General features: G+C 50.8%; 90 protein-coding genes and 1 non-coding gene across 91 annotated transcripts; 46 read left to right on the forward strand and 45 right to left on the reverse strand.

The window, feature by feature from the left end:
• The first annotated feature begins 554 nt into the window (after positions 1–554).
• P174DRAFT_437329 (uncharacterized protein) lies at positions 555–1,157 on the forward strand. Its single transcript, XM_024826267.1, has one exon. It carries the CDS (start codon positions 633–635, stop codon positions 930–932), a length of 300 nt encoding a protein of 99 aa, XP_024687486.1. The 5' UTR covers positions 555–632; the 3' UTR covers positions 933–1,157.
• An 814-nt stretch (positions 1,158–1,971) lies between these two features.
• On the reverse strand, positions 1,972–4,323 carry P174DRAFT_468119 (Zn(II)2Cys6 transcription factor; the record flags this gene model as incomplete). The annotated part of the gene is made up of 4 exons (XM_024830559.1): positions 1,972–2,149; positions 2,170–2,238; positions 2,333–3,129; positions 3,208–4,323. 4 exons carry the CDS (start codon positions 4,321–4,323, stop codon positions 1,972–1,974), a joined length of 2,160 nt encoding a protein of 719 aa, XP_024687487.1.
• Positions 4,324–8,834: 4,511 nt separating this feature from the next.
• On the reverse strand, positions 8,835–13,026 carry P174DRAFT_363226 (uncharacterized protein; the record flags this gene model as incomplete). Its single annotated transcript, XM_024821906.1, has 4 exons — positions 8,835–9,077; positions 9,139–9,572; positions 10,550–10,829; positions 10,882–13,026. 4 exons carry the CDS (start codon positions 13,024–13,026, stop codon positions 8,835–8,837), a joined length of 3,102 nt encoding a protein of 1,033 aa, XP_024687488.1.
• A 987-nt stretch (positions 13,027–14,013) lies between these two features.
• P174DRAFT_437334 (uncharacterized protein) lies at positions 14,014–15,781 on the forward strand. Its single transcript, XM_024826268.1, has one exon. The coding sequence runs from the start codon at positions 14,337–14,339 to the stop codon at positions 15,681–15,683; it is 1,347 nt and encodes a 448-aa protein (XP_024687489.1). The 5' UTR covers positions 14,014–14,336; the 3' UTR covers positions 15,684–15,781.
• A 177-nt stretch (positions 15,782–15,958) lies between these two features.
• P174DRAFT_509041 (uncharacterized protein) lies at positions 15,959–17,587 on the forward strand (the record flags this gene model as incomplete). The annotated part of the gene is made up of 1 exon (XM_024831513.1): positions 15,959–17,587. Exon 1 carries the CDS (start codon positions 16,079–16,081, stop codon positions 17,585–17,587), a length of 1,509 nt encoding a protein of 502 aa, XP_024687490.1. The 5' UTR covers positions 15,959–16,078.
• A 311-nt stretch (positions 17,588–17,898) lies between these two features.
• Positions 17,899–20,686, reverse strand: P174DRAFT_437336 (VPS9 domain-containing protein). Its single transcript, XM_024826269.1, has 5 exons — positions 20,134–20,686; positions 20,061–20,107; positions 19,811–20,001; positions 18,577–19,784; positions 17,899–18,544 (listed from the first exon to the last, which is right to left on the reverse strand). Exons 1-5 carry the CDS (start codon positions 20,404–20,406, stop codon positions 18,128–18,130), a joined length of 2,136 nt encoding a protein of 711 aa, XP_024687491.1. The 5' UTR covers positions 20,407–20,686; the 3' UTR covers positions 17,899–18,127.
• Positions 20,687–20,827: 141 nt separating this feature from the next.
• atg15 (triglyceride lipase ATG15) lies at positions 20,828–22,907 on the forward strand (the record flags this gene model as incomplete). The annotated part of the gene is made up of 3 exons (XM_024828666.1): positions 20,828–21,105; positions 21,163–21,575; positions 21,626–22,907. The coding sequence occupies exons 1-3, from the start codon at positions 20,902–20,904 to the stop codon at positions 22,905–22,907; spliced, it is 1,899 nt and encodes a 632-aa protein (XP_024687492.1). The 5' UTR covers positions 20,828–20,901.
• A 2,097-nt stretch (positions 22,908–25,004) lies between these two features.
• Positions 25,005–27,288, forward strand: P174DRAFT_32998 (putative MFS alpha-glucoside transporter). The gene is made up of 2 exons (XM_024821659.1): positions 25,005–25,683; positions 25,746–27,288. Exons 1-2 carry the CDS (start codon positions 25,372–25,374, stop codon positions 27,123–27,125), a joined length of 1,692 nt encoding a protein of 563 aa, XP_024687493.1. The 5' UTR covers positions 25,005–25,371; the 3' UTR covers positions 27,126–27,288.
• A 99-nt stretch (positions 27,289–27,387) lies between these two features.
• Positions 27,388–28,482, reverse strand: echA (enoyl-CoA hydratase echA; the record flags this gene model as incomplete). Its single annotated transcript, XM_024824516.1, has 4 exons — positions 27,388–27,437; positions 27,523–28,068; positions 28,124–28,261; positions 28,332–28,482. The coding sequence occupies 4 exons, from the start codon at positions 28,480–28,482 to the stop codon at positions 27,388–27,390; spliced, it is 885 nt and encodes a 294-aa protein (XP_024687494.1).
• A 383-nt stretch (positions 28,483–28,865) lies between these two features.
• P174DRAFT_437339 (Rer1 family protein) lies at positions 28,866–30,246 on the forward strand. The gene is made up of 4 exons (XM_024826270.1): positions 28,866–29,119; positions 29,210–29,327; positions 29,397–29,696; positions 29,759–30,246. Exons 1-4 carry the CDS (start codon positions 29,051–29,053, stop codon positions 29,836–29,838), a joined length of 567 nt encoding a protein of 188 aa, XP_024687495.1. The 5' UTR covers positions 28,866–29,050; the 3' UTR covers positions 29,839–30,246.
• Positions 30,247–30,418: 172 nt separating this feature from the next.
• Positions 30,419–33,344, reverse strand: P174DRAFT_447472 (class I SAM-dependent methyltransferase; the record flags this gene model as incomplete). Its single annotated transcript, XM_024828667.1, has 10 exons — positions 30,419–30,560; positions 30,614–30,816; positions 30,871–31,009; positions 31,062–32,343; positions 32,395–32,469; positions 32,521–32,565; positions 32,616–32,779; positions 32,830–32,846; positions 32,901–33,032; positions 33,087–33,344. The coding sequence occupies 10 exons, from the start codon at positions 33,342–33,344 to the stop codon at positions 30,419–30,421; spliced, it is 2,457 nt and encodes an 818-aa protein (XP_024687496.1).
• Positions 33,345–34,461: 1,117 nt separating this feature from the next.
• P174DRAFT_509048 (zinc-dependent alcohol dehydrogenase) lies at positions 34,462–36,354 on the reverse strand. Its single transcript, XM_024831514.1, has 9 exons — positions 35,984–36,354; positions 35,871–35,922; positions 35,720–35,801; positions 35,631–35,652; positions 35,491–35,571; positions 35,345–35,438; positions 35,241–35,291; positions 34,931–35,187; positions 34,462–34,861 (listed from the first exon to the last, which is right to left on the reverse strand). The coding sequence occupies exons 1-9, from the start codon at positions 36,213–36,215 to the stop codon at positions 34,677–34,679; spliced, it is 1,056 nt and encodes a 351-aa protein (XP_024687497.1). The 5' UTR covers positions 36,216–36,354; the 3' UTR covers positions 34,462–34,676.
• Positions 36,355–36,549: 195 nt separating this feature from the next.
• Positions 36,550–38,095, reverse strand: P174DRAFT_437341 (ADP-ribosylation factor family protein). Its single transcript, XM_024826271.1, has 5 exons — positions 37,796–38,095; positions 37,674–37,712; positions 37,516–37,599; positions 37,118–37,441; positions 36,550–37,042 (listed from the first exon to the last, which is right to left on the reverse strand). Exons 1-5 carry the CDS (start codon positions 37,868–37,870, stop codon positions 37,016–37,018), a joined length of 549 nt encoding a protein of 182 aa, XP_024687498.1. The 5' UTR covers positions 37,871–38,095; the 3' UTR covers positions 36,550–37,015.
• Positions 38,096–38,230: 135 nt separating this feature from the next.
• P174DRAFT_437342 (putative chromatin remodeling complex subunit (Arp8)) lies at positions 38,231–41,044 on the forward strand. Its single transcript, XM_024826272.1, has 6 exons — positions 38,231–38,544; positions 38,625–38,703; positions 38,782–39,190; positions 39,262–40,219; positions 40,294–40,413; positions 40,449–41,044. The coding sequence occupies exons 1-6, from the start codon at positions 38,505–38,507 to the stop codon at positions 40,889–40,891; spliced, it is 2,049 nt and encodes a 682-aa protein (XP_024687499.1). The 5' UTR covers positions 38,231–38,504; the 3' UTR covers positions 40,892–41,044.
• Positions 41,045–41,233: 189 nt separating this feature from the next.
• On the forward strand, positions 41,234–43,399 carry P174DRAFT_500494 (uncharacterized protein; the record flags this gene model as incomplete). Its single annotated transcript, XM_024830974.1, has 4 exons — positions 41,234–41,252; positions 41,330–41,419; positions 41,479–41,805; positions 41,867–43,399. The coding sequence occupies 4 exons, from the start codon at positions 41,234–41,236 to the stop codon at positions 43,084–43,086; spliced, it is 1,656 nt and encodes a 551-aa protein (XP_024687500.1). The 3' UTR covers positions 43,087–43,399.
• A 187-nt stretch (positions 43,400–43,586) lies between these two features.
• P174DRAFT_437343 (dihydroorotate dehydrogenase 2) lies at positions 43,587–45,565 on the forward strand. Its single transcript, XM_024826273.1, has 5 exons — positions 43,587–43,682; positions 43,804–44,023; positions 44,044–44,295; positions 44,354–45,359; positions 45,386–45,565. Exons 2-5 carry the CDS (start codon positions 43,853–43,855, stop codon positions 45,502–45,504), a joined length of 1,548 nt encoding a protein of 515 aa, XP_024687501.1. The 5' UTR covers positions 43,587–43,682; positions 43,804–43,852; the 3' UTR covers positions 45,505–45,565.
• Positions 45,496–46,854, reverse strand: P174DRAFT_437344 (triose-phosphate isomerase). The gene is made up of 5 exons (XM_024826274.1): positions 46,682–46,854; positions 46,344–46,615; positions 45,951–46,320; positions 45,769–45,930; positions 45,496–45,715 (listed from the first exon to the last, which is right to left on the reverse strand). The coding sequence occupies exons 2-5, from the start codon at positions 46,469–46,471 to the stop codon at positions 45,620–45,622; spliced, it is 756 nt and encodes a 251-aa protein (XP_024687502.1). The 5' UTR covers positions 46,472–46,615; positions 46,682–46,854; the 3' UTR covers positions 45,496–45,619.
• A 1,617-nt stretch (positions 46,855–48,471) lies between these two features.
• On the forward strand, positions 48,472–49,617 carry P174DRAFT_33192 (RpiB/LacA/LacB family sugar-phosphate isomerase). Its single transcript, XM_024821666.1, has 2 exons — positions 48,472–49,437; positions 49,551–49,617. Exon 1 carries the CDS (start codon positions 48,639–48,641, stop codon positions 49,125–49,127), a length of 489 nt encoding a protein of 162 aa, XP_024687503.1. The 5' UTR covers positions 48,472–48,638; the 3' UTR covers positions 49,128–49,437; positions 49,551–49,617.
• A 297-nt stretch (positions 49,618–49,914) lies between these two features.
• On the forward strand, positions 49,915–51,027 carry P174DRAFT_437346 (putative U-box domain protein). Its single transcript, XM_024826275.1, has 2 exons — positions 49,915–50,021; positions 50,082–51,027. Exons 1-2 carry the CDS (start codon positions 49,939–49,941, stop codon positions 50,920–50,922), a joined length of 924 nt encoding a protein of 307 aa, XP_024687504.1. The 5' UTR covers positions 49,915–49,938; the 3' UTR covers positions 50,923–51,027.
• A 454-nt stretch (positions 51,028–51,481) lies between these two features.
• Positions 51,482–52,046, forward strand: P174DRAFT_500499 (acyl-CoA-binding domain-containing protein; the record flags this gene model as incomplete). Its single annotated transcript, XM_024830975.1, has 3 exons — positions 51,482–51,733; positions 51,797–51,862; positions 51,930–52,046. 3 exons carry the CDS (start codon positions 51,482–51,484, stop codon positions 52,044–52,046), a joined length of 435 nt encoding a protein of 144 aa, XP_024687505.1.
• Positions 52,047–52,142: 96 nt separating this feature from the next.
• On the reverse strand, positions 52,143–56,522 carry alg10 (dolichyl-P-Glc:Glc(2)Man(9)GlcNAc(2)-PP-dolichol alpha-1,2- glucosyltransferase; the record flags this gene model as incomplete). The annotated part of the gene is made up of 9 exons (XM_024831515.1): positions 52,143–52,920; positions 52,968–53,367; positions 53,420–53,532; positions 53,600–54,045; positions 54,317–54,356; positions 54,596–55,524; positions 55,574–55,711; positions 55,767–55,887; positions 55,914–56,522. 9 exons carry the CDS (start codon positions 56,520–56,522, stop codon positions 52,201–52,203), a joined length of 3,516 nt encoding a protein of 1,171 aa, XP_024687506.1. The 3' UTR covers positions 52,143–52,200.
• Positions 56,523–56,687: 165 nt separating this feature from the next.
• On the forward strand, positions 56,688–58,045 carry psf2 (DNA replication protein PSF2). Its single transcript, XM_024821667.1, has 3 exons — positions 56,688–56,949; positions 57,143–57,735; positions 57,796–58,045. Exons 1-3 carry the CDS (start codon positions 56,836–56,838, stop codon positions 57,902–57,904), a joined length of 816 nt encoding a protein of 271 aa, XP_024687507.1. The 5' UTR covers positions 56,688–56,835; the 3' UTR covers positions 57,905–58,045.
• P174DRAFT_437350 (putative AMFR protein) lies at positions 57,970–59,113 on the reverse strand. Its single transcript, XM_024826276.1, has 3 exons — positions 58,850–59,113; positions 58,692–58,817; positions 57,970–58,577 (listed from the first exon to the last, which is right to left on the reverse strand). Exons 1-3 carry the CDS (start codon positions 58,970–58,972, stop codon positions 58,260–58,262), a joined length of 567 nt encoding a protein of 188 aa, XP_024687508.1. The 5' UTR covers positions 58,973–59,113; the 3' UTR covers positions 57,970–58,259.
• Positions 59,114–60,924: 1,811 nt separating this feature from the next.
• Positions 60,925–63,626, reverse strand: P174DRAFT_33267 (condensin subunit SMC2). The gene is made up of 3 exons (XM_024821669.1): positions 63,511–63,626; positions 63,403–63,443; positions 60,925–63,287 (listed from the first exon to the last, which is right to left on the reverse strand). The coding sequence occupies exons 1-3, from the start codon at positions 63,535–63,537 to the stop codon at positions 61,016–61,018; spliced, it is 2,340 nt and encodes a 779-aa protein (XP_024687509.1). The 5' UTR covers positions 63,538–63,626; the 3' UTR covers positions 60,925–61,015.
• A 759-nt stretch (positions 63,627–64,385) lies between these two features.
• gtmA (gliotoxin thiomethyltransferase) lies at positions 64,386–65,780 on the forward strand. Its single transcript, XM_024826277.1, has 4 exons — positions 64,386–64,917; positions 64,989–65,027; positions 65,081–65,137; positions 65,200–65,780. Exons 1-4 carry the CDS (start codon positions 64,536–64,538, stop codon positions 65,583–65,585), a joined length of 864 nt encoding a protein of 287 aa, XP_024687510.1. The 5' UTR covers positions 64,386–64,535; the 3' UTR covers positions 65,586–65,780.
• P174DRAFT_437355 (NOT2/NOT3/NOT5 family protein) lies at positions 65,726–68,401 on the reverse strand. The gene is made up of 8 exons (XM_024826278.1): positions 68,260–68,401; positions 67,796–67,903; positions 67,582–67,726; positions 66,955–67,472; positions 66,836–66,900; positions 66,512–66,777; positions 66,093–66,447; positions 65,726–66,030 (listed from the first exon to the last, which is right to left on the reverse strand). Exons 1-8 carry the CDS (start codon positions 68,270–68,272, stop codon positions 65,935–65,937), a joined length of 1,566 nt encoding a protein of 521 aa, XP_024687511.1. The 5' UTR covers positions 68,273–68,401; the 3' UTR covers positions 65,726–65,934.
• A 504-nt stretch (positions 68,402–68,905) lies between these two features.
• Positions 68,906–69,879, forward strand: mrpl4 (mitochondrial 54S ribosomal protein uL29m). Its single transcript, XM_024826279.1, has 3 exons — positions 68,906–69,338; positions 69,416–69,582; positions 69,739–69,879. The coding sequence occupies exons 1-3, from the start codon at positions 68,963–68,965 to the stop codon at positions 69,856–69,858; spliced, it is 663 nt and encodes a 220-aa protein (XP_024687512.1). The 5' UTR covers positions 68,906–68,962; the 3' UTR covers positions 69,859–69,879.
• Positions 69,880–70,402: 523 nt separating this feature from the next.
• On the forward strand, positions 70,403–72,734 carry P174DRAFT_437357 (secretory pathway gdp dissociation inhibitor). The gene is made up of 8 exons (XM_024826280.1): positions 70,403–70,616; positions 70,667–70,691; positions 70,755–70,814; positions 70,874–70,901; positions 70,961–71,306; positions 71,359–71,913; positions 71,969–72,226; positions 72,281–72,734. Exons 1-8 carry the CDS (start codon positions 70,571–70,573, stop codon positions 72,367–72,369), a joined length of 1,407 nt encoding a protein of 468 aa, XP_024687513.1. The 5' UTR covers positions 70,403–70,570; the 3' UTR covers positions 72,370–72,734.
• On the reverse strand, positions 72,634–73,453 carry P174DRAFT_33388 (PaaI family thioesterase). The gene is made up of 2 exons (XM_024821677.1): positions 73,263–73,453; positions 72,634–73,203 (listed from the first exon to the last, which is right to left on the reverse strand). Exons 1-2 carry the CDS (start codon positions 73,359–73,361, stop codon positions 72,790–72,792), a joined length of 513 nt encoding a protein of 170 aa, XP_024687514.1. The 5' UTR covers positions 73,362–73,453; the 3' UTR covers positions 72,634–72,789.
• A 531-nt stretch (positions 73,454–73,984) lies between these two features.
• On the forward strand, positions 73,985–76,921 carry P174DRAFT_382636 (origin recognition complex subunit 4). Its single transcript, XM_024823125.1, has 3 exons — positions 73,985–74,030; positions 74,091–75,847; positions 75,906–76,921. Exons 2-3 carry the CDS (start codon positions 74,339–74,341, stop codon positions 76,518–76,520), a joined length of 2,124 nt encoding a protein of 707 aa, XP_024687515.1. The 5' UTR covers positions 73,985–74,030; positions 74,091–74,338; the 3' UTR covers positions 76,521–76,921.
• Positions 76,922–81,280: 4,359 nt separating this feature from the next.
• P174DRAFT_33527 (uncharacterized protein) lies at positions 81,281–82,027 on the reverse strand. The gene is made up of 2 exons (XM_024821682.1): positions 82,011–82,027; positions 81,281–81,792 (listed from the first exon to the last, which is right to left on the reverse strand). The coding sequence occupies exon 2, from the start codon at positions 81,648–81,650 to the stop codon at positions 81,381–81,383; it is 270 nt and encodes an 89-aa protein (XP_024687516.1). The 5' UTR covers positions 81,651–81,792; positions 82,011–82,027; the 3' UTR covers positions 81,281–81,380.
• A 4,713-nt stretch (positions 82,028–86,740) lies between these two features.
• Positions 86,741–89,107, forward strand: flbA (developmental regulator FlbA; the record flags this gene model as incomplete). The annotated part of the gene is made up of 4 exons (XM_024828668.1): positions 86,741–87,415; positions 87,527–88,652; positions 88,714–88,901; positions 88,961–89,107. 4 exons carry the CDS (start codon positions 86,741–86,743, stop codon positions 89,105–89,107), a joined length of 2,136 nt encoding a protein of 711 aa, XP_024687517.1.
• A 1,258-nt stretch (positions 89,108–90,365) lies between these two features.
• P174DRAFT_427168 (CDC73 C-terminal domain-containing protein) lies at positions 90,366–91,855 on the reverse strand (the record flags this gene model as incomplete). The annotated part of the gene is made up of 2 exons (XM_024825416.1): positions 90,366–91,121; positions 91,187–91,855. The coding sequence occupies 2 exons, from the start codon at positions 91,853–91,855 to the stop codon at positions 90,366–90,368; spliced, it is 1,425 nt and encodes a 474-aa protein (XP_024687518.1).
• A 474-nt stretch (positions 91,856–92,329) lies between these two features.
• P174DRAFT_33590 (uncharacterized protein) lies at positions 92,330–93,256 on the reverse strand. Its single transcript, XM_024821685.1, has 2 exons — positions 92,956–93,256; positions 92,330–92,891 (listed from the first exon to the last, which is right to left on the reverse strand). The coding sequence occupies exons 1-2, from the start codon at positions 93,086–93,088 to the stop codon at positions 92,515–92,517; spliced, it is 510 nt and encodes a 169-aa protein (XP_024687519.1). The 5' UTR covers positions 93,089–93,256; the 3' UTR covers positions 92,330–92,514.
• Positions 93,257–93,729: 473 nt separating this feature from the next.
• On the forward strand, positions 93,730–94,353 carry P174DRAFT_437361 (uncharacterized protein). The gene has a single exon (XM_024826281.1). It carries the CDS (start codon positions 93,765–93,767, stop codon positions 94,248–94,250), a length of 486 nt encoding a protein of 161 aa, XP_024687520.1. The 5' UTR covers positions 93,730–93,764; the 3' UTR covers positions 94,251–94,353.
• A 959-nt stretch (positions 94,354–95,312) lies between these two features.
• Positions 95,313–98,084, reverse strand: P174DRAFT_416634 (putative PHD finger and SET domain protein; the record flags this gene model as incomplete). Its single annotated transcript, XM_024824517.1, has 1 exon — positions 95,313–98,084. The coding sequence occupies one exon, from the start codon at positions 98,082–98,084 to the stop codon at positions 95,313–95,315; it is 2,772 nt and encodes a 923-aa protein (XP_024687521.1).
• Positions 98,085–101,563: 3,479 nt separating this feature from the next.
• On the reverse strand, positions 101,564–103,060 carry P174DRAFT_361919 (putative proline permease; the record flags this gene model as incomplete). Its single annotated transcript, XM_024821821.1, has 1 exon — positions 101,564–103,060. The coding sequence occupies one exon, from the start codon at positions 103,058–103,060 to the stop codon at positions 101,564–101,566; it is 1,497 nt and encodes a 498-aa protein (XP_024687522.1).
• Positions 103,061–103,577: 517 nt separating this feature from the next.
• On the reverse strand, positions 103,578–104,820 carry P174DRAFT_456539 (putative nuclear pore protein (SEH1); the record flags this gene model as incomplete). The annotated part of the gene is made up of 3 exons (XM_024829438.1): positions 103,578–103,684; positions 103,744–104,581; positions 104,635–104,820. The coding sequence occupies 3 exons, from the start codon at positions 104,818–104,820 to the stop codon at positions 103,578–103,580; spliced, it is 1,131 nt and encodes a 376-aa protein (XP_024687523.1).
• A 385-nt stretch (positions 104,821–105,205) lies between these two features.
• P174DRAFT_399952 (UDP-N-acetylglucosamine--dolichyl-phosphate N-acetylglucosaminephosphotransferase) lies at positions 105,206–106,893 on the forward strand. Its single transcript, XM_024823886.1, has 3 exons — positions 105,206–105,546; positions 105,664–105,844; positions 105,895–106,893. The coding sequence occupies exons 1-3, from the start codon at positions 105,302–105,304 to the stop codon at positions 106,873–106,875; spliced, it is 1,407 nt and encodes a 468-aa protein (XP_024687524.1). The 5' UTR covers positions 105,206–105,301; the 3' UTR covers positions 106,876–106,893.
• A 279-nt stretch (positions 106,894–107,172) lies between these two features.
• On the forward strand, positions 107,173–108,837 carry P174DRAFT_437365 (aldo/keto reductase). Its single transcript, XM_024826282.1, has one exon. The coding sequence runs from the start codon at positions 107,600–107,602 to the stop codon at positions 108,752–108,754; it is 1,155 nt and encodes a 384-aa protein (XP_024687525.1). The 5' UTR covers positions 107,173–107,599; the 3' UTR covers positions 108,755–108,837.
• An 879-nt stretch (positions 108,838–109,716) lies between these two features.
• On the forward strand, positions 109,717–112,152 carry luA (3-isopropylmalate dehydratase LEU1; the record flags this gene model as incomplete). The annotated part of the gene is made up of 4 exons (XM_024830976.1): positions 109,717–109,816; positions 109,867–109,973; positions 110,027–110,722; positions 110,746–112,152. The coding sequence occupies 4 exons, from the start codon at positions 109,717–109,719 to the stop codon at positions 112,150–112,152; spliced, it is 2,310 nt and encodes a 769-aa protein (XP_024687526.1).
• A 355-nt stretch (positions 112,153–112,507) lies between these two features.
• Positions 112,508–120,526, reverse strand: ags2 (alpha-1,3-glucan synthase Ags2; the record flags this gene model as incomplete). Its single annotated transcript, XM_024828669.1, has 6 exons — positions 112,508–112,944; positions 113,008–113,518; positions 113,596–113,801; positions 113,859–119,846; positions 119,910–120,085; positions 120,176–120,526. 6 exons carry the CDS (start codon positions 120,524–120,526, stop codon positions 112,896–112,898), a joined length of 7,281 nt encoding a protein of 2,426 aa, XP_024687527.1. The 3' UTR covers positions 112,508–112,895.
• A 4,911-nt stretch (positions 120,527–125,437) lies between these two features.
• Positions 125,438–126,512, reverse strand: P174DRAFT_509067 (orotate phosphoribosyltransferase). The gene is made up of 2 exons (XM_024831516.1): positions 126,098–126,512; positions 125,438–126,031 (listed from the first exon to the last, which is right to left on the reverse strand). Exons 1-2 carry the CDS (start codon positions 126,364–126,366, stop codon positions 125,560–125,562), a joined length of 741 nt encoding a protein of 246 aa, XP_024687528.1. The 5' UTR covers positions 126,367–126,512; the 3' UTR covers positions 125,438–125,559.
• Positions 126,513–127,262: 750 nt separating this feature from the next.
• On the forward strand, positions 127,263–129,228 carry P174DRAFT_362680 (methylenetetrahydrofolate reductase (NAD(P)H) MET13; the record flags this gene model as incomplete). Its single annotated transcript, XM_024821875.1, has 3 exons — positions 127,263–128,086; positions 128,158–129,029; positions 129,086–129,228. 3 exons carry the CDS (start codon positions 127,263–127,265, stop codon positions 129,226–129,228), a joined length of 1,839 nt encoding a protein of 612 aa, XP_024687529.1.
• Positions 129,229–130,277: 1,049 nt separating this feature from the next.
• On the reverse strand, positions 130,278–132,974 carry P174DRAFT_362020 (putative NTP binding protein; the record flags this gene model as incomplete). Its single annotated transcript, XM_024821826.1, has 1 exon — positions 130,278–132,974. One exon carries the CDS (start codon positions 132,972–132,974, stop codon positions 130,278–130,280), a length of 2,697 nt encoding a protein of 898 aa, XP_024687530.1.
• Positions 132,975–134,045: 1,071 nt separating this feature from the next.
• Positions 134,046–135,462, reverse strand: P174DRAFT_456547 (Nur1/Mug154 family protein; the record flags this gene model as incomplete). The annotated part of the gene is made up of 2 exons (XM_024829439.1): positions 134,046–135,131; positions 135,205–135,462. 2 exons carry the CDS (start codon positions 135,460–135,462, stop codon positions 134,046–134,048), a joined length of 1,344 nt encoding a protein of 447 aa, XP_024687531.1.
• Positions 135,463–135,687: 225 nt separating this feature from the next.
• P174DRAFT_437372 (H(+)-transporting V1 sector ATPase subunit F) lies at positions 135,688–136,554 on the forward strand. Its single transcript, XM_024826283.1, has 5 exons — positions 135,688–135,845; positions 135,912–135,946; positions 136,008–136,041; positions 136,104–136,241; positions 136,295–136,554. Exons 1-5 carry the CDS (start codon positions 135,819–135,821, stop codon positions 136,433–136,435), a joined length of 375 nt encoding a protein of 124 aa, XP_024687532.1. The 5' UTR covers positions 135,688–135,818; the 3' UTR covers positions 136,436–136,554.
• Positions 136,555–137,028: 474 nt separating this feature from the next.
• P174DRAFT_416646 (ML domain-containing protein) lies at positions 137,029–137,680 on the reverse strand (the record flags this gene model as incomplete). Its single annotated transcript, XM_024824518.1, has 3 exons — positions 137,029–137,124; positions 137,181–137,397; positions 137,466–137,680. The coding sequence occupies 3 exons, from the start codon at positions 137,678–137,680 to the stop codon at positions 137,029–137,031; spliced, it is 528 nt and encodes a 175-aa protein (XP_024687533.1).
• Positions 137,681–138,262: 582 nt separating this feature from the next.
• P174DRAFT_437374 (putative peroxisomal 3-ketoacyl-coA thiolase (Kat1)) lies at positions 138,263–140,199 on the reverse strand. Its single transcript, XM_024826284.1, has 6 exons — positions 139,761–140,199; positions 139,613–139,708; positions 138,709–139,557; positions 138,590–138,654; positions 138,424–138,535; positions 138,263–138,370 (listed from the first exon to the last, which is right to left on the reverse strand). Exons 1-6 carry the CDS (start codon positions 139,860–139,862, stop codon positions 138,332–138,334), a joined length of 1,263 nt encoding a protein of 420 aa, XP_024687534.1. The 5' UTR covers positions 139,863–140,199; the 3' UTR covers positions 138,263–138,331.
• An 846-nt stretch (positions 140,200–141,045) lies between these two features.
• On the forward strand, positions 141,046–143,552 carry P174DRAFT_437375 (putative bifunctional fatty acid transporter/acyl-CoA synthetase (FAT1)). Its single transcript, XM_024826285.1, has 5 exons — positions 141,046–141,619; positions 141,691–141,846; positions 141,905–143,051; positions 143,103–143,246; positions 143,310–143,552. Exons 1-5 carry the CDS (start codon positions 141,334–141,336, stop codon positions 143,479–143,481), a joined length of 1,905 nt encoding a protein of 634 aa, XP_024687535.1. The 5' UTR covers positions 141,046–141,333; the 3' UTR covers positions 143,482–143,552.
• Positions 143,553–143,962: 410 nt separating this feature from the next.
• Positions 143,963–145,839, forward strand: P174DRAFT_382675 (MFS transporter; the record flags this gene model as incomplete). The annotated part of the gene is made up of 6 exons (XM_024823126.1): positions 143,963–144,135; positions 144,181–144,215; positions 144,269–145,021; positions 145,084–145,208; positions 145,265–145,426; positions 145,495–145,839. The coding sequence occupies 6 exons, from the start codon at positions 143,963–143,965 to the stop codon at positions 145,837–145,839; spliced, it is 1,593 nt and encodes a 530-aa protein (XP_024687536.1).
• Positions 145,840–145,846: 7 nt separating this feature from the next.
• Positions 145,847–147,395, reverse strand: P174DRAFT_437376 (KRR1 small subunit processome component). The gene is made up of 3 exons (XM_024826286.1): positions 147,279–147,395; positions 146,940–147,212; positions 145,847–146,861 (listed from the first exon to the last, which is right to left on the reverse strand). Exons 1-3 carry the CDS (start codon positions 147,336–147,338, stop codon positions 146,118–146,120), a joined length of 1,077 nt encoding a protein of 358 aa, XP_024687537.1. The 5' UTR covers positions 147,339–147,395; the 3' UTR covers positions 145,847–146,117.
• Positions 147,396–149,268: 1,873 nt separating this feature from the next.
• P174DRAFT_456552 (class I SAM-dependent methyltransferase) lies at positions 149,269–150,579 on the reverse strand (the record flags this gene model as incomplete). The annotated part of the gene is made up of 7 exons (XM_024829440.1): positions 149,269–149,450; positions 149,502–149,740; positions 149,827–149,948; positions 150,048–150,113; positions 150,176–150,337; positions 150,391–150,511; positions 150,575–150,579. 7 exons carry the CDS (start codon positions 150,577–150,579, stop codon positions 149,269–149,271), a joined length of 897 nt encoding a protein of 298 aa, XP_024687538.1.
• A 3,337-nt stretch (positions 150,580–153,916) lies between these two features.
• P174DRAFT_456553 (HNH endonuclease signature motif containing protein) lies at positions 153,917–155,328 on the reverse strand (the record flags this gene model as incomplete). The annotated part of the gene is made up of 2 exons (XM_024829441.1): positions 153,917–153,933; positions 154,335–155,328. 2 exons carry the CDS (start codon positions 155,326–155,328, stop codon positions 153,917–153,919), a joined length of 1,011 nt encoding a protein of 336 aa, XP_024687539.1.
• A 1,607-nt stretch (positions 155,329–156,935) lies between these two features.
• Positions 156,936–158,219, forward strand: P174DRAFT_456554 (putative MFS transporter; the record flags this gene model as incomplete). The annotated part of the gene is made up of 6 exons (XM_024829442.1): positions 156,936–157,061; positions 157,116–157,214; positions 157,235–157,797; positions 157,856–157,907; positions 157,938–158,023; positions 158,081–158,219. The coding sequence occupies 6 exons, from the start codon at positions 156,936–156,938 to the stop codon at positions 158,217–158,219; spliced, it is 1,065 nt and encodes a 354-aa protein (XP_024687540.1).
• Positions 158,220–158,567: 348 nt separating this feature from the next.
• Positions 158,568–161,971, reverse strand: P174DRAFT_509078 (gamma-tubulin-complex subunit SPC97). Its single transcript, XM_024831517.1, has 4 exons — positions 161,505–161,971; positions 159,459–161,446; positions 159,186–159,403; positions 158,568–159,114 (listed from the first exon to the last, which is right to left on the reverse strand). The coding sequence occupies exons 1-4, from the start codon at positions 161,890–161,892 to the stop codon at positions 159,033–159,035; spliced, it is 2,676 nt and encodes an 891-aa protein (XP_024687541.1). The 5' UTR covers positions 161,893–161,971; the 3' UTR covers positions 158,568–159,032.
• A 186-nt stretch (positions 161,972–162,157) lies between these two features.
• Positions 162,158–163,511, forward strand: pup2 (proteasome core particle subunit alpha 5). Its single transcript, XM_024826287.1, has 5 exons — positions 162,158–162,342; positions 162,402–162,414; positions 162,486–162,564; positions 162,667–163,010; positions 163,109–163,511. The coding sequence occupies exons 1-5, from the start codon at positions 162,318–162,320 to the stop codon at positions 163,386–163,388; spliced, it is 741 nt and encodes a 246-aa protein (XP_024687542.1). The 5' UTR covers positions 162,158–162,317; the 3' UTR covers positions 163,389–163,511.
• Positions 163,512–163,568: 57 nt separating this feature from the next.
• On the reverse strand, positions 163,569–165,649 carry P174DRAFT_437384 (25S rRNA (adenine645-N1)-methyltransferase). Its single transcript, XM_024826288.1, has one exon. It carries the CDS (start codon positions 165,212–165,214, stop codon positions 163,646–163,648), a length of 1,569 nt encoding a protein of 522 aa, XP_024687543.1. The 5' UTR covers positions 165,215–165,649; the 3' UTR covers positions 163,569–163,645.
• Positions 165,650–166,344: 695 nt separating this feature from the next.
• P174DRAFT_362913 (putative C6 finger domain protein) lies at positions 166,345–169,648 on the forward strand (the record flags this gene model as incomplete). The annotated part of the gene is made up of 4 exons (XM_024821886.1): positions 166,345–166,519; positions 166,582–167,225; positions 167,277–168,391; positions 168,448–169,648. The coding sequence occupies 4 exons, from the start codon at positions 166,345–166,347 to the stop codon at positions 169,646–169,648; spliced, it is 3,135 nt and encodes a 1,044-aa protein (XP_024687544.1).
• Positions 169,649–170,883: 1,235 nt separating this feature from the next.
• On the forward strand, positions 170,884–173,045 carry P174DRAFT_437386 (uncharacterized protein). The gene is made up of 4 exons (XM_024826289.1): positions 170,884–171,946; positions 172,006–172,096; positions 172,150–172,617; positions 172,676–173,045. The coding sequence occupies exons 1-4, from the start codon at positions 171,293–171,295 to the stop codon at positions 172,720–172,722; spliced, it is 1,260 nt and encodes a 419-aa protein (XP_024687545.1). The 5' UTR covers positions 170,884–171,292; the 3' UTR covers positions 172,723–173,045.
• A 196-nt stretch (positions 173,046–173,241) lies between these two features.
• On the forward strand, positions 173,242–174,679 carry P174DRAFT_437387 (BAR domain-containing protein). The gene is made up of 5 exons (XM_024826290.1): positions 173,242–173,382; positions 173,485–173,640; positions 173,712–174,273; positions 174,327–174,458; positions 174,516–174,679. Exons 1-5 carry the CDS (start codon positions 173,348–173,350, stop codon positions 174,546–174,548), a joined length of 918 nt encoding a protein of 305 aa, XP_024687546.1. The 5' UTR covers positions 173,242–173,347; the 3' UTR covers positions 174,549–174,679.
• A 200-nt stretch (positions 174,680–174,879) lies between these two features.
• On the forward strand, positions 174,880–175,859 carry P174DRAFT_437388 (V-type proton ATPase subunit E). Its single transcript, XM_024826291.1, has 4 exons — positions 174,880–175,247; positions 175,321–175,404; positions 175,512–175,564; positions 175,631–175,859. The coding sequence occupies exons 1-4, from the start codon at positions 175,237–175,239 to the stop codon at positions 175,708–175,710; spliced, it is 228 nt and encodes a 75-aa protein (XP_024687547.1). The 5' UTR covers positions 174,880–175,236; the 3' UTR covers positions 175,711–175,859.
• Positions 175,860–175,865: 6 nt separating this feature from the next.
• Positions 175,866–177,377, reverse strand: P174DRAFT_447521 (sterol homeostasis protein ARV1; the record flags this gene model as incomplete). Its single annotated transcript, XM_024828670.1, has 3 exons — positions 175,866–177,029; positions 177,103–177,136; positions 177,189–177,377. 3 exons carry the CDS (start codon positions 177,375–177,377, stop codon positions 175,933–175,935), a joined length of 1,320 nt encoding a protein of 439 aa, XP_024687548.1. The 3' UTR covers positions 175,866–175,932.
• A 135-nt stretch (positions 177,378–177,512) lies between these two features.
• On the reverse strand, positions 177,513–180,164 carry arg2 (acetyl-CoA:L-glutamate N-acetyltransferase). The gene is made up of 4 exons (XM_024826292.1): positions 179,852–180,164; positions 179,626–179,790; positions 178,519–179,556; positions 177,513–178,477 (listed from the first exon to the last, which is right to left on the reverse strand). Exons 1-4 carry the CDS (start codon positions 179,900–179,902, stop codon positions 177,623–177,625), a joined length of 2,109 nt encoding a protein of 702 aa, XP_024687549.1. The 5' UTR covers positions 179,903–180,164; the 3' UTR covers positions 177,513–177,622.
• Positions 180,165–181,130: 966 nt separating this feature from the next.
• On the forward strand, positions 181,131–182,114 carry P174DRAFT_416661 (polyamine acetyltransferase; the record flags this gene model as incomplete). The annotated part of the gene is made up of 3 exons (XM_024824519.1): positions 181,131–181,496; positions 181,571–182,023; positions 182,091–182,114. The coding sequence occupies 3 exons, from the start codon at positions 181,131–181,133 to the stop codon at positions 182,112–182,114; spliced, it is 843 nt and encodes a 280-aa protein (XP_024687550.1).
• Positions 182,115–182,459: 345 nt separating this feature from the next.
• P174DRAFT_437392 (putative GTPase NOG1) lies at positions 182,460–185,176 on the forward strand. Its single transcript, XM_024826293.1, has 5 exons — positions 182,460–182,675; positions 182,758–182,866; positions 182,985–183,086; positions 183,137–184,830; positions 184,901–185,176. Exons 1-5 carry the CDS (start codon positions 182,655–182,657, stop codon positions 184,940–184,942), a joined length of 1,968 nt encoding a protein of 655 aa, XP_024687551.1. The 5' UTR covers positions 182,460–182,654; the 3' UTR covers positions 184,943–185,176.
• Positions 185,177–185,410: 234 nt separating this feature from the next.
• Positions 185,411–187,692, reverse strand: P174DRAFT_437394 (sugar porter family MFS transporter). Its single transcript, XM_024826294.1, has 3 exons — positions 187,184–187,692; positions 187,012–187,124; positions 185,411–186,958 (listed from the first exon to the last, which is right to left on the reverse strand). Exons 1-3 carry the CDS (start codon positions 187,392–187,394, stop codon positions 185,600–185,602), a joined length of 1,683 nt encoding a protein of 560 aa, XP_024687552.1. The 5' UTR covers positions 187,395–187,692; the 3' UTR covers positions 185,411–185,599.
• Positions 187,693–190,039: 2,347 nt separating this feature from the next.
• On the reverse strand, positions 190,040–191,437 carry P174DRAFT_382700 (ketoreductase). The gene is made up of 2 exons (XM_024823127.1): positions 191,153–191,437; positions 190,040–191,096 (listed from the first exon to the last, which is right to left on the reverse strand). Exons 1-2 carry the CDS (start codon positions 191,327–191,329, stop codon positions 190,236–190,238), a joined length of 1,038 nt encoding a protein of 345 aa, XP_024687553.1. The 5' UTR covers positions 191,330–191,437; the 3' UTR covers positions 190,040–190,235.
• Positions 191,438–191,768: 331 nt separating this feature from the next.
• Positions 191,769–192,785, forward strand: P174DRAFT_447527 (Erg28 family protein). Its single transcript, XM_024828671.1, has 2 exons — positions 191,769–192,118; positions 192,187–192,785. Exons 1-2 carry the CDS (start codon positions 192,056–192,058, stop codon positions 192,547–192,549), a joined length of 426 nt encoding a protein of 141 aa, XP_024687554.1. The 5' UTR covers positions 191,769–192,055; the 3' UTR covers positions 192,550–192,785.
• Positions 192,688–194,503, reverse strand: P174DRAFT_382703 (UDP-glucose:hexose-1-phosphate uridylyltransferase). Its single transcript, XM_024823128.1, has 4 exons — positions 193,993–194,503; positions 193,745–193,929; positions 192,915–193,680; positions 192,688–192,863 (listed from the first exon to the last, which is right to left on the reverse strand). The coding sequence occupies exons 1-4, from the start codon at positions 194,091–194,093 to the stop codon at positions 192,758–192,760; spliced, it is 1,158 nt and encodes a 385-aa protein (XP_024687555.1). The 5' UTR covers positions 194,094–194,503; the 3' UTR covers positions 192,688–192,757.
• A 197-nt stretch (positions 194,504–194,700) lies between these two features.
• On the forward strand, positions 194,701–196,036 carry P174DRAFT_437400 (F-box domain protein). Its single transcript, XM_024826295.1, has 4 exons — positions 194,701–194,970; positions 195,040–195,406; positions 195,483–195,863; positions 195,923–196,036. The coding sequence occupies exons 1-4, from the start codon at positions 194,920–194,922 to the stop codon at positions 196,027–196,029; spliced, it is 906 nt and encodes a 301-aa protein (XP_024687556.1). The 5' UTR covers positions 194,701–194,919; the 3' UTR covers positions 196,030–196,036.
• A 145-nt stretch (positions 196,037–196,181) lies between these two features.
• P174DRAFT_437401 (uncharacterized protein) lies at positions 196,182–196,977 on the forward strand. The gene has a single exon (XM_024826296.1). It carries the CDS (start codon positions 196,611–196,613, stop codon positions 196,797–196,799), a length of 189 nt encoding a protein of 62 aa, XP_024687557.1. The 5' UTR covers positions 196,182–196,610; the 3' UTR covers positions 196,800–196,977.
• A 718-nt stretch (positions 196,978–197,695) lies between these two features.
• On the forward strand, positions 197,696–199,574 carry P174DRAFT_363131 (MFS transporter; the record flags this gene model as incomplete). Its single annotated transcript, XM_024821899.1, has 2 exons — positions 197,696–199,097; positions 199,153–199,574. 2 exons carry the CDS (start codon positions 197,696–197,698, stop codon positions 199,572–199,574), a joined length of 1,824 nt encoding a protein of 607 aa, XP_024687558.1.
• Positions 199,575–200,779: 1,205 nt separating this feature from the next.
• On the forward strand, positions 200,780–202,488 carry P174DRAFT_456566 (glycosyltransferase family 1 protein; the record flags this gene model as incomplete). The annotated part of the gene is made up of 3 exons (XM_024829443.1): positions 200,780–201,330; positions 201,383–202,012; positions 202,071–202,488. 3 exons carry the CDS (start codon positions 200,780–200,782, stop codon positions 202,486–202,488), a joined length of 1,599 nt encoding a protein of 532 aa, XP_024687559.1.
• A 339-nt stretch (positions 202,489–202,827) lies between these two features.
• Positions 202,828–204,089, forward strand: P174DRAFT_437405 (NAD(P)-dependent oxidoreductase). Its single transcript, XM_024826297.1, has 3 exons — positions 202,828–203,049; positions 203,118–203,387; positions 203,495–204,089. Exons 1-3 carry the CDS (start codon positions 203,002–203,004, stop codon positions 204,005–204,007), a joined length of 831 nt encoding a protein of 276 aa, XP_024687560.1. The 5' UTR covers positions 202,828–203,001; the 3' UTR covers positions 204,008–204,089.
• Positions 204,090–204,242: 153 nt separating this feature from the next.
• Positions 204,243–206,658, reverse strand: P174DRAFT_468206 (alpha-glucosidase; the record flags this gene model as incomplete). Its single annotated transcript, XM_024830560.1, has 9 exons — positions 204,243–204,494; positions 204,557–204,833; positions 204,892–205,120; positions 205,171–205,442; positions 205,496–205,599; positions 205,657–205,772; positions 205,828–205,866; positions 205,930–206,059; positions 206,110–206,658. 9 exons carry the CDS (start codon positions 206,656–206,658, stop codon positions 204,243–204,245), a joined length of 1,968 nt encoding a protein of 655 aa, XP_024687561.1.
• Positions 206,659–206,988: 330 nt separating this feature from the next.
• Positions 206,989–209,349, forward strand: P174DRAFT_456569 (glycoside hydrolase family 13 protein; the record flags this gene model as incomplete). Its single annotated transcript, XM_024829444.1, has 9 exons — positions 206,989–207,260; positions 207,319–207,454; positions 207,512–207,650; positions 207,810–207,925; positions 207,988–208,091; positions 208,156–208,662; positions 208,717–208,816; positions 208,877–209,044; positions 209,098–209,349. The coding sequence occupies 9 exons, from the start codon at positions 206,989–206,991 to the stop codon at positions 209,347–209,349; spliced, it is 1,794 nt and encodes a 597-aa protein (XP_024687562.1).
• Positions 209,350–209,568: 219 nt separating this feature from the next.
• Positions 209,569–209,640, forward strand: P174DRAFT_t9. Its single transcript has one exon. It is a non-coding gene; the product is annotated as a tRNA-Arg (tRNA).
• Positions 209,641–211,360: 1,720 nt separating this feature from the next.
• Positions 211,361–212,536, reverse strand: P174DRAFT_363353 (uncharacterized protein; the record flags this gene model as incomplete). The annotated part of the gene is made up of 1 exon (XM_024821914.1): positions 211,361–212,536. The coding sequence occupies one exon, from the start codon at positions 212,534–212,536 to the stop codon at positions 211,361–211,363; it is 1,176 nt and encodes a 391-aa protein (XP_024687563.1).
• A 355-nt stretch (positions 212,537–212,891) lies between these two features.
• P174DRAFT_416675 (CoA-binding protein) lies at positions 212,892–213,445 on the reverse strand (the record flags this gene model as incomplete). Its single annotated transcript, XM_024824520.1, has 2 exons — positions 212,892–213,271; positions 213,361–213,445. 2 exons carry the CDS (start codon positions 213,443–213,445, stop codon positions 212,892–212,894), a joined length of 465 nt encoding a protein of 154 aa, XP_024687564.1.
• Positions 213,446–213,641: 196 nt separating this feature from the next.
• P174DRAFT_447535 (Rad4 family protein) lies at positions 213,642–216,523 on the forward strand (the record flags this gene model as incomplete). The annotated part of the gene is made up of 2 exons (XM_024828672.1): positions 213,642–216,332; positions 216,380–216,523. Exons 1-2 carry the CDS (start codon positions 213,765–213,767, stop codon positions 216,521–216,523), a joined length of 2,712 nt encoding a protein of 903 aa, XP_024687565.1. The 5' UTR covers positions 213,642–213,764.
• Positions 216,524–216,690: 167 nt separating this feature from the next.
• Positions 216,691–218,640, reverse strand: P174DRAFT_437409 (uncharacterized protein). The gene is made up of 2 exons (XM_024826298.1): positions 218,386–218,640; positions 216,691–218,322 (listed from the first exon to the last, which is right to left on the reverse strand). The coding sequence occupies exons 1-2, from the start codon at positions 218,620–218,622 to the stop codon at positions 216,781–216,783; spliced, it is 1,779 nt and encodes a 592-aa protein (XP_024687566.1). The 5' UTR covers positions 218,623–218,640; the 3' UTR covers positions 216,691–216,780.
• Positions 218,641–219,373: 733 nt separating this feature from the next.
• P174DRAFT_509093 (HD domain-containing protein) lies at positions 219,374–220,515 on the forward strand. Its single transcript, XM_024831518.1, has 2 exons — positions 219,374–219,601; positions 219,665–220,515. The coding sequence occupies exons 1-2, from the start codon at positions 219,556–219,558 to the stop codon at positions 220,297–220,299; spliced, it is 681 nt and encodes a 226-aa protein (XP_024687567.1). The 5' UTR covers positions 219,374–219,555; the 3' UTR covers positions 220,300–220,515.
• P174DRAFT_447538 (HIT family protein) lies at positions 220,477–221,389 on the reverse strand. Its single transcript, XM_024828673.1, has 2 exons — positions 221,129–221,389; positions 220,477–221,073 (listed from the first exon to the last, which is right to left on the reverse strand). The coding sequence occupies exons 1-2, from the start codon at positions 221,213–221,215 to the stop codon at positions 220,570–220,572; spliced, it is 591 nt and encodes a 196-aa protein (XP_024687568.1). The 5' UTR covers positions 221,216–221,389; the 3' UTR covers positions 220,477–220,569.
• Positions 221,390–221,486: 97 nt separating this feature from the next.
• On the reverse strand, positions 221,487–223,252 carry P174DRAFT_437412 (Mob1 family protein). The gene is made up of 4 exons (XM_024826299.1): positions 222,948–223,252; positions 222,597–222,878; positions 221,827–222,510; positions 221,487–221,788 (listed from the first exon to the last, which is right to left on the reverse strand). The coding sequence occupies exons 1-4, from the start codon at positions 223,179–223,181 to the stop codon at positions 221,615–221,617; spliced, it is 1,374 nt and encodes a 457-aa protein (XP_024687569.1). The 5' UTR covers positions 223,182–223,252; the 3' UTR covers positions 221,487–221,614.
• Positions 223,253–223,363: 111 nt separating this feature from the next.
• On the forward strand, positions 223,364–225,503 carry P174DRAFT_400011 (CobW family GTP-binding protein). The gene is made up of 6 exons (XM_024823887.1): positions 223,364–223,674; positions 223,727–223,810; positions 223,861–223,872; positions 223,925–224,021; positions 224,078–224,600; positions 224,666–225,503. The coding sequence occupies exons 1-6, from the start codon at positions 223,521–223,523 to the stop codon at positions 225,014–225,016; spliced, it is 1,221 nt and encodes a 406-aa protein (XP_024687570.1). The 5' UTR covers positions 223,364–223,520; the 3' UTR covers positions 225,017–225,503.
• On the reverse strand, positions 225,243–225,758 carry P174DRAFT_509096 (uncharacterized protein). The gene is made up of 2 exons (XM_024831519.1): positions 225,565–225,758; positions 225,243–225,493 (listed from the first exon to the last, which is right to left on the reverse strand). Exons 1-2 carry the CDS (start codon positions 225,635–225,637, stop codon positions 225,372–225,374), a joined length of 195 nt encoding a protein of 64 aa, XP_024687571.1. The 5' UTR covers positions 225,638–225,758; the 3' UTR covers positions 225,243–225,371.
• Positions 225,716–228,514, reverse strand: P174DRAFT_456576 (protein kinase family protein; the record flags this gene model as incomplete). The annotated part of the gene is made up of 5 exons (XM_024829445.1): positions 225,716–225,758; positions 225,831–227,053; positions 227,086–227,285; positions 227,312–228,157; positions 228,178–228,514. The coding sequence occupies 5 exons, from the start codon at positions 228,512–228,514 to the stop codon at positions 225,716–225,718; spliced, it is 2,649 nt and encodes an 882-aa protein (XP_024687572.1).
• A 2,588-nt stretch (positions 228,515–231,102) lies between these two features.
• P174DRAFT_363507 (endopeptidase La) lies at positions 231,103–234,555 on the reverse strand (the record flags this gene model as incomplete). Its single annotated transcript, XM_024821929.1, has 3 exons — positions 231,103–231,258; positions 231,319–231,536; positions 231,600–234,555. The coding sequence occupies 3 exons, from the start codon at positions 234,553–234,555 to the stop codon at positions 231,103–231,105; spliced, it is 3,330 nt and encodes a 1,109-aa protein (XP_024687573.1).
• Positions 234,556–234,981: 426 nt separating this feature from the next.
• On the forward strand, positions 234,982–240,697 carry bro1 (putative signal transduction protein BroA; the record flags this gene model as incomplete). The annotated part of the gene is made up of 7 exons (XM_024829446.1): positions 234,982–235,194; positions 235,281–236,521; positions 236,593–236,730; positions 237,545–237,847; positions 237,930–239,526; positions 239,586–240,279; positions 240,300–240,697. 7 exons carry the CDS (start codon positions 234,982–234,984, stop codon positions 240,695–240,697), a joined length of 4,584 nt encoding a protein of 1,527 aa, XP_024687574.1.
• A 799-nt stretch (positions 240,698–241,496) lies between these two features.
• P174DRAFT_427221 (histone deacetylase complex subunit SAP30 Sin3-binding domain-containing protein) lies at positions 241,497–242,236 on the reverse strand (the record flags this gene model as incomplete). The annotated part of the gene is made up of 2 exons (XM_024825417.1): positions 241,497–241,940; positions 242,009–242,236. 2 exons carry the CDS (start codon positions 242,234–242,236, stop codon positions 241,497–241,499), a joined length of 672 nt encoding a protein of 223 aa, XP_024687575.1.
• Positions 242,237–249,306: the final 7,070 nt, after the last annotated feature.

Genomic DNA, 249,306 nt, shown 5'->3' on the forward strand with positions numbered 1-249,306 from the left:
CGCCATACGTATTGGTTATTTCCACCAGTAACTTGAAGCGCTCGTCGGTAGCGTTGGGACAATCTTTGCTCGGCCAGCTTGGATTGGATTATGTGAATGGACTATACATCGACTGTCACTGATGCAGGAGGAACACCGCATTAGTAGAGGAAGGAGGCAATGCCCAGATTCTGTCCACTGATGATATAGTCGAATCAGATATTATTACCTTTAACAAGGATCATTCGTTTAATATTAGGCTAATGACAGTGTGAAATGTAAGAGTTACCCTCCTTCAGTACTCTGATTCAGATACTACCTACGAAGATATCCTAGAGGAGTTGGAGACTTATGAGCTGGACGCGATTATGGACGAGGAGTGGATCATTATCAAAGGATAAAGAGAGCGTCAGTTAGTGGCATTTCTATGGTGCCTGACTTATTATGACGGTTGCGTCAACGGTCTGCCCGACTCACCCTAGTCACGTGCCTTCTGCTAGTTGATGACCCCACAACCAATAGCTTTCTTCCCTACTATGTTTTCCCTCCACACGAATAAGACCCCTCTGGAATAATGAGCCTAGAGAGCAAAACAAGATCTGATATTCCAAAAGACGTTATTATTTCTCTTCCCACCAAAGATAACCCTCGCGATGGCCACTAAAGACAACTTGTCCCAACCTAGTGATGAAGCCCCGGGCATACCATCTGTCGCGCCGGATGGCCTGTGCATAGATGGCCATCTATTCCGCATTAACTACGATGTTCCAGAAGAGATTACCCAGCAAATGTGGGAACTATACGACCGTGATGCAAAGTATGAAGAGATCCCGGAGCACCTGAAAGCATACGAAACCGACAAGGAAGACACAGACGTGGAAGAGGCACGGCTGGTGGAGGAATATAGACGTAAGAAAAAATCCTCCAAACAGAAAGGAACATCCAAGGAATGAAGGACTAAAGCTGCAATCCACCTCCGGTTGATTGGAAGGTATTATTATTATACGGATGTGCTGAGGAGTGCGACACCTGCTCGAGCCTAATATGATGTCATTCCGATCCTTGTTGTCGTTTGCGTCAGATAGGCAGATATTTGCAATAGTTTGGGACTGATTCTCTTGCCCATCTAGTCTACTTCAAGCTCTCCAGGACTCGTTGGCGGGCCACGGTACCAGAATTGATTTAAATCCCTCCTAATGATATCCATATATTTTAATGCAGATTTGTTGACATTACCAGCGCCCGTACTAAATTATAAGGTCACTGCTTTAGGAGAATATGGCTTCTTAAGAATTGACTGCATTCAATATGTGGCTTAAGTACGGCTGAGCGGACGGGAAGCCCTGTTTTCCACACGCTATGGTCGTATGCGCTAGATCTTAGACCGATTCAGCTTGTATCGAACACCTTGACAGGGTTGAGAGATCAAGTAGTTATCTCTCAACAGATTGTAGAGCGTCTATTGTTATTGCGCAGCGATCATAGCGGAGTTTGTATACAAATGCATGGATATGACGTATAGGGTAAAATGCCGTTTGTATGAAATCCCAGCCAACCCTTGTAGCAACTCCAGGTATAAACGGGTATTTGTGTTTTATGCTCCCCTCCCATGCTGTTGATATAGACAATTCAGTAGAGCAGGAAAAAATCAGGTACAAAAAATACGAGGGTATATAGGCTGAACAGGCACATGGAAGTAACCAAGAATAGGTGTCAAAACGAGGAAGGGTGTGATATCATGATGTTGGTCGAATGAGGCAGAAGATCGATGAAGAGGTCGTTCGGAAGAAGTAAATGAAAAAGGCATGCAGGTTAAGCTCATGCATATCCAGCGCAACAGCTCGAAGGTAACGCGTAACAGAGGCGTAAAAATCTGACCCGATCATTCAGAAAGCATTGAGACGAGTCTGTCAAGAGTCTATGGCCTCTTCTTCACGACGTATCGTGAAGCTCGGTTAAGCGAAAAGCATATGCAAGGACTCAGTTGCCATATCATGATCGAGAAGCTTCCAAACCAGCAGAAGACGGGCTAGTCTCGCTTTCGGTGTCATCCAAGCTAAGTTTCCAGAAGATGGTTCTCATGTCGCGTACGTTTTCCCGAAAGTTGTCTCGTGCATGTGTTGTTCTTTCTTCAGTCATCGAGCGAACCTCGCGGATGATCTCGGGTATCCTTCCTCATTTGGTAGCCACCAGTGGTTGATCTCGGGCAATTGCCAAAGGGCTGCCATGCCTGCACGGAACTTGGGGGGCGTGATGTAGCTGTAAAACCACGTTTTTAGCTATGCCGGCCAGGAACATATTGCACACCGCGCAATGAGGTCAAAAATGCAAAGAAGAGAGAAAGAATACTTACCCGTTCTGCTCCATCAGCGCGAATTTTCTTCGGGCCCACATGACATGTTTATGATCCCTTGGCAGAAACATGCTCGCCATTCCGATGCTGTGCTTGAATGCAAACATGTAACCGTTCTCCTTGTCGGGCCACCTTTCGATTGTCTCCATTATTCGGCACTGCTCTAGAGCCAAATGTTCCAGTTCCGCCATTGACGATTGGCGAACGGACAGTAAGGATTGGTACTTGAACATTGCTTTTGTTGACAGGTAGTCAATCCAAGCAAAATTAACCTCCCATAATGGGCCGACATGCAGACAGCCAGGAACGTAAGGGTCGACGAAATCATCTTCCGTCAAGGGTTTTTGATTTGGAAAGCTTGTGACCCTGTACTCTGGATCTGTGAGTGTTTCCAGGATGCTCTTCATCTTCTCCAATAGCTGGTCGAGCTGCTCGTTTTGACAAATAAACTCCTCGATCGGGATCATTCCGCGAGAGAGTTTTGCATACAGAGAGGCCATCTCTAGTCCGAATCGGCGATTTATGGACCCGGCCAATGCGAGCTGCTTCTCCGGGTCTTCTGGGAAATTGGCGGCTTGTTCGGCGTCATGTTCTTCTCCAGCAACGTACCACTCACGGCCCAGAATCGCCTCGTTTCCGGCCAATATCCCAGCGACCAGGTCGAATCGAGCGTACCAAAGGAATATATTCGCATGAAGTTCGTTGTATTTGACGGACTCTGGAGTTAGGAGTTCGCGCATCAACGAATGAGCGGCTTGATGATGGTCGATGAGATTCACCCAGTCGCCTATGAATTCCTATACTCAGTGAGCGTTGGGACGAACCAGGTCCGAAGGCGACAATAGAGAGCAAGCGGGGCAGTTCAAGTTTCATACCTCGAAAGTCGTAAGCGCAAGGACGGTAATGAGCGTTGCTTCAGAATGCGGCTCTCCCGATGCCAAAGATTTCCGCAACAACTTCAAGGCCTTGTCGTAGTACCGAAGAAAGGTATAGAGTTTCCCCGTGCCGCTATGTACGGAATGGTGGTAAGCAGAGAAACCGACGATCGCATAGAGAAGCGGCTCGTATTGCAGGGCAAATTTGATGATGCTGTGATGAACAAACTGATCGGAAGACGGCCTCATAAAATAATGACGATACGTCATGTACTCTTGATGAAAAATAAGGTAAGATCGCAAATCTTCTGGCAGATGTGAGAAGTTGTCGGCGCAAAGAGGTTCTTGATTGGACAGTCCGACACTGGCCGACCGCGCACTCATAGATTCGAATCTAGAGGAAGCTTCAGTGGAGGGTGAACTGCCTTCTGTGTTGGAGGGTGTCGCTTCTGGAGCTGTTTGCTTCGTCCTGCGCTTCCCCAGAGACTGCATGCTTTGCTTTGTAGCCGGGCCCGGCTTGACACGGGCTGGCAGTGATGTTGTGGAGGGAGACAGGAGAGTTGCCGATTCCACGCTGCCTTCGTCCACCTCTTCCTCGTCGAGAATCGGCTCCAGCGCGTGAAACTCATCCGCTCCAACATGGCCCGAAGAGTCACTTCCTTGCGATGGCGGGCGTTGGGCTCTGGCCTTGGTTCCAAACCGCGACGCTGCCTTGGATGAAGTACCAGTCGCAGTGGGCGACGGATAGACACAGTCGCGATTACCTTTCCGACATCTCTCACAGACCGGACGGGCCTCGTCGCATTTGATGCGACGGGAGCGGCAGGTGAAGCAACCGCTTCTGGTGCGCTTGTGCTTTTTCTGATCGGAGACAGGTTGCAACAATGGCGGCTGGTGGTGTTGTTTGGGCGGAGTAGAGGAATATGGCGTTGCCGCCGCAGGAATGCCAGGCTGCGGGGGTTGTGGGGGCAGATTGTGCCAAAAAGCTACACTGTCGGGATACTGGCTAGCACCGAAGATAGAATAAGCAGGGATCTGATTTGGGTCCTGGAAATGCATGTTGCCCGGAAAATAGCCGCTCAAGGGGGTTTGGGCCGTGTCGAGTGAACGCGCCATGGTTGTGGCCAGCCGGATTGCATCCAGGGAGCAACGCGGATCAGAGTCCGGGATGCCGGCATAAGCTATGGGTAGATTCGCTGGCAGGTTGAGGCAGCCTCTGAAGGTGAACCCAGGCGAAAAGCACCATCCGGAAGTTAGAAGAACCTTGGAAAGACACGGAGGGACGAGGTGGAATGCAGTGGCGCCAAAAAAAAAGAAGAGGGGTCCAAGGCCGTGCGACAAAGCGATTAGATGTAATTAACAGCCAAGTCTCTGTAACGATGAAATTTTGGATCTTATAGGTATTTGCAAGGAAGAATGAGAAAAGAAGGATGGGAAGGATTGATGGATGGTTCAAATGAACAAGATGATGGATGGTTGACCGGATGAGAGTCGCGATGGCGGTGATGGTGGAAATTGGGAGTTAGTAGGCCAGTACAGTGCAGTAGCAACTAAGGTAGCAATTGTACCTATGAAGGTTAGGTAGTACGACAGGGTATTGAATGGAGAGTCAATCGATGGCAGGGTTGTTAAATCAAGCTAATGACGAGGAAATAATGTCATATGAACAGAAAGAAGCAAGGAAGACTATGCTCTCATATCCATCATCGAAGATTTGATAATAATAATAATATCAATGGGCCGGATGCCGGTGGTTACATGATCCATGGGCCAAATTATCTACCTACCTAGATAGTAGCTAGACTAGACTAGATATGCTTGATGGCGACGGGAATACTCAAACTTACTTTGGAGCTATCAGTCTTTAGTCTCTTAGTTTCTTCCTGCCTGGATTGCCCAGGATAGGGCGAAATGAAATCACGCAGGATCATAAAATTTCTTATTATTCAAGGCACAAATAAAGACCCAGTAGCTCTCTAGGGCCCTTTGTCTTTGTTTTTTGCTGATCTTCAGTTTCAGACTTTCAGTGCATGCATATAATCGTGATGAGACAGACAATATACCACGATGATCTCTAGACTACTAGTAGAACTACCTCTTACCATTGGTGTAAGGATCATTGGATGCGCCTACATAACTACTCCGTACCTAGTCCGTAATTAATCATAAAGCCTGGAATTGGCGTCCCACCCAGCACCAAGCGGATATTTGATGTTGACAGAACTGTTACACTAAAGGGACTAGGCAGTAAGGTAGGTAGACAGTTCGGGCCAGGAAGTTAAGTGGCCGCCGATGGCTCTCGGACTTGCAGGGTCATCCCTACCTAACGTTGTATGATCGTGTCTGTCATTTTGTTACTTAGCCTTGTTCAATCTATTAGAGTAACTTTATTAGTATCATTGTCTTTATTATCAAGTATACCGCATGATTGACAGCGTGTCATGCTTGTGTCTACTCCGTACTATCACTACTATTTATAAAAGATCAGCTATTCCAGGATCTTTGCCCTTCGTTCCTAAGACGTTTTACTTTTAATACTTCGCAGGGCCTACCTTCCCCTCTAAACCGAGGAAAAATAATCCGTGGGCCCAGATCAATAAGCTAACGGACTGGTCGACGCTTCCGCTGCACGGCTGGTGAGCTAGATCATATTTTTTGGTTTCTTTTTTCCTCCACTTTCCTTTCCACAAGGATGCAGGATATGCCGAGAGGATAGGTACTTTAGCTATATTCTCCTTCATTCTTCTATGCAACGCTTCCTCTATCTGAGAATGCCATCTTTCGTCAGAACAGTAGACACGTAACTCCAGTCCAGCCAGCTCTTAAATCATTATCCAGTCTGGCCTCATAGTCACGGCCATGGGCCATGGCCCACAGAAAGAGATCGTCCATCGGCGTCATTTGAAAGACCGATGTGTGGGGCTCTAACCGATTTAGGCAACCCTTGAGAGCCGGGTATTTCATTTGTATGAATATCCGTACCTAGACTAGAGTGTAGACTAGGGACGGAAGTACGACGTTTAAGACTTAAGGAAGTACTCAGGATAAAGAAGCAAGGCTTGACCTGTCTTCTGGATTTCGCGATCCTGTGAAGCTGCAGCAATGAGCCCGCGGGAGCGGACAAGCTCCATGCGTCAGCCGTAATCGCATTTTTTGAGTGTACCATGATTCAGATTGTCGGATCCCTTAGTTCTTAATTGTCAGTGTTATTATTATTTATCATTATTCTTCCCTGGATGATCCTATCCAGTTACCTAATCAGTATTTATTAGTTACTCCGTAAGGTAGTCCGTCTGTACTCGCCAGTGTGCCAGCGACCTACACAGTAGCATTCGGTCTGCCTGGAAAGTGCAGCGAGGATATCGATCGTCACAGCGTTCCCTGTTTTCCCTCCTGCTTCTTCATCCTTGCGCAAATCACCGGAGAGGCTGACAGAGCAGAATTATTATTTCTACTTTTGGTACGGAGTGCTTAGAAGCTAGGTCCAACGGAGTGCTCCGTACTCCGACCATATGAGCACGCTGAATCTCTGACAGCCTTTCTCACCATGCACATGCCAAATCGATCAGCCACTACTACCAGAAGGCTACCAGGCTACCAGGTCCCGTCGGCAAATCTGAAACCCTGTCCATTGAACAACGTCCACACCTGCCCTAATGTAACTCCATACACACTGCCGAACGTTCGTCCGAGGTGGAGCGCCAGGTCGGGGGATGGGTGGAGACCGTATCGAACAGACCACCGGATGATACAAGTACTAGATAGATACTACCTAGGTAAGTACGTAGTAACTATCTACGGAGTACTACTCCGTAGTACGGAGTAAATCTTGTGGATTTGTGTAGCAATCAAGCACAGAGGGTGGAATCGTCACATGTAATCTTCGAGAGAGCCACTGAAACACACAGCTTAACCTAGGAACTTTACTTCTGAGCCCGTAATCCGTATCGTCGTATTTCTTAGCGGCTGATTCGCTCTAAGCCACTACGGTACTCTCTAACAGAATTTCATCAGTAAGGTTATTCGGCAGTGCGGCACCGGCGGATGTACCTGATCGGCGGTCTGAATTGACAGCTCTGCCTGTTCTGCCATGAGAAAATGAGCTATCATGGAACAGACAGCATTGGCGCATGTAGGGACATGGCTGATACACACAACGACGGGTATAATACTGCGAAACTATAGTAATGCTTTCCGTTGATTCGACGCTCACACTAGCAATGCTGCAGGCTATTTGCAGTCGACTATCAGTTCTCGGGATTTCCGCACTGTTTACCTAAATAGTACGCCAGATGCAAGGCCCAAGTAGCCTGGCCTATATCAGATTACGATAACCATTAATCAACCTCCACAAAGTCACAGGACACCCAGTGGCGAGATATTAGGCTTGAGACATTTGCATCCCATACCTCCGTACGGAGTTTTGTACGGCCCTGTATCTAATGAGCACTGCTGAACGTAGAGTCAAGCTTCTGCAAAAAGCCAATCCGGAAATGAAGGAATCAGCACAGGATTGGATCTAGAATACTCCGTATCTCATGGCAATATCGAACTCGGAGATAGGCTAAAGTTTCGGAGAGCTTTGATGCTGAGTGGATCTCGAATTGATTTTATCCTTTTCACTGTCAGGCACTGACCTAGATTAGCCGGAAGTCATCTGGACTTTGAGTCTTGGCCTCTGGCCGGTTTGAATATTGCCAGATAGTAATAGGAGTAACCACTAGTCGGTCCTCCATCAAATACGCCTAATGACCAGGACCATATGCTGGTGAGCCATTTGTATTACAACCTGCAATTTGTAGACTTGCAGTAGCCACTCCCGTGCTAGTTGTGACGCCTTCGTTAGCTGTCTAAACCAATATGGGATAATGCTATGCTGGTTGCTAGTGCCAAGTGTAAGAAACCGGCTCATAATAATCCCTGTATGCTGTAGACTACCCTGTCAGTCCGTACCTTGACACGGCGACTGAGTCACTCAAATATCAAGATCAGCACCCATGGGCGGGGTGACGGCGCTCAATCCTGATAGTCCCAGAGCGCACAGACACTGCAGTAGCAACTGCGTGTCCAATACTAAGGGTCGTTGCCAGACGTCAATCCACAGTTAGCACTACGGAATACGGATGGCATTCTTGTAGATCATGGCACCAGAGGCTTGATTGTTGATAACTTTGGCAACCGTCATCCCGAATTCGTCCCTTGGAATGGCTTATCTGAGCAAGCCAGTGTTCGCATTGTCGAGTGGCAACTTCCTAGGAAGAAATACGAAAGTGCCGAAAAGGCTGAAGATGACAGACTTTGTGATCAACTCTAGCCCGTAATTCTGTGAAAGAAATTCAATGCAGAGGAACAAAGCCTCAGTCAGGATTATCCTCAAAAGCCTAAGCCCTTTATTCTATGTCATGGTATCTCAATGCTTTTAATGTGCCTTTTAGAAGCGTCAGCAAGAGGTTGAACTTGGCAAGGAACGGAGAAGACGCAGACAAAGTGGCCATACCATTATTTTCATGGTATCTCTCAAACATATTCATGCAAGGTATCATAGTATCATAGCCGTCACCCCATATTTACACATCAATCCATTTCCTCCCGAAGCCCTTATGATCAATGATCCAGACCGTCAAATATCATTGGCGGGCTCTGATCTCGCTGATAGCGAGCTGCACTCCTTCAATTACCACACCCCACTCAATCTCGTGGACCTTCTGCTCAAAGGTGTGTAAATCCTCGTCGACACCCTTGACGAAGGGAATCTCGCGGACGAGAATCGGCTTGCCCATGTCAACCTCCGATATCACATTATGAATCATGACACCCGTTTTATCGATCTTGCCCTCCAGCCAAGCGGCATGCGCACGCTCAATCGCATTCTGACAGAAACTAAGTCAGCCAGACCGAAAACAGGAAAGAAAGAAAGTAAAGGCAACTCACAGCTCCATTGAAAGCCCCCGGCAAAGCAGGATGAAGGTTAATGATCTTCAACTGCTTAGCCTCTAGTGGCTCAAGGAATTTCGGCGATAGCACATGCATGAAACCCAAACAAGCGACCAGGTCCGGCGAGTCTGCGAGCACCAGCCGAGCCAATTCGGCATCGTACTCCTCCCGTGCTGCTTGTACGCCCTCCGGTGTCGAAGGATGCTGCTTCTTGTATTTCACAAGGTTGTGGTACTGAGTCGGAATGTCTGCTCGCTTTGCCCGTTCGAGTCCGTATGCGTCCTTGCGATTGGAAATAACTCGCACGATTTTGGCAGGAATTTGACCTTCGCCGACCTTATCGATTACCGCCTGTAAATTCGAGCCATTGCCGGAAATGAGGACGGTGAGACGGACCGGAGTCTCCATCTCGTTTGAGTCCGAGGATATATCTTTGAGGATGTACTGGGGAATCTAGAGCTGACAGAACGGTTTATTCTTCCACCGCACTAATGAATAATCTGCTGCACCTAGAATCCAAAGGATAGAAAGACAAATTGACGAATCAACAGGCGCAAAACGTCCTTGATTGATCTTGAAGCCAAAGATCCCTACTCCGACCTTTTTCTTTTGCTGATAAGGAGAGCGGGGTCGAAAATAATCGTGGGCTGACTCAGCGGGGATGCGGGGCAGCATCAACGAGCTTTTGTACCTGTGGTCATATCATTGCAGGCACTTCCCTTACATTACTTGAACTTGAAAGTGCAGCTAATATTGCGCCTAAATGCAGCTAGAATAAGACAGTGTACCTGATATTCGGGCTTCTGCAGCGAGGAACCACCATGACCATTGCATCAATATCTGAAAGCAGAGCCTGAAGGGGGAATAATGCAACAACGCTATGACAACAAAGGAACATGTAACGAAAGGTATGAGGACTTCCATCATGTCAAGTGACCAAAGCCCATTGCCCGTCTAAATTCTAGTAAAACACAATAGGAATTGACCAGAGCATCAAGAGCCATCCAATCGATAAAAAGCGCGATGGGGGTAGTCGTGAGAGATATCAAAAAGGCAAAAAGAATAAGATGTCACGTCCAGCCGTCATACTATAAGCCACACGCCTTATGTCAGCTCTGGTATAATTCGGATGTTCGAGAGAAGTCGAGAAACCTAAAGTCCAACGAAAGAGAAAGTGAAGACCAGTCATTGGCTATGATTAGCGTACGTATAGGTTCGAGCAAAACCAGCGAAACAGGCTTAAGCAGCCGCTGCATTTTGCGTGTTAGGCACTGATGTGTTGTTCGTCGTCTCAGTCACACCCTGGCCTCTACAGAGAGGGCAAGAATTCCGACCCGTGGTCAACCACTATGTCACAAATAGTTAGTCTAAGTACTTTCCATAGAGAAACGCACGCGCAGATGGAGACGAACCTGATCAATGCAATCACGATGAAAGACGTGCTTGCACTTCGTCAATTGCCTGAGCTCTTCTGCGGCTTCGTAGTCACTGAGACAAATCAGACAACGTTCGCCATCGGGGATTTGGATCGCGCCAGCGCCATCCAAAGCCTCTGCGACGAGCGATCCTGCAAGCTCTACGAGTCGATATAGTCCTCCAGCGAGATTGATGTCGTCCTGGGTGGCAACGGGTGGCTTCGCGGGTCCAAGAAGCGACGAAAGGAGAATCATATCTTCATAGGTGGGGTTCTATAAATTGTATTAGCTTTGAGTCCCGGGAAATGCCAAGAAAACAACTTACATCAGTAAAGAGACTAGGTGTTGCAAACGCAGGATGGTTCTCAGAAAGGTTGGTTCCCACGACATAAATCAGCCAGCTTCTGCCCGCAGGAGGGGGAGTGTCAGGTTCCACGACACCATTGCGTCGAACAGCGCCAGAGCCTAGCTCACGATGACGAGCATACTCAGAATCACTGCGCCGCCGTTGATGTGACGGCTGGAACGGGATCCTGTCTGCAGTGGATTCAGGCGCAGGCTCAACTGACGGTTGCATCAACGGATGCTCATTAACTTGAGGCAACGGGTTTGAAGGCAATGCCGAGGCAGAGGACAGTCTTCGATTGGGTGTTGATGCGCCTGAAGATACTGCAGATAAGCCTGGCTCAGCAGGTGTCGATGGAGGCGGATGGGGACCCGGAGGACTCTCCGAGAGAGTCGAAGGGAGTGACGGGAATGGAACGCGAGTTCCAGCGTCAGAAAATCTTCGCGCGCTTCGAAGGCCCTGGGGTGAGGTTTCAATGTTCGTCGACAAAGGGCTAGGGGCACCGAGTTGTTGTCGATTAGGTACGAATCGTGACCGATTATCAGCAAGAGGAACTGCGGGACCGTTGTCCTGACCTCGCGGTGGATTTCCTGGCGCTAGGAATGGTAGCCGCAACAATGCGTCCAAGCCTGGCGCAGCATTCGACTGTTGATCGCCAAACGGCCCACTGCCTGTGGGAACAGATCGAACGCCCACAACTACCAAAGTAACGGTGCGGCCCTCGTTATCCCCGGCGGAATTGTCAACGTCCATGCCATCGCCACGACTACCGGCAGAATCCGATTCCGTAGTTGAGTGATTTGAGGAAGCCGCAGGACTTGGATTGTCTGAGTTGGCAAACCTGAAAACCCGTAGAAAGTTAACGGGCTGGGGAGGGCTGTTCTCTCCTGAAGCACTTGCGGTGTCACTCGAGGCGGTCGGTGCTGATGTGGCATGTTGTAGACTTTGGATGAAGTTTTCCAGCGACCCTTCTAGGCCATCATTGCCCAAAGACTGGATGTTGGGCAGTACTGGGCCCGCCGCGCCAGAGAGCTGGGCAGCAATCGCAGCCGCCGCCAATTGCAGAACCCGTGAAAGAGGAGTGTGCTCGTCACGCCGAAGAACTCTGGAGGGTCTTGCACGTAAAGGTCCCGGTAATTGACGTGGAGCTGAAGCGTTTTGAGTGGACTGTGAGAAGAGTGGCGGCATTGGCATATGATTGCCACCCGCTGCAGGTTCCACAGAATCAAGTTCATGAGCGTGATCGAAATCCATGCTAGTGTCCATTGCACTCAGTGGTGGCAGACGAATGCCGGCACGGTCGCCCAGACCCCCCCGAAAATGTGAGTATTCTGTCATCTCAGTATCTGCGGTGGACGGATGGCCAAACATCTGCGTGATGGGCGCCGATAATGAATTTCGAACGCGGTTCAGTCGGGCACTGCGACGCCACGATCCTCTGGCAGGTTGTGGGGCTTGTTCTGATGATGAGTCCAAGTATGCCGAACTGGTGGGCGTATCAGGAGTCAAGGACGGATCAGTGCGTGGAATAAAATAGGGTACCCTGATCAATCGCCGCCTGGGAATGCTTCTCGAGCTGAGCGACGTGAAAGGACTAAAGCGACTGCTGCTATGAGACTCCGATCTCGGGACTGATCTTGCTACAATTCCATGCCTGTGAGCTTGTCCCTCTGCCGGAGTCTCCTCTTCACTATTAAGAAGGCCACGAATAACTGAGTTCGGTAGTATCCTGGAACCTAATCTCGACATTGTAGACTGACGTCGAGCGGCCATTCGCGCAAGTATCGCAGAGCGATACTCTTGCTGATCCGGTTCGTGCCGAGAACCATCTTCCTCGTGTATACTCTCCATCCTTGTCAACTGAGGCTGCTCAGCAGTTGGAGTACCTGTTGCCTGCCATGTCGCGGCCTCTGGATTGCCTTGAGCTGAATGAGAAGTATGGGAGATGCCGCCATTCGGTTCTGCTCCTGACGGGAGCGCGGAGTCCTCGGCCTGACCAGAGTTCGGCCTGTGATTCATGTCTTCATTGAGATTCAGTCGAACACGGTCGGTGCGGAGGAAGGTGGATTGATCTGAGAGAGTCGTGTGGCGTTGATTCCTTTGTGTAGAAGAGGACTGTCCCATAGTCACGAAGATGTGAGAATGGGAAGTGGCGATGATTGTTTATAAACTGTAGATGGCCATGGAAGGACGGATGACTAAAGGACCCAACATTAGTCAGATGGATAACAGCAGCGACATGCAATCGAACGATCAACAGCTGAAGCATACAAAAAGGACGAGCTCATTAAATCACAGATGAAGGGCAAAAGGAAATATAGCAATCCAGAATTATTCGACAAACTCGAAGAAGTGGTTCGAGAGTACTTGGAAGATCTAAGAGAACTGACCTTTAAGCCATACCATACAAAATTTGCAAGCTGAAAAGCACGAGATTCTTGTAATAAGAGGTTTCTGGAGGTCTTAGGAAGCTTCGTTGTCACCACCTAAAGGGGTATTGCCAGAGGACAGTTTCTCCGACGTGTCAGCAGTCCAAGGCTGCAGCCCGCCAGAGGTTGGACACCAGAGGGAGCGACGATCGAAGAGAACGAGAGCGTGTTAGTAGCAGAACCGGAGAGCGATTGTGGCAAGATTCGAACTAGTGGAAGCTGAGCGACGAGACAGTACAGAGTATTTATTGAAGCTCGTACTGTTGAATACCGTTGATGGTGATGACGATGATGGCGGGACGCCGACCATAGATGGGAATCAGAAAATGATAGGCAGTCGACCTCTTTACGGAGCAGTCTTTGGACTCTTTAAGCTATGAGCCAGAGTCCCGACACTAACTACTCTCGTCCCAATTTTAGTTGGTCGCTGTCTAGAATGGTAGTAGTTAACAGTGAGCGTTGTTGATCTTGTTGTTCGTCATCCAACGGTCCAAGCCTCCAACAATCCAGCGCTTGGGTGTGGTTTCGGCGGGATTCCAATTTGGCCGATTATTATTAGTCAAGTCAGCTTGCAGCAGGTGATTCGCCTGTTCCGATTTAGGCCTTGTGGGGCCTTAGGCTCACCACCCACCAGCCAGTACTCCATAGTGAAAGATTCAAGATTAGGTTGTCTACCGCGTCATGAATTTCCAGAAAACAGTCACCTGCAAAGATGGTGGTGTCTTGAATAAGTGTTATTATTGTGGAAGCAAAGTATAATACAAGCATAATGCCTCAATGCTATTTTCTGGATCATTGTTTTAGTGTGCTTGATGCCTTGAAGCTTTCAACTGCTCCAGTTGGAGGATAATATGTTCTCCGCCTGAGAAAGACAGCTTTTGATCTAAGCAGAGGAAAAGGACGTTACCGGAAGGGGAAAAATATCACCACTTGCTTGCACTCATACGGGGTCCATCTCCCTTGGTTTGCCGCTGGTTACTACTACTTCGGGGTTCAGCATTTATTATGGCGTTCGTTCCTTCGGCATCTGCGTTCTCTTTGCCTCTTCCGTCATGGCAGCAACCTGCCAGCGTGCGGGTAGCTCGCTACGAGGCCAGAAAGCGCAAGAAACATTCAGATGACTGGGGCGACGACAATGGAGATGGCGAAGGAGAAACGACGGATGCTGCGTCGGAAATAGCGGCTACTGCTCCGTCGCTAACATTGTCTCCTGAAGAAGCCCATCAATATCGCGTTGCTGGCCTTTCATTCGACGAAGCATTACCAGGAGGCCTTTTCCCTCATGCCCCTGCTAAGAGCGACTCTACTAAGAAGGAGAACCGTGGGGATATCTTGAAAAGTCTCTCTTCCTTGTCTCCTCCGATATATCCTCCACAATCCAGTGCCTACCAGGGCAACCTTCGACTGCAACATTTGGCCGTCATCACTTCCATTCTGCACCGCTGCCTTTTGCAAGGTGACTACATCCGCGCCGGAAGAGCCTGGGGATTGATACTCCGCGAAGAATTTGCCGGTTCTCCCATCGATGTTCGCACTGACGGCAGATGGGGCATTGGCGCTGAGATCCTGCTTCGACGTGGCCGCCAGGTAGCAGAAAATGCACCAGGGGTTCAGCCGAAAGGTGACGGACACGAAAGCGGAGGAGGGCATATTTCAAGGCCATACTTTACACGGAAGGGGTTTGAAGATGCTAAGCACTATTACGAGAGGCTTATTGTACAACACCCGTACCGCAAATCCGCTCCCGATGCTATCAGTTCCTTGCACTTTTACCCGGCAATGTTTGGTCTGTGGGTATACGTTGTCCAAGAGGAGAGTAATTTAGCCAGAGAAGATATTCACAGTCACCATGAAGACTCGCCCGGAGAATTCTCGGAAGATGAAGAATTAGGGCAGGGCTTCGACGGCGAATCCGGATCTAAGCACAGAAAGCATCATCTTATCACAAGCGTACGAGCGCGTGAACTCGAAGAAGCACAGCAAATTGCGGCCAGGATGGATGAGATACTTGTCTCTCCCCCGTACTCGGATTCTCCTGAGCTGTTGGAGCTCAGGGGTATGGTATCGCTTTGGATTGGAGATCTCTTTGTGTCATGTGTCCCCCACCAAGAAGAGGACGAATACGATATTGACGATCGCAGTTCTGTGAAAGAGGATGCCGACCATCTACATGACTCTATTCAAGCCAGACGTGAGCGACGGCTTGCAATGGAAAAAAGACAGTCGGAAATTCTCAAATCAAGAGAATTCTTTGAAAAAGCAAGGCAACGTGGCAGAAGTGTTGCCTCGACATTGGAACACTTTCACATTGATGACAATGCTTCGATGGCTTCATCCGGTATGGGGTTCTAGAAGATCTCAGCTTACTTTGCGCTTGGTTCACAAATGGGAATGTGTTCTATGTAGATAGCTTAACAATTGTACATTACAGATAAACCTCATAAACACGCAAATACTGTCAAGACTCTCTACCTACCTAGCAAGCAACCTCGAAACTCTCCTCCTCTCTGCTGTCACCAGCTGCTTATCACCACGTGACTTCGTGAGTATCAGTCTGGCGCGCCGTGGAAATAACGCGTTTGGAATCTGCTCTTGGGCAGCCAGAATTTGAACATTGTCGCTGAGGATTGACAAACCCACCGCTCTCTACGCAGTTACTCGCGTATTTCACATCAATCTACTGCGGTGGACAGGCTGAGAGCTTAAGATCGAATGTCTATCTTCCGAAGCCTTTGAACCGAGTAACCATGGGGGTGGGAGACTACATCCATTCCAAGGAGGCTGGTCCACCTCGTCAATCCAAGGCTGATGCACCGAATCAGTCCCGGCAGCTCTTAGCGCAACAGGCGAGAGTGGACGTTCCCCAGACTCAACTTGTTGCTCCCGTGCCTGTAGGGATGAATGGAAGAGCACAATTGGATGCATACGGGGGAGTGACATTTCCAGCGCCGTCGCAGGCAGCGAATGAAAGTGGCATGCACCGGGACATGTTTGACACGGATGTTGAGGGGATCGATGACTCGACTGTTGCTGGAACAAGCGTGGTCGATATTGAAGAAACTCAACGACCGCAACAGCAGCAACATCACTTGCCGCCAGTGCAGAGTGTGCAGTATCAGGAGCCAGAAGGGAAGACTCTGCATCAATTCCGTCACGGACTTCGTCCATATTCATCGAACTGGTATGAGAACTTGGGAGACAAAGCCATGAAAACTGCAGGCTTTGAATCGGATGATGCCGATGCCGACGATGATACCAGCCAAATGACGTCCGTCGCGGGCGACGATAAAGCTGAAGATAATAACGACTGGTACATGTCTCATGGACACCGTCATGCAGAGGAACCTCTAAGCAAACGTCTAGAAGGCTTCTGGAGTGCCAGTAAACGAAAACATACTAACCCCGGCCACCAGACTCAGGGAGAATCGGCAAAGTTCTCTACTACGTTTTCATCAGCAAACGCAGGCAGAAGAATTGTCCTCCCTCGCAGTATGACAGCAACTCCGAGGACACGTTTCAGTCCGCCAAAGCCGTCCCTTCTTGACAAGCTGGACATCTCTCCAACTCGGCGCACCACCGGCCCAAGAGCACGACCTCAGAGAAATGACAGCATTACCCGATTCCACTCCCATGGCCCGGAGGGAGACACAGAGCTATTCACAAATGATCACGGAAAGGGGGACAGCGAGCCATCCTTAACTGCGTTCGACATTACCCATTTCGACGATCTTGATGACGACGAGACGATCCGCGATCCTTTCTCCAGACGTGCTTCGGTCAAGCGCATAAGCTCAGATACGACCCAGACGAAGAAGCGAAGCCTAGAAGCAGACTATCCTCCTGAAGTTCTGTCCAAGAAGACTCTTGAAGAACTCCAGGCTGAGCCGTTTGATTTCGATCCCGCCACTGCACGAGCCACCGCTACCTTGAACCCATCGCAGGATCCATCTGGAGCCACAGAAGAAGACCGAGTCTCTTTCCTCATGAAACTATCCAAAGAGGATCGCCAAACATACTTCTCGAATTTAAGGATTGATGAATGGGAAGAGTGCGGCGATCAGTTACTTGACGAATTCTCCAAGCTACTTTCGGAAATGAAGGAACTGCGCCGCGCTCGTCGAAGGACGGCTGCTATGTTCGAAGCGGAGATAAAGAGAAGACATGATGCTGTTAAGGAGGAAAGTTCCGATTTAGAAAAGAAGCTGAATGAAATGAAGACGGGCGGTGCAGAGGTGTTGCGTGGTCGTACCCCCTGAAGCGCATATCTTCACAGAGCAACGCAGCAATACTATCAACCCTGGTGGTTGAAAAGTGCTTCATAATGAGGCCGGCTGCTACTACTCTTATTTCTCTTTATTTAACATAGTTTGACGCCTCTGAGAATGGCCATATCACGTCACCATATGCTGCTGCAAGCAGCCATGAGGAAGTACATCATGCTGAAGATCATGTCTGTGTTTTCCATCATACGAGATCTACTCGAGACGGGTTACTGGGGTTCGGCTTCATACTTTAGAAGGCATATGTTAATGGCATCATTATACCCTTGTGCAATTGAATTATTGACTGATGAATATGTTTTCCTTTCCTATCAGCACTTCGAATTGCGTCAAAATTGTGCTCGCTAACTCCAGATAATGCTACCATCCTTGAAATGACTCTAGACTTATGTTTCCACCGCCTGAAATGAACGCCATCTGCAATCTATCATATAGTGTCATGAACGCCGTGAGATCAAACAAACAATGCGAGAAAGACATAGGGATGCGGGAAAGTGGTAAAGGAACAAGCATGAGTTAACTCGAGTCCGAAGCCTGCCTGAATAACGCTGCTGCAAGACGTTTGTAGTCTTCGAGCAACACGGATACATCGCCTATTGTCAGTTCGTTGGCATGTTGGGTTTGGAGAAATCTTTGAATAGGCGGATCGATCTTAGGCTGGTTACCGCTGTTATTCCTGGGGACCTCTCGAGAAGAAGGTGAAGCCTTCGTCTTCTCTGAAGGAGAAAGAGTGGCGAAACTTCCTGCCGAGTCCGGCGTGCTGCGCCCGAAGTTCCTTATCATCCCTGGAATATGATTAAGCGGATTGATGCTGTTTCCGAAGTTCCTCATTGACTCTAGAGGGGTGGTAGGCAAAGGGTTCGTTTGAGAGGCAACTGACGAAGGCTCATCCTTTAGCGCACTCGTGGTGGCAGTGGCCATTTTCGAGCTGGCCTGCGTCCTCACACTGTCCGTGCTACGATCACGGGGGTCCTGTGTCCACTGACTAGGCCCATGAAGGTATCTTCCGCCCTTGAGCCGATTCGCCGCAGTGGGGGTCGATCAGGAGTCGCTAAAGAATCGCCCACTGCATTATCCCGAGAGACACCCTTATCAAGAGAAGGCGGAGAAGTGACCAGACGACGGGCTTCTGCTAACGTCTTCGGCAAGATTGTATTGCTACCATCTTTGGCGGACAGTTGGCTGGATTGCAGCTCCTTGAGACGGCCGAACAGAAAGTTGAAGCTGCTGTCCAGCGATGCGCTAATATTCTTCAACCCTTGATCGGCAGTGCTGCGAACAGCATCGTTGGCAGCACCAAGCACTTTCGACGGGGGTTGGAACAAATTGTTTAGACGAGGTTGTTGAGGCGCCGCGGGTGGCTGTTGCTTAAGTAGTCTTTCGGCAGCATCTTCCTTAGCATCTGATTTGGAGATCCCTGGAGAAGCGTTCGCTTTTGTAACGGTAGACACGGGGGCCTTGCTCATTCGCTGAGAGGTGTCAAGGCTGTCAGAAGTACCTGTCGTCTCATTGTTCAGTTGTACCTTTCCTTCCTGCGTTTCGTCCGCTCGTAACTCCGATAGTTCTACATTTTCCAGGAAGCTGATTGCAGCTTCAAGATTTGTTAAGCAGTAAGCCGTCTCACCATCGATTTTGTTTGACGACCGGAACCGCTGTATGAAGAGAAGATTACTAATGATGTTGATACCGTCTGGCGGGCAAGTGATAAGCGTATAGATCAAGGTGGGTAGGATCTCATCAGCCGAGGAGGAGGAAGGAAGAAGCTTTGTCAATGCATCAACGATAGCCTTGTGTGCGCCAGCCAGATGCTGAAGCTTCCCCAAAGGATATTTCGCTTCGTTCATTCTTGCCAGACATTCACGGGCAACGGAGAGGCACTGATCCGCCTCTTTCTGATCCTCTTCATTGATAGTGGCCATGTCGATGTCAATTCCTAGGTCCTTCAGATTTATCCCAACCAAGAGTAACGCTGCTGTTTTCGAACGCAACTTGTCATCCCGAACTTCATCCAATGTGCTCTTATGCCTCCAGATTTTGTCGTAGACGCATTCACAGGCTCTTCGCTCGATAGCTTCTTCCAGAGCAGCACCTTTAGAGGCGAGCGACTTTCGAGCCTTCCGCCGTTCAGCAACCTCTGATGCTGTCAACATCTGCCGGCTAGACGGAACATTGCCTGAATCCCTGTTTGTTGATTTAGACTGGCCGAGGCCCGAGAAGCACGGGGCGGGGGAGGGTTAGGAGAAGGATCGCGGTTTATTCGAGTCGCCAGGGCTGATATATGAGTAGCAATGTGTGATTCAGCACGAACGTAAAAGTCTTGAAAGCGCTGAGATATCTTCTCGATGGTCGGCGGAGAGGAGTGTACCTTGGCGCCCAACGAGTTAACGAACCTAGCAAAAAAACAGTATGTTAATGCTTGAGCAACTTTGAATAGAGTAGTCTGATCTACCGGTCAGTTAGGCTCATTAGTTCAATTGGTAGCTCTTCAGGTTGATCCTGCAGGCCCGAGACAGAACAGAGACCTCTTCGCCCTGTTGCCCATCATCTCCTGCTTCCGATTCCGAAGAACCCCTCTTGTCAAACAGGTCTGGACCATTATCTTGTTCATCGTCCTCTACTGACAATGGAAGGGGGAGGGCGGTCGAGTCCACCAACTCTGGAATTGCTACCGATTGAACAGTCTTCGCCCTGGTGCGGGCAAAGGAGCTCAATTCCGGGTTGTCCATTCGCGGGAATGATCGAGCAGTATGGAGACGAGGCTTCGCAGCGTCATTGACCGAAGAATGCGATGACATGGCTCTTGAAAGCATGCACCCTGCGCTTTTTATTATTGAAAGCTATTATTTCCCTCGCAGTCCAGCTGATCGGCTCACGCAGACCGGGCAATACCTGCGTCTCCGCGCGACAAAATGGGTCAGCGGGTAATCAGGACAGATTTCGAGATACAACAGAAGAACAAAAAACAAAGAACTGAGATGAGGAACAAGACAGCAAACAACTGAAGGTATCAACTAGTACCAACAGACATATTAAAAAGCCAGTAAACCCTTCAACAGTGACAGAGATGTAGTAGAGTGTATGTAGCTTAGAGAGGCAGATGATTACCACTTTGGGGAGTCCCCACAACTGGTGTCACGCGTTTCTAATCTATCACGTGCGCTATCATTCTGGCTATCTGCGGACTGCGTCACTGCCCCAGCGATCAGTCATCGCCGCCGATAGACCATCTGTACGACGGTGATTGCTTCCTCGAGTCATCCCCAAGATTCCCTTGGATATCGATTTTCGTCATGAAAAGCAGCCGGAAAAGGAATAAGCGACACGTTCTGCAAGATATGAGTATATCGGGTCTTCTCTTATCTGTTGCCCTGCTTCCGAGCGTCGTCTCCGCTCACGATCATGTATACTTCGACCCTTCATCGTCCGGTTCACCCTTCCTTGGCCCCCAGATCCCTTTAACAGGCCCTCCAGCCCTTACGGGTACTCATGAATTTGTAGGTCTTATACCCTGATATCTTTAGATGCAAACACTGATTGTTCTGATTAAATAGACGCTTCGCCACATATATGAGCGAGGTACTCATGACCAACCCGATCTTCACAGGAGGCTCGATATAAAACCGGACACACGCCTTTGGGCCGTTTCAGATGATGGTCTTGAAAAGGAACTCGTCACATTTGATACACCCCTCGTTGCTTCGTCAAGCCCTCTTACCATCCAGCGGCTTGCGGACCGCCGGCTTTCGGTCATTGAAGGATACCTGGCGGCTGCGAGGTCAGGTGGGGAGGCGGTCGCACTGTCGCCGTCAGAGTGGGTGATGGATACATTGGCTGGACCAAATGTCACAGATAAAGAAAGCGTTCTCACATTTGCAAAGATGACGGCGAACGACTATATTGAGGAACCTGGCACCGAGGACTGGCACTATATTCACGGCCGTTTCAACTATTCGTCAAGCTTTGGGTGGCAGTCGGACGGATTGAGGGCCATATATATGCAGATAAAACGAACAGCACTATCGTCATATCCTTGAAAGGAACTTCCCCGGCCCTGTTCGATGGTGCCGGCACAACCACAAACGATAAGGTCAACGATAATCTGTTCTTTAGCTGTTGCTGTGGGCAGGGAGGCTCATACCTCTGGCGACAGGTCTGTGACTGTCAGCAATCAGCATTTACAGCCAACTTGACTTGTATCGTTGAGGCCATGAACGACGAAAATAGATATTACAGGGCCGCCATCGACCTCTACTCGAATGTGACAGACATGTATCCAGACGCAAATGTCTGGTTGACAGGCCATTCTCTGGGTGGTGCGATGTCCAGTCTCCTTGGCCTTACATTTGGACTACCTGTCGTAACATTCGAGGCTGTCCCTGAAGCCCTGCCTGCGGCTCGGTTGGGTCTACCAAGTCCGCCGGGTCACGATCCCAGGCTTCCTCAGTCGCGACAATACTCTGGAGCTTACCATTTTGGACACACAGCCGACCCAGTATATATGGGAACGTGCAACGGCGTTGGTTCTATTTGCACATGGGGTGGGTATGCGATGGAGTCCGCTTGCCATACGGGCCAAATGTGCGTTTACGATACCGTTGAAGATAAGGGATGGCGTGTTGCACTTTCAACCCACCGTATCAGGGCCGTGATCTCCGACGTCCTCGAGGTATATGAAGACCTTCCTCCTTGCGCACCTGAGGAGGAGTGCTATGATTGCGAGTTGTGGAAGTTCTTCAAAAGCAATGGGTCTGAAAGCACGACAACTTCGACTACTACGACTACCACCGCTCCTACCACAACCCGGACGTCGACATGCAAGACACCCGGCTGGTGGGGCTGTTTGGACGAAAGCACGACCACTACGACCACCACTTCTACGACCACGACCACGACTACGTCCACGTCAACATGTAAAACCCCAGGGTGGTTCGGCTGCAAAGATCCGACTACAACGACAGAGGCAACTCCCGCCCCATCTGTCACAACCACCATACCCACGCCAACTACATATCCAATTTCATCTACCTCCACATGCGAAGATCCTGGATGGTTCGGTTGTCGCGATCCCACCAGCACGACAGCGTCCATCACATCGTCACCTTTGACAACATCCACCTGCGATGATCCGGGTTTCTTCTGGGGTTGCTATGACGAGTCAACCACGGCAACTCATCCCATCACGTCCGGGCCGAGCGCGCCATACTCGACTCCGTCCCCTACTAACACACACACATGTACTTCCAGTATTTTCTTCGGTTTGATCTGTGTTGGGTCGACCGGCACCGAACTACGCTAGACTTCACCCCACCATCAACGCTCAATAAGGGGGTAGTTGTGAATCATTCATCCTACCCACCATTTGCATAAACTTTCATGACGATCATATACGAGCGACCGATTTTGACATGATTCTTTGGTTCTCTTTTGGCGCGGTGTCTTCAAGGCGTTCTGGGTTAGTGATTCACCTGATCATTAGTTTTTGGAACTGGTCAGGCTTACTGGTGACATTGATCATCTTGCCGTCAATGTGAGCTGTTCTTTTTTCAGAAACTATCCTCTCGTTGAGAAATTGGGAGTTTAGATACCGATACTTTGTTGGGATACACTTGGGTTAATTTATCAGTAGATGTGGTTTCCACTATGATTTTTGAATAGAGTCCATATAAAGCTATTCCTTCCCTTTTTCTCTAACCCCGGTGGAAATGCCAAATGACACGGCATAGATTCGATTACAACTATAAACAGCTATCTACCAGCTGTACTTGCTGGTTGCTACTAAATTGAGGCACACCGTAAAACAGGCGGCGATGTTTGTGGTTCCTAGTAGCAGTAATCAGGTAACATGTCTCAACAGGCTTAATTTTGAATTTGAGCAAGAGATGCGCGCTATTGGGCTGACAACAAGATGATAGGTCTAATGTCTATAACGAATCGACAATGGTAGTAGTAAACGAGCTCGTCTGGTGGTCAGCAAGAAACCTACCTTGACCGGGCCAGTCAATGTCCAAGATACAGTGAATAGAGCCGATTCGACTTCGAGTACAAAGACCAGCTACTGACAGTGTCCAGACTACCCGAGGTATTACACGATAAATGGGAACATACACGAAGCGGCTATCCAGCATGCTTACATCTCGGGTAGCGATTCCGTACTTGAAGCCGGTAAGAGGTCTTGGAGTGAGATTTATATCAGTCAAATACACCAGAAGACCACGCCCAGGCCCTACTGAGAGAACGATTGGCTGACGACACCTTCGACACCCTTGAAATTGACTTTCTTTGCCATGTGGCGTCGCTATCAAACGCCGTGGTTGGTAAGGCAGGGATTGATTGCAGTCATTGTTATTGGTGCGGAACAGAGGGACATAATAATTACTTTCGGGAATGTATCGATCGGCTTTGACAACGATTTAATCCCAGTCTGATGTTGGAGAGGCCGATGGAGTCAAGCGAGGTTAAGTTCGGCGTGAGCTAGACGTTGGATTTCAGCCTTCCAGGTCAGCCCCAGACAACTCTCGATAGGTAGATGTACATCGATTTGATGGAGAGTTTGCGGGGGTGCATTAGCATATCCCTTACATGTGGTTTTCCCCAGAAATTGGAAGAGACGATCCGTCGTCTGCAGATGTTGAACGTGGTTTGATAATCAGCGGGCATACAAAAGTCACTACGGATTCCGGTTTCCGACGCTCAGAAACCGATAGGCCTCGTTTTCTACGTTCTGAAGCACGATTCTTGGGTTTTTTTGATGCTGGCCATTCGCAAGACCCGCTGAAGAAAGCATATTCGCAATCTCGAGCCCTGATTCGGTCGTTGATGCGTTGGAAAGTCGCTGTTGGTGATCCTGAAGGCGCATTCCTGACCTCCGCAGATCGACTGTCAGAATGCGGGACACGTCGAGTGACTAGATCATTTCCCCACGCTAGATCTGTGGAGTCTGGGGTTAGGAATAATCTAATTTATGGTTTCAGATGCTAGTCAGAAGATGAGAAGATGAAAGACCTCGTTGTCACTGCCCTGGGTGACTGATGCGCTGTGCTGGTGATGGCACTCGGTCGGGAGAAGGGGCGGGATAGCGACAATAAAGACCACCGCAAATTCTGCGCCTATAGAACAGCGACATGGAAGAAACAAGCTTAGAGCCCTAAGCCATTCTCGAAGCCAGAAGCCAGAAGCCTCCAGCCCAACAGCCATAGCTAATGCAATCCTATTCTCCTAGAAGGTTCGAGCGAATCCCATCACCACGCTCAACTACACTAACCGGCTAAGGTAGCAGTAGCCGCTCCAGAAACAAAAATTCAAACTCTTCCTCTTCCCTCTCCTTTCCCCGCAAAGAAAAAGCCTCGTGTCATGACCTGGCCAATATCCATTGATCCAATCCTTTGGCCTGAAATTCTATTTGCTTCTAGTCCTAACTGAGAGAAAACGGCAGAATTCCCAGACTTTTTTTTCTCTCTTTCTCTAGACTCTAGAAAGGTACTAGCTACTAATCACAAGATCACGATCCTACCCTCCATACCCTCAAACCGGTTCCTGAGCGTGAGGGTGGGGGCGCTCCTGTCCTTCTCCCCCGAGGCCTTAAATTCAGCGATTGTCCCTGGTTTTTTCTCGCTTCTCTATTCTCCATTCTCACTACATGTTACCTTGACACGGAACACTCATTCTCTGGTCATTCTAGACCGTGTGGTCCCATTGTACAAATCATTCACAACTCCCTTCTACACCCCTCGGTTCGGCTGAAGGTCGTCAGTTGCACTCGCATGATGGCTTCCGAAAAGGCGCAGGATGCCATTGGGCCAGCGGGGGAGTACGATCCTCGCCGTGATTCCACAGGGTCTGCGGCCAAGATCATCCACAATGCCAGAGCGGCGACGGAGAAGGAACATCGCATGTCGCTCTGGGAAGGCATCAAGACCTACCCCAAAGCCGTTGGGTGGAGCTTGCTGATCTCCACCTGTATTGCCATGGAGGGCTACGATATCAGTCTCGTCAACAATTTCTATGCCTTCCCACAGTTCAATCGCAAATACGGTGAGCTCACCGCAGACGGGTCATATCAAGTGCCGGCTCGGGTAAGTTCTCTGCTCACCTAACCCCCTTTCTGCGATATGTGTGCTGAGACGTCGTTGTATAGTGGCAAGCAGGTCTTAGCAACGGCGCCGCGGTTGGAGAAATCATCGGTCTCTTCCTCAATGGTTGGGCTTCAGAACGTTTCGGATACCGCTACACTCTCATTACCTGTCTCATCTTGATCACCGCTTTCACCGCCATCTTCTTCACTGCTCCGAACGTTCAAGCTCTACTTGCGGCCGAAATCCTCGCTGGTGTTCCGTGGGGTGTGTTCCAGACTCTCACAATCACGTATGCCTCGGAAGTCTGCCCAGTGGCTTTGCGTGGTTACCTGACCACCTACGTCAACTTCTGCTGGGGCCTTGGACAATTGATTGGTATTGGAGTGATCAGATCAATGATCAATCGTAATGATGAGTGGGCGTACCGCATTCCCTATGGCCTGCAGTGGATGTGGCCTGCGCCGTTGCTTCTTGGCATCCTCCTGGCCCCGGAATCCCCATGGTGGCTTGTGCGCAAGGGCAGGACCCAGGAGGCTAAGAAGGCATTGTTGCGATTGACCACTGTGCAGGAAGACTTCGACGCTGACGAGACCATTGCCATGATGGTTCATACGACTGCACTGGAAGAGAAGATCACCCAGGGCACCAGCTACCTCGACTGTTTCAAGGGCACTGACCTGCGCCGAACGGAGATTGTCTGCATGGTATGGGCTATGCAGAACTTGAGCGGCAACTCCTTCTCGAATTACTCGACCTACTTCCTCGAACAGGCCGGCTTGGACGCGTCCAAGGCCTACTCTTTTGCTATGGGCCAGTACGGCATCAACATGGCGGGAGTCTTCGGCGCATGGTTTCTCATGACACTGGGCGTTGGACGCAGAACGCTGTACCTGTGCGGTCTCTGCGGTCTCTGTGTCATGCTCCTCGTCATGGGCTTCCTCGGTCTGGTACCAGAGGCGCACCGGGACCAGGCATCTCTCGCCACGGGCTCTATGATGATTTGCTGGGCGCTGGTCTACCAGCTGACGGTGGGAACGGTGGCCTACTCTCTCGTTGCCGAGATGTCCACCCGCCGCCTGCAGATCAAGACCGTCGTCCTTGGCCGCAACCTGTACAACGTCGTGGGTATCATCTGCGGTGTCTTCACGCCGTACATGCTCAATCCCGGAGCTTGGGACTGGGGTAACTACACTGGCTTCTTCTGGGGAGGAATCTGCTTCCTCTGCATCATCTACACTTACTTCCGTGTTCCTGAGCCCAGAGGCCGGTCGTTCGCCGAGCTGGACCTTTTGTTCGAGCGTAAGGTCAGCGCAAGAAAGTTCTCCAGCACGCAGGTCGATGTCTTCGATGAGACCGTCGAGAGCCAGGTGGTGAGCGATTACCATGCCCAACAGATGGCCGGGCTCGGTGTGACCCCATTGGAGAAGCAACCGGGGGGATAACGCTTGTTGTATGATTGATGAATTGAGGTGCCTCGGCCCTTTTGGAGATATGAGCCCGGCTGAGATCCGGACATGATGTACTGTACATAATCTTATTCACGCAATATAATTGACGCTTCTAACGCCACGTGCCGGTCCATATTATATATGATGTCAAGCGCATATGCTGTTCCTGCCTTAATAGCCAGTAAATATGAATATTACTGCAGATCTTCTTCCTCAATCAGCTTGCTAAATGTCTAGGCCCATGTATATGCAATTTCTACTCATGAGACCACTCGGGCTTCTTTTTCTCGGCAAACGCGGTCATTCCTATGCATAGTCAGTCAAACCAACCTCACCCAGCAACGCAATCGCAAAAAAAAAAAAAAAAAAAAAAAAAAAGAAAGAAACTTACCAATCTTCTGATCCTTGCTTCCAAACAAGCCATGGAACAACCGCCTCTCATACTCCACGCCCTCCCTGAGCGAAAGCTCCTGGCTCTTATTCACCACCTCCTTGGCAGCCAGCACACTTACCCGACTATATCCCGCAATCGTCTCCGCAGTCTTAAGAGCCTCAGCCAGTAGCTCCTCCTGCCCGCCCTCAACAGCCTTGGCCGCAACACCCCACTGCTCCGCCTCCTTGCCGCTGAAGTTCTTCCCCGTCAGGATCAGCTCCATCGCCTTGCTCTTGCCGACGGCGTGGGTGAGACGCTGCGAGCCGCCCGCGCCGGGGATCACGCCGAGCTTGATCTCGGGCTGCCCGAAGGTGGCGCTGGCGGTGCAGTAGATGATGTCGCACATGAGGGCGAGCTCGCAGCCGCCGCCGAGGGCGTAGCCGGAGACGGCGGCGATGACGGGCTTGCGGACGGAGTTGGCGAGGTGCGACCACGGGGCGATGAAATTGTTGGTGTAGGCGCTTGAGAAGGTCAGCGGGGCCATTTCCTTGATGTCGGCGCCGGCTGGACGGTATCAGCTTGGTGCATGTGCTAGAGCAATAATGTTTGCATAGCTTACCGGCAAAGGCCTTTTCGCTGCCTGTGATGACGACGGCCCCGATATCTTTATCTTCCTCGTATTTTGATAGCGCTGCATTGAGTTCCTTGAAGAGGGGGCTGGAGAGGGCGTTGAGTGCCTTGGGGCGGTTGAGGGTGACTGCGGAGTGTTAGACAGCTGTCAATGGACCCAACTAGCTTGAATATGATCGGGGAAAGAAAGGACATACTCAGTCCAACACCAGGCTTAGGAGTCGACGTGAGGATGTATTCGTACATCGGAGCAGCGGATGAGTAGGGCCTGGCAACACGGCTAAGGTAGGATGTAAGAGGGATAGCACTCGTGGACGAGACCAGGCGGGAACATTGCCGAGAGAACATGGCGAAGGGGATCTGATGAAGGTGAGATTAGGTAATGTTGCGTATTGGAGGGTTGTTGGAGTGAGCTGTAGATTAATTGATGCGCAGTCTAACAGTACTTAAGTGCCAGCTCCTAGATACTACTTCTCCGTACTTATGATGCTACACCCCCGGTTATCTCCCCGCAATCGCCGAAGGGAACCGTTGCTCCGAGGCAATGCGGAGCACGTGAACTGGACCTGGTAACATAAGCTGGATCTAACCTTTGTAGGACTAGCGCATGTTGTATCATCTCCCCTGAGGCGCAGCAGCTGTCGATGTGGCTTGTTATACCGAAACAGGTTAGTGTCCGACCACGCCGCCCAAGCTGAGCAGTGGACACTTTTTCTCTGCAGACGGACAGACTGCAAGACGGAGAGCGAGAGATAGCAACTTTGTTCCGCCCCTCCAGCTTCGTCGGTGTTGGTGGGAATTATCCTCTTGTTTCTTGCTCACGGCACATCTTCCTTGACCTGCAAGTATCCCCTCGCATTGGTGATAGTCCACGACTTTTCTTAATCCTTTTATTCCTTTCCCTTATCCTGTCGCTATGGATGTCCCCGAGCCAGAACAGACGCCGTTCACGGCCGTGACAGCGCAGACCTCAAAGCTTGCGCGGGTAAGTCAACTCCATTCACCATGGATCGGTCTGCAAAGATCAATTCATCTCGTTTCTTAAAAAGCTTTCGGCTGATGATTCCGATGACAGCAATACCAAACATCTCTCGATGCTCTGACACCGTACACAACCTACCGGTGGATCGGCACCGTCGTCCTCCTCCTTATCTTCTTCCTGAGAATCGTCCTCGCTCAGGGATGGTACATCGGTATGCGACTGTCCCTGTCTTTTTTTTTCGCTTTTTGCAACTTACTAACATCCCTACCCATGCTCACAGTCGCATACACCCTCGGCATCTACCTCCTGAACCTCTTCCTGCTCTTCCTGCAACCCAAATTCGACCCCTCCCTCACCCAAGACGAAGGCATCGAGGACGGTGACGCCTCCGCCAGCCTCCCCACCAAGCAGGACGACGAGTTCCGCCCCTTCATTCGCCGCCTCCCGGAGTTCAAGTTCTGGCACTCCGCTACCCGGGCCATCGCCATCGGCTTCGTCTGCTCGTGGTTCTCCGTCTTCGACATCCCGGTCTTCTGGCCCGTCCTGGTGGTCTACTGGATCATCCTGTTCGTCCTGACGAGTAAGTTCACTTGCATTATAAGGTAGCCTCGTGCGCTTGTGCTTACGAGATTTCTGAAATAGTGCGCCGACAGATCCAGCATATGATCAAGTACCGCTACGTGCCTTTCTCCTTCGGAAAGACCAGATACGGCCGCTCATAAGTGTCACGAACCCCATGGGGGCGGGGGTTGTGTATACTGCTGCTGCGAACTGCATGCAGCATCTGCTCCTAGGCCGTCCTGTGAAACGGATACACTTTCTATCCTTGGGGACAGCGAGTTGGGACGCGCTCGGAAAGACGAAACTCCAATATTGATGTTGATTGATGATGACCCCTGTGTGATCTGAATTAATGAGCCGACTCCTTTTCTTATTGTACAGAGCTTCCAAGTCCACAATGCTCGAATCTTGTCACTTTCTTCCTATTCCTTTTTCAACTATACTCATTGTATTGATTAGACAGTTGTGTATCTTCTACGTACCATCGAAACCAATCTGATGACAAGACCTCACGTACAGATGAAATTAACATTAGGAAGCTGGTACGATATGGAAAATAATTGGCCCGGCCAATAGAGCTTTTGCATGAAGAACTAAGTAGCCACTCTAGCAACGCAAATGGATATATAACACCTGATTTATCATGAAAATCATCCCTTGCCAGACACTAAGAACGAAAGAATCAACATGCTATTCATCTCATTAAAATCCAATGGAAAGAGAAAAAAGGAAACGCATCACTCATATCTCAAGGTGCTCCACACTATGAGACCGCTTGCTGCTGCCATCACCCAAAGACAAGGCCGATATCGTCCGGCCGGCAGTTGGGCGTTCCAGCTCCTTGGTCTTGGTACAGATCCACGTCGACGCGTACATGTTCACACTATGGTATGTCAGCGATTGTATCACTAATGGTCAGGGGAGACGAGAACTTACCGGTCGATGCAAGAGCCAGGGAAGCGGGCGCCGACCCGACGGGCTGTGAACCCGTTCTCTTCGAATTGCTTGATATACCAAGGCTCGATGCTGGCAGAGCGGAGGAGAATACGGCCGTCCATTTTCAGGGCGTGGTTGAGTTTCTGGGCTTGGATCGATGCTTCTGTGCCTTCGGGATCGAACCAGTCCATCGAGTCCATGATCTGGAAAGTGGGTTAGATCGGTTATCTTGGGAAATCACAACGGGCGGTGCTTACCACAGCGATTGTCAGGCTTCGAGGCGTGATCCGCTTGATCACTTCGTTTATCTCATCTGTGTGAATACGTAGGCCGTCAAATGCACCGGGCAAAGAGAGCTTCACATGTGCCTTGGGAGACAAGTATGCGGGGTGGCATCTGGGATACAGTTAGATCGGCTCGCTCCGAACCACCGCTGGGCAAATCTCACCTTCTCGAAAACTGCCCCTGGAGACACAAGAAATAAAAGTAGTTGTCGTTGCTGATCATTGTTTCGTTGATGACGGGGTCCAGTGTGTCGACAACATATTGCCAGATCGACCGGCCACTGATATCCTTGCCTTGGTTCATGTCCTTGGTCAGGCCCAGTCTCTTGAAGTAGTCGTCAACTATCATGTTCCGCTGGTTTCGAGGCACGCCCGCGGCCTTCCACGCGAACCATTCGGTGCTGACAACCGCCCAGTGAAGGGGCTTGCTCATGAGTACGGCGCGAATCTTTGGCCAGATCTCACGCTGCTCAGCAAGAGTTTGCGCCTCGCAGAGCTTCTTCACCTGACCCTCAAGGCCGAAAACCTTGAACAGGTACCGAACCATCTTAATGGCGTGTCGGGAGCCACCGGTCTCATAAAGACCTTGGCCATATTTGGAAGTGAAAATATGAGTGTGTTCAAGCCAGTATTGGAATGCCTGGCTGGAGAGGTGAGGGCTGAGACGCGAAATAAGAAGTTCCCGGAATTCGGGGTGTTTGCCCTCGCCAAAGATTTTCCAGACATCGCGATGACCGAGAGCCATGAAACTAGCAACCTTGAGTTCAAGCAGATGGTTCTGGTTAGGGTTCAGGTCGACGGCATGGACTCTGCGTGGACTCTTCTGAAGGTAATCCAAGATATTGTCTCCTGCGCTGGTAATAGCCAAGATAACATCATCCCGCTTGATGTCCAGGAGGCGGTGATCAACGCGAGGGTCTTCCCAGTTGAACGCATAAATGTACTCGTTCTTGAACTGCGTGTGCTTGGGCAGCAGATCATTGTAGAAGATGCGGCAGTGGTGGTTCTGGTAGAATGATGAGGGAAGAGGGAGGTTCGCGCTCAGATTGATAACGGCCGACTCGTAGGCTTTCGAACGAACTTCTTGAGCGTTCCTCTCCATTGCTTTCTCCATCTCCTTGGTGTGATTGGCGGGAGAAAGGTAAGGCGATTCAGTAAAGGAGGCGTCCAGCTTTTCGATAGTCTCCTGACCGGAGAGATTTGATGTAAGATCCTTGTGACGTCCAACGAAGATGTAGTAAGGAATGCCGCCGAGAAGATAATTGCGCTCGCTGGCAGAGATGACGGTTCCAAAGCGGTATTCGAGATAATCTCTGCGAGCCGCTTCCAGACTGACACGGTCCGCATCGAACCAGGCCCGCCAGAAGGCACGACCCAACCAGTTAACGTGACGATTGAAAGCACCACCAATGTAGTTGCGGGCAGAAACGTCCACGATACTTTGGACTATTCCAATGAATTAGTCTCCGTTAAGTCAGAAGGCTGTACGCTGCTTACCATAAAAGTCGCAGACACCAACGATACCAGACGCCCTCAAGAGGTCGGTCAAGGAGTCGACGACACTGTAGTAGTCTGTATTCAATTAGTACCGCGGCCTCAATGCTTGTTATTCCAAAGACTAACCAGGAATCATGGACAGGCTGTAGCTCATGGTGATAAGATCTGCGCCTGCAGTTGATGGGGCTGGGGCACGGGGTCGACTGTCTCTTGGGGGAGACGGAAAGAGCGTGCATCTTGGCAGACGACGGTGACATTCTTCCAGCCTAGGCGCTCGAATCGCTGACGGGCAACCTCGCAAAGAGAGGGAGACAGGTCGACAAGGTAGACGTGCGAGAAGAATTGGGTAACGGGTAGGAAAGCAGCCATGGCCTCAATGTTGTAGCTAGCTTACGGTTAGGCCTCGAGAGCAAGATGACTCGATTTGACACTTACCCAGTGCCTCCGCCAATCTAAGCAGCAAGTGTCAGTGTTTGCGAACAATAAGCGATACTGAGGTGCCTTACATCAACCCAGATTGCCTTTCCAGCCTGGAGCTCTTTGTTCTCAACTTTGTACTTCAATTGCGCGGCAGCAAGCCCCAACATATCCTCGCGGCCACAGAGAAGACGCTTGCGAGTGGTATCATATACACCAGCCTAGCATATATATCAGTAAGCGCTTCCAGATACATCGCATTCGAAGGCTCATACCTGAGTCTTGTAGAAGCTTTCTAGCGCATCTTGCTGGCCATTGAGACCTTTCTTGTGGGGCTTAAGGAATGATGCGTAGATGAATCTGAGGTAGGTGAAGATACCGCGATTGTAATCAAACTTCTTGTGCTGGGATGCCAGCATGAGAACCACACCGACAAGTGCGCAAACTAAGAAGCCGGCACCTGCAATGTACGCGTGTATAGGCTCCATGCGGCTCAGAAATGAACCAGCAGGAGTGCTGCTGAAGGAGCTCATGGCGAAAAAGCGAAGGAGGGCTCAAGGTATCAATCCCCTACGTGAGACTGAAAGGAACTGGAGTTGACTGAAAGCAACCTCAAGGAAGGGGGGGCACTGGAGAGGAAGGGCGCGTTCTTGAATCAACAGCGCAACCATCAATTCGGGACAAGGGCAATTGAATGCATCATAAGGATGCCCCACCATGACCCCTCGGTCGTAAACGTTGGCTCCCAATATCGGAGCAGCATGGGTCTCCATATCCTATCAGGACCACACATGGTCCTGACTGCCGAGGGGAGTGATAAGATGCTAAGGTCCATCAGAGCAATGTGGCATCGCCAGTAGCGGGAAGGTTGTGGAAAGTGGTTCAATTTGGAGACTTGGGCCAGAAGATAGTCAAACGCGGCTCGATGGGGCAACTGATAGGCCGTAGAGTACAGGTAGTCTTCAACGTCCACAGGACGCTATTGGATGATTGTAACGGGGATCTGCTGGAGTACGCTGCAGCACAGAATTGGGAAAAGGTACGTAGGTACCCGGACGATGTAGGAGCAGCTAGAGGCATCAAGGCCCTGGCAAGTAAAAAAGCAGAGTGGCAGCATGTGCAGGAAAGCGGTGGACGTGGAGCCTCGTTCCGCTCAAGGTTCGCAAATAATCGCAGTCGACCGAGTGCCCGTGGGGAGAGTAGCTGATCATATCAGCGATCACAATGAAGGTTAATGGTTGTCTGGGCTGCTTCAATGTATGAGACCTGCTGAGCCAATCACAGCGCGGTCCGCCAGCACATTTCAGCATCAGGGACTCCGTAAGGTCCAGTTGATCGTCCCTTGTGCATCCATGGATCGATATCGGACGGTCGCATTGACGATTATTCACAATGATCCGCCACTGTTGGAGTCAAGAGACATTAATTGAATCTCGACGAGGGATTGCAATCTGCTCAATGAAACGTTGAGGAGGTGCATGTGGGAATATTGGAAAGGTGGAGGTTTGATGGGAACCAACAGCAGACAACAATTCGGGCATAGCGGCATTTCACTCTACTGCCATCGTAGGAGGACCAGAATACTATGCGATGACCATAATAATAATAAGCATTACCCATAAGGAGTATTCATCTCTCCAGATCATGGCTCTCTAGATTGAGTTGTCCTATAAACATGTTTCGATTGACAATGCATCAAGAGGTATCAGACAAACAGTCATCTAGTACATCTTGCGAGCCCTAAATCCTCAGAGGCGTATATAGCTAGTTGACTACGTTGACCTAGAGTTAGGACCCTCTAACAATCCTTGACCTCCAGTTTGCTTGGGCTAGCAGACGCTTTGCTCGGTCCTTGACTAGCACCGTCATTCAGGGATTTTCAAGACAGCTCGTCCGTCGATTTCAGCCCTCTCCAGTCTTTGTAGGACGTCATTGATACCGGAGAAGTCAAAGCACTCAATGTGAGCTTTCACGTCTCCTGCCACAGCCATACTTAGTAGCTCTTCCATCTCCTTTGCGGTACCAGCGGAATTTCCGACAATGGTGAGACCTATTGAACAAGAGACTTAAGCACTGTCCCAAATCGAATGAGCTGGACTTCACCTGGGGCGCTCCATACCTTTCACAATCATGTCGAACGGGGTTGATGGTAGTCTAAAAGGCTTGTTCGGGATACCAACGCAAACTAAAACCCCCAGACGGCGGAGCATCTGCATGCTTTGAATGTATGCCGACTCACTGTTCGCCGTACATATCACCGCGTGGGCGCCTAGGCCTCGAGTAACAGACTTGACCCTAGCATCGATATCATCCTTTTTATAATCAAAATAGTCCGTCGCCCCAAGCGAGAGACAGAGCTCCCTCTTTTTGTCACCACTGGATCGAGATTCAGTAAGTAGAGCCATTGCTAATTTCACAACTGACTTTACCTGTCAATCGCAATGACCTTAAGTCCCTTCTTGACTGCGATCTGGATTCCCCTAAGGATAGAAGTCAATCATCCACTGCCGCTGCGGTGTGAGACGTTCCATACATGTGCCCGAGTCCTCCACCAGCCCCAAGGATCACGATCCATTCCCCCGGTCGGGTTTTTGTCTTCATGATCGACGAGTACATGGCAATTCCCGCTATTCAAGGATTAGTTAATGCGTCAGGGCCCTCTGACTTGGACAAACGCACCGCATAAAAGTGGTGCTGCTGTATCGGGGTCCAGCTCGGGCGGGATGATTGTGACATGTTCGGCAGGACTGACAATGAATTCTAATCAAGGTGTCAGCCATACTCATCGATTCTGCGGCAAACGAAGAAGGTGAACTCACGTTGGAAGGTCCCTGGAACATTCTGCCTCAGATTAGATCTGTTGAAGAAGCTGCAACGCATTCATCCAGCCCGTGACAGTGAAACCTACTGCACCAGCGTTCTTCTGATAAGGACAAGCCGTATGATTGATAGCGCAGATTTCGCACTTCAAGCACGAGCTGTAAAGCCATCTGCGACGGACAAGCAAGTTTTGTTAGGTCTGGAGGCTAAATTCGAACGAAGCAGGGGAAAAGACCTACCGTATACCCACTCTTTTGCCCATCCAAGCCTCCTCATCCACGTTAGATCCAACTGAAGATTGGGCAGTACATCAGAATCCATAGACATTGCAAGCCTGCTCTATGCGCCTCACCTTGCACTACCTTTCCTACTCCCTCATGGCCTGCGACGTCCGTTAACATGAGGGTATCCCCACGAATGCTATGGACATCTGAATGGCACACTCCGGAATATTCGAGCTTGACGAGAACTTCCCCTTGCTTGGGAGATGGCACAGGGCGTTCAGTTGTAATCTCTACCCGTGCACTTGAGGACTTTCTGGGTCCTGACACGACTGCTGCGATTTGTGTTTGAGGGACTGCCATAACTGCAATAATGGTGTCTGGAGAGGATTGCCAAGTACGTCAACTAACGAGTATGCAAACTGAAAGCCGCCAATGCCGCATCAGGGTCAAGGGTAGCTCATATATAAGTATTGAAGTATCTAAGATCTTTGCCTGAATGATGGTCGCATTGACTAACTAGTTCTATCGTTGATAATTGCGGGGATAATCTGATAGTGGTATCATCAGTAGATCGGGCGATTAAACCAGGGCATTGATTGGTGCAGGGGCCAACCATAGAGAGCAACCACCGATAAGAATCTGAGATTGCTGGTTCTGTCAACTGATAGAGGACCGCTGATGCTGGACTATCGATCAGGGAATCATGATGGACCTGTACTGACAAAATGACACTGAGCCAGCGACACAGTACCAGCTATGTGGACAAGAAAGCTGAGCTATTTCAGGGGAAAGATAAAAGGGCGAAGGCTAACAGACACTCCACACCACGCCTGGGCCATTCAGAACTAGCGATTGCCGTGAACAGCATGATCAGAACTTCTGGAAAGCCAAGTACAAGTCTTGCAAGGTCAATCGATCCCTTGCCGAGTTAAATTAGGATATTATGCTAAATTTGCCAAGTCGCAACCAAACCTGTACCGTATAAAAGACATGGACTCCGCGCAGCATAACAGAGTCGGTAAGAACGGAAAGAAGCTGGGAACCTCGGACTCATTAAATCAAGCAACATTTCCGAGTCCTTGAAGGGGCATCTGGACGATATATAGAACGCAATGAAAAAGCAGACGGGGTCTATGACAGAGATTGAACAACGCCAGCGCTTATGCGTTCTCCGCTTGAAGTGTTTGCTTAGTTACAAGTTAGTACCATGTAAAGCAAGTATAGACACGAGGCTGGGCAGGCAGCCAGAGAGAGCAACTTACAACCAACCAGTCCATACCCTCATCTAGACCTTTACCATCAATGGCGGAGCATGCTACGATGCTCCAGTTCCTATCTCGCAGCTCCCCGAGCTTCAGAGCTTCCGAAATCTCTCCGGCACCCTTGGCGCCGGGTTGATCCTGCTTGTTGGCAAACACCAGCAAAGCCGCATCGCGCAGCTCCTCTTCGTTCAACATAGCCGCAAGTTCATCCGCAGCTGTACCAAGTCGCTCAATATCGGTAGAATCAATGACGAATATAACAGCGGCAGTGTTGGCGTAGTAGCACCGCCAGTAGGGTCGAATGGACGTTTGACCTCCGAGATCCTACAATAACCGCACCTTAGCAAATTTCATAAAATTGAAATTATCCGTCTATTCCCAGGGGGCATCCAACATACCCAGACATTGAAATTCAGATTTCTGTATGTGACCGACTCGACGTTGAATCCGATGGTAGGTATTGTTGTGACTACTTCACCGATCTATCAAAGTGCATGTCAGTTAGCGATTATCAGAAATCAGAGCATACGTAGATAATTAAGCACCCGAAGCATACCTTAAGTCTGTAGAGAAGTGTGGTTTTTCCGGCATTGTCCTACAGAGTCAATAAAAGCGAATTAGCCTTAGACCTGGGAAATTACATGCAGCGCAGAGCATGAGAGCATGTGGAACACGCACGAGACCTAATATAAGAATTCGAATCTCCTTCTTGGTCCAGAAGAAAGACCACAGACGTGATAGCGATCCTCCCATTGTCGTGAATCTGAAAAGGGACGCTGCAGTTGGGGGCGTGATCAATGTAGAGGTTGAGGGAGGTGTTTGCGGAAGCGTAAGCCGTGAAGAGCAGGACGAGATATACGACTAAAATGAGACGATCGTAGCGTGGATTTGCTGGAACGAGGTAGAATTAACAGTGTTTCGTTTCATAAGATTGAAGATATTGAAATATAGAAGATATCAACCGCGCATCACTTTCAGCCTTGAATAGCTGACTAAATCGCGAGTTTCTTGGTGTGTCTTGTGGCAATCATTGGACCGCGGATGAACCCTGCGGCGCCAATCGGCCTGGCCCAAGCTCAGTCGTCCGTCACTTCTTAGGAGATGGGGATGACCTTTTGAAACTATCCATTGACCGGGATTGCGCGGTGACTGTCCTATTCCGCACCAGAGTTGCTGCGCGCTTCTCTTCCCAGCCGCTGTTTCTCCCTTGTGCGACTCCGATACTACAACTTTTCCATATCGACAGTCCTAGCAGTGAATGCTCATATGCCTACCCAGAGTTCACTTTGAAGAGCGTCTTTGGCCTTCGGACTGGCTCACTACCGGACTCCCATCTTCATCTTCCAGTGCATCTCACAAAAGTCGTTTTCACCATTAAAACGCCACCATGGTTGGCAAAAAGTCTGGAAAGGCCCTCAAAGATGAGGGTAAGTATCCTTGGAGCCGCTTCGTTCCTCAGTCCCCGCGTCGGGCCACCAGTTATGGCTGACATTTTTCTGATGGCAAGGTCTTGAGAGGACGGATAACAATATGGAGCTGTCGAATTGGCCTCAGATCGCGCCGATCAACCAGAAGAATTACTACACGTATGTCCGACTTGCGTCTTGTTCAACCTGCAAGCAAGGCATTTCTAGTTTCTATCACTAACTTAACGGCTCCAACAGTGATTATCTCAAGAGGGACGACCAGTACCTAGCATTCCGGCTACAAAATGAGGAGGCGAGGAACAAAATGGCCAAAACGGCCAAAGACCGCGATCGCGCTTTAGCCATGGCGAAAGCGAACGACTTGGGCCTACCCGAAGCAGAGGCTGACGGTGATGGGGATACAAATATGGAGGAGGGCGCGGAGGAGACAACAGAAACATTAGGCTCCAAGGTTATTGTAGTTCATGTCGGAAGCCAGAATCTGCGGATCGGCCTGGCCAGCGACGCACTGCCGAAGACTGTTCCTATGGTGATTGCACGAAAATCAACCACCAGCGAGTCCGAAGACCATGACGAGCCCCATCCGAAGCGATTGAAAATGGACGATGGCTCTCTGATGGAGCCTGAAAAAATGCTTGGTCCGGAGGTTTGTTCTTTGTTCTACCCAAACGCCTGGGTCTTATTTTCGCCATTTTCTAACCACTTGAATGAAAATAGTTCTCCTCGCAGTATACCACGATGGCCGCAGAACTCAAAGCGCATATGCGACAAAACAAGCGCAGGACTCTACCGAACTCGAAAGAAATGGTTATCAACTACAATCGGAGAACGGTACCAGAAACCATCCCAGAACACAATGACCCGCTGCGTGTCGAATGGACAGATATTACCGACGATGCACCTGAATATATTGTAGGGCAAGCAGCGCTTAGAATACCTGACGACTCGAAACCCAGGTACAAGCTCTACTGGCCGATGCGATACGGATGGTGCAACGAGAGAGACTATGAGAGCAAGAGACTCTTGTTCTTGGACATCTCACTCATTCTCGAGGACACAATCAAAAGCCAATTGGGCTTGACCAGCAAGAAGGAATGGCCTCAGTACTCTTGCGTTTTCGTTATCCCTGACTTGTATGAGAAGACTTATATTACCCAAGTTCTCGAGATGTTGATGAGGGAGTTTTCATTTGCCCGCGTCTGCTTCATCCAGGAGAGTTTAGCGGCCACCTTCGGTGCGGGATTCACATCAGCATGCGTCGTGGACATTGGCGCGCAAAAGACGTCCATCTGTTGCGTGGAGGAGGGAATGTGTATTGAGAACTCTCGCGTCAACCTGAAATTTGGTGGAGCCGATGTGACCGAGGCATTCATCAAGATGATGCTCTTCGACCACTTCCCATACGCGGAGATCAACCTATGGCGCCGCTACGACTTTTTACTAGCCGAGGAGCTGAAAAAGAATGTCTGCACCTTGAACGAAGCAAGTGTCTCAGTGCAAGTGTTCGATTTTCACCTTCGCATTGCCGGTCAGGACACCCGGAAGTATTCCTTCAAAGCGTACGATGAAGTACATCTCGCCCCGATGGGGTACTTCCAGCCCTCGATATTCGATCACTCACGGAAACTCGAAGGAAGAAGAAAATTCATCACGCGGTCGGTGGATATCTACGACGGTCAGCCGAATGATCCAACTTCGGGGCCCAATCTGAAATCTTGACTGCCATTGCCCCTCCTGCCAATGGCCAAGTGAATGGTGAATCCCAATCATTCACGTTGGATGTGCAGTCGACGCCGAGTCGCTCGCACCAAGTGAATGCACTCAGCCGTGTCCAGGAGCTGGATGCCACCCCCGATCTTCGGTTGCCGGGTCGCCTGCTCCGGAAGCGATTGGTACGCCCCAAGCTGGTGGTGCTGGTACCCCACTCCCCGGTGGCCAGGGACAGAGCGCCTCACAACCTCGTGCACCTACTGTCGAGGAGCGAGATGACGTTCTTCCAGTCTTCCCCTTGGATAATGCGATCCTCACATCTATTTCGCATGCAGCTCGATCTGATGAGCGTAAGATGCGAGACTTCCTCGGAGGAATCATGGTCGTAGGAGGCGGCAGTCTTGTCAACGGCTTCCACTCCTTCCTGGAAGAGCGTCTCCAGACGCTGAGACCAGGGTTTGCTAGCGAAATCATGGTCGGTACACCTCCAAGAGACCTCGACCCCCAAGTGGTAGTCTGGAAGGGCGCAAGCGTGTTCGGTAAACTGAGCGGAACAAATGACAGCTGGATCGGACAATTGGAATATGATAGACTGGGTCACCGACTGATGGCGTACAAGTGCATGTGGGCATACTAGCTCTTCTTTTCTTAATACTGCTTTCTCTTTACTTTACTTGTATCCTACGGATGACGGAGTTGGTTTATGGACGACACCACGGGGACTATTTCAGAACAATTACGGGTACCTAGCTTATCAGAGAGATTCAATATTGACCCAATGAGACCATGTGATATTTTTTAAGTGTCTTGACTATTCACTGACCTGGAGTCTAAACAAATAATGCGTTACATCACATGACGGTGGTGTGCTGGAAGTGGTGGCCATACTAAACAAAAACAAAATACGGCTTAATCTTTCTCCGCCCCTCAAAGCACCAACCCGCTAAGCTATAAACATCAGGCGGTAAAGATATGCAGAATGGTTTATCCTACCCCAAGTGAGTCCATCATAAATCAAGATTCCCAGAGGTAGTTCAACTCCCTTACACTTATCAATCTGAGCGCTCCTGTATAGTTCTCGCGCCGGTTAATACCAGCAACGGAGGCCCAGACGGTTCTCTGGTTCCTGACTCTGAAATCTCGTCGATTGCGCTTCCCAGCCAGTGTAAGTTCGGACCACTAGCTGGCGCAGTTCAAGGCTCTCCTGCTGACATTACTATGCAGTCTACAGTCCACCTCTTACTGATACGCGCTCGTCGGACTCGAATACTGGAATTGCGGCCGAGATGTCGAAATCCAAGGACAGCGGCTCCTCTGGGAGTTTTCATCAGGAGTACATCGCGTCTTTACGTTATCGGAATGATCTGCCTCCGCCGGATATGCCACCCAAGTTCCTCGATATCCCGCATGAGGGTCTGCAGAGATTCCTGACGCCTGGTTTCGCATCTAACTTGGCGCGACGTGAGGAGCCCAATATCGATGTTGATGCCGAGGGTGGTATGCCGATAGACCTTGTCGGTATTCCGGGGCTGCATTTGGGCGACGAGAGTGGTAAGTCGAAGTTCCACTTGTCTCTTTTGTCGCATATCGCTCAGAGCCTAACTCAACGCAGCTATTATGGCACCCGAAACCCCTCAACCGATTGATCCCGCCGACCTTCCGCTGCTTATGACTTTAGACCAGCTCAAGAACCCCGCCCCCAAGAACGCGAACGTCAGTTTCCTTCGTCGGACGCAATATATCTCTGCCGGTCTCCGCGCACCGGACGGCCCCAAGGTCACACCCATCAGAGCAAAGGCCCGTTCCGCCGACAAAGCGAAATCACAGGATGATCCGATGTACATCAAAAAATACATTCAAAAAGGCTTCGATATTGCTTATCCGGATAGCAGGCATGTTGGGGAGGATACACCTAGCAGAATCAAGGGCCACACTCCTAACAAAATCGAGGTCGAAGCTTGGGCTCACCCCGTTCATCCTGACAATCCGAAGCTCAAGCCGGTCGGGTTCTACCCTCTGCTCCCCGATCTACAGGGATTCCCGGACCCTGGAGGATTCGTTCAGTTCAAGTTCGACAAAGCGCCTGTTCAGGGTGTTTCAGGGAAACGGGACGAGCGCATGGAGGTGGCCATTCTTCTTCCTTCCGCACCAGAAGAGCGAGTCTGTCAGGAGCATGCGACCAAAGCCGCTTTACACAAGTCGAATCCCGAATTGTACCCTGATCCCGGTCCGATACCGTGGGATTACGATCTCTTCTTGCCCGAGAAGAGGGACGCGGCCAAGGAAGTCATTGCGAGCCTGCGGCTTTCGAACCCCGATCGCGACAGTGAAGTCCTGTACACTCATGAAGGAACGGATGGCACGAGGTTCCATCGTTACGAACGCATGCGCACATACGCCACTAGTGCTCAGACCCTCGGCAATGACTCGAAGCAGCGCGATGTGGCTCTGACCCTTTTCGATCCAGCGGAGGCAAAGGAAGGACAACAGTCAAAACAGAAAGGTGCATATTACTATCCTATCCTCGGAAAGACCCGTCTGAAGCCCGAGCGGGCCCGTACCATTGCGCAGGCGGGTCTTGCTCCCACGCGGCCCAAGACAAAGGAGGACCAGGTAGACCAAATTCAGGTTGTTGTCCGCGATCCAGACGAGGCCGAGGTATACAAACGCTCCCTCCATAGAGCGGCCATTGATCCGAAATTTGGAAAATCTCTCCCCCGCCTCCCGAACCTGAACCTGCTCCTGAGCAGGAACATGCTGAAACCCACGACTCTGACCGAGGAGAAGAGGCGACTGAAGATCGCAATCACCAGCCAACCGCTGCAGAGGTGAGCGACGAAGAAGACAGGATGAGCGACGAATAGACCATTATTTTTTGTCGATTTTGCGGCCTTTGCTCTTGGCCGGCGCATTGTTTCCCATCATTGTAACATTTCAAAATTTTCATACCCATTCCATACGGCATACCTTGAGGATATGTGAGGGCTTTGGGCCTTTTAACTCTCTAATTCCGATGTATTCTTACGCAGACTTAGCTCCAGGCTGATGCTACTTAGCAGTGGTTGGTTCGTCATCGATGTTGAAGCAGCAGGATTACTGGCGTTCAAAGGCGTGAATGAAATTGGAGTCGAGTAGATATTCTGGCAATTACATCTATGAACTGATTACTTTCTGTAAAGCTACAGCTATCTTGAAATCCCTTACTCCATAGCTGTAAATGCTGCACACCGCTCGGAGATGGTGAAGCATTTATGCCGGGAATATCCCTGACCGCCCGCTGCATCCGTTGACGCAAGAGGAACAGAAGAAAAAGAGTTCACCCAAGTGCGAGAGCTGGCTGGTTTAGTCGCGCGGGGAATCGACCGCTGCTCTTCATTTACTACTACGGCCGGACTGTTGAACTGTGCTCCGATTTTTGTTACCTGAAGGTGAGTTGGTTATATTTTTGTTACCGGATGAATTAGCGAGGAGCTTGCGGTCCAATCGCCCTTGAAACTTATCTACCATGTGTCGATCTTCAACGATATCATATCTCTGACTGGCCTGTAGGACTACTCAATTGGGCTGATCAAGCACCTTCTGGGCAGCCAGAGTCGACATGGTTGCCAATTCGACCAGCCTCGCCTGGAGATCGGCCGGTTTGAGGGCCCGCGCCGTGCCGTCCTTGCGATGCTCCCATCGGTCCTCAATCCTTCATAGACAGGCCGCTTTCCAGCAACAAGGTGCTGTGCGACATGCCTCAGGCACGACCAGTGAGGCAGCTGACGCCGTAAAGGAGGCCCCAAGAAGGCCGGCCGCGGCTTCAAGAGAACGGTTTACGGAACATCGTTGGTACTGGCTGCATTGGTAGGTTATGTATATGCGACGGATACCAGGGCCAGCATCCACCGCTACGCTGTGGTCCCTCTTGTTCGGATGCTTTATCCCGACGCGGAAGAGGCGCATCATATTGGTGTGGAAGCTCTGAAGACGCTCTACAAGTATGGACTTCATCCACGGGAACGCGGCAACCAGGACGGTGACGGCGTGTTGGCTACTGAGGTAATAATACAGCCCTGACGTGCATAAGTGTTTTGCTTAGCAGGATTTGCCTTTGCAGGTCTTCGGGTATACGCTCAACAACCCCATTGGCATCTCGGGCGGCCTTGACAAGCACGCTGAGATTCCCGACCCACTGTTCGCTATTGGCCCAGCAATTGTTGAAGTCGGCGGCACGACTCCCCTGCCGCAGGAGGGCAATCCCCGTCCTCGCGTGTTCCGACTGCCATCTCAGAAAGCCATGATCAACCGATACGGCCTGAACTCCCTGGGCGCCGACCACATGGCGGCCATCCTGGAGAAACGCGTGCGGGATTACGCCTATGCCAACGGGTTCGGCCTGCACGATGAAGCGGAGCAGCGGGTCCTCGACGGTGAGGCCGGCGTCCCCTCCGGCAGTCTTCATCCCGGACGGCTGCTGGCCGTGCAGATTGCAAAGAACAAGGCGACGCCCGACTCGGACATCGAGGCCATCAAGCGCGACTATGTCTACTGCGTTGACCGACTGGCCAAGTACGCCGATATCTTGGTTGTGAACGTCTCCAGCCCCAACACGCCTGGACTGCGCGACCTGCAAGCGACGGCGCCGCTGACCGCCATCCTCAAGGCCGTGGTGAGCGCCGCCAAGAGCGTCGACCGCAAGACCAAGCCTTACGTGATGGTCAAGGTCAGCCCGGACGAGGACTCGGATGAGCAGGTCTCCGGCATCTGCGACGCGGTGTGGCACTCGGGGGTGGACGGCGTCATCGTGGGCAACACGACCAACCGCCGGCCTGCCCCGCTGCCGCAGGGCTTCACCCTACCGTCAAAGGAACAGTCCACGCTGAAGGAGACGGGAGGCTACTCGGGGCCGCAGCTGTTCGACCGCACCGCTGCCCTGGTAGCCCGCTACCGGGCGCTGCTGGATGCACCACCCGCTCCGGCGTCCGATGCGAATCAGACCGACCAAACCAAGGAACTGGCAGCGGCCGTGACGCGAGCCGAGCCTGACGTTGAGAACGTGCCCGCAGTCGAGCCGCCTACTCCCGCCAATCGGCCAGCGCGCAAGGTGATTTTTGCCTCTGGGGGTATCACCAACGGCAAGCAGGCGCAGGCTGTGCTGGATGCGGAGCCTCTGTCGCGATGATGTACACGGCCGTGACGTATGGTGGAATCGGCACAGTCACTCGAGTGAAGCAGGAATTGCGAGAGGAAAAGAAAAACCGTCAATAGAATGTGGAGTTGGATATAGCCCGTTCAATTATTGTAAATAGTCAGCGTTGCCAATGATCATTATTTTTCATCCTTCAAATCTCTTCACATAAAACCCCTAGCTAGTGAGTCCCCACTATTGCTCTGACAACGTCTGCTCCACCTCCTGGACCACCTTTTTGACACCCTCAATCTCATGCGCAAACCTCCCCAGAAACATCCCATCAACCGCCTTCCCCAGCCCTCCAGCCCCCACAACCCGGCCCGCGCTGCCCCATACAACACCCTCACCTGTCCCTCCCGCTCCCCAATCACCGCCCGTATCCCCTCCACCACAGCCGCAACATGGTCCACCCCAGCAGGGTTCGCCTTCCCAATCGCCCAAACAGGCTCATACGCGAAGATAACCGGCGCCGCGGAGGGAATCGCACCCAGCACCGCGCGCACCTGCCCGCACACTCACGCACCGCCAGCCCCACCGCCTCTGACGCGATCGCCCCCGGCGCCGTAACCTCCCCAATACAAACAAGGGGGATCAGGCCGTGCGCAACAGCAGCCGCCGCCTTGCGCGCTACCTGCTCGTCCGTCTCGCCGAAGAGAGCGCGGCGCTCCGCGTGGCCGAGCTCAACTAGCCTCACCCCCAGCGAGTGCAGCGAGGCGGGGGAGACCTCGCCTGTGTAGGCGCCTGCGGCCTCCCAGAAGCAGTCCTGGGCGCCGAGGAGGAAAGGGGGTTCGGGGTCGAAGTCGGAGGGGAGTTTGAAGCCAGCGGCCCAGTCCTTGATTATCTGGGCGCAGGGGTAGATCGTTAGAAAATCGGGGACGAGGGCGAGGAGGAGTCTGGAGCGGTTTTTGGGGAGGACGATTTTGTTGGTGGGGCTAGGAGGTCGCGCAGGTAGGAGAGGGTGCGGTCGGGGGTGAAGTACATTTTGAGGGAGATGATGAGGAGGGTTTTGGGGAGGGGAGGGAAGGTTGTCTTTGTGGTGGCCATTGTGTTTGTCTTTTGGTATTTGCTCTGCTGAGTGCGCTATGAAGGACGGGCTGTGGTGGTTCAGTTGTTGATGTAGCGACTGGTAGCTAAAAGGCAGGATGAGAGCTCGGATAGGCACCCCTTGGGATAAGGTCTACAATTTGGCTGCCAATGAGGTGAGTATGTATTCTGAGGTATGACGGGAATGTCCTTCCTGGCTTTTGGACATACCTCCAGGGATAGTATCGATTGTAAGAAGAAGTAATTATGCAGTGTCTCATCCGGTGATGTCACTGATTCATTAGCATATATGGTGTGTGTCTCAGAACTTTGACACCTCTCAGCATAGGAATTGTTTGATGGGCTGACAGAAAAAAAAACAAACGATCTAATCTGAATATCCCTATCCCTAAAACATGTCATCGAGTCTAGACTTGTCTTTGTCAATATCTGCTAGTCATGGGATGCTTCTCTGCTCCAAATCGGCGCAACTCCGATGCCCTCGATTCTATGGCTGTACGGGAGGCTTGTTTTGGGATAGCCTTGGAGTACCTTACACCTTGCAGAGTATGTTACAGCCTCGGTACCCTTCCTTGATACGTCCATGTACCTTATTAAGCTTAGGCTTCAAAATTCCTCCCCTGGATAAGGTACATAGCTAAGTGGAAAGTAACAGAATGAGATGGATATGGATCCTGGAATATGCACCTATATTATTAGGGTGAAGCCATCCCGAGGAGCCGCTTGGGCCTCTTTATTATTGGATGCTAAGAAACTGATGAGTGGATAATACGCGCTTGGCCAAGAGCAGCAAGCCGAATCTATCGAGTTATAAATATTATGAAAGTGGGGAGTGGTGCATCAGCATCAAGCAGGAGTTCATGAAGCCGAGACTGTCCTTTTTAATATTCGCAGATAGTCAGTGTCTATCATGCCCTTTTCCGACCTCGATGCTATTACACGGTGTACTGTCTTCCGCTGTCAATCATAAAGTGAAGTACCTGTGAAACTCTTAAGTTATAACTAGGGCCAGCAGTCAATCAACTCTTTGATAGTGGGCAGGATATGTACCTCTGTTTCTGGCATGGTATCTATGTATGTGGGTCCCTAATACTAAGGTAGCCTAGCACTGGTTCACTCCAGAACAGTTTCTATGGAACCCCAGAATAGGTATTCCGGGGTACAACGGACTCACTGTTCACTACTCTAAGCCATGGTTTCATCGCCTCGATCCCAAGGAGTCGATTTCCGATTTAAAGATACCATGGGGGAATGGAAAAATTGCTTCCCAAGAATTGTACGAGAACAGATGGACAGGAGTGTCATGCATGGCAGCATGATGCAGGCAGGATAAGCATACTAAACCGTCATACTTTTCAAGCCAACTCAGCACCGAAGTCTACTGTGCCCGAGCATGGATAGACGACACCTAGCCAGGGCCAATCTGTCTGTCACTGGTTCCTCCCCTCAAACAAGATCCACTCGGCATCCTGATATACTTACCTCTTGGAGTCAAGATAATGAAGATCAGCTGTGTTGAATGCGGTGTTTCTGGGCTGGCGTCATACTGCAGGACGGTACAAACTCATATGCTATAACTATCCGCTGTGAGTAAATGTCGCCAGGATTCATCCTAAATCATCCGAGACACACTCGACATCGAATGAACTGCCTTTTTATTGTACGTAGTGGATAATAATACCGACGGTAATGCATCGATATCCATAGTAATCCGTCCTACCGGATCTTGACGCCACTGCGGGGCATCGCAAGCGTTTCATTCCTCCACCACGGTCCACGACATGTCTACCAATGCGTCTGATGCTCGGGTTGTGGGGGTTTCCATCCTCCATCACCCTATGAGACTGTCTATCAGAAAAGATAATGGTCGCAAATGTCGTGCAGGCAAGACTCAATAGTCCAAGAAACTCGACCCGACTAAGTTCAGCACCCAACCGCTGCACGGGACAGTCTCCACTGTACCCCCCAGATACTGTGCAGCCGAGAATGGAGGTGTAAAAGCAACCAGCAAAAGCTCACAGGACAAAGATATAAAAGGCGTCTGAATCCCCTTTTGTAATCATTCAAGTGGATTCCTTCCATCGGACCTACGCCGTACATCTGTGTCTCTCATCTCTCTAGCCACACATTCCACTTTTCTTCTCCATCTGGCTGCTTCTTTGTCATCATGTCTACCGATCTGAAGCCCCTCCGCATTGTCATGGCCTGTGATGAGGCCGGCCAGCCCTACAAGGAGACCATCAAGGCTGCTCTGGAGAAGAGCCCTCTGGTCGAGTCCATCACCGACGTCGGCGTCAACTCCACCTCCGACAAGACCGCCTATCCTCACCCTGCCGTCGCCGGCGCCAAACTCATCAAGGAGGGCAAGGCAGATCGCGGTCTCTTCATCTGTGGCACCGGTCTCGGTGTAGCCATCGCCGCCAATAAGGTCCCCGGCATCCGCGCCGTGACCGCTCACGACTCCTTCTCTGTGGAGCGCTCCATCCTCAGCAACGACGCGCAGGTCCTCTGCTTCGGCCAACGCGTCATCGGCATCGAGCTGGCCAAGAAGCTCGCCACCGAATGGCTCACCTACCGCTTTGATCCCAAGAGCGCCTCTGCCGCCAAGGTCCAGGCCATCACCGACTACGAGCGCGAATTTGCTGCTGCTCAGTAGACGGTTCAATTTGAGGATTGGCTCTTGCAGCCGTCAATTGGTGACGGACAGCCATATCCCTCTTCGCATATATAAACTGTCGGTTGGACCGATATATACGTGTATACACACATGATTTTTTTTTGATGTTATCCAGCGAATCAATGATACCACGACTGGCTGGGATGAATTGGCAGGCCGACATCCCGTCCGATGTCCATCGAACTATCTTTTCCCTGTTGAAAAAAAAAGATATTTGCAGGATAGATGTGAATTAATTTTTGGGGAATTATTTTTTCGTACATACTCTTCTAGGTCCACACGAGTAAGAGTGAGCAATCTGATGCTTCAGTATACCGGCTGAGTCAGCCATTCCGCTCGATGATTCCGCGGGGATCCATCGGCTTCGATGCATTTGCACAATGACTGACCACCAGACATCAGGTCCAGCATCCATAATTATAAGAAATGGATAAATGGCAGCCTGCTCCTCGTCTTCAGCGTGAGGCATCACTCCTGGATTTTCATGGGCCTGGATCCGCCTAATAGACTTCACCACGGGATACCCCGGACTATGTAAATCGACTCATTGTTCACAGTATATTGATTCATCGATTGCATCCGCTCGACCTTTTTTCGGTTACTCTAAATCTCCGGGACCAACGTGCGTCTGCCTGTGGAGCAGCCTCGATAGTCGATACTGAAGTCTGAAGAGCGGAGCCCCACCGTGATCGGTGTCCGTCTACGTGCGTTGACTGATCACAATTCACCGAGTCATAGACTCACATTGCTTCGTCTATTGCGATAGATCCCGAATATCTGATCATCCGGCATGTCCTTCGAACTGAAAGAGAAGGGCAACCAGCTCTTCAAGGAAGGCGACTACAATGGTGCGGAGGAGCTCTACTCTCAAGCGTGATTATCCCCGTTGCCCATGTCATGGCCGAGCAGATCTGACTTCTTGTGAATTGGTAGTATCCAGAAGAATCCGCGCGAACCCACCTTTTTCACAAACCGCGCCCTCACCCGGATAAGGCTGGAGAAATGGGCTGGTGTGGAACACGACGCGCGCACGGCGATTGAGCTGTACGGGCCCAAGAACCCCCAGAGCCTCAAGAGCTGCTGGTACCTCGCGCAGGCGCTCCTGGGCCTGGGGCGCCCGCAGGAGGCGTACGAGGTAGCCATCGATGCCTACCGAGCAAGTCTGGCGGCCAAGAGCGCGCAGACGGAGAATCTGTCCAAGACGGTCCTGCGGGCCAAGCAGCAGATCTGGGCTGCGAAGGAGACTGCCCGGCTGCGGGAGATGAATGATACCCTGGCGACGGTGGAGTCGTTGATCGGGGCCGATCTCAACAGGGAGCTTGCGGAGCTGCAGGCCAGACTGGACAAGGGCGAGATCGGACAGACGGGGTTCGTGGAGGATCAGAAGGCGCTCCGTGCGGATGCGGAGAAGAATATTCAAAATGTCCGGGACGCGTTCCGCATTGCGTCCAATGGGGATATCCAGGAGAGGGTAAGTAGTTGTCCCTTGGGAGAAGAGTGTTCCTTGTGGGTGAATGGGTATCTAATGATTTTGCTCCAGGTTGTGCCCGATTACCTGGTTGACGGGATCACATTTGAGATCATGCATGATCCCGTTATCACACCCAGCGGCACCAGCTTCGATCGCATTGGAATCATCAAATACGTCGAACAGTCCGGCGTGGACCCTATCACCCGGGTACCCATGACCGTCAACGATCTCCGACCCAACTATGCGCTGAAAGCCGCGTGCGAGGAGTTCCTCAATAAGAACGGCTGGGCTGTCGACTGGTAGATCATGGATGTACTGGTGTGGTTTTTGTTCACTTCTTCCAATGTATTCTTCGAGTTGCCAGCGGAATACCCCGCTCTTTTTCTTTTCTTTTCTTTTCTTTTCTCTTGTCTCTTTCTGCATCAAATGGCGTCTTGGATGGCACGCGCTCTGCACGGTGCATGGATGATTTTGTGAAATTTAGCATGATGTTTGGGTTACTGTCCTCATGGTCACTTTTTCATGTGATGAGATGACTTGGCATACTACTATATGACTTAGTATAGGGAGCATATCAACTGACGTATTCACATGCATCACCTAAATAAATACTAGTCTAAGCTTGTCAAACCACACACTCTGTAGAAGTTGCCGAGTTCTGACGTAGCACAGTCTCATAGTCTGTAAGAGTCTGTTTATTTACTCGTACTGGCCCCAACGGATTCTGCTAATCAACCCCACCATCTATCCCACCTCCGCTATTTTCACCCCTCACCACTTCCCCCTAATTCAACTATCCAAACACCTACACACCTATCCAATCTACTTCAGCTTCAAACAGATACAAACGCAAGTCATCAAAATGGCCTCCCTCACCGACTTCTTCACTGCCTTCGACGCCGCCGCCTCCAAGGAGAAATTCACCCCCGCCCTGCAGTCGTCCGCCGCCTCCATCGACAAGGCCGCCCTGCAGGCTGCCCTCGACGCCGTCCTCGCAGCCGGCGACGACGCAACCGCAGCCGGGAACGATGCCGTCCTGAAGGCTGGTTTCGAATTCGCGACGGAACTGGTTAAGATGCTGGAGAAGGAGCCCGGGCCGGAGGAGAAGTTGGGGGTATGTCCTCCCCCTGCCAACCCTGGTATAACAGAGTGAGAGGGAGGTGCTGATGGTTCCTAGCTGTACAAGTACTTCAAGCAGGCGAGGGGCGAGAAGCCTGCTGAGCCGTCGTTTTATCAGATGGAGGTATGTATTTCTTCTCTACTGCCGGGGGGTTGTTGAAGGGGGAGGAAGCAGGCTAATGATACCACAGGCCAAGTTCAAGTATAATGCCTGGAAGGAGATTAGCCACATCAGTGCGCAGAAGGCTCAGGCGCTGTATATCAAGCAGGTGAATGATTTGATTAACAAGTACGGCACCCGTGCGTAGATTGCACGGTGTGGTTGCGGGATGTGGTGGATGATACTTGGGAGGATATATACGCTACGTATGGAGTTAATAAGAATGAATCCAGTTACGCACGTGGTGATATGAGCTTGGTTGTTGTTTCTATGGTATACACCGTAGGCTATAGACGTAAGAGTCACCCCTCCCATGTCTGCCCCAGCCAGTCCGGTTCGGTGTGGGCAGCTGTAGCGCACCATGGGACTTCATCGGCCTTGTAGGAGGTCAGGGGAAGATCGTATGGCATCCGGAGCCCGACGAGGACGTCGCATTCTGGCATATCCTCCGGGAGCTGCGGTGGAATGTCTCGTTTGAAGCACGGGACCATGACCGCTTGCTGGTGTCGCTCGGTGGTATTATCTTCTTGAACAAAAAGCTGCGGCCAGACCATCACGCCAATCTCCCAGCTGCAGATCCTCACTTCTCCCGCGTTGTTGACGGCAGCTCCCCACGCCTGAGTAGATAGGTTGGCGGAGGTCACCATCGCCCAGTCGATTGTGTCCATCTTCTCTGTGTCCGAGAAGCGAATGTACGTTTTGATATGTGGTGCCGCACGGCGGCGACCAGCTTCCCGTTGAGGAGTACTGGTCGCGTTGCTGTCACTGTCTCCCGCCCAGTGGCGCAGATATGGCCGCAAATATTGGAGTTGTTTCTGCTGTGTGGCGCTTTGCAGTTTCATGTGGATCGATCCACCGGATCCATAGCCGTTTAGAGATCGGCGGATCTCGTCGGGAGTAGGGAAGATGATGGAGAATTTCGGTTGAGGGATACTCGCCCTGGAGGACGTGGGTGAAAGTGAAGTGAAGAAGACGTCTTTGAGCCATTTGTCTGTCTGTCCGAGGGAGGCTATCGATGAGATCTACTGTGGTCAGAGCTTGATCGTATAGACACGAGGGTCGGTCCTACCTGGGTGATAATATGGGCCGGCCCAGTTTGGCTTTTCCCCTTCGGCGTCAGAGGTATCTGGCGAGTAGCTTCTTTCAAAGCTGGCCATCCCCATAGCGTCTTCTTCCTCGAATCCAGAGTGCTGAGTCTCTGTTTGGACGGGACGCTTGCGATCAAAGCGGCGCGAACGGCGCTAAAGTCGAAGCGCTCGAGTTGTCTGACCAGGGACCCTGTTTTCTTGACGCCGTATTCGTTCAGGTAGGCGAGCAGATCCCTTTTGAATCTTGCCCCGCTGCCGATGACCCCAGGTCCCTCAGGTTCCCTTTCGGTCTTTCGCAGCGGGAGAAGAGGAGACCGCCAGACGGCCTGACACATATTCGCCCAGTCGCCCGGTATCATATTAGCCGTATGAATGACAACTCTGCTCAGTTAGCAATCTAAAAAGCAAGCGACTCCATGAGCATTCCACATACTGTGCAAGATCGTCATGACGAAGGAGGATCATCATCTTCGAATGATGTGTGCCAAACGGTTCGGGCATGTAGGCAGTTATCGCCTCAACATTCGGATATCGAGGACATGCTTCCTGCTTTTGTAAACATCTTCATCACACAGACTAGTGCTCTTGCAGGATGAAAGAACGAGAAGCATACCTCAATCCGAATCCGATTCGGGGCGTCCTTTTTCCACGATCCATGCACAACCTTGACCTGCACCAGGCGTCTTACGTCCTCATCAAACTGACTCATCAGAAAGTCCACATCAAACAGGAAATTGAACTGCCAGCATTCTCGGATCATGGGATCCCCAAGGATATCTTTCAACCGAACTGTATCGACATTGTTGCCTGAGGCAGCAGAAAGGTCCCGGATATGAGTGAGCTGGAAGGGAGATGGGATCAACTGCGGTCGACGACCAGCCAACTCTGCAGATTGAATGGACGTTTGAGGCACAGATGATTCTCTACGAGGTCGTGATGATGGAGGAGGAGTGATGGATCTGTGCAAGGATGCCAAGCCATTTGCTACGGCTGTCGGAGTTGCTTCACTGGGCTCTGGCTGATCAAGAGCTGATAATTTGACCCTCTTGGACGGTCGGTCTTCTTGTTCCATCGCGTAGTAGGTGATAGATGAAAAGTGTCTGGTTGACTTCCTAGTACGAAGCCGAAGTTGAGGTGGGCGGAGTGTGATAGACGAGGATGACCGTACGGCATGCAAAATAGAATGAACCGAAGATGACAAGCTGATCCGTTGACATACCATTGACGGTCAAGTCAAGATGGAAAACTCTGGTGCATATCCTGTGCAATGCGAATGCGTAGGTGATGGGAAGAACGGATGCAAGGGCTGGAAGGAAATGAGGATGGCCACTTTTGGTAACTGAGTTGAACATATTCCGCTGCAGCTGACACTAAATGTCATATTGCCACAATCGCAGTCCCAGTCCGACAAATGAACAATTCAGGGCCATTCATGAGGAGCTTCGATTTTATGAGAAAAGCTTTTGATATTCTATTCTATATTACAACAACCCTTCCGTTCGAGTATATATACAAGACCTTCTAATGATCACACAAGTGGCCGGTACTAACACAATTGAGAATGATATAAAAAGAAAGCAGTTGGGATTCACCACATGAACCTCTGAACCTTCCCCGGCTCTTGTGGCCATTCAAAGCCCTTGTACAAAAAGATATACCCAGTTGCAGCGTTGATCGCCAAGAACCAGTACGTCTCCATGAACAATGAGAAATTAGTTGCCAGGTCGGCGTGCAGGGCCTCCCGCTCATCACGAGGCCGTTGTTGACGGTACACAAGAGGCACGGGCTGTGGGGGTAGATGAAGCCGCCACATTACCCAGGGAATGATAAAATAGCGTGGCTCAACGAGCGGCGCAGTAACGAGCGATAGTGCCGTGGCTGCAAGCCAGACGAGCACAAAGCTCACTCGTGGGGCTTCCTGCTGCTGCTTCTGACGCTGAGCGAGGTGCTCCTGGATTCGAGCAAGAACCTCGGGAGAAAATTGTTCTTGGGCGGGCGGCGAGGTCGTCACTTGGCTGACTTTTTTCGACTTGGACTTGCGTTCAGACTTCTCTTTCTTGCGGGCAGCCTCCTTCAACTGCCCTTTCTGAGCAGCAGCTAGTTCGTTTGGCTTCGTGATCGGCACAAATTGAGGCTGTGGCTTGGTGGTGGAGAATCCAAATGCAGAAATCACAGCCCAGCCATCAATAAAGTAGGCAGCAGGAACAGCAGCATATTTGATAGCTGGATGCAAGCGCAGAATACGAAAGACGTAGAAGATATAATGACGGTTATCGGCAAGAGTGAATGGATGGATGATGGTGTTGAAATGGACGATGGCCAGCATGATGGGAAGAATGACCAGGGCCGTCAATATGCCGGGAAGCCCCTTTTGCTTTTTGGTGAATCCATAGTCAAAGAATGCCGGTATCACAGAGTTTGGAAGCACCAGATTGATGACTGGGAAAATCAGGATGGGCCAAGAGAAGAACATAAAATAAGGCCAGATATAGAGCATCTGCGAGAGATGCAGACCTGCTGTGTGAAACTCTTTATGTCCTAGCACATCATCAGTTACACATCCACATCCCTGGCCTACAAGACTTACCCAGGACAACTCCATTGTTCCAGAGCACAAATCCACCAAAGGCTGCAAGGATGACGAGATAGGGAACCGCTGAGACTATTATCGGGACGAAGTTCCTCAGACCAACTGAAGCAAGCGAGATTGATGTCTTGACATAGTCTGAATTTCATCTCAGTGAGTACGCGTCATCCAGGTGGCCAGGAAAGACACTCACCAAAGAAGGAAGCCTCTGACACAAGCGGGTCGTACAGTTCATTGTTGAAACCGCTCTGGATGATTTTAAGCGGGCTTGAGGCCTGGCTGCCCTTCGAGGACTGACGAAGTTTCCGAACCACCTGCAGGCCCCGAGAAAGATGGCCACCCAGAAGATGTTCGTTTGCCGGAGAACAAGAGCGGCCAATCCAGTCGCAACAAAAACTGCCGTCTTGAGGAGTGATCCGGATCCCGCGGAGCGTTTGATATCCCAATTATAGGCTTCAATGACCACAAGGAGGGAGACAATATCCGTGTAATAGAGCCCCGAGAAGAAGAACAGTGGCGGGAAAAGGCAAATATTCAGCACCGTATGGCTCAGCCAAGCTCCAGAAGGGCGCGTATTGCGCACCTTACGCAATGCATCCAAAAGAGTCTGCAGCCGCCAGGGAAGAAAGACCGCTGCAGCTGCAACATTGGTAGCACGGAGGGCTTCAGCGTTGAGCTCCCTTGGAGAGCCACGGAGTGCTAGCGCAGCAGCACAAAGGACGTAAGACCAGAAGTAAAGACCTGGAGGAGTCGTGATTTTAGGGTCCCAATGGAACCACTTATGATCCCAGTACGCCTGTGCCTGAGGGACATGGAAAACCTCGTCGAGGTACGGATCCGGAACGACGGTGTTCACCTTGGCCATCCATAGCGGGATCAGCAGGAGCACAAAAGGAACCGCATATCGAGCAGCTAGAGAGATGCCTGATACAGGCTGCACGGCACTCATGTTGTCTATATCTCATATGAGACAACCAAATTAATGCCACTAGTATAAAGCGAATGAGGGAGAGAAAGCAAAGATCCGTGGATGGAGCTTAAGCTATCCAAGCTCCAGTAAATAGTTCAGTTGCAAACGGTTCAAACATCGTCCTTAACGATTTCCAAAAACGGACAATGAAAGAGACAAAGCATATGCATCACTGGATAATCACATTTCCCTAATTCCAAAAAGTCTCGATGCGATAATTCGCTCTCAGAGGGACCTTGCCCATCAATAGTCATCCGTCCAAATTCTCCCTGGTCCCCAAGCCTGAGGCTCGATGGCCTTCCCTCTTCCGCGGGGCATCACGCCCCCGGAAATTGCCTTTCTAGCGGAGATGGAGATGGTAACGATTCTCCCTCGTCAACGCTTGGAGGGCCTTGAATTGCTAGGTGTAAGTCGCCAGACGGACTGCTTGCTGCTATGCGCCGTCGAAATTGCTATCCTCCCCGATATGTCGCGTGTGAGGGGAGATCCATGTCGCGGCATTGCGGGACATGGACTCGGTACAATCACCAACCCGAGAGCATCAATCATTCGGCAAGCACGGCTCAATTCATGAAATTAACAATCAAACCTTCAAACAGGGTCAAGTCGAACCACTCCTACCTCCTCGCCGCGCCTCCCTCCCACTATGGCTAGCCCTTCTCCTCAAACGCCAGCGCCGCGCAAACATCCTCCCGCCCGCATGGCTTCACCCTGAGCCCCTCTCCCTGATCCTCGAGATCGAAACGCAACATCACGAATACGAGAATGCCTTTTCCCCGCCTCCCCCGCTGCCTGGGCAGCCGAGCGTCCGCGACGGCAACCGTGGACAGAGACCGATAGCCAAGGCGCGTCATACGCCGGACGGCCAGCGATACTTTCCCTCGCCGCCATTCTTGCCGCAGAACATCGCACAGGACAATACACAGTCCGGCGAGCCTCCGTCATTACCGTACCATTGGTTGGAGGTGGGCAATATGCTTCTCGACGCGGCAAGTGACGATCTGGTGGATCCGGACCAGATACGGCGGTTGCTGAAGGAGCTGCGGGAGGTGCGTATGGCGAAGATACGCTCTGGAGTGGACGTCTTGGATGCTGCTGCCACCGGCGGAGGTGGAGTGGCTCTCACGGGTGTTGGGGCGATGGAGATTGGTGAGTCGAGAGGATTTGTGACGGGGGTCGTAGATGGGCTTAGGTACGGCGGTCACTCTACTTGGTTTCGGGGGAGACAGAAAACAACTGACACCATATCTAGGAAAATCGGTGCGTCGAAAGAACAAGCACGGCGGGAGCAGATGGCGGAAGAGATGGCCAATGGGGGATATGATGCCACCCAGGACGATGGAGACGAGATGGAGTTCTAGAGCCCTTTTTCCGATTCGCTTTTCTTGCATTATGGAGTTATGGAAAGGACACACACGGCGCAAGCTATTGCGGTTGAACGAGTTTCAAATGTATATATACCCTATAGTTTCCAAGCATTGCAAAATATCCTGCCACCGGGAAACACCATCAAAATGCACGCTCAGACTGCAGAGACCCGGACAAACTGTTCACAAGAAACTGCCTGTGTTGAACCTATAGGTCCCAACTTGGCTGGATGGAAAGGTAAAAAGAAATGGTATAATGTCCCACACGCATAAGAATGAGCAGAGAACAACGAAACAGTATCCTTACAAATGCGAGTTTGAAGATCATGAAATTTTTTCTCAATCCGGCTCAAGTTGACGCATTGTCGGCCTGCCACTGCTTCTGCTCCATCCTCCTCCGAGCTGCCAAAATCATATCGTCTCTCCGCTTCTGCAACAAGCGCTGTCGCTCCTCTTTGCTCTGCGACCACCCGCTCGTCGATTTCTGCGATGACTGATCACTGGTAGCGTCGGCACTACCATTGATTTTTGAGCTGAGGTTGTATCGGGAGATCAGATCTTGGCCGTCAGTCTTTAGGGAAGCCCCGGACGTCCAGGAGGGCTGCGCAGCTGCCGGAGAAGCAGTAGTAGAGGGTAGAACGATCGCAGGCTGGAAAGAGGGTGGAGGCTACACACACCATCTCATTAGTATCAATCGCTTCAATAAGAATCGAAACAGGCCCGCGGCGCATCGTCTGCATTCCGCCGGTGATAGACATATAGGGGAACCGCCGACACGTACCATATCCAGTCCACGTCCACTGAGGATTCGCTCCGTAGTCGCTGCAACATTCCCGCCATTGCGCTGCAAGTCCCACATGATCTCGCGAGTACTGAGCTGAGGAAACATCTGAGCTATTTGTTCCACCTGGGCTGGGTCGACGATGTTCCCGCGACCACGGGCGCGGGGCCTCCTGCGTCGGGACTACCGTCGCGCTTAAAGAACCATCTGATAACGAAGAAAGAAACGACTGCTAAAGTGAGCAGCGACGGGATGTTGAGCGATGGTTCTTCCTCGGACATTATTATCGGCTAAATGACTGGTCTGGACGACCCGCGGATAGGACCAAAGTTGATGTATTTGCAAGAGAGACGTGGCTAGGTAAACGCAAGAGATAGTATTAAGTGAAGATAATAATTTAGCACACTGAAAGAATTGTCAGGGTTGACGTTGGAAAACGATTGAATGAAAGTGCCAGGCAATCACTAAATTTCCGGTGATAGTGATGCTCACCCGCAGGGTGGCGGTGGGCAGAATGACGGAACTCGGAGACATCTGACAGTTGTTATTCCGGCCAGCGGAACAGACGGCTTGATTGGCCCGTAAGCAACACAAAATTGGGGACGTCGTGCTTCTATAGAGATATATGTATAATGGAAGTATACCTGCCAGACTCAGCAATCCTTACGGCTGCGAGGATATTCCAAAGTCATCCTCAAGGGACGACTGACTCCCATAATTTACCTATTACTTTGAGGGATTGAAAAAATCATCATTATGCATTCATCATCACCAGGAATCAAAGCAGACTCATCCAAGAATCATGTATATCACCCTAGAAACACCACCTCCGAGATGCAGCATGGCCGATCACGGACGATTTTCCGACCCAGTAAGCCCAAGTACAACTCAAAAACCATATCCCTGAGCAACAATCAAGCCTTTGAATATAGACAGGAGAAAACAAACAGTAGATACCCTCATTATTTCATATCGGCCGGTGTCAAAGCCTGGACCACACTGGTTCCCTCGCTGAACCTCGTCCGGAAGATGCGGTTGGCATTCTGGAACATGCCGTCCTTCAGAGAGACAACAATGAACTGAGAGCCCTTGAAACGGGTCTTGATCAACCGACCAATATTCTGCGTGTGAGACAGATCCAGCGCGGCGTCAACTTCGTCCAGAATATACATTGGCGCAGGCTTGAATTGCAGGAGTGCCATGATCAGTGAAAGGGCAATAAGCGATCTACAAGCGTTTGACATGTCAGCTTCGGCAATTACACATCACAGATGTCAAACTTACCGTTGACCACCAGACAGTTCCGTCAGACTCTGCTTCCACACCTTGCCTAGAGACACCTTGACCTCAAGACCATCGGTGATATCCTTGCCCTCAGGAGGGTCCAATTTAGCAAAACTGCCGGGGAGTAGCTCTGCAAAGATTTGACCAAAGTCACTGTTAACTTTGGTCCAGGTCTTGTGGAGAGCTTCCTTCTTGTATTCGTTCAGGTTGATGATGGTTTCCTCGATCTTGCGCTTATCTCTGATCACAGTCTTCATCATGTTCTTCAGAGCGGCCTCCTTCTTCTCCACGCTATCGATCATGTTCATGACCTTGGGGTTGATCTTCTTCTTCATGCCTTGGAATCGCTCGGTGACATTTCGCAAAGTAGCCTTGCATTCCGCGATGTTCTGGCTCTTGAAATCGTAAGGGGTGTTGGGGCGGCCGAAATTGTCCTTCTCGTCTGCGATCCATTCGTGCTCTTCCTCCATATGTGCAACCGTTTGGGCAGCCGCCTGCTGGTCTTTCTGCAGCTTTTCAAGCTGATGTCCGAGCTTCTGCATCTCAAGGCCCTCTTCGGTGATCCGGGAGTTCTTCGACTTGATTGCCTCCTCGAGTTCACGCAATTCCTCGTCGAAGCCGGTCAGTTTGGCTCTTTCGTCTTCAAGCTGCGCTTGGGCGATATCATGAGCGTCCTAAGGAACGGCATTAGCTCAACGCACACAATACATCGACGTTCTTTTCAAACCTTGACTCGGGCCTGTTCGCGCTTCATAGACTGGATTTCTTCCATCTGAGCTTTCAGCGTATTCTCAGCCTCGGCATACTGCTCCTCTGCCGCCGACAAATCACTGCCAACTTGTTCAGATTCGAGCCTTGAGTTTTGGAGCTCTTTCTGTAGGGCCTTGACTGAATTTGTGTTCTTGGCAAGCTTCTTCTTGAGAGAATCCAGCGTAGTTTGCAATTCCGCCAGCTTGCTATCCTTGTTGTTATTGAACTCACTCATGTCCTTCTCGATCTGCTTGATGTCCTTCATTGCCTCGGTTTGACGAGATTTTGCGTCAGAGATGTCCTTTTTCAGCTGCTCGATGTTTGATTTCATTTCCTCGACAGCATGAATAATCTGTCCCAAAGTCAGAATAGCTTCTAGTCAAATCCCAGTTGGGCAACCCTACCGATGAGGACGAGTTATTGCTGATTTGTTCCTCTGTCAGCTTGATTTCGTGGCTCTTGAGGTCCAACTCCTGTTTGATAGCGCGGACAGTATCGAGTTTCTTTTTCTCCTTCCTCATGGTGTCTTCTAAGGCTGCGAGACGCCGTTCCTTGCTTCTCATTTCCCGTGTAATCTCATTTAGCTTCTGAAGGGTGACAAGAACACCACTGGAATTGGGTGAGCTACCACCAGACAGCGTTCCGGATGGGTCATAGACGTCTCCCTCGAGCGTGACGCTCTTGATTCGGACAGCCGGGTCGAACGTCACTTTCTTGGCGGTATCCGCGTCCTGGCATATCAAGGTATTGCCAAAGACATAGTTCATCGCCGCCGTGACTTCCTCGTCGTAACCGATTAAAGACAGAGCGAGGTCCACTTTGCCCGGCGCGATATTCTGTGCTGCCCCGATCTTCTCCGCAGAAGCTCTGAAAGAGGAGATCTTGTTGAGAGGAATGATTGTCACACGCTTACGCAGTTTGCCATTCTGAAGGAGCTGTGTGCCAGTCTCCGCAGTGTCGACAACGACGTTGTAAAGACGGCCTCCGGCACAAATTTCCAGGGCAGTGGCGGCCTGAATCTTGTCCTTGTCCAAGGTGAAGAGCTGAGCAACCAAGCCCTTGACCTTGGATCGATCGAAATTTGGGTGGGGGTCTGTGTAGGTGAAGTCGACGTTTGCCACTTTTCTCTTGAGCCCGTCGGCTCTCTCGCGCAAATCTCGAATGTCTCTTTGCAGTTCCGACTGCTCTTGGTAGATCTGCTCTTCTTTTCCAGGCTCAAAGCCGAGCCTTGTGAGCTCTGCTTCCAGCTTCTTCGCTTGAGCCCTTAAGCCTTCCAGTTCGTCGAGGAGTCCGGAGTTTTGTTGTTTTGCCTTTTTGGCTCGAGGCTCCTCCTCTTTGATTCTTTTTTCCAGGTGAGCGATCTTAAGCTTGGCCTGCTCTTGTTCGGTTGCCGCTGCACTGGCGCGATTACGGGCATCCTGTAGCTGCCCTTGATACCCACTTTCTTGACCTTCCTTGGATGCAACGCCGGTCTGTAATGTCTGAAGCAGTTCCTCCTTTTGTTCGACTTCGGCCGTCTGGGCGTCGAGTTCAGATTTTGCGGCATCATATTCAGCCTGCAGTTTGTCGTAGATCTCCCTCTTCTCCTTGAGAACTTTCTCAAGGTCCTTGACGGTCTTTTTGACTGTTTCTCGCTTCTCTTGCTCTTCTGAGACGCTGGCGTTCTTAAGGTCCAATTGCGTGGTCAGTCGGACTAATTCGTGCGAATGCGACTTGACCTCGTTCTCTAGAGCCTGGAATTTGCCTCCTTTTCGCAATTCCTTGTCACGAGCAGCTCTGACCCGTTTCACATCCTCTTCCAAGTGGGAGATCTCGTTCTTGAGCTTGGCGGCGTTCTCCTCGAGCGCTTGCATCTTGCGTCCTTTGGTCTCGCATTCCTCGCCCGTCACTCGCAACCGCTCTCCGCTTCGAAGGTAGTCATGAGCAACCACCAGCCGGGTCAGCCGCTCCAGGTCGTTCTGCGTTTGCTGAAAATCAAGGAAAGCTCGCTTCTCAGCTCTAAGTTTCTCCAGCTTAGGCTCAATCTCCTCCTTCAATAAACCTTCGATTTCCCGCAATTTTAATTCCTTCTTGGACATTGTTTTAACCGCCTTCTCCCGTCGATCTTCGAACATACGCGTGCCAGCCGCTTCCTCAATCATAGACAAAATTTCCACGGGCTTCATATTCAAGACCTTTGTAATTCGACCCTGCATGATCAGGAAGTTTGGGTTGTTGATGTTCAGTTGGACACTCTGGAAGAGGTTCTGTACTGTCTGCTGCTGAGCACGATGGCCGTTGATCAGGTATTTACTGGTGCCTCCGAGGACGATCTGGCGAGTAACTGAAATGGTAGCATACTCTTCGAATCCGATTGGCGATTTGGCGGTATCCCGGTTATCGAAGACAATTGTCACACTAGCCTTGGTGACACCAGCCTGACCTCGCTTGTAAATGAGATCCTGAAGGTTTTGCGCACGAACGGTTGACATATTCGTAATTCCCAAAACGAAACAGATGGCATCCAGGATATTCGATTTACCACTGCCGTTGAGCCCAGTGATGGAGTTGAATGACTCGTCCCTGCGCATAACGGTCAGCTCCTTTCCAGCGGTTGTGGCACAAAATCATGAATATTCAAAAATAGCCGTAGACGACAGCCTACAATCCATAGAGCGATCACAAAAGAAGCCCATACCACCCTGAGATAACTGTACGCACAGCGTACGATTTGAAGCCCTGCCAGCGACCAAGTCAGCCATAAACGACGGTGTTTAATTCATCGATCTTGATAGAAAAAACTCACATCAATGACAATCTCTGTGACCCTCATGTTTGCGACTTCGATCCAGCCTCAAGAACTAGATCCTAAGCGCATGGGATGGTGATAGCGAAGGACAGTTTGCGACCAAGCAGCCGTTGATCTGAGCAAACGAAGACTCCCGACTGTTTTCGCGCCGGCGGTGTTTGGCCGACCGTAGCCATGTTTATGGTTTGCTAATATAGGGATAGCGTGGATTACTTTGATGATGTAAGCTTTGGAGGGGGTGGATTAGATCACATGATCAGACTGGTAGTGGCTCCTCTGCTGTTCCCAAAGAGTACTCTCAAATGATCAGAAGGTGTATAAGTCAAAATGATTGAAGAGAATGTTATTGATTGTTTCTCGCTCTGCATGTCCTAAATGTGATAGTTCTACTGTACTAATCTTGATCATCCAACCCATAATCAGCACTCTGATGATTCCATCTGTATATCTTCCCGCACCCCTTTGAACTATGTGTTGTCGCACCCAAAGTCAGCCCTTCATCATTTAATGCCATTAGTGCTATTTACTCCTAGTAAGATAGCAATTGTTTGATCCATTCTCAGAGTCTAGAGGGGTCTCAAAGTATCTTCTAGGGGAAGAAATGGCGGTATTTTTTCATTTCTCCTATCGATCTCAGCATGCCTTGTTACCAAAGGCCTTTTCTAATGTAGTAAGGGAAACTACCTTAACTACAGTACCGATGCAACCCCAAGTGAATGACAAATAGATTCTCTTACTGCTTAACATTAGGAGTCAGGTTACCAGTTATGCGCACGAATGCTCTGTTCCCAACTCCCGAGGTTCTCGCGGAGAGATTTCGGACACTTACAAACCCTCATGTTTGTCCTTGGCGCATCTGCTGATGAGCAGATTATTGATGAGCAGATTATACCTTATGATCATGAAGGGTTATAAAGGCTCCAGAATGTCTGAAGGAGAATGTCTCTTCTCTTTAGATTAATTCCTGTTATCTTTAAAACTCTCTGTAGTATCTCTTATACTCGCTCTTCAACTTCACCAAAATGTCAAAGATACACTACATCCAGAATATGTTCCAGACCAAGGACTTTGTTGACCGCTACAAGTACACCGAAAAGCTCACTGGGCTATATGCTCAGACCTTGGTTGACTACTCTGGCGTGGCTAATACCAGCCAGAAGCCGCTGGTTATCCTTGACAATGCCTGTGGGATTGGAGCTGTCTCCAGCGTACTCAACCGCACACTTGATGATGAAGCAAAGAAATCTTGGAAATTGACCTGCGGTGATCTGTCAGAAGGCATGTTGGGATACACCAAGCAGAGGCTTGAAGATGAACGATGGGTCAATGCTGAAACGAAGGTCGTGAATGCGCTAGACACTGGGCTTCCAGATGCGCATTCTACGCACGTTTTTGTCTCTTTTGGTATGCTTTTCCAACTAAACACTCAGATCCAGAGTTATGTAGGCATGCTGACAGTCGCGATCTTCAACTAGGCTTCCAGAGCTTCCCAGACGCCAACGCCGCCCTGAAAGGTAATTGACCTCCTGTCAGACATAAAAGGAACCTGTCTAATGAATGATGCTAGAGTGTTTCAGGATCCTCGCATCCGGAGGTATACTCGCAACCTCAACATGGCAGAGATGTATGTGACATTGAGTACATTCACCCTCGAAAGCAAACACTGACTATAAGTGCAACGAATAGTCACCTGGATACCAATCATGAAAGCCGCCATTGAGACCATGCCCGGAAATCTCCCATTCCCAACACAGAAAGAGTTCCTCGCCCTTCACAGTACCGGCTGGGACTCAGAATCCTACATCCAGACTGAATTGGAGAAGGTAGGATTCCGAGACGTCAAAGTCACCCCTGTGCCGAAAGAGACGTCCATGCCTATCGACGAATTCCTCGAAGTCTGCATGATGATAATCCCTTACCTGCTTCCCAAATTCTGGACTGAGGAACAGCGAGAGTCGCACGAGAAGGATGTTCCAATGGTGCTGCGGCAATATCTGCAAGACAACTATGGGGCGAGTGGACAGGTTCCTCTGGAGGCAGTGGCTCTCATCACAACGGCCATCAAGTCCTAGCACAAACTAAGCAGCTTCGACTCAAGAGAAGGTCCAGGATGACTAGGGACCCACGGGCCACGTGTATGTGGTAACCGGGCATGGCATCTGTAATTGAGTGACTATAATAAGGAGCAAGACCCGGATTTTTAATGATTGAAGGCGTCACTTCATAGTTTCAATGTCTACACTGACAAAATTACCATGAAAAGAGATCAATGTCAGATATCCCAAGTTCCCATAGAAGCCACAAAAGGCCGGAAAACACCTGACTGCTCGGGAGTAGAACACCGGCTACAACACCTGAACCGCATCAGAGAAATTTGGTAGTCAACCCAACGCCGTTGCTTATACAACATTCCACCAGAAATCATGAAGCTTGTTGAGGAAATCCAAGAGGGCGCGCAAGACCCCTGTCGTGATCCAGTCTGTTGTCCAGGTCCTCGTAGCGAAGAATAAACTCTCGCTGTTGATGTCATGTGGTTAGCTTTCCAGGATGGATTCGAAAACCGGGCCATGAATACATACCCGAATCTTCTTCCAGGTAGTGGGATCCCAAATCAGATAGACGCCACGTTCGCTGACGCGAGGTTCAACATCCACAGGACCGGGATACGTCTCGTCGCGTGTAAGCCAGCATCTTTCAATCTTATGATATCTCCACTTGCGGCCCATCAACTCTTCTGCAGCTAGCTCTTGCATAATATCACGAGGCATGCTGTAGAAGATGTAAAACAATGTCTCATCGCTGAAGCTGGGTATACGGGTCTGTAGAGGCTGGATATTGGCAACACTGTAACATGCAGGTAAGGAGAAATTTTGTTCCATAGGAACGGCCGACATCGATGCAACGAAAGGTGACGCAAAAGAGGTGTGAAGGGGCCTTCGAAGCACAGATGTTAGTAAAGCAAAGGAAAAGCTTCTGTGCAATAACAGCAACAACGTACTCAGGCTGATTCAAATCCAAACCGAGAGTCATCAGATCTTGACCCACTGCAAGACTCGCGACATCGGGACTGTCACTGTGGATCATCCGGAGCAAGCCTGCGAGTCCAAACCTGTCGAGCTCGCTCATCTGAGCAAGTGGTGGCTGCTCAGTGCTTCGCGCAGCTGCAGCGACATCTTGTGCTTCGCCGGCCGCAGCCTGCGGTTGCTGCGCCTGCTGTTGCTCTGTGAAATTACGCTGATTCGCCATTGTAGTAACGTTCAAGTCCTGCATACCGAATTTAGCAAAGGAATGTGGATGGGCGCGAGTTGCAGAGACTCCTAACCTCCTTTTCCGATCCAGGAACTCCATTTGCTCCTTGGTTAACGGGTGAGCGTGAGGTTCCGATGGCTGAGAAAGCGATCAGCACCCTGTTCGCCGTCGGGGAAAAATTAATAAACATACCTGTCGACCCCGCATTTGTAGGCGACATCATTCTCGAAGTATCCTGTCCATTGATCGACCCTCCAATTATGGTGCGATTTTGAGCAGACTGGTTCTGGTTTGCGCCAGTGAAAGGCATTGTGCCGCCAAAATTACCGAGTCCAGCACTTTGCATCAGAGACTCTCTGCGATCTTGGCCGAGATCCGCAGCGACGTTACGTCCCAGAGGGGGGAACTCGTCAATGTTGCCTGTCTGTGGCTGTCCAGAACCTCCTAATTGACCACTGATACCCTGTCCACCATTTCGAAAGTCGTCTAAACGATTTGCGAATTGAGCACCAGAGGGAAATACATCTTCGTGCGATGGCTGAGATTGTTGTTGCGGATGATGCGACTGTGTCTGAGGGGCGCGTGAGGGTGCTTGGGATGTCGGGTGCTGCTGCCTCTGCGGAGTCTGCTGCAAGGCACGCTGACCCCACACTAGCCCTGGGTTTGGAGTCTGAGATTGCTGAGGCGTTCCTGATAGCGAAGGGAAGTCTCTGCGGGAACAAAGGTTAGTGGTAGGAATCAAAAGGGAAAAAAGGTTGTGCTGCAAATTCGACAACACTGAAGGCCAGTCTAGAGGGCGGAAAAGAAAGTCACACATACGAGAGATCAAGAGGCGTAGCAGGCTGCGATCCCCCACTAAGGCTTTGCGCAAATGTCCCCATAGCTCCAACGTTGCGCTGCTGATTTCCTTGTAGTCCTGGTGTCCCGCTAACAGGTAAGTTGAAATTCCAGTTGGCGCCGCTCCCTGCCGACACTCCTGGTCAGCAATAATTCATGCCATACAGCTTCAGGATGTAGCAATATGGATTCGCACCGAGTTTTCCGTTAGGCAAGCGCGCCGAGGCCAGTGTCGCGTTTCGAGCCTGTGCTTGTTGCTGTGCGGGGAAACCAGACATGCCTCTCAGAGGCTGTGGGCCGGGTCCTGAAGAGAAGTAATGGTTGATCAGCGCAAACGTAACAAAACAGTGGATCGAAAGCGACGGCGCGATCTCTAGTAGACAGGCCCAGAGGGCTAGCCAGATGGCTCGTCCGTCCATGGCGTTCAAAGTCTTGAATATGATCGAGGGTGGACGTAGTGTGGGAAGACGACAATTGGATCATGAAAATCACTGAGGAAATTCTCATCTTCACCAAGCACCGTGGGTCTACATCTCTGACGCCGAGAAGCTGATACATGAAAGGGATTCATCGCACAAAGTGACCAGTCGGTGTTGCTATAGCGGAGCAAGACCACAAATAGCAGAAACTCTAGAGAGAAAGAAACCAATGCACACTCACCTGGCCTGTTCATAATAGTGTCTGACCCTCAAGGAGTAATCAGTGTAGTGAAAGGTGTGTAAGAGGAAATGGAGCAAGGGATCATGAAAGTTTAGAGAGAGTAGTTAAACAATAGTGTTGCTTCACCTCAGTCCTCATGCGGCGACTACTTCTCTGTTACTGGAAGGTGGAGTGGCTACAAACGCGCGCTTCTTCTGAAGGGGACGCACGGACCATTAGTACTAACCGCCTAATTTATTGTCAGTTCGGAGAGGTTTTCTGCAGATTTTGATAACCAAAAAAGGCGGTGTATGGACTGATTAGTTTACTAAATTTCTATGATAGCAAAGAGGGTGTGATATGTTGACTATGCTATGAGAAGACTCCAGATCCTCTCATTTCTTGCTGGAAGCAATTGTGATATACGAGAATTGGTTGGTGCTGGCTATCAACTCCAATCAACAAACACCTAAACCTTTAAGCCGGCTACCTCAGGATTAAATTGATGCTACATATAATAGTAATCAAAATCCATTCCCTGTACGCTTAAGACACTAGATACTGTCGTACAGAGTGTAGCACATATTTCCTCGCTGTCAACGGGGCGGCTAATACCACGTGACTCTTTCGCGGAGGTCCACTCCTGCATTTGAATTCAACGCCGCAAAAAGCTCATCTTACGGGTCTCCCTTCAAGGAGTGACTGGCAGCCAACTTCGTTCAATATGCATCGCCAGTCGGTCGCACGGCTTACTCGCCAGTGCCATGGCCTTCCGCTGGTCGAACTGCCCCCTCCTTACCTCGCACCGTCGCTCCATTTTTCCTTGATCCGAACCATCCGAACCCCGGTCCAGTGCTCATCTTTTTCCTCGACCGCCGTCGTCGCTGGTCGTGGACGTGACTTGAACAAGACCCGCGGTGTCTCAGCTATTCACCGTACAGGCCCCAGATTCAAGTTGGGCGTGTCAAAGTACCCATTGCCGAAGCCTGTCTCCCCCGCGGCGCTCGAGAAGCGTGAAGCGACCCCGGATCACGGACTCTGGGGGTTCTTCCCCAGAGATAGGTCGGCACTGAGCACGCCAGAATATGATATTGCTCACGGTTCGTATTCACCCACCTGGTTCTCACCTTTATTCCTGGTCGACATAGGTTTTGCTAATTGTTGGCTCATCAACTAGGCCGTTCCTGGTCCATCCAAGAACTTCGGGAGAAGTCGTGGGAAGACCTTCACTGTCTCTGGTGGGTCTGTGTCAAGGAGCGTAATCGCATAGCTACGTCCAACCTCGAGAGACAGCGTTTGAAGGCGGGTTACGGAGAATGGGAAGCTAGTGAAAGAGATAGAACCGTGAGTTTCTCATTCCTTTCCGAGAACAGACCTTCATATTTTCTTCTTGCCTGCAAATTGGCTCTGGATCTACTGGGTGCTCAATGGATTGGATCCACCTGTGCTGATGCGCTAAATATCATTCTTCGGAGCACGTCTCGCTAATCTTGATGATAGATCCGCGTTACACAGAATGGCATCAAACACGTTCTGCGCGAAAGGTGGTACGCTTGGGAAGATGCGAAGCGACTTTACAAGAACGGATATCGCCCACAAGACGAGGAGAATCAGGAGTAGGTAGTAATAACTGGCAGCAGCTCATGCAATAACTTCATGTTGTCTGGACATGGTTTGCACATCAGGGACATCCCACATGTACTATATCGGAGAGTTGTACTGTTTTCTATAAATCGGTCTTTGTTTATTCCTTGGGTTGCGAAAAGGTCTTTGTATATTTTCTCAGGCCATCAATTAATAAACATCCAAGCAAACATTTGTACTTGCCATCTAGTCCACTTAAACGAATGTTTGCGTTAGCACAGTGCCAATTTCCGTAGCGCCAATAGTTCAGGTCCCGGGCGTCTGTAGGTAGGTTATTTTAAGTTGTTATGGCTTGAAGTTTGGGCGCTGTTGAAAAGGGGGATACTCAGGACTCAGGAGGTCAGTATTCTATGTAATTTGATCAATCATCAATTAAATTTTCAATAGTCGTGGGTCTCATATTCCAAGCTCATTTAATATGAAGACAGCGAGCGGCGTACTTATCCTCACCCCCTTGTGGGCCCAATCCCATCTGCTGGTCCTTCGTTGATGATCCGCGGGGGCTTTCCAGCACACTAGCTCCTCGACCACCACGACTAAACTATCTGCTAACTACAAACTCACCGCAACATTCAGTGTCTCCGTATCCTTTCTCTCTTCAAATTTATCTTCTCTCAATCTCACGCGATTTCCACTCCTCCTTGCTTATTTTACTGTTATTGTTTTGCACCCCTTCCGACCATTCATCATGGAAGAGATCGCCCCCGAGTATGATGTTGTGGTGCTCGGCACTGGTATGTATTACCCCGCCGTTTGACAGCTGTAGTGCTAACGCCCCTCGCAGGGTTGACGGAATGTGTGCTTTCTGGGTACGGACTTTGATAAGATTCATCTTCTGGGCCTAAAGAATAGCTTGTTGATATTGTGTGCAGTGTTCTCAGTGTCAAGGGTAACAAGGTGCTCCACATTGATCGCAACGATCACTACGGAGGGTAAGAACTGGGGTAGCTATCCGATCATCCACGTCCCATCATACTGACACAAATTTTAGAGAAGCTGCTTCCGTGAACATTGAAACTGCAAGTCATCGCTCAGTTAGTTCATTTTAACATCTGCTGATGTCTTGTTTGTCCTGCAGCTATTCAAGAAATACGGCAATGTCCGCCCCGGCGAAGAACCCTGGAAGAAGTATGGACGAGTCAACGATTGGAATATTGATCTGGTCCCAAAGCTGCTGATGGCAAACGGTGAACTCACAAATATTTTGGTTTCTACGGACGTGACGAGATACCTTGAATTCAAACAGATTGCTGGCAGCTATGTCCAGCAAGGAAAGGGCCCCAAAGCTACTGTGGCCAAGGTGCCATCGGATGCTGGTGAAGCTCTACGTTCATCCCTCATGGGCATGTTCGAGAAGAGAAGAGCTAAGAAGTTCCTGGAGTGGGTTGGTGAATTCAAGGAAGACGACCCCTCTACTCACCAGGGTTTGTCTCTGCGATGTAGCATTTATTTCAATTGCTAATGTGAAGGGCTCAGGTCTGAACGTCGCTCAGTGCACAATGAAGGAGGTTTATGACAAGTTCGGACTCGAGGACAACACCCGCGACTTTGTCGGTCACTCCATGGCGCTCTATCCGTCTGATGAGTACATCACAACACCTGGCATGGCCGTCGAGACCATCCATCGTATTCGACTGTACGTCAATTCCATGGCCCGGTACGGAAAGTCCCCATACATCTACCCTCTCTATGGTCTGGGTGAGCTCCCCCAGGGATTTGCTCGTCTGTCTGCCATTTACGGTGGCACCTACATGCTCAACACCAGCGTCGACGAGGTTCTATACGACGAGAGCGGCAAGGTCTCTGGAATCAAGGCAACCATGAAGGATCGCGAGGACAATAGTGAGGCCATGAAGTTCACCACCAAGACAAAGAAGATCATCGCGGACCCATCTTACTTCCCTAACAAGGTCCGGGTCACTGGCTATCTCTTGAAGGCCATCTGCATCCTGAAGCACCCCATTGAAAAGACCGACGGCAGCGATTCGCTGCAGCTGATTATTCCTCAGTCTCAGGTTGGAAGGAAGCACGGTGAGTGGCCCTAGTTGGAGTCTGTTGGATTCAAGACTTTACTGATCAGAATCAGACATTTACATTGCCATGGTGTCATCCGCCCACAATGTCTGTCCCAAGGGCTACTACATCGCCATTGTCTCTACTATTGCTGAGACTGATGCCAACCACCACCTGGAGCTGGAGCCCGGATTCGATCGTCTGGGCCAGATTGAAGAGAAGTTCTTTGGCCCTCCCATTCCTCTCTACGAACCTTTGGAGAGCGGCGAGAAGGACAACATCTTCATTTCCAAGAGCTACGATGCTACCTCCCACTTTGAGACGACAACAGGTATGACATCAGTGAACATTTCCGCCGTGTCATAGTTGCTAATGGTCAAAACAGACGACGTGCGGGACCTTTACAAGCGGGCCACAGGCGAAGAGCTAGTTGTTGAGGGTCTTCGGGAGGACCAGAGACTTGCGGAGGACTAGAAGTGAGGGTTCTTTAGCCCAGCATGAAGCTTCAATAATATAGTGTCGTCTGTGGATGTTGCTGAATTGGGCAGTAATATCTTTTGGATTCCTGTTCACCATTGCCATCCACCATGAACCATTAGCATTCTGGAACGCACACTCGCTCTGTTTCTGGCCGTTTTGACAGGCTGTGGTAGTGCACACCCGGTATAGGTTGAATTCAGCAGGGTCTTGCGGGCAAATTCTTGGTCATAATTGCTGTCAATAGGCTGGAAATTGAATTGGTTATAATACTTCAGTCTCGCAGTAAGGAGATTGATTCTCCTCAGATCCAAGTTTCATGGCCCCAGTCTATCTCTAGCACACCGGAATTCCGATGATAGAACAGAATCCTAACAAGGTATCTATACAAGTCTGGGACAGAATGCAGAACGCACATCACATCTTCCCGCTGGACTCCGGGTCCGTATTAGCCTTCTCATGCTCCCCCAGCACGCAGAGATCCCCATTATCGGCTCTCGAGATCTCGGCACGCAAAAGCGCCAACCGGCGCCCCGTATGGATAACTTGACATACCAGTCGTATCTCCGTGTTCACCGGCACGGGGCGCAGATAAGTGACCTTGAGATTTCGACTAACACCACCGAGGGAGAAGAAACCTGGTTTCGAGATGCCCAGAAGGATAGCGGTGGAGAGGACATCGATGATCGTGGCGGCGCACCCGCCGTGCAGATTACCCAAGAAGTTGCACAATTTAGGTGCTACGGTCAGAAGGTATGAGACTTGTGCTGGGGGGCCACGGGTAGCGGATTCGAAGCGGAGATTGCAGGCGCGGGGATCAAAGTCCCAGTGCTGGACGCTTGGTTAGACTTCCATCTGGGGGTTATTGAGAAGTGAGGGTCGTACTATACCTCCTGATCATGTTGGCCCATCCGTGCGGAGTACTCGTAGACGAGCTCCTCGAATTGATCCAGGCTTCTGGATGGTCTTTTAATTGATGATGAGGCCATGGTTCCAAGCCTGACGATGAATGTTATACTGAGAAACGAGATTATGCGAGGAGATTGTGCTGATTCCTTTTATTCATACGAGAGTCTTCTCTGGCTACGAGGCTAGCTTGGATGTCCAACAGACGAGGGGGATGGTGGATAGCCGAGGTTGGCGGTCGTAGTCAGTTGGTCTTGAAGGGTTCTCACGCATTGAGTGTCACTTGAGAGGACCATTGGGATATATATCACAGACATCTGCTTACTCTTCTCAGCAACTATGGCACCTATGCACTTTCTTCGCTGTCCGTCATTCAATGGCAACCAAGTACGCCGTAGGACCCCCCGTGTACACTGTAGTGTCATGTACCAAGCATGCATGTCGTTTATACTCGGAGAACTTGATCATTCAGGTGCTCGATGGGTGAATTTGAAATCATCTGAAAGGTTGGGTTAATCATAATAGCTCTAACAATGTCGGGTTTTCTCCTAGAATAATGTTTTTGCTCAAGATGGTTTGGCATTCAATACTCCTGTGGCACAGAGAGATTCACCTGATCTCGCGTCACGCGTTTTACCTAAACCACGATATCATGGTTGTCGTCGCGGCAAGAGGATTTGAGATCTATTGAGATATACTCAATTGACCACATCATAATACAGTGCGTACAATCCAGAATATTGACCACGTACGTAGGTGTGTATCTCACCGTTTTTATGTTGCTTACCTCTAATATGGATATGCCCACCTAGGTGATTCGGTCGCGATTCCGTCCGAAAGCTTTGTCCGCCTAAGCGGTCTATTCTTGGTTTTGATGTGTCGCATGGGCATCAGCACCAGCCATTGATCTTGGACAAAGCTCAATGTCTGTCCAACGCTTGAGGATATTTTACTTCGACCAATGCCTGAAAGATAGTAGCCTACATCGCAACAGTTTCGCCCTCCCTTCCCTCGATTTTGACCTCCGTTCCAAACACTACCGAAGACTTGACATCACGAAATGACCAACCCACGAGCGGCGAAGAGGAGGAGGTTGTCCGACATACAGTCTGCAGACCAGGATGGTGATATTCAAATGCGAGATGACGGTCAGGATCTTCACTCGGTTGCATCGCCACTGACAGGGCAGGGCGGATCGTCCACTGCCTCGAAAACATCTCGACAACAACCCTCAAGGGCTGAGCCAGATGCGGTTGAGGGCACAGCCATGAATGGGGCGGGTGACAACTCGGCGAACGTGGAGACTCCTTCACGGAGTGGCCTTCGGTCGAGCGGACGTCAACGGAAGCCACCGCAGAGATACGAGGAAGAAGTTCTCAACACTCCGCCGTCAGTGAAGAGAACCAGATCGTCTGTCGGACCATCTGAGCGAACGCTACGAAGCACAAGGAGAAGTAGATTGGTGCCGGGGACGGAAGAGGCTGAGGAGAACTCAGCGCAGCCTCAGAAGGGAGGACTAGCCAGAACGAGGTCTAAGAGAGCTTCCGTCAGATACGCTCCCACAGAGGAACATGAAGAAGAAGATCAACTTGAGAGCCGAGAACAGTCGCTACAGTCTCCGACCCCAGAGGATTATCAAGATGGATTGGACGACCTTGTTTCGATGCAACTACAGCAAGATATCACTCACCAGGATGCGACCGAGAAAGACGACAGTATGGTTACGTCCGATCCTCTGCCTGACTATGCAGAACGCTTCCAGAGGCTGGTTCAGGGAGGCCTTAACGAAGAACTACGGCTTCTGACAAAGGTGCTTCTCGAAAAGCTCAATGGAAAGCAGCTCATTCCGTTGAAAGGGCTAGAGAATGAATACACCAAGGTGCGTCAGCTCATTGAGCAGACCGTCACCGCTGGCGAAGGTAACTCAATGCTGCTCCTTGGGTCTCGTGGCTGCGGCAAAACCGCCATTGTGGAGACGATAATATCGTCGCTGAAGAAAGAGCACATGAATGAATTTCATGTGGTTCGACTCAACGGCTTCCTACACACAGACGATCGACTTGCGCTGCGGGAGATGTGGCGCCAACTCGGTCGTGAGACCAACACCGAAGAAGAGGCAGGCAAAGTCAGTACCTACGCCGACACCATGGCAACTCTACTTGCTCTCCTGTCTCATCCGGAGGAATTGTTCGGTCCTTCTGGAAACCCGAAGGCCGTCACGGCGGCCAAGTCCATCATCATCATTCTTGATGAATTTGACCTGTTCGCGACTCATCCCCGACAGACCTTGCTCTACAATTTATTTGACATCGCACAAGCTCGCAAAGCTCCAATAGCTGTGCTGGGACTTACCACGAAAGTCGATGTGACCGAGATGTTGGAAAAGCGTGTCAAGAGTCGGTTCAGTCATCGATATGTCTACGTTCCACTTCCCAGAAGCTTCGAAACTTTCTCGGGAATCTGTTTTGCGGCGTTGAACTTGGAGGACAATGAGAAGCAATGCTTTTTTGACGGTGTCGCACCCGGGAAGGGAAACACACTATTGGAGGGGTGGAGGACATATCTACAGGTATACTCTTTTCTGGGTTGAGTCCGCGTGTCAGAAGACACTAACTCACATCTAATAGGCACTCTGGGCCGACGAATCGTTCAACCATCATCTGCAGAGGATATACCATCAGACAAAATCCGTCAAAGAATTCTTCTCAAGTGCCCTACTGGCGATGACTGAGTTGCACTACAGCACTTACGACTCCTCATTCGAAATCCCGACACCCAAGACCTTCAGCAACCAGGCTTTATCGTGCCCGGATCCTGCTCCTCTTCCCTTCTCTACGTCCACAACTATCTCTGCAAGCCCGTCATCTCTTCCGCTCTCGCTCCTGCTGGCCGCGACCCGTCTGACAGCGCTGTACGACCCTGGCGTCGAAGCCGGTCAGCCTCAGAATCTAGCCCCACTTGCACTGTCCTTCCCCGCAGCATATGCGGAATATGTCCGACTGTTGACATCTGCTAAGACATCTGCTTCGGTATCTGGCGCGACCGTCACTCCTGGACGTGTCTGGGGTCGAGATGTGGCGCGCGAAGCGTGGGAAAAGCTAGTCAGCTGGGGGTTAATCAACCCTGTCGGCGGGGGAAGTGGGACTGCAGATGGACGGATGTTCCGTGTCGAAGTCAGCTTCGAGGAGGTGGTTGCCATGGCGGGATCGGGTGGCTCACTAGGGAAATGGTGGCGTGAGTGACACCGTCTGTTGTCACTTGCCACGTTTGTGAAACCACCAAGCTTAACGACTGTCGTGTGGTGTATGGCGTGGATGACAAGCACCATATCACATGGCGCCATGTTGCGGGGACAGGTTGAAGCCAATCACAGGGTATTTGGGGGCATCTCGTCATCAAGATGGTTCAGATAATCTGCAACAATTAAACAAGTCCAACGTCCATGCAATACAGCTCGGAAAACCCCCAAGCGACAACCCGAGAACTTTTACCTCGGCGCTACTGAGATACGAGTTAGTGCCAGTATGTCTTCAGTCAGTAATCTATCTAGTCTAGACGCTGCGTCTTTGAATCGACAGCTTCTACTCCACAGTCTAGCCCAATGTTTATATGATGATCAGCGCCACTCTCGGCCAAAAACGTGCAGGACTGCATACTATGTTCTTTGAGTGATAGTCCACAGATCGAATAAGATACTAGTGATATTCCTTCTGGTTGCCCAAGGCACCTGACCAGACGGAATGAGTGCCATTCTGCTTTCTCTCTGAACTATACCCCGAGTTTATGGTATGTTGTCGAGGGCTAAAGCAAGACTATGTGAAGAAGGGACGCGGATGTGGCATTAAACACCATACAGACGAGGTTGAAGCTGAATCCTTAATCTACGTAGAGATCGTGGCCGAACTGGGAAGGCACACCATACGCGGGCTGGGTCTGCCACAATACGCTTGTCTTCACCAGGATCATATACAGTGGGATGCAAAAAGTATTCGACCACCCCTACCTTACCGCCTACTATTCTGCTGGCAAAAAACCACGAAACGCGTACATATCCATTACTTCCATAGGATATCAACAACCAAAATGGGCCGTAAAGGCAAAGAATAACTGGGTGGAGGCAGTTATAGAGGCAGATAGTTGGTATACAAAATATTAGTTGTAATGGAAACAAACTCCTTCCTAATTAGGTCTAGCTAATAGTAGGCGGTAAGGTAGGGGTCGTCGAATACCTTTTGCACCTCACTGTATCCTATAATCTAATCCATCTATGTAATACTCCGTATATTTTACCTGAAGAATGCTATCAATCTAAAACCGGGGAGAGCGTGACTCGCACTCGATACCCAACGTAGCACTCCATAATCGAATTGAAACAGCGGTACAGAGTACGTATGCGCGTGGCATAGAATCAACAGATCGTCGGCAGCGGCGGCACGTTGAAGATCACCCTAGACAATCCAGGAAAGGCATAGCCCTATCTCCGCAAAAGTCCGAAGGAAGACAACTTCAAATCCCGTTCTCGCGACCATCAATCAAGGGGAATAGTGTACGGGATACTGGGGACGGTATACTCCGTAGATATATCCCCTGGCATCCGCAGCGCGTCACGAGTCATCCAGTCAGGCTATCTATGACGAAGCTGACCTGCATTCTGCAGGAGTCAACTGAAATTGGATGTCACAGTCTCCTTGAGAGCAGGCTAACGGCCCAGTCCAGGGGTCCAGGACTACCGCCCCCCCTCCTCTTCCCTTGAATATTGCAGTCTATCGCGAATCGGGCGAATCAGGATCCCGCGTGGCCAGACACTAATGCACGCAATCACAGCGGAGTGTACGGAGGTCAAGTTTGATGCCATGACTACCAAGACTTTGCGCCTATGCGCAAATATACTGAGTTAACCATCGCAGATGGGAAGTTCGGATGCTGGGGAGGAGGTTCAGCTATCGGAGCTGTACTCTGTAGCACTTTCAGGAGAGCTGGGATGGGTGTAGTCGCGATTCCGGAGATGAGATTGGGGAGCGAATCCTTACTGTTGGACTGTAGCTTCCGCTCCTGGCGCTCTTTTGATTGGTCTGCGGCGGACCTTTGTACTAGTGTGGCGGTAACATCGATTCTTCAAGGCTCATGTAGCTCGTCGTGTTCGTAGAATGGACTTTGAAGCATTAAGATATTGACCCTGCGGTTTGAAACACACAAAGTACACTTGCAGAGTATTTGAGAGAAACATCGAGAGCGAGCTTGGCGATGGTGGTCGGCAGATGAGTTAACGACGCCTGGAATGGTTCGATCAGCATACACCTAGGCGTGCTATATAATAGCTTAGGGGCAATCTGCATGACTCAGATGTAGATTAAGTGCAGCTGAAACTATAGTCCTTGACATCTAAGCTACTAGAGGCACTGAGCGGTAGATAGAGCTGCCAGTGCATTCATTATCTGACGGTCAACCGGCGCTCTTTGCATCCTTGAGTGTGGTACAGAGGCAAATATCTCCAAGCTCCTTCACCTTCTGCAGGTGTGTGATGTGTATAACTTCCCAGCCATGTGCAACGAGAGAGGAATGTACACTAGGCCCAGATTGGTATGTCGAGATGAGGCCGGTAGCGTGGAAGAAGTTTGAGTGGGGCAGTTGATCGGCCCAGAATTCTGATTTGCCCTCGAGGCTGTTTTCGCGTGGGCTACAAGGATCAGTAGTTTTGGACTTTCTTTTTTCACCCCTTTTTCTATTTCCTCAAATATTGCTGTACACTTATCATTTTCTGAGGTTATCATCCATGCTTTCCTCGCCCCCTTGCTCCTGCAGAAATTCAGGCGTAAGTACAGCGTAAAGGCAGTTTGAGTGTCAAGACTCCTGTATCAGCCGTAATCAACAATACGTACTTGGCTTTGGGTGCAGTTCATCCAGACTTGCCCAATTTTTGGGACACGGAGAAGTCCGTTACCCATAGGATGATGTCAGATACGAGGTAAAATAATAATAATACAAACTGACGGTATGTTTTCCTCGTCTTTGAGACTCTCTAGTGTCTCTCGTCATTTCCAGAATTCGGTAAGCTTCTGTTGCCGCTTTGCCATGTGGATAGACTTGGTAATGGTTACATTGCATGTTGACCACGCTACAGAGGTAATGGCCATACCGTACAGAACGCTCCTGGTATTTTCACTGTTACTGCGTGACATTGCAGAGTTCCGATTTACCGCCTTCCGGAAGATCAGCCACGTGTGTCTCCAGCCAGTGTGTTTTCGGAGATGATCAAAGTCCGCCGGTTTTCCTATCGTCCGACCTTATCATTCGGCGACGGAGAGCCAATTGGGCGTTTGGATCAAGCCCGTATGACCCTTGTTTTTCCCTTGTGTCTTCAAGGAAAGGGATCCAAAATTTGACTTGAATCGCTGATCTTCATATTACCTTGCATTTGTCTTGTTTGATCATTATTGTGGCATTGATCGACAGACGGGGGAAACTGATACGTCAGGTTTACGATCGCGAAGGATTTCTCCGCAATCGCTCAACGACTCTTGACTTTTGAGCCTTGTATCTAGGATTTACGGATGTACTGAGTAGTTATCCTTCATCCCTTACGTCCTGCATATGACCATACATCGACTCATCACACAGTCCCAACCTCTCCACAGCCTCACCACGTAAATAATGTGAGACATCTCGTATCGTTAAGCGAGACCTGGCGCCTCCACTTTCTTCTAATGCGTTCTGGAATCCTTCCCAAAGCCTTCTAGCGCCCCGTCTGATCCTTCTGGAGGAAGTTGTTTGGCGGAGGACATTGGAAACTCCGAAACCAACTAGTGCAATTTATATAGATCATGCCGACCACGGTACGATCTCGTTTCACCGTTCGATATGTTCCATTTCGGATATTGTTCCCTTCTCTTCCAGAAGGATCATGGAATGACGATGTCGTTCTGGCCCATGGACCACTGGAATCCGGCAAGCCCAGTGTTGTGTCCAGTGTCCACATCGGAAACTTGGCAGCGACATCTACATCCCACTACGGTACACCGCTACAATAAAACAATGGGTCAGGGGTAAAACCAAGGCTTTGGATGCGGCAGCGAAGCAGAATGTGCGATATCCACCGATGCTGCCCTATCGCTTGGGGACGAGACCGCTATTCGCATTGTAACTCTGTAGGGATCAGGATTCTGAAGGGAAGCCAGGAACTGAAGCTATAATTCAATGTATCAGGGTACACGCAACAAACAGGCAAGCTCAATGTTTACATTGGTTTTGTCCATAAACAATAGGGCAATTGTATTGCTCGCTAAGCTTGCTGGAGCTACAGTTTATTGCACTAATGATGAAGCCCTCAGATGGAGATACTCCTGCTTCTCTGAACGCCCACTTCTCCTTACAACTTGGTATAGTAGCATAGCAGAATCCGGAAATAATAATCAGATGAAAGTTCTCCCTATTTCTACGGAGTCGTTCCTCCAGAAAGTATACTGATCATAAATGATATCTCCAGTTCTCAGAGATCACCTGTCAACTCTATTACGCAACAAGCTCGCAAGCTCGGTGCTAAACCTTCATCGAACCACGTGGCTATCATAGTTTTTTCGCTTCTTGCCGTCCTGTATACTCCGTAGGCTGTATTCGATTTTCTTTGGATTTCCAGTGTACACTTCCTCGCCGTTTTCTTCTCCACTACGGCGAAGTAACTACTAGTATTATTTTGAGGTAGGTAAGAGGTTTGTTAGCGAGCATCACGCCATCACCGACTGACTGCTGTATTATTGAAGGAGTCACCAACTCCAAGGCGACTCCTTGACCCACAAGTCCACATTCTCACCCACCACCGTAAAGACAAACTTACAAACCAGCCCCATCTGCCCCACCAGTTGGTCGAAGTTACAATCATCGTAAGCGCTATTACATGTGGGGTCATGTTTCATGTTTTCATAACATGATACAGAGACCTGGGGATGCCGAACCCGTTGATTCCTGAAAACTTGGTTGTCTGCTCTGTAAAGTTGGCCTGTTGTATTTGCATGGTGCTGGAATAGGTGTTCTATACTGACATTACGGTTGGGTCGGTGATTTCACATCAATGAGCATTGTCTTCGATCATCCAAAAGTTGTTGAGGTCAAGCTGCATTATGACGATAAATGGTAGTATTAAGGGCCAGGAAGCTAAGGTAGCTTCCTCTCTTGGTTAAATGTGCAGCAACGCAGCAAGCTGCAAGCAGAAAGTAAATAGTGCTCCGAGACGGCTGAGCATAGGTTTCAATGGATACTATCCATGTCATGCTCTCAAAGCGACGTTGGCTTCGGGAGCTTGCATATGCTGGGCTGGAGACAGCGTTCCGTGTGGACGGCGAGTGGTGACACTGCAGGAGCATGGGCATATCGGTCATGGAGTCTGACCTTCTAGACCTGTTTGACTTTGTCTAGAACATGTTCCTTGCCGATAACTGGCCTGATTTGGATGATCTTCCTGCGAGGCTGCCCATATGCACTTCTTAGAATCCAATCGTCGATACTTGACACTTGACAGGTCTACTCCGTATAGTTAGCAATTAGCACTGTGAAGCAGTAATGTAGTCATTGATAATCAACGCAGGTCTTGGCAGCGAGCATCCTTCCAGGACGATCCTTTGACGGTTCCTAAGGCCCTCTGTAAATTTTCATTAGTAGCATGGCAAACTTGTGCAAATAAAGGCCTCGTCCAATCAATGTGAGTGTCTTTGTAGAGGAGCTTCATCGCATTCACCTACATCATATAGTTCAGCTCAGTATGCGGGGTGTTAGTGGAATAATGCAGAAGCTGCAGTTATGGCGAGCTAGTTGTTTGTTACAAGCCATCATCTCAATGGTGATAGAGATGGTTGATAATGGACGATGCGAGTATATACTAGAGTACACTGCCGGACAGTTCATAAGTCTCCTCTCCCTGACGATGATAATCGTTAATTGATCCCTTGACATACTGACGCTGCGCCTCTATTCAACGAGCCCAAGTAATACTCCAGACTCTAGACTCAGCCTTGCCAATACCAACATAGCTAATCCCTGTCAAAGTCGTCTCTCGCGTGGCGTTCAGGGATCTGCGTCCACAATAAACCACAAGAAAACAGTATAGATCTGGATGTGATGCAAACAAAGCACACCGACTTTTATCTTGCTAATCGCAGATGAAACGCAGATAGCAATTCCCTCCCTTGTTCCTAAAGGCTGAGAGTCAAACAACTGGCCTCAGCCGTGTGCTATTTTAGTCCTGTCAATGCCATGGCTTGACCGTATGCAAAACACGGAAAAGGTAAAGACGGACTAGCAAAGGCGAAGACGCATATTTGGAATGCTCGGATATCGGAAACGAGTCTAAGAATCCTTCCATGTGTTTGACACCTGTGTGGCATGGGCTCGTGATCAGTCTTCGTAAAAGGGTGAGCATGAAACAGGCTGACAATGATAATAGAGTTCTCGCCAAAAGACTAGCTCATCGGACCGCAGTTCCTTCCCAAGTTATTATTGTGACAAGTCAGACATTTCCCTGTACAGTTTACGATCAAGAAGGACTCATCACTCAGACTCTAGATTCCTGATGGTCGGGGTCTCACCGCTTGGTCTCCTGATGATATGTCATAATGTCACTGAATAGAAGTGGGACTGGGCGCCAGAGACACGTTTCCAGAAGAGTCTGGTTACGCATACTATACGGAATATGTAGAGCATAAATCTGAAAGGAAGATTGATCGACTCCCCGGTTTTACGTGGTAATGACCATTACCTACCTAACAAACCTGGAGGTTTACTGATCATAATGCAATTGAGTATAGTCTCTAGGCCTACAGGGGCCCCTAGCAGCTACTAAACCTCGCTAAAATCCTTCGATGAACGATATGCCCAAGCCCAAACTCTATCCAGAACATATGAGGCTCATGCCTCATGGCCATGTCAGATTACGGCGATCAGACCTGCAGGCTGCAGGCAGCAGCAGCAGCAGAGGACAGGCGAGTCGGACTCACCACAGATGACACCATGCTGAGCAATCGTGATTGCTTTTGCTAGGACCTACCGACCTCCCAAGGAGCTTTGACTCCAGAAAGCCACTGCCAGGGGTGTGTTTCAATCCGGGGACGTACAGCTTGCGTGGCTGTTTTAGACTTTCTGATGCCTTGAACCAGTGGCTGCCAACTGCTGAATTGATGGACTATCCAAAGATTCCATTTACCAGCTTAGCCGGTCCCTACGGCAATTGGCCGCTTTGACAGTGAGTTTTGACAAGAGATTCATGTTGATGATATCAATGTTTTAGAGGTTTACAAATCAGACTGGTGTACAGAGTAAACCATAATTCGCACTAGATAATAATAAATGGTTTTTATTATTGTGGCGGGCCACGCGGTAAATCTAAAACAATATACCCACTCCCAAGGTTGGTGGGACCCAAGTCAAGCATCTGGGTGATGCCATAGAGCGGTGAGTGCAGGCTACAGAGTTCCTCACTAATTGTCCGATGCAGAGTATGAAGTTTATTGACAGTTCATGTCAATATGATAGAGTCGACTATTTGCATTACTCCTCCAAAGCTATTAATCTGCTGGTTGGAAGGATCCTTGATGCAGGAGGACATAGGGTATCCAGAGTATTTTGGCAAGGATAGGCCGGATATTGATTCGTATCGCTGAAATCGCCATATGTCGGCTCAAAATCGCCAATCACAGGATGCAGTGACTTGGACCCCTTCTCCCATTACGAGAGCGACCCAACTGCAGGTCAAAACGGCCGGCCACGCCAACAAGTTAGCAACAAGATCTAGCCCGCCAATCCGCCAGCGCTTCCTCCACGTGCGTCCACGTGGGACCGCTCGGACGGGTCTTATTCTTGCTCTGCCTCGCGCATGGAGTAGGACATGTAAGAAAAGGGAAGCTACCTACTTGGAAATGTCATGGACGGATGCAAGATACCCAAGATTTGGTTTCTAGGGAGAGGGTGGCTTTATTTCCGCCATTAATTTGTTTCCAGAATACTCCCCGTTCCACTCAGGCAGTAAATACCTACGGCCTCCACAGTTTCCTCCACAGTTTCCTCTATTTCGTCTATATCACGTTATTGGACGGCATTTGAAGGATAGAGAGCCTGCAATATATGAGAACCTAACTGAGTCATTACAATCTTATTCTATTCTGACACCTTGATGGTTCCCGCTCTACAAGTTACTCAGCGAAGAAAATGGCTGAGATTATCATTCCTCAACCGTGAACTTTTTGCCGTGAACTCATAATGAATGCAAAACACCACAAAGCATATACCTCTCTACGTGCTGTATCAGCGTCAGTTTCCAGTTGTTCATTGATGTAGATGCTCAAGCCTCAACGCATCTCCACCTTACAATTGTCTGTTTGATGGCCTGAGGCTCACTGTTGATCTGCGATAGATAAATGCTTGGTTTGCTTGGAAGGAAATTGGATTCCACGTGGAAGTGGATGGAGGACCCCTGAAACCCTGAGTACCTGGCCAACCTCCAAGTCGCAGGTTATCAAGACCTCTGTAGTCCGTATCACTTAAGCAGCAGCTTTGTGGTGTCTATTGCCGTTGAAGGTTTTTGATGCCTACGATCAGTGGCCACCAAACAACCTCAATCAAAGACAAGGTACAAGGGTCTCTCAATGAGGGATGAAACTCTGTAAGTACTATCAGAAAATCGGTCTTGGGATTGTGATTGGTGAACACTCCCAGTTTTCCCAGGTTGTGTGGCTCGGGGACTAGCCACCTGGGCATGCAACTAGAGTAATTTTAGGCAAGAGCCTTGATTGTCAGGTTGCCTATAGGCTACTCTGATTGGTTGAATCTCAAGGGGGATTTCCTGCTGGACTGCTAATGACTCAACAACCGCTGATCAATACTGGATTGGACCGTATCCTGAATTTCCCAGGTATCAAATTTGGAAGGTGAGTGCGCTAGACCTGTACTCTGATTAGTTGTCACTGTAGTGGGCAGTAACTTGGCGTCCCCAGAAGTCGGCATCTATCCGCTCTTCGTTCGGTCTCGCCGGGGACATCTCAGTGGTTACCATACAAATGCCCTGGTTGGTGAGCAGTCAGGGTGCGTCGCGGGCCACGTTTTACTTTGCTGGAAAGACGAAGCATTTGTGACAGTGGAAAGAACCAAAAGAATGATTCCAAATAATACAAAGTATTCAAGCTCCGGGGAGTACGATCATACCTATATCAAGTTAGACTGGGGTAAAATCGATAAAATAGTACTTGTTTGCGCTCCTTCATACGGAGTAGAGTGAATTAGTTGGGATATCGCTGGGGCGATCTCTGCGACACTTTCCCTAGCTTAAATTGTACCTAAATATGTGCTGATCATCCGACACTTGCAGGGCCTTAAAAAGCAATATATACAGCTTAAGAGTATCTTAACAAAATGGTTAAACACCAAAATTTAACGATGACTCTTTCTTCTTGAACCAAAATATCCTTGCATCAAACAGAAAGGGATCATCAGGGTAGCAGCATATGTGTCTGGCCATCACTCTGCAAAGCAAAGCGAACGTCAATGGCAATATGTACTATCAGAAACAATAATCAAGCAGTTGTGGCTGTAAACTATTGCTTACCAGCAGTTGGTTAGTGTTTGGTACATACATACCTCGAATTACATACAGCTTACGGGAAATATCACCCTAGTCTTGACTCTGCAGGGAAGGGGCTTTCCCTCCTTCCTCTGATCGCCCAAAAAAGGATGATCTATCCATCTGCTGTCCTTGGCCCACGTTGCCTGGCGCATGAAACTGTCCGCGTGCACAGTGGGTCAAGAATGACAGGCCAAATTCTTCACGCCCCTACAGTGGCTTTCAGTCCTGGTTCCTACAACTGCAAGCAGGTAGGTAGGTATGACTGAGACTCTCTAAAATATTATGACAAGTCTTTACTTTATGTCGGTCTTTCTTTGTTTTATGCTATAGAGGTCCGAATTTTGCTACCTAGGTATAAGAATAGTGGCCTCTTGATTTCATTCTTCTTGTCGAAGCGGATCTCTTAACCATTACAGTTCCATTACAGCCTGACCGATACAGGAAAGTAATTGTGGAAAATAGTTTGTTACAGAAAAAGAAGCCAACCAAGCTGAGCTCCCCGCTCCCTTTTCCTTTTCCATTTTTCTTTTTCTTTTCTTTTTTCTTTTTTTCCTTTTACCCTTCTATTATTCATTTCTTTCCCACTTCCCCTTAATACAAATATCTGATTTCATCATTCCTCTCTTCTTCGTCCCTTTCAACCATACTCCATACATCCTACCTGATTTATTTATTTTTATTTCTATTTCTAATTTTCCTTATTTTTTATTTTTATTTTTATTTTATTTTATTTTATTTTTTACCACCGAATTTCCTCCTTCTCTTTCCCGGTTATCTTACGCTCATACCGAACATACATACATACAACAACCCCCTCCTCGCTCTTCCATTTCCACTTTCTTATCTGGTTCGCACTATTCAATGCCAACCATATCCTCCACTCCCCTCGACCAAGGATCTCCTCCCTCCTCTCAGCATCACCATCTTTCTTACCATTCCCATACATCTACTACATCTGTGCCGGTCTCTTCCACCCCGGCCGACATTCCTTCTTCTATCATTTCCCCTCTCGCTTCACCCGCACCCACGACGTCCAGCACCACTACGACGGCCAATACAACCGCCACCACGACGACTAGTTTCACTGGTTCTGTGATTGGCTCAATCTCACGACGCAACCGACGGTCGTTCGCTGCATTAGCCCGTGAGAAGACCTCCAACGCTCTCGCGAATCTTTCAGCCATCGGAAGCACCACCAATTCCTCGCTCCGGACCTCAGCCTCGTCGGGAAGCCTTTCTAAGCATTCGCGGAAGCCATCGCAGATTAGCACCCACGAAGTTGCTGGTGTTTCACCTCTGACCCCGCCGTTATCCGACGGAAGTACGAGCAGCGATCAATCGAGCCCCGCGTGCATCGAGACCTCGGAGGTAGAATTCCAGCAGAGCTTGAGCGGAAGGCGGCGCCACACTCTTCAACGCAATCCACCTATCTCAGAGCAACAGCTGGAAGCCGGATTTGCCGCACTCCCATCCAAGATGCACCAAACGTCTTCGAGACTGTTGCGTATGACGGAAGATGACCGCCCATTTACAAAGGTATGGAAGAAAAGAAAGCCGGAGCTTCTGGATCAATTTCAGCATGATACATAGAATGCTCAAAAGTTTGAAGACGATGTTTGTTGACGATTTCGGCTTTTGTTTCTGTAGGATTTCATGGACCTTTTTTCCACCCTTATGGTCAGCTTGAAACTGGATTCGCATCGTGTGAGGTTTACGAAATATGACCACACTTTCACATCCGAGGAAGCCATCAACAACCTCGGATCGCTTAAGTTCTCCCAATCGAACCGCATGCCTGATCCCAAGGATCCCTCTCGCATCGTGACCACGACTACGACCACCACCTTTTCTATGGCCAAGGAGATGGCTCGCTCGGTATGCCAGCGTTTCGTTGACGCTCGCTTTATCGAACCCGTTGATGGCAAAGCACTACCGATATTCCCACTGAAAGGCGCGTTGTTTCAGCTCACTCCGAAGGGCATCAATATCTTGCAGAGATTCTGCCAGAGAAACGGTATCACCGCTCGACACGTGATAGATGTGCTGGAATCCCCTCGCAACACGATGCAACTGGTCAATCTGGAGCGCGACACGGAGACTGATAAACTGTCGCATGACCGAGCCACCATCGAAGTCATTTTTCGCCGGTTTGCCGGTCAGGATGGACCCAATGTGAAGAGTAGTATTTCTACTTCGGATTCAGATTCGTTGAGTGACTACTCAAACGGTCTTGTTGGGGTTAAGATGGCCAAGGAACGGAAAATCAACGACAAGATCTACATGAACACCTTCACCGGGAAGGCTGCTGTGGACTGGTTGATGGATTGCTCGACAACCATTGAACGCCGGGAAACCGTCCTCATTGCGGAGCTTTTCGTCAAATACGGCCTGATCACAATGCTTCAAGAAGACAAGGGGTATCCTCAGCCAGATGCGTCCATTGTGGTCTTCCAGCCATCCAAGTACGCTATTTACGGTATCACGGAGCGGGGCCAGCGGGTTTGCGGTTGGATTGCGCGCGACAAGTCCCGCGAGACGTTCTATGACAACCGTGGTATGCCGAAAGACTCGAACAACGCTCGTTTGAACCACATTCTTCACGATCCTGCTCTGCGACTGCTATTCCGTGAATTCCTGCGTTTCTCTCTATGCGAAGAAAACCTGTCATTTTACCTCGATGTGTCGGAATTTACCGCTGCTTACCACAAGGCGGAGAAGATGGGTGCATTCAAGAAGGCCGACGCCGTCCGCGAAACGCTGGCTGCGGCATATGGTAAGCCACTCTTTATAGGGGATTCTGATTGGTTATATGATTTTTGCTCACTTTCTTCCAGGCCTTTACAATGCTTTCCTTGCCCCCGGTTCTCCGTGCGAGCTCAATATCGATCACGCACTGCGCAACAGCTTAGCGAGCCGTATGACAAAGGCTGTAGGTGATGATGAGTCTATGTTCAAAAGCCTTCAGGAGGTTGTGCAGTTGTTTGAGATGGCTCAAACATCCGTTTTCAAGTTAATGTCTAGTGTAAGTTCTTTTTCTTCCGATAACAGCTTGGTTAATCACAGTTCGCTAATGGGGATCAGGACTCTGTTCCCAAGTTCCTACGTGATCCGAAGTATGCGGTTGTCTTGCAGGAGCATGATGTCGACTTGATCGGTGCTCCAAGGGCTTACTCACCTACTCCGGCACCCGTTCCGGAGCGCTCAATGAGTCGTTCAGCACGCTCTTGAACTGTGAGGAGGGAATACGTTCTGCGATCTACATGAGCGCAAAGTCCTTGTAAGGGATGACTGCAACTCTGCCAACGTTCTCTGAACGTTCTCGAGACACGGGGTGTTATATCGTCCGCGGTCCAGCACGCAAACTTTATTGGACTGGTCAAGGAGACTACTACGGCGCTCGAAGTCTCCAGATGATTTGGCACGATTGAATCCCGCCGCTCCCACAGTATGGGAGCATCGAGGGCGAGGGCCCGTTGATACGTCTCGAATTTTCTCACCTCGTTGTCCGTTACGCGCCTCCGACTCGGAGTAACTCCGCCCTACTCCACATAAAATTTTCCTTTTTGATTTCACCGACGCTTGATACACGGTTGAGCTCAACAACAGCTCACGCTTTATGATAATCTTCATTTGTAATCAAGTCATCACGACGGATGAAAGATGTTACGATCTATGGATCATATGATAGAGATGGCCGGAACTGGGGTGTTTATAATATGTTTTCCTTTGTTCGACCCTCGCATATTGAAGAGGAGGCTGAAACCCGACAGTTTTCCAGCATTAGAAAGGCGTTTCGTCCATTTACATCTTGCCTGCATGCATGGCCGCACAGCCTGTTATCATTTTCTTTCAGTTTCCATTGTTTCAGCATATTCCACGTGAAGAGAGATCATGTACATGTCTAAGTATTCTCTTTCCTGCATCCAATTTCCTTCGACTCTTCTGTGATACATTTCAACCTATCAGCGAGTGTATTTCATCTATTCAGTGACAATACATAAAATAATGGGAATATCAATAGTTCTTTCTCATCGCCGGTAGTCATTATCTCTCCATGCTTTTTAAGATATGTCGGAATGAATACCATTGAATCATCTGTGCCTGGAGCTGCGCCAGTGGAGTCAGAATGTACCATGTCTAGCAAAAGACCACTCACTCAACGCCAAAGAGATTCGATGTAAAGAGAAAATGAACAACAGTAGAAATGGAATGATATCAAAGAGACAGATCGAGTGAACGCCTGCAACACGCCTTTTCCTGCAATATGAGATAGGATTAAAGTAGAGAGCGAATAGAGGATACATCGGGCGGGGCCTCCTTGTCTTGTGCTTTCAGCAGCTGCGGCTCACAAAGAAGCATTTCGTACGCTTCAGATTTGCAACTCTTGCCTGATCTGCAGATGCTGTGCAGATGAAATACTATAGTGCTGATTCAGGCAAGAGGTTTAGGGGTTAGGGTTGGGAGGACCAGAAATCAAGAGGCCTCATCATTTCGTCGATCCGGCTCCCCACCCTCTCGCTTTCATGCCTTCTTCGATGGCCGTCCAGATATTCTCGACGACTTCGCGATCGCGCCAACGGCCGGCGCCATGGACGCCGCCTTTCTCGTCCCATCGCTCGACGGCGAAGCTCTGCACGCCGCGGCCCCAGCCGCGGACTTCGCGGGGGACGTCTTCACCGCGCCAGCCGACGTAGATGCCTGTGGCGTGCTTGAAGAGTTCCGGCGGGGAGGTCCACTTGTACGACTTGAACTGCCAGGTTTGGCCCGTTGTGAAAACGGCAACGAGGCGGTTCCAGTAGTCCGGGCGGAAGTTGGCGGTGCTGTCGACGAGGATAAAGCGGGTGGGTTTCTTGGAAGCTGCTCCGGGCTGAGCAGCACCGACTGGACGAGAGGCGGTGGTGGAACCGCTTTCTGAGCGGAGGGGGCGGTAGATGTAGAGGAGGTTGTTGGAGGAGCTGGGCATGGCGAGGGTCGGGTGGTCGGGGGGCACGAAGACGCCGTCCTGCAGGAAGGAGCGGACGTTGGACATGCGGATAAGAGACGAGGCGGAAGGGGAGAGGAGGATGATCGGGTCTTGGTTCTTGGAGCTGCCGCTCTTTCGGGGCTGGGTGAGTCCCGCCGACGGGGCAGGCACGACAGGTTGCGGCTTGCTTCCGGGCTTCGCGCCAGGAGGGTACTGTCCTGTTCGTGAGCGGTTGCGTCCGAGGAAGGTCTCTGCTACTTTGCGAACGTGTGAGAAATCCTAGTTTCCCCCGTTAGCGTTGCCCTTCATTGATCTGCTTTTAAGCCGCCGGGGCGAGAACTCACGGTAGGCTTGATCCCGCGCAGGACACTATTCCGATCGCCCATCTTCCGTTCTCCATTGTAGATCTCCTGTAATCTGGGATCAATCGCCTTCGGCGCCCGTCCACCCTGAGTAGCTACAGCCGTCTGAGCACTGCCAGGCACCGCAGAGACAGCACCTGCAGCCCCGGGAGCAATCGCAGCAGACGCATCTGCCGGAGCGGCAGAGGGTGCGACCGCCGCTGCACCCTCAAGGGGTTTGATGTACTCGCTCTCATCCGAGGCGCCTTCCAGCCAAGTGATGAGATCCAGGCGCTCGACGAAGACCAGATTCTGCACCTTCTCCTCTGGCTCGCCTTCCTTGCGCTCCTTTTGCTTCAGCGACTCGTTCAATTCCTGTGCCGAGGCGATGTACTCGGGGATTGCGACATCTTTCTTCTGCCAAGCGAAGAAGATGCTGCGGAGATCGACGGCGGAGTCTGACGAGGCGGAGACGAAGCGCGTCGGCGCCGTCAGCGGAATGGTCTGTGGGATTGGCTGGCGGAAGTACAGATGGGTAGCCCTAGCCAGGTCTTCGGTCGCATTCTCGTCCGAGAGATCGGAGGTGGTGGTTGGCGTGGGAAGACTACCGGCTGCGATCGCACGGCGAAGCGCAAGGAGCGGGTCGTGGAGGGAGGGGTCGACGGAAGCCATGATAGACGGCAGAGACACTGATCAAAAACGATTACGGGAATGTTTTGAACAGCCTCTGAAGCCCAGGCGGGTATAGAAGGTGGTTGTGTCGAAGAGAGCTGCTGGGCTTGGGAAGAGTTGTTGCAAGCTGGATGAGAGCAAGAGACCCGAGATGTCACGTGATTTTTATAACAGTGTCGATAGGTAGATACAGCTCAACAACAGAAGAAATCATCGAAAATGAGACCCTGCCACTTTCGTCGAGTTCAGAATACAATAATATAGTGTCATATCCAGTTCCATGACTCATGCCTCCGGAAAGCTGTCACTCTGATTTAAAAACTCAAAGCACCATACTATAGTATAACATTTCCAACCAACCAATCTCACCTCACTGTTGGAAGGATATAGCCAAAATGGTGGGCGATCGTCATATGAGCCATTTAAATACTTTATCTGCTCGAGGGTGTTTAAGAGGCGATAGATCTGAGTAACGACAGCGATGGAGGTTATTGCAAAGTATGAGAAGGACGACGTGGACTCGGATGCCTTTGGATTTCTCTTGGCAGTCTCGACCTCGATATCAGTAGAGGCTCTCAAGCAAGCGAGTAACCTCCTCATATAGCCCTCACTGCTCGGTCAGTCCGTATTTGTTCAAACGTGAACAAAGCAACCACTCGTCAGCGGAAAGCGTCGTTTGATGGGCGAACTTCCTCTTCTAGTGCCATCCGTATTAATGGCGTGTCATTCCATAGTAGCGTCTCAGCCTTGAGCTCCTCCTCATAGTCATCCTCTGTGAATGCATCGCGAATGATCTGTTGAATTTCCGGGAATCGTTCTGTACTGTTCCACCAGCCGCAATGCCTCAGCTTCATTAGGATGAGAGCGATTGCATTCTTTCGCATACAGTCCGAACGGCAGCCGGTGCACGAGGCCAGTGAAAGACGCGGGTAGAGATAGCTGCCTAGTTTCAGGAGCACGCGGCAGCACTGACACGTACCAATTTGGGCACGAGATGCGAGAGAGAGCGTAATGTCTTCTGTGTCGTTGCAGTCAACTGGACTATCCAAAGCGTCTAAATCAGCCTGAAAGTCCCATATGCAGGGACCAGTGTCCCATACACAACGGAGGCGAGGGCCAACCCTCGGCGATTCGTTCTTTGGCATGGAATAGATGCAAGGAGGCTGCAATGGGGTCATGCGTTCGGAATAGGAATGGATCTGGAAGAGGTAGGCTGGCGTCTTTGGTCTCCATAATGAACCTCTGCGCTGTCAGTCAGAAGTACTTGCGGTGTAAGCAAGATTCCCCTAGGTACAGACATGGACCTTGCTCGCTGTGCTGGTTCTGATCTCGGGTATCATCATTCCATTGGTCGGGAGCATCAGTTGGAGGGGAAGTTTGAATGTGTCCATTCGGCCACTTCTGTCTGCCGTTAGACGGTCTGACGATGGGGTGGGGAGAGACAGATCGCATCGTCAAACTCTGTGTTAACATGTCGCTTCCAAGCCTCGTCAATCTGCTAATCTTGGCTCAGTGACACTGACGATGCCACGAGTCCTGGGGTACGCTGTGGTCTGAGGTTAGCAATCGTATGGTGATGGAGTTAAAGGCACAGCAGCACAGCTTCGGGAAATTTGGCTGGCTCTGTTGGTGGCCCGTCGCCTTCAGGAAGGTAAGTTGCGACCCTCGGAACAGTTGGTGGTTGCAGAGTCCATAACTGTCCCTAAACTTATTCATTCAGGGTATTGGTATTAGATCCAATGAACTGCTCAGATTAAGCGCTATAGGTAAAATAAGCTTCATCACCAGTGACAGTCAGGTGATGAACCAGGCACGCACATAAGGCAGTGTCGTGCCTGCTCTCGATCCCTCTATCCTCACATTCAACCACCATTTCTGAAACTAAAGACAAAATTCCTATAGCCTCCCGATGTCAACCGAAATCACCTTCGACGTCAACGGGCTCTACATTCTTCTGTCTGACCGTGGCGAAAACAGCTACACATTCCACTGGGCCCTCTACCTTCACCAGGCCGAGAATTCAGGCTACCTCTATCATCTGATAAACGAGTCCGACTCAACTAGTAGCTGGCGCTTTGACCCGCAACCCAGCCAGGACGCCATCGACTCTCAGCGACTGCTCGTGGCCCTCAATATCGGAGTTTTAGAGCCTACACTCCATCAGGCTTTGCTTGATCGGCTTCGGCAAATCCCAATCGCGTATTCAACTCGTTTCCACGAGAATATCACCAGCCGGGTGTGGCTCAAAGAGGCACTCTTTGCATTGGATGACGAAGGTTATATCAAGCTCACAGAGGGTGTGAACGACATTGAAGCCGAGGCAACGAACCTCGCGATGCGAAATAAAATTCGAGGCACGAAGACGGTTGCTCGCAGTAGTGGAAGCCAAGCTTGAGGTTCCATGCGCCATCCAAGAGCGTTGTGAATTGGACTGTGTATTTCCGGTGCATATTCGATAGACTTTCAAATGAGAAACCAGCGACGATTGGACTAAACCGGTACAACAACACGATTTATAATCCCCTTATCGTTTCCATTGTGTTGCTCATTCGATCGAATGTCTTCGATTTCAATGGCTGACTGACGAAATGCAGTGATATCACTCTCCATTTCTGTCGAACTGCTATAGCCTGCGTATACTGTGATTTGTCAATGAGGATCCCTGGCTAGAATCAGTTGAATTGTATAATATCGAAAGTATGAATAATAATCAGGCCAAAGTGGACCAAGAGCACAAGGGACCAACAGGGCGGATATAGATTATCAGCTATGTCATCATATCCGTCATCCGTATCTCCGGGAAACACAACAAACCTTGAGGAATCCCATGTTCGCCAGGAATGAACATTCAACGAACGACTCAAGAGCTCGAATGTCGGAGCCTGCTGCTGGTGAAGGTCGGGGTATGATGCACACCGCTCAATACAGCGGACCTAGAAGGCCAGGACAACTACAATATCTGAAAAAAGGTATCTCTTGTAGATATCTGCATTGGTCATCTCAACTGATGAATCAGATCATAATGCCGTTAATCTCCGTGGGACACAGAGTCGTCGCAGATACTGCTCGGAAAAAGAAATTCCTAAGAATAAGGAAAGAGAAGAAAAGAAGTCACAGTAGAAACGGCAAAATAGTAAAAAGACAAATCGTGAAGCAGACGCTGCACCAGCGATTAGACCAAATTCCATGTGCCCATCCCGAGCCCCATAATATTTCCGCTTCCAACCAAACGCCAGACGCGCCTTTTGTGTATGAAAAAGAAACCTGACTCCATGGCTAGAACGCCTTAGTTCCCACCGTGTACACGAACAGAAATGGTAGTGTGTAGAAAGACAAGCAGATTAGAAAGGAGACGGTCACAAATGTGCTCCCTTAGGAGACAACATGGAAGAACGAAAAGAAAGATCCCGCCAATTACCACAGAAGCGCAGCAAGCGTTACCAGCAGACAAATGCGCCTAGAAAAAGAATGAGCGAACATGTGAGGTCGGCGCCGAACTGGGAGCGTCATTCACAGTCACGTCCGGTGATGTGGGACTTTCTCGCTTAGTTGCTTCAGCTTCTCCAGTCGCTTTGATCTCGGGGTGCAGAGTGTCCACCGGCGCGGATGCATCGCGGGTCGCGGTCGATTGATCGGAAACAGGCTTCTGTGGAGGAAGCATGGCAGTCGCTTGCGCTTGACTCTTCTCGGACGTCGGGGTGGTCAGTGCTCCCCTTCGGCTGAGATAATCACCAAGACTAAGCTTCTTCTTGACAGGGCTCGGCGCAGTCACCCCAGACCCTGGAGTTGCCGCGGCAGGTTGCGCTAGTGCATCCAGGGTAGATGGCGATGACACCGTCGACCCCGTCGCCGATCCCGGACTGATGGCAGCCGGTCCTGCGGGGTGAGTAGCGGGGGGAAGAGAAACCCAGAGATTTGTACGGTGACCGTTCACCTTGCTTCCTGGTAACAGAGCATTGTGGGCAGCAGTGGATGGCCAGGGAGGGGGTAGAGGAGGCTTGGTCAACGCCCTAGGAGCCGACGGGGGAGTCGATGCTTTTGTTTCTGCCTCTTGAGCCTGTGATTGACCGGAGGACACGACCGTAGGCGAGTCGGAATCCTTCATTTCCACGTCTTCCTGCTCGGTCAAGGGAGTTTTGAGAGGTGTAACATTCGGGTACAAGCCGCCGTGAAGACTCGAAGACAGAGGTGAGAGCGCAGCTGGAGACGGCGATGGCCGTCTTCGACTGTTTCCCTCCAAGCGAACACGATCTGCATGACAGCGCTTGAGTAGCCGTTGCGTGAGGGGTACATAGCTAGGCCGTCGTAGGGATGGCGCAGCAGACAGCACTGACGTATCAGCCTCAGGCTCCGTCTGAATGGCCGAGTCCACATAGTGCGGACGTCGCAGCGGAGACCGCCCGTGAGAAGCGCCAATACCGGAGGGCTTCCTAGGCATGGATCCTGAGGGCTGGGCCGAAGAGGACGAGCGAGAATGACCTTGGGCTGATACAGCCTGATGAGCTGACTGGCCTGCCTGGGTCTGAGGTACCAAGGTTGCTTGGCCACTGTTTCGCTTCTTCTTCTTGTGCGCCTGCTGATCATGTTCTAGCTGCTGGAATTTCTTTTCCGCTGCCGCAATCTTGCGCTTTTCTCGAGCGGACAACTCAGACTCGCCATCGTGCTGCAGTGTAGGAGTAAGATCCCGACTGCGCGGCTGGCCCCGTGAAGACCCTGATGTGGAACGACTGTCGGGCTGATCGTCATCCTCCATATTCTTGGTCGTTTCACTGCCTGCGCGACTGTTTGTCGCGGGCGGCGAGGCGGCGGATTTCGTCTTGGCTTTCTTCCGCTTACCGTTGACCTGCTTCGACTCGAGCGCCTTCGGGTGTCGCCGGCGATCAACGCTAGCCAGTAAGCAATTAGATGAAGGCTCGCACGCGCAGCCACCGAAGTTTGCAAGCACATTGCTGATGCAAATTGCAGCTACTTCCTGAGCGCTGTCACTCGGCTCCTGCTTGACCAGACCGTGCGTCGACTCGAAGAGTTGGGGATCCAAATACCACATGGCCGTAATCTCCGAGTCGGCCGAGATGTCTTCTTTAGCAACGAAGCAGAAATGATACTCGACCTCGTTGGTGATGTAAGTCTTGATCGTGACATTGGGCCGACACGAGCGACGCACATAACGCAGGATACTACCCTCGTGTCGACTGTCAATGTAGATGGGGAGTTGGGGGTGGAAGAATACGAAAGGTTCCGGATGACGAAGCTCCTGCCAGCGATTGCTAGGATCCAGGCAATAGTCTCGCAAAAGGCCAATCTTGCCAGTAATCTCACCGACAATGTGGTCTTTGGAGACACTCTCGCGAGTCCTGAGAACCTTCCACGTCGGGTGTTGTCCTTCAATATCGATGCTGGGGTCGGTGATTGTTTCTGTAGATAATGAAGGCCAGAGCGACCGGTCCAGTGCAGTATCCGACCAGGTGAAGATGTCACGAGACGATCGCCCATTGGAAACTCGAGCGAGCGCAGTTGGCTCTGTCACCCAGGACGCCAAGTCTGCCGCAAGAGGGAGGTTGACAAAGAGGTTGCTATTCATGGGGGCATAGTCCTGATCATGATCATAGAGATGTAGAAATTCATTCGAGTAAAGGGGGATGGACGGCCCAAGGGACTTAGTAGGACTCATGGAAGTTGCGACACGTCTGCGGGCATCGGGTGGGAAGGGCGCAGCACCAGGAACAGAACTGATGGATCCGGAGGCGCGATGGGTGGCTTTGGCTTTTTTGGCAGGGGGCTGGTCTCTAGAAATCGAGTCCGCCCGCTGATGGAACCCGTTCACCTTGTCACCGTGGTCCTTGATCCTTTTCTTCTGACCTTTCGCTCCGGCACGTTTCGCTTTCCGGTCACCGCTGTCGCCGACCTCCCTGAGACGTCTCTGCCGCTCGGTGGCACGCTTAGCATCGAGGTAGCGGGGCTCGCAGTCCACGCAATTGTGGACTTCAGGCACGTGGCGACCGTGATAGTAGCACTCGATATGCTGCCAAGTCTCGCACCCTTCGCAAAAGACCGTGTTGCCATCATCATCTTCGAAGGCGCAGATGCATTTGATGGTATACGGCTCTTCCTCGTCAGGGGCGGCAGAGTCGGAAACGGCGCCGTTGAGGGCGGGCGAGTTCAGGGGTACGGTGACCGGATAGGGCTCCGTGGTTGAGTGCGTGATGGCGACTGGGGAGGTATCTGTCATAATCTGACAGAGTACCCCCTCCACGAAAGAATTAAAAAAACGCGCTGTGGTGTATTGTTGGGTGGTTGTGGGCTTCAAATAACCCGTTCTGACCCAACAGGCATGCCAGCTACCACCAAATGGATGGTTACACGTCTTTACTCAGTTCTTTCCCAATAATCGACAACACCTGCGGTATAGTGAAAGAATCTGGTCAGGTCCTTCAAAGCGGGATCGAACACAGTAGCCCCAAAAAGGACGCGAAATGGAAAGAACCGCGAGCTCTACCGAGAAATCGTTGCTGAAGTGTGCCAAATCGTCAAGATTGAGGATTATCGATCGAGGTGAGGCAAGCAAGACTTCAGAGCAGTGGACCTGGATTGCGCGTGCGACCGTGAAACGAGATTACCGTTATCGAGAATTAGAAGCCGTCGATCGTGTAGAGGCTGGCGGGTCACGAATCGCATGGAGAGAAGATGCGAAAGGACGATTCGACTGCTGAAGGACTCGAAAGTGCTGGAAAGGGTTCGAAGGAAGAACGGAGCTGGAGGGCGAGCAGGAGTACGTAGACGGGAGAAAGTGGAAGAAAAGAAGAAGATGATGAGGAGGTGAATGGAAAGATGGTATGATGGAAAAAATGGTGAATAAAGGATGGATCTGGATGAGAAACGAAGAAGATAATGGGTAAGCGAGCAGAGTGAAGGGAAGCGAGAGAGGGAGGGCGAGGAGGAGAGGGAGGTACTAGGTACGGGTAGGTGTGGTAAGAGACAAGAGACAGAGAGCAGCGAGAGGCTAAAGGCACGGATGGGCCATTCAAGCGGCGTTCCAGAAGTCCCAGAGAGAAAGAGGAAAAGCGTGGAATTTTTTTCTCTTCCCACCCGCTCTCAGTTCTGGGGATCAGCTTCGGGCAACCTGGTTAGAGATCACGAGCTTGATCATCGCTTTGATAAATCGGAAATTCGACAAAATCGAGAGAAAAATAAATCTAACAAATTAATAAAATAAAACGATGAAAGTTTGCCAGGAATAAAATTAGAATGTTGACGATGATTGTGAAAAGCTCGGGAAAAGGGAAGGGGAAGCCGACGAATGTCAGCCCAGCCGGCCATCGAGGAATCGATCCAAGGGACGACAAGTCAACGACAGTCTCAAAGATCGAGAAGAGGGGGAGCAAGGATGCGAGAGAAAGCAGGCAAGAAAACCTAGACCAGAACAGGCGGTTTGTTTCGAGTTCGGGTTCATCCTGGAGCTGCCGGAAACGAACACGACCAGTGAGCTGCTGGGCGAGGATGGGAAGGGTTGGAGGCCTGAGAAGTCAGGCCTCAATGGGGAGAGGGGTGAGGAGGGAATTGTTGCCTGGCTGCCTGGGTGGTTGGGCACCTGGAGTGAGTTCCCGCTAGCTTGTTTCTGGTAGGTGTTGAAGGCACTAGGCCAGAAGGGAACGTGAAGTTAGTCTGACCCATTTTGGGGATAGCGGGGATGCACATGACATGCGGGAAGGGTCCAAGAAACCGAAAGTGGCAGACAGAAAGAGCGAGAGACGGGGAGGAGAAAAAAGAGCAATCACATCGACAGTGGATGGAAATATGAAAGAGTGATCGATCAGCCATATCCCACTGTCAATGGAAATGAAAAGTAAAGGAAAAATCGCTCAGTAACCAAACTACTCGACCATGACTCTGATGACCATTCCCTAAGCGGGCAGACAGCCCAGGAATGAGGCAATTCCTATCTGGTCATCTGTACCTCCAACATCTCAAGGGATGTGAAGTTATCTTCACTCCAGTCACCGGAGAACAGAGGAATCAATGGAAGGAAATCTCAAAGAAACTGTAGGGAAGAGGAGCGGCGGTTAGTATCAATGGTGGTTAGTAAGGAGAGTAAAGGAGCGATCATGTCAGGCGAGAGAGAGCAATGGGAAGACGGAGGGATCTCCCGCGTGTTGTACATCGCCCAAGAGGCACAACCAACTGAGTCAGGTAACCCCAGCGAATCTGGCGGATTGCCACCATTATTTTGTGAGACAATGGTTTCAAGACCAACACAGGTAATAATTGAGAGTGAACAGATTTGTAGCCAAGATGATGCAGGGAAATGGTATGAGAGAAAACGCTCGTTCGCTCTGTGTCGGGGACATTAGACCGCGAGTAAGCCGGGGGCCGTCCAGGTATCAGACAGAACAACATGATTCAGGGAACAGCTGAGCAAGGCAAATATTCCGGAGGCAAAGCACCGAATGAAGAGATCGGTCATCTTCCCGCCCCTTGCTCATCGCTTCTTTCTCTTCCTGAACCTCTCTCCGCTTGCTTGGAGCATGATAGGGAACAAGTAGAGGAGAACCGAGAGAAAAGCGAACAAGGAATGATATAGCTAGTAAAAAAAAAAAAGAAGGAAAAAAAGACGAGGATTGTCAGATGCCACTGTAACAGGAGATATTCAACTTGCTGTAGCAGTGTATAGAGAACCCTCGGGGAAATCAGTGTTCTGGGGAGGAAGAGGGGAGAAGGGTAGCGAAGAAAAAAGCAGTCATCTGCTCTGTCTGTCTCGGTGGCCCCGAGTAGAGAATGACCTGAAGCTTCCCGGCGGACGAAGAGCAGTTCTTAAAGTAAACAAGGGAAAGAAAAGATCGGAGAGCGAAATCAAAAGGCATTACTGCGTATTAATCGAAATGGTAATGGAGCAGAATTTGCCTGTCTCGTTGTCACTGCTAGCAAGATGGCCCAACCCAACTCACCGCGTACTAAAAAGCCCAGACGCTTCCTAAAGCGGGTTGTCGATGGCAACAAAGATTTTTCTCCTTCATGATTTGCTTGTAATCCCGTCTTAAACATCCACTCACCTCCTAGAGTAGATAGATTTCAAAGTCGTCGTCAATGATAAATCTCTTAAGAACAATCCTTGTACTGGTCGTCCGTTAGGACGAGCAAAGAATGGCCGCAATTGTGGGAACCTCATCCTTCCCTTTTCTGCCTCAGGCAGTCGGCACAGACATAGTGAGCTTCCATTGCACCGCACTATTTCAATTTGCCACTAGAATTGAGTGGCTGGGGGATTGAGCAGTTGAGAACGGCTCAAGCTGCATGTACGGCGGAATCAATTTTCAATCGACTTTCTCATACTTTGACGGCCAGCAAAAGAACTTGGGAGGCCTCACTACTAATAAGTGCCCCATGCCTGCCAACAGTGGTAGGCTGAAGTTTGAACTGGATTTCACGAGTGAGATGCCATCTTCAGACCTCGTTGTACTGCCGTGTACTGCCGAGGAAAGCTCAGAAAAGAAAATGATTACAGAACAATAAATTTCATCATTTTAGAGTCCATGAAAACAGAATAATTGATTGACCTGCTAGTCACTATAAATAACATAAGGATATCAAATCGTCAAACACAGTCCTGAGCCTACAAAATGCGAGTCCATCCAAAACATTCGCAGTCCCAAATAAAGAGCGCCAGCCCGTTGTCACTCTGGCTCCAAATTGTTTCCTATGGTGGATGAATTTTCAAAGCGCTGTGTTGTGTAAGGATGGATCTGCTCCTTCTGTCCTGTCGTTCGGCGTTGTAGAAGGTAGCTCTATAGACCAATCTCCAGGTTCCTCGATACTGGTTTCCTTCATCCTAGCCCGTCTCCGAATAACAGCACACCCCACATGATGGCCAATATAGAGTAGGAAAAAGGAGGATATTCCGAAGTACACAGGAAGCAACTTGCTCGCGGCCAGCTGCGACGGAGTCGCTATGATGAAAGTGTTAACAATAGGCAACAATGTACATGTGACAATTCCAAAGTACACCCCATAGGGCTGTATTCTGGCCCGGTGTACGGAGGTAAAGCCTAAGGCTTGTGTCTGTCTGCGAAAGTAAAGGTAGACGACGCATGTGCCCACCCAGGAGATGCATCCGCACGTGGTGATAAAATACATTAGCGAATTAAAGACGATCGAGCTGGATATCATCGCGGAAAAATATGCGAAACTGGAGAAAAGCGCTGACGTTATGACGGCTACATACGGCACATCCCATCGGTTGCGCCGCCTGAAAAGTTCAGGAGCATGCCCGGCTTCAGCCAATGAATGCAGCGTGCGTGAAGAGGTGAAGAGAAAAGAACGGCCTGATGCGACAGACGAGAGGAAGATCAGCGCGGTCACGACCACGGGCAGGACAGGAATTCCGCTCCTCTTGATCGCCACCAGATAAGGCGAGGTCCCAGCGCCAACCCCGTGGTTTGTAAGTGACGGATCGTTAAAGGGACTCATTACGCCCATGGCCACTGCGTTGAGTATATAGACCACGAAAAGATGTATCATGTCGATTCGGGATACACTCAGAATGTTGGCTTGCTGTTTCGAGTCAAGTTGTTCAATCCTCTGGACGATGAGCTCCGGCGTAAAGACGAAGGCAATCGTGCTATACAAGAGGCACTGGAGCAGGCCAAGTAACCGGCCCAGGTGACCATCGTATATGAATTCGTTCATGGGGCCCGGCTCGTTCCAGTAATGGAATCCTTGGACAGGAGAGTGAGGAGCACCTGGAATGGCAAAGACAACGGAGAGAAAGACGAGGCCCGTGGTCGTGATCAGTTTCAAGTAGGTAAAAACAGCTTCCGACCTCTTGAACGATCTTTCTGGGAGCATGTTGAAGCCAAATATGATCAAAGTAGGAATGCTGACACGAAGCGCAACCGCAGGCGAGGGATTTACCATTCCAAGACTGACAATAGCGTTCGTGATTTCGAACGGGATGAGCATCGACAGTGAATACCAGCGAAGGTAACCCATGGAGAAGGCCAAGGGTTTTGAAGCGTATCGGTAGGTGTGAGAGACCATTGTGCCATCTTGAGCCGGCATATGAGCTGCAATCTCCGACAAGGCGGTTGTGAGACAGTATACCAGAACAGACAAGAACAAATAGGAGAAGAGCAAGGAGGCAGGGCCCCCAGCGGCCAGCGCCTGGCCGCCTCCGATAAAGAGGCCTGTCCCAAGGGTCGGGCCGACCGCCATGATTTCCAGCTAACAATGATAAATATGAGTAAAGATACGGTGGACAAATCGAGAAAGCCAGGAGATCTGGCCGGTTGAATGATACTTCATGTAGGCCTGGAATAGGTAGAAGATATAGTGCGTATGAGGGATGATCGTTCTTGCCTCACACAGCTGCCCCGGGTGAAACAACACATTCTCCTCCCTATTTTGAGAAAATGGAAAGGAGCAAGAGCAGTTGACGAGGTTCGAGGTAGCGAGTCTATCGGAATATTCGAAACGAAATCTAATCCATCAGCCCGACCGAAACCTTGACAAGAAAGAAAAGACGCCCTTAAAGGAAAAGCAAGCAGATATCACTTCGCTGGGTATCATAGTCTAATGAAGACAAGGACAGAAGGGAAGAGTATAAAACCCTGTCAGATACGCATAACCACGAGAACGCCGAGCAGCAACTCCGCCACTGCCACACCTTTGTTGAAGGCTTGATGAGCAGTGAATCGCGGTAGTCAATCGGCGTCAGAAGACAAAGGCGAATTCACTCATAGTCTATACCGGTCTCAGCGTATTCGAGCCACTTGCCCGACAAGGACTTTTTCCAGAAGCGGACAGCGCCATCGTCACCAGAAGAGATGAGGCAATCACCTAAAACAGTTCAGTTTCATGCCAGGAATCGGTTTCCAAGAGTGCCAGTCAAAACTCACCTGCGTAGGAAAACTCTACCTGCCATACATCGAGATGTTTGCTATCGATACAAGCAACTTCCTTGTACGAATGCTTGAACTGAGAATCACCAGTCGCTGGACGATTTGTCACCGACTCAGGTGTTCGATTTGCAAGAGCGGACCCAATCCCCGATTGTGCAGTGGCACGCAAGGAGGGTGACTGTGGATGAGATTCGACGTGTCTTCCATTGGCGTTCTGCGAACCACTGTTTGACATCAAAGTATAAACTTCAAAGACTCGTACGAAGCCATCTTTGCAGCCACTAGCAATGATATCGTAGCCTCTAACAGAGCCATTAGCCCAGGAGATGTCTCTGACAAGCCCGCCATGCCCAGTCAATTCAATGGCGTGGTAGAAGCGACGATTGGCGTCGGTGCGGTATACTTTGACGCTGTCCATGGCGGCGACGACAAGAGAGAGGCTCTTACGGTCCCAGCTCGGATTGACTAAGTGAGTAATATCTGTTGGATCGTGGTGAAACTGCACTTTGAAGCTGGTTTCCTCGCCGCGTTGAGGCGCGGTGCAAACTCGAAACTGATCCAGGGGCTGCCAGTCCGCGAGGGAATCGGGGCTGACGGGTTCCATGACCATAAGGTAGCCGTCCCGAGTAATTACAGCGAGCCAGGTCTCAAGATCAATGTTGCGAAAGTCCATAGAAACGAACGGATGCCGTTGGGGCGCCGTCATACGGAAGATCGACCTGAAGCGTCGCCCCGAATTGGGTGGTTGGGTGACGTCTTCCTGCCAGATTTTGCACTTCATGTCTTCGCCTACACTGCCTATGTGCTGGCCAGTAAATGGGCCATTCCACGTCGCCTGTCACAAATGAGTATTTGCCAGCGCAATGGGCTCAAGGAGCGGATGCTTACATCACGGATTTCAGCGTCATGGGCGCGCCAGGTATCGATCAGTTGCCATTCACCATCTTTCTGATCCCACACCTTCATGCGGTGGTCCGAAGAAGCGGTGACAATGCGATTGCCATAAAAGTTGAATTTGGTCACTGTCACCAAGTCACGATGGCCGGCATCGAAGTCGGCGAATCCAGAGGACATGTCGGGCCGATCAGGTGTCCCTTGTCAAGGATCCCGGGGGACCAGGTTCAGTCAAGTGGAGCAGACAGACAGGAATACAATGCAGATTCAAGCATGCGCATCGACTTCAATTGAAGATGAGCAGAAAACCACCCATGTACACAAATAAGGCAGAGGTGCCAGTGAATTAGGCGGAAGCACTTCTCATTATCATCACAACAATAACTCGTCCGTATCTTGTGGGGCCAATTGAATTGGAGACTTTTCCTATTGCGGATTGACTGGAGAATCAGCTACATAAGCATGTGAATCGCTCACCGCCATCTGGGCGGTCTCAAACGACCGGCAGAACGGACTTGGGACTGTTGTGGGTGAAATGATGCCAGATTGCAATCCCTCGCCTGGATGCAATAATGCCAGGAAGTGGTCCTTTTTTTCTTCTCAGGAGCTGGCGCTCAGGTCTACTATACAGTACAGTAATGCCGAAGTTGTTTCCCCGACAATGAACTCAGCATCTGCAAGCTCGCTTTCTCCTGGGGAGACCTGGCGTCTCTTGGTGCTGGCGGGAGCGGGTATTGGAATCATCGTGAATAGTCTTCAGGGTGACGGTGCACCTCTAATCGCATCCATTGCTTTTAGCGCAGTTGCTTTTGCATTGACGTTCAGTCTAATTCGATGGCTGGGACCGGTTTTCATGAGAGCCGGCCTAAAGGGCAAGGACATGGCGAAGCCAAGAAGACCTGAAATGTACGAACATGTGCGAATTGTTGCTTTTTCCCTTCAATAACCTCCTCATCCTTGCTCTTCGAGTTGTTCGTGACTAGCCGGGTGAATATGAAGTTGTCATGCTAACTGATTTGCTAGACCGGAGACGATGGGGGCTGTTTGCGCTGTCGTGTACCTTCTGGCGCTCATCTTCTTCATTCCCTTTGCCTTTTATAAGGACATCGTTGCAGCTACGTCGGGTGGTGGTAATCGAGATGTAGTGCTTGAGATCGATCATGTCGAGAATGGTCGCTTTCTTCATCGCTTTCCACATTCCAAGGTCCGTCCTGCCGGTTCTGCTATCACACTTAGGTAACTGACATGTTGAAGCTTGCGTCTTATCTGTCTGGGCTCCTGTCATTGCAATGCATTGTCATACTAGGAATAGGAGATGATCTGCTCGATATACGCTGGAGACACAAAGTCCTCATTCCTGCATTCGGTGCAATCCCCATGCTCATTGTTTACTTTGTGGACTTTGGTGTTACGCAAGTTGTTGTGCCGGTGCCCCTGCAGCCGTATTTGGGCGCTTTCGTGGACTTGGGATGGCTGTACTACGTGTACATGTCCGCTATTGCCATTTTCTGTCCCAATGCCATCAACATGCTGGCGGGGATCAACGGAGTGGAAGTTGCACAATCACTCGTGATTGCGGTGCTGCTAGTTGCGAATGATCTGTTATACATTGCACCTACCACACCGTTCCCGCACCCTGCTACCGACTCGCATCTATTTTCTTTATACTTCCTGCTCCCTTTCATGGGGGTTTCATTGGCCTTGCTGTGCCACAACTGGTATCCATCGAAGGTGTTTGTGGGCGATACCTACTGCTACTTTGCGGGGATGGTGTTTGCCGTGGTGGGGATTCTAGGCCATTTCAGCAAAACCCTCTTGCTGCTCTTCATCCCACAGCTCTTCAACTTTCTGTACTCGACTCCGCAGCTCTTCCACATCATCCCCTGCCCCCGTCATCGACTCCCCAAGTTCAACGCCATGAGCGGTCTGTTGGACGCGTCCGTAACCGAGTGGACCGTGCCTCCGGCCCCATTGGTGGCTACTGGCCTAGAGATCCTGCACAGGCTGCGGCTGATTCGCATTACAAAAAATGAGAAGGGCGAGATCGTCGAGTCGACCAATCTGACGATCCTGAATCTGTGGCTGGTCTGGATGGGACCGATGCGGGAGGATCGTCTGGCGTGGCACATGGTCATGGTTCAGGCCGTCTGTGGAGCCTTGGGCTTGTTTGTGCGACATCGTCTGGCGTTGCTGGTGTTTCAGCAAGATAATAGAGCATTTGGATACGGGGTGTAATCTGAATATTAGTTTGTGATAGATCGAGTTGTAAATTAGATCAACTTCTTTACATTTGGCGCCATTATTCGGAGCCTCGGCTAAGATCGATGCGGTTCTGAAATGCTGACGTCAACGTATCACCAAATACTGCAGTAGTATGTTGAGTATTTCAAATACTCTCGAGATGACACCTAGGTTCCTACCGTAGCTCTGGGTCTGCCGAGGCTTGGGTAAGACTAGACGCTAACCATTAACTCCGAGCCTAAATCCAGTGCCGGTAGGGATCAGTAAGCCCAAGTCCAGGCTTCATCGTCATCGTCATCGTTATTTTCTGATATCTGCTCGGGCCACGGAGTTACTGTCATCAGATTTGGTTTCTTCCTCATTCTTGGTACTATGATGTGTTACTTACCTAGATAATCTCCAGGCGATATCTCCGCCCCTTGTCATCTGGTCGCATTAGTATGCCACAACAGACAGACTTTCTTTGTCTACGTCCCCAATGCTCTTGCTAGGCCAAAAAGACTTTCTTGGTTCAGCGTTTCGCAGTGGTTAACGGAGATACGGTCATGAAATCATAGATCCACTTGTCTACTAAACCCCTCAATTGACAGCCAGGTCTAGGAGAGAATGGGAGAAAGATGCCATATAAAAGCATCAACAAGGCTCACATTTTCGAACTGGCCATTCTACACAAGCCTAGATAAAGATAAGCCTCTTTATTGTTATCATCAACCTCAACATGGCGGAATTCTTCAGGCCAGCACCCGAGCCTCGCACCGAGCTTGGTCGGTATCGCATCCTCTCCTCGACTGCGGGCATCCGCGTGTCTCCGCTGCAGCTCGGCGCCATGTCGATCGGAGACGCCTGGTCGGATGTTATGGGCTCAATGGACAAGGAATCCTCCTTCAAGCTGCTTGATGCCTTCGTCGAGGCCGGAGGCAACTTCATCGACACCGCCAACAACTACCAGGATGAGCAATCGGAGACCTGGATCGGAGAATGGATGGCCGCCCGCCAGAACCGCGACCAGCTGGTCCTCGCAACCAAGTTCACAACCGACTACAAGGCCCACGCCCTAGGTAAAGGCCATGCCGTCAACCACAGCGGCAATCACCGCCGCAGTCTGCACATGAGCGTGCGGGACTCGCTCAAGAAGCTGCAGACGGACTGGATCGATATCTTGTACCTGCACTGGTGGGACCACACCACCTCCATCGAGGAGATCATGGACAGTCTGCACATCCTCGTGGAGCAGGGCAAGGTGCTATACCTGGGGATTTCGGACTCGCCGGCGTGGCTTGTGAGCGCGGCGAACACATACGCGCGCGCACACGGCAAGACGCCCTTCAGCGTCTACCAGGGGCGGTGGAACGTGATGCTGCGGGACTTTGAGCGCGAGATCATCCCCATGGCGCGGCATTTCGGTATGGCCCTGGCGCCGTGGGACGTACTGGGCAGCGGCAAGTTCCAGACCAAGAAGGCGCTCGAGGAGCGCAAGAAGAAAGGCGAAGGTCTGCGCAGCATGCTCGGCCCCGGTGAGCAGACGGAGGAAGAGGTGAAGATGAGTGAGGCTCTCGCGAAGGTGGCCGCTGAGCATGGTATCGAGTCTGTGACGGCCATTGCGCTGGCGTATGTGCGGGCCAAGGCCCCGAACGTGTTCCCGCTCGTCGGAGGGCGCAAGGTCGAGCACCTGCACGACAACATCCAGGCGCTGAGCATCAAATTGACCCCGGAGCAGATCGAGTACCTGGAGGGTGTGAAGCCGATGGATCTTGGTTTTCCCAACAATCTCCTTGGAGCTGATCCCAAGGTGACGGGCAAACCTACACCATTGCTGGCCGCCACTGCAACATTTGTTTTCGAGACTGGATCGAAGCCAATTGGGCTGGCTTGATCGATGACTGGGTTACCTAATTGTATATAATAAGTTCAATGGGAATTATAGTGTGTAGTTGCATATTCAATCGAAAAGGCTGCATAGACAGACGAGATACTTTGTATATGTAGTCCGCCGAAGCACAACTTCAACTTATCCAAGCTCCCGGTATCAGTTTTCGAACTGCACATGCATCATGCATTCTGATAAGTACTACATTATCTCTCGCTGGCATTGTGTTTCGGCAGTATCTCCCTACTTATTGAATATGCTGCACACAAATCGAGGACAGTTCAACAATACTCGAACGAATGGATTTCTACTGCAGTCATACAACAGTCAGGAGGCTTACTGAAAATCTCGGAACGCCTTCATTAATAGCGTGTCCACTGAGATCCGACTGGAACCGTCAGTATGGGACCAAACTAAGACACTGTCTCATCCTTGCTCCCCGAGCTGCCTTCCGGAGCTCCATATGGAGATGAGTTATATGCCAGGGTCACCAACACGCTCGCCTCTCGCATGTAGTGCAAACAAGCATAGACTCAGATCACACGTTACAACGATTACCCCAATCAGACAAGTCAATCAGAGCAGCGGCGTTACTCATAGACAACTATTAACTGTGGAGTATCGATGCGACTTCCGCGACTAAGCGGTCCTCTGGCCGGTACCGGAGGGATTTCCTTGCGCGGGATCCTCCGCAGCCAACCAATCACAGCCAACCCAATCTCTGCTGACGCGGCCGATGTCGGATCCGCCCCTCATCGTCTCTGAGCGACATCGCGACCACCCATCCCCGATAAAATGTTGCTGCTCCTCCTTGAGATCGCATCGTCATCATAAATGTCATTATTAGTATCTCCAAGGCTTTGAAGCATCTCTCTTTCGTCCTTTCTTCTTACTGATCAGTTAAGAAACAAAGTTGTTGCTGTTGTCTCGTATTACCAGCCAGACTTTTCCGCTCGCCTTTGCCCCTCATGCCTGGCGCTGACAAGAAGCCCAAGACCTTGTACGACAAGGTCCTGGACCACCACATTGTCAATGAGCAGGAGGATGGTACCCTTCTCATCTATATCGGTATGTTGACTCGTGATTGTCGCAATTGTCTTGGAGCTAACCGGTCACAGACAGACATCTCGTCCACGAGGTGACTTCCCCACAAGCATTCGAAGGTCTCAAGAATGCTGGCCGTAAGGTCCGCAGGCCGGACTGCACTCTCGCCACAGTTGATCACGTATGCTGTTCTCATCTCCTTGTATGAGATCAATCAAGCTAATTCAGCAATAGAACATCCCTACCTCGTCGCGGAAAAACTTCAAGAATGTCGAAGAGTTCATCGAAGAGACCGACTCTCGTCTGCAATGCAGCACCCTCGAACAGAACGTCAAGGACTTCGGACTCACATATTTCGGCATGGAAGACAGGCGCCAGGGTATCGTTCACATCATTGGTCCCGAGCAAGGGTTCACTCTCCCCGGGACCACCGTTGTCTGCGGTGACAGCCACACCTCCACACACGGTGCCTTCGGCGCCCTCGCGTTCGGCATCGGCACGAGCGAAGTCGAGCACGTCCTCGCTACTCAGACCCTCCTCACCCGCCGGAGCAAGAACATGCGCATTCAGGTGGATGGTGAGCTGCCTCCTGGCGTGACCAGTAAGGATGTGATCCTGCACATTATCGGAGTCATTGGCACCGCGGGTGGTAATGGTGCGGTCATCGAGTTCTGCGGTTCCGTCATTCGCGGCCTGAGCATGGAGGCCCGGATGTCCATGTGTAACATGTCCATCGAGGCCGGTGCCCGCGCGGGCATGATCGCCCCCGACGAGACCACCTTTGAATACCTCAAGGGCCGACCCCTGGCCCCCAAGTACGACAGCTCCGAGTGGAAGAGGGCTGTCGCCTTCTGGTCGAGCCTCGCGTCCGATGAGGGCGCCGTCTACGACAAGACCGTCATCCTTAACGGCAAGGATATCATTCCCACCGTTTCCTGGGGTACTTCCCGCAGGACGTTGTCCCCATCACGGGCGTCGTTCCCGGACCCGACGACTTCGAGGACGAGAACCGCAAGGTCGCCTGCAAGCGCGCCCTCGAGTACATGGGTCTCGTGGCGGGCACCCGGATGCAGGACATCCCCGTCGACAAGGTGTTCATCGGCTCGTGCACCAACGCGCGGATTGAGGATCTGCGCGCCGCGGCCAAGGTCGTCCGCGGCAAGAAGGTTGCCGCCAATATCAAGCGCGCCATGGTCGTTCCCGGTTCTGGTTTGGTCAAGCAGCAGGCGGAAGCCGAGGGGCTGGACCGCGTCTTCACGGACGCTGGTTTCGAGTGGCGCGAGGCCGGCTGCTCCATGTGCCTGGGCATGAACCCCGACATCCTCTCCCCCCAGGAGCGCTGCGCCAGCACCTCCAACCGCAATTTCGAGGGTCGCCAGGGTGCCGGCGGCCGCACTCACCTCATGTCCCCCGCCATGGCCGCCGCCGCCGCTATCTCCGGCCACCTTGCCGACGTGCGTGAACATCTGACCGCCAGCCCCCTGCTGGCCAAGGCCCAGCCCCACCTGGACATCCAGCAGGAGCACGAGGACCCCACGACTGAAGACGAGTTCGACCGCATCATGGACATGCCGGCCGACAACGAGCCGCACGCCAACTCTTCCGCCGCCACGGCCGCCGCCGGATCCAGCGCTGGTCTCCCCAAGTTCACCACCCTCCGCGGCATCGCGGCCCCAATGGACCGCTCCAACGTCGACACCGACGCCATCATCCCCAAGCAATTCCTCAAGACCATCAAGCGTACCGGCCTCGGCAGCGCCCTCTTCTATGAACTCCGCTACAACCCCGCCGACGGCTCTGAAAACCCCTCGTTCGTCCTGAACCAGGAGCCCTACCGCAACGCCAAGATCCTCGTCGTCACCGGCCCCAACTTCGGCTGCGGCAGCTCCCGCGAGCACGCCCCCTGGGCCCTCCTCGACTTCGGCATCAAGTGCATCATCGCCCCCTCCTTCGCGGACATCTTCTTCAACAACACCTTCAAGAACGGCATGCTGCCCGTCGTCATCTCCGACCCGGCCGCCCTCGCCGCCATCGCTGCCGAGGCCACCGCCGGCCGCGAGATCCAGGTCGACCTCGTCAACCAGGAGATCAAGGACGCCGCCGGCTCCAAGCTCGCCTCCTTCGACGTCGACGCCTTCCGCAAGCACTGCCTCATCAATGGCCTCGATGACATCGGCCTCACCCTCCAGATGGAGGACAAGATCCGTGCCTTCGAGGCTAAGCGCACCCTCGAGACCCCCTGGCTCGACGGCAGCGGCTACCTCAAGCGCGGTAACCGCGGTGGCGCCACCATGATTCAGGCCGCCCCCGTCCCCAAGACCAACCGTGGAGACGTCAAGACTGAGCCGCTGGAGTGGTAGACGTTTTTCTTCTTCTATTCGCCTTCTCTCAGCAAAAAATGTTATGACCTTTATGCATTTGTGTGTTCTGCTGTTTTAACCTGGATGGTGCCTTATTTCACCTCCGGCGAGATCTGATTTCTATTGTAATGCATTGGGCGGGCTTTCGGGGATACTGTTCTTCGCTTTTATTATACCACATCCGGATATCTTCAATGCTATCGTTCTATTTGCAATACGAAGACCGTAGCTTTGACTGTGCAGATAAAGAATCATTAATTGACCATGGATATCGTAAATCCCAAACAGACAGACATAATGCAAAACTCTAGTCCCTCTCGTGATACATCCACTCGGAGGCGAAACAAATAGCATCGGCAGGTCATACAAAGGAACGACATGACATCCATGATTCGTGCAACCACAGTAACCCATCAATATGCAATGCGCTGCTTTTCTCTCGAATGAGAAAAGTCAGACAAGCTCGTCGGTAGCAAGACGAGTCTCGATCAATGTACACAACATGCGACTGTGCCTAATGGCCAGAGCAAAAGTGCTAAAATATCACACTCCTTATAAACCAGAGCAGAAGAAACCGCCCAGAACATTAGAAACGAATAAATGACCGACCATTATGTATAATGTCGGAGTATATCGGCGTTTATATCTTCATAGATAAAGAGCAGTGTCACGGATCCTCGCGTCGCCATCAAGGCAGAAGGCTAAGACCGTTCCACTACAGGAAGTCGAGGGATACTTGCAGTTCAGGGCTTTGAAAGTTGCTCTTTCCGGAAGAACCGCAAGAACCCAGCGCTGCGGAAGAGTGTTTGTCAGTCTTGAGTCCGAATATCAATGCTTGGAGGATAATGTGCTTACCATATTAGCAGCTGAAAGAAAATAGCAATCCAGAACCAGGCGTTGGCAACCGAGCTGACTCCGGCCGTCAGGTCTGGTGAAATCGGCCCCGGACCAATATTATTCGGAGCAAACGCCCTGGCGCAAATGGTCGCAATTGAACCTAGCACTTGAGAAGCCAGCAGAGTGAAGCAGATGTGCATCCGAGTCAAGGTCTGAAGCAAGATCATGCCGAATCCGAGGCCCTGTAAGGAATCCAGGACTCCAAGCCAGAGCCACAGGGACCGAGAAACAAGGGCCCCGCCTACGTCCCCGCCAGCCCAGGGAAGATACAGCCCAATCCCTGAGACTCCCCAAAGCATCTGGGCCCATCGTGGAGCCCCCAAGCCGCAGGCAAACACTGGAATGATCCAGCTATGAGACTTGGACAGATAACCGAACAAGTATAGCAGCGCGGCCCAGACAGCGCCAAAGAAAAAGGCACACAAAATTCCCACCTGCCAGGCTTCCGCATTCTTAGAGCTCCAGAGAACTGTTGCAGAGAGAAAGCGAGAAATGTCAGCCATTGCCCTTGATGATATTGCAATATCCCACGGTTCGACGACTTACAGTTCCAATTCCGTCCATACTGTGCGCTCAGAAAGAAGTTCTGAACGATGACAACGACGAAGTTCCACAGAACGATCTTTCGCCGGAAGACAGACTTGTAGAAAGATGGGACTTTCCCGGGTATCTGCCGGTAGTAATTCGGCAGACCGAAGAAAACAAGCAAACCGACACTCCACAGGATGATGGCGATGGGTAAGCAAATGGCACTAGAATATCAGTTAGCGAATTGTGACAGTAGACGAAATGAAGGACGTCTAACGTACGTTATCTTCCAAGTGTTTGTTATATCACCCTGAGGATTGATAATGCCACTGTTGGTTGCTTGAGCAAGGCTGGTTCCCCAATACCACAGGCCGATCACATAAGCCTGCTGGGTACCTTGAATGACACATGCACGGAAAACCCACTGTTTGACAGGCACTCCATTCTCATCACCGAAATTCAGCGCAAAGAAAATAGAGCCACTGGAAGAGGCAGCAGCGTACAGTCCGCTTCCCACATTCTGGATCCAGCCGCGACTGAATGAGTTGCTTTCAAAATGCGCGACACCGATTATGACAAACGCAAGGCCATACAACAGCCATGGAAGCGAGAGGACGACCACTGACTTAAAGTAGCGGAAGAAAAACCACCAGATGATCGAAGTAATCAAGTATGTTGTCGCGATACCATAGAGCTTTTCAGGTGTCTGGCCCACTTCGCCGGTGAGCAGTGTGATCTGGTAGGAGTTGGCCGCAATGATTTGTCCCAATCCAAGAAATATCGAGTAGATAGGCCAGTCACCAATCCGCACTTGCATCCATTTTTTCAGGCCTGTGGGGGGAACATAGTCAGATCCCAAGAAGAACTCATCACGTTCTTTGGGTGGATCGCTGTCGCTCTCACGCGCCCCCATTTCATTGGAGACCGTATCGTTGGACGAAATATCTCGCTTGATATGGAAAAGGGAAGAAGAAGGAGACTGGTTGCGACCTAATCTAGCATCCCTGAATCTATCGAACCACTTCTTCTCACTCTTGACAAGGTACTCCTCGATGCAGAGCTGTGATTCACTATTTGAACCATTCAACGCCTCCAACTTCTTTTCAAAGATTCTGTAGAACTCGCCGGTACTGTCTGTGAAGAAAGGGTCAACCCTCTGGAGTCTATAATCTCTCTTGGCGCCGACGATCGAATCTACCGACAGCACAGAGGCGCTGCTAAGGCGGTGGCTCGGGTTAGCAGGTTCCAGCATCCGCCGAGCAGGAGGGAAGATAGTCTCGTCGGCTTCAGTGACACCAGTGCTGGTGGGGGACAGGGGAGTGTTGAAAGAGATAGACGTTTGACTTGAATGTCTCCGACTGAAGAACTCCCGCGGGTTCCACACGGAATGATGCCCTTGTTGCTGGGAGATTTCCATTTGTCGCCCTGCTTCCGCTTGTTCGGGCGTGAGAGTGTATTCGTCGTCGCCGTAGTAGCTGGGAATAATATCGTCATCGCTGCTTGACTCGACGTCAGTCGTTGAGTTCTGATTGTCATCACTGCCCGCTTGGTTCATCTTCTTGAGTTTACGACGGCCGCGGCGCTCCAGATGCCCAGGTCCAGCTCTTACTCCGAGTGATAGCTGCCGGCTAAGACCTGACTTGGGCTTTTCAATCATTCCGGGACTTGGGTCGCGGCTGTATACGATTGTGTTTCGTTGCTGGGGGCCGAGCACGCTGAGCCGACTGGCATTTGAGATACTTGGTTCCCGTGAATGGATCAAAGGAGGAGTTTGGATGCCCGTTGGAGTCAGATTTCCTGCAACTGGAGGCGTCATCATCCCACTCGGGGTGTTATACCCGGATGGAGTCAACGGCTGTCCACTTGACTTCGCCAGTTCTTTGCTGTGAATGCGAATCGCAGTAGATTGCAAGATTTCAAGGTCTTCCACCCACTGAGCAACAGGAAAGCGTTGCTTCGCGGACCGTGCCCTCATCATGGCTCGAACTTTGGGTTTCGAGCTCAATGCACTACCAATAGCGAGTTTGAATTGATGGAGAAGATGCGATGTTGTTGTAGATTCAACATTGTACCACCAACCAGGCATTTGACCCAGGCCGCCAACTCGCGCACCAATACCAAGAGCACCCTTGCGCCCAAACTCCACTGCAACAAGCCCAAACGGCTCATCGCGGGATGGGATCAAAGCGAAGTCAGCACCAGAGAAGATGAATGGCGGAAGTGCTGTGAACTCGGGCCTCGAGAACACACGGCCGGGGTACAATTCCATCATACGATCGAGCTTCAACGCCGCGAATTTGCCATAGAGGTCAATAACCGGACCAACACAGATCAACTGAACGTTCGGCCGAGCTTCTAGGACTGCAGGCATAACATCTGCAATGAGGTCAATACCCTTTTGCATGGACCACCTTCCAACGAACACCAAAAGATCTGCATTGGGATTCTGTTCCAGTCCTGCCCACTCCTGTGCCTGACGCTTGAATTCTCCCCGGCTGGCCTCATAAGCTGCATCCACCTTGATGTCAGATTGCCTAATTAGCTCTCTGTTCCATTCGCCCGTGTCTGTAGGATCAGGATTCGGTAGGTTTCCAACTTTCTTCAGTCCCCAGAAGATCGGATACCTCGCATAAGAGCGCTTCCCATACTTCTTTGAGACACCTACGGCACCGAAGCCTTGCTGATGCAGCCGAAGGTAGCTTGCACCCGCATGAAGCATGTTGAAGACCTCACCAAATTGGACGTAGCGACTTGCTACATCAAGGTCAAGGTTGAACACGGAACAGACTTCATCTTTCTCCTTCTGCGTTCGCATTGGCCATAGTCCTTGGAATTCAGCGTTGTGAAGGGACAAGCAAATGGGGATAGTCTGTGGTAGCAGATAGAGCGGAGCAATCGAGCCATGATAGTCGTTGATGTGATACAGTTCGACGGAAAATCTCCTGATTGCCTGTGCGATACACTGATTCCAGGCAGAGTAGTAGATGGCACTATCCAGATCGTCCATCCGAGCAGGATACGGCTCGGTCTTGGTTTGCTGGCGGAAGACGGGTGCATCCAAGAGAACATAAGTGATGTTCTTGAGAACATGGTACTGGACATTGACCTCGTAAGAGTTCCCGAGCACGGTGACAAACATCGGGTCAGCCCGCTGATCCTCGGGGTAATCAACACCACCCACACAAGGGACAACCCATATCAGGTTCTGGTGCCCAAGGTTCTTGCTCATAAGCTGTGCCATGACGCCTAGACCGCCGATTTTAATCTTGATCGCCCAATCTTCAATGTCGTACTCCATTGTGGCAATCAGGACAGTCCTCCGCTTTAATGCCCCTTCATTGAATGCAGACCTACTTTGGAGAAAGCCTGACCTGTTTGCAAAGCGGACAAGAGGATTCATAGGCTCGCCATCTTCGAGAGCTGCGCGCTTGATCTTCCTCCGGAGCCATAATGGTAATAGCGTCTTCTTCTCGCTGACGCCGACTTGGTTAAATTTCACTTGGTAGAACGATTTCATGAAGCCGTATACACATGCAGCAGCCGTCAAAACTGGTATGAGCCAAAGGAGGAAGAAAACGGCCATCTGAACAGCCCTGGAGCCTGTTGGCTCGAGTCGGAACTGCAGAGTCGAATCATCCAGGTGAAGGACCCATGCCAGATGGTGCGCTGGCGGGTGGTCAGTGATGTTAATCAGTGTGGTACTGAGGGAAGAGGGAGGCATGCGATCTAGGACGCCGTCCCTATCTGCATCACCAAACACGAAACTCTGGTCAGGTTGACCATCAGGATTGATGCCCCAGACATTGAACTGACCCTGCGCTGGCCACTCAGCCACAAATCTAAACCGCCACAGTCCATCCTCTCCTAGCTGAACAGCATTGTTCAGTCCAGCGTCATAGCCGTATTGATTATACGGCCCATTAAAGAAGAGGTGAGGGAAGCGCCGTGGGCGGTTGGAGTCCCAACCAGTATCTCCTTCCTGGACATAGTCGCTGCTCCCGGTCAACTTGCTCCAATACTCAACACGCACATGCTTTCCCTGCCATTTCTGATTCTTGGTTCCGAACCAGGGAAGCTCCTCGATTGTCTCATTGCCGCCTTTGTAATCCATCCAATTAGAGAATGAACTTCCCCAGTTGGTGGAATAGCGATATTTGTCGGCACCAGCAGCATGATGTTGGATGAAAAGTGTGCCGTTCTCGTACTCATGCAACAGACTACTGGAATAATTGGCCGAGGTGAATATCATGGGATTGTCACTTTGGCCAACACGAAACAAGAAATGGTCAATGGCATTGGTTGCGCTCGTCCCAGCGGAGTCACTTGCGTTTGTGACCGTCAACCGGTGAATCCCATTATACACACCAGTCAACTTTCCGGTCCAAACCCAGACGCTTGGAAGCTGACCGGTCCATTGTGTATCAGTCGCTGGAATATTGTTGCAGCTCGCGCTTTTGCTGTCAACAGATGGCGTTTTCCCGGATTCTGTCGTCGAATTCAGCGTGATTGACTTTGTGACGGAGTCACAGTCCATTTCTGCTGAGAAGTAGATGCTGACATCTATCTCTTCAGCCTGGTCAGGCGCGACCTTTGAGAGTAATGGGGTATCGTGGCCAGGCGTGATCTGAGTGATCATGGGATGGGGAGCAATGAATCTTTTCTTTGGGACATAGGCCCGGAACTCAAAAGGCTTGAGAGTCAGACTATCGAGGCAGCCATTGGTGTCCGTGGAGCCATTCAAGCCAAGTTTCTTTGGACCGTCTTTTAGAACGTGTTCGTCATGTGGATAAAACAGATTTCGCACTGTGGTTCCGGAAGCGAACGGGGCGATTAAGGCAGAGTCATTGCTGCCGCAGTCGAATTTGTAGTCAACGGTATGATTTTCATTCTGGTATACCAACCACACTGGTTGGTCGTCCTTGTCTGAGCCAAGGCTCTGGATACCCGGGGTCACGTCTCTTAGGATTGACCACATGCCCGTTTCGGTAGGAGTGCTGTTTGATCCAGGGAGATGAATTTCACGAGTCTGCTTGGATAGCTTCTGTAGCCACCAACCGTCGTTCAAGACAGGGTAGTTCTCTCTCATCTGGTACATATGTTTGATAATGTTCCGGACGGGATGGGAAGGATCTCGGTGATCGTACGTGGCCGTCTCGTCGTGGCAACCCTGGCGACCCTTTTGGATAGGCCAGTTGTAGTACTGCGATGGTGACAGTTGAAAACAGCCATGAGTCTTCCATGCTGTGGCGGGTGACATTGCTTGACGTCCATAGATATAGTTGGAGGCCGTAGCATCCAAGATGTAGAAAGCCTGTTCTTCGCCCCACAAAAGAAGTGGGATGCCGGGAAGATGCAGGGTTGTGACAAACAGAGCAAGGAGCTGACGCTCTACGCCGTACTCAATGGCCGGCCATCGGAAAACATCCTGATTTGTGGCGCCATACATGTGTCGAGGATCGAACTTCCCAGTGTTGGCATTGATCATATCATTGGATATGACCATTAGGTTCCAGGCATCAGTCCAGTCAACTGGAGTATCATAGCCAGCTGCCAGGTTACCATCCAGGCCCAGAAATCGAGTCAGTGAGCGATATATCGAGTAGTGGAAGGCTGCTGCATCGATAGCCTCATGACCATGCTCGCGCAAGAAATACTGGTGGTCCGATGAATTGGTCATGTTCATAGCATCGATGGCAGACTCCAGGTATTGGTTGGGCTGCCTACCACGCCCAAGGTAGACGGAGCCAAAGGTGTTTCCTCCAGTGATCTCACCGGAAATGAAGAAATTGTTCTTGCCAACTTTACGAGCACACTCCCTATAAGCGAGCGACATCTCTCCCAGGGCATCCACGGTGGCTTGTGTGGCCTTGTCGTACCGAAAGCCGTCAATATCAAGGGCTTCGATAATCATGCAGGAATGGCGAGTCAACCTTTGTCTGACACTGGGATTCCACTCGCGCAAACGATCTTGAACGGAAGCGAATTTTGCCAGTTGACGTTGCCAGTCTGGATAGACACCAAAAGCCTCTCGGTCACCATATTGGTCAAAGTCACTGTTGTAGCACCCATTCAATTGGTCCCTGACGGACTGGTCGACTGGCCAGCCAGTCTCATTCCAAAATCGCGGGTAGTCACAGGTCTCGTTGTAATCATTCCCAAAGTGGAAATCGACATAGTGGCGGTCAGTCTTCCAAAGTGCCTTGTGTTCCTTGACGGAGAAAGGGGTAGTGGTATTCAGGTATCCTTCGAAACCAATCAAGTCACCCATGCTACGCGGAGGGGCACCGATCAGTCCAAGCACTTACTGCGGAAGGAGTGTGGACATTACTTACGTAGCGATTGTGTTGTCCAAAACGACATACATGCCTCGTCGGTGAATTTCCGAGATTGCGTCCCTCCAAGTCTGGATATTCCCAAAGTGTTGATCGAGCAAGGTAGTGTCGAGAGCTGAATAGCCGTCTGAGCCCCAGGGCTGATTGATCAAAATCGTGCCTGCCAGATAGATGCCCTGTTCGTTAGATATTAGTAAAGAATCCAAAATTTTTTTGAGCGGAGAAAGTGAATGGAGACGAGCAAGTAAAAGAAGTCAGAAACGCACCTTGATGCCCATTCCATGAAGATAATCCAGCGTGTCAATCAAGCCGACGACATCACCCCCATGACGCATCTGGTTCGAGTTCAGATCATGCTCGAAGAGGGTGCCATTGATGTTATCGTTGGTTGGATCTCCATTGACAAAACGGTCCAGGAAGAGGGTGTACATGGGAAAACGCCAATTGTCAGGCGACGGTGTGTACTTGTGGCCAGGTCCATCCGTAGAGTATTCAGCAGGATTGCTCGCTTGCTTGTTCGTGTTGAGATTGTAGTCAACGAGGGCCTCGTCGTAAGGCCATGCTATCGAGGTTGCCGCGAAGAACGCAAGCAACGAACCCACAAGCCTCCAATCCATGTTCAAGTCGACCGACGACCGTACAATAAAATGGGTGCTACCGTATTATGAGAGCAGCATGTGGTTCAACGGTCGAAGAATGTCTTTCGGAGGAGTATTCCAGACAAGAGCAGGGAAAGAGAATGGATCTAAGAGATAGCTTAAGACCACTCTCGCTCTCTCAATCAACTCTTTGCTGGTTCCCCCTTTTTATCCTCTAGAAAAGTTATGAAATGTTAACTCCAGCCAATTGCAGTTGAGAGATTAGGCTCGGGAAGAATGGAAAGGGTCGAGAGGACGAGTGGCGCCAGCAGTAGTAGCTAACGATAGTCGAGGGGACAATGAGAAAGAGGATCGAGACAAAAGAAATTTGTCCGATAAACATGCACAAGGGGGGTCTAACTGGAGGAGAAGGCCCAACAGGCAAGTCGAGTATGGGTCTCAATGATGTCCAGACAACGAGTTCGCCAGGAAGGATCGTGGGGGCGAGCAAGCAAAGCAGGACGAAAACTATCCTTCGCTTATCCTACCTACTGATGCTGCTGCATGATACTCGTTAGACGGATGGTAGATGCAGCTAGCATGCAGATAGGACGACAAACGGAAGAAAAGATAGCCGAGGGAGTGAGAGACGGGAAGAAAGAAGCAGGTGAGAGACGGTCCTGTCTCTGAGTCGTGCTGTTGAGATTCGGGACCTCCTGCTCGATTGCCAGAACCAGCCATCGACTTCCTGCATGATATGATAATTTTCGGCAGATCATCTGCCCCCTGTGAAGCCAAGGCCATTGCAGCGGAGTAAAATTGAGCTGTGGAGACTGTGTCAGAGTTGAGCATAGGGAAGCGAGACCGGAAAGTTGACGGTGACTATGAAGAAGATGAAGGAAGGAGGAAAGTCAGTATGATGACTGTTTTGCTTGGAGCATGCACCTAGGTACATTAGATACCTTAGGTTCCTAGGCGGCTGTGGGTACTGTGTTCACCCCAGTGGGGCCAGTGGGTACCTTACGCTGATCCTCTCGTAGATACCGGGATTTCTTGTTTTTGTTTTCGTTTACCTCTGTCTCCTTTGCACTGTATATTGATTACTTGCTTAATGACATTGGCATACTGCGTCAGATTATTGCATGCTACAGAGTACACAGTGTCTTCTGAGAGAATATCATACTGCAGGTATGAGCATGGTGGCTGATAGTGGTGAGCCACTTCTGTCTGATCTATCGTCAAACCGACAGTACGCAGTTAGTAGTAATGTCTAACTATGCTTACATCTGAGTACGATGAGGAGACTAGTGTCCTTCCATACACTAGGTATTGGCTGCTCATCGTCGCTGCATGGTCGAAAGCACATGCACTCGTAATGCAGAAGTCGTATTCAAAAAAAAAAAAAAAAAAAAAAAAAAAAAAAATCATGCGCAGTTCAACATCCGCATAGCCGCTAAAGAGCTGAGATTCGGGCAGCTATGTGGATATAATCCGATATGAGACCACTGAGGACCATCGGAGCCAATAGCGCCTATGGAAGCCAATCTTGCCGCATCCAAGATTCTGGTTATGGATTATGGTGACACGGGCCCTGCCTTTATCTGAATAGTAAGCTATCTCCTGCTGATGGCGTGCTTGGTTCAATCCAACATATCAGAGACAGGCCATCAGCCTCTCGCTTATGCATGCAAAGTGTGGATAAAAACTCTGAGCTGGTACTAGGTACCCGATATAGATCGATGCGCGGAAGCTTTGACTGGCCGCGACGCATCGAAATCGGATAACACCTTAATTACTAGATAGCGTTTCCCTCTCTAATATCAAGATTTCACCGTAGCGCCAGTGACACGGCGGCCGAAACGCTCAATGCGTGCGTATCTTTATCAATATCGGTTATAGAAATGGGCGTAGTAATAGCTGTCTCTCTACTTTCATGATCAAGCGTTAGACAATCTGTATCTTGCGATATCATGGGTAATAGCCTATCTCTCGCAAATTTGCCTCTTAAGGTTTTCCCACTCTTCCTTCTATGTCATGGCAGAGATGGGATACTTCAGCTTCATGTACCAGCACGCGATATTGATAGTGACAAGAGATCCCAGAACGTTCACTCATCGGGGCCATTGTAAATTACAGGCCGACGTATAGATGATACACAGGCACTCCGGGCACTGCCAACCCGCTATAATGGTTTTCCTTGCTTGAATAGTGCCAAAGGGATGATAGAACTGGCGATTCCAGGATATTACGATTTGCACCACGAACCAATACTTGTCAAGCCGTTTGAACATGTCTCAGGCCAGGTCATGTTTGTCTCAGTTCGACTTCCCCGAGTCATCGTGGCCATGTTAAAGGGAGAAAGGGATAGTCGGTGTCGTGATCAGTACGGTAAGGAGATATACTTGGTTAGATATTCAAGGAGATGGTTGAAGATCCAAATACTATTCGTATAGCCCTGGTTTCTACAAAGTCCAGCGTGAAAACAACAGGACACAGGACAAAGGGATGAGAAGTACTACAGATGTTGTCGCGGTTGTTCGAGCAGACATACCTTACTCCTGCGTCGCTTGCAGTCGGAGACTGAAATCAGCGCATGTTGCTGGGTAGTCAAAGAGACCAGAAAGCCATTGCCGATGCCAAAGCCTAGCTCCGATAGTAATCTAAATTCAGTTGGAGAGATCGATATGCTCATATCATAAATTGAGTTCAGTATCCCTAGGTAAGTATGAGAAACTTTGTGTCCTGTCAGTGGATCTTCGCCCTTGCTTCTAGAATCAGTAGTTCTGTGCGGTTACCTGTATTGTGGCGTTTTGGGTCCGAAGTCGCCAATCAGATTTCGCATGTATAATGCATGGTTAACACTGAAAACCATGACCACTGACTCGAAAACTGTGCGCATATCAACGCTACGACTCTCACGGTGAGCTCAATAACCTGCTTTTGGTAGTGTTACAGATTATGCACCTCACTATATACTATAACCACAGTGGGGCGCCAAGACCTGGACGGCGGATGATCCAAGCTTTGATGCCAGACCAGATCAACCTTAAATGCCAGTCCGTTATCCTGATTGGCTGATCATAAATATGGTGTGCTTTGGGTAGTTCTCCCTCTGGTAGATAGCCAGACCGCTCCGTTAGATCTCTCTACCTATTTATCTATCTACGTAAGTAGTTACTCGGTAAGTAGGCAGGCTCTCGGCCCTCGGGTGATCGCTACAAGGGTCATATCAGCGGCATGAACATGATCGATGCTGGATCATTCCATTGTCATATGCTTTGCAGCGTAGCACAGATCATTGCATATACGATCCCAGCCGCCATTTCTGCATGTGGCATGAGTCATGACTTTAACGGTGTACGATGACATCTGCTAATATGGGTAACAGTCAGTTGGTAGCAGATCTTGATTATCCTTCTTCGCTCTTGCTTCTCGGGCAAGATACATCTTCGCATCCGCCACGAACGGATTGTTGCTCCCTATGTTTCCGACTCTCGACAATGGTATAAATCTATGAAATGTCGCTAAGGTATTCTTCGCTATATGCCAAGTGAAGATTGCACCTTCGATTTCGACTGCGACAAATGCCACTCGATTACGAAGTCGCCGAAGCCGTCATGCATCTATACTTGACCACCGGCAGAAGCGAAAGGTAGCGCGTATCGAACAGCATCCAGAATCTACAACAAGACGCAGGCCCGATGTTTTATTGAAAACCCGCATACAGGCCCCACGTCCACGCCAACAATTGTTACCCAACATGATATTTCAAGCCACCACAACAAAAACTGTGCGCGCTGTAGGATCTCTCGGCACATGGCAACACCGATACATCATATGCAGCGGCATTACGGTTACCTCCTTCTAGGCAGCGTCTTCGCACACATATCATATCTAGCTTACCCTTTCGAGTCAATGAGCCGACCGCTTGGAAACTACCGGAAGGACCTCATTTTCTTCGTTATTTCAATCTTCACCGACTCCAGACCACCGACTCGAGATTCGGACGGGATCGCCGATCTTGTTTGCGTTATCTCCTGCAAGACAAAATCTTAGGGATTTATGATCAAGATCTCCTCCTCACCGGCTTTTGGTTCGAGATCTTGTTGTCGTCCAGACTCGTCCTAGTAAGGCAATTATAATCGAGTCTTGGGACCGCCGCGTTGCCTCCTAACGCGACGATGCGATTATCTACAGTTCAAGCGGGAGGAATTCAGAAAGCAGATTCCCCGACTGAAGCGAAGGCAGATGTCTCCACATGAGCGTAAGGTAGAGGATCAGCTCGACACTTTCGGTGCTCAAACTCCACGGTAGCCCTTTCACTCCTTGAAAGAGGCGCTTGAACCGCTGGTATCAGTACATTATACATTGAGATTGACATGCACTGTCATGCTCTTTGGAATTGCATAGACCGAATGAGCTAAATAATTATCAACTAGGGAAACTGTATCACTCCAAGCCAGCATGGCATGTATCTCGAATTCTTGATCTGTTTCCCGTCGAAGATATTCTCCCAAGGATTGGATTTTCTAGCTGGAACGTGAGTACATCCCCATGGTCAGTAAGACATATTTGATTAGCATGAGCAAAGGCATGTTTCAGACTGTTTTTATCCCACATTATCCCTTCGTTGTGGTGTCACGTAGTCCGTACATTCCAGGTGATGTTGTTTCGAGAGCAAATGGTGTATGATGTCAAGAGTAGTATCCAGGGGAATTAGCAGTGGTTTGAGGTCGAGAATATCGTTATTCAAACGCTGGCTGGTAATCTGGCTTGAAAACAAAGGGATGTAGTATGTCTTGCAAGGTGTGCATAATCGTATACAGAACTCAGATCTTACCTATTTCGGGTGGACAACCGAGATATATACTTGAGAAACACTCGAAGAGCGCAGTTTCACTCCGGATCTCCAGAGGCCCTGGAAGCCAACAAAAAGTGATTTGAACAGTTGCATAGATGACTTTACCGTTAGTGAGGCAAAGATTGTAAACTTCTATTACTCAAGCCCATCAACCCACGAATATCATCAACACTCATTGGTATCGTTCAATATATTACATTCCTCAATTGATTTATTCAGCACCATAGCGAGCCCTGTAGTCCTTCAACCGCTGGATCTCGCTCTCGCCAATCTTATCACCCAGCTTCTCAATCAAATCATGGAGACCAATGACAGCCCGGATGGGGATGCTCTCTCCAAGATCCCTCTGCGCAACACCGACAGCACTCTTAGGCTCTGCATCGCTCACCCTCTCCTCACGGTCGAGCAGGACAACAACACCAGCGACAATACCGCCTTCCTTCTGGATGATGCCTACAGCCTCGCGCAGGGCCGTTCCCGCCGTGATCACGTCGTCGACGATGACAACCCGCTTGCCCTTCAATGGGGCACCGACGATGTTGCCACCCTCGCCATGATCCTTGGCCTCCTTGCGGTTGAATGAATAGCTGACATTGTCCCAGGTGTGGGTTCCGGCGATAGAGTCACGCACGGCCAGTTCGTTGGTCACGGCCGCGGCGATGGGGATGCCCTTGTAAGCAGGACTATTATCAGACCGGTTAGTACTGCTCCAACTCAAGGGATGTAAATGCTTCAAGGGAAGAACGTACCCAAAAATGATATCAAAGTTGGGGCTGAGGGTGCCATCGGCGGCCGTCTTTACAAAAGGCTCGGCGGATAGAACGCTGGCGTAGGCGGCAGATGTGGCCCGGAGGAGTGGTGCAGTGTGAAGCAGAGACGAAGTGAAGAAGTAGGGAGATTCACGACCGGATTTGAGGGTATATGTGCCGAAAGAAAGGACGTTGTTGGAGATCAGTAGTGGGAGCAATGACGCCTTGTAATCCTGATCGGCGGCCGGAGGAGGAACGGAAGCAGACATTGTGAATTGATAGGTAGGATTAATTGACTCTAGCGATTGGATTTGAGCGCTTATGAGGGATAACTATGAAAAATGGACCGAATATCTTATATCACCGAACGCAGAGACCAGAGTATATAGTTCGACGGAAACCGTTTCTTCTTTTTTTTTCCATCTACTTTTTTCCTTATCCGCCGAAGGAGGAGGGGCAAAACAGCGGGGTGATAGTAGCCTGAGGTGTCAATCGGCGCTCCCCGTAATTTGTCCTCCGGTGGATTAGTACAGACTACAAACCCCCCATGCTACACTTAGTACGCTGGAATTTCGGAGCGTAGGAAAGTATTGTTGCTTGCTTTATGCAGATTCGGTGATAGACTTAAATCTAAAAATTTCGACCCTTTTCGAGTTGCTCGCTGAGTATTTAAGTGGAAACCACGTGCCGGCCACGTCCTCCGAAATCCGGCCTCTCCAGCGGAAAGGGACACCAACTCACACCGGTGCTCTCAAGCAGCCCGCTTCTCTGGTTCTTTTCCCCATTGCTCTGCTGCATTTTCCTTGCAGTCGTTTTTCTGCTAATCCATTATTTTTGTCGTTTCGGTTTCTATCAACCTCTTGTTTTGCATTGTTTACTTTGACTTGCGGTTTTGAACACTCATCGCAGTCGCTGGCGAGATCGGTGGGCGAAACGGGGCGATTATCCACAGCTCCTGAAGGACATCTAACGGCAGGCGAGCTCAGATAAGTCGACCTTTTGTTGCAGGTACGGTACACTTCTGCTTTCTTGCATATTCTACCACACAGTGCTTCACTCTCTTTTTCGCACTCGATCGCCGACACACCGGCTAAACTTAGGCGGTCTTTGACCTTTCCCTACATGAAGCTAATTGTTGCTCACGGACAGACTGTAATATATCAAGATGCACGTCAAAGACAAGCTCGCGGACAATGAGACCGCCGGGAGGGTCGGTATCTCTTTCGAATTCTTTCCTCCGAAAACGGCCCAGGGTGTTCAGAATCTCTACGACAGAATGGATCGGATGCACTCTCTAGGACCCTCCTTCATCGACATCACCTGGGGTGCTGGTGGTCGGTTGTCGGATTTGACCTGCGAGATGGTGAACGTCGCTCAATCGGTGTATGGCTTGGAGACTTGCATGCATCTGACCTGCACAGACATGCCCTTAGAAAAAGTGAACGTTGCACTCAGTGCTGCTTACAAGGCAGGCTGCACCAACATCTTGGCTCTTCGCGGTGATCCACCCCGTGACAAAGAGGCATGGGAAGCCACTGAAGGAGGACTCCGTTACGCAAAGGATCTGGTCAAGTATATTCGGGAGAAGTACGGCAATCATTTCGACATCGGTGTGGGCGGTTACCCTGAAGGCGCAGACGACAACCCGGACGTGGATCAGCTGATCGATCACTTGAAAGAGAAGGTCGACGCTGGAAGCTCCTTCGTCATCACGCAGATGTTCTACGATACAGACAATTTCATTGAATGGGTCAAGAAATGCCGTGCCAAGGGCATCACAGTGCCTATTATTCCCGGTATCATGCCTATCTCCACATATGCCGCATTCATCAGACGAGCAAACTGGACAAAGGCGCGGATCCCACCAGACTGGCTCGAGGCTCTGGAACCGGTGAAGAATGACGATGCTGCTGTCAAGGAGATCGGAAAGCGGCTGATTGCGGACATGTGCCGACGTCTCCTCGCGGCTGGCATCAAGCACCTGCATTTGTGAGTTTATTCCTACCCAGTATATCAGTGGCTCCCTATTTTTCATGTGGCTAACTGCGACCTTACACTAGCTACACCATGAACCTGGCACAAGCGACACAGGCAGTCCTTGAGGAACTCAAACTGATTCCCTCGGAGGAGACCCCGCTTCAGAGACCCCTGCCCTGGCGGCCGTCACTCGCGCTCAACCGCCGCGGGGAGGATGTCCGTCCCATTTTCTGGCGCAACAGAAACTCCTCCTACATTGCCCGTACACAGACATGGGATGAATTCCCGAACGGCCGTTGGACCGACTCTCGGTCCCCTGCCTTTGGTGAGCTCGACGCTTATGGCATCGGCCTCAAGGGCACAAACGAACAGAACATCAAACTTTGGGGCGAGCCCAAGTCTATTCGCGATGTAACGCAGATTTTCGTTCGCTACCTGGAAGGGAAGCTGGACCGCCTGCCATGGAGTGACTCGCCGATCAGTGGCGAAGCCAATGCCATCAAGGACAACCTGGTCCAGCTGAACGGCAGGGGTCTACTCACAGTCAACTCGCAACCTGCCGTGAACGGTGTGAGATCGTCTCACCCTGTGTATGGCTGGGGTCCCAAGAACGGTTTCGTCTACCAGAAGGCATACCTCGAGCTCTTTGTACCTCCCTATCTGCTTGACGAGCTGATCGCTCGGATCGAGAAGAACCCCGACTTGACCTACCATGCCGTGGCCAAGAATCGCGAATTGCGCACCAATACTCGTGACAGCCCTAATGCTCTGACTTGGGGTATCTTCGCCGGTCGAGAAATCGTCCAGCCGACCATTGTGGAGACGATCAGTTTCTTGGCTTGGAAGGATGAGGCATACCGTCTGGGTGAAGACTGGGCCAAATGTCATGATGCCAGCAGCCCTAGTCGAAAGTTGATCCAGGATATTATGGACAACTGGTACCTGGTCAACATCGGTAAGTTTGCGATCGCTCTCTGCATGTATTCGAATTGCTAACCCTGGATATCTTAGTTAACAACGACTTCCACAACACGTATGACCTCTTCGACCTCTTCAACGGTCTGGAAGTGAAAGACCTTGACGTTCCGGTCGGCCCCGACACAGTCGAGACGAAGTCCCAGCCAAACGGAGCAGCCCCGAAGAACTTGCCGTGAAGAACTAAGGACCAGGAGCCATAGCCTCAAATCCTGCCTTGACTCTTTCTACTCCAAAATTCTCTCCAACCTCTCATACCCCTTATTCAACATCTATCTCAACGATACCAGCCCGCGGACACAATTCCAAACCCCAGGGCATCATGTTTAATGGCGACACGACTGAAGACCTCTCAACGATTTCTTCCCTGAGCGTTATTCACTTTCAACATTTTTTTCAACATATCTCTTTCCCATATACCCCTCTCATCTTTTTCTTTTATCATTGATCACGAGCGAGAAGGATTACGAAATTCAACATCTAATGTGGTATCAGCTTAGACGCTACGGAACAGAAAGTCCTTGCTCACGTTTCCTCTTTTCCAACAAAAAGAGGCTTTGCATAGACAGAAAAGCATAGTTTTTTCTACAGAAGGAATGGGTCCTTCGACGATAATTCAACATACATGACGGATGACGGAGTTTGGTTTCAACGGATAGGCAGTCGGTCAAATCTTTCAAGAGCAAAAGCGACCCTCTTCAACACGGGATACGGAGTCTTTTTCATCACCTTCCATCTTCTTGGTGCATTTTTCCTTCTCTTTTCTTCTCTCCTCACTATATGTCTTTCCGACTCTCTGTTTCAGGGGTCTTCCCTCTAGAAGAATGCAAAGAGCATCGACGGTTCTATTCGGTGATGCGTTCCCTCGTCTTTGCGCTAAGATTGGGTAGCAGACATAGTCAAAGTCGGATAGAGACAGATACACAGATATCTGTAGCTTCGAACATCCGAAACAGATATATACCTGGGACTACAAGACTACAGTAGTCAGTGCTTTCGAGTCACATCACTTCTCGTTTGCTCTATCGGCAAAGTTTCACAAGTAGAAGTCATATTTATCCGCCTGTGTAAGAATAGTCCAGTCATCAAAGAGTGGGTGCCCACACTTTCGCGCGTAGTAATGATAGATAGCTGAAAATACTAGTCAAGAGCCCCTCGCGCCATCCATGCAGCAGTAGTATGTGATACAATCATGCCGAGAAAACATCAGGCTCGCCCACTTGCAGAATCATGTAAAGAGAGCCCTTCCTATTGCTACAAAGAACCATCCAAAAGGCTTCGCAAACCATACAACCCAACTTCCAACAAGGACTATGTACCCGGCTGCCCGTTCAACAATCATCATCATAAAACACAGAACAACGAGGTAAGCAATCGCCTGACAGATATCCGTCAGGGACCGAGCGAGATCGCCTTCTGCCGGTCGCGGCCAGACCCCAGTGGCATTGTAAACGGAAAAGACCGTCAGCCATGTCCGGAGAACCTGAAGGCAATGCTCGAGCATCTGCAGAACGCTGTTAATGGCAATCTTGAGCAGGGCGGTCTTGGAATGCCGATTTGACACGAGTCTCTGCCAGAGGGCCTCCATTTGAGCGACTGATAGGACGAAGATTTCCAAAATCAGAGCGAGGGTCAGCGCATTTGTCGCATTCTTCGTGGGACTGGCCACCTCCATCTCCATCTCCATGTTCGGCGGATCAGCATGTAACGGAGTGATTCGAGGCGGCGGCGTCTTTGCTTTGTGTTCTACCACTTGTAATCCGTCCAGTTCCGCTACTTCTACCACCTTGGTCGTTTCTGGCACTGTCTTACCACCATCTGGCTGACCTCTGTCGATCGAACCGACTGGAGATATATTGACAACCAGCGACGACCTGCCGGCTTGACCGGAGTCCGTCACTCGTCTCACTTGCGAGTTCTCGCTGCTCGATCCAGTGCTGGAAGCACGCGATTGTGGTGCGTTATTTCCGGTGCGCTCTGCCTGACTTTCTGCAGACGGTGGTGTCGTGCCTGGCATACGGATGAACCCACGCATATCTCGGGACTGTTCGACCTTGCGCATTCCGGCTTCTGCTCGATGCTTGACCACGGGGATACTCCGCACAGGAGCACTTCGCAAGGGCATGGGCGACGATACGTTTGACTTTTCCTGCGAGTTTTGCGCCACTCGTCTCAGTCCCAGTGGCGAAGGCTTTCCTTGCGGTCTTGCCCGAGCGTCGGTGATAATGTCGCCTGCGGTGCGCGACGTGGGTATTCCGACGGGAGGTCCCTTCTGCGCCGCACCCTTGATATCGGACATGCTCACCATAGTGCGTATGATAGTGGGTGTGATAATGAAGACATCGTCGTCCCTGGGAGTCGGTCTTCTGTCCTCGAGGCGCTTGCCTAAAGGTGGCGGGGACTCGCGGTCCGCTTTGCTCGAGTCCTGGGCCGTCTTTTCTGGTTGCTGGCAGCTGGTCTCGCGGCACACGGTCCTCGGTGATGGCTTCGAGCATTGGACAAGTTTCAAATTCGGAGTACCTGGTTTCCATTCTTCTCGAGCGACGGTCTTCTCTCCGAGGTCCGGATTCCTCTGGCGAACCACTTGAATCTTCCTTTCTTTGGGGCTTCTGGACATAGGGCTCGGCACATCGACTACCCGGGGACGATCCACGGGCGAAAACAGCAGGATCTCGTCGGGGTTCTTGTCGTTGGGCCCATTGATCTCCTTGCACCCTAAAAAAGAGCCATCCGGATTGACATTTGGTACATCCTTTTCGGATTTCGAGGCAGATTCTTCCCATATTGTACTGATGCGATTTTTACCGATCTCGTCGGGACAGTAGTACCTCGGGTGTTTTGGCTGCGATGGTGGGCTTTCCTCAACCCCCGCCGAATGGGCGGGTGGGGGAGGAGGATCTTGACCGTCAAACGAGGTCGGCTTCGCAGGCTGCACAGCAGACAAATCCTTGTCTTCGGGCGTCCCGGTACGTGGACTAGGCAGAGAGTCTGGATCAAGCATGGCACCGCCGTCGTTGTGCACCCGCTCGATGCTTTGCTGGAATTCCGCAATCTGCTGTGCACTCATTGTTGGTGGGTTTGGCTCTTTGGCGGATGGCATGTTGACAACGAATTTGTCCTCCCATTCCGTCAATGAGCTGCTCGGGCCCGACACGGGTGACAGAGAAGAGTGAGAATTGATCGACGAGTCGGTGGCGTTATCCGTCTTGTCCGTGGAGAAGTGCAGAATGCTCTCGTCCGTATCAGAATTCTTTCGTTGAACTCCACTGAGCTGTCGCTTCCCGTGACTGATGGACTGGTTATCAAATCTGCTGGGAGAGCTGTAGCCTGGACGAAGCCGAGGGTGGATGGTAGGGCTCGCAATCCGTGACTTTGGGCTTCCTCGTAGATCACCACCGGCCGATCTCAGTCTCTGTTTGACCAGTTCACTCTTTGGAGAGCTGGCCAGCGATATGATCTTTTTGTAGGCTCCGTAGTAAGTCTCTTTGTGCTTGTCCTTCTCCTTCTCTTTATCCTTCTCTTGACTCTTCGTGGATGGGGATTCCCTCTCAAACTTATCCCTGACCTTCCGCCAATATTGCTCTCGGTCTTTGTCCATCACCTCCTCCGGACTGCTGTATAATAAAGTTGTAGGCGACTTCCTTGGTCGGACGTTCCCGAGAGAACCATAGTCCCGATGTTGAGGCGTAGCAGGTTTATCTTTTTGTTGTTCCTTGGCTTTGCTTGCGAAATCCCTGGGCAGAGGAAGCTTCGTCGGTCTGGTCCTTCGCACGATGGTTGGAGTTCCAGTTCCAGAATCAATGTTTCTCGAATTCATTGGGCTTCCACCGCGGTCTGATGTAATTCTCTCCTGCTGCGTATTTTCTACTGCTTCCACGTCCAACTCCTCTCGCTTATCGTGGCGCCTTCGAGGCGAAAGGTTCATGAAGTGCCCCTGGTGTAAGTGCAGAAGCTCATCCATACTGTATCGAAAGTGACGGTTATTGACAGGCTGGACTTCAAGGCCAGGTTGACCTTCCACAGTTACCCATTCCTTGAGCAACAGACACTTCTCTTGTTGTTGACTTTGCTCTGATCGACTTCAGGGCTCTTTGACGGTGATTTCGTTGAATGCTGAGGCAGAGGATGAAGGATCGCCGTAGCATGGCGAAGTGCTTGCCAGAAAAGACCGACTCGACGAGTGCACTGGCCCGTTGAGTGCAGTGGCAGGTTCCCAGCCAAAGAATAATTCCCAGCCTGACAAAAGAATATGACCAGATTTGTAATTATATGCGCGGAATGCTATGTGATCCGACTTGCCATGCCGTGGAATGTAGCAGCGAACACACACGCGGACTGAAGGAACCGCTGCGGAATGCGCGCCTGCTGGTTTTGTCCACCATCTGGAATGGAAACTGCAGCCGCGTAGGAGAATGTCGGCAGTCTGTCTGATGAAGTGGGACAAGATGATCGTAGTGTAGACTAAGTGATGGCAGATTGTGTAGATCGGAAATGTTGATCGTCAAAGGATTAAGATCAAAGGGTATCTCACAAAATCAAACAAAGTATCCTCTCGACCAATTTCAACACACAGAGAACCGCCTCACCTCGAAACCAAGTCACTTCTGTGAAAATATAGTCCAGACTTTACTCCGTAGTACCGACAAGTCAACAATGGGCCAGACCGCGCTGTGCCCGGGACGGAACATGATTATACTACAGTGGCTGGTCACCCTCGCCAGCCAACATTCCCAGTCAACAGAGAAACAGGACGACTCTGAATTGCACTCCGGAAAGGAAACGTCATGAAAAAAGACATTATGAGAATAGAAAATCATGTGAAAGCGAAGTGGACCTCCAAACGCCAGGGCCAAATGCTGGAAAACGTCATGGTTACACGGTGTATACGCTTAATGAACAAATGACAGGATGGTAGAACGACCCGTGCACGGTAACAATACATCAGCAATTCTTCTTGTTTCGTCAATTTGCGAGATGGCTGATCCCATGATTGAATTCAGAAGCGGCCCGTTTCACGACGAGGGTCATTCTGAGTCCGTCTTGGTGTCTGGGTCAACGGTGTTGTACTGCCGGGAACATTGCTCTTCTTCAAGGGACTTGATAGCCTCTTCATAGGAGTACCTCGGTCTTTGAATAAGAAATCTGGAGGATTCGGAACCCGGCGGTCGATATTGGCCGGCGTAGATCGCCTCAAAGGGGAATTTGCGTGCGAGAAGACCCCCAAACTGCCGCCGTCGCCTGTAGCACTCGGTGTGGGTCGGAAGTGCGGTTGGCGTATGGAAGCAACGGGGCCTCGTACAACCGGGGAGGCATCTCGTAAATGACTCGGTGTTTGCAGCGACGTATAGTTGTGAGAAGTATTTGGCGTAGCCAATGTCTGACGTCTGGCGGACGCTCCCTCGGGGTCGACAAAACTGACATAGTTCGGATTGGGACTGGTTTTGAATCCTCGGTGGATGACACGGGTAGGAGTGAACGTGTCCACCTTGTTATACTTGGCATCGGAACCAGGTTGAGAGGTATGGGGGTCGGAGAACTGAGTGCCAACATCTCTCATCACGGGCTGGGTCCTCGGATGGACAAATTTGGTGTCGTACTCGTTAAGGACCTCCTTGTGAACCACCATGGAATCCTTGGCTTGCTGAGTGAACGAGGAAGAGAGGAATGACATCTGCACAGACAGCAGAGTTGTAATGAAGATAACCGTGACGATAGTAACGCTTGGCCGGGGATCGGACAGTTGCGTAGGCAAAAATACCCAGTATACCAGGACGTGGCCAGGGCTGAAGAGGCAGAACAGTCGAAGGCAAATCGGCAGAGGATCCCAAACTGCAAGTTCCCAGACATCCCGTTGCGCGTCGGGATGCGCCCGGGACTCAGCAGATCCGGCAATCACGTTTGCAAAGTACCGCAACGGCGAAGCTGTCATAGGCGTTGAATCGACGCGGACACGGCGAGCCGATGGTGTAGCCGGTGGTTGATCTATCGAAGCCTCAAACAGACGATAGAGTCGCTTCCGATAGAAGGTGTAGAAAGTATTGAACGCGCTGAAGCACGCGAGTAAGTGAACGATGAAGGAAGCCTGCCAGCAACCACCGATTAGCGACTCATCCTCTGTGAATCCCAGCAAGCTCCTTGAACTGTTGGCGACATACAAACCAGCTCATCCACGGCACTCCGCCATCGTCTCCGAAGACATCGTCAATGGCTCTGCTGCCACTCGATCGGCTGTTCGCCCTCGCAATGAGGAAGGCTAAATTGAGAACAATACCCAAAGGCAGCGCCCAATCCTTCTCGAATTGATCCCAAGCATTCGCATCGATCTCCTCTGACAGCCATAGCAGAAAGTCCAGTGGATTCAAGTACAATCTGATGCGCTCCGCCAGCGGTTGGCGGCGTACGAGCCGGGGCATGGTGATATCGGGGCACAGATATTGCAGAGCGCTACCAGGGACGGTTCTTTATCCTTCATATGTGCTCCCGCCAGGCAATTTAATTATCCAGACGAACGTTTTGAGGAGTGACAAAATACAAACATACGCCAAGGTTTTCCGTTCCCCTGCTAAACAAACACATCACGGCCCCGCTTAGATAAGCCGCAGCGGTCTGCTATGACGAACGTCCACTGAAGTGGTTATCCACAATCGGGACACGACTCTTTCATCCACAAGTTCATTGTTGACTTGATCGACCTACCCACGGTAGCTGCTCTGCAGGGTAGATTCTACTTCTTTCTAAAGGCTCAGTCCAGCCGATCCTTCGTCCAGAGATGGCAGCCTCGGCGGTGTCCTACAAGGTACATTCACACTCGCATATCCCCACGTTGACATGGCCATATCACTGACTCCCCTCTGAACCCTAGGAACGGCAATTCCTCGCCGTCATCGGCGACGAAGAGTAACCAGCACCTCCGGTAGCAAGACACAAAGAGAGAACCACCACCGCTAATCGCATCCAGCTCCGTAACCGGTCTCCTTCTCGCGGGTATCGGTGTACGTATACCATCACGCGGACATACTATCCCCCTCGAAAAGCACAACTAACAACCGCTTAGCACGTCACAGACGGCCCGGACGCCCAGCGGAACTTCCTCGTCGTCGACTCCAAGACCGAAACGTCTGCTATCGAGAAGGCGTTCCAGAACTTCACCCAGGAGAGGAAAGACATTGCCGTGCTGCTGATCAACCAACACGTACGTTGTTTTTGCAGTCTACCTCATCAGGGATCAGTGGCTCATAGAATCAGATTGCCGAACGCATCAGACACAGCGTCGACTCCTTCGCGGACCCCTTCCCCGCCGTCCTCGAGATCCCGAGTAAAGACCATCCCTATGACCCCGAGAAGGACAGCGTGCTTAAGCGCGTGCGGCGGCTATTTGGTGAATAGATGGTAACTGCTAGGTTTATTTTGTTTTCAGCACCTTCATTAGTTAGGATGTGTTCTAGGGTGGCCGTGCGCGCCGTGCGAGTCGTGGGAAGATACCCGATTATCTAGGATCTATGCACATAGAATTCGATATATTATCAGCGCCGATACGATGCTTGGTTGTCCGAGAGAGCGGCATTGGAATTGTCCTTCTCGGAGATACTACCGCGCACTGCATAGTAGTGATGGTTGCTATGTTTGTCCTCCGCTTTACTTTCTGAGAGTCGTGAATTACTCGAATGAAGACTCTGTATTAGACGGTAGTTCAGGCATATACATAGTTGTGCAGGCATGACGAGAAGCAAGTGATGACGATCTGCCGTGACGCCGGATGATATATCGCATCATCTAATATCAAGCAAAGCGGATATAACCAAGAGCATGCAACTTTGACTGTGGAGGACTATGGCAGTTTACAGCGAACATAAGAATGAAACAGAGAACAGAGGCTCGTAAGGGCAATTCATCAAGGGATCGTAAGTATGTAGGAGCGGATTCAAAAGCCACATCAGTGATCATCCAGTGGAAGGGTAGCGATGATAGCCAACGTCTTCTCATGGCCGGATCTTGAACTCGATATTGCGCGCCTCAAGGCAAGTAATCTTCTTGTCGTCCTTGGTATAAACGTCGGCATGGACGTTGTACTTCCCCTGTTCATCGTCGTTAGCAACATTAACTACCAGGATAGCTCAAAAGGCCAACGTACAGGAGGAATATGCGAAGGCAGATCAACCTGCTTAGTCAAGGTCATCTCGCCCTTCTCCAGGGGACACTCGAGGTCCACATTTTTGATTTGTTCGCAGAGATCGGCGGTCTGCTTGATCAGGGTGATGAGACCGTATTTAACCACAAGAGAGACATAAGCGCCTTCCTCCACCCGTTCCGTCAAGTTGCCACTGGCATTGATAGAGAGAGTTTGGCCACTGTGATCAAAAATCAGTCAATCGTTCGTCACCCGACACTATACGGTATAGGGACTGCCAGTACGTACGGGAGAGGAGGGTTAGGGTACAAGTCCACCGATTCGATCTGCAGGATATTGTCCGAAGGGTCGGAACAGTATTCTAACGGGTTATCCCCCTTAACAGGAAATGTCTCAAGTTGGATTGGAGCCTGCGCGGAATCGAAGAAAGAGATCGACCGTGCTGAGGCGGAGAGAGGAGCAAGGCAAACGAGCAAGGTAGCGGCGGTAGATAAGAGCTTCATGGTCGCAGGATCAGCCAACCAGCGGTCGTAGTAGACTGGGACCAGAGAATGACAAGACGAGGTCAGATACTGCTCTTGATAGTATAAGAGAAAGGAGAGAGGTGATATATGTAGGACAAAGTTGCAAGGAGGGTCTGATGGCAGACGCAGGCGAGTAGTGGTAGATGAGGAGAAGCGGTGATGAGCCACAGCCACTGGCGCAAAATACCTGGATAGTCGTCTGGGATGACGAATGGTGGATGTGCACGTGACTATGCATGCACGGGGTGCGCTATGTGTCACGAGCTCCGACGAAGATAAGCTGATCGTTGAGATCGCCACTGTGGCTATTTAGAACACCCTCGATGCTAAAATTGCGATCGAACTTGCAATCGATGCCGCCGTCTTGGACTCGTAGTTCGATCGCTGAAATGGCAGTAGGCGGAGTCAATCATGGGGATGATGACCCACTCGACGCTTCAATACTCCGCTGATATGGAGTAACCGATTTGTTACCGTACTACTAAGCAATTGATGGGCGAGAGTCCGACGTACAGAAGCTATGAACATGCTCTTATTTTCATGCAAGGACTAGGTATATATATACAAGGCGGACATTCCCAAACTGACGGCTCTTCATCAATTCCCAAGCTAAATCTTTAAACATTTATCTTAATGCTCCGAAACAAAAATTCCGGCCATACCCATGCCCTAGTCAATATTAGTGAAAATTCAGAGATGAGACCAAACCTGGGGTAACTCACAGTTCCGACACACATCGAGGTAACGGCGATTCTCTTGTTCTGACGGCGGAGCTCAGACAGAGCAGTAACGACCTGGCGAGCGCCGGTGCAGCCCAACGGATGACCCAGTGCGCTGCAATAGGTTAGTAAATGATGAAGAACGCTCAAGGATAACCAAACGACTCACATCGCTCCACCTCTGGGATTGACCTTGCTCTCATCAAGACCCAGCTTGCTAACACAGTAGACGCCCTAGACAGTCATTAGTTAGTACAGCTCAGATGTACACAAAAGGATCAATCATACCATGGACGCAAATGCTTCGTTAATCTCGAAAATATCGATATCGTCCTTGGTCAGGTTGAACTTGGACAGAATCTTGGGGATAGCAATGGAAGGGCCGATACCCATGATTCTAGGCTCCAAACCCGCAACTGTAGCTCCGCAAAACTTGCCAATGATGGGCTGTCCGAGTTCCTGGGCACGAGACCGCTTCATAAGGATGACACCGGCGGCGCCATCCGTGATCTGACTGGCATTGCCACCGGTTGTGGCACTGGGCTTCCACTGAGGGAAAGCAGAGCGAATCTTGCCGAGGGACTCAGCAGTGGTGCCATAACGAATGCCATCGTCACGATCAACGACGACGTCCTTTACCTCACCTGTCTTGGGATCTCTGACTTGCGTCTTGACGGGCACAATCTCGTCGGCAGTCCAACCGGCCTTTTGCGCGCGCTCGGCCTTCTGATAACTCTTGGCGGCAAACTGATCATGTTGCTCTCGGGAAATGTTGAATTGGGCAGCGACGTTCTCCGAGGTCTGGCCCATGGGTTGGATGTTCTGGGAGGCAATAGGATGCGATATGATCTGAGCCGACATCTCTGGGGCTCCTCCATCGGCGTTGGTGCTCATGCTCTCGGCCCCGACAGCGATACCGATATCGATGGAACCAGCCATGATCTGGTTAGCGACGTTCTGGATCGCCAGCAATCCAGAAGAACAGAATCGGTTGGCAATGGAGGCGGCGGCCGTCACAGGGAAGCCAGCTGCAAGCACCGCGGAGCGGGCGATGTATGCGGAACCAGGCGCAAGCACGTTACCGACACAGACATCTTCAACAAGGTTGGGGTCGAGGTTGGACTTTTCGCGGATAGACTGCAGATTGTTAGGATAGGCTATGGTTGGCGAGGACATCGATTTGGTAACATACTGTAAGCAATGAAAGAAGGAGATTATCTATTGTGGTGTCTTTCAGACCACCTTTTCTGGCCTTTGTGAGAGGAGTCCGAACAGCAAGCGTGATCACCTGAGGGAGGTCAGCCTTCGTCTTAGTTTTCGCAAGTTCTGTTCAGACGTACGATATCATCGGGATTCTTGGCCAACAGCTTGCTCTTCGCCGACACATTTGAACCAGCGACCTGGTTAGCGATCGAGGACAACCGTTGCTGTGGCGTAGACATGATTCTGGCTACACTGTTTCTGCAGGAACGTTGCAGGAATTTTCCTTGAGTCTTGAAGAAGTGTATGAGATAGAAAAAAGACCAACTGCCCCGCGAGAATGGCCGCGCTATGTTATAGTCCGGAGATGGCGAATGAACCGCGGTATCTAGGACAATATTGATCTGCGGAGGGCAAAAAGGACAATGCAGCCGAAGGATCACGAGCGAAAGGCCGAGCCGAGATCCAGATTAATAATATTAGAGCCAATGGGATAAGAATACAGAATATGGGGATTGGGGACGGAAAAGCATTGCAGCCAGTTGAATAAATTGGGGTAGCCTCAGTTCAAGACAAACTCCATATAGATCCACTGTGGTAGGTAGACAAGAATGAGAGCCACCCCGTTCCCGACTGACACTGCCGCCAATGGACTGTATTGCAGTGGTATTGTTACCGTACGCATCCAGGGCGTGTAGTGGCCTCGGCTGTCGGACTTTGTACCGCATCGTGTTTGGGCGGTATGGTACCGGTGGATTAGGTAATTCTTCACAGAAATCCGCCTGCATACAGCAAGTAGCGCGGGAGAGATAGTAGATAGATTTGATTCGTACTTCTAGATGCCATAGATGCCCCTCAAGAATTGTTTGTGAGATTCATGCTTCTTACTGGGATCCGGAGACGAGCCGGTATTCAGTATTCAAAGCCCTTTAAGTCGGGGAGGGAACTAGAACGGGGACTGGAGAAGCAGTCGGCCCCACAAGTTTCCGTTCCCACGCAACGCGTTTTCCCACGGGGAGTGCCGTTGTATAGGTACCCCGTACCGTAGAAATATTGTGTGCCTTAAATTCTCCAGTTACTTTTCTATGATGGAAAGACAGGTTTACATCCAATTTATGAGTGTGTGTGGATGGAGCGGTCGAAGAAGTACGGAGCACTACTCCGTATTCTTCACAAAATATATTTCGCTTGTGGGTGGTCCGGACTCTTGGGTGCCAGGCATGGAAAGATGTAGAACTGTAAATACCTCAATATGTCATGACAATTAGCGCCTGTTCAAGCCTCTAACAAAGTCTGGACAAGTGGACAGACACTCAAGTTGGGTATGAGGCAGATCCCCCGGCAGTGCGTATTAGACAGCCATTACTGTAACTATCGGATCTCATCCGCTCCTCGATTGCCGTCTCCGCACAACCAAGATAGTCTCCCGTAAGCGCGTCATGGGCCTCATGGCCGGCAGAGCTCTCATAATTCAGCTCCCGTCTCCATTCGCCGAGTTGGAGCAATTGCCCGGGAGCTGGGCCTTGATAATTAAGGTCATATCGATGCATCCATTGTCTGTCGTTTTCTGTAAATCGGACGCTACTCTGGAGTAGGTACCTCCGCAAAACATATATATGCGGGGAGAGTACCAAAGCAACGAGATTAATTGCGCTTCACTGTCGACTAACTACGTCTACTACTATCCCTTTCCTCGACCCGGCTGAACCCTTTATGGATTTCTTTTCCGAAGTATCAGCCCCTTCGCTGGCGGTCGCCTCCGCCCTGACCGTCGCAGCAGGGGCATATCTGAATGCTAAACTCGCCATTTCCACGGATTTGACAACTATCTGCAATGATCGAGACTGGACAAAACGGCTGGGTCAGCGAATTGGTGAGCTTGGCGATACAGCGACCCTGTACATGATGCTGGAGCGAGTCGTGGAGGTTCAAGGATGCGGCGCCAGTGAGGCACTCTGGTTTGAGAACAAGACATGGACGTATAGTCAATTGAAAGATCGTGAGTCTGCTCTTACTGATACAAACCTGTCCTTTCTCCTGTTCAAAAGCTGACTTGATTGTCTTAATCAGTTGTCGATCGCTTCGCCTCTTTGTTGCACTCTAGAGATATCAAGGCAGGCGACTTTGTCGCTGTATTCAACACAAATTCGCCTGAAATGGTGGTAACCATCTATGCTCTGGCAAAGCTGGGTGCTGTGGCAGCTTTGATCAATAACAACCTGCGTGGTATGAGCTTCGTAAGAATTCCCTGTCGCAACCGATTGAACTGACCCCATTGAGCTAGATGACACCTTTACGCACTGCCTCAATGTCTCCGGGTCAAAATTCATTATTTCCACACCAGACCTGTCGCAATTTGTATGCGTAGACCTGCCTCATATTGCGCTGAATATTGGCTCTTTTGATGGCATTTCCGTCGGCGCAGCAGAGCTGGTTACCGCAGCTGACCTGCAGCAATACTCTCCCACAGGCTTGATCCCGGCCAAGCGATCTGTCCGTGATCTGTGTGTACTCATCTATACATCCGGCACAACAGGCAACCCCAAAGCATGTGCCATCCGCAACATGATGAACATGGTGACGTCGAATCCTCTGAGCACGGATGTCAGAGATCCTTCCAGATACTACCCACTGCGCACCTATTCCTCTCTTCCTCTCTTCCATGGCACCGCCTACTTTACGGGCATATGCTACTCGGTCGGCAATGCAGGCACCCTGTGTTTGCGCCGCAAGTTCTCCGCCTCCCAGTTCTGGAAAGATGTTCATGACTCTAGAGCCACCCGTATCCTGTATATCGGTGAACTTTGTCGATACCTGCTAGCCACACCTCCATCTCCCTACGACCAGGACCACGTCTGCATTGTCGCGGCGGGCAACGGATTGCGGGGTGAGATTTGGGAGCGGTTCCGGCAAAGGTTCAACGTCCCCGAGATCCGCGAATTCTATCGATCTACTGAAGGCGTGGCCAAGTTCGACAATCACGGCGTGGGTGCATGGGGTGCAGGCAAAATAGGGTTCTCGGGACCCATCCGACGATTCTTGGAAGAGGATGTCTTCATCGTGAAGTACGATCCGGATACCGAAATGCCGTACCGGGACCCGAAGACCGGGTTCTGTGTCAAGGCGAAGCTGGGCGAGGAGGGAGAGGCCATTGGCCGAGTCAGGGATCGGGCCTTGCTGACCGAATACCTGCACAACGAGGAAGCTACTGAGAAGAAGCTCCTGCGGGACGTCTTCGTGAAAGGCGATCTGTATCAGCGCACCGGCGACCTTCTCGTCCAGGACGACTCGGGCTGGGTCAAATTTCAGGACCGCGTGGGAGACACGTTCCGCTGGAAGGGCGAGAATGTAAGCGCTGGGGAAATCAGGGACCACATCTGTCGCATCCCAGGTGTCCATGACGCTGTTGTCTACGGCGTGAAACTGAGCGGGTATGTTCTCTCATTCAGTCTCGGGTCTTCTCATGCTAACTCTTGCTTCAGATACGACGGCCAGGCCGGCGCTGCTGGTATTACGCTCGAAGATCCCGCAGCAGAGGCTGAGTTCATGGCGAACCTGCACCGAGCGCTGAAAAAGAAAGGCGTACCGTCGTATGCCATGCCGAGACTTGTTCGGCTGACCGAGAAGTGAGTTATTTGAATACACACCGACTTCTTCTTCGACTAATATTCCGTTCTTTTTCGATCTAGGGTAGCAACTGGCGTGACATTCAAGCAAGCAAAGGGCGAATTGGCCAAAATGGGCTGGGATCCCCGCACGCAGACCAAGGGCGACAAGCTGTACTGGCTGAACGGCTCCACATACCAGAAGCTAGACGAGCAGAGTTGGGCTTCAATAGAGAGCGGACGGGCCAAATTGTGATTGTCTGACCTATTGTATATATATTAGACCATTGCTACTAGATAGCTAGTCATATTCTTGGACAATGATACCTTGGAAAAAAAAAAAAAAAAAAAAAAAAATACACTGGAGACGGTCAATGTGACAAGTGTCATACGTCGAATAAGAGGTCCGAGAAAGCTTCAAGTAATTTGGCAGAATCTTGTCCCACTGCAGGAAGCCTCCGACAAGGTCCAGCCAATACTATGCATACAGAATACTGCGTGGCTGCGATCGACAGACTGCTGAGTTGCTAACGGGAATCTCCCACCAATACAGGGAAAGCATCACTTTAGATCTCGTTAGTGTTAGCCACTACGCGAGTCATAATCTCGATAAGGGCTTTTCGCTTTTCCCTATCTACCGGAATTCTGCAGAATGCGCGGGGTTACATATTTTGACATTCTGCAGCCTGCAGACTCTCCCCTGGATATCCCTGTTTTGAGAGCGTATAGACGCAAGCATGTCCTCTTTAGCGTCGGGCGATGTGGAAGCACCTGCAACTTGCGATGCAAAACCCAAACAGCAAGTGACATCTCACGCGGTTGATAATGAGGCGTCCGGAGAGCTTGTAGCGCCCGATGTATTTGACGAGAGATATCGCACGACGAAATGGGAGATCTGGGCCTATTATGCGTGCGTGCTAACCAGAAATACCAATTAACCGCTAACATTGCATAGCTACTACATTGGGAATAACGGGCTCTCGCTATTCAGTACGCTACTACCATCCTGAATATCGATCCGAAAAGAAACTGACGAAGGTTAGATTTCGCTCCTACTGCCTTCCAGAACCTCCTCTACCAAGCCGCAGGCGACCGGGGAACCCTCCCCTTCGCAGGCCGCCAGCGCTCGATCAACAGTATCGTCCTTCTGAGCAACGGCATCTCCTTCGCCATCCAGGTCGTCGTCTTCCTGGTGATAGGCAGCTTCGCTGACTTCGGGACCTGGCGGCCTAATATCCTGATCGTCTTGTCGATTATCGCCTACGCCATTGGCTTCGGCTGGTTGGGCGTCCACACGCAAGAGAAATGGCACATCGCAGTGGGATTGTACATTGTAGGACTGATCGCGTATCAGACGACACTGACGTTCTGGACGGCTGCGTTTCCGGGTCTGGCGCGGAATACGGCCGAGATGAAGGACTGTGCAGATGCGTATGCAGCGGGTAGGATCTCGCGAGAGGAGTACGACGATGCGGACACGATGGCGCGCAGCAAGCTCGCCAATGTAGCGTTCTACGTGCAGTCTGTAGCGGAGATTGTGATCCTCGCTGTCATCGTGGGGATCATGTTTGGGTTGAGAGTGGATGAGAGCCAGGCGAATAATAACTGGGGGCTGAGCGTGCTGATTGCGTTCGCCTCCGGGGTGTGGCTGCTCGTCTCGCTGCCGTGGTTTGTTCTTGAGAAACGACGGCCGGGGCAGGACCCCGGACGGAACATTATCGTTGCGGGATTGAAGCAGCTATACCATGCCGGAAGGGAAGTGTGGAAACTCAAGCAGAGTCTGTTGTATCTGATAGGTAAGGTCGTGTACTGCTGTGGAGATCTCCCTCGTGGTAAACTGACCAGCACCCCCCTGCAGGATATTTCCTCCTCGGCGACTCCCTCAACACAACAGTCACGGTGATTGCGACATTGCAGAATAGCATCGTCGCATACAACACACTGGAACTGACCTATCTCCTGATCGTAGGCATAGCAGCACAGGTAGGTCTTCTGTCCCCATGCCCGTCCTGTCCTGACTAACACCCTGATCTCTCCAGGCACTTGGCATTTACGCCTTTTGGTTCATCCAGAGGCGCTACAACCTCGGCACGAAGACCATGTTCAACGCTATCGCAGTGGGAATCATCCTGCTCGACGGATGGGGGATGATCGGCATTTGGACGCAGCGGTTCGGGTTCCACCATGCTTGGGAGATCTGGGTAAGCTCAATCAAGCCCATCACCAACCAGATAAGATTCCCATTGCGTCTGCTAACAAGCACAAACAGCTCTACCAAGCCTTCTATGGCCTTTTCGTCTGCCCCTGGTACAGCTACTCCCAGATCATGATCTCGGAGGTCACGCCCCGCGGCCACGAGTTCCTATTCTTTAGTTTGTTCAGCATCATCGGCAAGACGTCCTCGTTCATTGGGCCGCTGGTCTCCAGTGCGATCATCGATGCCTCGCCCTCTGGGAATGTGTCAACACCGTTTTATTTCCTGTTCGCTTTGAGTGTGGTGAGCTTTGTCATTTTGGTGCTTGGGGTTGATCTGGAGAAGAGTCGGAGGGAGCAGGAGGTTTTCCTGAGAGAGAAGGGTAGGATGCTTGCTTCGGAGAGTTCAGTCAACGTGTGATTTAGATTATGGCGCCAGTAACTTCAACGAAGACGAACTAGATTGCAAGTCTCACTGTGGAATTCCCATGTCAGTTGGTATACATTACATAAATTGAACTTCGACGTGACTTTTCCCTCCTTGGTAAGTATAAACACAGTGTAAACAAATCAAGAATAACTCCAACCCATGCTATGCCTAAGCGCCTTGTATTCGAAGAGCAAACAGACGAAAAAAGACAGCGGAAGCTGAATGTGAGCGTCGCAGGAAACACAAAGGCAGTTGTGGTACGAATGCCTCTATGCCTCGCCGTCCGAAGACGCGTCCTTGGACTTGCTCTTCTTTTTCTTCTTCTTTTCCTTCTTCTCGGAGCCGTCGTCTGGCTCCGCCTCGGCCTCGCGCTTCCGCTTCTTCTTCTCTTTCTTCTCCTTCTTCTTCTCCTCGGCCTCCAGCTCCTCGGGCGGAACAAACGACTTGGCCCGCTCCTTCATCTTCTCCTCGTGCTTCAGGCGCTGCCGCTCCATAACCTCCTCCTTCTGGGCGCGCTCCTTGGCCTCCTTGGACAGGAAGTACTCGCCGGACTCGATCTGCAGATCCACCTTGCTCTTTTCCGGCGCCGGCGGGAACGGCGTGTACACCTTCTTCGATTTGTCGGTGACCTTGTAGGGGACGCGGCGCTTCGACAGCGTACGCTTCTTGAAGTTGGGCAGGAACCGGTCCCAGGATTCGTTGGCGAGCGTGGGGTCCTTGGCCAGCTCGCGCTTGATCATGAGCTCCTTGATGTGGTAGATCGGGTGGATGTTCGCCATGCAGTCGTTGACCACCCGGCGGACCTCCTTCAGCCCCTTGTACGGACCCATCGCCGCGACCGTGGAACCCTGGACTAGGATGTAGGTGCTGGTGAGCAGCTCCAGCGCTTTCAGGGTGGAGCCGGAGGGACCGAGGAGCCGCTGTCGGCGCTTCACAAAGCGCTCCTTGTTGCGGACTTGGTTACGAATCTTGATGACGTCGCATGCGACGCCGTCTTCGAGGATTTTCAGGGCCTGGACCATGGTCGTCAGTTGTGAGGTGAGCCCCGGGGGGGTTGTTGTGTTGGGGGCCATGTCACTGCGAAAACTCACCTGTTGAACGGGTACGCTTCTCGACAACAGCTTGATCAGATCACGAGCCTTCAGGATGGCTGCAGGGTCGAAGGTTTTGCGAGTAGTCTTCACAGTCATGCTACCCTCCACCAAGTCCAGCGTACAGGCGATTCCATGCTTCTCCAAAGCTCTCGTCACCACCGGCCAAGCTTCCTTCAGATATTGTTCGCGATACTTGGGGAACAGGGTCGCAAACGACGATTCTTCCGCAAAACTACCGGCGACATTGTCATCGGGCTTGAATTCGTCGATCTAATTAAGTGATCGTACGTTAGAATCCGGATAGAATGTCGTAAGATAAGTCCCGAGAATACGTACCTTCCACTTATCGATATCATCCGTATCCCACGGCTTGTCCCTCTTGTATGTGGAAGGCATCTTGAGGCCGAGTTGCGTTGATCAACAGCAGATGCGTGCTGTCAAAAGATAATGATCGGTATTGAAGCTGGATCCAACTTTTTTTCTCCCCGCCCAGGAGCGCGGACACTTACCCCATTGGGATATTATTGTAGCCTTGTAATTCAGGCACCAGTAGGGCACCAACAAACCTGATTTGCGCCATAAGCGCCCAAACGCGCGATCACCAACGTGTACTCTCGACATGTTCAGAGTCGAGCTATCTTGACTATGCATTTCTTTTACTTGTCATAATTGCCGTCATTGTAACTCATTATTGTACATGAAGAGATGATTTTTGGATGCGCGTATGACAATTCAGCGTGCCTATGAAGTGTTGCGAAGATGGGTGCAATTTGACTTATTATACTCGTCACATTGTAATAAAACTAGTAAATTGATCCATCAAGCCACTTGAATACTGTTGTCTTGTTTCTTTTTCATCTGTAGATCATCGTCGTGATGTTCTCCTGACAAAAAAGAATCGTTGCAATTCCGGTAATATCCATCTCGCCCTGCTTCAGTACCATGCCGCCTCCATGGCTCGGGCTCGTTGACTAGGCCTCTCATTTATTCCGGCTACGTTCAGCGACAACCAGAATATTCCGCATCGTTAGTGACGGTCAATGATGTTACTTGTTGGTAAAAGGGGCGGAGACTCGGAGCTGAAAGGACAATATGTCAGAACAGCCGCGGAGCGTTGAGTACCTAGACAGTTCACATTCAGTCCGTCAAGTTTCCGAGCTTGAAGGGTTCTTGGGGCCCTAAGAGGGCATTAAAACTCTGAACCGCCAAACTGCCAATGCGGACACCACTGATGGAGATCTCCTCGTAGGGTAGATAGCAGACGTGGGGTTGGCATGACGTTATCCCAGACTTGATAGTTAGACGGATTCTTAAAAGTCCAGACGCATAGAGCTATTCAATCGCATGTTATAGAGAGAAGACAGAGAGAGAGGTGTTTGGTTATTATCTGGTCGTCTGGAATGCAAAACTCCATTCTCGCTCGCGGTCTGGTCCTGTGTAAGGTTAAATAGTCAGCGTCCCGTCAGTTTGGTTCTGGTTCCGGACCCGCGACGTTCCATCTTTCGAGCCCCTTCATTCAGTCTTTCTCCTCTTTCTTCCTTACTCACTGCTCGCCTTTGAGTATCCATCGTTGCTTTTGCCATTGGTTGTTTATCGAAATCCATCTGCTTGGAGAGGCTGCTCAATCTTCAATATCTCATGTCTGTTTAAAAATAGACCAAGCTCGCAATGGCAGATGCTCGGTTCTCGAGGATTGCACCCCAGCGCCTAATGAGCGGCATGTCGTACTCATAATGAAGGTCGTACGGGCTGCTCTTCTGAAGACTCACAGGAAGTCCTCTCGAATGATGGACTCACTGACGTATTGGGTAAAATGAACATTGATGACGAGCTATCGGGGCGTGTCAACACATGTCTCGGTATCTCCTGGAAGCTGACCATGCTACAGAACAGCAGAGTTAGAGCCACTGCTTGATTCTCAGTGTTAATTCTTAGCTCATAACGCTGCAAACTCAATGCTGTTGAACAAAACCAGATGCTAACGAGTGAGGTTGATATTCTGTCTCGCAGTCACAGAGTTCAGAAAGAAGTCGGAGAGAGGCACTTGACTGACCGATATCTGTCTCATTCATTTTCAGAGCTAGTATAAACCAAGATCTCTAATCGAATGACGGGCAACATGATTCACTTTACGAATTCCAGGAATGAGTGAGCCTCGAAAGTGAACCGAAACGTGAGCGCCCCGGCAGCTCTTGACATATGACAGAACGATCCATCGACCTTCTTTCCTCCTCAATTTCAGAGCACCTATCCGGGCTTTCTTCCAATGCAAACGTACCTGTCAGAACCATCAGAAGAGAGGCATAATCGCTCGATCCACTGTCACTTACAAGGGAAAGTACGCCTTCAGGCTCGCTGTTTCCGCCTCTCGTCGTGCTTGAGTAATGAGGTCCTGGAAATCTTGCTGAGGCATGCCGGAAATCTGAGTCAATGGATATAGTGCCAATGATGGAAGGAGATTATTGACATTTTCTCGATTAAGCATGCCGATTTGTTGCATTCTACGGTCTAGAACACCGATTCAGCGGCCCGCAAACGAAACGGACAGTGAGAACTCACCATTCGACCACGCCGAAAGAGGAAGAGGAATCATTCTCGCGTCAATTTCTTCGAAACCTCCATCCCGAAGAAGGGTGTTCAACCGTGTTCCTACACGCAGATCCTTTGTTCCTTCGTATGACCTCATGAACTGTCTGCTCCATCGTCTCAGAGCATGTTCCTCGGTTATCGAACCGTTGTCCGATTGGACGTTGAAGTATATTTCGATCAACTGTACCCATCCGCCTGGCTTCAAGACTCTAAAGAATTTGACCAAGTCAGCCTTCGGCCATTTCTTTTGTAACTTGCCATAAGGCCGACAGCCCTGGCTTAACAGAGAGCGCACCTTCTGATGTCTGCGAGGTAGGACGGCCACCTGGCTCTGTTGATGCCAGTCGCAAGGAGACTCGAGTGAACAAGGTCGAAATGGTTGGAGGGAAAGGTAAATCGACGGTTGAGGTCATCTACCTGATCATGAGATGTCAGTCTAGCTCTTTCCAGGAGCCCTGACCAGCCGAAGCCTGCAGCTATGCGTCCATCTCTGGATCATTGGAAGACTCCGCCCACCTGTAACGATAGATTCTCGGGCACGTCATCCGGATTCTTATGCGGAGATATGTCAAGACCGATTACCTTGCTCACGCCAAATTTGTCAGCCTCTGTATGTGCAACGCGTTGAGTACGACGATATTCACCCTGCAATCTGGATATTGGGTAGCCACATCGACTGCCCAAGATCCAGCGCCATAACCGCAGTCGAGTACTCTGCGAAGTCGAGGGATCGGTGGAAAAATCAGTCGGCTGTCGAAGATCCTGAAGAACACTCGATGCTGGAGGTCGAGGCGTTCTGCTTCTTCCTGATAATGAAGAACGGTCAATGCTTGCACAATTTCGAAGACGGCAGGCGTACATCATCAACAGGCTCAAACGCTATCCGGTTATCGATGGAGAACTTGTGGAACTCTCGACCCCGAATCGTTACGGTGTGGAGGTATACTTCGTCCAACTCTTCTGTATCTGAATCAGGGCTCCTTGTTATGGAAGTGTCAGCACGTCCTCGCATTAATGTGGTCAAGGTATATCGGAGGGAGTACGTCATGCCGTCTTTGTTTCTTCGACGTCGTTCGAAAGTCGGCTGTCCCAATATGTCTGGTTCAAAATGTTCGATGAGGGGCGGCGAAAGGCCTCCGATGTCGAGCGGGTATATAGGAGGAAAGCGAACGCGAAACAATGTCTGGGAAGGGACCTGTGACTGGAAACGATTGACGTGGTACAAGATACTATTGCGGAGCTCTTTCTGTTCGACTCAGACGAGAAAGAGAGCAAATCCCCTTCTCATGGAATGTCTTAGGAGCGTACTTTGCGGAACTCGAGGCTCTTACTAAATGTGTGGACGGTGGGAAAACCCGCTCTGCCCCAATCCTGGCTTCTCTCCTGCGCCCAGGGACAAAACAATGCTGATGGCGAAAATTCAGTGGACCAAAACTCCTACGAAAGGACAAGCATCATCGCTGGATTGGTCTCTGAGCCATACTACTACACTGCGACCTCAAGCTACGATAGTGTTCATTGTCGACAATAGCGAGCCTGATTACCGTATTCGGACTAAGTCTGACCTCCAACAAGTTTGCAGGGAAAGGAGGGGTCGGCGGTGTCTTCCAGAGGGGCCGCTGGTGTCGACGAGATCAAATAGAGGAAGATCTCTAGGGTCTTCTCTGTGGCTTGGCTGCTGGGTATTGGACTAAATTGATTATCCAGCTTCAAATGGTTACCTGACAGGTTGGGTCCGCGTTGAGGGACATTTGAAGGCTCCTGCAACCTATGTTCTAGATCTTGATGAAGAACGCCAGACTGATTCGTTTCGTATGAGCGTATGAGCGAGACATTGGGTGCTCCTCCCACTTAGTTTCGTCTGTCTCAGAGTTATTTCCGCTCGAGATCCAAAGCGACGGCTCGGACCAGCTAACTGATGCACCTTCATGCATTGTATACAGTTACGCAATGGATCCCAATACCCACCAAAATGTCGATTACCCGACAGCCTGCATGCACTTAAATGGTATACAGAGGCTACAGCCGCCGACAAGAAACGGCCGAGAAATGGGTTCTATCACTACAGAAGCACGAAGCGCTACGGTATTCAGCTTGACTCCCAAAGAACTCAGCCACAGACAATGCAGGGACGCCGAACGTCTTCTGGACTAACGGGTCGTTGCATGAAAAGTCAACACGCATGCAAGGTAATCCTCAATCATTATAGAACCTTGTTTAATTTCAGCAATCAATGTCGTGGCAATCACATGATAAATTTCTCACTCACGCCTGCGTCTTGGTCCTGGTTGTGGGTCGAAAGATTTGCTCATTGACTCCAAGAATGCGAAGAAAGCTCAACGAAGGTAAACTAATGACGGTGTCGACGACGGAGCTTGGTGGGGATACATTCTGAGTGGCTTAGGGCTCCTCATGTACAAAAATAGGAGGAAAGGAGGTCAGCAATAATGCGCAGATGGTGCAAAAGAAAATAACCGTGCAGTACGAATTCCTTACAGGGCCTTATTCCCATAAGTACTCATCCCTGAGAATATGAGCCACAAAATGGACTGCATGAACTATTCTTTTTACGACTCACTGTCTGTCTCTCATATTCATTCGTTTTTCCTGGCTCTCTCTGCAGCTATCACCGCGCCCCTTCACCGCTTCTTGTTGGTGTGTTAACAATCCTTACGACTTCAGCCAATGTGATTGGGTGACGATCAAAACCGTGGATAACAGGCACGCTCGGTCTGCAGCTCTTTCTAAGAGCGGGGCAATGACGTCCACTGGTCTTTGGGACAGTCAGAAGCATAAGACGAGCAAATGGGTCTGCGTAAGTGAGAAGACGGTACCTCGAAAAGTCTTCTGAAACCGAATATGGCGCTGGACATCTCAGACTCCTCCTCGAGTGCATCCTAGCGCGTATGGGTAGTATAAATTCGACGCAACCACTTACCGTGGGTTTTCGTTACGGGCGATCTACGGGCGCTATGCCCTCAGGTTGAAAGGATCCAGGCTCTCGGGTCTCGCTCTCATTTCGAAACATAATGAGAGCTTCGAAGCCTGTCAGATCGATGATAGCAATTCCAGAACCATGGTTCACTGCTCGTGAAAAAACGGCTACTGGGGCCGTAACCCGCTGGCGTGTTTAGTGCAGCCGATGATCTGACGTTACATAGCTGCACTGGCCGGGAGTACGGAGAACTGACTGGACTAAAACCACCCGCCTGCCTCGTGTCCTGAAAGCTAGTGTGCCGACCCCTGGCAGAAATCCCGGTGGGCCTCCCAACTATTGACGGCCCCAAAGGCTGTCATATTTGACGCTGACAGCAGTGATCTCCATCACAAGGGCAATTTCCTCTGTTTTTGGGGCATAGATGAGTAGATGCTCTGCCGTCAAGCGAGCTACCTAATGTCAGAGCCTGGAGAACCTGAACACCAGACAGCGTGGCACTGCTCTCAGCCTGGCCCAATGATTTCCTTACCTACAAGGCAAAGAACAAGGAAAGATTAGCGTCTGATTTTCGCTGATTTATCTACATAATTGACTTGCACAGGGGCTTGTGCGAACGTGCCATGGACTGAATAATCCTTTATCCAGCAGTCAATATGCGCAATTCCCTATCTGTTCTTCAGCCCTGGGAGCGGTTGGTAGAGTATCAGCTACCAAAACACCATCTGCGTGCAACTCCAACCCCGTGTCGGCCAGTTTGAGCAGTTGGTAGTGCACTGCCAGATAAATTCCGTACTAAGCGGGTTGTGGAACATCGTTAATTCGTGGTCGGGTCCCTGCCTCCTTCGTTTTCTTATTTGGAATCCTTGAGGCACTGCCTGCGGGCCTACCACTGGCTGCTTCCTGAGTCGCACAGCTGCTCCTGTATGTGGTGCTCTGGGGAAGGCAGGCACGATGGTAACAGTTTTGTTTCCTAATCTACGGATGATTCGATATTCTGAGGGAACGTTCAACTGACATTGACGCGGATGGAGAGTATCGTCTTTACTATTCAGAGGTGGCCTGACTCAAAAAGTACGTTTGTTTCTGGCTTGTTTAGTGCTGACTGGTTGCTGCGTTTGCATAGGCAGCAGTCAGGGCCAGTAGTGCTCCAGGAAACCTCTTCCCTTTGTCACCCACTCCTCCTGCATGGTGATATCCACATCGAACAAATGCTCTCCTGGCAGCACGTCCAACTTAACGGGAACGCTCGGTAACACCTCCCGCAACCGCTTTACAAATCCCGTCGAACACACTGTAGTGCACCCCTGTTGGGGCCCCTCCCCTTACTTAGATAATAGTTTATCCAAACTCCGCGCACACAGACTAGAAATAGGGGGAACTAAATAGCTTAGAGGAATCTAAGCAGTTCATTCTGATCATTACAATACGTATGTTTTTATTAGCAAACCTATACACTCCCAAAACCTAGTAGCCGTAGCAGCGACTCACAGCCTAGTTGACGATACCTCGCTGGCTAGGAACCTACCTCCCTTAGTAGCCTATCTCCTACGGCTCCTCACACCTGGCGACCTGTATAATCGGTAGACGCCCAATAAGGTCGATTCCCCATCGTGATACGCCGACAGGAATTGACCAACCTGTGCGCCGTCCAATCATCGAAACCAACCTAGGCTTCCTCGACTTCATCGGCTTCCTCGGTAGAACGATGCGTTCCACCTCAGCCTGCGCCTCAGCCGGTGTTAAACCACCCGTGCCTGCAACTAGCACTCTGGTCTATTCTCTTTTGATTCATCGGTCTCTGTCCTTAAAGTAGGAATCTTGCGCGTATCTTCTAAACACTGCTCTTCCAGACTTCGAGTTCATACCGCGCTCATCGACCGTGGGCAACAACGTGAGGCTGCTGACAGACAACAGCTCCGCGATATTCGTGCTTCCATCACGGGCGAATGCGCCAGTGGCAGCATAGTCTTGCATAATTCTGTCAATCTTCACGCCCCTGCCCGTGGCATGGAGAATATGAGCCACGGCACAGTGAAGCTCAAGTAGTTCACGGGACGGCAAAGGATATCGTCCGTCATGGCATATAAGATTGACAACCCCATCCTTTGGAAGATGATTATTTTGATCTCTGGCGAAACGACGGAATGTCTTCACGCAATACTGATTCAAGGTGTCCGTTGTTTCCAGTGTCATACTAAACCGTCCGAACTGTTTGTGCATCCCGGCTGACATCATCATGACATTTGTCAATGAGTTGATCTGATCATAGTGGAAGTTGAGCCTCGACCGAATGCTTGGAAAGTATTGGAACATAGTTGACCAGATCTTTACTATCCGCAGGCGCTCAGCATCACCGTCGAATTCTGAAATGGCGAAAGGTATAATGTGCGCTGTCTCGAGGTCTGCTGTGACCTCGTCGGGATACTCGTCTTCTAGATTGACGTCGTACCCGCCAGAGATTACGCATTTGTTGCGTTCTCTCCGTAGCGCTTCCACTCGGAGCTGTTGCCGTTTCAGACGGGTCATGGACTTGTCTGTCATAGCAGCAAGATCCTCTAGTGAGTCTTCCAAGCCAATTCGCGGCGAAGGCGTAATCTTCGCTGTCTTATCACCAGCAACTTTGAGGGGTGTTAGGAGGCCAGTGATTATGCTCTGTGCAAGTTGATGTAACTTGCCCTGCGCTCCAGCCTCAACTATGTCTTGCCCAAGGTTGCGTCTCCCGTCCGCAGGTAGGTACTTAAAAGTGTCGCGAAGGACGTGCACCGCGTCATCGCTAGTATCTGAGGGCTCATAGCCGCGGAGTATCGCCTGGACGTCATCTGGCATTTCCCTAAATATCACAATATCTAATTCTGACATGGCTGTTGTCAATTAAGAGTCGTCGATGTCCTGACTGGACGCCATTTTGGGGGAGCTGGTAATACAAGGATCTAACGGAGCAGGAAGATGCTGTTCTCAGTTGGAGTTTAGACAGTGACAACGACAATAACGCACTAAATAGGTATTTTCTCTGCGCTAACACAGACTGAATGATTCGATTTGGTAACTGGAAAAAGGCGCGTTGATGTAGTGAGATAGGCTGGAGAGCTTCATGTGGTTGCAGTTGTTGGAGATGGTGTTGATAAGCGATAAGGAAAGAAGTACTGCTTCCGCGATAAACTAGCTCCCGCCCGCTTCCGGCCCGATCCCGGCCCCACTTTTCGTTTCTTAGTGATGTGTTCTTCCAGGTCTGGTATGGTATAGAAGATATTCACCTCTTTGACGGACTGCATGGTGTATCCGTTCCGAACAGTGACGAAGTGCTACAAGCAGACTGGCTGGTCTGGGAGAAACGTTCGGAGAGGAAAGAGAAACTGGAGGTATTCGAACTTGTGGTCGGGACTGGATCATTGACTGTTCTCTCTTCTCCGTTCTGTGGAAGAGCACAAGGAAGAGCTGTGATACATAGGGTCCAAAGGTGCAGAGGATTCAAAAGGAAGCAAGCTCGCAGTCGTCACGAAGCTGTCAGGGCCCAGATCTTCAAAGGCGTCTCGAAGAGTGTCCAATAAGTTCTTAGCTCAGTTCCTTGTGAGAGGGGCCATCATTCGAAGGCCAACTCCCATACCTGTAACGAGAGTCGTCCAAAAGTTCAGGCAAGTCAATCTCTTGTCATAGGAAGTTGTCCCGCTGGAAGTTCCCTTGAATGACAAGAAATCCCCCATTATCTGTGTCGTAGTGAGCCTCCAAATCGAACTAGAGCTGCATGGCATTGAAGATGGTAGATTCGAAAGAGGGGGGAAGAGCGTCTGGCGGGAAACCGGAGAGAATCCCCGGACTTTCGAGGCGTTGGTCAATTTATGTATTAAATGTCCGGGAGATAAGCCAGGGGGAGGACTTTTTAGTGCTTATCCTGCGCCACAAAAGAATCAAATCGAGAAATGGAGCGCCCGATACTGGCTTGTCCCCTCTGTATGGACGATAGCGCATCCAGATATTGACAATATTGGCTTCTGACCGGATGTGGAAGTTGTGGATGCCTCCAGGATGCACCATCGGCAACCTCCAATCGATCCTCAATCACAGCCGAAACGGCTAGACAGGGATCCATGACTCGCCTTTTCCAAGCATGCCAATCACCGTTAGAAAATGCTTCGCTCTGCCCCATTCAGACAAGCATCTGTAGCGTCCGTGTTTCTCTCCCACCCGCCTATGCTTGAGAAGACACTAACAATGATAGGCGATGAGCTATATAGGTGTCTAGCCGCCAATCACCCAAGACTCGGTCGACTGGGATGTCTTCGAGAGCCCGTCGATACCTTACGTTGTCTCCTTAACTTTTTAGGTCTGCTTGACTCTTCGTGAAATCAAGTAAGCCATTAACGCATCGCATATCCGAGAGTCGAACAAATAGGGGCCACCTTGGTTTAGCATCATTCGGGAAATTATTTTCTCGTAGACCCTTTTATTTTACGCGAATCTTCTATATCATGATCCTCTCCGCTGCCAACATCTTCTATATCATCTTCAATACTCTTTGCGGAATTGCCAAGACGCAAAGCCAGCTCATTGCATATCGATTTCTGGCCGGGTTAGGAGGCGCTGGTCCTTTCGGAGTATGTATCTCTAAAGCGTTTCTTGTCACTATTGCTAATCTGAGCTTTGTGTAGATAGGGAGCGGTATGAACAGTGACCAGGACAGATGGAAGGCTATGGCAGTATTCACGCTGGCTCCCCTCCTAGGAACGGCTATCGGTCCCATCACCGGGGTTTCCTTGTTCAGTATGAGTCCTGGCCGTGGTGCTTCTATGTGGTCTCAATTGCTGCCGCTGTTGTTCAGCTTGGCGCGTTCTTCCTGCTTCGTGAGACATACGGCCCTGTTCTATTGCGAAGGAAATGTGCTCGCATGCGGAAGACGACGGGAAACATAAACCTCTACACCGAATATGATGGCATGTCCTCGACCGCTTTGCTGCACAAGAACTTGGTCCGACCATTCCGTTTGCTGGCCACGCAGCCCATCATCCAGGTACTGAGTCTGTATCTGGCATATCTCAACGGCATCTTATACCTGATGGTTGCTACGTTCCCGGACGTCTGGACGACGATCTATCATGAATCGGAATCGATTGGATCGCTGAACTATATTTCTCTAACGGTTGGAATGGCTATCGCAACGCAGCTGGGGACTCGGATCGCCGACCGCGTTTACCAACGACTGCGTGCTAATAATGAAGGGGTGGCTCGGCCTGAATTCCGGTTACCGATTCTCTGTGCAGGAGCATGCATTGTCCCCATCGGACTCTTCTGGTACGGTTGGAGTGCCCGGCCGGGCATTCACTGGATCATGCCGTAAGTGTTCCCTTGCATGATTAATCTACCGAAGGAGGATATCGCTGACCCCGAGAAGAAACATCGGTGCCGCCATTTACGCCGGTTCTACCGTTGTACAGTTGGTTTGCGTCCAAGGCTATCTCATTGACACATACCAGCTTTTTGCCGCAAGTGCCATGGCCGCCGTCATGGTTCTACGAAGTCTGTTAGGGTTTGCATTGCCCTTGATAGCCCCAGTCTGTAGGTTCTCTCCACCGCCCCGCCCCCTACGACTTGTAAAGAACTCTATTGACTATGAAAGATATACTACCCTCGGGTTTGCCTGGGGTAACAGTCTACTGGCATTCGTTGCAATCTTCATTGGAATACCCTCACCACTATTCCTATGGTTTTATGGTGAACGATTGCGCGAGAAGAGCACATATGCGAGAGATACTTGACTGTTAATCCCTTCTTCGATCGAAGTAATAATCGCGCTGGAGTGACCATGTATATTGGGCTAATTTTTCCTTGCCGATGTGGCTCGTTATGCGGCTTCCTTTTCTATAGATAAGTTTATTAATTTGCTTACTTATCCTACGACCTGCGTTGTCTGTAGCAAGAAATGCAGCAAGTTTCCGTTTTCCCGACGGGAACTTGATTAACAGTCGGTTCTCGTTGGAGTACGTTGTAAGGAACTGTTAATTGCAGCCAGGAGTCAGGGAAAGGATTATACAAATTTAAGAGCAGATAGAATGTCGTGTTTAAGCATGAGAAACCTTTGTTTCAACAATTGTATTTGTTTGGAAGCCAGACTAAACATGCATCAGGGTATCTAAATCGAATTTCATGTTCATGTTGTTCATTCGCTTCCATTTCCAACCATATGTCATCATGATGTTTGCGTTTACGAAGTAGTCATCTTCGTGAAGCCGTCGTATCTGTAAACCTGCAAGAGAACAGAATTTGCGAGCGGCGAGATTCCGAACTATTCTCTTGGAGTCATCGGCCGAAAGTCATCCTAGCTTGCTAACACAGCAGACACGAACTGGGATTGGGGCCCAGTGTTAGATTTGTCTGCGCAAAAGGTGCTCTTCAAATAGAAGAAGCTGTATCGCGCCTGCTGAGCACTGACGGATATCATTCAATGATTACAAAGATGATGATCTCGCATGTCGCAAGTGTTAATCATCCACAGTGTCTTCGAGCACGCTGCAGTTGTCTGGTTGTGTGGTATATAGCGTGGTTGGTCAAGTACATCAGCGGTGGGACGTTCAATCATCTTTGCTGATTGAGCTCAAAGCGTGGGCCAATTTGAGAAGGACAACGCTTTCCGTCGCAGCAAAGTAGTTCAAGCTATAGCCAAGGATAATCAGCATTCATTGGCGAGAAAAATTCAAGATCTGTATTCTGAGCCGTTTCCGTACCTGTCCATTAGGATGCGCAGATGACGGTTGAAATGGTCCTCGTATCGTTTCAAGGTGTCCTCTAATTTGCCAATCCGCGTCGGGTCATAGCCTCTACCATCGGAATTAGACGCCTTGTTCCCGGACAAGTCCACGTCAGCAGAAGCCAAAGCTCGTGCAAGGGAGGAAGCGGTCCAGGACGCAAACATAGTGCAACAGGTCATCAGCTTCGAATGGATCTGGTTCCGAAAGTAAGTTAGCAGCGTTTCAATTAAGACACAGTATGGGTCAGACCTTCAGCAGCTTGGCCTGGGTCAGCATGCATTCCTTAAGGCATGTGTCCAGAAAATCCACGTGGTCCTGCATAAGCTCATCCACCGTCCGATTAACTTGCTTGGTGCCATTGATCGTCACTTCCGACCCATCAGCATCAGTGCCGTTGACTCTATCCATCAGGTTCTGCCAGTTCGGCTCGACGACCTCTGCTGTGCAAAAGTACAGCAGCTGCTGGACAAATACAAGCATCTTGGAGCGGAGACTCCATGCGCGCCTCTTCCACATCTCCAGTCTGCGGTCAGAAGACTTGTGCCGCCAGCCAATAACCTTGTTCTGATCTAACCAGGATGTAGTTAGCAGAGTCTCGAGGTGGCGCAGCGAGAGGAGGTGTCGGAATATCAGTTGATATCGAAGGACAGTCTTGCGGCTTATGACGAGTGACAGCGGGAAGGGGACGGAGTAATCGAGTTCCAGTGCATCGAAACCAACAATATCCTTGTCGTCCTCTCCACCTTGTGTTTGAGGAGCCTGGTATCTCTCGAGAACCGCCTCGGGGTTGTCTTGGTCGATGCCGGAGACGCTCACCACTTGCATCAGCCATTTTGTTAGCCCGATCTTGTTCATCCGCACTTTGACGTCCTCCTTGAAGGGATCAGAAGCTGCAATGCTGCCGGGTTGACGTAGTACTAAATCAAGCAGCGATTGAAGCTTGTTCTCATTAACGCTTTTGGCTGGTTTGCGTAGCTCTGACGAGCCGAGCTCAAGAAAGTAGGAGAAGAAGTCGGAGCGATCCAGAAAGAAGTAGTGCTTGAGAGACCGGAAGCGTGTCGTGAGCGAGTTCTTAGTGAGAAGGAGGTTCAGCAGAGATGCATTGGCATAGGTGTAGGCTGCATTGACGTTGTCTAGGAACCGGGGATCATCTAGGGTATGAGGAACGTCCGTGACTTTTTGGCTAATGTCAACACCACCACATTCTCGCACAACATTGAGGTACTTTCCGGCCAGGAGCACCTTATCTTTGACACCTTCAAGCTGGGGAGGCACTTCGTTATCGCGAATAGTATATCGTTTCTCCCAGTACTCGTCTGTGTAGTCTTCTTCCAGCTTTTCTCGCTTGATCCACTTCTGCTCTTTGACAAGGAACTCCGCGTGAGGATCTTTGATGTCTCCGTGGTGCAGCCACTCATTAAGCATCGCCATGTACGGCCGACTGGCGTCGCGGAGCAGCTTCTCCAGAAGAGTCTTCGTGGTTGGGTCGCCGGAGAACGTGGCCAACCGCTCGGTGAGCAGTCGAAGGACATTGCCTCCTTTGCATATCTTCTTGTTTGACATGGCCCCCGGGATGAGGTCTCCTCCTTCTTTCAACTGCTCTAGAATATTGTCGACGTCGTCGAAGTCGTCGATTGACTCATCGATATCCTGATCTAACAGTCCATTGCGTCTCAAGAGTTCTTGTCCGAGAGAGTATAGTTGAGACAAGCATTGGCTTGTTGGCATGGTGTGTAAATGCAGCATATGTAGTGTAAAATTCGAGTGGTTCAGCAGTTGTGTCTCAAGTTGAGCGATGAGGATTAGATAGTCCTTTAATATCCGTCGAATCGTGGCGCACAACGCATGGTTAACGGCTCCATATTCAGCACGACTCTGTACTTCCACGAATGACTCCAATGCACTGTAATGCGTCGCCATCTTCAGCATGGAAGAAGTCAGGTCTCTCAGCGTCGGGTCCAGCCCGGACGGCAGTTGAAAAGCTGGACCAGCCAAACGGTCTTTCTCCGCCGTCGGGTCAAACGTATGATGGTAATGGATATATTGGCCTTCGAATCCCATGAACACAAACAGTAGGTCTTCCAAGATCACTGCTTCCTGCGCGTCGGTGTTAAGTTCGCGAAGCGGTGTGGGATGAAGCGGTTGCGGCAATGCAGAGGCAAGAGGAGGTACGGATACACGACTGGCTAAAGGTGCGGTCGAATGGGGAATCAACGAGGCTTGCGGCATCCAAGATTCTGTTGTCTCATAGTCAGCAATGGTCGGAATGCGCGCAACTGATCTCTCTCTACTAACGCTCCGCCGGCTCTTTCTCCTTCTTCCGGGCATTACCAGAAGTCGCACCATCTGTCTGATTAGCTCTCTTCATCCGTAACTTTTCCCAATCTCCTCTATTTCCCGCGCTTGCCGACTCTTTAACTGGGTTCCGTGTGCGCATTTGAACCTTTTCTCTCGTGTTGATCGTTGTCCTTTCGGTGCGCTTTTCGCTAGTGGTGATGTTCTGTTGATCTCGGGAAGCTCTGCTCTTTTGACTGGACGCACTGTCACGAAGCTGATCCATATTTTCCGATTGTAATGGAGACGCAGCAGCGCGCAAAGCAGCTTTCTCGGCGTCGACGCGATTTGATGCTACGCGGGGCCGTGATGCACCCATTTGACTGGCGCGACGCTCATTGACGGACATGATCCCGCGAGACAGAGGATATGGTGTCAACCATGTGGCGGAATCAGATCAGAACAGATTGAAGCCAAGGCAATTGAACTGTTGATTGAGAAGAGCAATGATAAACAAGGACAGACCCAGTTGCTGCCCGCCAAGCATGTACCGTACCGCAGTTTACATTTCCTGATCCGGTAAGGCAGCGGAGTTAACGTATCAGGCGCAAATGATGCCTTGCAGCCTGAGGCCTCCGTCAACTCTTTGCCAGGCTCCGTCGACTTGCGTAGTTGTTTGAGAGCTTCACCCGAGCTCCAAGACACAGCTTCCACCCACCTCACCAACCACTTGCCGTCATTCTTAATCTCGTCCCTCTTCTGGATTCGCTTCTATATTGAACCTCTCCTCGCTGAAGCCTCTTTTCTTACTTCCTACTGCGGAGATAATCCAAGATGTTCATCGCGCGATCGGAATATGGTAAGCTCTATAGCAACCTCCTCTCCGATGCGGTCAGCTAACGCCAGCTCTGCCAATAGACCGTGGAATCAAGTACGAACCCGAAGTCTCCTCTGTTAGCTCCTTGCCATGATTCCCAGTTCTGATGATCCAAATTATCACAGCACCTTCTCCCCCGAAGGGCGTCTGTTCCAGGTCGAATACTCGCTTGAAGCTATCAAACTGGGATCGACAGCGATCGGTGTACGTTCATCCCTCACTAAAGGCCCTCTTAATTTGAATTGCTTTTGCTTTTACTGGCGGAGATGGAAGAATCAGTTTGGCCTGTCCCTAACTTCCCTTCAGGTAGCTACCTCGGAAGGTGTCATTCTAGGAGTGGAGAAGCGTGTCACATCTACGCTTCTCGAAGCGTCGTCCGTCGAAAAGATTGTCGAAATTGATCAGCACATCGGATGTGCCATGTCCGGTTTGCAGGCCGATGCCCGGTCCCTGGTCGAGCACGCCCGCGTTGAATGCCAGAACCATGCCTTTCACTATGCAGAGCCTCTGAGAGTAGAGAGCACGACCCAGGCGATCTGCGACCTTGCACTGCGATTCGGCGAGACCGGTGATGATGATGAAAGTGTCATGAGCAGGCCTTTTGGTGTTGCCCTATTAATCGCGGGTTATGATGAGGATGGGCCGCAACTGTACGTTGAACATTCCCAGCATCACACAGTCATATGCTCTAAGCCGCCTGTTGGCCGGTTCTGTCGTTGAATTGTACTAATCTGAGTTTACGCTTCAGGTATCACGCCGAGCCATCCGGCACATTTTACAGATATGATGCAAAGGCCATCGGGTCCGGAAGCGAAGGTGCGCAGGCGGAATTACAGAATGAATACCATCGTTCCTTGACACTGCCCGAGGCCGAGACACTGGTATTGAAAACGCTGAAACAGGTCATGGAGGAGAAGTTGGATGCGAAGAATGTCCAGCTGGCTAGCGTTACTAAAGAGAAGGGCTTTCATATCTACAATGACGAGGAGATGGGCCGGGCTGTTGCGCAATTGGGCGGTAATCAATGAGTAAGGATTTAATGGACGTATGTTGAGATTCCGCCTACATATATCAGGAAAACTTACGACGTCCGCCGTGGACCGGTGTCTGTTTGACATCTGATAGAAGAGCAATGACATAAACATTCTGCGAAACCTGACTCTGTTTGCCGTAACTTTGCAGTCTGTACAATGAGTTTTCATCGTTATGCAGGGGATTAGCTAGATGGTATTTGTAGTATATACAGCTATTGATGGCTAAATACACATGTAAATATGCATGTCTCTTACCGAATTTTATAGACACAAGGCTTGAGGACACGTGCCTCTTCCTCGGGAGACAGGCCAGCGCCGACATCAGTCGCTTTGTCGATGAATCTTTTCTTGCCGGGTCCTCCTGCTGCAGCGACAGAGGCATATTTGCCCTTAATCGGGGCACCACCTTGTTTAACAAATTCCATCTTCACAAACATTTTGTTCGACTTGTCAACCGATTCAGGTTTGAGAATGAAGCCACGCGTGCGGAACACCTCAATGAAGGCCGAGATATCAGTTTCGTCATCATCGGCCTTACGAGCGTCTTCTGCATAGATATCGGCGTCGTCCACATCAGAGCCAGCATCGTCCTCACCCGCTTGCTTCTTCTTGAGCTTTTTCTTCTCGGACTTGCTAAGCGGTTTGCGTGCACCAATCTGGGCTTTCTTGCGGACGACCTTGCCAAAGCGGCTCTTGACCTCACTGACCCAGCATTCGCCCTTGCCATCGCTGCGAAGCACCCGCCACGCTTCTTCCACGAAAGACACCCAGTTGGTGCCCATCAAGCTAAGACAGAAAATAGCCACATCCACGGATCCGTCGGCAATGGGCAAATTAGATATATCTGCTTTGGTGATGAGTGAACCTTGTGGAGCATGCAAGTCAAAGTTGAGCAACTTCAGGTTCAATTTCTGCGCTGAGGGTGTCAAAGCCTGCGCGAGCTGGGCATCACCGCAGCCCAGATCTGCAATTGTGCAGAGGCCATTAGGTCTCCGAGGAAGCGGCGGAACCTGTGCGTTCTTCTTGTTGTCAGGTCTGTTGCCCTTCTTAGAACCTGACGACACGCCTCCTCTCTTGCGGATAGCCGAAATGTAGCCATCGACAGGGTTGGAAGGCCACGACTCTTTGACCTGGCGAGAGAATCCCGCATGGTACTCATCGAAGAGCTCGGGGTTGGAGGTGAACAGTTCAAGGGCCTTGGAAGAGGGTGTTGTATACAGCGTCTCGTTCAGATGACGGAAACGGGAAGATATCAACTTCTGCCGCATAGCCTGCTGAAGCGGTGTAAGAATCGCTTCTGTTTTCGGCGGAGCAGGAGGAATAACGGGTTCGCCGGCAGAAGAAGCGGCTTGCTTCTGTTCTTTGGGCTCTTGCTGTTGTTCCTTGGTCTGATTCTTGTTCTTATCCTTCTGCTTCTTTTCCTTCTTATCTGCCTTATTCCCGACATCCTGAGCACCGCTCGATGTATCCTCTTTGTCCTTGTGGGCGTCTTTCCTCATCTGATTCTTCTGATTTCCTGACGTAGAAGATGCTTCATTGCCTGGCTTATGCTCCTTTTTTTGTTTCTTGCTAGGCTGCACAGCATTGTTTGCACCCTGCTTCCGGGATTTCGGGGTGCCCTTCTGACCTTCGATATGTCGACGGTACATTTCGTCAACATTTGCTTTGGTAACATGGTCATTGCCGCGCTTGCGCTTGTTGGATTTAGCACCTGCTTTCGGCGATCCATTGGTCTGTTGAGACTGGTTTTGAGATTGCGATGCAGGCTCCTGCTGCTTCAGAGCAGAGCTCGGAACGGACCATCCTGGGACGGCAAACATGATTGCATGAGCCAGTTTACGATATCAGCGCAAAGTAAGATATCTGTCGATAAATCTAGGAGTATTGATTCTGTGCCGACTCAGAACCGTATGCGAGAGCAAGCTAAGCAATTTCTTCTGCCAGCGTCGTTTTTCAAGGCTAGCGTCCAGCCTCTACCTCTCTACACAAAAAGGAAAAAATATCGTTGGCGGTGAGAAGCGACCAGTATTTCTGCTGGTCCGAGCTAAAGGCGGTCAGGTCAGCCTTGAGTTCTCCGCGCCCGGCCCCTCCCAGATCAGCAGACAGCAAGAGTGTCAGAATCAAGCTATTTTTAAGCTTGTTCTTGGTCGAGAGCAGTCTACGGAGTAGATCGGCTCATTCCTCCGTTTCTTTTTTGATTCATCATAACAGGGAAGAGACCTGGGATTAGTGACTTCCTACGTCACAGAGAATACGTAAGTCCGAGCCTCGGTCTCTTATCTTATTCTGGGATCACGAAAGATTCGTACTGGTCGTGCAACCAAGAGTGCTCAAATCCCTTGCTCATGATCTTTACGCCAGAACCCAACTAGAAGATGCAATATATCTCAGTTCCAGGCGCATGATTGCCAAGTAAAGCGATCGAACACCCTTGTCAGCAGTGACCATATCTGCAGACTGGATGACTAACCTAAGGCCTAACAAGGCAGTGAGTGTAACCACCGATTTCAATTTGATCAATAGGCACCACCTCAAGTCACTCGCATATTTTGGCAATTTTTGGGCCTTATGACCTGCCTTGCTGAAAAGAAAGCATGATTATTACTATTCGAACTGTCCACGCCTCAAAACTTCAACACTGCGGGAGCCGCGGAACCTAAGAGACTAAATAGTAAATAAACTCCAGTGGAGAAGCCTGGAAAATCTGGCCGACGGTTTCGGGCCAATTGAGGGCTGTATCATTTTGTGCTACCACTCCAGTGCTGCCTCTAGTTAGTGGAACTGCATCTCCCCACTCATGCAAACTGTTGGGCCCCCAGGGACTCGTCTTAGAGGTATCTCCTCTCTTCTATCCCTTTTTCCTATTCCCTAAATCAGTTTCTCAACCTCATCGGCCCACGCTGCCTCTCGGTTATGGAAACAGCCTCACCTCGACACCAAGTATATCGTTATGGGGGAGACAGCAGCTTTCGAGGGCCCTCAACGGGAGCCATTGACCAATGATTCAGACACAAATCGGGTCGCAGATATACCAGCTGCGGCTGCAGAACCAGAGGCGGAAACTGAACCGAAGAGCGCGTCTGCACAGAAGTTCCCCAAGAAACGCACCAAAACAGGGTGTCTTAGTATGTTCAAAACAAGATGATGGTGGCAAGGATTACAACAGTCATTGACCGTTGAAATATAGCTTGTCGACAACGCCGCATTAAATGCGGAGAAGAGAAGCCCATATGCAACAATTGTGTCAAATCAAAACGAGAATGCAAGGGCTATATTCAGCGTGTCATCTTCAAAAATCCCATCGGCATATTCGGAGCGTATAACACTAACCAAGCTCTCAATGCCCCGATGCAGCCAACATCCTCGGGAGCCCCGCTTCCAACTGGATATTATGATCAGGAGCTCTCTCAGCTGAGACAGGCTGGCTCCAACAGGCCGTTGTTGGCGCCGCGGCCGTTCCCACTAGCAGCCACGAGACAGCCTACTTTTAACGCAACTGGTAGTGCAGGAGTACAAGAAACTTATATGGATACGTTGCGACCTCGACCGCAGCAGTATGAAGCACCTCTTGTCTCCGGTCCCAGCGCACCCGGAACTGTAGGGGCTCCAACATTGCCGTTTGACTTCCCGCAGCACCAGCTGGATATACAAAGTCAAGACCATTCGCGACATGGAATGGGCGCGCCGACGTACAATATCGTTCCAGCAGCAGATCAGAGGTTTCCGCCTCAGCAGGCTTCACCGTGGCCTGAAGCTCCAGTGCCGGTCATGAATCCGCAAGGGACGTCGATGGACCCTACCTTAGCATTTGTAACTGCACAAATTCCTCAGGTATGAGACCACATCTTATCTGGCTCGTCACTGTACTAAACATTGTACCAGAAGTTGTATCAAGCTGGGCCAGCAACCACAACCGCGTTCGCTTCAGGTACGAGACAGGAAGAACAATCAGTGCATGAACCTACAGCCATCCCGCTGATGACATCTTCAAACGAACTCACCTACGTGGATGACGAAAGTGAAGAATACTATGATGTTGAATCTGATGAAGAAATGGAAGAACAAACATCGGCCGAAGACTTCAACCAACTCAGCCTCATTGTGGCCTCTGCAAATCAAGATGAACGGCAGCTGCGGTCTTTCACGACCTATCTGAACGAACCCAACATGCTTGCTTCTTATCGCCCTACGCTTGGCTCGTCTCCCTTGAATAACCCAAAGACAGCTCGAATCTTCGTCCACTTTATCCATTCAACTGGCCCGTCTTTATCAATCTTCGAGCGACATCCTGCGGATTCTGCACACACGCTTGGCTCACCAGTGCCAGCAGCTCAGCAAGGCCTGTGGACACATACAATGCCTCTCAAGGCATTAGAGCACCAAGCATTGCTTCAAGCCATACTTGCTCTCAGCAGCTTACATATCTCGTATCTGCAACAAGCGCCCCCGACTGTTTCGTTGAAGCACTATCATTATGCGCTCAAGAGAGTCGGTCATGCGGTAGGTCTGCCCCAAAGGCGCAAACAGGTTGGCACCCTGGCTGCTACACTCCTGTTGGCATATTATGAAGTGATGACTGCCGAGCATTCGAAGTGGAACAGCCATGTCGCAGGATCGGCCCAGTTGGTACGCGAGATTGATTTCGCCACTCTCACACGTGATATTCGATCTCACCGGCGGAGGGTGTGGGCTCAACAGCAGCGAATGTTGGAAGACCAATCGGCTTATGCGGCTTACTATGCCTTCGACGAAGGATTTTTGGAGGATGACCCATTTGCTGAGAAAGAAAGCAGCATTGATGAGAAGTTCATAGGAGCTCTTCTGGGTCGGGCGGTCAATTATGACCAGTTTGGCCAGATTGAGGATGGGCGTATTCGTTCGCGCGAAAGACACTTTACCCGGAAAGACATTGAGACCTACAGAATCCAATGTGATCTCTACTGGTGGTACTGCAAACAAGACATGATCCAGGCTTTCATCGGGGGCGGCGGACTTATGTTAGTGACTGTCCTCTTTTGATCATTGGCCTTTTAACATGCTCATCGTCAGCTAGATTACCTTTTTCCCGTTGGGGCCAGTGCCCACCGCGCGCCGGTATTGGTCGATTGGATGCTGTCTATGGCTCAGCGGACCATCTATGGCTGCTGCTCGCCCGGCTCACTGATTTCGGTTACCGTGACAGAAAACGAAAGTTGCGTGTAGCTAAAACCACTGGCCAAGACTGGAGACCAGGTCCGGGCCTTCACAAATTCATGTCTCGCTTTGCCAAGGGCGGTGCGAACGGACCAAGAGGGCCTCCTCCGGGATCTGTACAGAACCGTGGGCCTGAACCTAACCGCCAGTCGCCCGTGGGTGGTCCCAATGCAGGGAGAGGAAATTCACCTCCCATGTATGGCATGGTTCCACCAAGAGGACCGACACGCCTCCCTTCGGCGTTTGCTGGCACAGCACATCGAAGTCCGTCGCCGGGTCAGGATGAAGAGGGAGATGTCATGTCATATGAAGATGCAGAGAGCGAGTGGGAAGATATTCGGGCTGCCTTTGATACCTTCGCCGGTGCCCTCGGTCCTGATTTCCTTCCTCTGCCAGCTGACACTATCCCTCCTATATCGACCCCATTCGGGCCAGCGCTGCAGTACCGCACGCATACGGTTGCGGTGGTGTGGGGATTCTACTATGCAGGTCGAGTTCTATTACACAGACTGCACCCGTCAATGCCACCTGCTATGATGGTCGCTGCAGGAGTGGCAGCGCCTACGACTGCTGATTACGCTCAGGTTATCGGAAAGATGGCCGCCGGTATATATTTCCCCCAGTGGTTCAACGTGGAGGCGGGGAAATTGAGCCCTACCTTGGGGGCCTGCTTGATTGAGATGACTGTGCCTATTTTCTTTGCAGCCGTTCAGTTTGTTGACGCTGCCCAACGCGGCTGGACTATTTCGAAACTACGCGATGTCTCGCGCTTGACTGGCTGGAAATCGTCTGAGGCTATAGCCCTTGGCTGCGAAAATGCATGGGCTGTCGCCGCAAAGCAGGGGCGCGGCCCTCCATATGAACGTACGCAAGAGAGTCTCCGCAAACGACCAGAGCCGGACCCGTCACCCGAGGAAGGCGTTAATGAAGAACACCATGCAGGTGGCAACACAGAGAGGAGACTCGTTACTATTAGTAAATCGATGCATGTTCACTGGGCAATGGGGCTCCTGAGCCTGGAAGACGATGTTCTGAAGTTGGAAACAGACGACCGGAGATAACAGATATTCTTCAGTGCCGAACTACTTCTTTACGTCAAGCGTATACCCAGGAAGACTGCGAGCTTTCTAGCTCCAGCGTCAACACTCGCGGAACCGTGAGCGTGACTCGAGTCTGAATCTTTACAGGCTTCTCATAAACAGAAACACGCCTTCGACATCACAGAACTATATACTATAATTTCCGCTAAGCTGAGACGTGATAAGATTACCAGGTGGTTGCGTCCCCAATCTGTTCAGGTAATATTGTCGCATTTGCGCGACAGATGCCTCAGGCACTTGGCACTTTGAGATCATGAACTCAAGCTCTAGAAATGCAAGACCATCTGGACGACACACCATCGTCGCTGGACACTTCACAGCGCCTGTAAAGAACCTAGGAAGATTGGCTGTTGCCCCATAATGAAGTCGTGTTCACGAAACGGTTTCACAGTGCCTCATCGGGGCGATCCCGACCTGCAGAACAAGGGCAAGAGGGCAATATGAAATTTTTCCAGTGGCACAGGCAATGATTCGCTGCCTCGAGTCTGCAAACAATAATACATGCATGACAACGAAACCATTACCCTGGGGTAGGCGATGCAGGTACACAAGAAATGTGTTCGGGCCAACACATAGCAGACATCGGGCAGCCAGTCCCCTTGCAGGAAAAGAGCTATATACCCGTACCGATTGCAGAAAAATCCTGCCCGCTGCTGCTTGGAGCCACTTGGCCGAATTCAATTCCTGCTATGCATCCACTCAGATCGCCCAACTGCAGTAGATATCCTTCCTGTCAGTGCTAGTGTATTCGAGACACTTTCCTTATGCCCCTTTCCCTCCTTCATTGTAATAGATACGCTCGCGCTTCATGGTCCCAGGTCATAAAGAATTATGAATAAATTCGAATGTGTCAGGAAAGAAGTCATGTGGCTGGTATGGATTGGGCAGCGAGGTTCCCAGGTCACAAGTGGAGCTTCTGCAGGGGGGAATAGATAAGCGACGAGATTCTCCTTTTCACAACTGGGGCAAGCAGAATAGGTTAGGCTAAGTCAGGCTATAGGCTATGGATTTCTAGAGGAAATGAGAATGTTCGCAATGTCAGAAAGGAGCTGAAGGGAGGCGTAGCAATCGTGGCGAGAGAAAGAGTGATTCCTGAGAGATGCCTAGAAATAGATCTACCTTACGATAAGGCGTATGGTATTCAATCGTGACACTGGCCCTACCAAGGCACGAGGCAGTCTGTATGGGAACGATGGAATATTACGGTAACGCCTTGTATCTCCACACCAGACGTCATCCACTCATTATTATTTTGGGCTTATCGGCTTTGGCCCATCTCTAAGGCAGTTCTCTGCTGAAGGATCACTCGAGGCCTCCTTTGTTCTCTCGAAACTTTCTCCCATATCTGGCTTCTTCTTCCATATTTATTGTCCTCAACACCGACTTCCTCTCACTCCTTTATCCTCCTGATCTTTGCTGTGATTGAAATTCCCCCTTCTATCCACGGTTCTTCCTACCCCGCTGTCAGCGGGCCGTCCGAGTCAGCCGCTGTCGTCACCCACGGTTCACTCTCAGGTCATATACAGAGATCTGTTGACCACCATCAACCCACGAATATTTCGACCCGTTCTCTGGTCACACGGTCGAAGCTAATCTACGGTATTCATGGCGCGGTACGACGACTACCGCTCCTCCTCCGAGAGGATGGAGCGCACTCGAGAGCGCCGTTACTCTCGGCCTCCTGTCATCGACCGTCCGCCCCGGTCCGAAGAAGAGCGCTTCGAATCCCGTCTACACGAGGTTGACAGATACGGTCCTCCTGCCCGCCGGTCGGACAGATTTTACGAGGACGACCATCTGGTTCATAACTCGGGTCCACTGGTTACCTACGAACGGTCGCGCGGTGACAGCCCTCCCCCGCGCCCTCGCCTACTGCGCCGCCAGTCTTCCTTGGATACGTTTGACCGCATCCCCTCGCGCAAGCTAGATGAATACTACGTCCGCGGGCATCTGCCTCGCGAGCCGCGTGCGCCTTCCATTCCCCGGAGACGTCCCTCCCGCAGACACAGAGAGACTGAGTATTACGAAGACATTCGCATCGCAGAGCCAGATTACTACGGCGACGAGGAGTTCCGAATCCTCCAGGAGCGAGATCGGTACGCGGCTCATCCGCGCCGGTCGACCGGTCGCGTTCGCGAGGAACTAGTTGAAGAGATTGGATACGAGAAGCCGTATCCCCGCAAGGGCAAGACTCGCATGCCTCGAAGACTGGTGCACACACTTGCGATCAAGAAGTTGGGATATCCGTATGAGGAAGAGGTACGTGGATGACATACGAATCGCACGAGGAGGGATTTGTCGGTGCTAACACTTTGTAGGAGGACCGAATCACGATCCAGTTGGCTCTTTCGAAAGAGCAGATCGACGAAGTCATCAGCCTGAGTCGGGAGATCAGGCGCCAGACAGAAAGTCAGTAGCCACGTGCTCCATTGTGAAGTAATGTTCGCTAACTCTTGTGCCAGCTCGGACCATATATACTCGCCGGTCACCATCGCCGATTCGTGCGCGGCCAAGAGAGAGAACTGTTGAGCGACTTACGATGGAGGCCATCTCTCCCCGAGCCACCCAAGAGACATGGATCATCGAAAGATCGCCCTCCCGCCACCGATCTCCGTCGCGCCATTACGAGCTCAGCGAGAAGCGAGTGACGAGGGCTGTCTCCCGTACACGATCAATATCAGTCCATGGGCGCCGTCGCGGACTCTCCTCTCCAGTACGGCTGGTGGAGCGATATGATGATCACGTCGATTTTGACAGGAGCGATACCGGTCCTCTTGCCATCGTCGTGCGCCCTCGAGACAGCGATGAGGATCTTCGCGAGCTCAGACGATTGGAGATCAGCGAACGAGACGAAATGATCCGTGACACCCAGCTCGCCCTTCCCAGTGGTGAGGTCGAGGAGATTACCGAGGTGAGGAAAGACCGCAGAGGTATGTTGGCCGTGTTCCTGCGAAGCATTGCTGGAAAGATTTCTGAGACTTTGTATAGGCCCCAATCCCCGAATTCTCCGCGCCATGATGGCAACCCTAACCTGAAGGATGACTTTTATGCGACTTCATCCGACTTCATCACGACTAACACCTTGTTTATTCATTTTCGGGTCTCTTGCTTCTTCGTTCCTGTATCATTATGGATGTAATCCTTTTCCTTGGAGCAATATTTTTATTTTCTGGCAATGCTGGCGAGGCGATTGACGATGTTTATCTCTTATTGAAGATAAATTTGCTGATTAATATACGACCCCCTGCGTTTGATTGTTGCATATGTGCGACCTCGTGCAATTTATATGTTTGCTTTATCATGATTATATATATGGGCATGTCGGCAGTTAACAGCAATAGATAAACCAGAGTGGTAATCCGGATTTCCCGATCCATAAGAAAGTGATTCAGACTTAGCAGCCTCTAGATGGAGGTTCAGTACCCTTGTAGCGACGTGGAGTACCTTAGGGTATTGAGGGATTATTGTTGACAAGGATCAAATAGTGGCGGTGCGAGCGAATCGAGGCGGTGTCGAGCAGCACGGGCGATGTCAGACATCCCGCACGGTCATCCCCCAAACAAACCAATTTGCAGCAAATAAGTTGATTCTCAATCTGCCAGTACTCGAGGCTGTGCTTACATCGGTTGTATTCATCGGTCCACGAATTAATCTGCCACCATGGACAAGTTCCAAGCTTTCGGAAAGAACCTCAGGTAAGATGAGATGATTGGAAACCTCCTGTCATGGGGTTATTCTGCGTATCTGCCTAACATAGCATGCGATGCTAACATGACGGTGTCATTTTCTCTCAACAGCGCGAGCTTCACCCCCTTTGCTGCGCGCACGCAGCAGTTGATCAAGGAGCAGTTGGGTCAGGCTGAAGACAAGACGCAGCTCCCTGATGAATACATCGAGCTCGAGAAGCGCGTTGATGCGCTGAAGCTGGTACACCAGAAGCTCCTCCAAGTGACGTAGGTGTCAATATGTGCCCCCCCCCCCCGGTTGACTCTACACATGATGAATAACCTTTCCTCTTGTACAGCTCCCAGTACTCCAACGAGGCCTACGACTACCCTCCCAACATCCGCGAGTCCTTCAATGACCTAGGCCGCACCATCAGCGAAAAGGTCCAGCTCCTGTCGCAGGCCGCGTCCCCCGCCGAGGCGCAGGCGGCCCTGGTCGCCCCTCCATCGGCCAAACCCCAGCCCAAGACCTTTAACCATGCCATCGCGCGCGCCTCTCTTGCTGGATCCCAGACCCTGGCACAGGTCCACCCCGGCGAGGACCCGCTGGCGACCGCGCTCGAGAAGTACGCGCTCGCTTCGGAGAAGGTGGGCGAGGCCCGTCTGGCGCAGGACGCTCAGATCCAGTCGCGCTTCCTGGCTGGTTGGAACACTACCCTGAACACCAACCTGATGTTTGCGGCCAAGGCGCGCAAGAACGTGGAGAATGCCCGGCTCATGCTCGACTCGATCAAGGCCAGGCGGAAGGCGGCTGCCGGCGGTGATCTGGACAACCTGAGCGAGGAGGCGCGTGCGGAGATTGAACAGGCGGAAGACGAATTTGTCGGCCAGACTGAGGAGGCCGTGAGTGTGATGAAGAATGTATGTTTTGTTCAGGGTCTGTGTGGATGTACACCCGCGCTGACATGGTCTAGGTTCTTGACACCCCTGAGCCTCTGCGGAACTTGGCAGACTTGATTGCTGCGCAACTCGAGTTCCACAAGAGAGCCTACGAGATTCTCAGTGAGCTGGCTCCTGTAGTGGACGGATTGCAGGTTGAGCAAGAGGTATGTCATCCCAAGCTTGCTTTGGTCGCGTCCAAACCCGTTCTAATTGATCATCAGGCTAGCTACCGTAAGAGCCGTGAGGGTGCTTAGACTGCGCCTGGGCGTGTTGTTCTCTTCTTTTAGTTTTTGTCTCCTTCTCGTCAGCCACATTGTGATAAACGCGACTGTTTCTGCGACAGACTTATATCCATATATCTTTTCCGCAAATGTAGACTGCTGGTCATCATTATTGCGTCTATCTTACTTACAATCGTTGTAACTGTATATCTATCTCTCTCGTAGACATGAGCATCACAGCACCGCCACAGATGCTGGTCCAACGTTGCCAAGACGGTTCCGCATTGATGCCTTAGCCCTCAGGCTGCAAAGACACCAACGAAGCACGGAGTATGGAGAACCTCAAGAGCTCCCGCCGACCCTCCAAAGAAGAGAAGCAATCTAAAGCCTTGCCTCTATCAACCCGTTGCGTTCCACAGCCGTGCCTGAACCAATCGTGCATGACGCTACTTTAAACCAGCTTGTCTTCAGCTACCGAACCTCAAGACCCATACGCACGTCACCAACAGGATACCTCTATCCGTACTCCGAACCTCTAGCTCATCTCACAGCTCCGCTGCCTCATTCTCCGACAGACACAACTTCCCAACTCCATCCCCGTACGAACTCGATTCGAATATTCAACGTATCAGGCTGGTCCTGTACACCCCGCAGTCTATCAAACATATCAATCCGAGCCCTCGACCAGAACATTATTGAAGTCACCACCACAACCAGAACCATGGCAAACGGGTCCGTCGCCTACACCCACACCCCTCCTCGCCTCCCAAACCAAACCAAACACTAACCAAGCATGCACACACAGATGGAGTCTCATCATTGGCCTCGTGGTCGTCGTCCTTGCAGCCCTAGCAGCATGGATCTTTAGTCCTAAGGGGGAGAACCAGACGTGAGCTTCCTTTCTTTCTTTCTTTCTTTCCCTTACGCTGCATTGCGTTCCGTTTCCGTTTCGTTTCCGTGCACGGGTTGATACTGATGATGATGATGATATGACAGGTTGTGGCGAAGCACATTGATCCTATCGCTTGCGTCGTGTTATTTGATGTGGGGTATGTATTTCTTTTTCTTTTCCTGTTGGGGTGATTTTGGGGTAGAAGGCTGATGATGTGCTGTAGCTATTACGTTCCTTGCGCAGTGGCATCCGCTTATTGTGCCGAAGAGGGCGGATATTCGGCCTGATCGCGTACCGCATTAGTTCTACCAGTTGGTTGATTGTTGGTGGTGGGGGGTTGATTGAGTGACTGGGGCGGAGGGCACTGGGAGGGAGTGGCTGTATAGTGGCCTATGTTTTTATATGCGGGGCACAAATTACTCGACTGGTTACACGGCTGGTTGCTTTAGCGCTTTTTTCTAGAGATTAATTTCAGATTTGAGGTATCATGAGTTTGAGATATGGCGACTGAAATGGTAGACTGGATTAGCCGATGCCCACGGCACCCAGAATCACCCTCTGCACCATCCACCGCGCCAGCAGGCCGGCCACCGCCAAGGCCACCGCGCGCAGATAACCGCACCCGAGCAGGATATACAGCGCTTCGACGTTACTCAACAGCCCGAGGTGCGTGTCCGCTGCCCCAAGCGAGAAGAGCGAGCCGACCAACTCGGCACAATTCGTCAGATAGCTCGTTGGCACCGATGCCGGAATCAACCAGGCAAGGCTGGAGACCAGTTTGTCGAGCAGGGACGACGATACCGAGGACACGAGTCCCGTCGCGCCGGGAGCGGCTGCGCTTGCGGTCGGGGTGTATCTACTCAACATCCGCTGCGTCAGGGTGGAATGTGTCATCCCGCCGGCGCTTGCGTTGTCCTGCTCGACGGGTGTAGACGAGCTGCCGCTTCCGTCGGGACCCCAGATGACGAGAAGGATTGGAAAGAGTTTCGCGCAGCTGCTGACGAGCAGGGCGGTGCTAATGGCTGTGGGGCTCGCCGGGGATGGCGGCGGCAAAGGCTGGATGCTCTGCGCGGGCGCGGTGGACGCACGGCGCAGAGGCGGCGGAGGAGGGAAGGGGAACGATCCCTGCGGTGTAGACGCGGGGTTGTGGTGATGTTGGTCAGTACCGAAATTGGTGGTGGACGCCGAGGTGCCCAGCGCAGCAGAACTGGCCGCGAGTGAGACGTCCAGGGAGGAACCGTGAGGTGTAAGTCTCGTCGGGCTCATTGCCATTCCGGCGGTGGGTGACTGTTGCCCTGACGGTGTAACCGACTGGGACTGGGACGAGAACGAGGGGAAGACGGGGGTGGAGGGATTCGAAAGGACAGGCCCTTCGGCTCCGCTTGTGTGGGTGGTGCTGCTGCTGCCATACGGTGTTGGTGAGAGCACAGAGGCAAGCAGCCTAACCGTGAGATGATGCGCAAGAGTTGCGACGGCGTTCAAGCTTAGAAAGAAGAGGTATTGCACGATGATGGGTGTGCGGGCAAGCCAGGACGCTGCGAGTGTGGGGACCTCTCGATCCTCGCCCAGGTGAGGTATACATCGAACAGAAGGAGAAGAATTCCCAGACGGATGATTGAGCGCTATAAATAAGCAAAATCAGCAGTGATCCAAGAAGTAGAAGGTTGGTCCGTACATCGAATTGATCATTGTTACCCCCTAGTCGGTTGAAGAGTAGGTGTCGGTAGACCTTGGCCATTAAGTCATCGTGTACACCAGCAAAAGTAGAATCAACCAAATACCTGAGGTTTGATCAGAACTAGATCTATAAAGAGCACCACAAAATCATGTTCCACATATTTGTCCGCAAAGCGCTTGCACCGTGGACATTGCGTCAGACGCACACCCTTGCCCAAAGAGCGGTCGTCGGCGCGGCTGTAAGTGCTATACAGATGCGAGACGGGGTAAGAGCATTCGATGCAGATGGGCATCGTGTCATTGATTCATGGTTATAGCTTGATCCATGGTTTGTCGAGAGAAGAAGAGATCATGGAGCAGGTTACAACTGCTGCGGTGGTGGACGGAGACAAGCCATGGCAATCGCCGAAGGCGGTGAGTTTCTGTTCATAGCATTGCCGGTCTATCAACAATTCAATTCCTCGCACCTCTATGTACTCTATGAAGGATATATCTAATAGAAATGAATATATGCAAGAAAATGTCAAGCGGAGTCCAATCAATCAACCACGCCGGTGTCGTCGGCCCAGCTTGGTTGAATGCTGCGGCATACAGCTTCGTAATCCCGAAACTTCTGCGAATCTTCCACCAGGCCAGGGGTGGTCCAAAACATAGTCCAATTGGTGTCGGATAGCTTCCAAGTACCCAAAGACCGTTCGAAATACCATTTGTTCACCGGGTTGTTCTTGCGGCTGCGCCAGCATACTCCGTTGGGAAAGCAGGAGCGCACCATGGCGTTGAAGACAATGTCTGCCACGCCGCCTGCCCCTTGACTGCGCTTGAGCACGGCAAATTTGTCCAAGTACGGGACCATTCGAGCATTACTGGCCTCACTGCCATCGTCCTTCACGCCAGGGGGAAGTTCCCAGGTTAGAATGGCACCGCCTTCGTACTCACCGGCGATGATCAACCCGGCAAGGCGATCGTTGACACGGTTCAAGTAATCTTGGACGTCGAGTTTTCGGTCAAAGGAGTCCTCAATGAGATGAACCAAGCGAGGCAAGTCGATGCTTGGATCGTCCAACTTCAGCCGCGGCCGATTCTGAGCTGTCCACGGCTCCGACCACGGATTGGGCAGCATAGTCAGCGGCATACCGCGTTTGACAAACGTAGTATGAGAGGTGACGGGATAAACGGTGCCTTGCCCATTGCTCGTCGGCCCACGCCGACTCATCGGCAGGGACGATGATAGCAAGGGCTTGTCCGTCAGTAGATTGTGGATTAGGGGGTTTCTCTGCCGTCGAGTGCCCACCGCGGAAAACTCAGACGTAGGCGACGTCTGGGCCGAGCTCGCGACCTCGAATGGCGACGTGATGATTCCTGATGAGGCCGAGGGTAGCATAGCGAGCGCTTTCTGGGCAACGCGCAGATTTTCCAGATGGCCTTCGATTGCACTCCTTTGGGGGTCGCGATTTTCAGGTCCTGCGTCGGGCCAGAGGGCACTGGCACGACCTCTGCGTTGACGAATTTTGAAACTGGGTTGTTGTCTGTTAGGGAACTGGGTCCCGCCTTCAACAGGCTTATCTCTGCGGCAGGCACGATCTCTCGCGCTTGTAACAATTCGTTTTCGATATCATCGTATTCTTGCTCCATGTTTATGAATACATGGGATGTCTGTCGCCGATTGAACGCCGGAATCCCACCTAGTGAATCTAGTAGAATCACCCTGTCCAAGGACACCTCTTTCTGGAGGCGGCCGATTCTTTCTGCAGTGACCATAGGATCCTCATCAGGGTCCGGGGTGCTTGCTAGACCAGCCAGCTCTTTCGTCAACGCGAGCACGGCATCGTTCGCTGGCACTATGACCGCCCGAGGAACATGTTCAGTGTATGCAATGGGAGTCAGAATGACGGTGTGGCCATGGCGTAGCGGATTCAGCAGCGCCTTTCGAGAGAAAACTTGTGGGAGATCAGAGCGCGAAGGGTCAATGGAAAAGGCCGAGTCGAGTCGAAGTGATTTCGAGTCGGGCTGCTTTTGAATTGCGACTGCCAAGCGATCGGCTTGCTCAATAGCAACTTGTCGCAGAGTACTTGCAACCCCCTCCGTCCCCGGATCAACCACAACACAGCAGGTCAAACCTAACCGATTCAATTGAGACAGAGTCCTTGCGACGCCGTCGATAATGTTGTCATCAAGAGATTGGGGGGTGGACAATCTGACCAAGGCCAAATGCAGTCGTTCGAGGGGCTCTAGCGGAGGGGGAGTGGTAGGGCTGGAGCCCTGTCGGAAGACAGGACTCTCGTAGACGGATCTAGAGGCTCCGTAGAAAGACCCCAGATTGACACCAGAGGGTAAGGTAGGTGTTGCAGTTGGTTCCACGGGTTCGGGTTTGTTCTGATCGGATGACTTTGGGTGTTGAGCCTTCAGCCGAGCCAGATAGGATTTGGCTTCTCGCTTGGTGGATGCGGAGCTCAACAAGCTCAGAAAGAATTCCTGCAATTGAGAAAAAAAGGACCCGTTAGCCAATTGAGCTTATAAATACGCACTGCAGTGTGACTGTACCCGGTCGAGCAGCTTCTCCTTTGCTCGTCGGCCTAACCGGTCATAGCTCCGACTAGTAGAAGAAAAGTCGGCGCTCTGCTGGACATGCCGATCAGCAGTGGTGGAAAAGGATCGAGGCAAGAAAGACGATGTATGCTGGCAGGTGCAAAGCGACGAGCGATGCTTCTGGACATTACAAATGCGGTCAGAGACGCTTGAATTATCCGGTTGTTGTATGATTCGGTACCTTGAGGAGAGATGAATTGACCGTCCGCGGCCAACCAGTGTGAGGGCTCATGTTTCGTTCCTGTCAAAGACCCACGAGAACAAGACCAGAAAGGGATGCATGGAAGAAAAGGGACTGAGGATGATATAGAGGAGTGAAATATGAGTTATATGTAGCGGTCAACCCAGAAGCCAGAAAAAGGGCGACAGGCTTAGAAGCTACCTAACAAGTCGAGGGGGCCCAAAGAAAATATTGTGTGTAGTATGAGTCGATGCGGGATTTAGTTTTCTTTACTCCGGAGTATGACGCATTCCGCTGTCGGTCGGCTGTTACATTCATCATTCTCTTTCTTTATGCGCAGAAACTGCCTGCTAATGGGGTTTCCCATCATTATAAGCTGCTTTAAGATTTGAGAGAAATTCTCTCGTCCTCATTACTCATTGATGAGATGTGCAGTCCGAATGGTGGATAATCGCTCATAGTATCGACTGCTCGTATGGCCGACACTACCACCGAGTTACAGTATGTATACTCCGATAGAGAGGTAACAAGATAGTTAGTTGTATGTAGAGTAAATCCGATCCGATAGTAGTCTCCTCGGCTTTTCCACTAGTCGAGGCTAGTATCACTGCTTGGTAGCTTAACGATGGATGAAAAGAGTGACACAGTAAGAGGTACTTGGGAACATGGCTGACAGTCACGTTACTTGGGATGTCTGAAGAAATGCTGGAAATTCTGTCCTGAAGAATGCTCGATAAGACGTGCCACTATCTAGCTAGTACGTACTACAGAGGTACTACTCAGAGTTTTCCCCTGGTGGCAACCGCACAGTCTGCAGATTGTAAGATAGCACAGTCAATCAGATATCCTCTTGAGTTGCATGATGCAGGTCCCTTATCACTATCCTGGTCAATATGCAACTGAAGAATTATAGATCGAGTAATCACAAAGATAGAATGCCATCAATCTTCAAATCAACCCTATGTGAAGAGTCTAATTCAGTCCATCCACTCTGTAATTCTCCCGATCTAATGCTATCATATCACCCGCATTAAGCTGCTCCACAGTCCACTCACTCGCTTTTTCTAGGCTTTCCCGCCAAACTGGAAACCCCTCTAATTTTCAGCCCTCCCCCGTCATTCTCCGCCATCGCCATTACCACCTAGGTATCTGTGCGCCAGTGATAGATTTGAGTCTCAGTCTCCTTGCAACCTTTCCTTGTCGTGAGTTTAGTTGGGAGATATTTTGGGAGATATCGGATATCTCCAACGGAACAAGAGAACTGAAACTCCCCTTGGCCATGGCGGAACCCACCCATCAGACCGAAACCATGACCGGTTTCAAGCCCTTGTCCAACGCAGATGACTATTCCCCCCTCCGTGCGACAGCCAGCGATTTGTCTCCACGTGCAGAGGCTGCCATGGCGAATGGTCTTCCCTTGGAGACTGCCGACGAAGACCACGAAGAGGTGGACGAAGACTATGTCGCAGTCGACCCTGACGAGATTAGTGATTTCTCATATTGGCTTCGGCGCCCGCCTGTGCATCATCGCACCAAATTGGATGAACTGCATCCTTTTGTCCAGATTCTGACAGTGTCCAATGTCGATGATTGTGTCGAGGTTGAAAACGCATTTCCAGAAAACGAGCGCTGCTCCCGAGAGAAGGTGTGTTCGCCTGTCTGAAACTGCTGTTTTAATTAATTGGAATCTCGTGCTGACCTTTTTCTGCTCTCTGCCAGTTCATCTACCGCCTCACAAAATGTCCTGAATTATGTCTAGGCCTATTCACCATTCCCATTGTACCAAAGGGCCAACCCAAGCCGCGTCCGACTTTGATCGGTCATATCATTGCCACGCGGACCTCAACACAACTCGTCACAGATAATGCCATGAAGCTCCCGTCCAACTGGATGAGTGCACGCGTCGTTACGGAGAACGGAGAGATCATCGGACACGACGAGTACGGCAGCACCATCGCCATCCATTCCCTCGCTGTACTTCCGGAACACCAGGGCAAGCAAGTCGGAAGCACTCTAATGAAGTCATATATCCAGCGGATCAGGGAAGCCGCGATCGCAGAGCGCCTCTCCATAATTGCGCATGACCATCTGGTGCCCTTTTACGAGTCTTTCGGGTTTGAGAACCGTGGTCCCAGCAAGTGTCAGTTTGGCGGTGGCGGATGGACTGACCTGGTAAGTTTATTCTTGATTGATTAGAAGATATGTGCCCTCCTCAGAATGTGAATGCTAACTGGATCAGGTGCTGGAATTCGCCCAGGAATAATCATTAGTTCATGACCAATGGTTCATCTTACTTCGAGTTCTGTATTGCGTGTCCTCGTTCGGCAAGATTGATGTCGTCTTTCATCTTTTCTTTGTTATTCACTCTGTCTTTTATCCCCACGAGCTTGCATGTTAATGGGTCACACTCTGGTTTTTGGTCTTAGATGGTGGGCTTTACGAGGAAAAAGCAACGGAGTTCTGTCATGGGTCTGGAACGGAGGGACTGTGTTTTCAGCCATCTTATGTGTAACCATACTCCCATGATGACAGTCAATGTACATGATTATGATTAAAATGCAATAAGTATTTAATTTTTTTCCCCTTTTCCTTTATCAATGATCTATCTATTCGCTGTAACCAGAGTCTCGCTACTGTTCCCTCCCCACATCTCTGCTGTTCACCGCCCGCCAAAATCTGCCCGCCCGACCGCCCGCAAATAATTTTTTTCCTCCCGTCTATCAACAACATCTCTCCATCAGCTCGTCCACCGGGAAACATCGCAAGAGTTTTTCAAGTTTTATTTCTCTTGCCGGTGCCCATCATGAAGACGACCTGGAAGGATGTAAGTGGTCTTGTTGATGGATATATTCTCAGATACTGTGTCAGAACAGCCTGAACTGATGGATTTTTCACCGCTTGATTAGATCCCACCTGTGCCAACGAACCAGGAGTTCTTGGATATCGTTCTCAGTCGCACACAGAGACAGCTCCCTACACAGATCCGTGCGGGTTTCAAGATCAGTCGTATTAGAGGTATGGCCGATTCCACAGGATTTTTGCATGGATTTGTGAACGGATACCATATCCGTCTGATTTCATGTCCTCAAAAGAAGAACAGTGGCACTAACGAAAATTCTCTGCGCAATAATAGGTTTCTACACTCGGAAGGTCAGATTCACCCAGGAAACATTCTGCGACAAGTTCCAGGCAATTCTCGATGGATTCCCCAGATTGCAGGATATCCATCCTTTCCGTACGTTCCTGCCTTGCGATTTCATTTGCTCTATAACTAACATCCTTAAGACAAGGATCTTATGAACACCCTTTATGACGCCGACCACTTCAGAATCGCTCTCGGCCAGGTGTCGACCGCCAAGCATCTCATCGAAACCGTATCTCGCGACTATGTCCGTCTCATCAAATATGCTCAGTCTCTGTTTCAGTGCAAGCAGCTCAAGCGTGCCGCCTTGGGTCGTATGGCCACCATCTGCAGACGTCTGAAGGATCCCCTTGTCTATCTGGAGCAGGTTCGGCAGCATTTGGGTCGTCTTCCCTCCATCGACCCCAACACCCGTACTCTCCTGATCTGCGGATACCCCAACGTCGGAAAGTCCAGCTTCTTGCGCAGCATCACCCGTGCCGATGTCGATGTCCAGCCCTATGCTTTCACCACAAAGAGTTTGTTCGTTGGCCATTTCGACTACAAGTACCTGCGATTCCAGGCCATTGACACTCCTGGTATCCTGGATCACCCTCTGGAGGAAATGAACACGATTGAAATGCAGTCCATTACCGCTATTGCCCATCTTCGCTCTGCCATCATGTACTTCATGGATCTTTCCGAGCAATGTGGCTACTCGGTCGCCGATCAGATCAAGCTCTTCCACAGCATCAGACCTCTGTTTGCCAACAAGATCGTGTTCCTGGTGGTCAACAAGATTGATGTCCGTCGGCCCGAGGATCTCGAACCGGAATACCAAGAGGAGATCCAGAAGATCCTCAAGTCCGGCGACGTGGAGATGCTGCAGCTGTCGTGCGCAACCACCGAGGGTGTCACGGCTGTAAAGAACGCTGCTTGCGACAAGCTCCTGGCCGAGCGAGTGGCCCAGAAGCTCAAGTCAGGTACCAACAGCTCCGGGACTCCCGGAGGTCGTCTGGGTGACGTGCTGGCGCGTATCCACGTGGCACAGCCTGTCGGTGGCGTGCGTGAGGCATTCATTCCCGAGGCGGTCAAGAACGTGAAGAAATACGACAAGGACGACCCGAACCGGAAGAAGCTCGAGCGGGACATCGAGGAGGAGAACGGCGGTGCCGGTGTGTACAACGTCGACCTCAAGAAGAACTACACGCTGGCCGACGACGAGTGGAAGCACGACAAGATCCCCGAGGTCTGGAACGGCAAGAACGTCTACGACTTTGTGGATCCGGATATCGAGCAGAAGCTGGCCGCGCTGGAGGAAGAGGAGGAAAAGCTGGAGGCGGAGGGCTTCTACGACTCGGACGAGAGCGTCGAGGATGTCGAGGACGCAGACAACCGCATGAAGGCGGACCTGATCCGCGAGAAGCGCGCGCTGATGCGCAACGACGCCAAGCTGCGCAAGTCGCTCAAGAACCGCGCGGCCATCCCCCGCAGCGCCAAGGCCAAGAAGTTGTCGCAGATGGAGCAGGCTCTGGACGCGGCCGGCTACGACGTCGATGCGGCTGCCGCCCGCGCCCGCTCCCAGAGCCAGGCACGCGGCCGCACCACCACCCGCAGCGAGATCGATACCGGCGACGCCATGGAGATCGACGGCTCGGATCCTCGCCAGGCGATTGCCCGCGCCAAGAGCCGCGCCCGCAGCCAGGCGGCCACCAACCGTCTGGTCGACGGTGTGACGGACACGACATCCCGCAGCAAGGCCGAGCGCCTTCTCAAGCTGGGCCAGAAGAAGATGAACCGGATGGCCAGAGCCGGAGAAGCAGACCGACACACGACCGCCTCCTTGCCCAAGCATCTGGTACGTTTTCCCCTTCCCCGTTTTTTCTACCTATGATTCCCCTCATCCACTAACTTTTATCACACAATAGTACACCGGAAAGCGCACGATCGGCAAGACCCAGCGCCGGTAAAGGCATCCGCATTGCAATCGTGGTCAGGATCGAAGTCGACGATGAGACGAAGTCCATTCCTAATCTTAGTCGTATATTGTTTCAAAACGGAAACGGGTGTCAAAAATCGGCGTTGGGGTCCTTTATCTGTGCTTGCATTCTTCCATTCTGATTCTTTCCACCTGATTTGAATGACACCGCTTGAATACCTGGTCTATATCCCTAGAGTCAAGAATCAATTTCATGGTATCGCTTATATACGAAAAGTTCAAGGTTAGATCGTTGTATGCGTTTCTGCCGCCTATCAGATGTAGTGCAATTGCATAGTCGAGTTGTATACAGTTCCGCAGACTACGATGTTTTAGGGCTAGAGGAATTGCTAAGCCAAGATGGAAAGTGCAAAAGTCTACCAGAGGGGGTTACAGCCGATGGCCCAACTAATAGACAGTTACAATGTCTAAAGTGGGTTTGTACAGAAGTCCAAGATGATATGAGAATTGATTGATTGATTGATTGATTGATGGTCTAAATGCTCCCAGTAACCGTTTGAACGCCGTATCTTTTGCAATGAGTATGCACATCAAGCGAACTAGAGTGATTCATTCATATGCAACATGAAAAGAAAAATCTGCAGAACCCGTCCCCAGAAATACTGTACATGAGTTCGAGACGGGATGTTTACTCCCGGATCTCGGTGGGCTCGTTGTGCTCGACCTGACCCTGGCCCTCCTGCTTCTGATTCTCCTCGGGAGCGGGGTGCAGATCCCGAATGATACCCTCGGGGGGCACCCAGCTGCTGCTCTGCCAGGGCTTGACGTGCAGGACGTACATGGTGTCGACCTCCTCGAGGGTGCGGCCCTGGGTCTCGTTGACAAAGAAGAAGACGACAAGGACGGCAGCGAAGCAGCAGGCGGCGAAGACATAACCATAAGCGAAGTCGATGGAGCTGGAGATGAAGGGGGTGAAGAAGGAGATGAGGAAGTTCCAGGTCCAGTTGGAGGCGGTTGCGATACCTATGCAGATGGCACGGTAGCGGGCGGGGTACAGCTCACCACAGATGGCCCAGACGATCGGACCCCAGGTGGTGGCGAAGCCGACGATGAAGAAGCAGGTGAAGACGATCATGGCAGCACCGGCCTGGGGAGTGTTGGAGGGATCCGCCAGGTCGAGAGCAAAGTGGCCGACGGAGGCCCAGATCATGAAACAGATGAACATCCAGCCAGCACCGACCATCAGACTGTTCCGGCGGCCAAAGTGCTCGACAACGTACAGACCAGGCAAGGTCATACCGAAGTTGACAGCGCCCAGGATGATCTGGGTGACGTAGCTGTTGTTCAGACCGGTGGAGGTGAAGATACTGTTACCGTAGTAGAAGATGAAGTTGGCACCGGTGAGCTGCTGCAGGGACTGCAGGGCAATGCCCAGAACGGTACGGTAGAACATGCGGGGACCGCTGAAGATCTCGTGCCAGGCAGCTACGCCGGCAGCTTTCTCCTCGTCCAGCTTGTCCTTCATCTCCTTCATCTCCTGCACAACCACACGGTGGTTGGGGCTAACGCCATAGAGCTTGCTCATGGTCTTGCGAGCCTCATCAATGCGGCCATGGCGGTAGGCAAAGCGGGGCGACTCGGGCAGGAAGAGGGTTCCCACACCGAGGATCAGGGGCCAGGCAAAGCCAATGCCCATGGTGATACGCCAGGAGGCGGTCGACTCAATGGTCTCGGTACCGTAGTTGATCAAGTACGAGATGAAGATACCGAAGGCCACGAACAGCTGGAAGGCACTGACCATGGCACCACGGACCTGGCGGGGAGCGGATTCACTTTGATACATGGGAACGATGCTGGACAGCGCACCGACACCCAGACCAGCCACCCAACGGCCGAGGGCAACCTGGTACCACTTGCTGTCGGTGGCCATCTGGATGATGATACCGACAATGTGGACCAGAGACCAGAAGGAGATGGAGAACTTGCGTCCCATGCGGTCAGCAATGGGAGCAGCGACCAGAGCGCCAATCATGGTACCAATCGACAGCTGTTCGAGTGGTTAGCGAAGAATGATGCGACTTTGATATGATGACAACGTACAAGACCGACGATGAGACCGTTGCGAACGTTGCTGAACTTGTATGATCCGTCGGGCTGGACCTCGGCGAATCGTCTCTTGAAGTCATCCATGGTGGTGAAACCAGAAATCTGACCTATAGTAAAATCATGAGCGATTGTAACCGATGAGGCAGATCCTAGAGCGATAACTTACCAGTTGCGTAACCGAAAACGAAACCACCCATGGAGACGACAATACCCAGGATGAAGGACCGCCATGTAAGATACTTGACGGGACTGTCGTCGATGAGGTCACTGTCCTTCTCCAGCGTGGAGTCGGCACGAGCAGGAGTAGTAGCCTGCGAGTCCTCATGCTGTTCCACGGCAGGCTTGCCGAACTTTGATAGGAGATTGGAGACACCCATGATGGCGGTTCATCCAGAGGGGGGAAAGGCTCACGGGGATGGAGGAAAGAAAGAGAGGAAGAGAGCGAAAAGAGAAGAGGGGAGTGAGGGGAAATTATATACGGAGTCAGAGCGTTAAAAAGTCTTCATCCATCGGCAGTACTGACTTCCACCCGGGGTACGCCCATGGGCCAGAGGAATGGCAGGGGCACAATGGATGGGGACCCCATCTGGAAGAGACGGAAAGTGAGTGACTCGCCGGTGATGATTGGACGGTACGCAGCGACATCAGACAAGTGAAGCTAGGGGGAGCGTCGACCAGAACGAGGGGTGGTGTTCTTGGAAAATTCTAGTGGGGAGTGGAGAAGGGGGGAGGCGAGGAGGAAGAGGAGGGACAGGTGATTTCCACGAAGCAGAGATTATTCATCGGGTTGTGCCTGGATGGTCGGCAGTACGAAGTAATTTGGAGATCTGAATGACATGATGTGATTGGAATGCAACGATGATGCAGATGGAGTCTGAGACTTCGACGTCTCCGACAGTCCTTGATGCCACGGGCATTTCCCGATCGGGACTCCACGCGAGCGATGGACAGTTCTCAGTACAGTACGACAGATAGTTACACTTTCAATTGCAATCTTACTGCTTGATAAATATTGGATACAATTGAGACATACTGCCTGTACACAAACTACTGTCTTAGTGATTTCAAATCATTTGAGGTTTCATTCTTTTATCCCTTCAGGTCCCTTGATTCAGAACCAGGCCAGCTAAAGAGCAGCCTCAGGCAGCGGATCCACCATCGGCCCCTGCCTTGTGTTTAATTTCTTTTTTGTGTTGTAACATTGACTAAAACTGAGTTGTATTATTACAAGCAGGTACGTACCTCTCTCGGCTGCCTCAGCCAAGCGAAGCGTTTCCAAGGTCGAGGCAGATCATGATTCAAGGCTTAGAGCAGCGCCTAGTTTGTGGTTAGCTGACCACTAGATCATTCGGTGGGGCCATCGGGAAGAATTTTGCTCATTGAGCCCGAGAAGACGATGCCGAGAGCAGGACAACAAAGACTGCAGGAAAGACTGCAGGAAAGAGTGGCGAAGGGAAGGAGTGGTGGATTTATACCATGTCGGGTCTGTAGATTTGGACTCTAGTCACTACTTATGACTCCAAGATAATTCTCGATATCAATGTCCTGAGAATAGATAAGCAGAGAGTGTGCTGATTCTGACTGACATGGTTTGACACTTCTTCGGTGACGGACTCGGACCGATCGGCATGCTCATGCGGACTCGGGATTGTCGAGATTTTCGGTGTGCCGATTGAACACAGCAAGCCCAGCCCGAGCCATGAAAATTTTGCACATCCTGTTCTAGTTCACCGATGGTGGATCTGCATCATACTAGCTCATAGTGGGCCTTCTTGTACATAGTCGGCATAGTGCGTCATTATCTCAATCTCATTTGTATCTCTCTAAACTTATCATGATTCTATTATGCGTCGTCTGTCTTGTATCATTAACTATCTCCTATTCACAAGAATTACTGTAACTGTACTTAAGGGCGCATCTCTTCCCGTCTCAAATTCTGAAAACATCATCTCTTTAGAAGCAGCAGACCATAATTTTTAGCATCGTCTACTGATTTTTCAATGGGACCACCACCGACCCACAAGACAAAAAAATTCAGTCAACGGGTCGCATCCGTTGATCAACAGACTGATGATCGATAACTGAAAACAACATAGTGTAAAAATGCGATTTATATTTAGCGTCCGAAGTCTTCCGTAACACCCATCCAATCAATGTAGATGCAGGAACAAGGCGATCAGCATCATCATCAGCCATTGAACTTGGCTTTTCCCTTTCCTACCCTGGCCAAAGTAGTCTAGATACTCGACCAAGGATCCATCTGACGTACCATACAACATGCAGGCTTCGGAGATTCACCGGACTTTCTGGGATTGGAATTCCGGGACGTAATCTTTTGATAGCTCGGTGATTACCTTACAGATTAGTTGACCGTTTTAGACTTCGGTGAGACTCGGCATGCCGCTTCACTCAACTCGGTAAGTGACGGGCCGACTCGTGCAGTAGTGTTGACCGTCGAGGCTGCCTTGCAAAACGGGTTTCATGGTGGCAATATTTGCTGCTGTAGCTGCTCCTCTAATAATACAAGTCTCATGGTGTACTCTGCATTGGGCACACTATCTGAAAAAGTGTGAAATGATCAAGCGGCCTTTACAATCTCAGATATTTACTGCATGGCTTTGATCGGACGTAGACAGAAGGTTATCCGAGTCTGATGATGAGACGCCCGGACTATAGAGTCAAGATGCAGGAATGGCGTGGTGTGAAATTGTCTGTGTTGATTTAGTCCTTGAGAATTATCTTAGGTGAAAATGGGTAATGGACCGCACAGTGTAGCACCTACATGTCTTCGCGCTACCTCTTCATTGCTGGGATCTAGACCTCTAGATGTTTATGGCAGCACGCAAGAAATCTGGCCGAGGGCTGACCGAGGGACAGTGTTGACTCTTATCCTCACGGCCTTGTCCTTAATACACTCCATAGACCATGACGTCCCATGAGGCAGGAGCATGGAGTGATATGGTAAAGGCTTGTGCCATTGACCTCGTAACACTGGAAGACGGCCTGCAAACCAAGTCTGGATCGGCTGTTCCATACAGAATCTAGATAGTGGAGCGTACTCTAACAAAATCTTTTCGTTATTCATCCTTGTTGATAGTCTTATCAGTCTTCGTCACTATGTCCTCCAACATTGGATCTAATCCACATGCAGTCTCCAACATTAGATGTCTTAGCCAGGGTACATACAGCCTGAAAGCTAACCCATGGCCCCCGCCCAGCTAAGTACTCTTCTTCCCCTTCTCCCGCTCCGCCTTACGCAAAGCACGCTTCCGAATGGCCTCGTGCATGGACTTGTTCTGGCCGACAACCAACTTGCCCATCGGCTGCATCACACAGGTCAAGAACCAGGCCATCAGACCATGACTCCAGTATGGCGAAGAGCTGTACGCATAGCCCGGAGACCCTCCATTGCGACCAATCTTGGACAGCACAGCCTTGACAAAGGCCCGCGGGTCCGGGATCGTGGCGCTGGTCCGGCGCACTTTCGACATGGCAGAGGTGATAAGGTACGCCTGCACCAGCTCGACCGTGATGCCGTACGGCTCGAGCTCGGAGCCAAGGGACGTCGACCACTGCTGCAGGAAGGCCTTGCTGCCAGAGTACGTAGCCAGTAGAGGGGTGGGGAGCAGACCGCCGAACGAGCCCATCGTCAGCACGAGACCGCGCTTCCGCTGCATCATGCCGGGGATGATCAATTGTGTAGCGCGCAGGGTGCCCAGGCAGTTGATGGTCACAATATCCGTCATCTCGTCCTCGGGGGTCAGTGCGAACGGGGTAGGGATGTCATGGCTCTTGCCGACGTTGTTGATCAGGACCGCGACGTCCAGTTCATCTACTATCGCCTTGAATTCCTCGTAGTCGGCGTCGTCGTTGGCAGCAAAGTTCATTGCCAGCGTCTTGGTCTGCACGGAGTGTTTGGTAGTGATCTCCTCGGCCAATGTGGCGAGCTTCGAGGCAGTCCGGGACACAAGCACAATGTTGAAGCCGGCGCGAGCGAGCTGTAGAGAAAACTCCTTGCCTAATCCATCCGAGGCACCTGTAACCACTGCCCAGCTACCCTTGGGGCCGAACGAGCGGAGCTGACTACTGTCAGTATGAAAGTTGACTAGAGTAATAATAATAATATCCAACGTACCGGCTTCCCTGGAAGCACAAACAAACTCAAGAGCACTCTGATAAAAGTCAAAACTCGCGAAGCAATAAACAAGCTCCCCGTCGTAAGCAGGACCGCAGCGCCCACAGTCTGCAGACCGGGCTCAAGGTTGAGCCCCCAGTTGGATAAACAAGCTGTATACTTCGACAGGTACTCCATGACGACGACCTCTCCCGTACTGACACTGCAGTTGTTAGGATAAAGAAGCTTGTCGGCGGGAGTACAATGTTATTATCAATTGAAGGAGCGCGCCGCACGCGGAGAAGTCAAAATTGTTGGGGAGAAACATTGCGCCAAGACCGAACATCCTCGGCCAGCCATATCAGCCTTATTACGGCGGACAGCTTCTACAAAAGATGCTTATCACTAGTTTACTGTTCACTCAATGCTGCTACCTCCACGAATATTCAATGGCATGTATACTAGGATATGAATCATCATATAGCCTGATTTAATTCATCCTATAGTATATATAGCAAGGACATGGAATGCTCATATAAGAGAGCGCTATGCATACGGGTTAGAAACCAGGAAGACATTTTGTCGGGGAGACCCACTAGTGACAGGACATTCAAAACATATACCTCTCTAAGGTAGTATTCAATGTCCGCATTGGAATGCGACATACTACTTTGTAATGACTTATTCTATCAATGATTCAATATCCCTAAGGAGGTCTATGACGATTCGGTGGTATTCAAAGTTATCTAAAGTTCCCTACCTTTGGTACTCATGACTGCGGAGTGGGACCAATAGTCCGCCGTACCTCGGCCCCCTTAGTCTGGTGTTCACCCTTCATCGTCCACAAGGTAGATGCATATGAAAAGCAAACTCGCTGTAACCTAATCCATTTAATAGCAATTGCATTTCCATCCCATCTACATAATGACCAGTATCCTCTCCTACCTACCCCCTTTCGAGGGTCTTCTGCCCAAATGGCTCGTCTTGGTACGCGTGTTTACTGACTGGACTCTGCTGTAAACAAAGAATCAGAACTGACCATCCTTGCTGAACAGGTCTCCGTCGTCTCTGCAATCAACAGCCTCCAATGCTACCGCTCGGACAGCTACGCCGCAGAGCTCTACAATGCCAGAACCGCTGATGGCCGCTCGTTCGTAACCCCTCTGTCCTCCCGCACCTTTGGCACCTGGACCTTCCTTTCGGCCGTCGTCCGGATGTACGCGGCCTACAATATCACCACTCCCGCTGTATACGACCTTGCAATCTGGAGCTTTGGCCTTGCCCTTGTCCACTTTGTCGGCGAGTGGTTGGCTTTCGGTAGTGCGCAGCTCAAGGGGCGGTTCGTGAGCCCGTTGATTGTTGCGTCGTCGACGTTGACCTGGATGTTGACGCAGAGGGAAGCTTATCTCTCTGCGTAGAGTCTAAATGAGGTTCCTCGGTCTTGACGACATTCTCAATGGACATGGATATCTCATCTACAACTTTTTTGGGTTTGCTGTACTGTCTCGGCGGCTCGGTACTAAGCTGACCGAGGTCGAGACCGGATCCGTCCTTCCCAAGACAGGATATGGGTATTCCTAGCACTAACCTAATTATCTATACAAAAGTTGGTTCCTCTGACTCGCCTCATGCGTCCATCTTCTTCCTGTACAACTCTCCTCCGCAACCACGTAATCTCGCAGCCGCTTGTTCAGGGGTAATATCACGCTGGGGCTCGGCCATCATCTCATACCTGGGGTTGGTTAGCGGATATGTCAATAGGTGCGAACTGTAGAGAACCTACCCGACCAAGAACTTCCGCACGGTTGCGCTGCGCAGCAGCGGAGGATAGAAATGCAGGTGCAGGTACGAAGACTCGATCTCCTCATTGGTGCCCTCGAGCGGCGCCTGGTGAATGCCCATACTGTAAGGGAAGTGCGTCTCGAAGAGGTTGTCGTACCGTCTGGTGATCTCGGCGATGGCCTCGGCCAGCTGGGCCTTCTCGTTCTCATTGAGGTCAACGAGCGCGCGCTTGTGCTTCTTGCTGACGATCATGGTTTCGAACGGCCAGGTTGCCCACCACGGGCAGACGACCAGGAAAGCCTCGTTCTCAAATACGACGCGCTCCTGCTTCCGGCATTCCAGGGCGGCATAGTCTTCCAGCATATGCTTGCCTTGGTGCTCCCGTCGATATTTCTTCATCTGCTCCAGTTCCATCGCTGGCTCTTCAGGCAGCGAGCTGGTGGTCCAAACCTGACCGTGGGGGTGGGGATTCGAGCAGCCCATAGCAGCGCCCTTGTTCTCGAAGATCTGCATGTACCGGTATTGCTCCTTGGGCTTGGACAAGTTGGCGAAGGGGGAGTTGGGAGGCAGTGTGGTCGCAGGAGCCACGGCGGCCAGAGGAGACTTGGGCGACAAATGGGCCGAGTAGATCTCGGTCCATGCATCTACGACAGGGACAATCTCGGCTGGCGATAAGTCTGCCAGGGTGAGGTTATGGGCCGCAGAAAAGGTCAACACATAGCATTTGCCCGTCACAGGTTCGGCCTTGAGAAAGAATGACTCGACACCTAGGAGGATTGCGCATTAGTGACGGCTCCGTCATTTTCCTCGCCTCTGCATCTGGGGACGCACTATCTCCGCCCTCAGGGTTATAAGGAGCCTGCTCCTCCTTGACGGCACTGTAATCGTTGACAAAGACAAACGTCTTCTCATACTTGGGATTGGTGTCTCCCTGCGCGCGCTTGTTACCTGGGCACAGATAGCAAGCAGGGTCATAAGCGGGCAAGGTGGTCTTGGAGGGGCTCTCCTGCTGTCCTCTGTTTTGCGCGATCACTTGGTTAATGATGTTTTCATCACCCAAGAATATCTTTTCAACTTACTGCCACGGGCGCTTAGTCCTGTGAGGAGAAACTAGGATGTAAGATCCCCGGAGGGGGTTGAACCTCCGGTGGGAGATGTCGTCGAGAACGCTTTCAACCATTGTAGATAATTGAGGAGGATTTTCAACGAAAGACCGAACAGACCAAGCGACCTGAGAAAAGAAAAGAAGAGAAGAAAGAAAAAGGAAAACTGTTCAGTCGAGAAAGGGTTTCAATGTCATCTGCCCAACCAGGAGGCCGGTCAATGCGGCGGGGCTCCGGAAAAGTTGTCGCGGGGTCTCCGCCCGGTCTATTTTGTTTCCATTCACTGAGACTTAGTAGGTGCTCGGCTGAATATGGTCGGATAGACAGCCGGTCTGTATATAGCTGCTCTCTTTTTGTGCACGCTCACTGCTTGATGTTATGTCCTCACCTGAACATATTCAAGATGGCTGTTATTGATTCAAAGGTCGGATGCATACTACGATATCCGGCGGAGTCAAATAACCCGATTCCAGCGCAACCAATTAGGACATATGAGGAGAGCTCAAATTGGCCTCGGTAAAATACATTTTAGCCATGCCACTCCATACCCTTTAGCTCAATCACAAACCGGGTCATTTTCCTATTGAAGAGGCAGCCGAATTTTCCCACGCCGAGCCGAACACATCATCGCAACGGACTCGGGCTGACGTCAGTAGAACTAGTAGTTACCTCCCTCCCAAGGACCTTCGGATAAATGAGGGGCAGCTCTATTGAGCTTATCAACAACGCTTATCAGCCACAATCTGGTCTGCTTCTGATTGTTCAGACTGTGTCTTCCATTTGAGATTGTGAAAGATCAGTCTCGTGTTCAAAGTGACTCCTATGATGCACCGTCATTCTTGTCGATGAACTCCGTCCAGACGCCGGGCTCCCCACGTCATCGAGGCTGGACTGGACAGCAGGATGGCTTCCAGCAAGACTCCGCAACTCCATCTCTACTGTCTGCCAAATGAGGTATTTCCTGAGGGATCTCATAACCTTAGATCCTTGCTGTAGACTAATATCCCTTATTTCGGACTCTAGGTCTTTGTCCACATCCTATCCCCCTTCTCCACCCGTGACCTACTCCCTTTAGCGACCATCTCCCATCGCTTTCATGCCCTGGTCTTACGCATCATTCATTATCGTCTTCTGCTAGCCGCGGCTCTGAAAGAGTACAAGCTTATCCTCGAATGCTTTCACCCAAGCTCTAAGCTTACCGAACCCCACGTGTTCTGCAAGTATCTTGGCACAGATGGCTTAAGCGACCGATATGAGGGGAAGGGCTCGCTGTACGAGGACGTAGACACAGCCAAGAGACTGGGAAGACTGACCTCTCTCTATTCACGATTTCGTCCAGAAGTGACTATTGAGCAGAGAGGTAGTGGCGCGCGGATAACTCCATCTTCGGGTATGAGACTTTGCGTGGCAGATCCGGAAGGAAGAAAGCCATGTGTTTGGACCCAGGCTGACAACAACTCTGATAGACCTCCTTGAGGGTGAACTCGGCAAAGAGGATAAGCCTGTAACAAGGCCTGTTAATCTCGAGGACTTCGAGAATTTCTCCCAGCTATGCGTCGTCGTGAGTGTGGTGAAGGTAGTGCCTGGAACTGATCTCCTTTTAAGCACCATCGAGGTCGTAGACGGCGTGGTCAGGCTCTTCCGAGACTGGTTAAGGGACCAAGGACAGAGGAGTAGTAGCGATGCCCCCAGCAACTCAACCGACAATCCAACTCTATGGGTCGACACGGGGCAGAATGTAGGTCTCAAGCTTCGGGTACGACAGAAGGAGGTCTCCCAACAGCAATTCCCTATTCTTATGCATCGTGACGAGATACCACCTGCTAGTTATGAGGTTGACATTGAAGGTCTGGGGGTTACCGCTACTCCGCGAGCCAGAGCCGATGCTGACAACTATCGACTACAGAACTGCTTATCCGTACCACACGCCTGCTACTGGCTGTTGAACAGTCACAGCAGGACCAACGAGATTACACCAGGGCTGTGATTTTTACTCAGTCTCGGGTAGGATAGAGATTGAGGACAAACAGATGCTTTTCTCTAAGGTCGACTAGCAGCTTCTCTTATTTTCCATATATGTAGTTAACGACAATTTGCCTTGACATGCAAGGTCAATATTTGAATTACCTGCTCGACGAATCTGTAGCAAAATGATGGTGTATAATCAGGCATTCAGAGGGCATCCTCTGTAATTATATGCAGCTACTCTTCTCACAGTGAACAAACTTCACTTGCTATGCAACAACTACTTCCCTTCAGGTACCAGATTTGCTTGAATCTCTCCACACACCGACAGCAAAAACGTAAGCATCATGATGGAAATCCGTTTAAAAGGCCCGTAATCCCGCCGCTCAGAAAAGGCATGTTTCTTTCGCGTCTGGCCGTCTGTTGTTTCGATACTGACTCTCACTTCAGAATTATCAGACTGCTCAAACGCAAAGAGCTCGCTGTTGATTCGACCTCGAACTCCTCTACCTACATTTTCACAAATGAGACAAAGAGCCAGTTGCTGATTTTCACGCAAAACTCGACGTTGCAGAGGAACAGTATTTTCGAACAAAGACACATTTCTTGTCCACGTTTATTCCTCCATCATGCACTACAGAAGCAATCAGAAGAAGCAACACTGCACATCGAACCCCACTGCTCCTGGGAAACTCAATGTCGTGTTCGATGGGCTCGGCAGCAAACTTCCGGGTATATCTCGAACTCGCCTATCTGGTGGACCCGCTTATCGGCAGGATTTGCCGGTCTCTGGTTTACGAGTCCAGACTCCAGAATAAGTCGGAGATGCCGAACACAGCAGCATTGTTATCCAGGGGGTAGAACTATCATGATAAATAAGAAGAAGAGGCTTGAGAAGAACAGCGGGCGATGTTGATGTCTTGAGCATCTACCTCTCGAGACCACTTCTCGGCCTGTTTCAGCGGTTCAGGTACGCAGCGCTGGGCCCGGTTGCCGAGCCCTGGGTCCCGTTGCTTGCTTCTACAACAGAAAAAAGAAAAAGAATCGGCCAGTATTAGGGTGACCCTACCAGTCACTATGACGTCCGAAAACATTTATGCAGATTGAACTTCTCGTTGACATCCAACATGTTGCCGGGATCCGAGAAATCAATTTCGACCGTATTGGTCACTGATAATGGCGAGTATGTTTGACTTCGAATTCAAGAGTGCCGGTGGAGACGGAGACATTTGTTTTTCATCTCACGGATACTGGACCGCAATCTACAAGAGTCTCGAATAACATTCAAGCTTTCAGTATTATTGCGTAAGGTTTATTGACTAACTGAGATTTAGGGGGCAAGCTATCTAAGATCCCTGCAATCTCTGATTCGTGAATATGTTGGATTATAATCAATTCCGTCTGGTTTTTCGCTTCTTGCCGAGGCTTCTTTCGGCACTTGATATCATTACTATATATCATCTCATTATGCCTTCAAAATATACCTGGCCATTTTTCATTCAAGTTGCGAACAGAGAAGAGGGAATGAAGAGCATCCAACAAAGGGGTCCTCCTAATTTTCGGAGAACAAAGCGCAGGCCAAATGATCTCTGAAATCTCCAATCGAATCAGAAATCGATAGGTGAGTTTATGGACTTTTAAAGGTGGAATATGAAATTCTAGCTCTTGGTATGCGGACTCTGACAGAAGATTACTGCAGTCACCACGCCAAACTATGGCTGGCTTTGAAGGCGAGGCGCCCCAAGCCTCCAAGATCCCGTACTGGCGCTTGGTCTTTGATCAAAAGGTGGTCACGAACGAGGTGATCAATCATCCTTACGCTGGACGAGGCACCGATGATGATCCCTTTGTTGTTGTTTGGATCCCTGGTGACTCGCGCAATCCGATGAATTTCAGCTCTATGCTGAAATGGTCGCTCACGATCTTGGTCTCCTTGGCTACCCTGGCGATTGCGCTGATATCTTCTGCCTACTCGGGAGGCATGGCCGAGGTCATGAGAGAGCTGGGCTCTTCAAGAGAAGTCACCACTCTAGGAATATCCCTTTTCGTCCTTGGATTTGCGTTCGGACCGCTGATTTGGGCACCGATGAGCGAAGTATTCGGTCGACGCAACGTTTTCACCCTCACTTTCTGCTTACTTACTGCCTTTAATGCCGGATGTGCCGGTTCTGGGAATATCCAGACATTGATCATACTGCGATTCTTGGCTGGTTTCTTCGGATCGTCTCCCTTTGGCAATGCAGGTGGAAGTATTGCCGATATGTTCCCCGCCGCCAAACGGGGCATTGCTATTAGCCTCTTCTCTGCAGCACCTCTTTGCGGACCAGCTATCGGCCCAATTATCGGAGGTTTCCTCGGCTCTGGCGCTGGTTGGCGCTGGGTGGAAGGGTTCTTGGCCATCTTTTCGGGTATCATCTGGATATGCCTTTGTGTGTTTCTGCCCGAAACATACGCCCCGGTTCTCTTGCGCAGACGCGCCGAAAGGCTCTCTGAACTGAGTGGCAAGGTCTACCGTAGTAAGCTGGATATTGAACGAGGTAAACTGTCGCTGCAGCAGACTTTGACTACAGCACTGTCGCGGCCATGGCGTCTCCTGTTTCGTGAGCCTATCGTGTTTCTGTTTTGCATATATATGGCTATCATCTACGGCATCTTATACCTTTGCTTTGCCGCCTTTCCAATCGTCTTTCAGGAGGCCCGCGGTTGGAATGAGGGTATCGGAGGATTGGCTTTTCTAGGGATCCTGGTCGGTATGATCATCGCTGTCATCTACACATTTCCAGAGAACATGCACTACGCCAAATTGTGCAGACAAACAACGGGTCGCCTTCCCCCCGAAGTCCGTCTGCCTCCAAGTATCGTCGGTGCTATTGCCTTGCCCATCGGTCTTTTCTGGTTCGCCTGGACCAACTCGCCCTCAATTCACTGGATGGCCTCGATTGCCGCCGGAGCACCCTTCGGATTCGGGCTAGTTCTCGTGTTTCTCAGCGTATTCAACTACCTGATCGATGCATATACGATCTACTCGGCGTCCGTACTCGCAGCAAACTCCGCTCTCCGGTCTCTCTTTGGCGCAGCCTTTCCCCTCTTCACCAGCTACCTCTACTCAGGGCTGGGTAAGTCACGTGACCTCACTCGTTTCACTCGACCTCTTGCTGATTACTTTCTTAGGAATCCATTGGGCGTCATCGATTCCTGCATTCCTGTCACTAGCCTGCGTCCCGATCCCCATCGTGTTTTATCTATACGGTGCGCGCATACGGAAGCGCTGCCGCTACGCCGCCGAGGCCGATGCATTCATGCAACGTCTTACGCAGAGCAATCAGCAGGAAGCTCGGCGCGAAGAGCCTGTCATCGAGAAGACCGATGCCGAGGTGGAGGCGGCTGCGGTTGACGTCGAAAGCGATAGTGAGACTGGCAGCCTGTCCAGTGTTCCATCTGTGATTGATATGAGCAGGAGGGCGTCTCGAGCGTCGAAAATGTCTGGGCGCTCGCTGGCTCGCACGGCGACTCAGTACGAGGAGAATCCGTATGATATCGATCGAATAAACACTCGCAATTCCGCTGTCAGTGGATGTTGTCAGAAGGATTAGTTGAAAAAGTGATTTTGCATTAGCTTGTCGTTGACAGTCATACGGGTGACGTAGTCATAGCCATATTTTCCTCGTTCAGAAAGAGGATTTGATTCGAGATTGACGTAGCAGTGTCTTATACCCCAGACCTTCAAGCCCCGATCAACCACCAACCCTTTGTATTGCCGTGAGGATGTTGCGCAGATAGTGCTTATACCTGCAGCAGAGACATATATCATTTCCCTAAAGGCACTGCACCGCGAGCGCTTGCGTACATTCCATCTTAAATCCATACGCAGGCTCACCGCAGACATCTCTGAACGAGTTATGAGCAAGCACTAATCGAATCTCATCTTCGAGGCCTGATATAACTCTTACGAGTATTGTAGATGCCTCTCAGTCACTTGATGGATCCGTCTTCATGCTGTCAGCCATCTCGCGATTCGGGTAGCTCTCTATGTCGTGCAATTGCAGGGCCCCTAGAAACGACGTAGTAGTTAGCGAAAAATGTGTCTGAGTCTCGACTTCCGTGTATCCAGGGCGTTCCCGGGGCAATTGACTTGGCTTCCTATGCTGCGATTGAAGATACGGATCGATGTATAGTGGTCGTGTCTATAGATACCTGCGTTGTAGGTGGTTGTGTCAATGAGCGGCAGGCAACTGGTCCTGGAAACGATCAGGAGAGACTATTGAATGTCGGTGATGCAGTTCCGGCTATGTTCTGCCTTCTTGTGGCTGTACTAATCGCAAAAACATAAAGAAACCGGTGCATGGAGATAGAATAAAGAGGGCCTTGCCTGTAGCTTCATGAACATGACCATGCGGCCAAGTGATTCTTTTTAGCTCAGGCACATGGCCGCCAGGGCACAGTATTCCTCTGAGAAGTGAAGCTCCAGCACTTGACAGTTCTGACTGACTCCGAGATATCGCATCGCCGTGACAGCGTACTTAGGCGTCATGTGCCCTGTGAGTCGCTGAGTCGTTCACCTCTTTATCAACACACACACACACACACACACACAAGAACATAATTTTCACTTTTCTTGCTCTTCTCCTTCTCTCATCACCATCACTTTCTTCCGCAATCATCCATTCTCTCACACTCTCGTCGCTGCTCGCTTAGCTCCAAGTGTATCATCTTCCACGATCAAAGTCTCTCTGCTTCGTCACGTCTCGTTTGTTTTGTTTAATCTCATCACGTTCATTGCAGTCAAGGTCAAGTCAAGATGGACGAAGACAAGAAAGCCAAAGTCCTCTTCCTCACTAACAGTGAGCTGGGACAGTCCTCCGTTTGTCTGGCTGTCACTCATGAGTTCCTCCTGCGTCCCGAGTATGATGTCCATATCGCCTCCTTCCCCGTGCTTGGCCCTACTGTCACCTTGATGAATGCACGCGCCAAAAGCCTCGCATCCGCTCAGCAGGAAGCTACTTTCCATCCGCTGTGCGGACTGTCGATGCAAGACGCGTACATCCAGAAGGTCGGTAACCGCCGTACTTTCAACATTCATCGTGTCGGACTGAGGGGCGCCATGAGCGCGTACAAGTCTGTGCTGATCAACGCTCTTGCTCCTTGGAACGGAAGCGAGTACATGGCGGTATACTTTCAGTGCTTTTCCGTCATCCAGGACATTCAGCCAGTTGTCGTTGTGGTTGATCCATTGTTTGCTCCGGCCATCGATGCGTGTCTCAAGCTGAAGATGCCGTATCTCGTCTTGAGTCCCAATACTCTCAAGGACCACTGTCAGCCAAAGCTCGCGAACTTCTGGAAATTTCCCGCGTGAGTAGCTCCATCTTGCAGCGAACTTCTTGTGTTAACTCACTTAAAATAGACTCTGCTCTGGTTACCTGTACCCTTTGCCCCTGCACCAGGTCATTCCAAACACCATTCTGGTTCTGGGGCTCGGACTGGCTATCCACAATTCGTCTGAGCTGAAGGAGTTGAAGAGATACCGTAACGAGAATGAACTCAGCGGCAAGACCCCTGGTATGATCTCTCGCTCCGGCGACAAAACCCCATTTCTTGTCCCCTCGAAGAAAGAGTACGAGTTCTCTCGCCGTGTCCCCAGCAACTTCACCCTTTGTGGCCCCATCGTCCGTCCTTGGGACGCATTGGAAACAGAGAATGCGGATCTGGCCAGGTTTGTCCGTCGCGGTCCCACTGTCCTCGCCAACTTTGGCTCTCATGTCGTTTTCAATAATGCCACGGCCAGACAGTTCGCTGAGGGCATAGCTTTGCTGCTCGAGAGAAAGCCCGAGACTCAGATCCTCTGGAAATTGAAATGGAATCCGGAGATCAACGTTGAGGACAAGGCATTCGAGAGCATTCGCGGCGCTATCGCAGATAGACGCGTGCGTATCACTGACTGGCTGCGGGTCGAACCCATGTCTCTCTTGATGAGCGGCCACATTGAATGCATCATTCATCATGGTGGTTCCAATTCATTCCATGAGGCAATCAGGTGAGTCTGCGAGCCAACACTTCCGTCCTTGCAGCTGCGACTAACGATGACTTCGCAGAGCTGGCGTACCGCAGGTCATCCTTCCCACTTGGTTCGACACTTACGACTTCGCTGCCCGCGTTGAGTGGCTGAAAATTGGTGTCTGGGCCAACAGAAAGACCGCCCCAGCTATCAATGGAAAGCACTTGGGACTCGCTCTGATTCGAGTCTTGGCCAGCAATGACAGTCCTAGAATCTTTGCCAACGCGAAAGCACTTGCCGCTCAGTTGGGGCCCCAGGAAGGACGTGTCGTCGCGTGCGAGAAAATCGTCGAGCTTGTCAAGGCTCAGAAGAAAGGCGAAGACAGGAAGGATCAACAGAAAGACCAGGCAGAAGAGGTGAACGTCCACCAGGTCACAGCCGGAAATGAGGAGAGAACCGCAGAGGAGCTTACTTCCCAGGAGATCGCGTTGGGAACTCTTAACGCCTTGTACTAGAGGAAGCTGTCCAGCTGTGCATCCTTCCCTGACTTCTAACCAACCCCTACGACGTTGCGGCGAAGTAGGGGTCGGTTAGAAGTCAGTGTGTGCAATCTGGGGAGGTGTCTGTTGCTGAGTTGAGAGTGAAGTCTGGTGGTCGGTTGAGATTCAGAACAGGTGGGAACGTGCGGACCGCGCGGGCAGGACGGATGCCGTTAACGGCTTAGGGAGAAATCGGAGGAGGACAGTGTTTGAGTCAAAGAGGACGCACAGAGAAATGTGCCTTACGCTCCTAGGTAGTTAGTTAGATGGAACGATTCTCCCCTCACTTTTTCTTCACGTAGAGTGTGAATTGAAGTCATCTTCTCGCCGGTACCGGCTAACCTGCACTGTGTTCTCCCCGCACCGTCTACTCCGCTCCGCAGTTGTTTTCATACAATAAGAGAAGGCATCTAGAACTGCCATCTTTAAACAGTTTCTTTTATACTTCAATCCTGCTGTATATCATATCTTCCTAGTCTACCTGCGAAGATGGCTGGTGAACGTATAGCCTTTATTGGCCTCGGGAACATCGGACGGGTAGGTATACTTTCAGATCATATTCACCCCCTCCTCCCCCCAAGATAAACAAGCTAACACAAGCCCAGGGAATGAGCAAGAACATCGCTCAAAAAGGCCCCCAGTCCTCTCTGACCCTCTACAACCGCACCGTGGCCAAAGCCTCCGCATTCGCCGAATCCCTCGGCTCAACCAAAGCCCCCGTCACCGTCGCCTCCAGCATCCCCGAAGCCGTCAAGGACGCCTCCATCATCTTCATCTGCGTCGGTGACGATCCCGCCCTCGACCAGATCATCACCACCATCCTGTCTGACTCCTCCCTCGATCTCACCTCCAAGGTCGTCGTCGACTGCTCAACCGTCCACCCGGACACCTCCCGCCGAATCCACGCCGCCCTACACCCCGCGGCGCCTCCTTCATCGCCTGCCCCGTCTTCGGCGCGCCAGCCTTCGCAGACGCAGGCCAGCTGGTCGTCGTGCCCGCCGGCGATGCAGCCGCCATCAACCGCATCAGGCCGTTCTTCGAAGGTGTCACCGCCCGCGCCACAATCGACATGAGCGGCCACGACGTCGGCCGCGCCAGCACCCTCAAGGTCCTGGGCAACACGCTCATCCTCAACACGGTCGAGTCGATTGCCGAGGGGCTCGTGGCGGCGGAGAAGTCCGGGCTCGGGGCCGATGTCTACCAGCAGTGGATGCATGCGCTGGTTGGGGGCATGTTCGCGAAATACGCGGACCGGATGTGTACGGGCGACTACTACAAGCGTGAGGAGCCGCTCTTCGCAGTGGACTTGGCGCGGAAGGACCTGCGGCATGCAGCTAGCTTGGCTGGTGCGGCTGGTATGCGGCTGCGTAGTGTTGAGGTCACGGATTCGTATCTGCAGGAGGTCAAGGCCGAGAAGGGGGAGAAAGGGGATATCGCGGCTGTCTATGGAGCTATTCGGAAGGAGTCCGGGCTGCCGTTTGAGAATGGGCAGTGAGCTTTAGGAATATACGGACTACAGATCAGGATTACGGAGCCTACAATCGAGTTGAATGATGAAAGTTTTCGTTCTATTTAGATTATGTCAATGAATATAACTCAATTCTATAGATAGCTGCATGGCGCCTGAAAGGAGAGAAGTTTTTGTAGCCAGCGATAAGCAGTCTCTTGCAATGTCGGCAATGCACAATGAACTTCTTGCACTTATTCTGTCTCAAAAATGCCTTACCTGTCTAGTTACGAAGGGAGTAGATGCGGGCTTCATATGGCCTGAGTCGGACCTTCTGCTGCAGCTGGTATTCATCCACATGGTAATTGGCGATGAGCATAATAGCCAAGTCAACGTCGATCTCTTCGGGAATCTCAAAATCGGACTCTTCCGCCGACCAGTTGCAGAAGATCAATGTGCGCCACGGCCCTTGCGTCCGCAGGAAAGAGAAGACCTTGGGGTCACTCGCATTGATAGGAATATAGACTCCGTACCACTGGGAACCGCCGGTCAGTATGCTTGACTACCTCATCTTTTGATCATTATGATTAACCATACCATCAGCGGATGTTGTTTGCGGATATGCAACAGCTTCTTGTAGTAGTTCAAGACCGAGTCGGGATCACGATCCTGAGCCTGGACGTTGATATCGGCATATTCATCGTTCATTCGGAGCCATGGCTTGGCATCTATTGAGGTGAAGCCTGCATTGGGCGCATTATTCCACATAATAGGGCTACGCGCATTGTCCCGTCCTTTGAGGCGAATGACATGCATCACATCGGACATGTCAGGCTCCTTGGAGGGATCTTTTTCCTTGCGAGCTTTGTACTGACTGTAAAATGGGTCAGTAAATGATAGATCAAGGGAAGACTCGCTGCGAATAAGCCTACGCGTTGTAGTATGCATGGGTCTCAACGTCGTTATAATCTTCAATCTTCCAGTTCTGCGGATGTGGGGTACCCAATTCCTGGCCCTGGTAGATGAAAGGGGTTCCTCTCAGAGAGAGCTGGATCGTGGCCAACATCTTCGCTGACACGGCTCTGTACCGAGGATCGGGGTTGCCAAATCGTGACACACACCTGGCTTGGTCATGATTCTCAAGGTACAGGGAATTCCAACCTGGGTCTCTCAGCTCTTGCTTCCCAAGGATGAATTGAGCGGTCACCTACCGTTGTTGCCCAGCATATGCTGCTGCCAAATCCTGAACACCTTCTCGAATTCCCAGAGCTCCCACTTGCGAGGCTTCCATTTGTCTCCATTTTCACCATCCAGATCCATATGGTGAAACTGAAAAACCATGGAGAGCTCCTGGCGCTCCTTGGCCACATACTCACTGGACTCGTATTCGTCCACACCACACGGCATTTCACCAACTGTGCAATTGGTGTATTTGCTCAGCACGTTGCGATTCATCTCATGCATGTATTTGTGGATATTGGGACTGGATCTTGTCAGAGCTCAGTGCTTCCGAGTTACTTTCCCTGGTAGGCTTACCCGTTCGTGAATAATGGCACGGCAGGTTGTTCGTACTTATCAGGGTTCACAATGGGTGCATCCGGAAGACCGGGTGTCTTGGAGACAAGGTTTATAACATCAAACTAGGACAAATAGGTCTCGTCAGGAACATCCCTATTCGGGGGTCATGGCTGACATACCCGGAAGCCGTCTGTTCCTTTTTGTCCCCAGAAATCAATCACGTCGAAGATTGCATTCCGTACCTCAGGGTTGTCCCAGTTCAGGTCTGGCTGAGATGGCGAGAACAGATGCATGTCTGTTATTGGTGAGCCTTCTATCATTGGGGTAAACCCTATATCCGGAAGACTTACACCATTCGTCTGTATGCTCATCATACTTCCATGCCGGACCTATATGATGCAATTAGTATGATAGTGCATGGCTTGGCTGGCTGAATAGAGAGATTTGCTAACCACCAAACAGACTTTCCCAATTGTTAGGAGGTAAGCGCTCTCCGTTTTTGCCTATCTTTCCCCTTCGCCAGAAGTACCACTCTCTCTTCGGGTTGTCTCGGCTTTTCTTCGACTCCAAGAACCATGCATGCTGGCCAACCATTAGCAGAAGTAATGATGTTTCGCACTAGATCCGCTCACCTGAGAGCTGGTGTGGTTGAACACCATGTCCATCATTATCTTCATTCCTCTCCTATGAATTTCTGCAGCAAGGTCTTCCCAGTCTTTCATAGACCCATACATGGGATTGATACCCTTGTAATTTGCAATGTCGTAGCCTTGATCTTCAAGGGGTGATTCATAAATTGGTGTCAGCCACAGCATATCCGCCCCAAGATCTTTCAGATAGTCGAGCCGCTGGATGATGCCGCGAAGATCACCAATGCCATCATTGTTACTATCCTGGAACGACTGCACGTAGACCTCATAGATGATGATCTCTCGCCACCATTCTCGATCCATATCGAGAATTTGCGGCTTGAACGTGCCAGACGCCGTCACGCACTTGTTCCGAGTCGTTGGACATGGCATCTTTGCGGTTGTCGAAAATGGTTTGTCTCTGATGAGAGAACTTATTGGAGGCTGGTAGTATTGATGATCTGACTTAGATGGTCTGGCAGATGTGGGAGTCAAGCTTCGCAACCCACAGCGGAAGGCTCTCTGAAGAAGAAATCGTCTCAGATGAAACATCCTTGGCCGGAGCGATTGGCATGGAAGAATAAGTAGTCATTTATACAGCTGGGGCAATATTTTGCCCCCAAGATGATATATTTGATGGTGCCATCATCATTGATGATATATTTTCGAAGCGTAGGAAGGACATCCCATGGAATAGATATCCGTCGGACGAAATGACCATCCTATGACCTCAACAAGACCGTTAGAAATTGACTGGAAAACAAGGCCGCGGAACAGATACCACCTCTCACCAGATATGCGATAATTTTGAATTTTGTAACGTTCGTGCGTCGCTCCGTTTTGTAGCATGGAAGCGCAAGCGCGAGAGAAGACGTCTCCTTTATGTCTAGCTCAGATTTTCATCCGATCAACACAGACAGGGCGCAGAGCCCTGATGCATCAAAAGAATGTCAAGAGTCAGACAGTCTCGACAAGCTGCGTTGGTGGCAGAAAGCAACCATTTATCAAGTATTGATTCAGAGCTTTCAAGACACCGATGGAGATGGCAAAGGGGACCTTCGCGGGATAGTTAATCATCTCGACTATTTCGTCGCGCTCGGTATAGACGTGGTCTGGATTTCACCTATTTATGAATCGCCAATGCGGGACATGGGGTATGAAAACGAGCTGGACATTAAGCGTTGTATCGAGGGACTGACGAGAAGATTGCAGGTATGACATTAGTGACTATCGAAAGGTTAATCCAGTTTTTGGAACCATGCAGGACATGGAACTCCTGATAGAGGAAACACATCGAAGAGGACTCAGGTTGATCTTGGACATCGCTCTCAATCACACTGCAACTGAGGTGAGTCCACGATGGATGATAGGAAAATAATGGCGTACTGACTAGTATCCATCCAAGCACGAATGGTTCCAAACCTCTCGACGCGCTCGAAAAGATCCTAGCCTAGGTAAGCGAGACTGGTATTTTTGGAGCGAAGGGAAGCTAGATGAGTTTGGCAATCGTATACCTCCAAATAACTGGGAGAGTACATTTACTGGTATGTCGCGGAGCTTTCATGTTCATTCCTCGTCTTTAAAGCTCACTCTGTCTGGGGCAGGTTCGGTTTGGGAGTGGGACGAGCTGGCAGGCGAGTTCTGTGCGTACTTCGTCATTCTAATCATTCCAATGTCTGAATATGGGGCTGACGAAGCTCAAGACCTGCACATATTTGGCAAGAATCAACCTGACCTGAATTGGGATTGCGAGGAAGTACGAAAAGAACTGTACAATGTGTTGAGGTTCTGGTTAGATAAGGGAGTGGATGGATTCCGGGTGAGCAATTGTGTTTGCCTTGCTGTAGTCCTCATGACTGACCACTCGTCACACTGGCGAAGCTCGACACGATGAACTTGGTGTCAAAGACATCATCCTTTCCAGATGCTCCCATCTCCAAGGAAGGTTCAATATGGCAGCCGGCGAATTTCTTGTTTGCAAACGGGTATGATTACTCCCACCGCAAATTCCATTCCTGTCGGGGCTGCAAGGTTGACATGCTTCCAAAGTCCTCATATTCATGAGTACTTGCAGGAAATGCACGAGGAAGTGTTCTCCCGTTATGACTGCATGACCCTAGCGGAGATGTCCTGCGGCGTCTCCGCTCCTGAAGCTGTTCGATATACATCACGATTCAATTCTCGTCCCGAACTAAACCTGATCATTCAATTTCAGCATGTAGAGCTCGACTGTCACGATGGCGACAAGTGGATGCTGCGGGAATGGGAGCTCCCCGAATTGAAACGAATCATCAACGAGTGGCAAGAAACTTTGGTCAACAATGGGGGATGGAACACAGTCTGGATGGAGAATCACGATCAGCCAAGAGGCATCTCTAGATTCACTACCAACAGTCCGCGGTTTCGGGCTCTGTGCGCCAAGTTGCTTGCTTTATGGCAGTTCACGCTCCAGGGCACAAATCTCATCTTCCAGGGGCAGGAGCTAGGGATGATCAACCCGGGACTCTTTTCGGAAGAAATGAATCAAGACATTGAGACAATCCAATATTGGAAAGCGTACGTGTCATTTACTCTGGCCAGGCACATTGACCAATTACTCACGTAACGAAGAGCTTGTGAAGACGCAGGAACCGAAGCACCACAAAAGCTCGAGTTGGCCAGAAAGGCCATCATACAGAAAGGTCGCGATAACACTCGGATACCCATTCCGGTGAGACATTAGCATCCACTTCACTTTGATCGCCATATCACTGACAGACATTTTTATCAGTGGACTGAGGATCCCCATGGGGGATTCACAGACCCGGCAGCCAAACCGTGGCTTCCAGCCTTTGATCACGGCGGAGAATGGTGCCACGCCAGCCAGAGACACAGTCCTGAGTCGGTCTGGACATTCTATCGCTCCCTGATCACCATGCGAAAGGCCAACCCGACTCTGGCAAGCACACCTTTTGAGCGCTGGCCATATCCTCTATACTGACTCGGTTCCAGTACTACGGGTCATACGAATGCTTGGACGTGGAAAACCCCATCATCTGGGCCTACAAGCGAACATCCAAACACAAAAGCTATCTTGTCGTGCTGAACTTCTCCGGCTGCGCTTCCTCGTGGAACTATGTAAACCACGGTGTGGACTTGTCGACGTCCAGGCTACTGATATCGAACCACATGACGTGCGAAGCAAGCTCTACTCCGGACCTCATCTTTCTGAGACCATTCGAAGGACGTCTGTACCAATTGTAGCTGCATGGATTAGATATATGCTTCAATTAGGCGTGCCTTGGGTGTATTATGCTTATCTAACCACGAAAGAGACTCAGTCCGCTGACCTCCATTCCTAGGTCATTACCCTCGGGTCGATATATTCAGATATATAGATGTACTTAGGGCAAATAGCAATTAGGTTGGATATTAGCTTTATTTAGCTAATATGGCTAAAAATGCTCCTATTTCTCATCAAATGGCCTGCTGGCCCAATGGTAAGGCGCTTGACTACGGATCAAGAGATTGCAGGTTCGAATCCTGCGTAGGTCATGTCTTTTTTGTCAAGTTCCCTTCCACTCCCTGCTTGGTCTTGCTTTCTTTGCTTCTTTTCTCGCCTTAATTTTCACCCCTGCTCTTTTTCTTTCTCTTTTTCTTTCCCTTTTTTTTTTTTTTTTTTTTTTTTTTTTTTTTCCTTTTTCTGGAGTAGTAATAAAAGTTCAAGTTTAGACTGAGTAATCAGGATAGGCTAAGCTTTGGACCTTGGTTTAGGAGATGTGATCAAATCACCACCGTTTGGCAGTGTCCGGGACACGATATGGAGCATTGTTCCAATCCATCGTTAAACTATCCGTACCTGCTTAGCTGCTTGGCTTCCATGTCACGATGTATCTATATGGCGCTCGGAGAATGGACATTGTGCATTCCTTTGCATACAACCGACGCCAATATGGTATTTTGATGCACCTTACTGCCGTGACACTCTTGTCTGCTCCATCGAACACAAGCCTTAAGCCAGCTTTGTGCTTTACCCCCAAGTCATTATCACTACAGATACGAAGTCCTCCCGCTACTCCCCTCGTACGGTTTCTGATTCGACCCTTGCCTATGAGTGATACATTCCATCCCTTACATTGAGAATGGAAGACACCAAGCACAGGAGGCGAGGCAATTAACTTTCGTACTTATGAGCCTCGTGCAGTGTGCATGAGACAGACGCTGTCAAGTCTCCCAGTCGAAGGCTGCTTGCGAGACAGCCATTAGACATTAGAAGTTAGTAAATCAGATCCGTGTCGGTTGCGCAGGACCATGAAGTCCCTTGATCAGCAGAAATTTCACCATAGGGGGCCAGCGTTGGATAAGGAAGTGATACATGATCCGACTCCCGGAATGTAGCCCTGATCTAGGGGTAACAAACACGACGGCTCGTCGCGTCAGGGATTAACCGCTACTACAAGTCATAAACCGACTGCAGACCATAGAACATTTCGCTGACCCGTTGCGCACATCCGTTCAGTCTTGGACAGTACTGCAATATCCAAAACAGTAAGTCGAACCGCAACTTCATACATGCGTTTCAATGGAGCCAATCCAGACTAACAGAAGCACAAGCAAGATGGTCAAGTCATCCACTGTAGTCATTACGCTGCTCGTGGCCATGGCGGCGGCAGCACCTATTCCCGTGAGTCTACCCTGTTATATCAGAAGCAGCAGCTCGGTCCTCACTGATAGTTGAGAACTGGCAGATCGGGGCGAAAAACACTCCCTCCCACTTGAACGATAACAAGCCCCGGCTAGAGTCCCCACGCTCGGCAACCTGCTGCTGAATCCGGAAATTTTCAAATCTTTCAAGTTTTCTGGTCTGGTTCAGCCTGTCGGAGACGCACTCGCTAACCCTCCCACACTCGTTCCCCTTCCATCGTGACGGGATGACCACTACCGCAATTGAGACTGCGGGATCGATGTGAATTAGAAGAATGTCAAGGGTCAGATCATATCATGTCATTCTTTTCGTTAACGTTCATACACTCGTAAAAATGCCTCAAAAGTACAACTGCTCAGCAGAAGCGAGGGACTCTGGAGTTCACTCGGCTGTAGGTCCGAGTTAAACAAGCCTCTCGACCGCAAAAGAAAAAAACAAAAAAGGGAACGAGGTACCGCAGCAGAACAGTGGTCATCTGATAGTAATCGTCCAAAATTCGAAAGGTAAACGAACGCTTGGGGGTATCAATATGAAAGAGTGTCTTGAGTTGCGAGCACATTCCGAGGAAGATCAATAATCCTCGTCCAGATCCAGATCGTCCACCTCAACCCGAGTCCCCAAGGCTTGTTTCCCTTCCTTAATCATCGCTTGAAGCTGCTCGTTGAGTCGTTGCAAACTAGCGTCTTCTTCGCGCTCCATGCGGCGCATCCGAGCCACGTAGCGCTGCGTTTCCACTGAAACAGGGCTCTCGCGCGGCTTTGCTGGGGATGAAAATTGTGATCTGGTTGGAGTTGACGGCATGATCCTTTTCCCGGACCGAGGCATCGAGACGCCTGATCTGCGACGAGTATGGGATGGGACAACTCCGTGCCGGCGACTCACGCGTCGAGCAGTTACAGGGGATGGACTGACCACCTGCAAGAAACCATCCTGAGTATCTTCATGAACCATGACCCAATTCTGTTGAATTTCATCCTTCGGAAACCGGCCAGGGACAGGGAATGATCCGTCTCGCTGATGGGTGACATCGTTGGATGCCATGCAATTCTCCTTCTCAGTTGACACTGGTGCCTCCCAGTTTTCATCAGGCTGGGTTCTCAAACCAGAATCGGCTCCCATACTATATCCCCGGCCACCTCCGGCGTAGAAGCCTCGGAAAGCACCCGACCAGCAGAATTCCCACACTTTGCCAACAACATTGAAGACTGCCCGGCTCCAGCTCACGGGCTCAGATTGCGAGGGACTGCCGTTCTTTTCATCATGGGTAGGTTGCTTGGGGCTGGATGGCAAATTCGAATCCCGGCGATTGCGTTTGCGACTGGGTCCACAGGCCTCACTGGGGGTCAAGGACTCGATACTGACATCGAGAGGAGCCGGAAGAGGATGATCTCGATAGCGACTGGGACGGTAATCGAGCTCTGCAGGATTCTCGCGGCGTACAAGCCAGGGACCGCGGGAGAACTGTTGATGGTAATACGGCTGTTGCTGATAGTTGTATTCTTCCCCACCGGCGAGATGATACTCGGTGTTGACCAAAGGAGCGGGGCTGGCGAGATCGACCGGGGAGTCATAGAAAGGACGTCTCTCCCCGGATTCAAAGCGAGATCGTTTGCGGCTGGGGAGGGAGATGGAGCGATAGAGCGAGGACGAGGCTGACGGAGTTTGAGGAACTTGAAACAGCTGAGAAGGAGCGGCGGCCAGATCGAGTTTGGGAGGGACGGGGGAATCGAGAAAGAAGTCTGGCATTTCTTTAGATACCTCTTCTAGAGGAGAAACTAGACTAAGTCTAAAAGGAACGAACGATAGAGGCGATGACGATGTTGACAAGTACGTACTTGGGTGTGTTGGGAGAGATAAATATGATGAGGCGGGAAAGAGAAGCGAAAGAGAGAAAAGAGTATGAAGATGGCTGGGAGAGGCGCATAGACCACACTTCGTTTGGTCACCTTATGATACTCAAGAAGCAGCGATGATACTAATGTGATGGATCCATCATTATTATTTTTTCTTTGTTTCTGCAACAACCACCACTTGCTATAGATCAATTAACGTTTCGTCATTCACAGTGTATATGCATCATCTTGGCGACGATCATAGATGTTCACAGCTTCTGACTAGTCCACTGCACGCCAGCAGCCTCCAATCCTTCTTCTCCATCCACCAACACACACCAGCCTTCGTGGCCTCGTCCTCCATCTCCTGCAATCGCTGCTTCAAAGTGTTCTCGGGCGTATTCCAGCACTGCATCGTCAAAGGTCCCAGGCTGCAGCCAGACCGCGGGGATCCCGACCGAATGAGCCTCCTGAAGCAGAGGCAGCGTTACCGCAGGAGGAGTGACAACCGACAACGAGGTCTGAGAAGGAGAAGGCAGAGCGCTGGGCGAAGGGACCGTTTGGTAAGACTTGGAGGGGAGATTGATCTGTGGTGCTCGAGGGTTCAAGGGAGTGACGGGCAGAGAGTGTTGATGATACCAAGCAAGGACTATCAGTATGTTAATGTTAGCGATACGATGATCGAGCCTTGATAGACCGAAGATCCGTATGCCATGCTGTCTTTCACTGATAACTCACTCTTGTAACCAAACTTATTCGCATCGTTGCTGGCTCCAGCGACCGCAAAGCGCGGGGAGGAGAAGAATCGTTTGACGGCGTCCATGAAGATTGCGCGTTGGCGACAAAACTAGGCACTGATATAGTAGTGACTGAGGTTTCGTATTTCAAAATATATATGAGCGATGGTTTGGAATCCAAGAGATCGAATCTACACTAATCCGTAGTTATCGTCTATCGAAATGAAGGATATGGATCCATTTGGAGAATGTGGAGATCTTTATGGGTTTCCTTCCGTCATTCATCCTCGGTTGTTCCAGCCGTCTCCACGCCGTTCTTTTATCTTTCGAGATTTCCGAACCAATCTCATCATCTTTTGTTGATATTTTACCATTTTGCAACCTTAGTCTTCACGGCTCCCTCGCATGCCACCCTTCGTTCCCCGTAAGCGTGTCTCTTCCGAGGATCCGCCCACGGCCAAGCGTCAGAATGCCACCTCCATCGTGGAGATCGCAGACTTTGACGAAGACTCTGACTCCGATTCATCCTTAAGTGATGCGCCTAGCTTGGACGACAAACCCCATGCGAAAAGGGACCTTCAGAAACAGAAGAAACAAGCCTCCGATGGCTCCGAATCCGCGTCCGAGGCTGAGTCCGACGACGACGATGACGAGGTGGATTGGGAGGACGCGATGGACTCCAAATTCACCTCTACGTCGGTCTCGACGCCGGCTCCTGCTGTGCAAGATCTCGAATTGACATTGGACAAGAATGAGGTACATCTGGCTGATATCGCAGTTGGGAAGAAGGGTCAGGGTCCATCCAAGATCGAGCGCCAAATCCGCATCGCCACCCATTGTCTACACGTCCAATTCCTGCTCTACCACAACGCCGTGCGCAACGCCTGGGCAAACGATACCAAAGTCCACGAGATACTACGTCAAAAGCTCCCTGCTGGAATTCACAAGGAGGTCAAGAGATGGCGCATCGCCTCCGGTCTCGCTCCTCCCGAGAAGAAGCCCGAGATAAAGTCCCAGAAAAAGAAAGGCAAAACTCGGAAATCAGATCGGGATTGGAGTGAGGGCTCATCGCGCGTAGAGCCTGGGAAGCCTGATATGAGTCGCGGAGATCCCATCATCTCATTACTCAGAATATTGGCCGCTTACTGGAGAAAGCAATTCAAGATTACCGCGCCGGGACTACGAAAGGGTGGTTATCGGCCAATGGCTCACCTGGAAGCGGAAATATCTTCTTTCCAGAAAGACGAACACGATCCTGAGAGACATGGGGAGCGAATACGGGATATAGAAGAGTTCCGTACTGCAGCAGAGCGAATGGAGGGCTCTCGAGATCTCGGGGCTCAACTGTTCACCGCGCTGGTCCGCGCTCTGGGGGTGGAAGCCCGTCTGGTCGCCAATCTGCAGCCCCTTGGATTTGGCTGGACCAAAGTGGAGGTTTACACGCCGAGACCTAAAGTGGAGGAAGGGTCCATTGAGGAGAATGGGCAGTCTGAGCCTATAGTTGGTCTAGAAACCGACAGTAGTGACTCAGAGACCGCTCCCCCCCATAAGTACAATCCCAAAAAATACGACAAGGACCTTCCCTTTCCCATCTATTGGACTGAGGTAGCCTCGCCCATCACGCACGAGATAATTCCTGTTGATCCCCTGATACTGTCGAATCCTGTGGCAACAACTCCAGAGCTGCAGGCTGCGTTTGAGCCCCGTGGGGCCAAAGCTGAGAAGGTCAAGCAGGTCATATGCTACGTTGTTGCGTACTCTTCCGACAAGACTGCTAAGGATGTTACGACACGCTACCTCCGTCGTCGAACCTGGCCAGGCAAGACCAAGGGCTATCGCATACCAGTCGAGAGAATTCCGGTACCAGGCCGGAAGAGAAAGTTCTTCGAGTATGACTGGTTTCGGACCATTTTGCGGGTGTATGAGCGCCCTGAGAAGAATCGCACGAAAGTCGATGAGGTCGAAGACGCCACAGACCTGCGCCCTAACCAGCCTGAGAAAAAACAGGTTAAGGAAGGGGACACGCTGCAGAGCCTTCGTTCGTCGACTGAATTCGTCCTGGAGCGATTTCTGCGCCGTGAAGAAGCTCTTCGACCTGGAGCCCAGCCTGTCCGCACGTTTGTGAGCGGCAAGGGCGACAAGGCCAAAGAAGAGAAGGTATACCGGCGAGCAGATGTCCTCAAGTGCCTATCCGCCGAGAGCTGGCACAAGGAAGGACGCCAGATAAAGATGGGCGAAGCCCCGCTGAAACTGGTGCCGATCCGCGCCGTCACCCTTCTCCGGAAGCGTGAAGTCGACGAGATGGAACGCGAGACGGGCGAGAAGCCCAAGCAAGGCTTATATGCCAAGTACCAGACCGAATACATAATACCACCACCAATTCGCGACGGCATCATCCCTAAAAACGAATACGGCAACATCGACTGCTTCGTGCCCAGCATGGTACCCCGCGGTGCCGTCCACATTCCGTGGCCAGGCACAGTACGCATCTGCAAGAAGCTCGGCATCGACTACGCGGAAGCCGTCACAGGCTTCGAGTTCGGGTCCAAGATGGCCGTCCCCGTCATCCAGGGCGTGGTTGTAGCCTCCGAGAACGAAGATCTCGTCAAGGACGCCTGGCGCGCCGAAGACGCCGAGAAACGGAAGAAGGAGCAGCTCAAGGCTGAGAAACGCATCCTACAGACATGGCGCAAGTTCCTCTTCGGGCTGCGCATCGCGGAGCGCGTTCGTGAGGAGTACGGAGCCGACGACGAAGACATGGAGCGCGAATCTCATAACCCATTCGCAAGCCGACACGCACGAAGTCAAGCCCGTCCACCTCCTGTTCCGGAGGCCTTGCACGAGTGGCCCGGTGAACCTGCTGACCGTGGCGGTGGCTTCCTTCTCCCCGGTGAAGACGACGGTGACGACGGCGACCTGGTCGTTGAGGATCACCATCCGCGCCAGGCTCGTTCAGCGCAACAAACGGAAGCTGTAAGTGAGGATGAGGTGGGGCCCGGTCACGATGCGATTAGCATCAGCTCCGATGGGGCGACGATCTCTCGTCTCCGCAGCAGATATCGGATTCTGGAGAGGACGAGCCGTCGGCGTCTACTTCCGAATATGAGCCACCCTCGACGCGCAGGCGCACTCGGAATCCGGGTCGAAGTACAAGGGGCAAATAATCATCATAATGAATTTCACATGGGTACGGTCAGGTGTTTTATGCAGATAAATACTGCTTTGGGATACACGGTACTGCGTGGGACTATGGGATGGATGCACAGGATGACTTATGGACAATTACTCTACCGTACGATGAACACGAATGAATTAATGATCTACATTCCGCGAGGAAACCTTATATACATTCACGCATATATGCACACCACCAACGTGAACCAGCTTGGACAAGGTAAGATTCACAAATAAATGGGAGGCATCATACCCTTCTCCGCCCACGAGCAGACGGGGACGCAATCAGGTCCATCTCCTCAAGATCCCCAACCGAGTCCTCATCTGCATCCGGATCAAACTCCTCCAATGGCGTCACATGCACCGCCGGCGAGGCAATAGGACTATGCGCGACGCGCGGCCGTGATTTGAACACGCTATTGTAGTCCGCCTCCTCCTCGAACAGCTGGTCCCGCGGAGTCGACGCCCGAGTCTGCGACTGTTTCTCGGGCGTTTCGAACTGGTTGACGGGAAGGGAGACACGCGACTTGCGCGAGCGACGAGGCTGCTGTGGGGGGCGGCTGCTCGGGGGCGGAAGTAGCGACATGGATTTGCGGGTGCGTTCGACGAGAGTGAACGTGTTGAGGCGAGGGTCGTGTTTGGGTTCGATGTCTGGATCCGGGGTGATTTGAACGATAGGCGAGCTTGTTCGGGTTGACAGGTTGTCTGGTGAGGGGACGGCCTCGTTTTCATTCAATTCTTTACAGTAGGAAGGTCTGGAGTATTGTGAAACCGAGGATTTGGCTGATTCAGCGTCGGAGGGTATTGTGATGGTTGGTTCCATGGCAGGGACACGTAGTGGAGGAGCCGCTCGTCCAGAAGAACGAGGCTTACCGTCGATGCGGGAAAGAGCTTCATTCATCGACTGTAGAAGGGCCTGGTCGTCTTGTCGGGGAGCAGCTCGGGCCAGCGGCTGGCGAACGACTTTCGAGATGCTAGTCACGCTGAGAGCCTGGTGATCCTTGAAGGCCAGTGGCGCCTTTTTTGCTGCATTTCCCGACGCCTGAGACCCAGCGCCATCTTTCTCGCGCATGGAGCTGGCAACCTCGCGCCATTTCTGCAACCGATTGCGCTGACGCGCGATGCGGGACTCCAAGTCAACCAGTAGGTCGGGCGTCGCGCTGACGGTCAGATCCTCCACGGTCGTCTCGTTTGCCTTGGACCATGCTGTTTCAAACGGCAGCTCTAAGAAGGCATCACTGCTACTGCGAGCGCCGCCCTGAAGCAGGGTATCAGCCCACTCCTCGCTACCCATCCAATTCTCTTTCAGCTCGCGTGATAATGCATCAAGGTTGGCGACATCCTTGGGAATATCAGGCGGACCCTCTTTTGACCGATCGTCGAGCTGAGTCTTCTTGCTGTCCAGGAGCTGAGAGAACTTCTCATGAACGTCCATAATCCGGGACCGACGTTCACCCATTGTGGCCAGAGAGACACGATGGACAAGAATCAGCGGCAGCATCAGCTGATACTCATCCGGAGCGATGCCCTTAGCCATAGACAATCTCATGGCTGGGTTTGGCAGACCGTCCATCGACGAAGCCAGGACCTTGCGCAAGACGGCGGTGGAGAAGACGGCCAAGAGCTCATCGACCTTCTCCCCTTTGCAATCGTCCAACATGGACTTGCGAAAGATAGTTTCTCTGCCGAGATCGCCATTCTTCTTCAGATCGGAAAGTACTCGAGATAGAGCGGCACGAAGATTGACCGATTGGAGTGGCTCCAACGGAGGGTAGAAAGGACGGAGTTTCTAGCAATGGTAGCTGGTCAGATTCATACGCGTAGTAAACGATGGTTGCAAATAATCACATACATCGTGAGCAAGTTTAGGATCCCAGAGGGCTACCAGGTGATACAGAGCCCATTCGACCGCTCTAATACGCTGGCGCTGGTTCTGCGATGAAGGCGAAAGAGAGCGGACAGTAATGTCAGGCCAGTCGGGTTGACGGTCAAGTTGTAGCAGCTTCAAATTGCGAATGAAGACGCATGTGTGTGATTGGTGAGCCCACTCAAGAGTTTTGGGCCGGGGAGGTTGTTTCGAAGACTGCATGGTGGATGCGTGCAGATGATATGGGGGAATAATGTCAACAAAGCTTCCACGGTCCGAAGATCCAGCATAGACAGACTATGGAGAGCTCCACTATTACGGCGTCGTCTCTGAACCGGGAAGGGCACAAGTCATCCATTAACACACCATTTGCATATCACTATTTACTACAACATAGTATTCATTTCCCAGAGCTAATACCGGTCATTCCGTCCCTTAGCGATACTGGAGCTTCAATATGGGAATAGCATGGTGGAATCACGTGAATCAGATCCTCAAATGTTCGTGTTTGGAAGCAGAAGAACGTATCACCATCCGCAATCGTTTCTACTAGCTTATTCATATCAGATCCTGCGTCTTAAGGTATCTTGTCTCCAATGGCTATTCATGGATCGAATCAGTCTGATAGTCTGATGATTGCCCAATTCTTATAGAGACACCTCACTATAAGGCTGGCTTGTTTATCTGCGCGATAAGCTGTTTGCATGGTTTGCACTGGAGACCCAATCAGTAGCATCACAATTAACACGACTGATGACGATTGACTTCAATAGATAGAAGGTTGGTTTATAGAACTGACAGGCAAGTATCAAAGGAGGACTGTAACAAAGCTCGGTGATAATTTTCCATAACCATTAATATTGCTTGTGGCTGCTGCACTATCTGCTTGTTCCCCCTCCTACCAAGTTGGCGGTGATAAGAAAGAGGCTCTCATCTCCTTTCTCTCCCCGCAGAGATCTTCCCTTTTCTTTCCCTCATCTCATTCAGTCCAACTTTTTAATCTTCATCACTGCAGTCCCTTCTATTCTCATATATCCCATTGCGCTGCGCATTATTTCACAGTCTCTCTTTTAATATTTCAGATCACCCAGTCTCTGAATTAGCTGTATCTCTCCACTCAAGTCGTTACCAGCGTACCCCTCATCAAACAGCATCATGGGTTCCGACGCGCCTTCCGACCCTCTCTGGACCACTCAGTCAGGTATGATCTACCCCGTCACTCCAATGCTAATGTCCCTGATTTGATGGTTCTAATTGCCTGTAGTTTTGTCCACACTGCCTCACCCTCCCGAAGAAAACTCCGCCTCTCCCATACCATTTTTCCACCTCCTCGAACGTCTAAAGACAACTAAGCGCGAAGGCTGGCGTCGCTTTGGCATCAGTACCGGAGAATCGATTTCTGACCACATGTACCGCATGTCAATAATGACCATGCTTGCACCTCCTGCACTTGCCTCCCGCCTTAACCTGCCCCACTGCATGAAGATGGCGCTTATCCATGACATGGCCGAGTCGATTGTTGGCGACATCACCCCCGTGGACAAGGTCAACAAGACCGAAAAGGCGCGCCGAGAGGCCGAAGTGATGGACTACATTGCGAAAAACCTGCTTGGCGGTGTACCTGGAGGCATGTTGACGGGCGAGGAGATTCTGAAGGTCTTCAACGAATACGAAGCGAACGAAACCCTTGAGGCGCATTTTGTGCACGACGTCGATAAGATGGAGCTATTGCTGCAGATGCTCGAGTACGAGCGCACCCACAAGGTTGACCTTTCGGAGTTCTGTCATGTTGCCGGTCGTATCCAGCTGGACGAGGTCAAGGAATGGGCGGCCACTGTTCTCAAGGAGCGGGAGGCTTTCTGGAAGGGAATGGCTGCGAACACAAACGGTACAGCATAGAACACTTATCGCAGGAGGCAGGAAGGTTGAGTCTATTCGTACTTTGCGTCATTCTTTACATTTTCAGTTTGGGCCATCATCCACCGAACCCGGTGGAGGCGTTTGGGTTGGCATTCTAGAATTAGATCGGATAGTGTGTGATAGCATGGGTCTAGGTATGAGCCATATGGGTATCATGACATTCAACGAGGCACGGTTTATAGCTCCTAATAGCATCTAGTATGTATTCTTCATGTATGTTATAGAACCAGCTATAAGCCACCGCCATGATCACTTCACAACCTCCCTCTCCATCCTCTCCATCTCCCTCGCCAACATCTCCGCCTCAGCCTCCATCTCCTCCATACTCCTCGGCGACCGCCCCTCATTATCAACCGCAGGGAACTTCGCCCTCGGCATCCTCTCCCCCTCCTTCCCCTCCCCAAACGCCCGCCTCAGATCCCCCTCCTCTCCATCCAACAAACCATACACCGCATCCATCCCGCCCCGATGGTCCAGATCCGCCCGTTTCCGCGGGATGATGTGCGCATGCACATGCGCCACGCTCTGCCCCGCCTCCGGCCCATCCTGCACAGCAATATTTAGACTCGACGCGCCGTACACGCGCTCAACCATCTTGCCGACCCGCTGCACGGTGAGGAAGAGATCGCTCGTTTCGGCGGCCGTCAGGTCCGCGACGCGGGGAACGCGCCGGCGCGGGGAAACGAGGACGTGGCCCGGGAGGATGGGTTTGAGGTTTACGAGGGCGAAGGAGAGCGGGGTGAGGTGGAAGACCTTATGTGCTGTTAGACTGATAATCTGCTGGTGAGGGGTGGGGAGGGTACTTTACCTGGGATGTGACGAGGAATGGGCCAAAGTAGATCTGGGCGCCTTTGAGGGCGGCGGACATGGCGGGGACGGGGTCTCGGACGGACATGAAATTTTTATTTTATTTTTTTTTTATCGGTTGGAAATGGGCTGATCAGGAATTAAGGATAAGCTTGCGGGGGAGTAAGAGGGATCCCATCCGAGAGTGGATGTTTTGGTGGTTCAGGTCACTTATGATGCGGAGTCGAGTCGGAGAAGCTGTGCGGGACCTGGCTTGATAGCGGGCACCGGCTGGCTGAGCGTTATCAAGGCCTTCCCCATGAGGAGGTATACAAATACTACCACAGACAGCGAGGCTATTGCTGACGGCACTCTGCAAATAATGGGTATCATTAATTTCTAGGCAGCCTCAATTGTATATTACATGTCGATTGAGCCTCCATCTGGCTCAATTGAGTGTGGGAATAATCGCATCATAGCGATGAATAAGCCTCGAACAAACATGACCTCAAGCCTCCTTGGCTGGCTCCGTCGCTGACTCGGGCTCCTGCTCAGTTGTCGTATGAGATTCAGGCTCTTGCTGGGTCTGCTCAGTGGATGCTTCCTCTACAGGCGACGGCGTTTTCTCTTCGCTTGCTTCTGTGCTGTCTTCTGTACTGGCTTGGGTCTCTGCTTGCGACTCCTCGGCTTTGGGGCTTCCGGTTCCTCAGGTGGCTGGACGGCTTCCGGCTCATCCTTTGCTGCTGCTTCTGTATTCGTATCTGAGGGCTTCCCCTCTTCGTCCTCTTGCACCTCTTCAACAGTAACCTGCGACTCGGCCGGGTCTGGCCCGGGTGCATCGGCAGCTTCCTTCTGCTCCTCACTTGCAACCTCTTCTGCAGGCTGTGGTTCAGACTCAACTTCGGGTACAGCCTCAGCAGATTTTTCATCCTTTGACTCCATCACAGGCTCCGCTTTCTGCTGCTCTTCTGATTCCTCCGCTCCCTCACTGATCGTCGTAACCCGAGAACTGATGGACGCGCTATTCTTGTGGCGCCGGGTGGTTGCACCGGTGCTAATGGACGAAGGCTCAATGTTCTCCAGCGGGTCCTCGCTGTCCTTTCGTAGAATCGTCATCCGACGGTTGTCCGCCTGTTCCAGCATTGACTGATTGGCATCGAGTCCCTCCGCTTCAGCAGGCACCGTGTAATTGTCTTCGGGAATAAGCTTGTACATATCGCACACCGTCTTGAAAAATATGTACAGCCCATCATTACCCTCAACCTGCCAGAACACATCCCGGTGTTGGAACCAGGCATGGGCGAAGATGCGATACAGTCTACGGAATATGTTGGTCAGGTACCTCAGACTCGCCTGCGCGCCACCGCCTGCCTCGGAACCCAACGTAAGACGACTAGGAAAATGCTTTGGAGATGTGAGGATGTTCGTGGCCCAATCGAGCGTATGGCAGCAGTAGTCGATCGCGCAGCAGGATTTGGGGGGTCATGGACGGCGCAAAGATACTGCCACTCGGATGCACGCATCTCAGGACACGTTTGCGCGGAGCAGGGCGGATCTTCGGCGAAGAAAGCAACGATCAGGTTATTCACTTTCATGGTGAGGAAACGACAGAGTTCGTAGAGCCAGAGGGACCTGTCCACCCCCTCGGGCGGTTCCGCAAGCTGTATCGCGACATCCCGACTGATAGGCACGACGGTCTCAGATCCCTCCGGTCGGGTGAAGTGGTTGTAGAGCGCTTTCAGGTGTTCTTGGAGCTGGAACGGAGAGTCGAGCTGTTGGACAACAGAGGGCCTGTTTAGCGAAGGTAAACACCTTTGACTTGCTTGTTGACATGAGCTCACCTGCGACAAAGGAATCAATGGAGGACCGACAGCCATATCCGCTGCATTAGTTCCTGGTCGGATCCTCCGAGAAGAAGCATTATCATTGCCCTTTGAAGCTGCCAGAAATTCTTGCGTCTCTTTCCCAAACGAATCGCCGACCGAGGGTGACTTGGGCCCAATCTGTACCTCCGTGAACGGGGGAGGACTAGGTAAGCGCGGCGAGCTGGACGGCGACGCCCCAGCAGCAGCCATGATGAAGATGAAGAAGAAATGAAAATATAAAAAAAAAAACTAAATCCACGGCCTGTCACTGTAAAGACGGCGGCCACCAGACACTGATGCTGGTGATGATTGACGGAGAGCTACTGCTGCGGAGCTCGATGGCCGAGACCAACGCCAGGATCCTTAGGCTCCAAGGCTCTAAGGCTACCGTAGCCCGAAGCCCATGACCGGGGAAGCCCTGAGCCCTAATTGCTGCCTCCGCTCCAGGAACAGACGTCATTCTTCCCCGCAGGAATAAGGTACGTTGATCAATTCATAGTTCATAGACGGGGTCTCATTAGAGTGAGACTTTCATCGCAAACTCAAACCATGCCGGCAGATATTATTGATGATGATGATGCTCCCCCAGAGCTCGTGGATGTGTCCACCCTGCCGTACTCAGAAAAGCCCAATATTTCCACGACACCATCTACAACCTTAGACACGCCGGCACAGGATCGCGTGCCTATCACTCTGGTAACGGGTATAACTTTATCAGAAATGAATTTCTTGTGCTTGAGACTCACAACGACAAGGTTATCTCGGTGCGGGCAAGACTACCTTGCTTAATTACATCTTGAGTGAGAAACATGGCAAAAAGATAGCGGTGATCATGAACGGTTTGTTGTCCAGGACCCTGTGAAGAAACATGACTGATATGTATTTCTAGAGTTCGGGGACTGTAAGTTGGCGCGGCATGTCACAATTCAGCTATTAAACTAATTCAACTCCAGCTACGGACATCGAAAAGCCATTAACGGTCAACCAGAACGGCCAAGAGGTCACGGAGTGGATGGAAGTCGGAAACGGCTGCATCTGCTGCTCCGTCAAGTAAGCACTGCTCCCCCACGCTCTCAAGACGACGTGACTGAGCAGCTGGCCGCCAGAGACTCGGGCGTCATGGCCATCGAGTCACTCATGGAGCGTCGGGGAACATTCGACTACATCCTCCTAGAGACAACGGGGCTCGCCGACCCGGGCAACCTCGCGCCCGTTTTCTGGGTAGACGATAACCTCGGCAGCTCCATCTACCTCGACGGAATCGTCACCCTAGTCGACGCGAAGAACATCCTCCGTCTTCTGGACGAGCCCGCGCCGGAGGAAACCGCCTCGAGCCATACCGACGGAACTGAGGACGAGAGCCATGGACACCCGGGGCCTGTGCTCTCCATGGCGCACATGCAGATCTCCCACGCAGACGTGATCATCCTGAATAAGGCGGATCTCGTCACCCAGGAGGAACTAGACCACGTCCGCTCCCGCATCCTGGCGATCAACAGCGTCGCCAAAATCCACGTCACAGATCACAGCAGGACACCACAGATTGAGGGCGTCGTGCTGGATCTCCATGCATACGACCACCTGGACAGCCTGGACTTTGGGGCCAAGGGACACAGTCACATCGACCCGGTAATACTAACCCTTGCCCACAGCCTTCGATTTCTCACTAGTAGTCATCTGCTGATATCCAACAGGCAATATCAACAATCGCCATAATCATACCCCCGATTCCCGCGAACAAGGTCTCACGGGTAGACGCCTGGCTCCAATCCGTTCTATGGGAATCGAAAATCCCGGTAATTGACAATACAGATACTTCTAGCCTCAATAGTTTCGAGATCCACCGTCTGAAAGGCATTCTAGCACTGCAAGACGGGTCCTGTAAGATCATCCAGGCTGTCCGGGAAGTCTTCGAGATCCGGGACTCGGAGCCAAAGACAGGCGGTGGCGGCGACTGCAAGCTCGTTCTGATCGGCCGTGGTCTGGGACAGGATGCGCAGCCGTGGCGGAGGAACTTTGAGGCGTTCCTGGAGGCTGGCCCGTAGCGCAGTGGTTACAGGCGCGACAGCCGAGCGAGTGTACACGCCGCTTGGTACAAATCATCTGCAAGACATTCTATTACCAGCTGGGAGCAACCATGCGGCAAGGCCGAGGCTACGATTGGACAGCTTTACCGAATGAGGTGGCCGCACAGCGACCCAAAGCACATAGGACAGCTCAATGCCGCCTACGTATCTGCGCCTGCATGATCCATATCTTCGCAACAAAAAGGCATCAATTAAAATTTTGATAAGATAAATACAGCTTCGTGAAAGAGAAAAATGACACGGACATCGCAAAAGTGTACAATTGGACCACTTGCAGAGGGAAAAGTATCAGATGACATCCGCCAATCGTATATCATGAGAAGATCGTAAATGAGAAGCTGGCACGGCAGGGAATAGGCGCATCTCTAAATCGCAGGTCGTACTCAGAGAGGTGGTCCTGTTCTGAGAAGAAATGTTGTTTCAACTTCCAATGCCCTGCTATCTCAAAAAAAGGTATGAGCAACAGTTGCGGTGGGTTCTATTCAATAATGGCGCAAGAGCCGTACCAACAAGAGACTGAACAGTAGAAACCAAAACTCCAGGTTCGCCTTCATCGACTTTCTGCGAGACTCGTTCCATTCGGACGAATGAAAAAAAAAAAAAAATATGTGAAGGGACGCCAACGAGGTAACTGTACAGCGCGAGCAAAAACGTGTATCAAGGGTATCGAGCACTTTGAGGCCCTGGGTCTGAGGCCTGGCTAAATCACTGGGAATAAATGCAGAGTCGCGAGAAAGGCTTTTTAGTTTCGAATATGCACCCACTGTCATACTGATGCCTAGAAATTGTCGGGGTTGCTGGGTTGATGGGCAGATGAGATTCGCTCAAATAGGGTGTTTGCTCCGCCAGGCCATGCCTTGCCTTGTTGAAAGCGGAGCGAATGGCCAACTGTGATAGTCGGTCTGTATTCAGATAGATGGGTTCTTGCTTTGGTTCACCCGATGCGGGGTTGATTGGTAAGATTGATTGCAGAAGGGATGATACGGAGTGCGTAGGCGCTTCGCTGGACCAGTTTTGCTTCTGGATATAGGGATACTCGAGGTCCACCGTCGAGGATGAATGCGGATGAGTAGACTGAGTTGTTGCTGATGAAGCAGAAGACGTATGATATTTCACCGACATTGAAGATGGTTCTCTAGTGCTGCCTGAAGAGCAGGCTGGATTTCGACTGACACCCGCCAGCTCCGCCGGGATATGGTCAATCTGGAAATGTAACGCGTTCGCTGATTGATCGCCAGGATGTGCTTGATGGATAGAATCTCCTCCGTTAGTGTGTCGTCCTCTCTCATTTGCTCCATCACGGTCGGGGGTGCGGTTGCTATGTTTGTTTTCTGGTACGCCTCTATCCGAAGAGGAGTGAGGGCGTTGGCCATGCGTCTCGGAATTTCGAGAATCAAAAGTCACCTCACAAGTCCGATTATCAGCTGCATACTCGTGCATGGAGTTTGAGTGTTCGTTTGTGGTCGGCACTTTTTCGTCGTCAAGTGACAAACTGTAACAGTCTTCGCCATGGTACGCTGGAAAGGACTCTACGCTATTGGTATATAGCCGAGACCCTGCGTCGTCCAGAGAAACTGTCCTTTCATGGAAATGACCAGGTTGATAAAATGGCCGGTTGTTTGGACCGGCAAAAGTTGCCGCTGTAGTAATGGCACGGGCATTGTATAAAGGCAACGGGCTGTTGTACAGCCCAACCCCGAGGCCTCCGTGCGGAAGATGCGTCGAGTGAAATTGCGGTGTTGTTGTTGAAAGCTCCTGTGGAAAGAAGACCAGGAGCTCCTTTGCCGAGAGCCTCTGGCGAGGAGAAGGACTCAAGCAGATCGATACTATCCTGCGATACCAATCAGGCACGTCCACCTCCTCGCCGAGCAAGAGGGGGCGAGGTTGCCGTTCAGGCTCGTCTTCCTCGGTGGCCAGCGCCCACAGAGTCATTCCTAGCTGATAAAGATCGGTTTTCACCCCGATATACATGGATATTCGCTGGTTGCTCTCGATCTTGGCAGCAATTTCGGGGGCTCCCATCCCACAGGACAGCCCCGTCTGTTGATATCAATGATTTTGGCGTTGTCATCGGCGTCCACCACGATGTTCGACAATGTGAAGTCTCCTTGCACATATCCTGACTCGTGAATCTCACCCAGGCCCTGGACGATTTGTCTCGCCCACCGCGCTCGTCGCTCCCAGGAGATTGTGCCCCGCTGCTCATACAAAATGTCAACCAATGCCCCTGCTCGGCGTAACTGATAAGTAGACCCTTGACGGCATCTCGCCGGTCGTTGACAACAATCCCTTCCACTTGAATGACGTTTGGTGAACCGTTGAGGGCATGTAGAGCATTGATCTCGTAGAGAAACTCGTCGACCGTGTCGGGACCGGGGATTTCCTTTTTGATATAGTTCTTACCATCCAGTCGGACATTGTACACGAAGCCCGACAGATGCGCCTCGAAATGCAGCTGGTATTCAGGGACAAGGCGAGCCTCCGGCAGATGGCCGATGCAAGACGTCGGAGGGTAGGGGATGATTTCGTTCACGTCTTCGGTGACGTGCACATGGAGCCGGCCATCACGCGTCTCCAATTTCAGATTCGTGACTGTGTCGTAAAACTGAATCTCTGGAAGCGACTCTCGGATGGACTCGTAGATTCGAGCACACTTGTCTCGCTGGTAGTGCAATTCCTTCAGATCCTGCTCGAGCGAATCGGGAGGAGCGCCCCGATAATCGCACGAGATGGTGACTCTGCGCCATCGGTTGGGGGCTTCGGCGTAGGTGACGAAAAATTTCTCGCGCTCCGACCGGTCACGAAAATGCATACTCAGATTCAGTATCCACCGCTTTTCCAATTCCATCTCGATCAGACCCTCCGGCAGCTGTTCGGGCACATCCGCGACCTCGGGACACAGATTCCAATCGGACATAACCTCACTGTCGTCATTCGTCGTCGCAGGTGGTTCATCTTCCTCCACCGTGGGTTCTTCCGCGTGTTCGTGCCATGGAACCTCGGGCGCGGACAATCTGGGGTCCACGGTGGGCTGTGGGGACCTGGTCCGCTGGGCGCTCAACGGGCAACGACGGTCGGCGGAAACGGCACGACGGGGCTCTGGTTCGACGGGGCTAGACGATCTCGTCGTTCCGAATCTTGTCTCTTGAATGTTGTTGAACGGGGCAGACCGACACCTACCCTGCGAGAAAGTCTGCGGGTCAGGTTATCGTGGGGTTTGGAAGAGTGGTGGGCATTGCTGTTGTTGTTTGTAGTGGAAGCAGGGTTTGCGGGAGGTGAGGAGTCACCAGAAGGTGACCGGGAGGATAAGTCGCGATCATCACGGCCCAGCAGTCTTCGAAGACCGAGTCGATGCCACATGCTCTGTTTGGGGCGAGGGTTGACCTTTTCTGGGTCAAGTAGAAAACCCAGGTGCCTCGTGGGGCTATATGAACTGTCTGCGATGGAGATGGCCATACAGATCGATTCGGCCGCTCCACTGTCGTGCAAGGAACGACTTGAACACCCCGCCAACTGGATTCCCGACGTCCATAAGAATTGAGGCCGGCACGGGGAGAAAGGACGATGGCAATCAATCTAGTCGTACTGCAGCCGATCTTTCACCTGTCTAGTCGAACAACCTGAAGATAGGAGGAGAGAGATAGAAGATAGAGAAGCAAAAGACGATTGGGAAAAGAGAAAACAAAAAATAAAAATAAAAATAAACAGAAGTAAAAAATTTTCCTGTTTTCTTTTCTATCTCGTTCCCTTGAGAAGTCGGTGAGGTTTGAATTTTGGTCGTATGAAAATTTGCTTCGTCCGTGCCAGCTTGGGCTGTGGCTGGGTTGCTGGGTTTTTTTCCCTCTTGACTGCCTAATGAGGATCGAACAATGAGGGCGAGGTAGAATGAGTCAAGGTGAAGGGCATCAGGAGTCAGGGCAATTCTTGTGGCGCGGATAGAAGAATCACGAAACTGAGTAGGTAGTCTTTGGACGGACAGATAGATAGATAGATAGATAGATACGTAGACTCGATACTTGAAGATGCAAGAGGGAAAAGATATGATAGATGGCTAATTGCCAATGGGCAACAGTTTGATGGTGGTGGTTTTGCCCTGCTTGCTGCAAGGCGTGTACTCGTTTAGGTCCAAGTCTTCTTTCTGACATCTAACTAAACTAAAGGTTAATGGTTGGAGCAGCAATATGATGGAAAATCCTGTCAAAAGCCAACTAATGATCCGTCACCCCTCCTTCCTCCTGGTTTAGTCCTTTCATTGGGAGCGTCAATTGTATGGAGTATAAAACAGGATAGCTAGCTGGCGATGTCCAGCACCACAAAGGAGCAATATACCAAAAATCAAGGACGACAAAAGAAATCCGACAGATAATTGCTGATCACCAGAAATATGTTAATCAAACCCTCTTTAAGATAGATACTAGGCTAACACTCAATAGTAAAGGCACAAATGGAATATTGAAGCTGTATGGCGGCCTGATATGTGCCTGATATATCCGTATAGTATAGAAGCGTTACGAAGGCATCATCTTTTTCTCCCCCACCGCGAATAGATAACTAAGGTATCTCGGTAAATACTAAAAATTGCAACAGCCTTGTAATTTGACCCTGGTACTCACATTCGCTTTGATAGCAAAACAATAAATTATCCCAGTGGACCTGCGTCCCTTTTCTTCTTGATGCATTAGGTAGATATTAATGCACAGCCCAAAATCTTTCTCGAAGCCTTAGTTCATCCGTTTCGGTTGGCTGTTCGGAGTATGTACGGAGTAGATACCTTAGCCTTCTCAAAGGATTGAGCGTATGATATCGGTAATCTCATGCGCTGGCTCACTACAGCGGATACTCCATCTATTCGTTGTACTTCTCCCATCTATAAGATACAGATTATAGATAATGATGATAAAAACGATGATGGTGATGGCGTTGGCCCAACCAGCATATTGCTCTATACGCATAGTGAAAGAGTCAAAAGACACCTCGACTAACCTACCTGTGCAGGTCGGTAGTAGTCTACCATAGCGGATCAACCAAGTACTTGAACAACACTGAATCCGGAAAATAAACAGAAGCAAAATGGAAAGAGAAGATGCAGAACGAGGCTGAGGTTATAATTACCGGTGTCATCTGCTAGATAAAGTACACCTAGAGTTTCAAAGTGATGCTTCCATAGAACGACCAGAACCCAGCCAATGCATCCAATCATCGCAAAAAGATATCCAACACCAATCACTTCCCTCTCCTGCTCTCGAGATTGACATCAGATGCGACTCTAAAGCCGTACTGCTTCACCAGCGGTACACAAGACCTGAAGTGCGGTGTACTACTATACCAGTACATCGGGGGCGTCATCTCAAGCCCAAAGGACCTAGAGAACCCCTCCCTCCATGCACAGCCGACTCGAGCCGATCTTATTGTCTGCGCGAGTTGAGCAGGTCAAAGAGGTTTCTTCTGATCGTCAGAAATGGCATCGGCACAGGCTCATTTTGACCAGTTCCCAGGTCCGGTTAGGAATAGTACGAGGATATTCTTTTCCGGCTTGTGAATATGATAGGTTTGTACGGTATTTTCACTGGTAGTCTTGCCTCTTCCCAGGCCAAGCTGAAAAGATCAAGAACGCACCACGTCTTCATATATACATACAGACGAAGACAGCACCTCTCCAACGAGTGGTTGAGGATGCACTGTACCGCCCACCTTTCCCATGCAACACGAATGGGACAACCCAGTCGCGAAGACCTTTTCTTGAAGAGCGGAGATGGTTTCCATGAATCCCTCTGGCCGCAGTCGGCGCCCATATTTCTCTGGTCCTAGTCCAGAAGAGACGAAGGCAGCATGCTGTATCCAAACGAGGTTTGCTTTGTAGACACCGTCAAAGCAAAATCGTTAGTCCCAACCCAAATCTACGAAACATAAACTCCGGACCCATGCTTCCCATAATGAACGCCTCAGGCATCAAAGTAATCGCAATGAACCAACGTGAGATACATAGCATAGCAGCGGCCGAATTACGTATTACGGCAACGTTGAAACCTGCTCAATGATCTCTTTCAATCATCCTCTTCGCGAGGTTCCTTCTTCGGCGTCCCTGCAAGCTGCTTCTGCCAAAGCTTATTGGCCGCGTCCCTGTCGAGCTCGGCAAAGAGAATGTTGAATACTTCCGAGTACCAGCTCACTGCATGGCCTTCAATACCGTCTTTGATGTTCTGTATATACTGTCAGCTCGAAGAGTGTACCAAGGAAGATATATTTTGGAATCTACTCACCTCCGGCAGCTCTAACCAGTCGGACATATTGTCTGCCGGGAAGATAATCTTCTTCGCACCAGCACGACGAGCAGCCACCGTCTTCTCCCGCAAGCCGCCGATACGAAGGACTTTGCCCGTCACGGTCAGTTCTCCTGTCATTGCTATTGTCGGGTCGAGAGGGTGGTCCAGGGCCAGCGAAAGAAGAGAAGTGGCCATGGTGATGCCGGCAGATGGACCTGAATCCACTTGTTAGACCTCCGTGCAAAAAGGTAAAATATGCTAGGAATTTTTCGGCTTACCATCCTTGGGAACAGCGCCTTCAGGGCAATGCATATGAAGTTTCGCCTTCTCGAAGAATTTGTTCTCCGGGAACTGCTTAGCCAAGACCGACTTTGCAAAAGAGTATGCAATCTGTGTGGATTCCTTCATCACAGGTTGCAGATTTCCTGTGATGTCGATACCAGGTCGTGACTCAGGAGTCAGAGCATTTTCCAGAATCGACTCAACGTACAGTGCGGCTCCGCCCATGCTGGTCCAGGCCAGACCCATCGTGACACCAGGGGGAAAGATGTCGTAGAGTCGGTCCGCTGTGAAGACAGGAGGACCGAGGTAATCTGTAAGGCTATCTTTGCCGATACTGAGGTGCACGCTCTCAGGGACCTTGAGCGCGAGACGTGGAGTTTCCGTTGTCGATTTTTCGGGATCGGCAGGGGGATCCTTGGGATCTCCTTCTTCGGTCTCCTTCTTCGATTCTTCCTGTGCGGCTTTACCCTCGTCAGTAAGAGCCTTGTCTTCGCCAAGAACCTCCTCGCCAAGATCCTGGACGATCTTGAAAGCCGCTTTGCGATAGACTTTCTCAATCTGCTTCTTCAAATTTCGAACACCACTCTCGCGGGCATACGATTTGATTAATTCCTCGATAGCGTCCTTCTGAAGGTTAACGTCGACATCCTTCAGACCCGTGAGTTCCCTCGCAGCAGGTGCGAGGTAGCGCTCGGCAATAGCCATCTTCTCATCCGCAACGTAACCGGACAGCTCAATGAGTTCCATGCGGTCCAACAGAGGCCGAGGAATGGTGTCTGTGACATTGGCCGTGCAAACGAAGAGAACCTTCGACAAATCGACCGGAACATCCATGTAGTGATCGAGGAAGGATGAGTTCTGTTCCGGGTCTAGAAGTTCGAGCAGGGCCGATGATGGATCGCCCTGATGACCTCGTCCGATTTTATCCACCTCATCAATCAGAATCAGAGGATTCTCGGTCTGGCATTTCTTGAGGGCTTGAATGATACGGCCGGGAAGTGCACCCACGTAGGTCCGACGATGGCCCTTGATCTCAGCAACATCTGTGAGACCTCCAACGGAGAACCGGTAATACTGCCGGTTCAGAGCTCGGGCGATCGACTTGCCGATACTGGTCTTTCCGACACCTGGGGGTCCTACAAGGCAGAGGATCTTGCCTTCCACGGTTCCCCGGAGCTTTCCAACCGCAATGAATTCAAGGATACGATCCTTAACATCCTTCAAGCCGTAGTGATCTTCGTCCAAGACAGTCATGGCATGCTTGATACCGAAGTTCTCCACGCTCTTCTGACCCCATGGAATTTGAGTCAGCCAGTCAAGGTAATTCCGAGTAACGTTGAATTCCGATGCGGCTGGCTCAAGGTGGGCCAGCTTGTTGATCTCCTCGTCAAACACCTTTTTGACAGCCTCTGGCATGGCCAATTTCGATGCCTTTTCTTTGAACTTCTCCACTAGTTTGTCTTTGCCGTCCGATTCGATACCCAACTCTCTCTTGATACCCTTCATCTGCTCCATCAGCCAGTACTCGCGTTGACGTTTCTGAATCTTCGCCTCCACATCTTTGGATATCTTAGACTGGAGTTGTGCGTTCATCAGTTCCTTCTTCAACACTACTAATGCCTTTGGAAGTCGCTCTTCAATGTTCATGATCTCCAGAACTTCTTGCATCTCATGCAGTTCTCCGGCAGAGACTGCGGCGGCAAAGTCGGCCAATTTAGCTGGCTCATCGCTGAGATTACCCGGAAACTGGTCGGTATAGAACGCGGAAATCTGGTCACGGAAGAGAGGGTTCAGACTGGCAATCTCCTTGCAGACGTTGACAATCTCACTTGTCACCGCACGGATGATAGCGCTCTTCTTGTCAAAAGGCTCCTCCGCCAAATTCTCCACATTCACCAAGCTGACGGGGTACTTGCGCAAGAAAGAAGTAGGCTCGTAGAGATCCTTTGGCGCGGGTTCGGCAACGCCCTCTTCAAAGCTTGCCACAACATCACCCCGCTTTTCGGGAGCCTTGTCCTCAGCGTTGCCAGCCTTAGTCTGTTCACCAGGAGGAAGAAGAGATGAAATCTTAATGCGACGATGAGGATAAAGGACGGCTGTCACGCCGCTGGCTTCTCCACGAAGAGGGTACGCCGCAGTAATTTGAGCGAACACTCCGACATCGTACACGTCGTCAAGATTTTCAATCACATCGCCGTCGGCATTCTCATCCTTGAATAAGAAGGCACCCACGTACGGTTGTCCTCGTTTCATCATCTCCTGGATTGCTGTTGCTACATTCGGGTCTCGGATGGTGATCGCTTTGTAGAAGCCCGGGAACAGAGGCCGCTTGGCAATGGGGATAGCCATGACCTGAGGATAGACCTCCGGAACGGATGGCTTCTGTAAAGCCCTATCCCCTGAGCCTTTCTTACCCTTCCGTCCACCATCTTCGTTCCCGCCGTTGCTCGCAGAGGATTTCGCGTCCGAAGATCCCCCTCCACTGACAGGGATGGGAGACGGATTCTCCGTAGCATCCGACTTCCCTTCTATGGCACCGTTCTCTTTCTTTGCATCTTCCTCCACACCACGTTGCTCCTCCTCCCCCACTACTTTATCTCTCCGCCGTCCAGAGCCCGATGTCGGAGCTCCCGGTTCCCTCCCTGTGGAGTCCGGGGACCTTCTCCGACTTTCAGGGGATCGGTCGCCGTCCTTCCGTTCATTCGGGTCCTTCTGCTCTTGCAGGTTTGAGTCTTCCTTCTCCTCACCCGATGGAGGCTTCTCTTTCCGTCGGATAGAGCTCGTAGAAAAGGCGCGCGGAGACAGTGAGGGCGAGCGAGAGAGGCGGGATAAACTTAAGTTCGAACGTACAGAACCATTGTTTCGAGCGAAAGGGAGTAGAGGTCGAAGGACTAACGGCCGTGGCGTCTGGTGGAGCGCGGCTCTCCAGGGGAGTGACTGGCCGCGGAGCATGCTACTGTGTGTTGAGGGACGAAAGGAGGTAGAGAAGGGGTATGCAGGAAGCTCCGTTGTATATCTATAACGAGGAGGGTAAGAGAGAAAAAGAAGCTGTAGAGTACCAAATTAATAGAAGAAGACCGGAGGAAGCATTACTCAACAGAAGCCGAGTGACACTTTCGGTAACCTGAGCAGGTGCTTTCATCATCAGCAGCACCCGGCGCATCATCGTTTCTCCGGTCGGATTCGGGGAACTTTTTCAACAGCCGACTCGAGAAGCTTCTAAGAGACCGCAAAGCTTCAGGTTCGGCAAAACTCGATTGCGATGTTCCCCTGCTTAGTAGCCGGGTCTTCTTTACATTAGCGCCATTGACTTTTTTGTGCTCCTGTCTTTGTGTCCGTCAACGTCCTCAGTCATTCACTACACCATCGATATCCAACATGAATTCGACTGCCGCGGCAATGCCCAAAGCTGCGGCTATCCCCGCTCGTCTGTTGCGGACTTCACGACAATGCTCAAATCAGACCCCAGCGAACAAAGTTCGATCATCGACTTATATTCGAACCTACCACGTCTCGACAATCGCATCCTCCGGGAATCGTTCGCGTGATGGCGTCTATGCTAGGAGATTCCCTTCAATCGTCTCGGCAAGGGTAGGTAGTTGTCGGTTATTTGTCCAGAACTGTATCTATACCGTGATTGTGTCTAAATAGTTGCTGACGCAAATTCTTGTTCGCAGGGCTTTCACACGACTGCAGCTCTGGCTGCTGTTCCCGATCCTTACAAGGTTTTAGGAGTGGATAGGAATGCTTCAGCAGGAGACATCAAGAAGGCTTACTATGGATTGGCGAAAAAATATCATCCGGATACCAACAAAGATCCAAACGCCAAGGAAAAATTTGCGGAAGCTCAGTCGGCCTACGAACTACTATCCGACGCGAAAAAGAGAGAGACTTACGACCGGTTTGGTTCCGCTGCATTCGATCAAAATGGCGGCTTCGATCCCAACGCCGCAGCTGGTGGTAACCCGTTCGCCGGTGCTGGTGGCTTTCACGGGTTTGGTGGGGGCTTCCCCGGCGGTTTTGCTGCTGATATCAATTTCGAGGATCTATTCGGTGCTTTCACGGGCGGCGCACGTCGGAGCGGCCGGGGCAGACGCGGCCCTTTTCAGGAGATTTTGGTAGGCGAGGACATCGAGGTCCAGACCAATATCTCTTTCATGGAGGCTGCGAAAGGTACATCAAAAGATGTTGTCATCACGCCCTTAACTGAATGCGGTACTTGTAAAGGGGATGGCCTGAAAGAGGGTGCCAAGCGGTCTCAATGTCGCCAGTGCAACGGCTCTGGCACTCGTGTGCACTTCATGCAGGGTGGTTTCCAGGTGGCAGCCACTTGTGATGCTTGTGGAGGAGCAGGCATGATCGTTCCTCGGGGTTCTGAATGTGGTACTTGCAGAGGCAACGGAGTCGTTCGGGACAAGAAAACTATTACGGTTGACATCCCTGGCGGTGTTGAGGATGGCATGCGGTTGAGGGTGGCAGGCGAAGGAGACGCGCCTCCTACAGGAACGCAAGCCGCCCCTGGTGCTCGCACTCAACGAGGCGATCTTTACGTTTCTATTCGGGTCGCGCCTGACCATCGCTTCAGTCGCTCCGGTTCCGACATCCTCTACACTGCTTCCATTCCCCTCACCACTGCTCTGCTCGGCGGTGAAGTGACCATACCCACTTTGGATGGCGAAGTGAAAGTGAAGGTAGCCACTGGAACTGGCACCGGCGATCGGATTACGCTCTCCGGGATGGGCATGAAGAAGCTGGGAGGTCGGGCCAGAGGGTACACGCCCACAGGTGACCTGAAGGTTGAGTTCAAGGTTGCCATGCCAAAGTACTTGACGGCCAACCAGCGCACTATTCTGGAAGTCCTCGCCGATGAGATGAACGACAAGACTGCCCGACGGACGATGAATATCGGGAAAGACAGGTAAGGATGATTGGTTGCAAAAGTGTTTCTCCTCGGTAGGGAATACTAACCGTGGTATGTGCTCGAAATAGCCCTCCCTCAGATACTGGCAACGCCCCCAACGAGTCCAATAAGAACGAAGGTTTCCTCAAGTCCGCCTGGCACAAGCTCATGAATAGCACAAAGAACGGCGACGGTGGAAACTCTGCCAGCAATCCAAGCAAGAAAGAGTCTGGCGACGCCAAAAAGAGTGACAAGGAAAGCAAATAATTCCCTGGCCCGAGCTCCTCGACCTGTACAGCTGAAATTTGCATACTGTGGATCTACTTCATTTTCCGAAATGTATTAAACTTAGTTTCTTTTTGGATATATATCATAGCGCCGGCGAGATGGTGTTTGTTTGTGGTTCCTGTTTCGTCATCATGGTGGAATATTTTCGGCGTCTGTCTATACCTCCTTTTTGGCCGCTGCGTGGACGGTTAGACGAGAAGTTATTGGGGGATTCTGGCTTGTATGTGAGCATGCATGAATGTACTACTAGGACTACCTGAGCTGCAACATGAAGAAGACATCTCTACTTTTCACTTGATTTGACGTCAGTATCCAGCCGCGAATCCACTGAGTGTTTCTGCTTTGGCGCCCATCCGAAGCCTCTGTTGCTCTGCTGACGGTCGGCACTGTTATTCAGTCAATTCCGCCTATTTAGGCAGTCATTGCCCCTCTATCTTCATCCAGGAGAGCTTTTCCGTCCCTCTCCTGTGAAATTTGCTTGCTGCGTAGACTCTGCTTTTTGCGCTTGATTGTTTAGCTGTCAGTCTCCTCCCCGTTTCCACTATGGTTCGTCATATATCTTGGCTCTCTGGACTAACATACGTTAGGCCGTGCCCCCTTCCTGGTTACCCCACAGCAGCACAGCTCCATCACATCTGTCGCCGATACGTCGACTTGTCCCCCATCTTTCACCATTCAATATCTGCATTGCTCGCTGTCACCTCAGGATCCGATTTGTTTTATACCCCTAACCTCTCTACGCGTTGATGGGAGCCCCCCGCTCCGAGCGATCATCACCATGGTTCAGTCTCCGATGCTGTCATGTCCGTTAAAGCAGACAAACGAGATCGATTGGATTCGGCCTCTGAAGGATTATATTAGACAGAGTTACGGGGAAGACCCGGAACGATACAACCAAGAATGCGCAACCCTCAACCGCCTACGACAGGACATGAGGGGTGCTGGAAAGGACAGCGCGACGGGCCGCGATCTACTATACCGGTATTATGGGCAGCTTGAGCTTTTGGACTTGAGGTTTCCCGTCGATGAGAATCACATCAAAATCTCCTTTACATGGTATGGCTTCCCAGCTCGTTGATGGGCGCCTCTGGCTGAATGGTTCACTTTTGCTGATCGACGCACATTCGTCCCATGATAGGTATGATGCTTTTACCCACAAACCGACCTCTCAGTACTCGTTGGCCTACGAAAAGGCGTCGATTATTTTTAACATTTCCGCCGTCCTCTCATGTCATGCAGCCAACCAGAACCGCGCAGAAGAGAGCGGGTTGAAAACCGCATACCATTCCTTCCAGGCATCAGCAGGGATGTTCACATACATCAACGAGAACTTCCTACACGCCCCTTCGACCGACCTTAACCGGGAGACGGTCAAGACATTGATCAACATTACACTTGCTCAGGCGCAGGAGGTCTTCCTCGAGAAACAAGTGGCGGACCAAAAGAAAACTGGATTTCTCGCCAAGCTGGCCAGCCAGGCGGCTTATCTTTACTCGCAGGCCGCTGAAGGAATTCAGGAGTATGCCAAGGGTGTCTTTGACAAGTCGTGGGCCATCGTTGTGCAAGCGAAAGCGGCTCACATGGCGTCGGTAGCTTCGTATTATCAAGCTTTGGCGGACAGTGAGAGCAACTCCCACGGGGTTGCTATCGCGAGGCTGCAGCTGGCTGACAAAAACTCAAGTGCAGCAATGGGATGGGCCAAGTCGTTCCCGACATCGGTCGCGCCCAACTCAAACCTGACTTCCGAGTCGGGGGCCAATCTCATTGACACCATTAAATACCACCAGGCGAATGTGCAGGCCAAACTGGTCACCTTTGTGAAGGACAACGACTTCATCTACCATCAGCCCGTTCCCAACGAAGCTGGCCTGTCCGCTGTTGCCAAGCTGCCGGCAGCCAAGGCCATCCCCGTGAGTGAACTTTACCAGGGACAAGACATTCAACGTATCATCGGACCAGACATATTCCAGAAGCTCGTCCCCATGTCAGTGACGGAGACGGCCAGTCTCTATGATGAAGAAAAGGCCAAGTTGATACGTGCGGAAACGGAAAAGGTCGAGACAGCGGACAGCGAGATGGCTGCCAGTCTGGACTACTTAAAGCTCCCAGGAAGCCTCAATATCCTCAAAGGGGGCATGGACCAAGAAATGACGGTCGACGACGAGTTCCGACAATGGTGCCAGGAACTAGCGGGCCATCAATCGTTCACTAAGGCCTTTGACACCCTTCAGGACCGAAAGGCCGAGATACTCTCACAGTTAGACCAATGCTCAAAACAACTCGACCTAGAGGAGAGCGTATGTGAAAAAATGCGATCGAAGTACGGGGCAGACTGGAGCCAGCAGCCCAGTGCCAGGCTCAATACTACACTACGCAGTGACATTCGGACGTATCGGGACACCATCAACGAGGCCAGTGCCAGCGACTCGCAGCTTCTAGCCACCCTCAGACAGTACGAGACGGATTTCGACGAAATGCGCTCTGCTGGCGAAACAAACGAGGCTGATGTGTTGTTTCAGCGCGCAATGATCAGAGCCGGATCGAAGAACGGAAAAGGCAAGAATGGAGTCGGCAGTCCCTATGCATCGACTCAGGAGGGGAGCCTGCTAGATGACGTTTACGATGAGGGAAGCCTTTCGGTGGCAGAACAAATCGCCAGGGTGGAATCCATTCTGAAGAAGCTGAATCTAGTGAAGCGGGAACGGTCTCAAGTGTTGAAAGACTTGAAAGAAAAGGTACACATTCTACGACCCTTCTCGACAGCGCTCGCACTAATCTAATGGTACAAATGCAGGTTCATAATGACGATATTTCCAACGTCTTGATCTTGAACAAAAAGTCAATTGCCGGACAAGAAAGTCAGCTTTTTGAGACCGAGTTGGAGAAGTTTCGTCCACACCAGAACCGATTGCTCCAAGCCAATCACAAACAGGCCGCATTAATGAAGGAACTCACCAAGGTTTACGGGGACTTGCTTCAGGATAAGCGCGTACGGTCTGAACAATCGAAATATGAAACCATCACCCGCCAACGGAACACCGTGATGGCCCGGTACAAGAAGATATACGATGCCTTCAATGGTCTGCTCTCCGGAATCGTGCAAGCGCAGACCTTCTACACGGAAATGGGTGAAACAGTGGAGAGTCTGAAGAAGAATGTCGAAACCTTTATCAACAACCGACGGTCCGAAGGAGCTCAACTCCTCGGGCAGATCGAACGGGAGAAGGCGAGCACTGCAACGGATCAGGAGGACAGGGAACGAGAGAAGCTGCGGCAGCTCATGGAGCGCCTGTCGACTGAGCCAAAACCTACATCTACTCCCTCACCATCGACGGCCCCTTCAAAGGCCAAATCCCCTCCACCACCTGTAAAGGCACCCGGGTACCCGGGTCCGGGCATTGCCTCTCCTCAGATGTCACCACACTTTGCGCCTGGTGTTGCTGGCCAACAGCATGGCATTCCTCTCTCCCATTCCCCCGCACCTTATGGTCAATATGCCGCTCCCCAGGCGGCGTCTCTTACATGCAGGGGCAGCCGTTTCAACAGGGCGCTGCGGCACCGTTGTCAGAGGGCTACAACCCGATGGCATATCCAGTGCCCGCTTCGATCTCCCCTCCCCCTAGTCAGCAATACTATTCGTCCACGCCCGCTCCCTACAGCGGATACTCGAATCCAGCACCGCCAACCGCTCCGTCACAGTTCATGCCACAGGGCTACGTACCCCCTCCACCGCCGCCGCGGCCGCAGCAACCATCCTACCCACCCTCTACAGGCCCATACCCGTCCGGTCCAGGGGGATACGCACAAAGCAGGCCATACGGGACGAGCCAGCACCACAAGGCGCCGTCGCAGTCTCAGTCATCCTCCTCAACCGACCCATGGGCGGGCCTCAACGCGTGGAAGTGAAACTCTCGGGTGCGGATCTCGACTATTAGCCATTATGAAGTATGATAGACATTTGGGAGGGGACGTTGAATGGTTCGCATTCCGGCGTTGACTATATGATCTATGGCTTTCATGCGTATGCCGTATTTTCTGTCAAATCTTTGTTCTTACCCCCGCGCCGTCGCGAATTATATCACTTCCTCTCAAGTCTCACCCTAGGTATTCTGTCATATATTATATCATGATGCTATTGTTCAGCGGGACTATATAAATGATGTACGATGTTTCAAAAGTCCTATTTCCATGGTCATATCCTGACCAATCATCCCATGCAAAACACGAGAGACGCGTGATAGTACCTATCAATGCAGCTATGCAGAGGTACATGCAGACAATACACAAACACCACAAGTAAGAGAACAACGATCAAGATCAACCGCATCCTGCAGGTAGAAAAGAAATGTCCATGGCAGATGCAGCGCATTCAGGTCACCGGACAAATCGGTGACGGTGTAAGCCGTAAGAGTAGACAAGACCAGGCAACTATGGAAGTAAATATCTGTACACGGAGAAAACACATGAGATGAACCAGACAAACTCAGGGGGTATCACGAAGAAAGGGGCAATGCTCGCGTGGACGAGTGAGAGCGATGAGGTATGTGAAGCCCAAAAAAGGGTAAAAGGTAAAAGAATTTGCCCGACCAGTCCAACCAGTTATACAAAGCTCCAGCCCAACGCCGACAAAGAAAGCAGAAATCGAACGAACCATCCGTCCCGTAAAGGTGTGGCAACAAGAGAGGAAAGAACAATGACGAACGAGCTAAGGCTGGAACCTTAACCGGAACTGTCTTCCCCTGCCTTCTTCTCGGACCTTATATAGAAAGCGAGCGATAGCTTCCTGCTCGGCCAGTGCGGCACTATTAAAATGCTTGCGGACGGCTGTCGCCAGCTGGGTCTTGCTCACACGGCCCTGGCCGATGGTGCGATTCAGTGCGGCTTTTCCTTCCGGTGGTCCGAGTCCGTGGTCCTTGCGATGGTGGGTACGGCCCGAGAGAGAATGGCCGGTGATGCCGTTGGTGCCATTCGTTTCATTTTGCTGCTGGAGCTTAGCACGGTGGGCGGCGATGGAAGTGGGGGACCGGAGGCCGATGCCTTGAGAGAGGAGGATGCGCGAATAGTCGCTGGAGAAGGCGCTGGGGCAGGAGAGTTTGTAGGCGTGGCGGTAGGAGTGGAGGAAATCGAGGGGCATTTCGGACCATTGGATCTGAGCCAGGTAGTCACAAGTTAGCAGGTTGATTAGACTCGGATGGACAAGAAAATTCGCGATGATACCTTTGGCAGATCGTCTGCCTGGTCGCCTGGATTGGCGGGGGCACTGGTGACGTTGGCAACAGCTGTAGAGACCTTGACCTCACGACTAGAAGCTGAACTCAGCGCCAATGAGGTTCCGGCCACCTTGCGGCCCTTTGCAGCGGTTGACTTTTGCTCTCTAGTGCCATTGGATGCTTCCGATCGAGAGTCATCCTGGACACCTGCGGTTCGCTGTCGCGGGGGGGCCATTTGGGGGGAAAGACAAGAACCGAGAGAGGAGAAAAGGAGATCGTACGGCAACAAAGATGTTCGTCTGATTGAGCTATGGACAAGCAAAACGAGCTTGTCTTCAGGACAATCACAGAACGCAATCGAGGATCATGCTAGATCATCAACAAGAGCAAACCATCATCATTGCGTAGGATCGTTTCTGAACGATAAAAAGAATGAACAGGAACCACTTCGGCTCTGACGCCGGGCGGCGACACGCGGCAGAATACCGAGGCGCGACATCTCTGGCTGTTTTAGGCTTAGTACCTGAGGGTTAGTGACGGCATCAGCCCTAATTATGTTGATTCATCGATAGTCACCATGAGCATTATGAAGTGTCAGATCCAATCTGTCGCATTGCGAACAGTGGTCAGTGGTGGAGTTGATCCTAAGGGAAAGTTGGAACATAAGACATAAGACTGAGAGAGTTGTGGGCATGACGCCAGCTGAAGCTGATGATTAGGGTTTTGTTCAGGCGCACGTGAAGTGGCGCTATCTTGGGCTTGGAGTATCATTCTCCTTGTTCATCAAGAAGTTGAGAGGGACTAAATGTCTACAAAGAGGTGTACCTAGTACGCATGGACTTGCAATTTCAATCTGCAGCAAAAGCACGGCAGTCGACTGCTCATCGTGACGTGGTGTACCAAATTCGATACAGAGGCTCGATCATTTTTTCGAGACTTGCGGTGGTGCCTGATGAGCTGATAATGTCGAGACCTGTTGCTCACCGCTATCTTTGCGTTTGCTTTGGATCCCCAAAGAGAAGGTCAAGACGAGAAGCAGAAGGTCAATTTGGTGGAACGTAGTGCCCCGATAGCAATGAGTCATTTCTCGCGAATCGGGGAGCCCCGTATCCAGACACTGACTTCTGAAAGTTCATCCCCTGAATCCGGAATAGTTACATGATTACCTAAAATGGTAAGCTCAGCTGGCCAACGGGGAGAACAGGATTAGACCCCCAATACACAGCCTAAGTAACTCTTGCTAGCGGAGAACTACCGGTTGACAATAAATTTCATCGACCACGGAGATTGCCTCAGACCACTACGGGATCGGGACAGACTCGGCAAGTGAAGAAAATTTTTCGAAGACACTCGGGAAGAAGATGCCGGAGGAATACCGGTAGAGGACTTAGACCATGAATCGTTTAGTTAGGTAGGGGGTGTCTCCAGTCTAAAGAAGGAAAAGAGACGGGGAAAAATTCCTCTTCACCGAGGAACCTCTTTGGTCGGTGAGTCGCTGACTGTCTCCGGATCTTTTCCTTCCTAGGTGCCACTAGTCTAATATAGAGTAGTGGTCTCGAAAAATGGTACGGTATGGAAAATAAAATACGGCATATGGGCTGGAATTCTCTCCAGGTACTGCGGAGAGAGGGGACGCCTCCAAATTCGGTAGTCGCATTCGCAATTCGCCCCGGCCTGGGAAAGGACCGGCTTTTCCCCGAAATCATCCGATCCCAGCTGAGCTGGCTTTGGATCTGTGATCTCGATGCGGATTCGAGTATTAGCTCTGTACGAAGCCTGTAAAGTAATAATACTCAACTCTACAAGAGGTACTCTGTGACAATTCTTTCCAGTGCTGTACTGCAGCAGACGGCAGTGGTATCAATTTGCACTCTAATTTTCGCTCGTACCACTGATCAAGGATTCCGGAGCGGGAGATTGCCGTCTAGAAGGCCGCCACTTAGGTAGGCCCATGTCTCGACTCTTGGACTAGCTGCAAATCATTGACATGACGCAATATCCGGTCATTGTCCGGTCCCTTTCCCTTTCTGTCTGAATTGTCTGTATTTCGTGTACGGAGAAGACAATGCCTTTTTACCATGGTATTTTTGATTTGAGGAGAACCAAAATCATGCAATCCCAGCATATCTGCAGCTCTGTATCTCTGTACGGAGTAGCTCTGCAGCATGTGAGCCCACACACTAGAAGATTTTTAATTAATCTATCGCTCAGTCTATTGTTGTCTAGACTGTCAGGTACAGATTAAACTAGAGGACTCGGCTTGTCTACCCCATACTCCATCAACACGCTACTCTGTACTGCTAGTAATCGAGCTCAATTCAGGGGATGCGGTGCTCTTCAAGCACATGTGTCAGACATCCCATGCCCAATAATTTCTGGAAATCAGAAAATCAATAGTCGTTGGAGAATTCCGGCGGAGATTGTAAAACTGCTTTTTGGCGACGTGTCATCAGTTCCCGTCGGTCCTTACGGCGGGTTGTACCTCGCTGGGACCCTGGTAGTTAGTTGCCAGCCGACCCTTTTGGTAAACTCCACGTCGTAGCAGGAACAAAAGATATGTCCATCACATGCAAAATTATACCTTACTATTAAGCGTCAATAATCATATTATTGCTGAGGTAGGATGTTATGACGGACTACCTACGGAGTATCCTTAACTTTATGCTTAGTCGTTTTGGTATTTACATAATACGTTCCATGGGGTGGAGGAACTCCGGCAACTTTAGCTGCAGGGGGAAGGTGTACCGGTCGGGTTCGCCTCTTCCCTTTCACTTTTCACCCGCCTCATCGTCAGGGCCTATTGAACTAATGAAGTGCGTTATCTCTGTCGGATAATCTGAGCTTTACTCCGCGTAATGTTCGTCCAATGGACCCTTCTTCCACAGGACCAACCCACGAACTCCAGCACAGATCATCGATCTTAGCCGGAAATAAATTAAATCTATCTAGAGAATAAATGACAAGATCATGATCCTCCGGACTAACAGGCACTGGCAAAAACGAAATTATCCGCCCCTGTAGCTGACTGATAGGAAGAACACAAGCTATCTATTTCCACCAATTGGCGCCGTGTCCGCCTCACTGTCTATCACCGAAAAACTATCTAACCGCCTTAGTCATCATGTCCAGGCTTCGGAAGAACGGCCCCGCAACCTGGGGGCGGCTGCGAAGCCAGCGAGAGCGTGTTACCGTCCCTGCAGGCTGATTGGTTGAGCTTCTTGTTCCAGAAGCTGTGGGGACTTTTTCTCTCTCACTCTGTCAGTCTTTTTTTGATTCGCTGACTTCTGAGCCTTGTGGGGGCCACCAAGTGCGTGGGCCAAATTGTCAAGAGCGTCGCTTTTGCGCAATTTCGTAATGATTGTAAAATTATAACCTATGGCTTTTCTCCAACTTTTCAGTTGGAGGCAGAGAGCAATCATATTCTTAGGTTAGTTACGTCTTGCTGATAATACTGCCCGACTTGTGACTGATAAGCACCCCACCTTGACCTCCCGAGAGTTCAGCAATCCAGGCAGACAATACCTTGGATGCAGTCACCCCAGTGTGTTATCAATAACTTTGATGTAATAATAAGCGACCATTCCCAATTCCATGGCTCTTCCCCGGATTCCCACTCCCCTCCCCCCGCACACAGTCGCCAAGCCATCAAAATGTCACTGTTGTTACGATTACGGAATGCGCAACGTTGCACTTCGTTTTTCCTTTTCAGAAATCGGAGTAAAATCGTTGATTGACTGTAACAAAGGGGTTCGTGCTTGTCGCTTTTCCAGCTGAGACGCAGAGAACAGGCACATAAGCACTGTCAATGTCTCATCTTTGACAACGAGAAGTCCAACCGCATGCTGCGATTGGTGATCAATCGGGGTCTTGCTCTCCTGAGCCTCGCTGACGCAAGCAGGTCGTATCACCAAGTCCGCGCCAGAGAGCACGTCATGACTTGCCGCTGGGCGATCCCCTTCTGAAAGTGAATACCTACATCTGAAGGAATAGAAACCGCTGATGTGTCGCACAGTGACACTATTACCAATAGTATCTCAAGGCCTGTACCCAATGAGTGATCTAGTTTGAGTGCTCATCCGGTGCGATAACGACTTTCTTCCTCATTGGAGCTGCAGGAGCTGTGAGAACACCAATGGAACAGCCGCCTCGTTCTCTGATGTAGTGCGGGGTGACCGGCATGAGGATACATCCTCTTCAGCTTCTTCAGCGCTGAAGGATGGAAGAGTGTCGTTGCTGATCACTGTGATGCTGATCTCTTGCTAACTGGTCACGTCGATTCGCGTTATCTCTTAACTTGATTTTTGGAGTGCGATAAGGAGGACTCATATTGAAAGATGGAAAAGACGCTCTCGTGATGTATCTGGTCAACTGGAATCCCACCATATGGTCGCGTGCCTCGACCATTTACAAGATCATATTGATAACATCTATTATCAATAATGTGGACGGAGCTGGAGCACGCATGTATATTATTGTGTCAGGTTGTCTGACATTTTGCATTGTACCCCACCTTCGCAGAGTTAGGCAACACCAATGTAGTGGTTAGTTACCTAATGATCTCCCCAAGGCGCCCCTCATATATTCAAACAATCTAAGAAACTGTGGCCAATTGGCCGGCAATCTATTTCCTGATCAAAAGTTCGTGAGACGTGCATAAGCCAAATATGCGAGTCTGGCGACACTGGGGCTGGATTTCTCAGCTACCAGTATGGACGCGCGTTGTTGGACAAGTATCTTTTTGCGGCATCAGAAGCTGCGACGCCGGATGGAAGATTGAGGGGAAGAAGGTTCTCAAAATCAGGACCACTGGTGTGTATCGCGTTGTTGAAACGGGAAGTATGATCGACTTTACTAACTGAATTACCGAAAACATTCACCCCAGATTGATGTGCTCTTACTCCGCATGAATCCCACATTAAACAATGCGCATGTTATCTGCTAGTACTAATGGATGTAGTGAGAGACTCAAAAAATTCATAGTGTGCAGTGTACTAACATTACTACAGTAGCGCATGCGCCCAATGTTCCAGGTATCTCAATTTCATTCCAAGTATATCTGTGGGCAGCCTCAGGCATTCTGTTATGAAGGCTGGTAAATGATAATAGGCCGAGAGTGAAAGGTGATTATTGCTGGGCCACATCGCTGCGTTGGGAAGACGGATAAACGGCTTGAAGCCTCGGACAGCTTAACAGTACGTATTTGCTTGGATCAATTTGAAAGTTAAGAAGTGTTTGAAGGCATGATCCATGAATTTGAGCGGCATTTGTCACTGATCACTGATGAGCCAAGTCATTAGAAGGGAAGGGCTAGCGCCGCATCACGTAAGAACTCGCTCATGGAGACTTCTTCAAAAAGCTGGGAGTCGGAGGAAGGGGGAAGAATAGAAATACGTATTCAATACCACAACCCAGGCCTGTATTATCTAGGTCCTATTGTATGATCAGCAGTACTTAGAGAATTCTCATTAAGTATCCATCACATAATATCATCAGCAACTCAAAAGGGAAAGAAAAACAAAATTGAGTAGTGTAGATCATCAAAACAGATCGGGGCGGGGAAGATCTCCCCAGATAACCGCGTAAAGTCCGACATTTTCCCACAATGAGCGAATTAGGAAAGTGTACGAGAGTTGAGTCTTATGATCCTTAGCTATCCATTTCCATCCACTTTTGACGACCATGCGTTAACCCCGTCACCATATCATTCCAACTTGTGTTTTACCCTACAACAGGACTGAAAATTCATACCCACGGAGAACTTGCGCCTTTCCCCCAAACGGATTATCCGACAAACTAAGTAGGTAAATTGATCATTTTTTTGGGCCATTCAGAACTCGTTGCAGCAGCTCGTGACAGGGTGTTCTACCCGTCCACAATCCAGCGAGCGATAAGGGCAACTTTTGGAGGATTTCCACCTCATGATTACCAGGATAGGCAATTCATATCTAGTCAATTAGCTCCGTCGGTCCCTCCACTCTTAGCTCGGCAAAATGCGGGAAATAGGACCTCGATAGCAAATCCTGAGGTGGTACCTGCGTTCTACTCCAAGGCCCAGCTCAGCTCTATCTAATCCACTTTGCGGGATTCTAGTTTAGCACCTGTGCGAGTAAAATGATCATCTGAAAAATTGGGAAAAGGAAGGTCCACGAGGCCAAGAGAACCTTCTGATAGGATAGACTCGGCTTTCTGCGAGTAGTGATCCGCGAGAGCCTGGAGGGCCACATAGTAAAGACCTTGATAGCTAGCTGCCGGGCTTGTGCCGGAGCTTTCCATTGAACAAGATGACCGGTCCAGCTTAGATAGGAGCGGCCAGTAGAACAGTAGTGCTCCGGATTGCGCATGTCCAGGCATATATTGTGGCATCGGGATACTCACGGTCGACCACACAAAATACATTATCAAAAGGAATAATTCTTGGCTGTACTGTTGTCGCCAGCTGATGCCGGCCCGGTTGCCGAGATGTTGCCATCACTATCAGGGGGTTGACTCCGTGATTCACCCCACCACTCTCCATACCTCAACCCCCAACTCGGCAACTTTAGTTGCAACGATGATAGTGTGGGATGGACCGAAAGCTCACCTCGATTTTTACGGAATACAAACCACAATGAGGCCAGTGCTGGAAAATTGCAAATGTCTCTGCTCAAGTAGGACGCCTGGCTTCGGAGCACTGAGAAGTCTGCAAGAATTATCCAATGCAGTTTGAAAATGCCACTCTTCCCCGGTCCATTCAATACCGTTGAAGCCAGCTGGACCCTACAGTCCAAAAAGCAATAATGCAGTCATCCCAGTCGATAGCTGCCCCATCTACCCAATGATACCGCTTGATCAACATGAAGTTCTCACAGAGATCTACCACTAGGAAACAGCTCAGACGGCTTCGTGCATATTGTCCAACTCCCTGGATTCACAACCATCAACTATTCGCTAAACTGCATCTTTTGCCAAGCTGCTGGTCTACGCGGACGAGTCTTGCATACTCAGAATAAAAAGACCAATTGTTCCAAGTATTGTTGCCTTTTGAATTCACTTCTGCCTTGTATATGGGGTGTAAAGTGCACTTTTTTATGATTCTCTCTTTATGATTCTCTCTTCCCGAGTCCCCACGATCCAGTATGGCGACATATTGAGTAGATCTGGCGAAGCAGAGGCAGATATACTGCGAACTGATCTGGTGGCGCTTCTCACGGACACTTTCTGCCGGAAATGGTAACACACCCTTGCGGCTGGGCGGGGCCCTTTCCGACCACATGTCCTCCTTTATCCCCTGGGGGGCCCCTATCTGTTGGTCTTTTGGAAGAACTA

The sequence above is a fragment of the Aspergillus novofumigatus genome (genome assembly GCF_002847465.1).
Source record: "Aspergillus novofumigatus IBT 16806 chromosome Unknown P174scaffold_1, whole genome shotgun sequence".
NCBI classification, from domain to species: domain Eukaryota; kingdom Fungi; phylum Ascomycota; class Eurotiomycetes; order Eurotiales; family Aspergillaceae; genus Aspergillus; species Aspergillus novofumigatus.

Bases quoted from the DNA above. Each gene is read 5' to 3' on its own strand.
- P174DRAFT_437329 (XM_024826267.1), top strand. From the start codon at position 633: ATGGCCACTAAAGACAACTTGTCCCAACCTAGTGATGAAGCCCCGGGC.
- P174DRAFT_437334 (XM_024826268.1), top strand. From the start codon at position 14,337: ATGGCGTTCGTTCCTTCGGCATCTGCGTTCTCTTTGCCTCTTCCGTCA.
- P174DRAFT_437336 (XM_024826269.1), bottom strand. From the start codon at position 20,406: ATGTCATCGCATTCTTCGGTCAATGACGCTGCGAAGCCTCGTCTCCAT. The intron at 20,108-20,133 runs GTCTCTGTTCTG...TCGGGCCTGCAG, and splicing joins ATGGGCAACAGGGCGAAGAG to GATCAACCTGAAGAGCTACC. The intron at 18,545-18,576 runs GTGATCGTAGCA...GTGAGGACGCAG, and splicing joins TCAGTGGACACAGGACCCCC to GCCAGCTCGAAAATGGCCAC.
- P174DRAFT_32998 (XM_024821659.1), top strand. From the start codon at position 25,372: ATGATGGCTTCCGAAAAGGCGCAGGATGCCATTGGGCCAGCGGGGGAG. The intron at 25,684-25,745 runs GTAAGTTCTCTG...GTCGTTGTATAG, and splicing joins CATATCAAGTGCCGGCTCGG to TGGCAAGCAGGTCTTAGCAA.
- P174DRAFT_437339 (XM_024826270.1), top strand. From the start codon at position 29,051: ATGGATGTCCCCGAGCCAGAACAGACGCCGTTCACGGCCGTGACAGCG. The intron at 29,120-29,209 runs GTAAGTCAACTC...TTCCGATGACAG, and splicing joins AGACCTCAAAGCTTGCGCGG to CAATACCAAACATCTCTCGA. The intron at 29,328-29,396 runs GTATGCGACTGT...CCATGCTCACAG, and splicing joins CGCTCAGGGATGGTACATCG to TCGCATACACCCTCGGCATC.
- P174DRAFT_509048 (XM_024831514.1), bottom strand. From the start codon at position 36,215: ATGGCAGTCCCTCAAACACAAATCGCAGCAGTCGTGTCAGGACCCAGA. The intron at 35,802-35,870 runs GTAGGTCTTTTC...TGTCCGTCGCAG, and splicing joins GGCAAAAGAGTGGGTATACG to ATGGCTTTACAGCTCGTGCT. The intron at 34,862-34,930 runs GTATGGAGCGCC...CTTGTTCAATAG, and splicing joins GTTCGACATGATTGTGAAAG to GTCTCACCATTGTCGGAAAT.
- P174DRAFT_437341 (XM_024826271.1), bottom strand. From the start codon at position 37,870: ATGGGAGGATCGCTATCACGTCTGTGGTCTTTCTTCTGGACCAAGAAG. The intron at 37,713-37,795 runs GTGCGTGTTCCA...TTGACTCTGTAG, and splicing joins GAATTCTTATATTAGGTCTC to GACAATGCCGGAAAAACCAC. The intron at 37,600-37,673 runs GTATGCTTCGGG...GCACTTTGATAG, and splicing joins CACTTCTCTACAGACTTAAG to ATCGGTGAAGTAGTCACAAC.
- P174DRAFT_437342 (XM_024826272.1), top strand. From the start codon at position 38,505: ATGGTTGGCAAAAAGTCTGGAAAGGCCCTCAAAGATGAGG. The intron at 38,545-38,624 runs GTAAGTATCCTT...TCTGATGGCAAG, and splicing joins AAAGGCCCTCAAAGATGAGG to GTCTTGAGAGGACGGATAAC. The intron at 38,704-38,781 runs GTATGTCCGACT...CGGCTCCAACAG, and splicing joins AACCAGAAGAATTACTACAC to TGATTATCTCAAGAGGGACG.
- P174DRAFT_437343 (XM_024826273.1), top strand. From the start codon at position 43,853: ATGGTTGCCAATTCGACCAGCCTCGCCTGGAGATCGGCCGGTTTGAGG. The intron at 44,296-44,353 runs GTAATAATACAG...TTGCCTTTGCAG, and splicing joins ACGGCGTGTTGGCTACTGAG to GTCTTCGGGTATACGCTCAA. The intron at 45,360-45,385 runs GTATCACCAACG...AAGCAGGCGCAG, and splicing joins GGTGATTTTTGCCTCTGGGG to GCTGTGCTGGATGCGGAGCC.
- P174DRAFT_437344 (XM_024826274.1), bottom strand. From the start codon at position 46,471: ATGGCCACCACAAAGACAACCTTCCCTCCCCTCCCCAAAACCCTCCTC. The intron at 45,716-45,768 runs GTGTTGTATGGG...GGGCTGGGGAAG, and splicing joins AGCGGGAGGGACAGGTGAGG to GCGGTTGATGGGATGTTTCT.
- P174DRAFT_33192 (XM_024821666.1), top strand. From the start codon at position 48,639: ATGTCTACCGATCTGAAGCCCCTCCGCATTGTCATGGCCTGTGATGAG.
- P174DRAFT_437346 (XM_024826275.1), top strand. From the start codon at position 49,939: ATGTCCTTCGAACTGAAAGAGAAGGGCAACCAGCTCTTCAAGGAAGGC. The intron at 50,022-50,081 runs GTGATTATCCCC...GTGAATTGGTAG, and splicing joins GAGGAGCTCTACTCTCAAGC to TATCCAGAAGAATCCGCGCG.
- psf2 (XM_024821667.1), top strand. From the start codon at position 56,836: ATGGCCTTCCCTCTTCCGCGGGGCATCACGCCCCCGGAAATTGCCTTT. The intron at 56,950-57,142 runs GTAAGTCGCCAG...ACCTTCAAACAG, and splicing joins AGGGCCTTGAATTGCTAGGT to GGTCAAGTCGAACCACTCCT. The intron at 57,736-57,795 runs GTACGGCGGTCA...CACCATATCTAG, and splicing joins GGGGTCGTAGATGGGCTTAG to GAAAATCGGTGCGTCGAAAG.
- P174DRAFT_437350 (XM_024826276.1), bottom strand. From the start codon at position 58,972: ATGTCCGAGGAAGAACCATCGCTCAACATCCCGTCGCTGCTCACTTTA. The intron at 58,818-58,849 runs GTGGTCGCGGGA...GACCCAGCCCAG, and splicing joins ACGCAGGAGGCCCCGCGCCC to GTGGAACAAATAGCTCAGAT. The intron at 58,578-58,691 runs GTACGTGTCGGC...TGGTGTGTGTAG, and splicing joins GTGGACGTGGACTGGATATG to CCTCCACCCTCTTTCCAGCC.
- P174DRAFT_33267 (XM_024821669.1), bottom strand. From the start codon at position 63,537: ATGAGGGTCACAGAGATTGTCATTGAT. The intron at 63,444-63,510 runs GTGAGTTTTTTC...GGTCGCTGGCAG, and splicing joins TCACAGAGATTGTCATTGAT to GGCTTCAAATCGTACGCTGT. The intron at 63,288-63,402 runs GTATGGGCTTCT...CGTTATGCGCAG, and splicing joins CGTACAGTTATCTCAGGGTG to GGACGAGTCATTCAACTCCA.
- gtmA (XM_024826277.1), top strand. From the start codon at position 64,536: ATGTCAAAGATACACTACATCCAGAATATGTTCCAGACCAAGGACTTT. The intron at 64,918-64,988 runs GTATGCTTTTCC...ATCTTCAACTAG, and splicing joins GCACGTTTTTGTCTCTTTTG to GCTTCCAGAGCTTCCCAGAC. The intron at 65,138-65,199 runs GTATGTGACATT...TGCAACGAATAG, and splicing joins AACCTCAACATGGCAGAGAT to TCACCTGGATACCAATCATG.
- P174DRAFT_437355 (XM_024826278.1), bottom strand. The intron at 66,448-66,511 runs GTACGTTGTTGC...TGTGCTTCGAAG, and splicing joins TTGGATTTGAATCAGCCTGA to GCCCCTTCACACCTCTTTTG. The intron at 66,031-66,092 runs GTATGTATTCAT...TGACATCAACAG, and splicing joins CTACCTGGAAGAAGATTCGG to CGAGAGTTTATTCTTCGCTA.
- mrpl4 (XM_024826279.1), top strand. From the start codon at position 68,963: ATGCATCGCCAGTCGGTCGCACGGCTTACTCGCCAGTGCCATGGCCTT. The intron at 69,339-69,415 runs GTTCGTATTCAC...CTCATCAACTAG, and splicing joins AGAATATGATATTGCTCACG to GCCGTTCCTGGTCCATCCAA. The intron at 69,583-69,738 runs GTGAGTTTCTCA...TCTTGATGATAG, and splicing joins CTAGTGAAAGAGATAGAACC to ATCCGCGTTACACAGAATGG.
- P174DRAFT_437357 (XM_024826280.1), top strand. From the start codon at position 70,571: ATGGAAGAGATCGCCCCCGAGTATGATGTTGTGGTGCTCGGCACTG. The intron at 71,307-71,358 runs GTTTGTCTCTGC...TGAAGGGCTCAG, and splicing joins CGACCCCTCTACTCACCAGG to GTCTGAACGTCGCTCAGTGC. The intron at 72,227-72,280 runs GTATGACATCAG...TGGTCAAAACAG, and splicing joins CCACTTTGAGACGACAACAG to ACGACGTGCGGGACCTTTAC.
- P174DRAFT_33388 (XM_024821677.1), bottom strand. From the start codon at position 73,361: ATGGCCTCATCATCAATTAAAAGACCATCCAGAAGCCTGGATCAATTC. The intron at 73,204-73,262 runs GTATAGTACGAC...CCAAGCGTCCAG, and splicing joins TGGGCCAACATGATCAGGAG to CACTGGGACTTTGATCCCCG.
- P174DRAFT_382636 (XM_024823125.1), top strand. From the start codon at position 74,339: ATGACCAACCCACGAGCGGCGAAGAGGAGGAGGTTGTCCGACATACAG. The intron at 75,848-75,905 runs GTATACTCTTTT...CACATCTAATAG, and splicing joins GGTGGAGGACATATCTACAG to GCACTCTGGGCCGACGAATC.
- P174DRAFT_33527 (XM_024821682.1), bottom strand. From the start codon at position 81,650: ATGACCGATATGCCCATGCTCCTGCAGTGTCACCACTCGCCGTCCACA.
- P174DRAFT_33590 (XM_024821685.1), bottom strand. From the start codon at position 93,088: ATGGAGACCAAAGACGCCAGCCTACCTCTTCCAGATCCATTCCTATTC. The intron at 92,892-92,955 runs GTATGGGACACT...TGGATAGTCCAG, and splicing joins TTGGCCCTCGCCTCCGTTGT to TTGACTGCAACGACACAGAA.
- P174DRAFT_437361 (XM_024826281.1), top strand. From the start codon at position 93,765: ATGTCAACCGAAATCACCTTCGACGTCAACGGGCTCTACATTCTTCTG.
- P174DRAFT_399952 (XM_024823886.1), top strand. From the start codon at position 105,302: ATGAACTCAGCATCTGCAAGCTCGCTTTCTCCTGGGGAGACCTGGCGT. The intron at 105,547-105,663 runs GTACGAACATGT...CTGATTTGCTAG, and splicing joins AAGCCAAGAAGACCTGAAAT to ACCGGAGACGATGGGGGCTG. The intron at 105,845-105,894 runs GTCCGTCCTGCC...GACATGTTGAAG, and splicing joins ATCGCTTTCCACATTCCAAG to CTTGCGTCTTATCTGTCTGG.
- P174DRAFT_437365 (XM_024826282.1), top strand. From the start codon at position 107,600: ATGGCGGAATTCTTCAGGCCAGCACCCGAGCCTCGCACCGAGCTTGGT.
- P174DRAFT_509067 (XM_024831516.1), bottom strand. From the start codon at position 126,366: ATGTCTGCTTCCGTTCCTCCTCCGGCCGCCGATCAGGATTACAAGGCG. The intron at 126,032-126,097 runs GTACGTTCTTCC...GTCTGATAATAG, and splicing joins AACTTTGATATCATTTTTGG to TCCTGCTTACAAGGGCATCC.
- P174DRAFT_437372 (XM_024826283.1), top strand. From the start codon at position 135,819: ATGGCAGCCTCGGCGGTGTCCTACAAG. The intron at 135,947-136,007 runs GTAACCAGCACC...AATCGCATCCAG, and splicing joins GCCGTCATCGGCGACGAAGA to CTCCGTAACCGGTCTCCTTC. The intron at 136,242-136,294 runs GTACGTTGTTTT...TCATAGAATCAG, and splicing joins TGCTGCTGATCAACCAACAC to ATTGCCGAACGCATCAGACA.
- P174DRAFT_437374 (XM_024826284.1), bottom strand. From the start codon at position 139,862: ATGTCTACGCCACAGCAACGGTTGTCCTCGATCGCTAACCAGGTCGCT. The intron at 138,655-138,708 runs GTATGATTGATC...ATGACTGTCTAG, and splicing joins ACGAAGCATTTGCGTCCATG to GGCGTCTACTGTGTTAGCAA. The intron at 138,371-138,423 runs GTGAGTTACCCC...AATATTGACTAG, and splicing joins CCTCGATGTGTGTCGGAACT to GGCATGGGTATGGCCGGAAT.
- P174DRAFT_437375 (XM_024826285.1), top strand. From the start codon at position 141,334: ATGGATTTCTTTTCCGAAGTATCAGCCCCTTCGCTGGCGGTCGCCTCC. The intron at 141,847-141,904 runs GTATGAGCTTCG...CCATTGAGCTAG, and splicing joins GATCAATAACAACCTGCGTG to ATGACACCTTTACGCACTGC. The intron at 143,052-143,102 runs GTATGTTCTCTC...CTCTTGCTTCAG, and splicing joins TACGGCGTGAAACTGAGCGG to ATACGACGGCCAGGCCGGCG.
- P174DRAFT_437376 (XM_024826286.1), bottom strand. From the start codon at position 147,338: ATGCCTTCCACATACAAGAGGGACAAGCCGTGGGATACGGATGATATC. The intron at 147,213-147,278 runs GTACGTATTCTC...TCACTTAATTAG, and splicing joins ATGATATCGATAAGTGGAAG to ATCGACGAATTCAAGCCCGA. The intron at 146,862-146,939 runs GTGAGTTTTCGC...ACCATGGTCCAG, and splicing joins GAAGCGTACCCGTTCAACAG to GCCCTGAAAATCCTCGAAGA.
- P174DRAFT_509078 (XM_024831517.1), bottom strand. From the start codon at position 161,892: ATGTCCGTCAATGAGCGTCGCGCCAGTCAAATGGGTGCATCACGGCCC. The intron at 161,447-161,504 runs GTTAGTAGAGAG...ATGAGACAACAG, and splicing joins GGAGAAAGAGCCGGCGGAGC to AATCTTGGATGCCGCAAGCC. The intron at 159,404-159,458 runs GTCTGACCCATA...TTTCGGAACCAG, and splicing joins CCCAGGCCAAGCTGCTGAAG to ATCCATTCGAAGCTGATGAC.
- pup2 (XM_024826287.1), top strand. From the start codon at position 162,318: ATGTTCATCGCGCGATCGGAATATG. The intron at 162,565-162,666 runs GTACGTTCATCC...ACTTCCCTTCAG, and splicing joins TGGGATCGACAGCGATCGGT to GTAGCTACCTCGGAAGGTGT. The intron at 163,011-163,108 runs GTACGTTGAACA...TTTACGCTTCAG, and splicing joins GATGAGGATGGGCCGCAACT to GTATCACGCCGAGCCATCCG.
- P174DRAFT_437384 (XM_024826288.1), bottom strand. From the start codon at position 165,214: ATGTTTGCCGTCCCAGGATGGTCCGTTCCGAGCTCTGCTCTGAAGCAG.
- P174DRAFT_437386 (XM_024826289.1), top strand. From the start codon at position 171,293: ATGGCGCGGTACGACGACTACCGCTCCTCCTCCGAGAGGATGGAGCGC. The intron at 171,947-172,005 runs GTACGTGGATGA...AACACTTTGTAG, and splicing joins GATATCCGTATGAGGAAGAG to GAGGACCGAATCACGATCCA. The intron at 172,097-172,149 runs GTCAGTAGCCAC...CTCTTGTGCCAG, and splicing joins GATCAGGCGCCAGACAGAAA to CTCGGACCATATATACTCGC.
- P174DRAFT_437387 (XM_024826290.1), top strand. From the start codon at position 173,348: ATGGACAAGTTCCAAGCTTTCGGAAAGAACCTCAG. The intron at 173,641-173,711 runs GTAGGTGTCAAT...CCTCTTGTACAG, and splicing joins CAGAAGCTCCTCCAAGTGAC to CTCCCAGTACTCCAACGAGG. The intron at 174,274-174,326 runs GTATGTTTTGTT...GACATGGTCTAG, and splicing joins CCGTGAGTGTGATGAAGAAT to GTTCTTGACACCCCTGAGCC.
- P174DRAFT_437388 (XM_024826291.1), top strand. The intron at 175,405-175,511 runs GTGAGCTTCCTT...ATGATATGACAG, and splicing joins CCTAAGGGGGAGAACCAGAC to GTTGTGGCGAAGCACATTGA. The intron at 175,565-175,630 runs GTATGTATTTCT...GATGTGCTGTAG, and splicing joins GTCGTGTTATTTGATGTGGG to CTATTACGTTCCTTGCGCAG.
- arg2 (XM_024826292.1), bottom strand. From the start codon at position 179,902: ATGAGCCCTCACACTGGTTGGCCGCGGACGGTCAATTCATCTCTCCTC. The intron at 179,791-179,851 runs GTACCGAATCAT...TGTAATGTCCAG, and splicing joins TCAATTCATCTCTCCTCAAG to AAGCATCGCTCGTCGCTTTG. The intron at 178,478-178,518 runs GTGCAATCGAAG...CGCGTTGCCCAG, and splicing joins AAATCGCGACCCCCAAAGGA to AAAGCGCTCGCTATGCTACC.
- P174DRAFT_437392 (XM_024826293.1), top strand. From the start codon at position 182,655: ATGAAGACGACCTGGAAGGAT. The intron at 182,867-182,984 runs GTATGGCCGATT...GCGCAATAATAG, and splicing joins CAAGATCAGTCGTATTAGAG to GTTTCTACACTCGGAAGGTC. The intron at 184,831-184,900 runs GTACGTTTTCCC...ATCACACAATAG, and splicing joins CCTCCTTGCCCAAGCATCTG to TACACCGGAAAGCGCACGAT.
- P174DRAFT_437394 (XM_024826294.1), bottom strand. From the start codon at position 187,394: ATGGGTGTCTCCAATCTCCTATCAAAGTTCGGCAAGCCTGCCGTGGAA. The intron at 187,125-187,183 runs GTAAGTTATCGC...ATTTTACTATAG, and splicing joins CGTTTTCGGTTACGCAACTG to GTCAGATTTCTGGTTTCACC. The intron at 186,959-187,011 runs GTACGTTGTCAT...CCACTCGAACAG, and splicing joins ACGGTCTCATCGTCGGTCTT to CTGTCGATTGGTACCATGAT.
- P174DRAFT_382700 (XM_024823127.1), bottom strand. From the start codon at position 191,329: ATGGAGTACCTGTCGAAGTATACAGCTTGTTTATCCAACTGGGGGCTC. The intron at 191,097-191,152 runs GTACGTTGGATA...GACAGTAGTCAG, and splicing joins TTGTGCTTCCAGGGAAGCCG to CTCCGCTCGTTCGGCCCCAA.
- P174DRAFT_447527 (XM_024828671.1), top strand. From the start codon at position 192,056: ATGACCAGTATCCTCTCCTACCTACCCCCTTTCGAGGGTCTTCTGCCC. The intron at 192,119-192,186 runs GTACGCGTGTTT...CTTGCTGAACAG, and splicing joins TGCCCAAATGGCTCGTCTTG to GTCTCCGTCGTCTCTGCAAT.
- P174DRAFT_382703 (XM_024823128.1), bottom strand. From the start codon at position 194,093: ATGGTTGAAAGCGTTCTCGACGACATCTCCCACCGGAGGTTCAACCCC. The intron at 193,930-193,992 runs GTAAGTTGAAAA...CGCGCAAAACAG, and splicing joins AGGACTAAGCGCCCGTGGCA to AGGACAGCAGGAGAGCCCCT. The intron at 193,681-193,744 runs GTGCGTCCCCAG...CAATCCTCCTAG, and splicing joins TAACCCTGAGGGCGGAGATA to GTGTCGAGTCATTCTTTCTC.
- P174DRAFT_437400 (XM_024826295.1), top strand. From the start codon at position 194,920: ATGGCTTCCAGCAAGACTCCGCAACTCCATCTCTACTGTCTGCCAAAT. The intron at 195,407-195,482 runs GTATGAGACTTT...CAACTCTGATAG, and splicing joins GCGGATAACTCCATCTTCGG to ACCTCCTTGAGGGTGAACTC. The intron at 195,864-195,922 runs GTCTGGGGGTTA...TATCGACTACAG, and splicing joins TTATGAGGTTGACATTGAAG to AACTGCTTATCCGTACCACA.
- P174DRAFT_437401 (XM_024826296.1), top strand. From the start codon at position 196,611: ATGCACTACAGAAGCAATCAGAAGAAGCAACACTGCACATCGAACCCC.
- P174DRAFT_437405 (XM_024826297.1), top strand. From the start codon at position 203,002: ATGGCTGGTGAACGTATAGCCTTTATTGGCCTCGGGAACATCGGACGG. The intron at 203,050-203,117 runs GTAGGTATACTT...ACACAAGCCCAG, and splicing joins GCCTCGGGAACATCGGACGG to GGAATGAGCAAGAACATCGC. The intron at 203,388-203,494 runs GTCCACCCGGAC...GACGCAGGCCAG, and splicing joins TCGTCGTCGACTGCTCAACC to CTGGTCGTCGTGCCCGCCGG.
- P174DRAFT_437409 (XM_024826298.1), bottom strand. From the start codon at position 218,622: ATGCAGTCTTCGAAACAACCTCCCCGGCCCAAAACTCTTGAGTGGGCT. The intron at 218,323-218,385 runs GTATGTGATTAT...TACCATTGCTAG, and splicing joins ATCCTAAACTTGCTCACGAT to AAACTCCGTCCTTTCTACCC.
- P174DRAFT_509093 (XM_024831518.1), top strand. From the start codon at position 219,556: ATGGGTTCCGACGCGCCTTCCGACCCTCTCTGGACCACTCAGTCAG. The intron at 219,602-219,664 runs GTATGATCTACC...AATTGCCTGTAG, and splicing joins TCTCTGGACCACTCAGTCAG to TTTTGTCCACACTGCCTCAC.
- P174DRAFT_447538 (XM_024828673.1), bottom strand. From the start codon at position 221,215: ATGTCCGTCCGAGACCCCGTCCCCGCCATGTCCGCCGCCCTCAAAGGC. The intron at 221,074-221,128 runs GTAAAGTACCCT...ACAGCACATAAG, and splicing joins CATTCCTCGTCACATCCCAG to GTCTTCCACCTCACCCCGCT.
- P174DRAFT_437412 (XM_024826299.1), bottom strand. From the start codon at position 223,181: ATGGCTGCTGCTGGGGCGTCGCCGTCCAGCTCGCCGCGCTTACCTAGT. The intron at 222,879-222,947 runs GTGAGCTCATGT...GTTGTCCAACAG, and splicing joins CATTGATTCCTTTGTCGCAG to CTCGACTCTCCGTTCCAGCT. The intron at 221,789-221,826 runs GTCCAGCCACCT...CCCAAAGCCGAG, and splicing joins CAAAGGATGAGCCGGAAGCC to GAGTCGCAAGCAGAGACCCA.
- P174DRAFT_400011 (XM_024823887.1), top strand. From the start codon at position 223,521: ATGCCGGCAGATATTATTGATGATGATGATGCTCCCCCAGAGCTCGTG. The intron at 223,675-223,726 runs GTATAACTTTAT...CACAACGACAAG, and splicing joins GCCTATCACTCTGGTAACGG to GTTATCTCGGTGCGGGCAAG. The intron at 224,601-224,665 runs GTAATACTAACC...GATATCCAACAG, and splicing joins GACACAGTCACATCGACCCG to GCAATATCAACAATCGCCAT.
- P174DRAFT_509096 (XM_024831519.1), bottom strand. From the start codon at position 225,637: ATGGAACGAGTCTCGCAGAAAGTCGATGAAGGCGAACCTGGAGTTTTG. The intron at 225,494-225,564 runs GTACGGCTCTTG...TTGAGATAGCAG, and splicing joins TACTGTTCAGTCTCTTGTTG to GGCATTGGAAGTTGAAACAA.